The 288358-nt window shown below is 39.4% G+C and overlaps 9 protein-coding genes and 1 long non-coding RNA gene across 16 annotated transcripts; 8 read left to right on the forward strand and 2 right to left on the reverse strand.

The window, feature by feature from the left end:
- Positions 1-859: 859 nt before the first annotated feature.
- LOC118824303 lies at positions 860-34827 on the reverse strand. Its single transcript, XR_005008598.1, has 3 exons — positions 34632-34827; positions 31709-31825; positions 860-2894 (listed from the first exon to the last, which is right to left on the reverse strand). It is a non-coding gene; the product is annotated as an uncharacterized LOC118824303 (long non-coding RNA).
- Positions 34828-79839: 45012 nt separating this feature from the next.
- Positions 79840-91734, forward strand: LOC118824327 (RIIa domain-containing protein 1-like). 3 transcript variants are annotated; one of them, XM_036594404.1, is made up of 7 exons: positions 79840-80360; positions 80585-80629; positions 81387-81555; positions 85036-85159; positions 87103-87179; positions 88845-88891; positions 90713-91734. In XM_036594404.1, the coding sequence occupies exons 4-7, from the start codon at positions 85094-85096 to the stop codon at positions 90784-90786; spliced, it is 264 nt and encodes an 87-aa protein (XP_036450297.1). In that variant the 5' UTR covers positions 79840-80360; positions 80585-80629; positions 81387-81555; positions 85036-85093; the 3' UTR covers positions 90787-91734. The 3 variants fall into 3 exon arrangements, with proteins under 3 accessions (XP_036450297.1, XP_036450288.1, XP_036450306.1); XM_036594395.1 differs by lacking the exon at positions 81387-81555; XM_036594413.1 differs by lacking the exons at positions 79840-80360; positions 80585-80629 and having other exon boundaries at positions 80917-81555.
- A 10834-nt stretch (positions 91735-102568) lies between these two features.
- On the forward strand, positions 102569-138510 carry otoa (otoancorin). Its single transcript, XM_036580336.1, has 25 exons — positions 102569-102653; positions 103840-103908; positions 104032-104222; positions 106172-106371; positions 109286-109876; positions 111332-111453; positions 111593-111738; positions 114605-114713; positions 116243-116464; positions 116804-116965; positions 117355-117495; positions 118865-118920; positions 119044-119164; positions 120679-120797; positions 122220-122355; positions 124434-124627; positions 125469-125559; positions 126697-126943; positions 130384-130568; positions 132164-132316; positions 134023-134165; positions 134283-134419; positions 136067-136164; positions 136258-136435; positions 138081-138510. Exons 1-25 carry the CDS (start codon positions 102621-102623, stop codon positions 138152-138154), a joined length of 3918 nt encoding a protein of 1305 aa, XP_036436229.1. The 5' UTR covers positions 102569-102620; the 3' UTR covers positions 138155-138510.
- A 4308-nt stretch (positions 138511-142818) lies between these two features.
- On the reverse strand, positions 142819-162673 carry znf687a (zinc finger protein 687a). 2 transcript variants are annotated; one of them, XM_036594436.1, is made up of 11 exons: positions 162594-162631; positions 156894-159156; positions 155444-155531; positions 154552-154636; positions 153664-153848; positions 150870-151061; positions 150605-150767; positions 148733-148969; positions 146680-146792; positions 146464-146566; positions 142819-144405 (listed from the first exon to the last, which is right to left on the reverse strand). In XM_036594436.1, the coding sequence occupies exons 2-11, from the start codon at positions 159133-159135 to the stop codon at positions 143857-143859; spliced, it is 3957 nt and encodes a 1318-aa protein (XP_036450329.1). In that variant the 5' UTR covers positions 159136-159156; positions 162594-162631; the 3' UTR covers positions 142819-143856. The 2 variants fall into 2 exon arrangements, with proteins under 2 accessions (XP_036450329.1, XP_036450319.1); XM_036594426.1 differs by having other exon boundaries at positions 143857-144405; positions 156894-159139; positions 162594-162673.
- A 3207-nt stretch (positions 162674-165880) lies between these two features.
- Positions 165881-201137, forward strand: setdb1b (SET domain bifurcated histone lysine methyltransferase 1b). 4 transcript variants are annotated; one of them, XM_036594446.1, is made up of 22 exons: positions 165881-166094; positions 173771-174004; positions 175931-176094; positions 176518-176561; positions 178382-178691; positions 178907-179108; positions 180597-180670; positions 181276-181466; positions 181994-182123; positions 182779-182914; positions 184145-184252; positions 186586-186868; positions 187602-187954; positions 188604-188720; positions 190046-190215; positions 191533-191772; positions 194940-195101; positions 195330-195517; positions 195604-195712; positions 198630-198874; positions 199233-199321; positions 200515-201137. In XM_036594446.1, the coding sequence occupies exons 2-22, from the start codon at positions 173775-173777 to the stop codon at positions 200630-200632; spliced, it is 3663 nt and encodes a 1220-aa protein (XP_036450339.1). In that variant the 5' UTR covers positions 165881-166094; positions 173771-173774; the 3' UTR covers positions 200633-201137. The 4 variants fall into 4 exon arrangements, with proteins under 4 accessions (XP_036450339.1, XP_036450352.1, XP_036450347.1 ...); XM_036594459.1 differs by having other exon boundaries at positions 195604-195691; XM_036594454.1 differs by having other exon boundaries at positions 195330-195508.
- A 5769-nt stretch (positions 201138-206906) lies between these two features.
- On the forward strand, positions 206907-214059 carry LOC118824373 (C-type lectin domain family 4 member E-like). Its single transcript, XM_036594481.1, has 8 exons — positions 206907-207064; positions 207781-207883; positions 208124-208252; positions 209325-209476; positions 210343-210464; positions 211757-212045; positions 213320-213441; positions 213801-214059. The coding sequence occupies exons 2-8, from the start codon at positions 207817-207819 to the stop codon at positions 213961-213963; spliced, it is 1044 nt and encodes a 347-aa protein (XP_036450374.1). The 5' UTR covers positions 206907-207064; positions 207781-207816; the 3' UTR covers positions 213964-214059.
- Positions 214060-220821: 6762 nt separating this feature from the next.
- On the forward strand, positions 220822-227789 carry LOC118814266 (nuclear factor 7, brain-like). Its single transcript, XM_036579801.1, has 6 exons — positions 220822-221256; positions 223154-223249; positions 223740-223973; positions 225653-225708; positions 225794-225933; positions 227085-227789. The coding sequence occupies exons 1-6, from the start codon at positions 220834-220836 to the stop codon at positions 227627-227629; spliced, it is 1494 nt and encodes a 497-aa protein (XP_036435694.1). The 5' UTR covers positions 220822-220833; the 3' UTR covers positions 227630-227789.
- A 4494-nt stretch (positions 227790-232283) lies between these two features.
- Positions 232284-241434, forward strand: LOC118824379 (nuclear factor 7, brain-like). Its single transcript, XM_036594495.1, has 6 exons — positions 232284-232779; positions 234531-234626; positions 234885-235118; positions 236632-236702; positions 236796-236911; positions 238811-241434. The coding sequence occupies exons 1-6, from the start codon at positions 232342-232344 to the stop codon at positions 239329-239331; spliced, it is 1476 nt and encodes a 491-aa protein (XP_036450388.1). The 5' UTR covers positions 232284-232341; the 3' UTR covers positions 239332-241434.
- Positions 241435-246981: 5547 nt separating this feature from the next.
- On the forward strand, positions 246982-258129 carry si:ch73-86n18.1 (uncharacterized protein LOC564061 homolog). The gene is made up of 6 exons (XM_036594507.1): positions 246982-247434; positions 248536-248637; positions 248900-249058; positions 253141-253292; positions 254895-255016; positions 256321-258129. The coding sequence occupies exons 1-6, from the start codon at positions 247335-247337 to the stop codon at positions 256481-256483; spliced, it is 798 nt and encodes a 265-aa protein (XP_036450400.1). The 5' UTR covers positions 246982-247334; the 3' UTR covers positions 256484-258129.
- Positions 258130-260566: 2437 nt separating this feature from the next.
- Positions 260567-286248, forward strand: cops7a (COP9 constitutive photomorphogenic homolog subunit 7A). The gene is made up of 8 exons (XM_036594519.1): positions 260567-260657; positions 264762-264884; positions 269105-269180; positions 269387-269475; positions 272519-272721; positions 274213-274318; positions 279814-279983; positions 285802-286248. The coding sequence occupies exons 2-8, from the start codon at positions 264762-264764 to the stop codon at positions 285839-285841; spliced, it is 807 nt and encodes a 268-aa protein (XP_036450412.1). The 5' UTR covers positions 260567-260657; the 3' UTR covers positions 285842-286248.
- Positions 286249-288358: the final 2110 nt, after the last annotated feature.

The following is a 288358-nucleotide window of genomic DNA, read 5'->3' on the forward strand; positions in this document are numbered from 1 at the left end:
TGAGTTTTTGAATGAGAATGTAGGGCACATGTGTCAGGCTCCAGTCCTCGCAGGCCAAAACACTGCAGACTTCAACACACTGCCTCATTAAACACACCTGGTGCAGCTTGTCAGCTAATTAGTGAGGCCTAAATGGCCTGAATTCAGTGTGTTGGATGAGGGTAGGCGTTAATCTCCAACGGACTTTTGTCTGGAAGGTCCTCAGTTTGACATGCCTGATGTAGAGCAGCTTAGATTCATTAAGCTATTTATGAATTTTGTCCTCCAAAGACATTTTTTGTTTGATGAAGCAGTTTTCCTTTTCGGAGAGCAGAAAGCTTGACAAGGGCTACAAGCTTTTCTCTGAGAATTACACGTTCTCTGAGGATAGACTGTCTTTTTGTGCCCAGACTGCTGACGAAATAACACAGAATTGAAGCACTTCAGTAAAGATGAACATTTAAAAATAGGCCATCATGCTGGAACTACTAAAACCCTCTACTGACCTCAAAAATACACAGCTAACAACACCACATCACAGTGTGAGTGAGAGCTATTTCAGGACAGATTTGTTACAGATTCTTTGATTTCTCTTTGGTATCTGATGTAGCAGTTTCTGCTGGATTAGTGCCGAGTGTTTATCACATAATCATGGAGATTATGTCATAGCTGAATTGTAATATCTTATACATAATCTAGCTAAAGAAAGGAAGAAAAATGGCCTTACATGACCTTTTGAGAAGAGAGAGATTAAAATTCAAGAGGAATCTTTTTCACGTCATACATTCTTCAATTTTTCCATGCTTTGCTTTGTGTCATCGTGGGACTTTTATTTGTGTTACAGAGTCGTTGCATTTAGTGTTCTTTGCAGCAGATTTCTCCCAAAGTTACTTAAGCTTTAGTTAAGATTACAGTTTTATAGTGTGCTGTTTTAATGATTACGTTTTTGATTAGGCAGCATCAGTAAATCAGTCTATTCATTCTTACTTGTGCCCATAAATTCTGTGATAGTCGTTGTGGTTTTGAATTAAAGGAGGAAATTTAGAGCTTATCTTCAGATGGTGTAAAAACAATACGCCAATTTTAGAACCAATAACTATCTAAAAGATTGCTACCGATTACATTTAGAGTCAGTGTACCACACCGTTGGTGCCTAGTCATCTTGTGGTTTAGAGGAGCGTCGCTGTGTGTGAGATCTGCCTCAAAATGGAGGAACACAAAATGGCTCATTACTGCTTTATTGTTGATTCAAGTGACAGAACACATTTACATGTATTTTTGTTTCCTTTGTTTAAAACTAGAGGTGGCTGTACTCAAGTAAAAGGCAGGGCATGAAAATGACTGTTGTGGTAAACCAATATAAAGCTGGCTCGTGTGTCGGCGATGACGGGAAGTACTTTAGGGATTTGGTTATGTGTTGAGTGGTGAGCTCTGAAGACCTTCCACATGCCAGACGTCATCCTAGCAGGGAAAACATTACAATGGGTGAGTTTTTGAATGAGAATGTAGAGCACATGTGTCAGGCTCCAGTCCTCGCAGGCCAAAACACTGCAGACTTCAACACACTGCCTCATTAAACACACCTGGTGCAGCTTGTCAGCTAACTAGTGAGGCCTAAATGGCCTGAATTCAGAGTGTTGGATGAGGGTAGGCGTTAACTTTTGTCTGGAAGGTCCTCAGTTTGACATGCCTGATGTAGAGCAGCTTAGATTCATTAAGGTATTTATGAATTTTGTCCTCCAAAGACATTTTTTGTTTGATGAAGCAGTTTTCCTTTTCGGAGAGCAGCAAGCTTGACAAGGGCTACAAGCTTTTCTCTGAGAATTACACGTTCTCTGAGGATAGACTGTCTTTTTGTGCCCAGACTGCTGACGAAATAACACAGAATTGAAGCACTTCAGTAAAGATGAACATTTAAAAGTAGGCCATCATGCTGGAACTACTAAAACCCTCTACTGACCTCAAAAATACACAGCTAACAACACCACATCACAGTGTGAGTGAGAGCTATTTCAGGACTGATTTGTTACAGATTCTTTGATTTCTCTTTGGTATCTGATGTAGCAGTTTCTGCTGGATTAGTGCCGAGTGTTTATCACATAATCATGGAGATTATGTCATAGCAGAATTGTAATAGCTTATACATAATCTAGCTAAAGAAAGGAAGAAAAATGGCCTTACATGACCTTTTGAGAAGAGAGAGATTAAAATTCAAGAGGAATCTTTTTCACGTCATACATTCTTCAATTTTTCCATGCTTTGCTTTGTGTCATCGTGGGACTTTTATTTGTGTTACAGAGTCGTTGCATTTAGTGTTCTTTGCAGCAGATTTCTCCCAAAGTTACTTAAGCTTTAGTTAAGATTACAGTTTTATAGTGTGCTGTTTTAATGATTACGTTTTTGATTAGGCAGCATCAGTAAATCAGTCTATTCATTCTTACTTGTGCCCATAAAGTGTGTAATAGTTGTTGTGGTTTTGAATTAAAGGAGGAAACTTAGAGCTTATCTTCAGATGGTTTAAAAACAATACGCCAATTTTAGAACCAATAACTATCTAAAAGATTGCTACCGATTACATTTAGAGTCAGTGTACCACACCGTTGGTGCCTAGTCATCTTGTGGTTTAGAGGAGCGTCGCTGTGTGTGAGATCTGCCTCAAAATGGAGGAACACAAAATGGCTCATTACTGCTTTATTGTTGATTCAAGTGACAGAACACATTTACATGTATTTTTGTTTCCTTTGTTTAAAACTAGAGGTGGCTGTACTCAAGTAAAAGGCAGCGCATGAAAATGACTGTTGTGGTAAACCAATATAAAGCTGGCTCGTGTGTCGGCGATGACGGGAAGTACTTTAGGGATTTGGTTATGTGTTGAGTGGTGAGCTCTGAAGACCTTCCACATGCCAGACGTCATCCTAGCAGGGAAAAGATTACAATGGGTGAGTTTTTGAATGAGAATGTAGAGCACATGTGTCAGGATCCAGTCCTTGCAGCCCAAAACACTGCAGACTTCAACACACTGCCTCATTAAACACACCTGATGCAGCTTGTCAGCTAATTAGCAAGGCCTTCATGAACTGAATTCAGGGCGTTAGATGAGGATAAACGCTAATCTCCGCAGCACTTTGGCCTGGAAGGTTCCCAGTTTGACATGCCTGATGTTAAGCAGCTTAGATTTAATGAGCTATTCATGTGGTTTATAGGTAAAACTGAAGTTATGTCTGTGTAATAATTTCTCAAGTAAAAGGTAAAAGTAAAAGTAGCCTCACAGATAAAAAAAAAAACCTTAAGCAACAAAGTTAGAAACTCCTTAGTATATCCAGCGTCTACGAAAATAGGAAGTGAAGGTTCGTAGGCTCTCTTCTTCTTTTTTTTTTGGGATCAATAAAGTGCTAAAGCTCAAAAATATGAGGTGATCAACAGCACAACAGTTGGAACTGAACGGTTCTGATAAGAATTATTATCTGAATGTAAGTGGCTGAGTAAAGTAAAGTGGCTCGAGCAAAAAAGTATCAGGAACTTCTTAGTACATCCAGCATCTATCAGAATAGAAACTGTTTGTTAGGCCCTTTTCGTCTTTTTTTTATCTTTTGGGCCTAAAATAAAGCACTAGGGCTAATAAGAAAGAGGTGTGAGCAACGTTGCATAACAACACAACTGAACCAACAAAACAATAAAATTAAACCTAAAATAATTATTACTGAAATGTAAATGGATAAGTATAAAGTAGTTTTAAATCATTTGGAGAATATTCAGGAACGTGACCTGCAAGTCCTTCCAAATTATAATTTCATGTAGCTAAAAAGAGTGAACTAGTTACTACCACCTATAAAAAAAACACCAGATAAAAGCATTTATTCCTTTGTTTTCCACAAACCATAACAAGACAGTAGTGTAGTATTGACTTGTGCCAAATAACTGACCTTTAAACCTTTCTTGATTGTCATATTAACATCAAATGTTGCCTAACTAGTGTAGATTATAGCGCTCTAAACATGTTTTTAAATGGTTAAATCATCTTGGGTGTTTTAATTATGATTGTGTAGATTGATATTTGTGTCAATGTGTTTCCATTGAAAGTTCACCGGTGGAATTTCCCTTTTAACCCCTTAACCTTCCAGGCTTGTTACATACTAAGACATATTATTCATTAACCACGGGGACTTCAGTGCAAAGTAATGGAGCTTTTCTTTGGTTCTTAGTCGTTCTATGGAAACGTCCATTTTTGTGTCCCTAGCATTTACAGATATATTACACCTGAAAAACATGTTAGGGTTACAATTTATTTATATTTTAAAATAAAACAATAAGTTATTTTAACAGTTACACCTTCTTGAGCCTCAATTTAGCAATATTAGTTTTTAAATCAATTATATAGAATTCCAAGCACCACAGAAGTGCTAGTCATCACAGTCATGTGTAAAGGCTGAGGCCATATTTTGAGGTAAAAAACATGTTTTTCTGCCATTTTAACTGCAATAATCTACACATGACTATGAAATAAATTAATTTAATGACATAAAGAAAACAAATAGCAAATAAATATTATAATATATATAATGAAAGTTGTTGTCCCCAGGAGTCGTGTCACTGCGTAACAAAAAATCTCTCATTTTGAAATAAAAATCACACTGATGACATCATTTGATTTTCTTTTACCTGTTTTCTGAGGATCTATAAAGAAAAGCACATGGTGAGTCCACTGTGTCTTTCAGTTATCAGAGATTTTCTCATTCAGCTCATGATTTCATATGAAGCTTTTAGCTGAAGTCACTGGTGTGACCGACTTTATTCTGAGGTAATTGTGAAAAAATAGAAAACAAATAGATTAAATTCCATATTTTAGTGGATATTCCATGACTGACAACATGTGCCTTGATGCTCTGCAGCAGCCATTTTGTAAAATGCGTTTTTTCATTAAAATGTCTCTGGTGTTACCTTTCTAATGTGTAACACCAATGACGATCAGTAACACCAGTGACTCCTATGGACGGATAAACAAGTGGACATTTCTGTAGAATGACCCATATACAAGTGTGTAATAAAACCTTGGACCCACCGGCAGGCTTGGTGAGGGGTTAATGTCCACACAGTGGGGTTTAGACTAGAAAAGTTGGAGAAGTGGTGCTTTAAAGTATTCACAGACTCGACTCAGTAAAACCTCCAGAAACAAATGCCATCCTGTATCTGCAGTGCAGCTTCAGGAAGGCTGGGCGCTTAAAGGCCAACTTCCTGTTAGTCATGTGAGTGAGGGAGAGTGAAAAAGACATCCTGTGATATCTCTCTGATCTGTGACTGGCTGCCTGAATCAGGTGATGTGAAATGCAATACTGATATGATGCAATAATGATGCAGTACACTTTTAGCCTGCCAAAAAAACCCACCGTTAGTCAGTTTACCAAGGCTGCTAGTTGCAGAAACAGTGCACAAACTGCTAGCTAGCTGCTTACAGCAACTGTCAGAACATGAAAGTTCAGTGATGAAGAGATAGCAGTGTTAATAAAACAAGTTCTTTCCCAATAAAAATCATCCTACCGGGTGCAATTCTAGCCCAGCTCATAAAACCATTTGAGACATGTGTGATAGGGGTCATTAAGTTATGAAAGCTTCTTCTATTGGTAAATGCCTCCGTCTGTCTGGCCACTGTCTGCTGCCATTGTTAAAGGTAGTCTCTTAATAACATGCCTTTCAGGCACTAGTACTAATTTATGCAAGAGACAAGCTAGCTAGCTCAGACATTAGTAAATCAAATGGAATTTGTATCTTCCATTATCTCCACACGTCCTCTATCAAATGCTTATGTAGAAAACACTGTTTTTTTTTCAGTCTGCATGAAGCAGAAACTACATGTTTAGGCTTGTATGCCAGTTTTGTACATATTGTGCGTCTTATTAGACAGAATTTGTGCCTGGAAGCTGCTGCACGAAGCTCAGTACATCCCAGTGCCTTCACACTAGAGCTGTTTTCACTGGGGGTCAGATGGAGGAGGCCACAGGGTAGCCCACCTATAACAATAGACAAAGAATTGTATACTCCGGTATGACTATAACAGTCTCTACTGCCTTTCCTTTTACGGCCTGAGTGCTGATGGGTACAAATAAAGACATAACAGTGTTTTAATACAGCAATAACATGTTTCGTCCTTAGATCACTGACACTTGATTCCCAGTGGAGACACTTCCCTTTAAATTTAGCCAGCATGAGTGACTCAGTAAGCTATTTATTAAATGGGTTAAGTAAGTGGTTACTGTTACAGGAAACCCATAGCAGGATTCCCTCGTGACACATAACTGACCTTTTTGCCTTTTGGAGGGTTACACTACATTAATATCACTTTTATCTTACTGTAACTGGTGTCTATAATTGTTTTAAGCTAATGATGCACAATGACAACAGCTGATATTTGCTTATCAGACAGATGTTTAGATGTGGGCCGATATTTTAACTGATATTTGTATTTACTGTACTCTGGAAAAGCAGAATGTTTAGGTGATGCTGGGTTACTACGCTTATAATATAAAACATAAAATATCTGCATTTTATTCATTTGACCTATTTGTACCCCTAAATAAATGTTAAATTTCTCTCTGATGCTGATCCAGATTGATCTAGTCACAGTTTCTGCCTTTTATAAAATGATATGTATTGGTTAGGAGTTCAGTGACTCACATAAATCATAATTGGTTTTGAAGTGATACAGTGCTTGAACAGTGGCTAGTTTTCAATACAGCAAAAGAAAGCAGTTTCTTTCTAGAAATGTTAATGTTTGCATTTTCAGGTTTTATTAGAGCATTCGGCATTAAAAAAGTATAACGTTTTACAATATTGCGTTAGCCACAAGCTAATAAGCACTATGTGCATTAATATATGTGCACAACAAGTGCTTTTCTACCGTGCTTTACGTTTTGAGGCAAAGAGGAAGTGATATTTTCAGAGGAGGGAGGGCAGTGAGGAGCCTTCAGGGCCTTCTAGGCCTAATGATTTCTGGGAAATAAAAAAAAGTATTATTTTTAGCATTTTTGTTTAATAGTAATGCTTGTTGCATTTAGTATTGCATTATTTCTCTTTTTTCATCGTTAAGTTTTGGTTTAGAAACAAGGGTTGAAGTCCTGAAACGTGAAATGAAAAATTATCCAATCAGATTTTTCCCCCAATGATGTCTTTGTTAGGACTTCAGGAGCGGACGTGAAGGACTTACGTGGCAGATGAACCACCAGCATAATTAGGAACCGACGGTAGAATGAACCACTGATTTTGTCGGGGGGAAATAAGGTCACTCCATGTCTTCTGGGAGTTCTAGATACATCACTATCAATATGAGCTGATTTCAGTTAGTTGTTAGGGATGGAAAATAGCAGCAGCCCTATGGCAGGGCACTTTAATTAAAGAATCACTGTAAAACGGATATATATACATATATACATATATACATGTGTTAATTGTTGTCAAGAGCTTCAAATAAAACATGGAATGTCTTTCACAAGCTTCAACTTCCAAAAAATGAATGTATATTTCTCTTAGTTTAGCGCTAACATACTACTAGAATCTCATAGAGGTGCTAGCAAAGATTAGCATTATCATACATACATCATCTAAACCGCTTATCCTTCTGGATCACGGTGGGGTGCTGGAACCTATCCCAGCAGTCATTGGGCGGAAGGCAGGATACACCCTGTCCAGTCCATTGCAGGGCAGACAGACAGACACATTCACACCTAGGGGCAATTTAGCACATCCAGTTGGCCTGACTGCATGTTTTTGGACTTTGGGAGAAAACCGGAGTACCCGGAGGAAACCCACGCAGACAGGGGGAGAACATGCAAGCTCCTCACAGAAATGACCCTGGTCGCCCGGCCGGGAATTGAACCCAGGCCATTTTTGCTGTGAGGCGACAGCGCTACCCACTGCGCCACCGTGCCGCCCTAGCATTATCAGAGAAGTGTTTTTTCCCTTTTGTCCTAAACTGATGGCCTAGCTGTGATAGTCACAGTTTACCACTGAGGTCTCTGCCTTCACTGTGGACTCGCTTGTTTAATTTTATTATGCTTAATGCAGTATGATCAATATTAAAGTGAGTACCTTATTTGCTTAATGCTGTTGGATGTATTGTTCAATACTTGTGTGTATTGAATTGAGAGGCTCATATTGAACGATACAGTACAGTAGACTGTACTATTGCACCCCTAATATCAGCATTGACAGATATGTACATGAAAAATATCAGATATCAGCATATTCTCATATTGGTGCATCCCTGTTTTAGGAGTTATGCTATATTAGTAGCACATTTAGCTCACTGTAACTACTGTAGATCTGTAGAAACCCATTATAGTGGCACACAACAAAGAGAAAGTTAACCAGTTGTGTGCTATAAAAAGTTGTGGGGTATGAAAGACCAGATCAGATAACACAGGATTTCCGCTGAATGCATGGTTCTTTTGGACGCCGCACACTCATACATTCTCCCCAGGCCTCAATCTGTGGATGGCCCAGGGGAGATTTACCTCTCGGACTGGCAGCAGTCGCTCTAAACTGGGGAGTTCCACAGCCTGAGGCATGTGTACACGCACACGAGAGAGAGAGAGAGTGAGGGGGATAGAAGGAAATAGAGAGAAAGGCAGAGAGACAGAGAGGGGTGGGAAAAAAGGAGAGAGAAGGAGAGGGAAAGAGAGAGAGAAAAGGAGAGAGAAAGGAAAGGAGAGGGAGAAGATAGAGAGAGAACAGGAAAGAAGAGAAAAGGAGAGGGAAAGGGAGGGAGAAGGAATGCGAATGAGAGTAGAAAGAAAAGGAAAGGGAAAGAGAAAAGATAGGAGAAGGACAGGGAAAGAGAACAAAAGGAGGAATAGAGAGAAGGAGAGAGAAAGGGAGGGAGACGGAGAGGGAAAGGAAAGGAGAAAGAGACTAGGTCAGAATAGAAGGGAGACGAAAAGGAGAGGGAAAGGGAGAGAGAAGAATAGGAAAAAGAGAGAACGTCAGGGAGAAGAAGAGGGAGGGAGGGAGAGGGTTAGGGCAAGAAAGGGGAAGGCGTGTGTGTGTGTCTGTGTCTGTGTGTGAGAGAATGGGAGAAAGAAAAGTAGAGAACGAGAGAGAAGGACAGAGAGAGAGTAGGCTAAATGGATATGAGTATAAAGTGGGCTTGATTTCTCATAAAGACACTTTAGTATCAGTTAAATTCTTATCATTTGGAGATTTTAAGGAAAGATACTAACAAAAGCATCAAAATTAGACCCAAGTACATTTAACTGGGAACATGTAGGAGTCACCACTACCAAAGGACTCATATCTAATCTAATTACCTCACTGTTTATTGGAGCTGCCCAGCAAAAATTTGTGAATGTGTTGAAGGACACATGAATCATCACAACCATTCACAATTCCCAATCACAACATGATTATAGTGAAAAAGCAAAGCTATAAATGAAACAACAATATTTATTTTATAAATATAATTTATAGAATTGTCTCCAGCCATGTATTGTGATTGCCCATTTCTGTTGGTAAATGATCATTATTATTATAAAGTGAACCCACTCTGTGCTTTATATTGTTGTGGAACTTCTACTTCGGACATTATAGCGCAGTGTTTCAAGTCGCAGGGACTGGTCAGCTACATTGGCCTAGTAGCTACAGTGCAAATCTAAAGAAGCAAATATCAGATCATATAACAGAGATACAATATAGGACTGGTTTTGAGACTTTCACGGAAGTGTGGAAAAAACAGTCCAACATGAGAAAATATTTCTGCTCCTCAGAAATTCCTAACCTCTTACAATAAGGAGCAAAGTCATTGCACAGCCATCTGGGATCAAGCGGTTGCTAAGGTGTTGCTAGGCCTTTGTTATGTTATCCCAAGTGGTTGCTAAGGTCTTGCTAGGTCATTGCTATGGTGTCCCAGATGGCTGCTTTTGGTCAGCTACAGTGGCCTGGTAGCTACAGTGCAAATCTAAAGAAGCAAATATCAGATCACATAGCAGAGATACAATATAGGACTGGTTTTGAGACTTTCACGGAAGTGTGGAAAAACCAGTCCAACATGAGAAAATATTTCTGCTCCTCGGAAATTCCTAACCTCTTACAACAAGGAGCAAAGTGTCCCCCCTCTGCCCAGCCACACCCTTGACCTGCTCCACAGTTGCATTAGAGGCCTCAGAAGAAGCGACACAGTACAGGACAGCTGTAGAAGCTTCTCAAAACAAGCCAGATCAACATCTTAATCAACGTTATTCCTGCACTCCATGATGCTTTGGGTGACTTCTGGACAGAACAGACAAGATGTTAAATGCTTATAACATCCTAACATGAAAAATAAATCAAATGCTTGAATGCTTGAATGCTTAAGCCCTATGATAATGCTAATTTATGCTAGTAATCCTGGTACTTTCGCGATGGGATTTTGACACCAATCAGGGTTCAGCCCACTTTTTTTCTTTAGGAAATTAAAGGCAGAATGTTGAGAAGATTCAAACCTAGCTGCCATAAATAACATCACAAAGGACATTATTACATACTTACTCACATATATACTAGCAACGTAGCAGTGGCCTAGCAACGCCTTAGCAACCACCTGGGATACCATAGCAAAGGCCTAGTAACACCTTAGCAGCCACCTGGGATACCACAGCAATGGCCTAGCAACACATTAGCAACCACCTGGAATAACATAACAAAGGCCTACCAACACCATAGCAGCCACCTGGGATACCACAGCAATGGCCTAGCGACACATTAGCAACCACCTGGAATAACGTAACAGAGGCCTAGCAACACCATAGCAACGATCTGGGACACCATAGCAATGACCTAGCAACACCTTAGCAACTGCTTGGGATAACATAACGAAGGCCTAGCAACACCGTAGCAACCACCTGGAATAACATAACAAAGGCCTAGCAACACCATAGCAGCCACCTGGGACACCATAGCAATGACCTGGCAACACCTTAGCAACCGCTTGGGATAACATAACAAAGGCCTAGCAACACCATAGCAACCCCCTGGAATAACATAACAAAGGCCTAGCAACACCAAAGCAGCCACCTGGGACACCATAGCAATGGCCTAGCAACACATGAGCAACTGGTTGGGATAACATAACAAAGGCCTACCAACACCATAGCAGCCATCTGGGATACCATAGCAATGACCTAGCAACACCTTAGCAACTGCTTGGGGTAACATAACAAAGGCCTAGCAACACCGTAGCAACCACCTGGAATAACATAACAAAGGCCTAGCAACACCATAGCAGCCATCTGGGACACCATAGCAATGACCTGGCAACACCTTAGCAACCGCTTGGGATAACATAACAAAGGCCTAGCAACACCATAGCAACCCCCTGGAATAACATAACAAAGGCCTAGCAACACCAAAGCAGCCACCTGGGATACCACAGCAATGGCCTAGCAACACATTAGCAACTGGTTGGGATAACATAACAAAGGCCTACCAACACCATAGCAGCCATCTGGGATACCATAGCAATGACCTAGCAACACCTTAGCAACTGCTTGGGATAACATAACAAAGGCCTAGCAACACTGTAGCAGCCACCTGGAATAACATAACAAAGGCCTAGCAACACCATAGCAGCCATCTGGGACACCATAGCAATGACCTGGCAACACCTTAGCAACCGCTTGGGATAACATAACAAAGGCCTAGCAACACCATAGCAGCCACCTGGGATACCACAGCAATGGCCTAGCAACACCATAGCAACCACCTGGAATAACATAACAAAGGCCTAGCAACACCATAGCAGCCATCTGGGACACCATAGCAATGACCTAGCAACACCTTAGCAACCGCTTGGGATAACATAACAAAGGCCTAGCAACACCATAGCAACCCCCTGGAATAACATAACAAAGGCCTAGCAACACCAAAGCAGCCATCTGGGGCACCATAGCAATGACCTAGCAACACCTTAGCAACCGCTTGGGATAACATAACAAAGGCCCAGCAACACCTTAGCAACCGCTTGGGATAACTTAACAAAGGCCTAGCAACACCGTAGCAATCATCTGAGATTTCATCGTAACGGCTTTGTCAAGCCAACTTAAACTTTGTTTGCATTTTTTTTTTGCATAGTTTGCCTTTTTTATTCTAAATTTACAGATTTTATGTAAATTTTGCCAGTTTGGTTATTATAAGTCTTTTTTGTTTGATATGTTAAAGATAAAATAACTGGATGAAAACCCAGCTAGTGTCAACAACAAAACTCACACTGAATCTGACATTTTCATATCTGAAATCTGATGCTTATTTATGGAATTGTCGGTGTAACAACACACAAATGGTGTGATATAATACATATTGTGGTTTTTGCATACGGGAAAAAAAAAAGTGACAACATGGATTTTGCAAATTTAGTTGCCAGAACTGCCAAAATATTATTCTTAGAAGACATGTAAATGCAAAAAATGTAAAATGATGTTAAGATAGGAAGCTGTCTTCTTGCTTTGTGGTTGTCTCTTCTGAGAATATTTAAATAGTGTTTTTTATAGAACAGTGGTAAACCTCCCATGTCATATGCAAAATACCCTCAGTAGCAATGCAACTCTGTCTAAACATGAGTCCATTCTACACTGATGAGAATTTGATTGTGAACAGCTGTGCGTGTCTGTGCTGCCTTTACTTTGCTTAGGTAATTCTGGATGCTTGGGGCCTGTCTCAGAAAGTCGGATTTCTTGCTTAGCCAGCTAATGGTGGACTAGTTTTTACTGGGCTACAACACCATGACAACTTATGCTGCATACGTAACCTGCTCCAGGGCAGGTTAACTTCGAGAGTTTAGAGCACATGTGTCAGGCTCCAGTCCTTGTGGGCCATGACACTGCAGACTTCAGCACTGCCTCATTAAACACACCTGGTTCAGCTCATCAGCTAATTAGCAAAGCCTTCATGAACTGAATTCAGAGCGTTTGATGAGGGTAACCGCTAATCTCCTCAGCACTTTGGCCCAGAAGGTCCCCAGTTTGCCATGCCTGGTTTAGAACATAAACTGCCCTTGGACCAATTAGGAACAGCCTACTGGTGGAAGTGAACCCATTCAGTCTTTTTTAGCCCCCTCGTTTTTTCTTTGTGACATTTATAGTGTCAATCACTGCCATAGCTGAGACACCTGGGGTGCATATCATGAGGTAAAAATGTCTTTTTTTGTCTGTAATTTTGTCTCCACAATGTCATACAGAGTCATAAAGCACATACGCAAGTCTGTTTGAGATTACTTAACAACTCAGGCAAGTGTGGAGGATGTGTACAAGCAGCTAGCATGATGCTAACCAGGCTGCTAAAAGCTTCCATTACATGTTAGCTACATTAGCCTTGTAGCTTTAGAGGATAACTAACGAAGCAAACTTCAGACTAACACAACATTTTTTATTCACACCACAAGAATATATTATGTAATTTCTGACTTTCTCTGTATCTTTTAGTCATTTTTAACTAGTTTTGGAGAGATATTACAAAAGGTCCTAAAAATATAAAAAAACAGTAACAGCCACCTTGAAGCCTGAATTTTCTCTGTACTTTTGATCATGTTTACAGATAACGATGTCATACAGTGTCAGAAACCCCATAAGCAAAGCTAATAGAGATTACAACCAGACGAAGTCTGAGGCAAGTGTGTGATGATTTAGGCCTACAGTTAGCACCATGCTAACCTGGCTGCTATAAACTTCCATTACTTGTTAGAGTGTAAGCCTTGTAGGTCCGGTACGGAACTAAAGTAAACTTCAGACACCAAATAAGTCTCGACTGATCGTCTACATTTGGTGTAAGGGGATTAAACTATGACTTGTTTGACTTGTGGTCCAACCAGAGCTTTGTGCTGCCTAGTATAGAAGCCCCTAAAAGAGCCAGGTGTCTCTTACTTTCTCTGCAAACCTTCTGCAGGAAGGAAGCTGTTTTGTCTCGATTGAGTGTACTCTGTTTCTGTGTTGCGGTCATTTTTCTTATTCAGGATAGCTTTTTTGACAGGTTTAACCACTATTTGGTTTGTTACATCAGTTTAGCAGTAAGCTGCGGGGAAACCAATGTAAATCTTTGCTGTTGGGTTTTTCCTTTGATTGCAGTTGCTGTAACAATCTCTGCCTTATACAAAGATAAATTTCACTGATTTTGCTGTGATGGCTTAAATGACCCATATTCTACATTTTGCATTTTCTTTTTTTAATTTTTAGGCCTACACACTTAAGAATGATGGCTCTTCCAGGGTTCTTTAGTAAAGAAAATGGTTCTATATAGATCCATGAACACTCAAAGAACCCTTTGCGTGATTGAAGAGTTATTTGCATTGTGAAATGGTTCTTCAGATTGACGGAGAATGTGCTGTAGGTGCTCCTTTATAGAACCTTTGTGAGCCATGTATAGCACCAGAAAGGCTTCTTCTATTGTTTTGATGTCATGCGTGTTACAATAAAAGAACCCTTTTCAAAAGGTTTCTGTAAAGAGCCATCATTCTCCATCAATCTGAAGGACGTTTCACGAATGAAAGAACCTTTTAATCATGCAAAGGGTTCTTTAAGTGTTCATGGTTCCAATAGAACCATTTTCTTTACTAAAGAACCCTTGAAGAACCATCATTTTTCTATGTGTATATCACCATTTCAAACCTCTCTTTATCCCTTAGAACTTGTTATTTTTTGTTGCTGTGCCTTTAATCTAACTGGCTGATCACACAAATGAAATGCGGCACGTTTAGAGAGTAACAGGCTCACCAGTGCATTCTAATGTACTACAAAGCATATCACAATCTTAATATGTAGTAATATAACAAATTTACCATGCAAAATCACTAATACATGTATTCTTGTTGCTGCGCAGCAGCAAATTAGCAGTGTTAGCAGTTCCACACTTTCCACATAGTAGTAATACTATGTTTAGAGTAGTACACTTTCTATTACTACTGCGAGGAATGCAAGTGCTTCTTCGATCCTCAAGCGTAAATGCAGGTCTTTAAAAGGGGTAGAATTACTGTAGCTGTAAACCAATAAAACACTGCTTTCTGTATCAGTGATAACAGGAGATACATTAGGGATTTGTTTATGGGTTTAGACCTGAGCTCTCTAGACTTTTCACACTTTTAGATTCAACCTGCCAGAAGCCGTCTCAGTAGGGAAAACATTACAGTAGTGGACTTTTCTATGTAGTCATCAAGGTATTTATCTACTTCTTTCATAAAACATGTCATTCATTTGGTGGAGCAGGTTTTGGGTCAAGTACCACAGCTATTATCTGACCATCCAATTTGCTGGCTACTTTGACTGTTCTTTTATTCGTAGAGATTTGGGGAAAATATCTAATTGTGCTTTTTCTGACCAATATTGTGATTGAAATTTAAATGCAGTAATTTTATATAAATTCATTTTTTGGCTTGTTTTTTTTTTTGGCCAAAAAGAGCAGAATATCCACTTCTTCTGGCATGAATCTTGAACGCTGAATGTGTCAGACTACCAGTTAGTTGTGATGGAATACACCGAACATGGGTGTTTTGTTGTTTCTGATTGGCCTAACTCATCCGCAGGCAGTTCACCAGCTCTGCGTTATTATATTTACTTTCTTTTCCACTTGAAACTTTTTAAGACAACATTGTTGATAATGTACTATATAAGAAAAATTGCAGTGTTTGCGATTTGAAAATTGCACTCAAAATTTCAAATTGCGATTTAGATAAAAAAAAGATTATTCTTTCAGTTGTAGATGTCAAAATGCCACCGATACCAATACTAAAACCTCGAGTATCAGCCAATATGGATCGGAAGAACTCCTAAGCCTCAAAATGTAAAAGTGACTTATTTTAAGATGAATATCTAAAAGTAGCCCATCACGCTGAAACTATTCACCCTATTAACCCCACAGGAAGAACTATACAGCTAAATACATCACACTGTGTGATTGAGTGGTGTTTCAGTATTGAATCCCATTCATTCTTTTATTTCCATCTGATATCCCATCCGGAATTTTCTGCTGATATTGCCCAGATACCTGCACAGAATCTGTGTTTATCACATAATCATAGAGATGCGTAATTGTAATAATTAGCTATACAGTCTAGCTGAAGAAAAGATGAAATATGACCTTACATGACCTTTTGGAAAGTTTGTTCAGCTTAAAATTCAATAAGAATTATTTAGAGCTTTCTACTTCAGTATCTGTCTGCCTTAAAATGGCAGTGAATCTTTTTAGGCCTTCTTCTTCTTCTCTTTTTTGGGATCCTTTTGGCCAGAAATAAAGTGCTAAAGCTCAAAAGTGAGAGGTGATCAACAGTATAGCAGTTGGAACTGAACCAACACAACAGAACTGAAATGAATTAGTACCTAAATGTAAGTACAAAATAGGCTTCTCTCCTCACAGGGATACAAGGATCACTTGGAAATATCCAGAACCTAAAATCCTTCAAAATAGTATTACACAGCTAAAGAGAACTAGTTACTACCACTTACAGAATTAGGCCTGTGTCTTGTGCCAGTTAACTGAGTAACAGTTTTCTGTGACTGTAAATGCAGAGAAAAAAGCCAAACCATAACCAGACAGTAGTATAGTATTCACTGGGCCCTTTTCACAGGATCCGTGATTACTTCCAGTTTAAGCATTAGCAGGGTAAAACTCACTTCCTCTCCGTATAACTACTGCAGAAGCGATGACAAAATGTTTTAGTAGTGAACTATAATGCTCAAATACTGAGCTACAACAGCTATATTGTAGTTTTCCTGCACTGTTGTGACAAACAGCGAGAATAAGAAGTGGACGGAAGCACTGATTTAACTTTAAACACAGCTAAAATGCTGTATGTGTGGGTTAGCCTTGTTTTTACTGCAGTCTGCTGCAGCTGCTCACATCAAGCAGCCTCTCTGTCTTTTCTGTTATTCTGTTTTTAAAAGAAAGAAGAACTTTTATAACCAATGTAGTATGAATTTTACAGACTCTGTTTATATTAAGCTAGCTAGCTATGTTGGCTAGAAGCTATTGCTAACCAAACTAGATTGCCTGGCTAACATAAAGCAGCTTTCTGCTTTTTCAGATGTCACAGCATTAACCGCGATGCTAACATGCAAGTTAGCTAGGAGTCGCGTTTTTGATAGCGCAGTGAAAGGTGGATGTTATCCGAAGAACGGCTTCAAAATTTGCTATGAAACTAACAATAATGCTGTTTGGCAGATCGCTAACATAGCTAGCCAGCTAGATTGCTACTCATATGAAGCTGGGGCTCCTCAAACTGCTAATGGCAGGCTAGCTAATTAGCGCCTGTAGCCTGCTAGTACACCATAAGCTAAAAGAGAGTTCAAACGAGGTCTGTCAAATAGACTTTACATATAAAAGTTTTGGTATGCGCTTATGTCACAGAAGCCGCTGGCATCCTGTAGCTAAATGTGTCACAGAACCTGCTCCACGTTAGCCGGCTGGTGCCAGCAGCTAATGAAAACTAGCTTCCTTGTTTGGGAATATAGTTACAGTTAGCAATGGCTTCTAGCGTAGCTGTCTAGCTACAGCTAAACAACGTCTACCAAATTCACACTACATAGAAGAACTTTTATTTCTTTTGAAAACAGAAATATTACAGAAATCGCTGGCATGTTGTACAACGACAGAGAGACTGCTTGGTGTGAGCAGCTGCTGTAAGCAGGGCTTCACCACACACAGCATTTTGGCTGTGTTTAAGGTTAAATGATTTCCACTTACTATTCTCACTTTTTGTCATGATAGTGCACAAAAACTAACATATGTCTGTTGTAGCTCAGTGTTTGAGCATTAGAGTTCACTACTACAACAATTTGTAATCACTTCTGCAGTAGTGGTATGGAGAGGAAGTTAGTTTACCCTGCTAATGCTTAAACTGGTAGTAATCGCAACTCTTTGTGAAAAGGGCCCACTGACCTTTTAACCTTTCTGAGTGTTGTGTTAACACCATGTGCCGCCTATTGCAACCTTTTAGCAAGCCATGCTTAAGTACAGTCTATAACATGAGAAAAGCCCCATTATTTTGCATTGAAGTCCCTGTAGTTACTGAATAATAAGCCTTTGTGAAATAAACCTGGATTGTTAAGAGGTTAACTAGGGTACATTATTGTGTTAAAGACGTCCTGCGCTCAAAAATATATTTTTTAAACGGTTAACTCCTCTTGGATGGCTTATTGTGATTTTTATGGATTGGTATTTCTGTCAAATGTGTTACTGTAGCGTGGGGTTCACATTTGTTCTTTGAAAACACAGGCTTTCTGAGTACATCCGAAAAAAGGGATTCGTGGGGCGCAATGTGGTAGTTTAGCTTTGTACAATGCATTTGAGCTCGAACCTTTCACGGTACAATATAGTAAGATAGTAAGACAGCAACAGAGGGCAGGTGCTAAGTTAGCTAAGTTAACGTTTGAGATGTAGTTAACAAATAGCTAATTATGACAGTGTCAAATACGGTGTAGAACTATCTTAGTAGCAGATAGCAGTAGCTTAGCATGCTACGTCTTTATAAACCACTGTCCTGGTTAGCACCAGAGGCTAATGTTAGCTAAGCGAGTAGGCCAAAAAAGCTTCACAACATTTTCAACTGATGCAACTTATAGAGAATTAAGACTCAATTCTGAGGCACTGAATCGTTTTTTATGTTGCGCCGTTAGCTACGCTAATTTTGTTCCATACAGTTGTAGCAGCAGAGGTTAGCGTTAGCTTAGTGAGCACAGTAAAACAGCTTTATTCATGACAACACAGGTTCGAAATCTCAAAGTTTAGAGGATAAAGACTCAAATTAGAGTGAGTGAAGTTGAGTGGTGTGTCAAGCTAAGCTATTAGCGTCCTAAGTTAGTGCTAGTATAATTAGCTCGTCTTTTGCTTTTCTTAGCACCCTGCTAGAAAAACCAGCATAGACCAGCATGGCAAATGTTGAACAGTCCCTGCTGAGAAAAACTGCACAGATCAGCTACCATTTAATGCTGGTCTAAGCCGGTTTAAGCTGGTTCATGCTAGTTTAGTGCCAGTCTGGTGCTGGTTTAGCTGGTCACCCCACCATGGTAATGCTGGTTGACCAGCATACCAGCATCAAAACACTACATATCGCTGCTGTCAGAACAAAACCTCGTATCTCCATTTTTGTTGTTTTTCAGTTTTTGTCATAATTTGAAAATACCTGTTGACCTTTACATTGTGTGTAAATATAATGATGAATGGACTAAAAGAAATGGCCCAAAATGACTTGGGAAGTATGCTGGTTCCATTGACTTACATTAAAAATAAAGTACATTTTTTCCTTCTCCTGTAAAGTTACCATTTTGGAGATATGAGGTTTTGTTCAGACAGCATCGATATGCTACATACGCCAATCAAATTCTGGTTTAATGTTGAATGGGTGATGATTTGAAGATTTCACTGGTTCATTTTCTGATTAATAATGTTTTTCTGTTCTGCTCCGTCTCATCTTTGCAATCTGTTCAAGCGTAGAAGACTGTACTTCCCTTTTGCATAGATAAAAGTCCTTAGTGGTGAAGTGGGGGAGGGGTTTGGGATCTGGAAGGCAAAGGTATACAATGCATATGCAATTTGTATCATCGTACATATCATACATATTTAAAATTCTTCACATTCTTTTTTCTTAATGTGTGCTAAGGTTTAAAAATGCTTCTATGCCATTTTTAGTAGTTTCCTGGTCATAACAGTAATACATAAAAATATTTAACAACTTATTATTCAACATTAGATTTCTTATGGTTTAAATTATGACTTTGGAGGTACTTTAAATATGTCTTAAACACAGGAATTCCCAAAGTCTATAGCACGCAGTAAAATATGTGCTTGTACCCATCCCCACCCCCAACAAACACACCCACATACCTGCTACACCATCTTCCAGCTCAGATGAGTCAGAGGCCTCGGAAAGAGAGTATGGGACTGTTTCAGAAAAACTTTGAAAAGCCAGTACGGTAACAACAGCATGAAGACACTCAAGTTATTGGCTTGAGGTGCTGCATTCCAACACCACAAAAAACAAAGCTGTTTTCTATGACACAATAACCACTCAACAATAACAGAATCATCATTACGGGCAGATTATTTGCTTTAAAAATCTGCTTTAGGCAGACTTTTGGATTTGGCTGATATTTTAAACTGATATTTGATGTTGTATTTATTGTACTCCAGCAGAAGAGATTAGGTGATGTTGGCCTACTAAGCTAAAATGTCTGGGTTTTTTATTTTCTGCATTTATAACCCTTTACAAATACATTATTATTTTTTTTTCTGTAATGCTTATCCAGATAAATTTAAATCTAGATCCACATTTTTGCCATACCGGCCACCTCTTATCCCACCTCTAGTGTGAAACTGCAAGAGATTGAATGTGTTTGCAGTGAACGCTTGAAAGAGCAGTTGTTTAAGGTGAAGGGAGCACCATCTAGTGATCAAAGTGAAAAGATGCATTTGTTGGAAATGCCATTTCAGTTTTCTTCCTGCTCTACATGGCAACTGTGCACGGTTTTTGTTTTTATTTATTTATTTATTTATTTACCCTTTATTTAAGCAGGGTATTAACTTTCCAGACATTCACTGCAAACCCATCTGATCACCTCCAGTTTCACACTGTAAGCCTGAGTGCTCAATTCCGATTTGTTGTTTCTTTGTTCACATTATCTGATATAATTAATGAGCTTAAAATGTTCTTCTGTAGGATGTTCTAGACCAGGCATCGGCAACGTGTGGCTCCGGAACTGCATGCGGCCGTTTTACTGTCCTGTTGCGACTCCACAGCAAAATTAGATTTTTAGGTAAACATAAAATAATCCTCCTTTGCAGTAAAATAATAATAATCTGCTGGTCGTTCAATACAGTTTTAATAATAAATGGTCTTAAACGCTGGAGTTAATGTATAATGCAGTTACATTCTGGCGCCTCAGGCACCATTTAAGGTGGAACCGGAAAATTCGAACCAGAAGCTGGCGAATGAGAAGCAACTTCAGCCTCGTAAAATCAAACACTGGGAGACATTTTACAAGAAACTATTCCACTTTTGTGGAAAAGGTTCCTGTCGGAGATGTGAGAAGAGCTGAGCTAAAGCTTAAAACAGCAAAGTCTAGCTTTTTATTTATATTACATTTGTTAGCCTATACTAAGACATTAGCATATACTGAGACATGTTTACAGCCAAGATGGTAAAATGGACATTAAATGTTGTGGCTCCCAAAGTGGTTTCATTTTTGCTGAAAGGACAAAATGGCTCTTCTTAACATTTGGGTTGCTGACCCCTGTTCTAGGCTGATGGGGCACTGTAACTAAAGGATGCCTGGCTAAATTCAGATTATTGAAAATTAATATTACACGCTGGTGCTGTCACAATCATGACATTTTATCTGGCAATGAACTCTCATGTAAATAGTTATGATTAACGATTTAAGTGTCTTTTCTTGTTCGTTAAGTGCATCTGTTGAAGTACAAGTCAAAAGTTGCCAAATTGTTATGATAGCCATCTTGCTTCCTAGCCATGCTTACTAGATTACAGGTGCAGATTAGTTTGTACTAAAGCCAGTCAAATCTGCACTTTTTTACACACCTTTGATGAAAAAGTGATATTGGCTATAGAGTATTGTAAAGATTAGTGTTACTGATTGTGGTAAACCTAAATAAACCGGTGTGGCTGCCCTGTGTGTTAGTGATGAAAGTGTAGGGAGTACTCTAGGGGGTAATTTGTGGATTTAGTGGTGAGCTCCATGTGTTTTTGTACAACTGCTCAGAGGCTGACTAAGAGGCCTTTTTCTGCTTCTTTTAATCCAAGTAATCCAAACACATTCAGTGATGAGCTTGAGTTCTGGACTCTTCTGAGAGCACCAGCAACTTCTTTGTTTGATTTGCCAATTTTATTCTTTTTTGGCTGATGACCTTGTGTCCTGTGCAGTAATCTGTCCCTATTTGCATGGGCTAGCTGTCTTCCTTAGTGATTTACATTATCTTAACTGCAGGGTGGCTGCACCACAGCTTTGGTTCTTGTTTCCTGGAGCTACAGTGCCAAAGCAGTCAGAGAAAGCGAGTCATTTTTCATCTTCTGAGGAAGTAGTCCTATTCATAGAAACAGATAAGAATCATACAGATGTGTCCCGGTCGTGGTTGATCTGGCTTATCAATGACCTTGTTAGAAGTCCTATGGAAGCCTCCCCTCATTTCATACTACATTCTTCTGTAGTTATAAATCGTTTTGACTCGTTTTGTGTTTGTTATGTCTTCTCTTGAGTCTTTGCGAGTTGTATTATTAACCTGAAAGTCTCAGAAGGTTAGTTAAACTTGTGATCATCACACATGTTACATTTTCTGGTTGGCACATAGTCATTGTGGTTAGACACAACAAGAGGTGCCGTGAGCAGGACCTGCAGGGCTGCCGGAAGCCTCAAAATGGAGGCCCACGTAAAATGGAGGATAGGCTCTATCACTGTTGATTTCTCATGCACTTCAGTTATTTTATCTACTTTTTCTTGTTTAACATGCCTGATTTGAGCACCTGTCAGTCTTTGTGAACTGAGTCAGATTCACATTTGTGTGGTTGGAGTTAGCAAAGAAAATCTGAACAGTGAGAACGATGAAGATCTGATTTGTAAATGTTCTTTCGAGTTTCCCTGTAAACGGCCTCAGGCAGCCGAAGATGGAAATGGGTGTGAACAGAGAAGGCAGAGGCAGATTAGCTTGACTTTGGGGTGGAGATTTATTCCAGTATCTTCAACAATGATTCAACAGTGGTTTAACACAGAGTTATTAAACAAGATAAATATTTTATTAAAAACTAAAGAAGGCTTGTGGAACCATAACCCAAACTAAGGGCCTCGGTGGTGTACACCACTTTCCCTCTGGTTCATTTCTCACAGGCTTCCACTAATATTTACAGTCCCACCCTGGGCTGACCGATTCATTGAATTTTATTTTCAATTATGATTTTGACTTCCAACGATTATGAAAAAAAGATAATCAACAGAAAGTGATATTTGTGCCACATTCCGTTTGTCTTGTGTTACAAATCCAGCGCACCCCTTTCCCCTACAGCGGTGCACTTTCGGCCCTCCCTAAAAGCCCAAACTCGTCTAATTTATTTTTATTATTATTATTTTTTTATATATGTTTAGTAGTTTTCTGTAGGTTGTGAAAGTGTCCTACAACATAGTTGGTCTTATTTATTTTGATCCTACTTATTTCTATTTATTATTATTATTTTATATTATTTATTTAAATGTGTGAAAAATATATTATTTATTTGCTTTACATTTTTTTATTTGTTTTTAGTTGAATCATATTTAAAGTTAAGGGAAGTATACAGTTAAATAGACAGGTTTTTTTTAAGTACAATAAATGCTTGATGTTTCCAAAGTCAGTGAGTAATTGTGTTAAATTATCGTGATCTCAATATTGCCCAGAATTATCGTGATCATGGTTTTTGCCATAATTGAGCAGCCCTGGTTCCACATTTATGAGGATGAAGCATCAGGAAAAGGAGGGGTGCTCACATTACTAACAGAAAATCTAAGTAAATTACATGTACAATAACGAATCACACACGGAATATGGAAGCAGATCAGCAGCAAAAAGAAAATATAATACGCAAAATGGAAATATATGTGCATTAAATTTCCCACTTGTACCATGTTTCAAAATGAAAATTCAAATTCAGTACTGCCGTTTTAATTTGGTTGACATTTAATTGACACAAAAATTTAGACGCTTTATGAGTAGCTTTATTTTAATTACATTTTTCAGAATTGTGTAGTTTTGCTTACTGTTATGCAATAATGATGTCAAAACGATAAGTTAGCTTTTTCTACTGAGCGTGCTGTTGGCCTTATGGCTGTCCAGCAGCCAATCACATTTCGGTCATTTATTATAGTAACCAATAATATTTGTATCATCTGGTTTATCTCAAGCCTTTGTTTATAACTTTTTCTGTTTTTTTTTATTCTTTGTGAAAAATAATAAACTCTTTTTATTCATTGGTGTTGAGACCGTTTGATTGAATTCCTGCACCTCAACTTTTTAAAAAGTTACTCATAAAGCATCTAAATCTCTGTGGGAATGTAACGTGGATACTAATGTACCAAATTAAAATGCTACAACTGAATTAGAATTGTAATTTTGGGCCCAAGATCGCATATAAGATATTCATTGCATGTAATATTTTCATTTTGCTACTGATATTCTTCCATAAACTCAAGATATCTAGCTAAAGAAATTAATTGCAAAAGAAACCAAAGTAAGAAAACCAAAGAATAAACGTCCGCTTGCAACTTTACCTCGCTGTATCCCATTCATTTCAGCGGAGAGCTGTGCTTCATTGTGCGGTGCATGATGGGTTGTGATGCAGCAACATTTGCACACAACTAATTTTGTAACTCTAATAAGAATAAACAAATGTTACCCGAAGTGGTGGCGTAACATTCAATAGCTCCGCCACATTCCCCTCATAATTAGCATGAGGGCCCGAGATGTTCTTGTTACCTGACCACATACTTCTATGGCTGTCGCGATTAATCGATTCAACTCGATTACTCGATTTTTAAAAATGCATCAGCTGGGATCAGTTGCTCATTTGCATGATGATGATGCACAATTTAAGTTTTCCTACTGCTGTCTTACAGTAGAGGCCTCTGCTCACCAAGCGCAATTTATTTTTGCTTTTTATTCAGACATCAATAAATTAATTTAAACACATACAGTTGTATGCAAAAGTATGGTTGTATGCAAAAGTTTTGACGGTCAAATGACGTCTTATTGATTTTTTTTAAGTGAAAATAAGTGAAAACATTCTCTACAGTCTCATCTAGTGGTTAAACTAAGTATCAGCACCTATATTGTTGTACAGATGCTTACTTCATGTTAATTCACTAATGTTTATTATTGTTTATGTTTTTCTCTTGCCTTATAGGAAACCACACACATTTTATTATTTCATTGTACGTCAGAGTTCAGAAGTTCCCCTGTTCAAGTTGTGTGGTAGTGGCAAACCCTTCAATAAAGGGATCAAGTTTATACTTGTGATTCTGACCAATCACCTGTGTTGGGCTGACACTCCCCAATCCGGCACCTTAGTTATAATTGGAGTCGCCAGAGTCCTTCAGTTCAACAGAGAACACTCTTCTGCACATTTTGCTGCGCAATTACTGTTTACTTAGTGAACATGAAATCTGAATGTGAATGTCTGTTTGTTGTTGTTTTGTTTGCAAAAAAAAGGAAAAGAAAAAAAACGATCACCTTTAAGCTTTAAGAAACAGAGCCTGATAGGCTTAATTTTTTCTGACCTTTTTAAGGCTGTCGTCTGGAATGTTTGAAAGGCTGTGTGCAGTTAGTTATTGTTAAAGCCCCATTTTTACCATTTGGCCCTGATCGCCAAAATAACCAATAGATTAATCGATTGCTAATGTAGTCAGTAGTGACAGTCTTTTAAAATACTACAAAATTTTCAAATTGATTTTACAGTTGAGCTACATGTGGGTCCATGACTGCAGCCATAATGTAGCAAATAGCAGAAGCTTAGAGCCACTCAACAGCTTTGTGAGTGAGAGTGAGTGAGTTATAAGCCAGGTTCATGAGGTGCTTCACATCCAAAATGGTCATAAATCGCCCAGTGGGGAGGCAGGACTGCACTGTAATAGGAAATGACACGGATGACCACCCGGCTCACTAGGGCTAAAAAATGAACCGTTTTTATATCGAAATCGCAGTTTAAAATGGTGCAATTTTCAAATCACAAGAGCTGCAATATTAAAGCCTACACTCTTAAAAAAAGAGTTCTTCAAGACTCTTAAAAAAGATGGTTCTTTAGTAATGACAGGGGTTCTGCATAGAACCATGAACACTCAAAGAACCATTTGCATCTGCATGGTGAAATGGTTCTTCAGATTGATAGAGAATGTGTTGTTTATTGTTCCTATATAGCACCAAAAAGGGTTCTGCTATTGTTACGATCTCAAGCTTGTTAAATAGAAGAACATTTTGGTGCTGTTTAGAACCCTTTCCAAAAAGGTGCTTTATAGAACCATACACAACACATTCTCCATCAATATAAAGAACCATTTCACCGTGCATGAAATGGGTCGTTGAGTATTTATGGTTCTATATAAAGCCATTGCCTTTACTAAAGAACCCTCTAAGAACCATCTTTTTAAAGTGCGTTTGTGAAATGGCTGTAGGTGAGTTAGACCAATCACAGGCGACCAAACCTCCATGTGTTCTGACGTCACAACCACAACTAACTGGCAGTTTGGCACACTACATTCAGGGGTCAAGCCTCAAGACGAAAAGGTGGTCTTTCGAGCAAAGGAATCAGGTCTAAATCTCAATTTAGGTAAAATCGCAATTTAAATTGCATTCTCAATATTAGACGGAAAAATTAATAAATAAATATTTTCCCCAAATCGTTCAGCCCTACTGCTCGCTGGTAGAATTCAGTACTGCAATGTTTAGAAGCTGTTATTGCAAAAGTCAAGATTGTCTATCGTGAGTAATAACTTTGTTTACATCTCACACCTCTGACACATTCTAGCTATTGATCTAGTTTGGTGACGGGTTTATATTGCAGTGTGGAAACAGAGATTCTCAGCTCTTTCATAATGAAACTGGGTCCAATATTTTAAAGGGGAATTCCACCAATATTTCAAAATGTCTGCATAATTAAAGGGTTAAAAATAAAACATGGTTTGGTGTGAAATGCTTTGTTCTAGATAAACTCACCAAGCCAGAATTGTGCACAGTGGTGCTGATAGGAACCAGACAACTAAAGAGTTTAATGCCTCTAAAAACTCGCTCAAAAAGAAAGTTATTGCATGAAGTGGTTATGAGTTCACTGCCTGATGACTGAGACATTGTTTATCAATATTTTAGGCCAAGGCTTTGGCCTACAATGTATCATCTAAATTCATGGAGGAGGGGTAAATTTTTTTTTTTACAGATTTATCATTATTTTATCATCATTCCATATAAAAACTAAGAAGACATATTTTAGGTTAACAGGTGGTTCTGCATAGTAAATAAATGGCCCCAGTTCCATTCACTACCACTGTAAAGAAATCAGAGCCAGTAATTTTTTTCCGCAGTGAGCCATTTCACATCAAACCACTCTGGATGATTTACATCTCACCCACTGAATTATGTAGAAAGTAAAAAAAAGTGGAATTCCCCTTTAATGTGATTGATTGTCCGCTTGTTTTGTTGTTTCAGACATATTAACATGAAAAATAATGCTTGTTACACATTCACCTGCATGACAGGGCTGTCGTGATGAATCATTAAAACTCAGTACGCAAACTGAAAAAATGTTTGTTTTTTTTTTCAAATTTTATTATTCATTATCATTTTATCTTTTTTGATTACTTAGCTGATCATCAAAATGATTGTAGATTACTAATTTACTAATAAAATCAATACTGACAGTCCTGCTAACTAATATAAGCATATAAGCATAAGTATTTTATGTGACTGAAAGCAATTAGGGAAAAAAAGTATGGCAAAAAATCTCTCTCTCTCTATATATATATATATATATATATATATATATATATATATATATATATATATATATATATATATATTTGTGTGTATATTTTGGCTGATACTGACCTTATTGAACGGTGACCGTTCCACATTCGATACTGTTGCTTAGTCATGGTTAGAGCTAAAGAACTTGGGGAAAATTTCTAATTGTGATTTTTCTGACTAATATTGTGATTTAAATTGTGATTATTTTTTTAATTTGGGTTCAGACCAGTTTTTTTTTTAATCAAGAAGACCAGAATGTCCACTGTTTCTGGCTTGAGGCTTGACCCTTAATGTAGTGTGCCAGAAAGGCAGTAAGTTGTGGTTGTGATGACACAACACATGGAGGTTTGGTTGCCTGTGATGGATCTAACTGTAAAGGGAGTATACAGCTGTGTTATTAGGTTAAATTTCCCCTCTTAAAACTTAAGACATAAATAGGCTGTAACTTTAAAAAAAAATGCAGCTCTTGTGATTTGAAAATTGCACTCTCTTAAATTGTGATTTTGAATTATTATTAATTAATAAAAATTATTAATTTCAGCCCTAGTTATGATTGTTATAAAATTATATATTTTTTTATTTATCCATTAGCTACTACTGTAAATTTTACTTTGCTACTACAAAAAAGCGCCTTAACAGAACTCTGTTAGCACTGCTGTGTCTGATCCACTCAGACCAGCGCAACACACACTAACACACCACCACCACATCAGTGTTACTGCAGTGCTGAGAATGATCCACCACCAAAAACCTGCTCTGTGAGGGTCCATGGGGGTCCTGACCACTGAAGAACAGGGTAAAAGGGGGCTAACAAAGTATACAGAGAAACAGATGGACTACAGTCTGTAATTGTAGAACTACAAAGTGCACCTATATAGTAAGTGGAGCTGATAAAATGGACAATGAGCATAGAAACAAGGAGGTGCTCATAATGTTATGCCTGATCAGTGTTTATAGATGTTTATCAGAATTGGTATCAGGAGACAAAAAGGGGGAATTGTGCATCCATAGTTAATAACAATACAATAACAACAGTGACAGTAGCTTTGCTGGTCCTGTGAATAAACTGTTCATGCTAGATTTTTGAGCTATCAATTCTTCTTTCTTTATATTTGAGTACTGGAAAATTTCCACAGCAGTTTTAACACGTTCCAGGATCACAGTCACTGTTGGGCTTTGTGTGGTAACAGTGTTGGGGGGTCACAAAATAATTTGCCTGATTTACAGACTGACTGACTACATTAAATGTGCTATTGTATGTGTTCTTTCTCAGGTGTGGCCGTGCTGCTGTGCCTCACCACAAGGACTCTGGCAGCCCCTGCTCCTGACCCTCAATGTGTCGGAACACCACTCAACAACGGCCAAGTTCTCTTCAGACTTCCACGCTCAATCACAGAGAAAATGACTGATCACCCGTGCATTGCCTACTGGAGCATTGATGTAAATGCTAAATTCTTCCTCCTCTCTCTTAACCTTTCTTTAAAAAGCAAGTGAAATGAAGTTCAGCCAAACATCAGGTCTAAACGCTTTTCCCCCTTTACCCCAAATGTAGTCAAAACAGCCAACACAAAGAGGTTTAATGTCCAAAGTTAGCAGCTTTGAGGCTAACAAGCTAACAGTTAGTGGAAGCCGTCCCGCAACACCACTGATGCAGAACTAAACCCAACAGCGCAAGTGACTAGAACTGAGTGAAGTGGTACTGTAGACCCCCACTATATTAATGCACACACATTATCTGAGCCGATTATCCTCCTGGGTTGCGGGGGGTGCTGGAGCCTATCAGAATGTGGCGGTTTGAATGAACAAATGGATAAATGGATGGACAGACGGACGGACAAACAACAGGCAGACAGTTATGTCGCTGGGTTAACTTTTACTTGGTGGTTAGTTTTAAAGACAGAGAGGCCATGAGGGAACACAGTTTTGTTAAAGCTGGCACATCAGCCTTGTGACTGGTCAGGGTAACGATTAAGATTAAAAGCGCCCACTGAAAAGGGAGAATTTTGCAAAATACAGTGGCCTTTTAGTGGACACTGATACTTTGGCCCAATCTCATTTCACCCCTCGCCCCACCACTTAGCCCTTAGCTCTCTGTTTTGCATGTTCACGCCTCAGGGGTAGGGTAAGATGGCGAGCGACCAGTGAAACCCACAAATGTGAGAATTTTCTCTGTTAAAAAATATGATCATTATATTAGTTTAATGTCTTTTCAGTGTATTATGGTCCTTTTCTTCATAACATGCATAAAAAATCGCTAATAGTGTGCTCGTGTCTCGGTAGCTAGCTAGCTGAATTTCCCGTTCCACCTTAAATAGTCCAGCAGTACCGACGCCTGAAGCGCCAGAATGTAACTGCTGCTCCATTTAAGGTGGAACGGGAAAATTCGAACGAGAAGCTGGTGAATATCTGACTTCAGCTTCATATCACTGAAGAATTAGGGGTGGGCGATAATAAACAATTGCCCCCCTCTTTGAAGGCGTATGATTCCCTAAACGTAACTAAAGCCCAGCAGTGAGGAGCTGAACTTTACCCTCCTCTGCTGTCACTGCAGACTGGCAGGGTCGCCTACAGAGCAGCGCTAGTAGCTGTTAATGAAGTGATGCTCTTTTTATTTGAGGGTCCCATTTCATAGGTAAGATTTCAGCCACTACCCCTTGTAACTCAGTTTCAAGGAGACACTCGAAAACAAGGGGTAGGGGTAAAAATAAGAAGTGGATTTGGGCCTTTGTGTGCCCATAAGATCAAGGTTAACCTACTTAATTTGTATATAAAATACACATTTAGGTTCCCTAAGGCTTTAAGTAAATCTCAGGTAGACTTGCTTATGCAATTCTAGCCCTGTATGACACACTGTTATATAGTTTAGGACAAGTGTGATAATTTAGGCACAGTTACACAATATTAAGTTGGGTAACACTTGTTAGCCAGTGTTCTGTTTATCTATGTTGCCTCGGCAGAGCATAATCACGTACTGTTTAATACTATTTTTCTTGCCCTTTGTCAGGAAAGGGTCGTGGCCTCAGCTGATGGTTACGTTGCTCCAGTCATCTCTGCCACCTCAGACACTGTTACAATGGACACCTGCCTTCATTCACTGACCTTTCGCCTCAGCTGCGCCAGCATTGATGTATGTTTATCACATTGTAAATCTTCATTATTACAGTTATTTGTCATCAGACATCAAATAAACTTCAGTTACTTAATGTGTTGCATACATACAAATAGTTGGCTTTTTAAATGTGTTCTCTAACTATGACTGTTTTTTTCTTACAGTTTGATAAGAAGTTGCAGTGCTCATGTAAGTCATCTTTTTGTATCTACTACTTCTACAAAGGGTGTAACAATACACATTTCTTGATATGCATCGTAGTTAATGCACCACAATACATGGCATACCTGCGCCTCACCACCAGAGGTCCTCCTCCCCAAAGTTCTAACTTTGTCACTGTGGTGACTTATGATTGAACTCACCTTGGTTTCTCATTCTTGGCTCCAAGCTCCCTTTTTAGGCACTATCAGTCTTCTCAGTCATTGTAAAGTCTTACCTATGTTTGCACCACTTGCACGTGCTGTGATTCAAACAGTTTGAGCAGAATGAATCACTTGCTTCGATCTGATTTGAAGTTTTGAAACGCAACCTGGGTGGTTCCCAAACTTTCTACAGTCCATGCTGTAGCCCTTCGGACATTAAACCATGTCAACATGGTTTCAGGGGAGGCTGAGTTGCTTCTGTTAACGTTACGTTGTAAACGATAATGGTGTTGTTTAGCTTAGCCTACATTATAGATGCAGCTTCCCTGGTGTTTATGTGGGGGTATTTATACCCGCTTTGTTTGGGAAGGTGTGTTAATAGAAGGGGTGGGGGGAGTTCATTGTGCTTCATGTGTTTAATTTTTCATTTTGTTCTGTACCTTCAGATTTTCTGGGCACACTATAAAGGTTTCACCGTGTTCATGGCAGTGTGTGTGTATATATATATATATATATATATATATATATATATATATATATATTTTCTTCTTTTTCTTTTAAAACAAACTGACTCATAATGCAAGATCAGAAGTAGTCCTACACAAACAGTATGGTAAACGCTAACATCCCATTAGAATGACAATATCAGTAATCAAATTGAAAATCAGATATCTGGCCTCTGAACAGATTTCATTTCATTTATTTCATTGATTTAATCACTTATAGACATTCAAGAGCCACTCCTTCATTTAATAGCGGCACCACAAACCTCATCTGAGGCCCCAGTACTGGCCCCAGTGGCCTGGTCAGTAATCCATCCCTGGGTGGAGCATTTCCTCGGTGTGATGTAGCAAATCCTGACAGCCTGTAAAATCACGTGCGTCCTCTACAAGGAAAATACGGCAAAAGCGGCAGATATTTCATACTTTCTCAGGTAGTAGATACTGTAACAAGTGATGTCCATGTAAAATGGCAAGAAAGTGCATTATGCCTTCCCATTTTACAGAAGACTTTGCAATGACTAAGAAGTTGGTGCTTACACTGAAATAAAAAATATGGTCAGAGGTGGGAAGTTCATTCACAGACAGGAAATCAACATGTCGTCATGCTTCTATGACTGACCCCCAAAACAGCCCCCCCCCAACACACATACAGGAAAAAGTAGTTCTATAAGCTTAACATGGTCTGGATCAGGGCCTTGCCGTGGCGGAAAGGCTTGTGTGGTCTAGGGATCTTAGAGCTAAGTCGTCTGGAGCAATATGCTCCTGGTAGGGTCTCCCAAGGCGAACAGGTCTGGAGTGAAGACCCAGACTAAGGGACAAAAGAAATCGTGTACCCTGCCCGGGAGAGGGTTACCGGGACCTGGCCCTGGAGCCAGGCCTGGGGGTACGGTTCCTGGTTGAGCGCCTGGTGGCAGGGCAGCCCATGTAACCCGGCCAGACTCAGCCCGAAAAGGCAACATCCGGGGACCATGCTGCCCCACTACATGCAAGGTCCAGCATGGGGGACCCGTGCAGTGCTGTATAGGCGGTGGGAGAATACCATGACCCTGTCTGGACTGATGATAGGGTCTGAATGATGATAATGATGGTGATGATTATTTTATTTTGTCTTAAAATCAGCTATAAATACTTGGATTAAATATGCAACCATTGTTTTGTTAAGAACAAGTTAGACTTCATAAAATCCTATATGACATGCAATCAGTGGAAAGAAGTTACTGTATAGCATTAAAAATGCCTACAGTCGTCACCTTTTGACCACTCTGGCAGGAGATGCAGTGCAGCAATGACCTCAGAGAGGTCCTTTTACAAGCAGTGGAACGAGCTGCGTGGTACACATTGGCTAATGTTTAACATTTAAGACTAATGTATAGTTAGAAAATGACTGAAATGGTGACTGAAATCTATGTGTGCATGTTCTTTGCAGGTAAAAGCAGTGCCCCGCTTTCATCAACTGAAGGTAAGGAGGCACAATTTGTGTAGTAGCACTGCCATCTAGTGACGGTATTTATTCCATAGCAATCCTCTAATTATGCTAAATATCTGTCTGCAAGTCTGTTTCTGAACATGGGGGTTCTAAGCAACATCTACTATCACACCCTACCCAACGAATCTCATTCATGCTAGAATGAAAAACAGTATTTCACTTACTGCAATTGGTGAAAAAAGTAATAAATGCTAAGTTAAATACTATTAATTACTAGTTAGTTAAATACTATGAATGCGCGAGAGCAGAAGAGCAGAACGTTTACTGAGCACCCTACAGAGATAAATGTTATATATAATACATTTAAAGTATCAGATATTGACCTTGGCCTACAGCTCCCATATCAGTGCATCTCTTATACACACATTGAAATATGACTGTTTATGTCTGCATTTTATTCATTTTTGTCCAACTCTATACAAGTAGGTGTTAAATTTTTTTGTAATGCTAATTCAGATGGATCCAGTCATATTTTGTGCATTTTATAAACGTTCATGCATCAACATTGACAGATATATGAATGACAAATACCGGCTATCGGCACTGAATTCCTGTAATACCTAGAAAGCACAATAAAACAATAAACAACATAATGTAATGCCCCAAAAAATAGTCGTATGCTATTAGTCAGCATCAATTTTGGAAAAATATAGATAAATAGAATGAAACCATCCACTAAAATACAGATTCCCGGTCCTGGAGTTCCCCTCTGTCCTGCACACTGTTTTCCCTGCTCTAACAAACCCCCTTTACCACAGGAGGGGCTCGTTGTTTAGCTGATGGGTTGGGTCAGATGTAATAGAACTGAGAAAATGCTAAAATGTGCAGGGCAGAGGGTACTCCAGGGCTGCGTCCAGGTAGTTGAAAGAAACATCCTTTGCAGTCTGATTTCTTTGATTTTGAATGATCTCTAGTCCATGGCCTCACTAAATAACCTGCTGACTTAACATGTTGATCCCCATGGTGAGACTAGATCAGGCGAAGTCAATGAAAACAGACAGGAAAGGAAGTTTTACCACCAAATGGGAGGGGTACCGCTCCAAATGGGTTGACCAAAGCTCTAAACTGGAGGCGTGTAAGTCCAAATGGGTGGACCATAGCTCCAAATGGGAGGGGTGTAAATCCAAATAGGTGGACCATAGCTCCAAATGGGAGGGGTGTGAGCCCCTGCAAAAAAGTTAACTTATGAAAGACTCAGCCTCTCTGGGATGCCCTTTTTCTACCCAGTGATGCCACTGAGCTATTGCCAATCAACCACCAGGTGTTTTTTTTTAGCATTTGATATTTTGTATTAGTACTATTTTCAAATAAATATAGGGTTTAAATGATTTGCACATCATTGCATTTTGTTTTTATTTACATTTTGCACAACTTTTTTGGAAATGGGTTGTAGATTTGGTCCAGCCTGCAGGAATACATAGTTGGCTGTGTCTGACTGTGTACAGCACTATGAAAAAGTGAGTGCACTGTTAAAATGAAAGTGTTTGGCGTGCATGCACATTTTCAGAAGTCTATTTTTAAATCAAATCCTGCAAGTTTGCACTATTTAGATCTACATTAATGCAATTTCTTGCAAAAAAGAGTATTTTTTGAGCACAAGATGGTGAGGTGGCCTGCAAAACACAATCTAACAGCACATAGCAGGACTACTGAGTCTGATCTGCACAAACGCTGAGAAGCAATAAAAACTGCACTCTGCCTACCTTATTATTATGCATCAAAGGCAATGCCTGCTAGTTCCAATAATCCACAATCGATGGGCAAAATCCCCCAAAAAAACTGAGTAATCCACACAAAAAGAGCCATAAAAGACCAAAAATCTGCAGTATGTTGTCCTTCGGAAGGCATGTTTTGAAACATGACGGTGCCTGTTTTTGCAAAAGAGGCTTTCAAAACAAGTCTTACGCAACACAGAGGTTTCATAATACTTCCTGGGTGGCTTTTTTCCAAAGGAATCCCAGTCCACTCAGCTTGTAAACAGGAAGCCAAGTACAAGAGACAAAGAAGAGCCGGTTTTTCCTGCCTTTGTTTCTGACAACTGTGTTCAACAATAGTAATTTAGTATCTCGAAATAACGACAACAATGACGTAATATCTCAACATAGTCACTAGCGTTCTCAAAGTACTGACTTATTATCTCTTAATAATGACATTTAAAAAATAATTTTAATCCCATATGGAAAAAGAAATGCATGTAAAATGTACTTCAAATCATTCAAATCAAATGCATTTTATAAAATGAGCAAAAATATTCTTTGCTGCACTTTAATGGAAAAATACATTTTTATTTTTGTAATAAAGGTACTATTCATTATAATGTAGTACTGATATTTCTTATATGTGTAAAGCTGGCACATAACTGACAAAATATGCAGAAAATTTGATTATTCAAGTTTGTTTACTGGAGGAAATCATTTATTTTCACTTGTGTTGTTTGATCAGAGATGTCCAAAGTTTTGCAATAACTTCCAGAAAAACAATGGACTTGCTGACTTGAGAGCATGGAATGTGGATCATGCAGATGTATTCTAAAATATGAGCAAAATAGCTGAGAAGGATAAAAGCAGTAATGTTTTCTTCCTCCAATCACACACCGTTATCATACTGTTGTTTCCTTTGTTCTTTAGGGACGTCGTCAGACGCTCACCAACACACGGTGGCCTATGGTGAGTATACTAAATTACAAACCCAGTTCCAAAAAATTGGGACAGCAGGTAAATTGCAAATAAACACAAAAAACAGTGATTTGTAAATCTACGATTATGGCTCTCTGTTTTTGTTAGTATTGGAATTGGGTTATATGAACGTACTTGCTTCTTCTTCCTCTTCTTACTTCTCTCTTCCCATGCGGAAGAGTTTTGAGAGTTTTTTGTTATGAGTTCCGTTTTTTGGAAAGGGAAATAAAATCCTGCTGAATATGGAAAAATGACCACACATTAAAAAACAGTGTTTAGATACAGTATGTGCTGACAGAGTATGAAGGCCTTGACTAAAGGGCCTCTTTACATTCTGCTATAATGTGCAGATGCTGAGATGAAACAGTAAAGGTGCACAGCTGTTTTATTAAAGCTACATTTTCCCTTTTCCAGAGTGGCTGGGTACTGTCATTACCATGCGGCTGATCACTCTTTGAGGTATGCAACATGAGTACAGTTAGTATGCAAAAGTTTAGGCACTCCTTTTCAAACGGTATGTTTTTGTAGATTTTCTAAGTGAAAATAAGCACAGAGAGCAAATTTCTGCACATTTTAATACACAATTACTGTTTATTTGCTGAAATTAGCACATGAAATGTGATCTGTGCAAACGTTGACACTTTTTAGATTTTACTTATTTCCAGTATGTTAAACTCACAGAAACTGTGCAGTACAATTAGCAGAAAAATGCCATATTTAAGAATGTTTTCCTGTAGAGAATGAACATTCTCACAGAGAAAAAATAAAAAAAAACATGTGCTTTGAGGGCGATCAAATACTCAGTAAAACTCCCCAATTTTATTGATTATTAAAATACTTTTATTTAATTGTTTAGTTTTGGTTGGAAACAAAAGATTTAAATTCTTGAAAAGCCAGACGGAAAATCATCCAATCAGGATTTTTTTCTCCAGCCAGGCTAGCTCTCTCATTGGTTAGGACTTCAGAAGCTGAAATGAAAGCCTAATTTGTCAGATTTACCACTAACACAATTAAGAACAGTGGAATCAGCCTTTCACATTGATTTCCAATGACTGGAACCAACTTTGTGACAAAAAATGTAATTTTAGGCCTTCTGGAAGTTCTAAATACGTCACTGACTGTGAATATGTGTGGTAGCCTGACCAAGTTTATTGGATTATATGAGTGCCTTCAGTCCACCTCTTTGTTTCTACACTCTTTGTCCATTTTATCAGCTAAACTTACCAAATAGGACCACTTTATGGTTACAGACTGTAGTACATCTGTTTCTGTGGACCAGCAAGGTGGGAGTGTCTAATAGAGTGGACAGTGAGTGGACACAGTGTTTAAAAACTCCAGCAGCACTGCTGTGTCTGATCCACTCATACAGCACAACACACACTAACACACCACCACCACGTCAGTGTTACTGCAGTACTGAGAATGACCCACCACCCAAATAAAACCTGCTCTGTGGGGGTCCATGGGGGTCCTGACCACTGAAGAACACGGTAGTGAAGTATGTAATTGTAGAACTACAGAGTGCTCCTGTATGGTCAGTGGAGCTGATAAAATGGACAGTGAGTGTAGATACAAGGAGGTGCAGTTAATGAAGTGGCCGGTCAGTGTATATGCAATAGACTCTTTGTTGTTATATAGTATCATATTGAACATCTCTGTAACATTTCAGAGCTATTTTACTCTATAGTGCCTCTTAAAGACCAGGTCATTTGAATATATGAACAAGCAGGTGAATGTGTGAGGCTTGTTTGTGCTGTTCTTCAAATTGTTAATATTTTTAATTTGCCTTTGTTACTCTATAATTAAAATGTTTAGTCAAAACTGGCCAAAAGCTGCCTTTGGTTGTTCTGCAAAACAGCTAAAAGGAGGTTTCATTTATTGCTCATAATAAATGTTCAGACATGGTCAAAGTGATGTTGGAGGGAACACACTAATGTGCTAACATAGGATTGTGGTGAAATTTAGAAAATTCTGTGTCCCTTGCTGTTCTTGTTATAGCTGAAGTAAATGAATGTATGTGTCCAGATTAATCCTGAACGCTTTCTCAGCTCGCCAGACTTCTTGGCTTTGTGTTTCGCGGCGGCAGGAATGTAACCAAGAAGAGGACAGAGATGGACATCTCCATCAATCAGAGGAACCCAGAAATCCATATGCCATATCTATTATATCTATTATCTATTAAATCCATATCTATTATATGCCTTTTCTATTATATACTATATTGCCAAAAGTATTCACTCACCCATCCAAATCATTGAATTCAGGTGTTCCAATCACTTCCTTGGCCACAGGTGTATAAAACCAAGCACCTAGGCCTGCAGACTGCTTCTACAGACATTAGTGAAAGAACGGGTCGCTCTCAGGAGCTCAGTGAATTCCAGCGTGGTACCGTGATCGGATGGCACCTGTGCAACAAGTCCAGTCGTGAAATTTCCTCGCTACTAAATATTCCACAGCCAACTGTCAGTGGTATTATAACAACGTGGAAGCTATTGGGAACGACAGCAACTCAGCCACGAAGTGGTCGGCCACGTAAAATGACAGAGCGGGGTCAGCGGATGCTAAGGCTAATAGTGCACAGAGGTCGCCAACTTTCTGCAAAGTCAATCGCTACAGACCTCCAAACTTCATGTGGCCTTCAGATCAGCTCAAGAACAGCGTAGAGAGCTTCATGGAATGGGTTTCCATGGCTGAGCAGCTGAATCCAAGCCTTACATCACCAAGCGCAATGCAAAGCGTCGAATGCAGTGGTGTAAAGAGCCGCCACTGGACTCTAGAGCAGTGGAGACATGTTCTCTGAAGTGACCAATCACGCTTCTCTGTCTGGCAATCCGATGGACGAGTCTGGGTTTGGCGGTTGCCAGGAGAACGGTACTTGTCTGACTGCATTGTGCCAAGTGTAAAGTTTGGTGTGGGGTTGTTTTTCAGGAGTTGGGCTCGGCCCCTTAGTTCCAGTGAAAGGAACTCTTAATGCTTCAGCAGACCAAGGGATTTTCATCAATTTCATGCTCCCAACTCTGTGGGAACAGTTTGAGGACGGCCCCTTCCTGTTCCAACATGACTGTGCACCAGTGCACAAAGCAAGGTCTATAAAGACATGGATGATTTGGTGTGGAAGAACTGGACTGGCCTGCACAGAGTCCCGACCTCAACCCAGTAGAACAGCTTTGGGATGAATTAGAGCGGAGACTGCGAGCCAGGCCTTCTCGTCCAACATCAGTGTCTGACCTCACAAATGCACTTCTGGAAGAATGGTCAAAAATTAACACACTCCTAAACCTTGTAGAAAGCTTCCCAGAAGAGTTGAAGCTGTTATAGCTGCAAAGGGTGGGCCGACATCATATTAAACCCTATGGATTAAGAATGGGATATCACACAAGTTCATATGCGTGTGAAGGCAGACGAGCGAATACTTTTGGCAATGTAGTGTGTATATATATATATATATATATATATATATATATATATATATATATATATATATATATATATATATATATATAATATAAAATATAGATGAATATATATATCTCGCTCTTGTCGGAAGAAAACCTTGTATCTCCAAAATGATGACTTTACAGAACAAGGAAAAAACTTATTTTACTTTTAATGTAAGTCAATGGAACCAAAATCTTTCCAAGTAATTTTGGGTTGTTTCTTTTAGTCCATTCATCATCAAATTTACACACAATATAAAGGACGAAAGGCATTTTCATATTATGTCAAAAACTGAAAAATGACAAATATAGTATAACATGATAAGGCATTATTATTATTATTATTGTTATTGTTATTACTATTATAAAATTATGTATATGTACACAGTATGACTGTATATTTTGGACAATATATATGACTGTGTATGTATATTAAGGATGCCGACTTTGCTGTCCATAGGTGGACTATGGACTTCTACTATGGACTTTTATTTCTCTCATGTATTTTTATCTGCTTCTGCATTTGCCCACATGTAAAATCCCATGAATAGAAAGATGGAGTGAGAGTGATCATGGGAAGCTCATGTGGAATGAGATTCTTCTGTGATTTTTAAAACCCTCTTAAATCAGTAAACTGCTTTCTGCTGCTTCATCCTGTCTTGGAGTCCCTTCTTCAGTAAAATCCCACATCAGCCATCAAAGCTGATTCCAGTAGCGCCACTTCGTGTGAGAGGTGTCATCAGTGCGGCAGACTTTGTAATTCATATATGGATACGCTAAAAAGATGTATTTCTGTGTTTCACTGTGAAAGAGTTGTTTCGAACATTTCGCTCTATAGTGACCTTGTATCTCCAAAATGGTAACTTTACAGGAGAAGGAAAAACATACTTTACTTTCAATGTAAGTCAATGGAACCAGACTTTTTTCCAAGTCATTTTGGGCCATTTATGTTGGTCCATTCATCATGAAATCTACACACAATGCAAAGAGCAACAGGCATTTTCAAATTATGTCATAAACTGAAAAACAACAGCAATTTAGTATGAAACACAACTGCATATGAGAGGTGACGGTAAGGGAATCATATCTGATTCATTCTTGGCTATTAACTTTCACATCATAACAGACCTTTGCATTTGAGGGAAGACATGCATGGAACACAGATTTACACATCCAGTAATGAAAGAAGGAAAGAAAAAAGAACAGGAGGGACATTTAAATGAACTCATTAGCAAATAAGATGGTAGTTTAAATTCTAGTTTTTTGTGTTTACTTTTGTAAGAGACTCATACGTACATACTCAAAAATCTCTAATCTGGGGTTTTCATCACTCGACACTTAAGACTTTTGACACCCTCTCACATCTAAACACAATATCAGAGTTTTTAGTCACTGACTTCGATTTTGTGAAAACTGGGGATCTTGCAGTGTCACTATTTGCAAGACTGCAACTGGATTTTTGAGATTATTTCCCATCATGCACCTGGTAGAAGAAGAGAAACACTTTTCCTCCTCCACTCTGTAGTGGGACAGATGGGAAGATAGGTTGGCTGGGCTCAGCCCAGTTCACTGTATATTGTATATGGAACTGTATATTCTGGCGCATCATCATCACCCAGCATGTTTTAATTAACCTGTAAAACGTTCAGCTACTTTTTCATTTAACAAAAAGATTTACACATCAACTAAACGTGCAGCACTTCAGCATTGTTAATGTCGCCTCCGGTCTTCACCCAGCCTCTGTCGAATCCACACACTACAACTCCCATGAGTCTCTGAACTCACGTGCCAAGAACTCCACCAATCAGGAGCCACTTCCCAGATCCAAGTCACCTGACTACTGAACTTTTGTCACCCTTATCTCATTTACTCCTGTGTATGAATACCAGTCTGTTTGTAACATTTCTTTGTGAAGCGTTGCCAATTCCACTTCTTGAGTACTGAGCGCCCTGTCGGTCTGTTATTCCAGTGTTTATGACCCGTTTCTCGATTTGTGCCTCTGGATTCTCCTTTTTGGTTTTGTTTGCCTTGATCTGATTGATGTTTTGGCTTTGACCCATGCATGTGTTTGACCATCTCTCATCGTTTAGTGCCCATGTTTCTATTTTTGTTCATCGCTGTCCTGAACCGGTTAGACTTTGGCAACCCTTTTGTTACCCCTCTCGTTGTTAATAAGAGATAGACAGACAGACAGACAGACAGACAGACAGACAGAACTTCATTGATCCCGAAGGGAAATTGCAGTGTTTCAGTGGCAAGAATTGCACATAAACTTACATACACTAGGCAGAAAATAAAAAATAGAAATAAAACTAGACATAAGTTAAAGTATAAGAGAAATAAAATAGAATATATATATAATATATAATAAATAACATAATATAATAATAAGTATATCTATTTGCATATTAACATGGCATATGAGACAGATTTGTTGTATTTACGTGACAGCAGGCACCGAGTGGTATGAGGTGGACTAAAGGCACAATAAGTATAGACATAATCTTTTTTGACTTTTTACCTCTGAATTAACCATAAAAAACAAACAAACAAAATAAGAAGCCACTGTAACAAAAAAAAGAAAAAAAATGATGCTTTTTTTTAATACTGCCATTCTTAAAGTCCTCTGCACATTTCCTTACATTACTATCACACTCAGTGAAGTTAAAGTATTAAAACAGACAGTTTATATTTTTAGGTTAATATGATTTCTGTTTTAAAGTGGAGCAGATTTGCCTTTTTTACAGAGATTTCAGGCTCTCATATGCATATTCTCTCTCTCTCTCTCTCTCTCTCTCTCTCTCTCTCTCTCTCTCACACACACGCACACACGCAAACTCTCATGATTTTATTCCAACATTGGAAATTTGCACCAGTAAAATCGCTTGAAAAGTCGTTTTATGTGAGGCCGAAATAAGAGCGATGATCATTTTACAGTATCATCCATATGTTTATAATCTGTGTGACAAAAGCTGAAATAATAAGTTTAATCTCTCCAAAAACATGAAACAAAATCATGAAGAATAACTGTTCCAAAGACTCAAAAAAGTGGATCTAAGCAGAAAGAGCAGTTAATGGAAAGATTACATGGATAAACCTATGTTAAAACTTTCAAGTATACTTCTTTGACCTTATTATAAACAATTAATCTATTAGAATATGTCCAAATCCTTTTAATGGGAATTCACACACTATTAACCATCCTGTTATGTTGGGGTCTGTGGGACCCGTTTTCAATGTTTACCAAAAGAAACCATGATGCGATTTCTTATTATTTCAGCCTCAGATTTCTTGGCCTTTGCTCGGTTTCTGTGAAGAACATATAAAATAGCGCATTATAAAAATGAACCCCCTACACATTTATATTACACATGTGGTGTTGGGTGAACCCACGGGGAATGAAATGGAGGTGCTGTGTCCTTCTGTCAGGTGTAATACCCGCCATCGCCTCCAGAGGTCAGCCTCATCTGAATACTGACGTACTTCCTAGTTTCACCCTGACCCCTCTCACCTGCAGCTCATTTACCTACCTATTTAAGGACCTTCAGTAACACTGGCTCACTGCGAAGTATTGCCAGTTTATCAGCATACCAAGCCTTCTTCCTGCTAGACTGTTGATGATTTTTGGATTACCCTGACCCTTTTCTGAACTCTTGGACTCTTTTGATCTCCCCTTTTGGTCCTTTTGCTATTTTGTGAACTTTTCTGGTTTTTGACTTTTGGACTGTTTTGGCTCTGATTCTGGTTTTGTGTGTTTGAGTAAACGGGTATCATGGATTCCAGTCTGCCTGGAGAGTCTTCCTTACACCTTCACTCTGTTCTCCTCCTACATGGTCTGCTGTTAATGTGTGTATGTGTTTGTGTGTGTGTGTGTGTGTGTGTGTGAGGGTGGACAACATGGCCAGGCTGCTGACTGGCTACAGCTGCTAAAGGAGAACCCTATGCTGGACACCTGTGATATTTTAAACATCTGGTGTTTTTTACATGAATTGTTGTGGCTGTATTGATTTAAAAAAACAATAGTGTGGTGGGTCACCAGACCACTGAGTAACAAACATCAACACCACGCTGGATAAAAATACAGGAAAAATATTTTTTATAGTTTTTGGAGCCTGAGGCCTTTTCTACTGAGCTCAATTGGTGTAATAAACATGTAAATGGAAAATGACTGACATGTTTGCAACCCCTCCTGCATGTTTATATTACACACATAATGTCCTATATAGTCCTATAGTCCTACCAACATTATGCATCTGTCCTCTCTCAGTGGCTGAAAAGATGAGCAGGATAAGCAGAAAAATGTCAGCCCAGGAGGCTCTGAAACTCATCCTCCATTAGGTGAAGTAGAGGAAAGTGAAGATTATCTTGGGATCAATTCTGATCATGATGATAAACTGTCAGATGTTGAGGGTTTTGTCCCACAGCCATCAACTCCAAGAGAGACGTTCATATAAATAATGGCATCAAAACATGCATCGAGTCATTCAGACGCAGGAACTTAAGGACCCTTTCAGTAACTGAAGATGATTATTTGGCAGGTAATTAATAACCATATAATTTTTTACGTTTCAGGAGAATTTTCGTTTTAGCCATCAAATCTTGAAACTAGAGAAGCTCATTCTCAGCACATAAAAAAAAATCCAGCACCTATTTTTTTCCACTATTAAGTGAAATGCAATGTCATTATTTTGTGATACAAAGGCCCGATCCCATTTCTTATTTTCACCCCTACCCCTTGTTTTCGAGTGTCTCCTTGCCCCTTGAAACTGAGTTACAAGAGGTAGTGGTTGAAATCTTCCCTATGACATGGGACCCTCAAATAAAAAGAGCATTACTTCATTAACAGCTACTAGCGCTGCTCTGTAGGGGACCCTGCCAGTCTGCAGTGACAGCAGAGGAGGGTAAAGTTCAGCTCCTCACTGCTGGGCTTTGGTTACATTTAGGGCATCATACGCCTTCAAAGAGGGGGGCAGTTATTTATTATCACCCACCCCTAATTCTTCAGTGATATGAAGCTTCTTGTTTGAATTTTCCCGTTCCACCTTAAATGATCCACCAATTAGCTAGCTACCGAGACATCAGCTACTACTAGAGATTTTTTATGCTTGTTATGAAGAAAAGGACCAAAATACACTGAAACGGCATTAAACTAAGAAAATACAATTGGTCATTTGCGCAGCCATCTTGTTTGTTTTTGTTTTTTTCTCAGATCACTCTGTTTGGAGTGTTTCTGAAAAACCTCAGTCTGGAGGGCCATGTAGCCCTAACACTTCACCCTCCCCCTCTATCTCAGCAAAAATCAGGACCCCCTACATCTAGACATGAACGTGCAAAACAGAGGGCTAAGGGCTCAGTGGTAGGGGCGAGGGGTGAAATGGGATTGGGCCTAAGTCATTATTTTGTGATACTAAGTCATTATTTTGTGATACTTTCTCATTATTTTAAGATACTAAGTCATTATTTTGTGATGCTATCTCCTTATTTTGAGATACTAAGTCATTATTTTGTGATATTAAGTCATTATTTTGAGATATTAAGTCATTATATTGAGATACTAAATCACTGCTTTGTAATAGTTTCTCATTATTTTGAGATACTATTTCATTATTTTGTGATAGTCTCATTATTTTAAGATACTATCTCATTTTGTGATAAGTCTTTATTTTGAGATACTGTCTCATTTTTTAAATTTATATTCTCATTATTATTATATATGTTCTCACTATTTTGAGATACTAACTCATTATTTTGTGATACTATATCATTATTTTAAGATACTATGTCATTTTGTGATACCTCATTATTTTGATTTATATTCTAATTATTTTGTGATACTAAGCCATTATTTATAACTTATAAATGTATATGTGATTAACTTGTTTTGTGCATTGCTGAATATAGTTGACTCAGATTATGATATTAGGCTATTACCAGTATGAAATTACTGGTTATTATCTAAATTAAAATAAATTAAATAAAGACAAAATAAGTAAATTGAATCATAGGAGGAAATGTAAAATAAAAAGGTGGCCTTTTGTGTAAAATTGTAGAAAATTAGTGCAATACCACCAAAGGCAGCAACGCAAAAAAACTGTGTTGATCAGACCTACAGCTTTAAAATGGCGCTAAAACATGTAGCCTAAAATCTGGCGCTATTACAAGTCCGCATATTTTCTCCTGAACATGATTAATATTCACATGTACTGGGCGTCATGTCCATTCAAAGTGAGGGGGCTCGTCCCCCACCAGATTTTTGATATCAGTATTTTTTGTGTTACTAATACTATTTTTTGTAATATGTAGTTATGGTTATTTAATATTACGACAGGCAAACTTATTCTTCTAATTATATAATAGATCATACCTCAAAAAGTCCCACACCCACTTTTCCTATGATCCCGGTTTCTTCCAAAAGTTCCAGGATGAAATCGGTTTGCTGCAGCAGGTTCATTTGCAGGCAAGTGGTTAGTAGAGCCAGAGCCAGTTTAAGGGGAGTCTGGCTTCTATTTCCCCTGCGAGCGAGTCTTCAATGAATGGGGGTGAATGGAGCAAAATGGCTAAAAACGAAGAGTAAAATAGTTTCTAATCACTTGTGCACAACTTTCCTTTAATTTCAGAAAGTAGTTGTTTGATTTTCATTGAAAAACAAAGAAAACTCACCTGTATGTTTCCTTTTTTTCTACAGCAAACGGGTTTTGGGCAGCAGGACGCTAACATTACTGCTACTGAGTGCTGATTGGTTGGCGAGCAGAGCAGCTCATTGGCTGTTCACGCTCAAAATATTTTATGCTGTTTTGTGTTCAGGAAATGATTGTATTCTTTAACATTAAAGATGTTTAAGCATTTATAAACTATGATTTTGCTCAAATGCTCCATATCAACCCCTTCATTTTGGACTTGCTTGGGAGACACTCTAGCATTTGAGACACCCTGAGACATTACAGAGTGATAATTCTCTTCTCTACAAGACCTCTAGTAGAGACAGAGAACTTGAAGGTGGTCCTCAGGTCAGCCCGCAGTCTTCCACTGCTTGTTAGCTACGTTAGCCTCATGCTAAGCATGTCCTGGCTGATCGACTATGTTTGGGGTAAGAGGGGAAAAAAGGGAAAATTTGATTTTTCAGTGAAACATTTGTATAACAAAAAGACACCAGCAGATGGCAGCACAATGTCAATTGATGAACCATTGATGCTATTGTAGACACCTCTGAAATGCAGGACATCTTCCAAAACCATATATGCACATTGCAAGAGCTGAAATATAGCATTTCTTAGATATGTAAATGAAACAATTACATCAACCAGATGTTCAGTATGAACTTCTGTAGTAAAGCCGTTTTTCAGTCCACTCATGTTGACATAGTTACATGCAGGTGGTTCACAAAGCAAATTTTTCAGTTAAGGTGTGGTCAGGAATGGCCAGTGCCACACCGGAATGCAGTATGGCCTCCCATCAGGCCACCCCAGTTAGAGAAAGTGAGACAGTTAGCCATCATTATTAAGCATGAATTATGAAAATATGAAAATCTGCCATCAGGGTAAATACCAATCAGTCTTCCTGTGATGGGCTAATTTACTCAGTAAACAGGAGAGTGAATGTGCACTTCAGAGTCCCTTCAGCAGTGCTGCTCTGTGAGCTACATCATGAAGTATACTATTCGATGGTAAAATGAGTAAACAATCAAAAATTAATCAGCTATAATAATTTATCATGCTAACTAATTTATTTCACAGTTGAATACATGCATAGTATTCTTATACAGTGCTGTCTGGTCATTACCTATGGGACAGTGCCATAAAATAAAAAGATACCAGTTGTCTAGTTCAAGCAAATGGGCAGTTTTAAAAAACTTACTGTACATTGAGACCAGCAAAACGGGGGCAAAAATGCAACGTTTACTGCCAAAGTCTGTATATGCCACATATAACTTTAATGTAGTGATTTTTGTTTTAATTGTCTTTGTAAAATCGGCTGAGAGACCATTTTGTCCATCTGGATTTAGTTTCAGTGCACAGTGTGGTACAAGTAAGCACAGCTGCTGTCGCTCAGTTTCTCAGTGTGTTTGCTCAGTACTCGGGTGCACAGCTTGTTGTTTTGAACAGGTTACATTTCATGTAGCTTGTCAATCAGGCCGAGCATTTTCATTCAGTATGAGCACATAGTACACTAGTCTGTGCACAACTATCCATTCAAACTCAGTGTGAGTCACCAAAAAACAAGATTTCAAAAATCGTACAGTGCATGCCTGGAAGCTTAGGAGCAAAACGTGAGCTCCACGGATGCATTAGCCTTGGATGTGATTCCTGCTGGCACTGTGTAAGAGACTGTTGTTGAAACAGACATATGAGGATCAAAACTATGAAACATATTTATTTACAGCTGTACAGAGGTGGTTTTCTGATGTGGAACAAAACCAGGTCTTCTCCACTGCAGTGCTACTTGATCCAAGGTAACTAATGTGTCATAGCTAGCTAATGTATTTAATTTAAAATCAGCTAGATTTAATGATTTAACTGTTAAGGTGCATTGCACTCATTTAGACTAACAACTACTTAATTCTAAGTTGGTTACTCAGTGTGGCATCGGAATCGGCATCAGCAAGTACTAAAAACTTACACTCCACTTGTGAGTGCAGTAATGCACGCTATGTAGTCTTAGTGGTCGAGTGAGTCAGAGGTCCCAGAAGCATCACCATGACAATGTTTAAGTCACCAAAAACTCTCAATGTATTAAAGCTCCACACTCAAATATTTACATTTGACAGGAAAAAAGTCGAAGAATAACCTCATTGACACAAGATCAACTTATGACTGCTATTCTATGCTCTTGGAACAAATCTATCCAAGGCAATCTGAACCTGAGGATCTGGGCCATCTCATGCTTATACTCTGGGTGATATGAGTGTAGAATAATAGACATAATTGCACTGATATGATATCATAGTCATATCCATCATCATCATCATTATATACGGGTACATACAGAGTACCGCTCAACATGGTACCATTCATTTCTCTGTATAATTAGCATGCTCTAATCTTTCAACAACGTGTCTCTCTCCACAGGTTCTCCCCTCCTCTGGATCACCATGGACACTTCTGGCCCCAGAAAGGAACAGGATCACCTGGTCTCCCACTCCTGTAGAGGCATGACAACAGGTAAGTAAACATTCAGTCTTTATAATGTCCATTCTTCATGTGCATGTTCACATTTACATAATATTATTAATACTACTACTCATGGAGATACAGAAAGCATATTTAAATAGTTATGCATCTTGAAAATAAAGCAAATAATAAATTGATAAATATGCTTATTGTCTTAGTTTAAGTCATTTTAAGTCAGAACCATCAGCTAACTGTGTTTGCACACTGTGGAATGAGACCTCCGCATTTAACCCATCCGTGCAGTGAAACACCCACATACATGCACACTAGTGAACACACACACAAGGGGGCAGTGAGCACACTTGCCCGGAGCGGTGGGCAGCCCTATCCACAGCGCCCGGGGAGCAATTGGGGGTTAGGTGCCTTGCTCAAGGGCACTTCAGTCATGGGCTGTCAGCCGAGGACCGGCAACCTTCCGGTCACAGGGCTGGTTCCCTAACCTCCAGCCCACGACTGCCCCACATTATAGAAGTGGGCAATAAACAAATAAAATTTGTCACGTTAACTAGAAAAAAAATCCATGAAAAACAACAAAATACCATTTTAGTAGATGTGTTATTTTATCGTTTACATGTTGTGTAATTACATTTACACTACTGAAAGTATTCTGATGACGTCACAATCGCGCTGCCACCATTTTGTTAGGCAACCTCAAGTTTATTCAGCAATGCTGTGGCTGTTTGTAATGACATAATAAAGTCATAACCGATCCAGCAAAGGCAGTAAAACACTTTAAACCTTTTTATATGTTTAACGCAGATTAACCGATGTATTTGAGTGCACTGACTTGATGTCATTTGAATTGTGGTCGTATAGATGACATTAGTGTAGCAGGTGAAGTACAGAAGTGTGTGGTTTGGGACGCAACGTTTGATCAGCCAGTGAGACAAGTTCAGCAGCTCCAGTGGCTGATTAGTTTAGCTGTGCTGCTAGTTAGCTGCTCAGTAAACATCTCCAAGCAAAAGTTTGAGGTATTTGTTGATTAAGGACCATTTATTGAGGTAAACTGATACGTTTGTTGAGGCAACGTTAATTTAAGCCGATGTTAGCTTCGCAAACTTTCAAAATTCGTTCTACGTTTAAGGCACCTCAGTGTAACAGCACCATTTAAGGTGGAACGTAAAATTAAAATGAGAAGCTGCTGAATAAGAAGCTGACTTGAGCTTAATTTTTATGTATGAGTTTATTATTTAAGAGCTTTGGCAGCTTCGGAAGCCACTTTTATGAGTTTTTATAAAATATCACACACACGTTATAGCCAATTTAATAAATCTTCTTTTTCTAAGGTTTTCTAGTGATTGCATCTACATGTCGTTAAATCTTTTTAGTGGTCATTCTGGTCTATTTTGTTGTTTTTTTTATCCACCTGCAGGGCTGTAAATGCAGTAACTGTGTTAAGTCGAGCTCTATCAGAGCACAGTCAGAGTCACAGCTTGCCTACCAAAATGGCGACGCGGTCTATTTAATGACGTAATCGAATACTATAAATAGCAAATTTCCATAGTAACTCGATTTCTAAGGGCTAAACATCAAGCAAATAACATTTCCTCTGTCATTATCAACACCAAAAGCAAACAATACAATCATACATTGTGTTCTGGTGTTTCTGCCTCAGGACCTTGATCACAATCCCAAGCCCGATCATGAGCACAGCCCCAGGAATCAGGATGAGCAGCCAAAGGTTAGCTATCAAACCATGCAAGAAAAAAAAACAATAAGCAACACAGCGGTGAAAACATCTCTAAGCAATCTTAAGAAAAAGGTGAAAAACAGGTGCAAACAGAAAGTGATTTAAATGGTAGAACTTAAAATGGAACATATAGTTTAGTCCAAGCTAGAGCTAGGCAATAGGACAACATTAATCATTATTGTGATACTTTACAGCACAATGTTACTATGTGGTTTTCTCAGTATATTGTGGATATCATCAGTACTTAAAGAACACTGACCAACTGCATGTTTCATTACAAAGCAGGGAGGCGGGAAGGTGTTTCAAACTGGGGGTGCAGGAATTTTAAGCAGCGTGTATGCAGCATGACCGATGGCGTCATGCAAATGATTTAGCAAAAAAAGGGCAGTCATACAGAACATGTCATATTAAAGCAATAATCCAAGAAAGGCTGTGTGTTACTGTGATTTTATCTCGGGAAGGGTGTTCTTAGGTACGACGCGAAGCCTTATTGCTTTTATGAAAGGACAGCCAACATAAAATATGATAAAATACACAACTTGTCAGAAAATAATTTAAGTTTTTATTAATAATAATCAACATAAACTAGTATTCCGCCAAGAAATATAGCTCCTTTAGAGTACGGTATCGTTGCCAAGCAACCATGGATGCTGAATGAGGAGAATGTTCTGTTGCCCATCACTGTATGTTGCAGTCATTTCATGATTTTTTAAACTTTTTGTCAGTGAACATATGAACATATGAAAGCACAGCACTGTTTAATGCAGAAACCTTCGCTTTATAAGTACTTTCTGGTCACCAAATCACCACCGTGAGTCTTATTTAGCACCAATCCAGCTGCGCCCCTCTTCTCACGCGGGGGCTGAATCTCAAACGGCTCCCTGCTCCCTACATAGTGCACTACATAGGAATTTAAGTACTGGATCCTGCAGTCTAACGGTGCAAAATACAGCTAAGAAATAGTCATTTGGGACTCAGCCACATCCATACTTGATAAAGGATGCACTATTTGGCTGCAGAGTATAGAATTTCTAAACCTTCATAGCTAGAACACTACTTAGGGAGTATAGAGCCGTTTGGGATTCAGTCTGGGTTTGACGCGACTTCTGACTGAAACACGGACATTTAAATCGTGTGAGAAATTCAGGTGACATTCTTTAGACTTTTTTACTGCCGTTTTACAGTTAATGATACCATAAGTACTTTAATTCAAGCCTGTGATATTAATGATGGAGTTGTTTAGCCTGTTTGTTATCTTTTAGCATGTTAGCTAGCTGACCAGCCTAGTTCTAGTTAAGAAAACAAGTTTCCAGCCCTTACTTCATCAGTACACTCGGAGGTCCATGTGAGCAACATCACAAAGATTATCTTATTAACAGCACAAGGAGTTTTTTGTGCCGTGGCATAGTAATACACAAAATCAGACTTTAGCACCAGAGCTATCCATTTTAAAAAGCGCAGTAATGATGCTGTGGTGTTCACTCAAACACTGCAGGGCTACTTTATATAGTTATAAAAAGTTTATAAGTTATAAAATTAAAACAAGCACACATGGGTCTTTATTACTCTCTAATTTTTATAAAGTTCAAACCATTTTACTGCTATCATTTTTAACAGTTGCAATGCTGAAATCAGTTCCCATGTCCATGTTGCAAAGACATAATTAATTAATAATAACATAATTAATCCTGTTTAACTGGATTAATACGCTTAATAAAACTAGTTTGTGTTCATAGCTTTTGATAGCTTTTTTTTTCTAAAACAATTTTTTTCAAATGTAGCACTGTCTTTTTTAGCTGTTTTGTCAACCAAACATTAACATCTTGATATATTGTGAAAAAGTCTTAAAATACCATGATATTACATTTTTGCCATACCACTAGTCCTAGCTTCCAATTTGCTTCAGGAAAAGTAGCTGCTAAATTACATAATGAATCACGGAGAAAAGCTGTGATTGTGCAGTATTAACTCACCTGCTTGGTCTTTTTGGTTTGAACCCTGGTTGTCAGAATTGGTGTCATCAACTACAGAAAAACAAAAGAGGTACATTAAAACATATAAAGCTGCATTTTCTAAGATCTGAAACACTAAACCACTAAACTGTGCATGAAAAACATCAGAAATGTTCAAATGGAATAGATGTGCGGCACTCACCTCTGAAACAGGCCTCGATGTTCTTCTGAAAAAAAAAAACAGAAGATATTAAGCTCCAGCACTGTCTACTGGGACGGGATTAGTTTTACATGTGGAGGTGGGGTAAAGTAATTATTATAGGGATGGGCGATATGGCAAAAATATCATATCACCACACTTGCAGACATTTTCACAATACATAAAACATATCACAATATTTTGTTACACAGACACAGAGAACTAGTAGTGCCAAATTTACAAACTGCCATAAAAACTCTGGACACAGTGGTTCTTATTCAGTATTTCACATTCGGTGCTGCAGTAAAACCTGTTAAATAGTTAATAGTTTTAGTAATAATTATGCTCATTTTAATGAAACATGCAGTTGTTAAATGTTCTTTAATTAGCGCCTCATTTAGTAAACCTGCCCTTAAACGTTTTACTGTATTCTAGTTTCTTTAAGCTGTTTCGGAGTAATAAAACGTTTTGAAATGTTTTCCTCTGCGTGATGCTAAATTTCTTTGCAACACCAATGTTGTCACATTAAAAGGGAAGCCACTGCTTAACGTTCAGCCGATTCCAGACAAATTTTTGCATAGATTGTCTCTTTTTCTGTGGTTAATCGGTGTGGTGTGTGCACACCCCTCGCAATGTTCTTCTCCCTGCCGTCCTCACCGGGCTTCGTCTCCGCTCGGTGCTTGGGCCCCGCCTTCCTGCCGGCTCTCACGGCCGCCATCGGGGCCCGGGGGACGGGTGCATACCACAATCTGATATCTCTTTATGAACTCCTACAAATACCTGAATATCAAAATGAGTCAGAATGCACATCCCTGGTGGCAAAACATGTTTTGTTGTGATCTGGCGGACAAAATAAGAGCGGCTCTGGTTTGCCAGTCGTGCTGCGTGGCTCCTGGTTTAAAACTGGCTCCATAAGCGCTACTGGAGAAGTTACTGCAGGAACTCTGATTATATGGATGAAGAATATGGATCAGACACTGAGTTAGTTTTCTCTCACATGTGAGCAGTGAGTGAGCTGGTTTGAGAGCCACAGGTCTACATACTGATGATAATGAGCTGAGGTTTGAATTAAAGTTTCAATAGTGTAACAGTGAATAAGCACTTGTGCCTGAAAAACTGAAACTGATAATCTCACTCCAGTCTCTCAAATAAAGTCACTTCCGAACTTTGGCAGCCCTGTTAAGCTGTCATAACTTTTAATACAGTCTAGAGCGCTATTTGGACGGCATAAGTTTTCAATGGGGAGGCAAAGCCAGCTTACCACAGGTCATCTGTAATGTTTATGACCAGTTCACATGGGATAAGAAATCTCTGTATATTCTCTGTATCTGCGTTTACTGCAGAAAAGAGTTGAAAACATGTTAAAACATTTATATTAGCTGTTATTTCATTTACCCTAACCATTTACCTTGTTGTCTTAAGTGAATGCGCTTTGTCATTAGCATGGTCATTAGCTTGTGAATCCACAGCCGACAGTCAACATCACCCTTAAAATATCCTTTTTTTCTGTATTTTTTTACGTTTTGAGTTTTACATGTGAGGTAGGGCAGTAATGTTAAATATCAGCTTGATTGTAGCCACAAAGAACACAAGTAAGCAGTTCTTTAAGTGCTTCAATACTTAAGAAACTTAATTTCCACTGTAAATGATAGTGTTTTTATCGTAATCTATATTCTCACAGGATTAATATACATTGAGGTTATTTCTACAGCTTGTTTTGTAGTAGCTAAAAGGTAGAGTCTTTACAGACATGGAAGTGTGCATTCTGTAAAAATGACTTGCATATGTTAAAATATATGGCAGCATATTCTGGACTTTTTCCCCAATTTAAATGCTGATAAAATGCTAATTAAATTGTGTATTTACAATTGCATTTCCCATATGAGTGTGCACCATTTAAGACCCAAACAGGGCTGCAAATACATTTTAATCTTGGCAGAGCTTGAGTGTGACGATTAGGAAATGCAATTGAAATGAAGTGTCAACAGGACTTTGCTGTTCCGTATTAACTTTTGTCAGCCATTATACACAGACGTGCAAAAGCAAATACACATTTTGCATCTGAATTTAACAATTCAACAATAACAACAATAACAATTTCAAATTTGCATTTGAAAAAAGTCCAGAATATGCTGCCATAAAAACCACTGAGGAATGGCAGTAATAATTACCTTACCCCACCTTATTAAGTAAAATTAATCCTGTCCAAGAGGGCTAAGGGCCACAAAATGGCTTAATGACACACACACATTTTACCTCTTTGTCACTACATTGCATCTTCAGGCGAAATTCAGGAGGACACATGTTGATGGTCAAGTTCTGATGGTTCAACAGACTTGACTTGTCCACAGCTTGAAGGAAATGATTATCCTACAATTCAAGACCAGCATAAGGAGAAAAGTATAAATAAGATGGGGCCCTAATACACCATACATTACTTCCCTAAAATCCAACAAAAAGCTGCTACAAATTTTCACCACCTATTCTACTAAACAAATATACTGCAGAATAATAAACGTATACCTTATCATAAATTCCAGGCTCGCAGTCTCTGTGTTCCTCTGTAATGTGCTGTTCCAATCCAAATGTGACGGTGCCGTTCTTATAGAAAACACTGGTGTAATCTAAAAATCAAACAGTTCCACACTGAGTAAATCACTGGGTAGGTTACAGTAGTGTTTCCCCAATCCAGTCCAGACAGTCCTTATTGTTTACTTCACTTCAGCACAACTGTGGCCCACCAAGTAGATCTGGTTGTGCTGGAGACTGTTACAGTAAAAAGGTGGGCTGGGTGGGTTCCTGCAATCTAGCACAGCAGTTTAACCATATGAAAGCCTTGCTAAATAGAAGATGAGTTGAATTAGGTTCATCAGAAGCAGGAATAAAAACTCAAATATGCAGTGCAGGGGTGCAAAGGCAAATTATATACATTAGATACATTGGTTTGATGAGCCAGCTATGTGACATGGGACATGTCAACGTGTTTGTTTTGCCATTTCCAAACTGCTCCTTGTTTCAGGCAAGTATTACTTGTGGTTATCATCCAATATCTGTTTCGGCTCATCATTTCTCTGACCGAGAGGACGGTATCCCCTTCCATCCCTCCTCAAACTGAGCCGTGCTCTATGACCCAACATTCTAATCTTGTACAAAAACAAGGATGTGTAGGTAATAAGTTCAAAATGGATCAAATGTACTTACTTACTCCACCACCTGGGTCTGTAACTTCAGTGCTGCTTTCGCTACCAACTACAAGAAGACAGAAGAGGAGAGTTACAACATGTAAAACTCAACTCAACTGCAAAATAAACAGGCTGTAAACTGCATATATACAGTGCTGTACATAATTCTTAGGCAATATGAGTTTATTATATGTAAATTTATTCATCTGGGCGGTAAGTGTTTATTTGTTTATTTAAAAACACACACAAACTTTAGAATAAATACAAACACTCAAATAAACAATACATTATTATTTTACGTGTGAGTGTAGCTTAACCATCCTAAAATCTCAAAATAATAGCTCCTGCACCCAAGCAGTCATTAGCCACATGCACACACTTCTGTACTGGTCACACAGAACACTATTTGGGTGGAGAAGCCCTAGTTCATCTCATCAACCCTTCTTTAAATTAAATCAGGTGCTGCTGAGTTGAAATCCATGTAAAGGCTGAGAGCAGCGAGAAGTGAGGAATCAAAACTCCATCAAGAAAATCAAGAAAAAGAATCTACCTTTACTTACTAGTTACTGATTCTTTTACATTTATCGCAGTAATTATTTCACATTATAATAGGTACAAATACTGCTGCTACGCGTCATTACACCCACCCTTAAAACGTCCCTTAAAAGTTTCTCCTTTTTGCTATTTGCATTAATGCTAGCTAATGTTTATTTGCATCTCTCTCTTCATCTCCCTGTCTTTCTTTCTTTCTTTCTCTCTCCTCTCCTTGTGCTGATGCTGAAATGTCCTACCATAGCACATATTTATAAGTAGATCCCAACATAAAACTATAAGTAGAATATTTTTTATAGCTTAAATTAACTTAAAAAAAACCTTATCAGAAAATATTACCAGTGTTAAAAGTACAGGTAGGAGGTATTGACAGCTTCAATCACCTTAGTAGAAAATACTACCAATGTTAAAGTTACAGATATGATGTTTCTATTATGTTTATGGCCTAAACTTCCTTATTAGAAAATACTACCAATGTTAAAGTTACAGATAGGATATTTTTTATTACACTTATGGCCTAAACTTCCTTAGTAGAAAATACTACCAATGTTAAAGTTACAGATATGATATTTTTATTATGTTTATGGCCTAAACTACCTTAGTAGAAAATACCACCAATGTTAAAGTTACAGATATGATATTTTTTATTACATTTATGGCCTAAACTACCTTAGTAGAAAATACCGCCAATGTTAAAGTTACAGATATGATATTTTTTATCATTTTTATGGCCTAAACTACCTTATTAGAAAATACTACCAATGTTAAAATTACAGATATGATATTTTTTATTACATTTATGGCCTAAACTACCTTATTAGAAAATACCACCAATGTTAAAGTTACAGATATGATATTTTTTATCATTTTTATGGCCTAAACTACCTTATTAGAAAATACTACCAATGTTAAAGTTACAGATATGATGTTTCTATTATATTTATGGCCTAAACTACCTTATTAGAAAATACTACCAATGTTAAAATTACAGATATGATATTTCTATTATGTTTATGGCCTAAACTACCTTATTAGAAAATACCACCAATGTTAAAGTTACAGATAGGATATTTTATGGCTAAATTATCTTTATAGATAAGACATTTTTATTATTTACATGGCCTAAATAACCTTATTAGAAAATACTACCAATGATAAAATTATAGACAGAACATTTTTATTATTTTCATGGCCTAAATCACCTTATTAGAAGATACTACAGATGAAACTAGCCTTTTAGGTAGCGAGAGGAACAACCAGACACGCCCACTGCTCCCCCATTGGCTGCGCCGAGACTTGGCCGACGCACGTGGTGCAAAACAATTTAACTTTATAGGACCCCGCGCCGCCGCCGCGCGGACTCTGAGCGGAGCGTCAAAGCGCCGCGCATCCTATAGAAACAAATGGGCAGTACCGGAGACCGGGGCTTCCTGTCACACTTTTATATACTGTGAGATCAGATTATGAGGTTACATGTTGCCATATGGAAGAACGAAGTGTCAGGCATGTGTTTTGTATTCATTACATTTTTTACAACTTACTTTAATACAGACTTATAAGCATTTAAACAGTGAGTGTGCACTCGTGACAAGTTGCCCCACCAGCGGGGAAGTTGTTACACAACGTGGGGTAAGACGTCACACTGGAATTTGTGTTCATTCGTTCATTCACTGATGTATTTATTAATTTATTTCAAATGACTTTGTATCAGAAAAACTCTGGATTAATCATCGATTTTGATTAATCGTTCATGGCTGGCTCGGTCCTGGAGCGCGGTAGGGCTCGCAGAAACCTTCTACAACTGAAAAAAAATCACTTCAAACAATCTTTCATATAGAACATTTTTAACAATTCAAACAGAAATGATCATTTTTTAAATGTAATAATTTAAAATTATATATTTTTTTAACGGAATACATTTTAAAGTACCCCCCCCACGGCCCTGCAAATCAACCTGTTCGATGAGAAAAGCATTAATTTCACACGAACACTAATTTCCATATATTGGCCGTTGAGTTAAATGTGAGATCTGCGATCGTTTCTGCGAGGCATTAAATTTAAGGCAGCTCTGATCTATTATTGTTTTATGAAACAGTGCAGTTTTCGTGTTTGCCTTGTGTTACATTCTCTCTGAAAAAGTGTTGAAATTATTTTAATAATTTATTAATAATTTAATAATTAACTTATAATTGGGTTTACTTTACCAATATGGTAAATTTACTAATACAGATTCAGTAACACTGTTTCTTGAATAATCCTTGAGATCATTTTATTTGGATAAGTCGCTCTGCCAGCTCAGTGGACACCAGTTAGAGTGACCGGGCAGTTTGAGTTGACCTTACTCACTGCGGAAGTGTGAACATTAGACAGTAACTATGACACAGATATGCAGTTATTTAAGATCGAACCTGTTCAGTAACTTCAGTTTTTCAAGGCGATGAGTTTGCATGATTTTTTTGAGTCAGCTCATCTAAGTTTGCGAAAAATCCGCAAGTTTACACTGTAAACTTAGATGAGTAACGGAAGTTACACAAAATTTCCGTTACACATATTTTTCGGAAATATGTGTAACGGAAGTTACGGTGTAATTAACGGAAAGTAATCAGATTACATTACTTTAATATACTAATCTTTTGGATTAGGTTACGATTACATTTTTAACAGGTAACCAGGGTACGGATTCACGAAAACTTTCTTAAGAAAAAAAATGCGAAGGTTCATAAGACAAACACCACGAAGTTCATAAGAATGTTCTTAAATGCAATTCTCAAAAAAAAAAAGCTATTAAAATAATCTTCTTACGATTTTCTTAAGAAGATCTTTTGTTTTGTTTTGTTAGTTTTTTATGTAAGCTATGCTGTATTTTTCCATGTACCGCAAAGGGCGCGAGGTACATTCTGAATTTGTAGTAACTGTTATCTCCATTATTTAGTTTAATCCGCTCAGAGGCGCAAAACAGAGAAGAAATCATCAAATTAAGGGTTTAAAAATTAGCACACAAGTTCTAGAGGTGATGGTGGAGGAAAAAATCCTCACTGTAAAACATGAGAACTGTGGGGTGATGGACAAGGACGGCCGGGAGGAGCTGAGGTAGTGTCCGTTACGAATTTAGACGCTGACCTGGTCAACTCTTACAGCCTAAGATGAGCGTGAGTCTGTCGTAAGGTTGAGAAAACATAATATTTTCAAGTATAGAACTTGTTCTTAGAATTATTCTTAAGAAAATAGTATTAAGATCATTATTAAGAAGTTATTTGAAGAATAACAATTTCTCAAGATTGAAGTTTCTAAAGACGCTTTCGTGAATTTGGCCCCAGCGACGTAGCCAGAACTTTCACAATGGTCTGGCCAGTGACCCAGGGAATTTATTGGGGTGGCAAAAGAAAGAAGAAAAGAGCGGTTTATAACGTTCTTCTTCTTATTATTATGATTATATTAAGGCTACGTTATTAAAAGAACATAATTGTGTTTTTTATTATTATTATTATTATTATTATTATTATTATTATTATTATTATTATTGTACAGAATACTCCTACCTTCATCTTTTCCGTCTGGTTCTCAATAATCATAGACATATGTGAGTTGATGGTCGTTGACCAATGTCAGCCAAAAGCTATGAAAACTCCACTTCTTTGTCTGATCAGTGTGTAAGTGTTTTTAGGCTGCACGGTGAATGTAACCATGGCAACGTCAACAACCCACGGCAGCAGGCTCATTCTGTTTTAATATTTTTTTTATTTAATTTCCTGGCACAAGTCGGACTTCGATATGAAATATCGGATAACGGAGGAAATTCCGTTCGGCCGCGGGATACGGTGACAGCTGGAGTTCGCTCATGAGTTTTTCGTTCCACCTTAAATCGTTCATCAGTCAGCGGGCTTTTCTATGAATATTTTAAAATGATGTTTAAGTTAAATGAAATAAAAAGGTCAGTAAGTAGAAACCAATAGGCATGTCTTATTTACTTGAACTCAAGATAGTAAGTGGAGTTATTGGGCAACGCAATTGGCATAACAAAAAAAAAAGAACGTTAAACCAACCTGCCTTTTAGGAGGAATACTTTCACACATTACTGCCTTTTAGGAGGAATACTTTCACACATTACTGCCTTTTAGGAGGAATACTTTCACACATTACTTAAATTTTTATTTTTTTAAAGTAAATTCAATTTATCCGGGCTTACAGTGCATTTAAGGTGGAAAAAGTCAAATAAGAAACTGCCGAATAGCAAGCCAGCTTCAGCCTCGTTGAACCGCGGTGGTCAGTGAGTTTGTGACTGACGCGAGTGGGAATTCGTGTAGCTGGTCAGGCGAAACTATAACTCTACCTTAAAATGCCACGAAGCTTCGTTGGAGTTCGATAAGCTTGGATTCTCGAAGCATGTCGTCTTAATAACACCATCGAACTAGAGCGACGTGCAGAGCTAATCGGCCCTATACGCTCTCTACGCACGTTGCGTAGGGCCCCACAAATTACGCAAGGGCCCCGCCTCCCCCTCGTGTCCAAGCTGTTGAGGACGAGAGGATGAAGCCCTATATAAAATAATGCGTGGCCACGCCGTATTAACGCGTGGGAACGGGATTCTAATGAGTGGACACGACTTAGCAAGGCGTGGGAATGAGACTATTAAGTCTTGCCTACCACTTAGTAAGGCTTGGGAAGGAGACCATGTCTTTATGAAGCTTATCAAGGCTTAATTATCTACTTACTAAGTCGTGGCTATTAATTAGGATCTCATTCCTAAGCCCTACTAAGTCGTGGCCATTACTTAATTATTTCGTTGCCACGCTTTACTAAGTCATAGCCACGCATTATCTTTATTATTATTGACATTATTGTTTATCGAAATGGCGCAAATGTGCAAAATGTGACTTGAAAATGAGATTTTTGAAAATGTGCATAGATATAAATGTGTTCGTATCTGTGCATATTCATAGCGGACTTACTTTTCCACAGTCACACACGGCCTTTTCCCGAGGTGTTTTACGCGTGGGAACCGGATGCCCTGTATATGAGACGTGAGCAAGCCAGCTTCAGCCTCGTGAGCAAGCCAGCTTCAGCCTCGATGGCGTCATGCAAATGATTTGCCCTTTTTTTGCTAATTTATAACATACAGAACGTGTATATATATATATATATATATATATATATATATATATATATATATATATATATATATATATATAACCACTGAAGGTAAACCCTCCCAACTCTGCACTGAAAATAAAGCGTTTGAAAGCGCAGCGGCGAAATTTCCGCGCTATGTGTGAAAGTAGCTTGACTCAACCTGAGCGCACTTCTCTGTTTCTTCTCTGTTTATGAATAAATCTGTGGTAATATTCACACCGAAAACAGACTGACTGACAGGAAAACGATGATAACTCGCTGATAACAGCTCCATGACCTGGTCAGACAGCGTAGCACCTTCAGCAACAGACTCAGCTCCGCTGTAGCAAAGAACGGTACTGCTGTATACCGAGCTACTGACAGGACAGGCTCACTGAGGCAACAGGACATTATATGCCTCTACTCTTTACTATGCACCGCCATTTTGTGCATACATCTATACCCACTGTATATTGCACTGCCACTTTGTTTATGCACCCATGCATATACAACTATTAACATATGTTATTCTTTACAGTATTGAGTCACTCGGTTCATTCACTGAGCCACTGCATTGTCACCTGCATAATAATGATGTGAGTTTACTTTCTCTCTGGGACGAATAAAGTGATCTATCTAAATGTGGCTCTCGGTCATTTGTGTGTGGTCGAGTAAAAGGAGTAACAGTGATTTCGGCACATCGATAAAGTCATTAAACTTTCACCCTCAGGCTGTAAGACTTGGGTCACATAGTCAGGCTAGATCGTTATGACTCAGCTCCTGAGGTCAATGATTACGTACCTCAACAAGCAGAGTGCAAGAGAAAAAATGTTTAAAAAAAGGATGTATTCCTACAGGCTAGACTAACCCCAAATAGCAGGGTCTTAACCCTTTGAGAACCATATCTTTTTTGAGAGTGTAGCCCACCTCTCACTGCTCTCCTGAACCATGAACACAGACAACAATGTCGAGGCTAACTGATTCATTCAAAGAAATAATATGAAAAACGGTTGTTTGTTTCTGATAAATGCATGAGAATATTCGCAAAAAATCTGACACTCACTGGTCCAGCCAACGTCCTTCATTTTTTGCCTGATCTGATTATGGATCGATTCTGATTTTGAATATGGATCGATATGGATCGATTCAGCTTTAGAATCGATCCATATAAAAGAGCAAATGCGCTGGCAGAATAAGGCATTTCAATATTCACACTTTTAGACAGTTAACATGGGATCCTAGGAGAAAGAATTACATTACAGGATGTGGATCAAACTCGGTTATAGTCCATTTAACTGCTCTACACGGACATCGCGATCTGTCCATGTATTTAAAGCACAGAAGATACAAAAATCAGCAACATACCGTAATTCTGTTTCACAACCAGCCGGCAAGAACACCGAATCAGCCTCTCAGAGATCACCACGAACTTACACACAACCGACAGCGGAGAACTCTCTCTCGGTTATTCCCATCCCACTTGGCCAAATATGTTCTCTTACAGTTATAACCAAGCACCAAAACCTGGATTACAGTAGCCCCCGCTCCCAAACGCAGAGCCTGAACTGCCCCGAAGTTCACATAATGGGTAAACATCAACGACACCTACTTGGAAATGCAACCGACGCCCTTTACTCACTGTTTTAAGAACCTCTAAGAACTTAATACAGCCCGGCTATGTATGAGCAAAGCATCGTGGGATCCAACGCGTGCTCCGGGGTCACAAAATCATTTTAAACCAAGAAAACGAGCGGAAAGTCCCACCTTTTACATCAGCGGCAGTGCAGCAGGACACCATCAAAATCATGACTTTCAGCATCGCCTGAACTGTTGCTGCTTTTTCTGCTGCCTCCTCTGCTGCTGCTCTCGCTCTCGTCGCCCCGAGCCGCTCCGCACGTAGCTTGCTTAAGTCACGGGCGGAGTCTGTACAAGAAGGCGCGCTAAAATACGGCCAAAAGCCTTTTTCAGTCTCCTCCTCCTGTTGTCGGACAAAATCAGATCACAAGCTCCAGGTTTTTTTTTCACAGCTTTCTTATTACAGGAAGAAGAAGTTTTTCACATAGTATTCGACATCTTTGACATAGTGAGAAAAAAGGGATGTAGTATTTTGCCCCTTACGTTTATGAATATAATACTTTGCCAGCAATATAAGGATATGACTTAAAGAATATTAATATTTCAGATCATTTTGGTCATTTGTAAACCCAAATAAAACATTTTCAAAGTAAAGTTCAAATTCACTATAAATAAACTCCACAATAAAGCTACAAATGTTTTGCCATAGTCTTCGAGTTTGATCACAAAGCCAAAACAGATGAAAAAGAGTTTCTGGGTACGGGCCGCAAAAGAAAATTTTAGTTTAGATGTAAACAAAGTCTTTCATGGTTCATGTGAAATCCTTTTAGAAAAACGTACCAAGTAAGAATTGTTCACAGTGGTGGTCATAGGAACCAGACGTCTGAAGCCATGAACACTGCCTAACTGAATTGAATTCAGAACCATTAGCTAACTGTGTTTGCACACAGAAGAGTTAGACCTCCGCATTTAACCCATCCATGCAGTGAAACACCCACATACATGCACACTAGTAAACGCACACTAGGGGGTAGTGAGCAGCAGTTGGGGGTTGAGTGCCTTGCTCAAGGGCACTTCTGTCAGCCAATGGGATTAAACCAGCGACCTTCTGGTCGCAAGGCTGGGCCCCTAACCACCAGCCCACGACTGACCCACAAGAGCAGCAGGACGAGCAACATGCAGGGAGTGGCCGCTGGCAGACAAGGACATGTTTCAGCCCGGGATCGAACCGGGGGCCTTTCACGTGTAATTCACGCGAACGTGATAACCGCTACACCACAGAAACGTGCAACATGCCTGAGACACTGTTTTATGAAGATTCATGGCCCCAAACTTTTTTTGGTTTTTATTTTTAAAATGTATTCATGGGAGACATGTACATGCACTGTGTTGTGAGGCAAAAGAAAACTTATACTTTTCAGATTTGCCACTATTTTACCATCATCAACATTACATATAAGAACTTAGAAGACACGTGGAGGTCCACCGGTGGTTTTGGACAGTAAATAAAATGGATATATTTGCATTTCAGACATCATAATCCCTGGTTCCTATCACCACCACTGTAAAGAAATACAATTGTTGTAATTCCCCTGTAAATACATAAAAGAATTAGTAACTAAAATGAAGGTTCTTGCCTCTGTAAACCTTAAAAGGCCAGTGTACCCTGACCCAACATTCTGCGACCAAAAGCCAACAATTTTGACAGTTAAACAAAGTTAAGAGGCCTTTCCACTTAGATCCATTCAGCATATCTCCCTGCCGATTGTTGTCCCATAACCTTTCGATGTAAAGTAGTCGCTTCAGTGCTTGTCCTTTCTCCAAAGTCTGTTTGATTTTTCAGTTGTTTTGAATTAACTTGACAATTTGTATTTTTTTCCCCATTAATTTTGGTTTGTACAGTGTCCAACGTTGTAAATGGTCAGGTTGTATGGACTGGCGACCTGTCCAGGGTGTGTCCTGCCTTCCGCGCAATGACAGCTGGGATAGGCTCCAGCACCCCACCGCGACCCAGAGGGATAAGCGGTTCAGATGATGGATGGATGGATGCAATTGTTGGTCCTTGAATTTCATGTTTCTTACATTGCCTTCAGTCACTCTGATGGTTAGACACTTCTTAAGTACTTGCATTTACACCACACGGTGGGCCAGATGCTTGTAGGTGAGAAGGCGCAGGTCTGTCAGGATCAATCAGTTAAACCCAGTTAAACTCAATCTGAATTACTCAGTCGTGATTAGTTGCCACTTTGTGTGATGATAATGCATAATGTAAATTCTCCTACTGCTCTTTCTCATAGTATGAGAGCCTGATGGACCCATATGTATGCATTTTTTTGTTGTATGTATATTTTTGATGAAGTCATTCATTTTTGCGCAATCCTCTATCAAATTCGTATGAGGGAGAGAAACACTGTGTTTTTGTTCATGTACATGGTGTATGTGTTTTGGCTTGTTTACCAGTTTTGTACCTATCATGTATACCTTTTCAGGCAGAATTTCTGACTTAAAGCTGCTGTAAAAGGCTTAGTACATCCCAGCATCTCCACAACAGAGCTGGGTCCAGACAGCGGAGCACAGGGTAGCCCACCTGAAACACTAAAGAACTGTGAACTCCAATATTACTATAACTGTCATTGCTGCCTTTTCACCTTCTAATTTACTGCCTAATAGTTAAGCGTATACAAATAAAGACACTACTCTTAATATTATAGGAACCTATAGCAGGACAGAATAGTAGGATTCCCTCGTGACACATAACTGACCTTTTCACTTTTTGGAGTGTTATACTACATTAATATCACTTTTAGCCTACTGTATTTAGTTTAATTAGTGTAGAGAATTGTTTTAAACTATACACAATAATTATCAGCAGATAATTGCTTTAAAAATATCATCATCAACTGATATCCAACTGATATTTGTACTTATTGTACTCTGGTAGAACAGAATCCTTGTGATGCTGAGTTACTACAATGTAATATCTGCATTTTATTCTTTTTACTGTATTTGTAACCATAAAAAAAGAAATGTTACTCTTTCTCTAAATCCTCTGTAATGCTAATCCAGATAGCAGTAGTCCCAGTTTCCACAGTTTATACAGTTTTGAGCATTGGGTAGGGGTGTAACGATTCACAAACTTATGTTTGATACAATACAGTGGTGTCTCAGTTCGATTCATTTTTCCATGTGGCAAAAGTGAGCGGTGCCTGAAATGTTAATATTTCCTTTTCCAGTTTATAAGAGTGTTCGACATTAAGCAGTAAAATATTTTATAAAAGTGAGTTAGTCACAAGCTAGTTTGTGTATTAATATATAGAACAATGAATGCGCTTTTCCTTCATGCCATTTTAAGGCAAAGAGGATGGGATAGTTTTAGAGGCAGAAGCACAGTAGGGAACCCTCGGGGCATTCTAGGCTTCAGATAAGGCCTGATGATTTGATTTATAATAAGATTCATTCTGTAATTTATTGTTTATTTTTATTTAATAGATTGTAAAAAAGTATTGTAGTATTTTTTTCCATTATGTTGTGAAGTGTCTTAGGAAACAGAAGGCTTTAAATGTTAATGTCCAATAGAAAATTATGAGATTTTTTTTCACTTATGTATCATAAGTAGACACATGTATCTCTCCCATTGCTTAGGACTTCAGGAGCTGGGGCCATCTTACAAAAAAAATTTTTAGTCTGAGATCATATCTGCTTTGTTGTCATGGCAACTTCAGTTAAGACAAAATATCGTATTCCTGAACATCATAAATATTTTCTTAACTATAAGACAACCCCAGAGCGTCTTCTGCTTTAATCGTCTGTTTCTATTGTTTTATGTAGTGACAGACAGCACAACAACGTTTGGGAAATGAAACTGAGACTGTGGGACGGCGACGCTCTGATAAACAGCACGAAACGAAACGACATTCTTACCTTCACGTTTATCGCGCTTTAGTTTTGTTTGACCTCTTTTCTACATCAGTAACGGTGGCTAACGTTAGCTGTCTGGCTAACTAACTTGATCACTTTGATTACGTGTTTACGTAAGTATGGTCCATTGCTAGATAACAGACATGACAGTTGATTGTCGACTTCGATGAGGAAGGTCTGACTACAAATTGATATACATAACTAGATGCCGCGTTGGGTCCAGTTAGGCACGTTAACGGCGCCGCCATTTTATGGCGGTCAACATCACCGCTGGGCTGCATTCAGTACCATTACAGAGCGGCAGTTTAGGTAATATACTGTCCAGAATTATACTATTTCAAGAATATTGCTCTCAGAAAGTGGAATATTATATAACGGAGGGAACGCAGCGATACACGCTCATGTTTGTGTGATGTGTATGTGTAGATATGGTTGTGAGGTTAGTGTTGCACAGAGAACCTGCTGATGTGATCGTTTTTCCTCTGGTTTATATTAAGCTTGTTTCATTTAATAGTCTATTCTGTGGATCTAACTTTATGTAGTAGTTATTTATATACAATCATGGTTATTGCATTGTAGGTAAATTATAGCATTCCTTAATCCTAGATATTCATGATATATTAATGTTAGCACCTTCTTACACAAACCTGAAGTCAGCTTCTTATTTGCCAGCTTCTTGTTCGAATTTTCACGTTCCACCTTAAATGGTGCATCAGCCAGCTTCTTGTTCAAATTTTCCCGTTCCACCTTAAATGGTGCATCAGCCAGCTTCTTGTTCGAATTTTCCCGTTCCACCTTAAATGGTGCATCAGCCAGCTTCTTGTTCGAATTTTCCCGCCTAAACTGGTGCAGCTTCAGGCAACAGAAAGTTACGGTGAAACGAGAAAACTCGAAGAAGCTGGCGAATAGGAAGCCATTCAGCTTCGTCCTTCTTACTGTGTTTTGAGGTTTATTTTATTTTTATGTGTATTAAGATTAGAAGTGATTCACACAGTGATGGATTTGCTGATGTTTCTACCGGAGCTCGCGCTAATCTCGGTTTTAATGTCAGGTGCAGACTGAATACTTTCCTGCTGGTCTGGACGGCTAATTAGCATGATCAGTTATTAAAGAATTATTAAACAATATTCTTATTAAACAATATTCTTAACTCTCAGTTTATCGCGCTTTAGTTTTGTTTGACCTCTTTTCTACATCAGTAACGGTGGCTAACGTTAGCTGTCTGGCTAACTAACTTGATCACTTTGATTACGTGTTTACGTAAGTATGGTCCATTGCTACGTAACAGACATGACAGTTGATTGTCGACTTTGATAAGGAAGGTCTGACTACACATTGATATACATACCTAGATGCCGCGTTGGGTCCAGTTAGGCACGTTAATGGCGCCGCCATTTTAGGGCGGTCAACATCGCCGCTGGGCTGCATTCAGTACCATTACAGAGTGGCAGTTTAAGCAAGACACTATCAAAAATGATACTGTTTCTAGAATACTGCACTCAGAAAGCAGAATAGGATTATATAACAGACGGAACGCAGCGATGCACGCTCATGATTATCTGATGCGTATTGTTTGTGTGATGTTTATGTGTAGATGGCCGTGTGGTTGGTGAAGCACAGAGAACCTGCTGATGTGATTGTTTTTCCTCTGGTTTTGTATTAAACTTATTTCACTTAATAGTCTATTCAGAGGATCTAACTTTATGTAATGGTTATTTATTTACAGTCATGGTTATTGCTTTGTAGGTAAATTATAGCATTCCTTAATCTGTGTAGATATTCATAATAGATTAGCACCTTCTTACACAAACCTGAAGTCAGCTTCTTATTTGCCAGCTTCTTGTTCGAATTTTCCCACCTAAACTGGTGCAGCTTCAGGCACCAGAAAGTTACGGTGAAACGAGAAAACTCGAAGAAGCTGGCGAATAGGAAGCCATTCAGCTTCGTCCTTCTTCCTGTGTTTTGGGGTTTATTTTATTTTTATGTGTATTAAGATTAGAAGTGGTTCACACATTGATGGATTTGCTGATGTTTCTCCCGGAGCTCGCGCTAATCTCGTTTTTTAACGTCAGGTGCAGACTGAATAATTTCCTGCTGGTCCGGACGGCTAATTAGCACGATCAGTTATTAAAGAAATAAAAGCTACCGAGAGCAGATCCGTGCAGCCTGGATTAATCTATGTCTGAGGATTATAATAAAACAGATTTGGCAAAAATGGGTTGAGTAATAAGGAAGTTGTGGCCGATTTAATCCTGAAGAATTCTTAACTTGAGATAAGATAAGATGCTGTAAGATAAGATAAGATTCCTAAATTAAGATAAGATTTGCTTCTGTAATACAAATTTGATATTGAGATATTAAGTTAAGACAAAAAGATAGGAAGTTTCTGTAATATGGCCCCTGAACTGAAGGCTTTATGTGTCAGATTAACCACTAACGTAATTAGGAAAGGGCAAAGGAATCAACCAATGTTTTGGGGCCAATTCTTTAAGAAAAAATTTTATTCTGCGCCTTCTGTTAGTTCTAGACACATCATTAACTGTGAATACAAGCCGTCTAACCAGGTTCCAGTTTGTTGTTAGGAATGGAAAACAGCAGCAGCAACTCTATGCCAGGACTGTTTACTGGAACAGTCACTGTAAAACTGACACATATTGTATTAATCTTTGATACAGGCTTCACATAATACATGGAATGTCTTATATGAGTTTCAGATGTCTGTGTTTAATCTAGAACAGCCAAAAATTGAATGTATATTGCTGTTAGCTTAGCACTACCATACTACTAGAATCTCATTGGTTGCTAGCAAAAATTACCTTTATCTTAGAGGTGTTTTTCCCCTTGTTTTTACATTTTTGTCCCAAACTGAAAGCCTTGCTCTGATAGTCACAGGACAGGTTTGCCCTCATTGTGCTTGCTTGTTTAATTTGTATTATACACATAAAAAGTAATAGGAGTTAACCTGAGTGCTTTACGTGCTCCAGTTTTTCGAATGTATTGGTCAGTTTTTCTAATGCGTATTCAGAGGCTCATATTGAACAGGACAGTACAGTAGATTGTACTGTTACCCTCCTAGTATCGGCATCGGCAGATATGTACACAAAAAACATCTGAATATCAGTATTTTCCCATTCCCTATTTGAACCATGTTAGCTGCTATGCTACATTATGACATTTAGCTCTCTATAACTACTGTAGATCTATAGGAATGCAGTTGGTGTTCTTCATATCTGGCTTCAATCACACTCCACTGGGGAGTTCCAGCAGCCTGAGCTGCATGAGAGACAGAGACAGAGGGAGGTAGAGGGAGAGAAGAACAGAGAAAGAATGAAAGTGTAAAAGAGATAGATAGAAAGAGATGAAGAGACAGTGAGAAAAGCAGGGAGAAAGGCAGAGACAGAGGTTGAGGAAAAGAAGGAGAGAGAAGGAAAGAGAAAAGGGAGAGAGAGAAGAAGATGGAGAGAGGAGCTGTGTGGGGACTCAGCGAGGGACAGAAAGAGAGAGAGTCAAAGGAAGGAAGTGAGAAGGGGGCAGAGAGAGGAAGCCAGCAGGGCAGTTGGGGTGGGCGTGTGTGTGTGTGCATGTGGTAGAGTTGGGGAGAGAAGGAGATAAGATGTACAGAACAGAAGAAGAGGGCAGCACAGGAACTAGAACAATAGAAATTAAGGGAATCATTAACTAAACCAAAAGGTTAAAATGGAGTATAAAGTGGGCTTGTTTTCTCAGGAGGGTACTTCAGCATCAGTTAAATTCTCATCATTTGGAGATCATTTTCAGGAAAGATACTACACACATTATCTAAGCCAATTATCCTTCTGGGTCACAGAGGGTGCTGGAGTCTATCCCAGCAGTAGGAGTATGGGCAGAAGGCAGGAGTCCCCCTGGACAGGTTGCCAGTCCATCACAGGGCAGACACACAGACGTATACAATCACACACACACATCTTGTTAGCTTAGTCAACATTATCCCTGCACTCCATGATGCTTTGAGTGACTTATGGACAGAACAGACAATATGTTAAATGATAATAAAAGCCCTCAGCCCAATCAGGGCCTGGTTTCTGACCTGTCAGGGAGAGCCGTCTGACAGAAGTGAACCCAACTTTTTTTGGATCTCTTTTATTCTTCATAATAATGTTTGTGGGGTCAATGACGTGAAAAAAGCTCAACGGTACATCAGCATTTTACTTTTAAAAATGATCGCAATTTTTTTACTTTTAAGAATTATCGCAAGAGCAATAACACTAGCATGGCTGAGACATTTGGCGAGGATATCCTGAGGAAAAAGTGTCTTTTTCTCTGTATTTTTGTCCATTTATATGCATAACAGTACATCATACGATGTTAAAGAACACATAAGCACGTCTATTTAAGATTACTGAACACCTCAACACAGTTTGAGGCTCATAAATGATGATTTTGTGGGAAGCAAACTTCAGACTAACATAACATTTTCATTCACAGCACAATCTATGTTACAACTTCTAGCTAAGTTTATCGATGGACATAAATTGCATTGTCAGTACAGAAGATTCATAGCAATATCACAATGAAACTCTAGTTTGAATATATTATATAATGTATGGCTTTCTCTGTGTCTTTTTTTAGCTCTAGTTTTGAAGAGACTCCTATTTTGAAAAAGGACAGCAGTATGTCTCAAGGTTAAAAAGACTGGCAGCAGCCATCTTGAAGCCTGAATTTCCTCAGTATTTATCATCTTGTTTATAGATAATAGTATGTGATACAATGTCAGAAACCACATAAGCAGGACTATTAGAGATTACTGAACAACTCGACACAGTTTGAGGCAAAATTGTTAACTCGATGTAAGCTTCCATTACTTGTTAGCTTGTTACTTGTTAGCATTAGCCTCATAGCTCCAGTACAAAACTGAAACATGATTGATTACCTTTGGCCTGAGGGGGGAAACTATGTACATATGATGTTTGGCTGAGCCATAGCTTCTTGCTGTCCAGTAAAGTAGCCCCTAACAGAACCGTGTGTCTGGCTTGAAGTTAAACTTCACAGGGAAGAAATTGTTCAGTCACCACTGAGCCAGGTAGGTTCCTGCATTGTACTCGTGCTTTTCGTTCTTCATAGCTTTTGGGCACATGCTGCTTTGTTTAATATAACATCAATGTTGCAATAAGCTTGCGTACAGTCAAATCTGACCATAAAAAGTATGCATGCAACCTTCACTGAGAGTTTTGTTATTCATCATTTTCCAGTGGTGGATAAAGGAGAGATACCCAAGGTAAAATATTACTCCAGTAAAAGTAGAAGTTCCTCCTTTTAGACCTCCACTTGAGTAAAAGTACAAAAGTATTTGCCTTCAAATGTACTTAAGTATTGAAAGGAAAAGTACTAAAAGATTAATTATGACTCTGATGTCCTATTATGATTTTTGTCACAAGACTCTGCTTCATTAACTCATTTTAGGTGAAAATACTCCAGTGTCTCTCTTGGTAAAGTGATCTTTTTAATAGAATGTCATTAATTAGTGATGCTGATGTCTATTAAAATCATCATAAGCACAAAACACTGAAGGCAAACAGTTTCCATTAGGTAGAACTGAGTGGCTCTGAAATAACTTTTTACAAACAAGCAAAGTTTCAGTTTAAGATTTATTTGCAACTTAGTTACAAGTTTAAGTTTAATAAAAACTTGCTTTAAACTATGTGAGAAAACTAAATGAGTTTTTCTTTACTAAACTGCATCTGTAGGTCTCTGTTCATAAACATAAACTAGCCAAAACGAATTTACTATAAAATGAAATAGTGTTTATATAAATTCAGAAAAAAGACACGTCAGTCACAACTGCATATGTGTCCATATTTCTATATTGTGCATAAGTTAGATTAGTTCCATCATTTATGTTGAATAGATTCTCCCAAAATTTTATGCTGCTGCACTGATGTTGAACCGTATGCTTGCACTGGGTCGGTATGACCAACAAGTCAAAACAAGACAAAGTGCATGCTGTGCCCTGATTGGTGTGCTTGCTTCACGCTCCTTTCATTTTGACTTCGAAAAATGTTACATTTTTATGCTCACATAAACCAAAAGGAACAACAGATTTCTCATAATGTAGTGGAGTAAAAAGTGAGATATCTGACTTTGAAATATAGTGGAGTGAAAGTAAAAAGTCGCTCAAAGTGGAAATACTTCAGTAAAGTACAGATACACGAAAAAAACTACTTAAGTACAGTAACGAATTACATTTAGTTAGTTACTGTCCACCACTGTCAGTTTCTTTCAGTCTTTGGTGTATCTGTACAATCAACTTCACGTCTGGTAGGAGTGTGTAAATATGAGCATGTGCATAAAAGTTTAACCTAAAGAAAATGCATAATTTGCAGTTAACTAACCCAAACTATTATCAGTATCATCTATAATGGCCATAATAAAAAAAGGAATAGAAAATAACCAGATTGCTAATTATTTGTGTGTGGGGGGGATCCAGTGCAAAAGTGAATGTGCTTTTTTTACATGCACATTGATGTAAACAAATGCTGCAACTAGTAGTTTGTACGTCATTAAATGCAGTCAAATCAGCACTTATTTTCACCCATTTTGTTTTATGTGAGATACTGTCTATAGTACTGAATATTAAGTCATTTCTTATAGTAAGTGTAGCTTAAATGTAGAGCATTATAAGATTACCATTACTGATGTGGTAAAGCTATATAAACCAGTGCAGCTGCTGTGTGTGTCAGTGATGAAAGCGTAGGGAGTACTGTAGGGGTTTATTTGTGGTGACGACAAAATCCCACAAATCAATAATAATATAAAACTGCAACAACTAAATATAGTATAGTTGGTTTCAGTATTAAGTTTGTCCACTTTTTGCACTTCCATTCTCTTCAGGAGACTTGCTTTCAGTTTTGCAGGGATGTTTTTCCACACCTCCAAAGTTCAGTTTTAGAAGTTGGTTTTGCATTTTCTGCTTCTCACGATCCAAGTAATCCAGCACACTGTTGTTCATGTTGAGGTCTGGACTCTGGTGTGGCCAGTTTGTTGTTCTGAGAACGCCAGCAGCTTCTTTCTTTTTTGTCTAGTGGTCCTGGGCAGTACTTTAACCCTGTTTTTTTGTTTGTATGGGCTACCGGCCTTTCTTAGCGATTTACGTTATCTTCCACCTAACTACACGGTGGCTGCAACAGCAACAGATTTGCTTCTGGTTTACTGGAGCTACAGTGCGAAGGCAATCAGAGAAAGCGAGCAGTCATTATTCATCGTCTGAGGAAGCAGTGCTGTTTATATAAACAAAAAGAATCATAGAGATGTGTCTTTCTTATGGCTGACCTGGCTTAAGGTAAATGCAGCATCGACCTTAAAAGGTCAGTAGTACTTATAGCGTAACTGTTATGTCCTCTAGAGTCTTTGTGAGCTGTACTGTTAGCCTGAGATGTGTCAGAAAGTAAGTTAAGCTTGTGTGTGCTCCACATCTATTACATTTTCTGGTTGGCACATGATCATCGTAGTTAGACACAGGACAGGACCTCCCTCTTGCCTCATACAAAATGGTGGATAATCTTTATCACTAATGTATGGCTTTCTCTGTGTCTTCTTTGAACTCTAGTTCTGAAGAGACTGAAGGACAGCAGTATGTCTCAAGGTTAAAAAGACTGGCAGCAGCCATCTTGAAGCCTGAATTTTTTCAGTAGCCAGCATGATCATATGGGCAGGACCTGCCTCATACAAAATGGTGGATGATCTTTATCACTGTTGATTTCTAAAAAAAATGGCTTTTCAAAGGTTCTTTAAGAAAGAAAATGGTTCTGTATTGAACAATGAACATTCAGAGAGCCTTTTGCTTCATTAAATGTTCTTTGCATGGTGAAAGTGCTCTTTAGATTGATGGAGAATGTGCTGTAGATGGTTCTATATAGAACCTTTTTGAAAAGGGCTCTGTTTAGAACCAAAAAGGGTTCTTCTATTGTTACAATACAATAAAAGAACACTTTTTGCTGCTATATAGAACCCTTTGCCACATTCTACTGTACAATTACTGTTTATTTGCTGAACTCGATTAATCATCAAAATAACCGGTAGATTACTTGATTACTCATATAATCAATAGTGATAATAGTGAAATACTAATTGAAATTTTCTAATTGATTTTACAGTTGAGTGGGTTACATTTGGGTCCATGACTGCAGCAATAATGTACCAAATAACAGAAGCGTAGAGCCACTTAACAGCATTGCGAGTGAGAGTGAGAGAGTTGAAAGCCAGGTGCAAAAAGGTCATAAATCGCCCAATGGGGAGGCAGGACTGCGCTGTAATAGGAAACGACACACCCTGCTCGCTGGTAGAGTTCATTACTGTGATGTTTAGAATCTGTCGTCCAGATCGTCTATCATGCGTAACAACTTTGTTTACACCTCGCACCCCTGACACATTCTAGCTATTGATCAAGCTCAGCGACGGGTTTACACTGCAGTGTCAAAACAGAGATTCTCAGCGCTTTCATAATGAAACCAATGAGTCCAATGTTTTAAAGAGGAATTCCACTAATATTTCAAAATGTCTGCATAGTGGTGGTGATAGGAACCAGACGTCTGAAGAGTTTAATGCCTTTAAAAACTCAAACTCGACCACTAAAAGGACCATATTTAAAAAAAAATCTCACCAAATCCGTGGGCCAGCAGTGTTTTTATTTCATTTTTACTTAACATTTTGCCACGACCGGAACGGGCCACTGTTTGTTCAAAACATCCCAAAACTGCAACAGCAAAATAGGCACTGAATACTTATTCAAAAATCATTCTAAATGTTTTTCTTAGGTATTCTTTTCTTTTTGTGTAGCCACTGGCCCCTAGATTTTTGTTAGCGGAGGGGGTCAGAATGCACACTATGTTACAGTGCATGCTGGGGAATGTAGTGCATCCTAGGGTGAAACGGGCTAATATTAATAGAAAATTTAAATAAGTTTAGGTCTTGTGTTTGACACATGGGCTCTAAAAGCTCCCTCGCAGAAAGTTATTGCATTAAAAAGGTTATGAATATGCTGCCTAATGTTTGAGACGTTGTTTTACAACTATTTTATGCCAGTGTATTTTTTCAATCATTTAAATTCATGGTGCAGAGATACATGCGAGACATTATGTGGCAAAATAACTAATTTTTTACAGATTTATCACAATTTTACCATCATCAGCATCACATATAAAACTCAGAACACACGTGTAGGTTCGCTGGTGGTTTTGGATAGTAAATAAAATGGCTAAATTTGTGTTGTAGTCATTGCCATCCCTGGTTCCATTCACCACCACTGTAAAGACACTGCAGTACGTTTCTCTACAATGCACTATTTGACACCAAAGTACTCTGAAAGACTTTGTTTACATCACAACCATTAAATTGTACAGACATTAAAAAGGTGGAATTCCCCTTTGAGGTCCGCTTGTGATTGTGCAGTTTCAGACTCTGTCTGAATCATATTAACATGACAATATTTGTATATACAGTATGTGTGGTCTTTTATGAGTACTCAGTTGATCATCAGAATAATTGACAGATTACTAATTTATTTATATGACCAATAGTGACAGTCTTATAAACTAATATAATCATAAATATATTTTATGTTGACTGAAAGCAACTAGGGGAATAAAGTATGACAAAAAGAGCAAATTGAGAGAATCATTTGTGCAAGATTGCATAAAATGTATATTTTAAATTTGTATTATATTTATATTCCAATATTTAGGCTGTTATTGGCTGGCACTGACCTTTTTAAACGTATGTTTGCAAGATATGGTCATTCTTAGGCTTGTTAGGCTTATAATTTTTGTGAGAGTTTTGTGATATTTTTATGAAATTAAGAAATTTTAGAAACCTTCTACAACAATATAAAAAAATTACAAAAAACAAAAAGTTGGTGTATAATCATCCATTAGATTCTACTGTATACTTTACTACAAAACCAAGTGACCTAGCAGAGCACTGTTGTCAGAACAGTACTTTTGGCTTCCTACAATCGTATGCAACCATGGAAGCACCAGTGGCACCAGGTATATTGCAAACAGTAGCTAACGCGTTACGGTGAGCTAATGGTTGATGAACAGTGCTGAAGTAGAGCATCAATCTCTTTTTCAAATGTGTATTAAAAAAATTATGATATTAGAGTTGAGTGTTACACTAAACGTCCAACAAATACTGAATAAATAAAACTAGATAGGAATATAATAAAGCACGGTTTAAAATACTGATCAGACATTTCTGAGAACTACACTATATGGACAAAACTATTGGGACACCTACACATTACACCCACAGGAGCTTTTATGAATCCCATTCTAAACCCATAGGCATTAATATGGAGTTGGTCCCCCTTTGCAGCTATAACAGCTTCCACTCTTCTGGGAAGGTTTCTACAAGATTTTGGAGAGTGTCTGTGGGAAAATTTGTGAAGAGAAATGACAGAAACGGTGTTGTATTGTACAGAAAACAATATACAAGATAACAATCTGGAAAATTATAACTACTTCATGGCTTCTCCGGACTTCCATACATAGTATTGTATTCATACAACTCATATTGTGCTGTATTCAAACAGGACTGTCACTGTATTCATGACTCACTAAAATCAACATCATCCAGCTTTTATACACTGATGTCTTAAAGAAGGTTCTTCACTTTCTTGTTGGATGTGCATTCGGGGAACGCTGCCATGTCTGGTCGAACGAACAAACGGACAAATGGACGGACATACAGATGGACAAACAGCAGACAAACAATTATGCTTTCCTGGGTTATCTTTCGCTTGGTGGTTAGCTTTCACTCTACAATGTGCTCTAATTCGAAGACAGAGATTCTGTGAGTTTTGGTAAAGTTGTGGGGACGGCACTAGACCCAGGCATCTTCACATTATGCAGAAATATTGAAAAATTAGTGGAATTCCCCTTTAAACATCATAAAGCCTGTATGACATGCAATCAATGCAAAAACGTTATCGTATAACATTAAATATCCACAATTGCCACCTTTTGACCACTCTGGCAGGAGATGCAGTGCAGCAATGACTTCAGAAAGGTCAGTGAAGCAGTGAAATGTACACACTGGCTAATGACTAAGGTTAATGTTTAAAACTAATGTATAGTTGGAAAATGACTGAAATAGTGACTGAAATCTAGGTTTGCATGTTCTTTGCAGGTAAAAGCAGTGCCTCGCTTCCATCAAATGAAGGTAAGGAGGCACAATTTGTGTAGTGACACTGCCATCTAGTGACCGAGGAATGCAATTTATTACATAGCAGTGCTCTAAATGTGCTGAATGCCCCCCCACCAACCAACCCCATTCATATTTTATATGCATGAATGAAAGCAATACTAAAAGGGAAAAAAATGAATCAGCATTAGACTTCAGTATTCCACCCTTGATATTTAATGACATCTTTACTGTACTCTAGAACAGTGTACCATTTAGGCAATGCAGGGTTACTGCACTAAAATATCTGCATTTTATTCATTTTACTTCATTTGTAGACCTATGGAAATAAATGTTGTATTTCTCTGTAATGCTACTACCATCTACTAATAAATTCTACATTTTAATAAATGTTTATGTATCAGCATTAGCAGATATGTAGCTGAAAAATATATGATAATCCAAATACCTATAATGGTACATCCTTTGTAAGCACATTATAAAGTAATAGATGACATTACAAAATAAAACAAATAGTTATACTGTATTAGTCAACATCAATTTGGGGAAAAAATGAACCCAGACAAATACAGATAAATAGAATAAAATGACCCTGGTCCTGTAATAGTCCTTAGGCCTGCACATTTTATGCTACCCCTGGTCTAGCAAACCCACTTCAGCCCAGGGGGGGTTCGTTATTTAGCCGATAAGTTTGGTCAGATGCGTGAGAGCAGAGAAAACACTAAAATGTGGCAGTCAGGGGGCGCTCCAGGGTTGCATCGAAAAAAATTGAATGAAAGTTTCTTTACATTCTGCTTGAGTTTGCCTGATCTGTGGTACATGGCCTCATTAAATAAACTGGCAAAGCAGAATAACATGTTGATCCCCATGGTTACCGGATCATATGAAATCCAGGTAAGCAGATAGGGACACAGTCCCGGGAACCTATGGGAGGCGAATCCAGCCAAAAAAGAAATAAAAATTAAAACAATAAAATGTAAATGCAAACCTCTTTTTGCCATTTCTTTTTCCAAACATCTGCGCAAATATCCTGCCAAAACTGAAAATGAAATGAAATGCCTACATTTGCAATTTCATTTTTCACATGAGCACGAGTAATCTGTGACAAAAATAAAAATAAATGTAAAATTGCTTTTTTATCATTTCATTTGAGTCGTTATTCTGGTTTTTCATGGCCAAATCAAAACTAAAAAAAGTTAATAGCGAAAAGAAAAACCAAGCTTCACTTTGTCTTTTCTTCATAAAATGCAGAATACGTGTCAAAACTAAAACCAAAGTGCAATGTTTACGTTCTTATTTCTTTTTCAAAGCAATCGGCTGCATATCTGACAAAATGAAAAGTAAAGCAAAGTGACGGTTTGTGATTCAGTTTTCGGCGTCGATGCGCTTTAAGTGTCAGAGTGACAAGGCAAACGCAAACAAACATCAGCACCACCTGCTGGAGATCATATCATTTCACACTTTGCTTTTTCGTTTTCAAACTGACCAACATGCAAATATACGTTAATTAGCACTAGGTGGGGCTCCGGGGTACAGTCAGAGTGGCTTCATTCCTCAAGCTAAATGACTTCGAGTCTTGAGAAAAACCACCGTCATGACTCAGATCTGGTGAAACTGAACATCAGACCAAACGCTGTCAGACCAAACGGCCTCAGAGAAAAGGTATCGGACCAAACGGCCTCAGAGAAAAACTGAAAAAGTTATACTGGCATTTATATCGAGATACACAATAGTTTTCTAAGTCATACGAACCAGTTTATGCTCGACCAGGCTTGAGTTTGGTCTGATACCTTTTCTCTGAGGCCGTTTGGTCTGACGGCATATGTTCAGTTAAGGTAATTAAGTCACGGCCACAACTTAGTAAGGCTTGGAAACAAAATAAGTTGCAGCCACAGCTTAGTAAGGCGAGGGAATGAGATAATTAAGCCTTGACCACAGCTTAATAAGGCATGATCTTGTTCCTATGCCTCCCATGTCTTGGGAATGAGATAATTAAGTCGTGGCCATGCATTAGGATCTTGTTCCCAAGCGCTAAGACGGTTCGGCCACTCATCATTTTTATTTATACAGGATGTCACCAGCAGGGCTCCATAATAATGCAATATCTTTTGCGGAAAAGAGGAAAAAGAAGATTTTTTTGTTTTGCAAAACACAAAACACAACTGCACACAGCAGCACTAAGACAGAGTGCAGTAGTGCGACATGCATATCAGTAGATCTGCACAAACGCTTGTCAGTGCAGTGAAGAGCAAACAAAACACTCTGCCTACCTTGTTATTATTATGATGTATCTCCGGTGCCTGCCTGCCGGTCTAAGTAATCCACAATCGCCCCAAGAACTGAGTAATCGTTCTTGAGAGCCATGAAAAACAAAAAAATGTGGCATGTTTTCTTTTTTTTCTGAACATTTGAATGGAAGCCAGTCTAAGCCGAGCCAGACTAGTTCCTTTTTCTCCTATAATATAAACAAGACTGAGGGACGCCTGCAGGCGAGTTCTCATTGAATGAGAGAGAATGCTCTTTTAGCTCAGTGGCTAAAAACGAAAACTTGCTTCTAGCTGTTTGTGCAGGAACTTCTTTTAATTTTGAAAAGTGTGAGAGAGCTTTATGTAAACAGTGCTGTGAAAAAGTATTTGCCCCTCCCCAATTTCTTCTATTTTTGCATATTTGTCACACTTGCAAGTTTCAGACCATCAAATTACTCTTAATATTAGACAAAGATACCCAAGTACCCTTTTATTTTTAAGCCTGCTGTTCTTCAGGGATGTCCTCAGATGCTCACAAGCACACAGTGGCCTGTGGTGAGTGAGTCATTAGGTTGCCTCTTACTTCTCTTTTCACTTCTCTTTTTATACTTCTCTTTTTATACACCTCTTTTCTCTTTTTGCTTTGATGGGAAAGTAACAATGCTTTAAAAACAGTAAGTATTGTAGGCCTCTACTGAAGAGCCTCATTATGTTCTGCTATAGTGTGCAAATATTGAGATGAAACAAGTTTTATTAAAATTAAATGTCCTTCTTTACAGAGTGGTTGGGTAAAGTCATTACCATGCGGCCGCTCACTCTTTAAGGTAAGCTTATAAGGATATTCTATCATGTGCAAAAGTTTGGGCGCCCCTGGTCAAGTGACGTTTAGTTGATTTCCTAAGTGACAGTAAGTGAACACATCCTCTACAGAGAACACACTTCTGCATGTTTCACTGCACAATTGCTGTTTATTTGCTGAGTTTAACATATTGGACGAAAGTGGCTTGTGCAAAAGTTATGGCACATTATATTTTGTTTTTTGTTTTCAAAATGTTAAACTCAGCAAATAAACAGAAACTGTCCAATAAAATTTGCAGAAGAATGCCACATTTAGAGAGTGTCAGAATGTGTTAACTAAGCTTCACTTAGAAAATCAATCGTATTACTGTTACAACCCAGTCTAGGGTCAGGCCGTAACAGAGAATGAGTGGGCTCTCTCCCCAGGCCTGCTGCCAGACCAAACACCGGACACCACCGAAACCAGAAAATGGCAGGTTTATTTACTTCAAAAGGTCAAACACAAGTTGGGTCAGTGGCTTCAGGGACAGGCATATGCCAAAATAAACAAAACAAACAGTGATTACAGACCTAAATATCTAAACCTAAAAACAGAACAAAAATACAAAAGGCTACCTGATCTCCCTGCTTTAAAACCAGGAGAAAAACAAAATAGCCCTCGCCCCCTACTTTCCAAATCTTCACAAAGAGTTTTACAGAATCTAACAAAGCTTTCATGAACTTTACAAATGAAGCGAAGCGAAGCAAACAGTGGTGTAAACAGTGCTGGGCTGGTCTGGACAGGTGTTCCTCCAGGCCAGGTCAAACGGAGAGAGCCCTGAACGTCTCGCAAGATGGTGGCTTGGTGACCTCTTATACATCAGTGCCCCCCATGTGGCCAATCATGTACCTGCACATAAAGGGACACACAACAGGGAAAACACACAGAATGACAGCACAATGCACACAAAAGGTATGTTACAACCAGGCATTGTAACATCATATATACTGTGATCTGTAAGAAATGGTTCCCTTTGTCCCTGTCTGATCCCACTTAGACCTCTCTCTATCTTTTCCTTTGTCCCTGTCTGATCCCACCTTGACCTCTCTCTGTCTTTTCCTTTGTCCCTGTCTGATCCCACTTAGACCTCTCTCTATCTTTTCCTTTGTCCCTGTCTGATCCCACCTTGACCTCTCTGTCTTTTCCTTTGTCCCTGTCTGATCCCACCTTGAGCTCTCTCTATCTTTTCCTTTGTCCCTGTCTGATCCCACCTTGACCTGTCTCTATCTTTTCCTTTGCCCCTGTCTGATCCCACCTTGAGCTCTCTCTATCTTTTCCTTTGTCCCTGTCTGATCCCACCTTGACCTCTCTCTATCTTTTCCTTTGTCCCTGTCTGATCCCACTTAGACCTCTCTATCTTTTCCATTGTCCCTGTCTGGTCCCACATTGACCTCTCTGTCTTTTCCTTTGTCCCTGTCTGGTCCCACCTTGACCTCTCTCTATCTTTTCCTTTGCCCCTGTCTGGTCCCACCTTGAGCTCTCTCTATCTTTTCCTTTGTCCCTGTCTGATCCTGCTATGACCTCTCTCTATCTTTTCCTTTGTCCCTGTCTGATCCCACCTTGACCTCTCTCTATCTTTTCCTTTGTCCCTGTCTGATCCCACCTTGACCTCTCTCTATCTTTTCCTTTGTCCCTGTCTGATCCCACCTTGACCTCTCTCTGTCTTTTCCTTTGTCCCTGTCTGATCCCACTTAGACCTCTCTCTATCTTTTCCTTTGTCCCTGTCTGATCCCACCTTGACCTCTCTCTGTCTTTTCCTTTGTCCCTGTCTGATCCCACCTTGACCTCTCTCTATCTTTTCCTTTGTCCCTGTCTGATCCCACCTTGAGCTCTCTCTATCTTTTCCTTTGTCCCTGTCTGATCCCACCTTGACCTCTCTCTGTCTTTTCCTTTGTCCCTGTCTGATCCCACCTTGACCTCTCTCTATCTTTTCCTTTGTCCCTGTCTGATCCCACCTTGAGCTCTCTCTATCTTTTCCTTTGTCCCTGTCTGATCCCACCTTGACCTCTCTCTATCTTTTCCTTTGTCCCTGTCTGATCCCACCTTGACCTCTCTCTATCTTTTCCTTTGTCCCTGTCTGGTCCCACCTTGACCTCTCTCTATCTTTTCCTTTGTCCCTGTCTGATCCCACCTTGGCCTCTCTCTATCTTTTCCTTTGTCCCTGTCTGGTCCCACCTTGACCTCTCTCTATCTTTTCCTTTGTCCCTGTCTGATCCCACCTTGACCTCTCTCTATCTTTTCCTTTGCCCCTGTCTGGTCCCACCTTGACCTCTCTCTATCTGGTTGTTCTCCATCTGAGCTCTGGGAGTGCGCAAAAAGCAAAGACACACACACGCGTGCATCAAAGTTCCGAGACACACTCATTTATTTTGGAACAGAAGGGCCTTTTTATACACTTAGAAGCAGACATGGCCGGCAGTTGATCAGTACAGAGATAAACAAGATTTTTAAGAACAATATGCAGATGAGGTGTGAAAGTAACAGGAAACCATGGCTGAACAAGACGTGGCTGCCCAGAAATGTACATTCTGTCTTGACACACAGACATATGATGATTAACTTAATGAGCTTGGTGTGCTTGTAGAACAGCTTTGTCCAAAAAGATTCTCCTTTTAGGAAAATCCACTGAATTTCCTTTCATGAGTCATGTCATTAGCTGAACTGATCTTGAGTCAAAGGTGTCTGTCATATACTCTTTACTGTTATATAGCTAGAGTACCATACTGAACATCTCTGTAACAGTTACACTACAGTGACTTGTAGAAACCAGCTCATTTGAATAGACGAACCAGCAAGTCATGTTTCTGCCCTTCACAAAATTGTTAATATTTTTATTTACCTTTGTTTACTTAATTATAAATGAACGTTTACACAAAACTAGCCAAAAGCTATATTTAGTAGTTATGCAACGCAGCTAAAAGGAAGTTTCACTAATTGCTCATAACGAATGTTCTGAGATGTTCAAAATGATATGGGAGGGAATGCACATGCTAATGTGCTAACATGCTAGCGTGCCAAAATTTAGAAAGCACAGTTCAGGAGTGACTTTAGCCTCACTTATCAAGCCCACTTGTAATAGGACTGTGGTGGAATTTTTTAAGTTCTGTGAAGAGTTTATAACTCTACTTGTCCTAAGCTTGCGACACTGCTTAGATTGTTTCATAGCAGCAGGAATGTAACCACAAAGATGATGGAGAGACAACCAGTAATGTACATCGATCAGAGAAGCAATAAATCCATAATGCTTTTTATATTGTATTGTGAGAATCATAATTATTGTTGACTGTTATACTGTTATACAATAATAATAATAATAATAATAATAATTATTATTATTATTATTATTATTATTATTATTATTATTATATAAAACAGAACTACAGGTTTTATTTTGTGTTTCAACAAATATAATCTCAGAAAAAACATTATTTTATAATTATATTAATTATATTGCCTAAAGTGAAATAAATCAAAGGGAAATCTAGTTTACTACTGATATTTTGTCATATCCATTCCAGTGGAGAAAGGAATTGAACTGAAACTACAGAGTGCTCCAATGCTCCCTTAGGAGGTTTGTTCAACATTATGACAAAAACTGCATAGGTCAACATGGAATGCCCTCTAATGTGGGGGCATTTTTTTTACCAGTTTGCACTGAACCAAAAGCATTAACATTAATCTTATCTCATAACACAGCTTTGCAGAGGTAGTTGCCCATTTCTCCTTTTAAAAAAATCCCTTTAAAGGAATAGCTTTAATAACCAAATATGCCAACCTGGCAGTGAATAATAGCCACCAGTCAACATGATGCAAAATAACTGGTGTTTATCTGCTTTCAGTTATTGTAAGTAACATTACAAACAAAAACATTTCAACTAAACTAATCTTTAAAAACTTGTGTTCACAGTGAAAATGCAGGCCTCAAAACACTTTAAATAATAATTTTACCTTAAGGACATTAATAAGTGATAAAATAAGGGATCAGTTAAAAGCTAGAACTTTGGTGAAAGTCATTTTGTAATCATTAAAGCTCAGCAGCTACGGATACAAATAATAGCATAATATTTTGTTCAGCCAAATAACGGTAAAGAGCAAAATACTATTGAACTACAAGTCCCATGGATACTGACGCCGACTTTTCGTGGAATGTGTGATAGAGACGTCATCAGCGCGGCAGGCTTTGTAGTCCATTTTTGGAAACGCTTAAAACAGAGTATGTCTGTCTTTGACTGTGCATGAATCGTTTGTAACATGTACAAAGTGTTAAATAAAACGGAATATTAAAGTTTGGTGGCCGGTGAATCACATTTAATTCATTATTGACACCTTATATTTGCCTATTAACAGCCGGGGGCAGTCTAACCTCTTCTCCCTTCATATTACGTTTACCAGAGCAACGCGCGTCGCCAGGCAACCGCTCTGCTTGCACTTGCCATCTGCAGGCAGCGCCATGGAGGAAAAGCCGGACATCGGAGCTTTGAGTCCTGAACAAGAAGAAAAACTGCGCCAGTTCAAGGTACTCGAGCTGTTTTAGTCTGTGGTGAATATATTCTACACACGACTCGAGCTGAAAACTCCGAAAATCGTTTTTTTTACCTGAGAATCTCTGAGGAAACCAGGAGAAAAGCGAGTGTTTACCGTTATAATTGTAAATCATCTCTGTCTCATACTGTAAACTATAATTCTGTTGTTTGGCTGTCAGAATCAGAGCTCCACAAGTAACTCTGCTGTAACTACTGCTGTGTTTGCCAGCTAACGTGTAGTGAAAGGAAGTATAAGTTTAATCCACAAAGCTGAAGTTGGCTTCTTATTCGAATTTTCCGTTCCACCTTAAATAGTGCCGCAGCTAGATACATTCTGAATGAAATGAACGTTACTGCTGCACTATTTAAGGTGGAACGGAAAGTTCGAATAAGAAGCCAACTTCTGTCTTGTGTTGAAGCAGAATATTAAGCTCACTGTCTGCAGAGTAACCCTTCTGTGTACCAGTTCATAATGATGCTAGATTTAAGGCCAGAGATCCCAACGAATCAGTCTTTTGAACGACTCCTTGAAGTGAATCAGAGTCAAACCCATGACTTTTGTCTTGCTAAAGGGGAAGTCCACCAATGTTTCAAAATTTCTGCATAATCAAATGGTTAAGATGTAAACAAAGTCGTTCAGAATGGTTTGGTGTGAAATGCTCCATTCTAGGGAAAGTTGTCAAGTCCGAATTGTTCACGATAGTAGTGTTAGGAACCAGACGTCTGAAGAGTTTATTGCCTCTAAAAGCTCCTTCACAGGAAGTTATTACATGAAATGGTTAAAAGTACACTGCCTGATGTCTGAGACGGTGATGTAAAAGTTCTGACAAAAACTATTTTTCAAAATCCATCCATAGCAGAGTGATACACGCAAGCAAAATAGGCAAAATAAGGCAAAATAAGGCAAAATAACCCCCCACCTACACCCAGAAAAAAAAACCAAAATTTATTTTGTCTGATTGGCCATTATTTCACCATCAACATCATATAAAACATATAAAAGATATGTGTGGGCTCACTGGTGGTTTTGTATAGTAAATAAGATGGATATATTTGCTACACAGACATTGTGACCCCTGGTTCCCATCACCACCACTGTAAAGAAATCTGAGTCTGTAAGCTTCTCTACAGTGAACCATTTCACATCAAACCACTCTCAATGACTTTGTTTACATCCCAGCAACTGAATTATGCAGAAATTTAGAAAAATTGGTGGAATTCCACTTTAAAGCAATGGTTCCGAAAAATCACATTTTCACACATAACCTAAATTTAGCAGATCAGCCCAGACATTTTTGGTATCTTAAGTTTTAAGCCTCTTTAGTTTTGCAGTGAAGCTATGAGGCTAATGTAGCTAACAAGTAATGTAAGTCTATGTAACCCAAAATATTTTTCAACAGACTTATGTTATAGTAGCCTCAGAGCTCCAGTGCAAAACTAAAGAATGCCAGATGTGTCTTGGCTGATTGACTATATTTGAGGTAAGAGGAAAATTATTTCATGGTGCACTATTTACTTAAAATAATTATTTAATTAACTATTTAATTAAAAAATAATGAAAATATAGTAATTTTATCACCGAAAACAAACTGCATTCAAAATAACAAGACTAAGCAGAATGGAAAAGTATTTTATTTATCGTTTTGCTGACTTGCAGAGCTAAATGTTGCAGTTTTTACTGCATATAAACGTGTTATATTTAGTAGTTAAACTAGTGGTCTTGAATAGAGTGCTATTTACTATTGTCACACAAATGCAACTTCCTTCTTAGGCACAAAAATAAATATAGACAAAGGGAGTGTATGAAAATGTGAGTGTGGGTAGGGTCATATTGAACCTGTATTTTACTAATCTAACCACATGATCCATCACTAAAATTGCAGTGAGCCAAATGTTTTGAATTGCGAATGACTTTCCTTTGACGCTTCCCCCATAGATCAAGACAAGAATGGCGAACGAAATGTATCTGAGAGCTCATCCAGAGGTGGAAATGCTGATGAGCGATTTTCTAAGGTGATTATTGACATGGCTTTGGAGAAAATATTATTAGATATAATGACAAAAGTGCACCGAGTAAAGCTTTTCATCAAAACTATATGGGCTGACAAAGCTAAAACGAACATTAAAGCTGCACTAGGTAAGATTTTTGTTATTAAAATTGAAAAAGTAGCATTACTAAGTCAGGGGCAGACCTGAAAGACTAATAATTTTTCAAATCTACATTCCAATTTAAAATAGGGCAGTTTCAAAATTGCATCTACAATTTTATTGTAGTCGAGATTATCAAGTGTTGTCTCAACAAGTTTTAGGCCTAAGTGGGGAAATTTAATCCGATAACACTGAGCTTATGAACTGCCTGTAGATGAGTGACACCATTCAGAAGCAAGACAATTTATCAAAAACAATCCCAATTCAAATCACAGTCAATACTGGTCAGATAAATCGCAATAAGAATTGATTCTTCCTCTTGGAGAAGGGGTCAGAGCACAACCCACGTTACGAAATGTTCTTCTGCATGTTGCATGCAATTGCACACTTCCACCAGAGAGGTCTCCAAATCCCCAAATCTTACTTAGTGTAGCGTTAATAATTACTGTGCAGAACTCTGTCAACAAAGCACCAATAGTCCAGCTGTAGCTTTTTTTTGTGGTCATTCATGACTGAATTTGATATTGTTATTGTCTTAATAACCTTGGTTAAATGATTATTCACTTTGTTGATGTAGTTGCTGTTCTATCAAAACCTTCTTATGACTTTTTTGTTTTTTTATATGTTTAATGTTGAAAACGCCAGCTGCTCTTTACATTATGTGAACATTTCATGATGAATAGACCAGTAGAAATGGTTTGAAATCATGTAAAATCTCGCTACATTAACAGACATTAAAGTTAAGAGTATTTTTTTCCTTAGCCACTATATAGGCTCATTGATCCAGACAGACCTTATTGATCACTTCATTGATCGGTGAATAACCTCATGGTTGCAGTATGTAACAGTTAGGCTTTCTTTGAGAAAGTTGCAGAAGCAGAAATTGCTCAGCTGTTGTGCAGCCAGTGGAATGTGAACATCCACTCTAAATTAGAGTGCAAATTTTCCATCAGCTGCGTAAAGTTGATGTGCTTCAGTGAATGCAGGGTGATTTAAAAAGATTCATCCGATTTCAAAATGATTTATTTCTCTTGTAAATCATCACAGAACAATGCAGTAAACTGTAAATGGTTTAAATGAGCATAAAGTTTATTATGTAATTTTACAAGGTCTCAGTATGAACCTCCTCCAGCTGTGGGACAACATCAACGCCATAGTCAAATTCATCCCATATTCGATTGAGCGTGTTGGTGTCACAGCACTCACGGCTCTTTCAGTGTGATTTCGGAGATCATCCAGTGTTGTGGAACCAAGGACGAACGTTCTGAGCTGTTGAAGCTTCACTGCTGACGAAAATATCGGGGTCTCCATCTTCTCGCAGACTGAAGGGAGACAGTCAGAAACTCTATGACCCCCTCTTTCAATTGGTATGTGATTGGTTCCTAGACGCCTCACGGTTGTAAAAATATGGCGCTTTGAAATCGGATTAATCTTTTTGATTTTTAGATCAGAAAAATAGTTTTGTTCTCTCTGACGGATACGTGAGGTCTAAGAATCAGTCTATTTTTAATCTCTCTTTCTCTCCCTCAGAGATGTGTTTCTTAAAAGACCTACAGATATCCGTGAATTTGCTGCAGGTGAGTGATTTGCTTTTAATGCCTCAAAGAAACTGCTGAAGTCCAGTGATGTTTACATAGCAGCCACTTGAAATTGATCGGACTCTTTGTTGAATGTTTGAGTGAATTTGTGCACCGATCAGATGAAGAATATTACTTCAGTCAGAAAGTAAACGTACCTCATACTGGAGCAGGAAAGACCACCCGTAGTCTCTGATTACACAGCCATGCTGTAGCAATACATACACAATGTTGCTTGGTGTCATGCAGGCCAGGGTCATGAACTTATAGGCCCCTGCACACAAATTGATCATGGGGGCCCCCTAGTGGTTAGGGCCCTTGGGCAGACGCAGGCCCCCAGCTTTTGTCTTCGCAAACGTGCCCCCGGGAATTGAGATGCTTGGGCACGAAAGGACCATTTGAGAGAAGCTCTGCTTTCATTTCCATTCAGTTTGGGCTGATTTCAGTCGAAAGATGAAGGCACAGCTGAGTCGTTTTAGGCCACCTCATGGTCCTGTCCTCTTCTACAGAGACTGGACAGTCTGTCGTTGGGTTCACAGGGTCAACCATCAATATGTGATAAGGCTGGGTCTCAAAGGACTGCGCGCTAATGTTTGAAGTCGAAGCTCCTCAGTAATACAAAGCACAGAGTTCGGTGCAAAATAATAATAGTAATAATATTAATAATAGTAATAATAAGTATTATTATTCATTTTTTATTTGTTTGTTTATATTATAATGATTAGTATTATAATACATTTTTAGTTGAGGCTGGTTATGCTGTGTTGTCTTTCTCTTCTCTAACAGTATATTTAACACAAACAACTAATGATGGAGGAAGTAGTAATTATAAATCACTGTGTGGTGAAAACTGTAGTGCTGAATGGTCGTGATAATTTTATGGTCCCTTTTAACTTGTTCACAAAAATTTGCTGAGCAGCAAACAGTTATTTGCACCACACGCTTTAGATTTGCCATTAAGGTGCCTGCACAGTCTCTGTGTTCCTGCTATCCACTGCACAAGAAGCCAATTAGGAAGCGACACAGTTGACCTCACCTGTTCCCAACTGAAAACAGCAGGATGACTGGGTGCAGTTTATATATACTGTCAATAGGCAAACATGCATACAACCTATTGGATGCTCAAGGCTCGGAAATAAGCATTGACGTCCCTGAAAAAGACGTTGTCTAGAAGGCAGCATATCGCTGCTGTTGGAACAAAACCTTGTATCTCCATTTTTGTCACTTTTCAGTTTTTGACATAATTTGAAATACCTGTTGACCTTTACATTGTGCGATTTCATGATGAATGGACCAAAAGAAACGGAACCAAAATTATTTGGAAAAATGTCTTGTTCTATTGACTTACATTAAATGTAAACTATGTTTTTCCTTTCTCCTGTAAAGTTAAGGTTTTGGAGATTTGAGGTTTTGTTCCGTCAGCAGCGATATGTTGAACATTGCTAGGTTTTTGTGTTATGTTATATGTTGTGTTATGTTATATGCTGATGAGGACTTGTTGTCTTCATCAGTGTATGATGTACTGACAGAAAAATATATATTTCCACTCTTTCTGGATCTAGTTAGCATCAGCTAGAGTAGTGATTTCAGTATTTAAATACAGGCACCTAGATTGGTTATCTGAGTACTTGAGTAGCTGTGCTCATCCCTGATACTAACACTTTGCAAATTTTAATCACAAAAGCTATTTTCTTGATCTTTTTCTTACACAACCTGTTTTTAGATTAGGCCATAATCACTGATAGTCCTGTTTCAGTAACAGTAATATGGTCATTAACCTCATGGGTGAAATTCAATATGTTTTTGTGTTCTTTCTTTCAGATTACTTCAGTGACCCAGACCTGCCAGCAAAAATTGGGGTCCAAGTGGAGGAGAACGCTGGGGTGAAAATCTGAGGACTTCTTTAAGACTCTTTAAACAGCAGATTATGTGCTCTGTTGCCATTTGTCTGTAACTAGCTGAACAGCATTCGTCTAATTAGCAATACCAACATTATGTAATTGGCTTCATTAAGAGTGGAGTCAGCAGGGGACACGACGCCGCTTAACTTGTTTGTTCATTGATTCTATGGGGATGAAGGATGAACTGCACTGAACGGAACAAAATGTCTCATTAAGAGTACAGTGTTATTATTAGTCATGTCTGGTTGCTTGACCTCTTCATGCAGGCGAGTTCATCCAATTTTTCCACATTTCTGCATAATTAAATGGTTAATTTGTAAACAAATTTAGGTGGTTTCATGCAAAATGCTCCATTCTAGAGAAACTTAATGAGGTACAGAATTGTTCGTAGTGTTGGTGATGGGAACCAGACGTCTGCAGAGTTTAATGCCTCTAAAAGCTCCCTCACAGAAAGTTAGTACATGAAATGATTATGAATGATGTCTGAGACACTGTTTTACAACAGTCTTTAGAAGGTTTTTGACCCCTGGTTTCCTTCACCACCACTGTAAAGAAATCTGAGTCGGTAAGTTTCTCTACAATTAACCATTTCACACCAAACCACTCTGAATGACTTTGTTTGCATCTCAACCACTAAATTATGTAGAAATTTTGAAAGAATTTGAGCAGAACAGAGCAAAGGGCATATATGTTGTAAACATATTGTTTAAAAATGTTGCTATTAGATTCATAAAGGCAGAAATGCATTGACGTTTTGTACAAATACGTCAGTGAAAAGATAAATTGTACCTGTTGATTTCTCCCATCGGCTGTAATGTATTTTTGCTCTGATTAAATATTAAATTTTGATTGACAACAATGTTCATTTGTCATCTCTCAAACAAATTTACATGGCATAAAGTTGTAATAAACTTTATGTGATTATTAAGAGGTCCGGCAGATTGTAAACAATCATTAAAGGGGAACTCCCCCGATAAAAGTTTCACATAATTAAATGGTTAAGAAGTAAACAAAGCCATTCAGAGTGGTTTGGTGTGAAAAGCTCCATTCTAGAGAAACAAACTTACTTGAACTGTTCACAGTGGTGGTGATAGGAACCAGACGTCTGAAGAGTTTAATGCCTCTAAAAGCTCCTTCATAGAAAAAGTTATTACACAGAATATTGCGCAGATATACGCTGATTATAAGGCAAAAGAGGATTTTTTCAAATTTTCCACTATTTTATAATCATCAACATTGCATATAAAACCTCAGACAACGCATTTAGGTCCACATCTCGTTTTGGATGGTAAATAAAATGGCTGTATTTGTGTTGTAGACATTGTGATCCCTGGTTCCATTCACCACCACTATAAAGAAATCTGAGTCTGACAGTTTCTCTACAATATCAAACCTCCCTGAATGACATTGTTTACATGGCAACGATGGAATTTGATGCAATGATGCAAAAATTTAGAAAAATCTGCGGAATTTTCCTTCAATGAGTCTTTACTCTTATGAAATTCTAGACAATGGAGGCACCAACATGAAATCACCAGCATGTATCTTAGATAAAATACTATAAAACATTAACATTATAAAACTGTAGTTATTCACATTTCTTTGCCAGCATCTACACCATTATGTGGTTTGCATGAAGCAGCTATGGGATAAATTTTGAATATGTTTTTCTTTCAAGGGTAATTTTAACAGCTCTGGCATGGAACACAGATGTTACTCTAAATATTCTATTAGATTTACATCGGTAACTGTTGAGAATACAATACTTGTCTGCTTAAACTGGATATAAGCCTTGCCTAATCTTAATAAGCTCATTTATTCAATAAAAAATACATATACAAATTATATACATCCTGGTTGCTTGTAATCAGACAGGCCTTATTTCTGTATTCCTTTTCATCTACATTTTCAGACTCCTTGGCATAAAATCAGACAGGCTATAAAACAGTAGTATCATATTTGTGTTATTGAAGGTCCTTTGTTAACACAGTCTCACTGTAGGTTCTAGTTTTTGGATGTAAATATACAGGCCTAACAGTATGATGCCACCTCAAAAACAAAAGAATCACACTGACGTCTCAAAAATGTCTGTTAAATCGTTCAAAGCCATTCAGAGTCGTTTGATGTGAAATGCTGTGTTCTAGATAGTTTAATATGTGTACAAGCTAACCCACACAAAGTTTTCACATGAAATGGTTATGAACAATGCCTTGTTTGGGGGCTAAAATGGATGTATTGTTTTTAAATCCATTCATGTAGAGGGGTACATGCAGGGGGGTTGTGAGGCAAAATAGCCCCAAAAGCAAACTTACTTTTTTAGATTTATTACTATTTCATAAGGATGCACCAATGAATTAAATGGCTGATTCCAGTTTCTTCCAATGGCCAAATTTTTGGTCAGATTTTTTTAGCATGTTTTTTTTTTTTTGTTTCATATGTAAAGGAACATATTAAACACACTAGCTCATTTCTGGCACTTTCTATTAGCCAAAATTGCTATACAAACAACACTATTCTTTAATGAGCCCTCTATAAAAAAAAGCCATTTAAATCAGTTGCCTTTTTAAATAACATCAAAAATAAAGTGCCTCCTAAACAAACATTTTTTATATATATATATATATATATATATATATATATATATATATATATATATATATATATACACCTTTATCTCTTAAAACAAATAAAAACAATAAATTGGCTACATTTGTGGTTTAGACTTGTGACCCCTGTTTCCCATCACCACCACTGTAAACAAATCTGAGTCTGTATGTTTCTCTACACTCTTTAAAAAGGTGGTTCTTCAAGGGTTCTTTAGCAAAGAAAATTATTCTATATAGAACCATCAACACTCAAAGGTTAAATGGTTAAAGCGTTCTTTAAAGTGTTCTTTAAAGTGTTCTAAATAGCACCCAAAAGTTTTCATTGGTTGTTACAAGCTTGATGTCGTAACTATAGAAAAACCCTTTTTGGTGCTGTATAGAACCATTTTCGAAAACTTCTATATAGAACCATCTACAGCACGTTCTCCATCAATCTGAAGAACTCCTTCTCAATGCAAAGAACCCTTTAACCATGCAAAATGTTTTTTGGAGTGTTCCTGGTTCCATATAGAGCCATTTTCTTTCCTAAAGAAATGGAACCATCTTTTTAGGAATGTACAATGAGCTGCTTCACAAGTGTTCCAAATCACATTGTTTGCAATGACATTGCAACTGGCTCATTAGGTCAGTTGGACGGTTAATTTACTCTTCTCGGCTCACTGAAGGGTGAATTATTACAGGTTATGTTTTAAATCGGACATAACAAGTCACAGAGGGACTCGGGTCATTCACTCGAACAGAGGCAATGCTAAATGTCATTGTGAAGTGTAGCAAAAGAGCTCAAATTGATACTTAGAATGCCTAATTTTATTGATTTCTTTATTTATTTTGAGTGCAGTGCATTAAGTTATTGACCACATCACCACAATGCTTACAGTAATGGTTATTTCAGTCACAATTCTGTGGTTCCTTGTAAGTTCTTTGTTGAAAATAATGAAAATATCACCCATAGAAGTTACACATATATGTAGAGGCCCGCTCACATGCCTAATGCACCTGAGCAGGTATCCTCCCACTCAATACTGGGAGGGGAAGAGAGGAGACGAGAGGACACATACTTATTCCTCTCAGTCTATACTGGAAACGTGTGTCTACAACATCATACCCTCTGACTCCTCTGAGGAAAACCAACATATTCAGTAAGTAATATTTTTATTATTTAATATGTTGTGTTATAAAATGCATTGAATTTACTTGCAAATGTGTATCATTCTTTATAAAAATATATTAACACTTACAAAATGATGTCAAAAGGAATTCAAGCGAAAGACAACACTGTTTTGATGTAATACTATATTAATGTGTTCAGTATTCAATATTCATCATTATTATTATGTAAAAATGATGTGCACATTAGACTACATCACTTTTTGTAGTGCACTATTTGTTTTCCGTACTCTCAGCAAAAATAGGGGCTACATAGTACCAAAGAAGGGTTCTTTGTCTTGGAAAGATAACGGAACCCTTTTTGATGCTAGATAGACCCTTTTTTTATTTGAATAAACATTTCTCAAGACAAATCTTCTTATAGTGGAGTAATATTTTTTCCTTTTTAATATTCTGAAATTCTATTTAATATTCTGATTTCTTGCACTATTTTAAGTACATTAAGTAGATAATCTGCCAGTTTCCAATACAGTCAGTCTAGCATGAAAACTGATTCAATTTCAGAATAAATGATGGTTAAATAAATGAAAATAGTATCAATCTAATGGGAAGATTGTGTTTCATATTTTATACAGCATAACTGTTTTATATGAGTGCTGGATATAACTATTTCTTATATTTTACATGAATATCTCCATTCATTTAGCAACTCTTGTAACATGTGTACTGGGAGTATTAGCAAATATGCTAATTTCAGACAATCAGAAATGTGTTAGCATGTTGTGTCTGGAGTGAAATTAGGTGATTCATTTCATATTCGTGTGGAAACGTTCCTTTGACAGTAAAAGCTTATTAACTAACGTAGTGAGTGAACAGTTCGATCAGGCCTCTGAAAGGTTTTGGTTAGCAAGTGTAGGCTAATTAAAAGTATGGCAATATACAGAAATAATGTGCTCAAGGGCAAATTTAAACTTTCCCTGTCAAACTAAACAGTGAAAAGTGAAACTCAGTAGGCAGTTAAGTGCTCCAGTTTTGTTTGAATTTCCCAATTTCTGTGTAAAGGCTGTTTTGTTTTGTAGCGCAGGTTATGCTAACTAGCTGGCTTGTCAGAATGTGTTGATTTGTACTGCTGTGGTAAAATCTAGTTCGTTGCTATCATGACAGCATTTTTTGTGCTAAAGCTCATCTGTAAAGACAATATTACTGCTCAGCACAAGGCTTTTGGCTTATTATTTTTAGCCTTTTAACTTTAAGGGATCGGATTTCAAGGCTGTGTTATTCTCCACATGAATTCCAGTGGGATTCTGTTCACAGCTTGGTTTCCACAGCAGCCCCCCCAAATTCTCAGAGGTGGTAGGCTGGTTGGAGCAGGATTAATAGGTTGCGTCTGAGACTTGGTGGACATGACTACAGAAACCAGAGCAACAATGGAACATAAACTTTAAGTTCACATATTGTGAAGGGAGGCCTCAGGACAGGGGGAGGTGGTCAAATATTGAAATGTTTTGCTCTGGACTAAAGTTTAATGATATACTGCAATACACAACCCAAATGATAATCATACCATTTTATGTATTCCAATAACTGTACAATTACCATCTGGTTATAAAGCCACAATGGAAATTAACAGCTCAACTGCTACAGTCAAAGCACCTGGACAACACAGGCCAGACCACCAGTGCTGGGCATAATTTCATATTTATTTAAATTTTAGTTTTTGGTGTTATATATTTTGGTGTTTATTTAGAGTTCTGTGCAAAAGTCAGAGACCACTCTTCCATTACTTACCTTTTGTCCATTCCAAATAGCCATTAAATACAAGCTCATTTTTCAGGGCCAGGAAAAGAAGCCAAGTTTTAAGGGAAATTCCAACGACTTTTAAAAAATTCTGCCTAAGTTAGTCTTTATGACATAAACAAAGTCATTCAGAGTGATTTGATGTGAAGTTTTCCATTCTATAGTCAGAACTGTTCACAGTGGAAGTGATGGGAACCAGACGTCCAAAGTGTTCATGCCTCTTAAAGCTCCCTCATAGAAAGTTTTTTTTTTACATAAAGCTGTCACAAATTTGCTGTCCTAATGCCTGAGACATTGTTTTTCTGGATGTTTTGAGGCAACATTATGGCCTAAAATGTAGTTTTCCAAAATCTATTAACGGCAGAGAATGACATTGCAGGGCACTGTGAGGCAAAATAGTTCCCAAAGGAAACATAATTTGTCAGATTTACCACTGTTTTACCAACATCAACAGTACATATAAAACCCATGTGTCAAACACAAGGCCCGCAGGCCAAGTCAGGCCCGTGACACAGTCCTATTCGGAATTATTTGAATTCTCTATCATTATTAGCCCATATCACCCTGAGAGGCACTACAGTCCCCAGCATGCACTGCAACATAGAGTGCGTTCTGACCCCGGAACAACAATCTCTGGACCAGCGGTTACACAAAAAGAAAAGATGCCTGGTGTCTGGTTCAAGCAAATAGGCAGTTTTAAATAAACTACTTTAAACAATTTATTTTTATTTAGAATTATTTTGAATAAGTATTTAATGCCAATTTTGCTGTTGTAGTTTTGGCATATTTTGAATAAACAATGGCCAGTTGGGGTCATACCAAAATGTTAATTAAAAATGAAATAAAAACATGGCCGGCCCACACATTTGCTGAGATTTTTTAATATTTCCTTTTAAGTGGTTGAGTGTATAAATATATATATATATATATATATATATATATATATATATATATACTGACTAGCCACTTCATTAAACCACCTCCTTGTTTCTACGCTCATTGTCCATTCTATCAGCTCCACTTACTATATAGGTGCACTTTGTAGTTCTACAGTTACAGACTGTAGTCCATCTGTTTCTCTGCATACTTTGTAAGCCCCTATTTACCCTGTTCTTCAGGACCCCCACAGGCCAGTAATGCAGCTTATAATGCTCTTAAATTGTTCAGTCAGTCCATCTTTATATCATTGTTCTATTACAATAAAATCTCTAACCTCATATTGCTCCTTTATTGATTCTGCCCTTAGCCAAAGAGGGAAGTCAAGGCCAATCCACGATGTCTCTGAAAGGAGCTTTGATTGTCTCCCTTTTGGTTCAGACAGTTACAGGTAAGAATATTAAAGGAATATTCTGGCACTTATATATCGGCTGCCTCAGTGATATACTATCGATTACCATAATCAGTTATGTCTATTCATTTCCCTGTCCTAAAAAGAACAAAAAACATATTTACACTAAACATATTTATAATAGAGGCGAAAGGGCAGTTGCTGAATCTCCTTGAATAAACATGAAATACATTACTATGTAACAAAACTAGAACGTTATGATAATGTCGTTCTTAAACAAACGGAGAGGATGGCTTACCAAAGCTGTTCTCATGAAGTTTTATTGAGCAACACAGTAAAAAAGTGGTTAAAGTTACTTTTGCTTTCCTTAAAGTTTAGTTATAAATCTATAAATACTCCACCAAACAGTAGCCCTATCTCTGAGATAATGAATTATACTGGTTTATAGCTTAATTTACAAGTACTTTTGACTGACGAATTCATGAAAATGTTCCACAGCGGGGGTATTTAATTAAAACTCAGTTTCAAGGTCCAGTTAGAGAAAATTTCCTCAAGCAAAGGTCCAGAACATCATAATGTCTAACTTGCATCATGATTGAGACCAGACCACATATTCAGGCCTATTAGTGCCCTCTGGTCTACAGAAATGCATAAAAGTTTACTAACTGAATTTGGCAATTCCCTTTGACTTCTTTAAGTGTATTTTGAGTTGGCAGGTTTTCTCTACAGGGAAACACATTCAAATTAATGTTAAAATTATTGTTCACGGTGACTGACAATACCCTACAGAGGCAGCAAGATGTTGAAAGACATGAACAGAATAAATTTTAGCAATATATTACATGTCATTGCCGTTAGAACAAAACCTTGTTCTCCAAAAAAGGCAACTTTACAGGAAAAGGAAGCTTCTACTGGAAATTAATGTAACAAGATTTTTTACGAAGTAATTTTAGACCATTTCTGTTGGTCTGATTATCATGAAATTTTAACACAACTCAAATTAGAAATTTAACAGAACGTTTAACAAAATTTGACATAAAACTGGCTTTTTCAAATTATGTTACAAAGTAAAAACGACAATTATGGAAATACAAGGTTTTTGCACGACAGCGATGATATGTAGTTATGTATATTAGAAAGCAATTTGAAGTCCAATACTGTAAAACTTTCACTTCTGTTGCACAAAAATAGTTTTTCTTTCTTTCCAGCAATGTCACAAGACATGAGTTCACCTTCATTGCCGGACTACAACATGACCTTTCCACCTATGCCCCAGAACTTTAACGAAATGGCCGAGAAACTGGTAATTGCAGTTATATACAAGTGTACTTTTTACAATCCGAATTCCAAAAAAGTTGGGACAGTGTGTGAAATGTTAATTAAAACAGAAAGCAGTGATTAGTGCGTTCTGTTTGACCTGTATTAAATTGAAAACAGCACATAAACACAATATTTCATGTTCTACTTTCTGAACATTGTTTTTCGTAAACATACACTCGTTCCAAATTTGATCCTTGCAACATTTTCAAAAAAGTTGCTACAGGAGCATATTTACCACTGTGTTACATCACCTTTCCTTTTAACAACACTTAATAATTGTTTGGGGACTGAAGACACAAACTGATCCATTAATGGATCAGCTTACATTACTTCCATAAATAATCTGAAATGTGGACATGGCAGACCACAACATACGTTTCCACTGTGCATCAGTCTATTTCAGATGAGTTTGAGCCCAGAGAAGTCGGCGGTGTTTCTGAACATTGTTGGCATATAACTTCCGCTGTGCATAGTACAGTCTAAACTTGCATTTTGTGGATGCAGCGATAAAGCGTTTATTGTCAACGGTGTGTCAAGGTATTTTAGAGCCTATGCAGTGATATCCATCACAGAAGCATGTTGGTTTTTAATGCAGTGCTGTCTGATGGTTCAAAGGTCACTGGCATTCATTTGTGGTTTTCGGCCTTTTCTTTTACACACAGAGATTTCTCTAGATTCCTTGTGTCTTTTGATGGTATTATGTACTATAGAGGGTGTAAATACCTAAAATCCCTTCCTCAGTCACCTTATTGCTGATGCATTTTTGGCAACGTGACATGCCTCGACTCATCCTTGCTCATAGAAGACTGTCCTGGATACTTCTTTTACACCTAAGAATAACTGCACCACCTGTTTAAGATGTTTTTTGTCCTAGTCTTAAATTGCCTCTGTCCCAACTATTTCAGGAATCAATATCAGAATGAGCATATATTTACAAAAAACAATAAAGTCGACCAGATAAAACCTCACATATCTTGTCTTTTTACTGTTGTTTTTTTTTAAACACAGGTCAGAGTAGATTTATAAATCACTGCTTTCTGTTTTTAATTTTCATTTTACATACTGTCTCAACTTTTTGGAACTGGGTTGTGCATGAGTAATAACTCCTGTTCACAAAACTTAATTGAGTAATTATATGAAGTATTAGTAAATGGACCTTTTGCTTTTCTACAATCAAAAAACCTTTGTAATTAATTGTGACGGCACTCAAAATTGCCCATTGAAGGTCCAAATAAAAATTCCGCTTCTCAGAACTGCAGTACAAGTATTTTGAAGCGTTGGATAGTCAAATTTGCATGTGTCAAATGTACAAGTACAATAAAGACATGACACAGAGAGGGCAAAAATGGTATGGCACGCTATGTACTTAATTCGGTCACCTTTTTCCCCACAGATGACCAGGTGCTCCAAGAACGGTGAGTACTGATTGCTATGATGTACATTGCTATTTCCAAGTTTGTCTAAATTCGGCATGAAATCATTTCATATGAGAGGTCATGAACAGGCATACACCTCCAAAGTACTTTCTGGGTTTATGGGCAGGCCTTCTCATGCAAGTGGTAAGCAAACAAGGCCTCATTTGCCTACTGCAAGCATGACCATGATTTTACGCTCAGCTGAGATATGCTTTATTGTCTAGGCAAACATGATTTCCCATTGCTTGCTCATAATTCAAATACGCAGTCAATTCTCTATGCTGCTCATAGTTCAGGTTCTTCTAGATGGACTAAAAAAGTGTCCACTTCAAAAATACACAAAAACAACAAAATCAGAGCGGGGGTGTCTTGTGTCTTGACAGTATGATCTGATTGCACTGTTACAGGTTACTCTCCGCCCAACATGACAGACTACTTTTTGAACAGGTAATGTGTTACTGAGCAGCTAATGAACAGCTACAAGTGCAATAATGCTTGCTGTCCAGCTATTTTTTGAACAGTTATTGAACAGCTAATGAAGAGTTACAGCACCTATAATACTTACTGAACAGGTAGAGTTATTGAACAGCTAATGAAGAGTTACAGCACCTATAATACTTACTGAACAGGTAGAGTTATTGAACAGCTAATGAAGAGTTACAGCACCTATAATACTTACTGAACAGGTAGAGTTATTGAACAGCTAATGAACAACTACAACAGTGCTTATAAGCAGGCAGAAATATTAAACAGCTAATGAAGAGCTACAACAGTGCTTATTAAACAGACAGAGTTATTGAACAGCTAATGAACAGCTGCAGCTACAACAGTACTTACAGAACAAACAGTTATTAAATGGCTAAATAACAGCTGCAGCTACAGCAATACTTCTAAACAGGTAGAGTTATTGAACAGCTAAAGAAAAGATACAACAATACTTACTGAACGGGTAGAGTTATTGAACAGCTAATGAACAGCTGCAGCTACAACAGTACTTATTGAACAATTAGTTATTGAATAGCTAATGAACAGTTACAACAATATTTACTGGACAGGAAGAGTTATTGAACAGCTAAAGAACAGTTGCAGCTGCAACAGTACTTATAAACAGGTAGAGTTATTGAAGAGCTAATGAACAGTTACAGCATCTAATACAAATTGAAGAAGCAGAGTTAGCGAAGAGCTTAGGAACAGCTACTGCTATAGTCATATTTACTGAACAAGTAGAGTTACTGTATAGTTAATGATAATACAGCTATAATAATACTCACCCACACACTAAACAGGTACAGTTACTGAACAGCTAAAGAACAGCTACAACAATACTTACTGGACAGGTAAAGTTATTGAACAGCTAATGAAAATCTGCTAATTCAGCAGAGTTATTGAAGAGCTGAAGAACAGCTGTAGCTACAGCGGAACTCGTTGAACAAGCTGTTATTGAACAGCTAATGAACAGCTACGGCAATACATACTGAACAGGTAGAGTAATTGATCAGCTAATGAACAGCTGCAGCTGCAACAGTACTTATTGAACACATATAGTTACTGAACAGCTAAGGAACAGCTGCAGCTACAACAATACTTATAAACAGGTAGAGTTATTGAACAGCTAATGAACAGCTACGACAGTACTTATCAAACAGATAGGTACTGAACAGCTAAGGAACAGCTGCGGCTACAACGATACTTATAAACAGGTACAGTTACCGAACGGCTTATGAACAGCTACAACACTTATCGAACACACAGCGTTATTGAACACCTAAAGAACAGCTACAACTACAACAATTCTGAGAAACGGGTAGAGTTGCAGAACAGTTCACGACCAGCTACAACAATACTTACTGAAGAGACAGAGCTACCGAACAGCTAAAGAACAGCTACAACAATACTTATTGAACAGACAGAGTTATTGAACAGCTAATGAACAGCTGTAGCTACAACAGTACTTATTGAACAGGTGGTTATTGAAGAGCTATTGAAAAGCTACAACGACAGTAATACTTACTGGGGTTATATTTACTGAATACTTACTGACGTAGGGTTATTGGACAGCTAACAATCAGTCACACCTGCTATAATATTTATTGAACATTTTCCAATGAGAGATGACTGAGAGGCCAATAACATGTCAGTAACGTAATCAAATGAAGTGCCTCTGTGTTTTATCTCCTTATCTCCCCTAGCTCTGCAATGCCTGAGCAGAGAATAGGAAACCCCATCTTTCTTTTTCCTCTACTCCTTTCCTCCCTACCTCCCCTGTCTGTAAATCGTGCCGCGCTGCAGCCCAACATGTCCAAACCTCCTGAGCAGGACCCAGCAATGGTATTACTCATATACTCACATACACAAAACACATTTACCCTCAAATACGTATCTTCACTTCCATGCCTTACTAAGCCGTGGCCACGCATTAGGATCTCGTTCCCGTGCCTTACTAAGTCATGGCCACGACTTAATTATCTTATTCCCATGCCTTACTACATCATGGTCACTCATTAGAATTTCATTCCCATGCCTTACTAAGTCATGGCCATGACTAAATAATCTCTTTCCTATGCCTTATTGAGTAATAGCCACGCATTAGGAGTCTTGGCCACGCATTAGGATCTCGTCCCCATGCCTTACTAAGTCATGGGAACTAAATATTTCAGTCGTGGCCACACATTAGGATCTCGTTCCCATGACTTACTAAGCGGGCAAAGATAATTAAGTCACAACATGCAGCTCTTTAACTGCCCAGTTGTGGCTCCACAGCAGCATCAGATTTGTAGGTAAAAATAAAATAATCCTCCTTTGCAGTAAAATAAAGCTCTGCTGATCGTTCAACACAGTGATCTTAATCACCGGAGTTAATGTAGAACTGAAAATTTACTGACCTTTAACCCCGAAGGTTGGTGCACAGACTGCTGGTCACCATAGCAACACAGATAACAGTCTCGCCTAGCTAGTAGCTAATGAAAAGACGAATGGACTTGATTACATTTGCAAGCAATCCAGCTGGTTTTCTGATACGTTTAATCTGCAACGAGAAACTGAAAAACGCTAAAAAATCACGAAGATGAAGTTTCTCATTCGCCAGCTTCTCATTCGAATTTTCCCGTTCCACCTTAAAAGGAGCAGCATATACAATCTGGCACCTCAGGCACCATTTAAGGTGGAATGGGAAAATTCAAACAAGAAGCTGGTGAATGAGAACCGACTTCAGCCTCGTAAAAAGTAAAACAGTGAGAGACATTTTACAAGAAACTGTTCTACTTTTGCAGAAAAATCTCCTGCCGGAGATGTGAGAAACACAGTTAAAGTTGCGCTATAGCTTAAAGCAGAGCAAAGGAAGTTTGTGTTTGGACTAGATTTTTAGCCTATACTAGCACATCAGCACATTCTGAAACATATTTACAACCAAGATGGTAAAACGGACATTAAATGTTGTGGTGAACTAATCAAAAGACTCTTCTTCCGTATTTCGTTTTGTTCTTCTCTTCGGTGACGTCTAATGCTCTGCTTGAAGAACATCACACAGAACATGTGGAACTGCACGCATCTGCCACAGATGATCGAGTTCATGAGGAACACGACGGTTAGTGCTGTCTCAGTCAGCGTCAGTCATTTACATTATCTTTTCATTTGCGCTTATCTTTTCTCTTTTATATAATCACGGTTGAGTCCATCCGTATTCCTGACTGAATTCTCTCTCTGTCAGGAGAAAGATCATTGCTTCATGCGAGCGTTTCTTGCTCCACTCTGCTGGGCCACTGTCCTTCAGAACAGCTCCCACTTCAGCCCGGATCAGCTGGGGAACTTGCTGTGGGCAGCCAAACCTTTCCTGGAGGCCGCACCCCCTACCCCACTGAGCCTGCCGTCTAGACTGCAGAGAGCTCACCTAGTGGAAATGTGAGTCTGTCACAAACAAACAGACTTTTTTCTTATTTTTCTTTGTAAAATGTTTTGGTTTTTGGTCATTATTTTTCTACTTTTCTCTTTATTTTTTTTTTATCATTTGAGCAATTGTTTTCTTTTTTCCTTTCCCTTTTACCTTTTCTTCCATTGCTTCCTCCTTTCTTTCTTTGTTTTTTTTTAACACTATTTATTTTGAAGACACGCTACAAAATACACCATTAAATGGAAATACGAGTAGAAATACAGCTCGCTGCCCCCTAGTGATCATCGCCACATACAGAAACAGCTTGGTTATGAACAAATACACCATCTTCCTTTGCACTGGACATAGATTCTGGAAAAAAATGTCGTTTTTTTTTCACTAAAAACTAATTTTATACACAACAAATGTATATTTATTTGTTGTATAAGTGTACATTTTGTCTATACATCCATTAAGACATCACGTACAGGACACGCCTCTCCCCACCGGCTCCTCCAACATCAGGACCCCTCCAAAAAAGCCAAATCCTTGCTTATTCATGTGTACATCCAGTCATCACGCTCTGACTGGTGGAGGCTTCTCATCCTTCTCATCCCATCTTCTGTGTAAAGTTTGCCTACCATAATACTAGTTTGGACCCAGCTTCTAATGTGTTTGTCTCCCCCTAATAAAATTGATCCATCGCCCAAAACAAATAATCTAAGTCTGAACGAAATTTGAACTTCTGAAATGAATCCTGGTCCAGAATTCTCGACCGTTTTCACAGGAACATAAAGCATGTAACTGATGACTTTCCTCTAGTTTGCCTTTCCAGCAGGTCAGCGCAGCGCATAGGCTCACAGCTAGAAGGGTCTGGGTTCGATTCCCCAGCCGGGCAGTCCTTTCTGTGTGGAGTGTGCATGTTCTCTCCATGTCTGCGTGGGTTTCCTCCCACAGTCCAATTGAATATGCTAAATTGCCCCTAGGTGTGAATATGTGCGTGACTATATATCGTCGCTGTCCAAAGAAAACCATGTATCTCCATTTTTGCCGATTTTAATTTTTCTACATCATTTCAACACACCAGCTGTCCTTTATGTTGTGTGAAAATTTCATGATGAATGGACCAACAGAAATGCTCTAAAATCATTTAGAATAAAATCTGTTTACATTGACTTACATTAAAAGGTAAGTGTGATTTTGCCTTTTCCTGTAAAGTTACTGTTTTGGAGATACTTGTTTTTCTTTGGACAGCAACGATATGTCTGTGTGTCTGCCCTGCGATCTTGAGAAGCAGTCTGATAGAGACTATGTATTGATCTGTCAGGGTCAAACACAAATAATAATATGTCTTCCATGTAGAGCATAAGTTAGTGTACTACTCCACCAACCAGGACCCTCAGGAAATCTACTCATGGCAAAGCAAAACAGCAGAGGAGAGAGGCTGGGCCTCACCTACTTCCCCAAAGTACCTAGAAATGAGTCAGCTCCCTCTGGGTGTCTATAATACCCGTATCCAAATCCAAACAGGCTCAGAATTTTGAATAAATTGCCCCAATCGACCACATTGAATGCCTTTATGGCATCTGAGGAAACGCCAGCTACCAGGGACTGAACTTCAGCCATCAACCGCTTAATATTAATGAACCGTCTTATTTTATCCACACAGCTTAGACCTTGAATAAACCCCTTCTTGATCATTATGAATTAAAGATGCGATTACCTTGTTTAGCTGATTTGCCAAGACTTTAGAAACTATTTTAATGTCGGTCTGGATTATAGAAATTGGATGGTAGCTTTACAGTTGCAAGGGTCCTTATCCTTTCTATAAGTTCCTCAATGGTTATCTTTCTTTCTTTTCTTCGGCGAGACGATGAGCTCTCTTTCTGAAAAACAATGGGGAATCATATCTGTCACTTACTTTCCCATTCTTTTATCATATACACCTCTTTCTCTTGTCCCTCTTTCTTTATTTCTGAAGGATGAAGCTGTTCAGTGAGGTGTTTAGCTCCCTCTCCGAGGAAAACCGGGATGAGATCAAGCGGTGGATGAAAGAAAGGGTGACCGAAAATGAACCCCTCTGTCATCCAGTTCAGAACATCTCCAGCACCCTCCCTCCGACCCCCCCGAAACCTTCTGCAATGACCAAACTTGAACCAGCAACAGACAACCAAGGCCTCCGTAAGTCTCTGTAAAAGTTTTCTATGTTAAAGCAGTCAGTGACCATTTTACCGGACCTTAACTTGTACTTACCCTGCCTGCAAACAGGATGGTAGTTTTTTCCAGGGAGGAACTTGTTCATGCAGAATGCGCATTCAGGTGGTTTATGTGAGAGATGAGCAGAACACTGAGGTTATGAAGTGAGTGTTGTAGTTTATCAGCTATCGATCTGTTGGTCTATTTTAATGGTGTTTTGATATCATACAAAGCAGACATAAAATATAAGGAGATGTATGTTTTACATTATTTTTTCCTTACTAGTTATTAAAGGTTTGCAGTTTATCTCACTGCTTTCAGTTTGACTGTTCTCTTCTATCCTCTGGTATGATGACAATAGAAGTGATGTCACGACTCGGCCTGGAGTACCCAACTTCACCAGGCGACTTCAAATAGTGCTTATATGGTCCCTCCTGGTAGAAAACTGGCTTACTGATGAAACTCAGACCCGTTAAAAGCATCACACTCTGTGGCCACTTGAGCTCCTCTCACCTCAGAGGTCCACTATATGGGTGTACAATTACAGCCCTTCTGTTGCTGCAGAGTTTATCATTCCCCCTCCACCCCATTCATCACTGGTCAGTTTCTGACCACAAGAATGTTGTTGTATGTTGTGTGCTGATGATATGAAATTTCAGCACTGAAGCTTGTAAAGTGACCATTTAATGGAACAGCAAATTTTTCTTGCTTTTTTAAAATAATGTAAACACTGTTAAAGCACAGGGTACTATTCACTCCCCAGTCCATGCAGCCCATATATATATATATAAAATCACTAAACAGTGCATTTTTTTCCATCTTCATTCACGAAAACCAACACATTTACATAAAGTCATCTATTCATCCTACAGCAGTTTAGCCCCACCCATTTGCAATTAAGTTATAAGTAATGTTTCAACTGCTTTTTAAATGAGGCACAATAAGTGTCAGACTAACCCCTGGGAACAGAGTTACAAGGGGTAGTGGTTGAAATCTTCCCCTATGAAATGAAATCCTCAAATGGAAAAAAAAAAACTGCTTCATTAACAGCTGCTAGCGCTGCTCTGTAGGCGACCCTGCCCGTCTGCAGTGACAGCAGAGGAGGGTAAAGTTCAGCTCCTCACTGCTGGGCTTTAGTTACATTTAGGACATCATATGCCTTCAAAGAGGGGGGCAATTATTTATTATCACCCACCGCTAATTTACTGGTGATATTCACCAGGTTCTTGTTCGAATTTTCCCATTCCACCTTAAATGGTGCAGCAGTTACATTCTGGTGCTTCAGGCGTCAGAACTGCTGAATTATTTAAGGTGGAATGGGAAAATTAGCTAGCTAGCTACCGAGACATTAGCCTACTTTTAGCCATTTTTGTATGCTTGTTACAAAAAAAGGACCATAATACATTGAAACGACATTAAACTAAGATAATACAGAGAAATAATACGGAGAAAATTCTCACATTTGTGGGTTTCTTTGGTCTCTTGTTCAGCCATCTTGCCGGTTTTTCTTTTTTTTAATCATAACTCTCTGTTTGGAGTCTCTGAAAAACCTCTGTTTGGAGGGCCATGTAGCCCAAACACTTCACCCTATCCCTCCATCTCAACAAAAATTGGGACACCCTACCCCGAGACGTGAATGCGCAAAACGGAGTGTTAAGGGCTAAGTGGTAGGGGCAAGGGGTGAAATGGGATTGGGTCCAAATCAGAGCCGAGCTTATTTACGTATATCAGCCTTACATAAAAATGAATTATGACTTATGACCCCTTAACGTGCCATTGGCCCGACAGCACGCCCAAAGTTTTATTACACACTTCTATAACCTAAGAATAGCTCCATTAGTTTACATTGACATCCCTGTAGGACTGAATAATAAGCCTTAGTATGAAATAAACCTGGAGTGTTAAGGGGTTAATACCACATAAATGTCATATGTGGACAGGGTATAATAAAATACAGTGGGTCAAGTAGGTATGCTTTTTTACTGAATGGCAGCATATTGGGCCATCTTTAGTGCAGAAACATTTTTTAATTGTGTCCCTGTATTGACAGCTGCACTGTGTTCTTATTGTGGCCATTTCATTTATTACAACAGGCAGCTGGTGTGTGTGAAAAGGTGGCTCGTTTTTGTTTGAGCAGTGTCTTGTGCATCCAAAATGGCATCAGTAAACACAAACTCACCAACACCACTGTAAGAAAAACAATGTAAGACTTTTCCACTCTTGTGCTTTACAGTATCTTTAGTGCAGTCTGGTTGGAATTCTTCTCCAGGCTTTGTTCACACAGAGTCTCCTGTTAGTTTGAAGTGAACCGTTTTTCCTCTGAAACAAATATCAAATATCAGATATCAAATATCAGATATCAAATATCAAATATCAAATCTCAAATATCAAATATCAATATCATATTATCAAGGTACAAACTACGTAAATATGCCCTCAAAGGTACAACAGTGGGTTTAAGATCCAATCATGTACCTTAAATATGTTTTTCTCAGTGGAAAAGTACATATTTGTACTTTTCATAACCTGAAGTTTTAAAGCAGAACAATAAATTATAGTAGATGAGATGGGGTGTGTGGATTATGGTATGATTGTGTTCCCTGACTAAAGGTACTGAGATGTACCCTCGAGGGTACCACCCCAGTGACAAGAGGGGTACTGCCCCAGTGACAGATTCGTACCTTTTTTTCTGAGAGTTTACCAGTGGTTGAGGGATTAAGATGATACTTGTCCACATTTAGCACTTTGTCCACCACTCAGGTTCATCTTTCTTGTGGCAATCTCAGAAAATAGTGAGTAATGAGGACTGTCTGAATGCATCATGTTACTGTTGTGTTAATAATGAACTTCTGCATTTTTATTCTAACCAACCCATCATCACTTCTCTTGATTGATCCAGAGACTGGCCCGACGAATTGGGTGACGAGTGGTGATAAAGCTCTGAAGAGAGCACGCCGAGGTTTAGCAGCTAGACAGGGATTAGGGCAGGGGAATTTGAAAGTAACACAGCCGTCAAAGATAGTGGAGAATCCAGTAAAAGCAGAAATCCCAGCAAACCCGCAGAATCCTGATAAACTGTCAGAGGTACCAGTAAACCAGCAGAATCCCAATAAACCAGCAGAAACCCCAGGAAGCCAGCAGAATCCCAGTACACTGGCAGAACTCCCAGTGAACCAGATGAAAAACCCAGGTGCTAGCAATGATACTTTACCACAGACTCCTGGGAATAGTGATAAGACAGAAAAGGAGCTGAGCAAGGTAGAAGAAGTTACAGAGCAAGGGGACAAGAAAGAAACGGTCGGTCAAAACCCAGGGAAACAAGATGACAGTGGAAAACAGATAGATGTTGGGAACGGGAATGGGAAAAATGAAAGCAAAGAGCATATGGTGCCCGAAGAGCCGAGCACAGCAAAGGAGGAAAAAGAGACAGGAAAAGATGGGCAGAAGCAGCAGAGCGAAGGCAGTGCGGATGATGGAGGAAAAAACAAGTGTAAGTTTCGTCCACCATTATGTAGTCCAGGCAGAGGAGGATGAATAGAGGCCATCTATTCATTGGAACAATTGTGTTTGTGCTCGTGTGTGTGTAAATGGTGTAGATGGAGACTCCTCTGGTCATTTGTTGTTTGATTCGTGTTCATGTTCTGCAGATTTAGGTATATATTTGGAAATATATTGTCCACTTTGGAGCATATGGCATTTAACATTCACAATCCAAGTAGGGAAACACATTTCCAGATGCCTGTCCATTCAGCCTACAGCACTTCAGCTCCACCCACTCTCTTTCTGAAGTGATGTGAAATGCGGTTCCTGCAGAGATTAAGAAGGTTGACATAACAGCATACAATGATGACCAAACTCATTATGACCATCTGCCTAATATGATGTTGGCCCTCTATGTGCCACCAAGACAGCTCCAGCCAGACCTCTGAAGGTGCCCTGCGGTATCTGGCCACAAGAAGTTTGAAGCAGATCCTTTAAGTCCTGTGAGTTGTGAAGTGAAGCTGGCGTGAACCGGACTTCCCATCCCACAGATGCTTGATCGGATTGAGAATTTGGAGGCCAGGAGAAAACCCAGAACTCTTCATCATGGTCCTAAAACCGTTCCTGAACAATGTCCACGCATGGCAGGGCACATTATCCTGCAGAAAGAGGCCACTTCCATCAGGGCATACTATTGCCATAAAGAGCTGCACCTGGTCCACTACAACGTTAGGTAGGTAGCAGTTGTCAATTCGACGGCTGCATTAAGAGTTTCCCAGTAGATGTGAATAAAACAGGACTCATCCGACTATTTTCCATTGCTCCAAGGTCCAGTTCTGACGCTTGTGTTCCCCCTGTAAGCACAGAATCATCACTCTTACCATTCTGCGGCTAGTAAAAATTTCTGTGACCCATGCCACAGTAGCCCTTCTGTTGGTTCGGACCAGACAGGAAAGCCTTTGTTGCCCTTGTGCATTGATGAGCTTTGGGCACCCAACAACCTATTGCCGGTTTGTGGATTGTCCCTCCCCAGACCACTGCGGGTTAGGACCTCTGCTGACCAGGAGCACCCCACAGACCCAGACCTTGACATAATAATCAGCATTAGTATTGAATCACTGAACTGTCATAATGTTTTGGCTTATCTGTGCATTTTGACTGTTGCAAATAGACTTAAGGGAATACAGAGAGAAATACTGGCTCGTTGTCCTGGCTGACCCTGAAAAAGACATGGCTAAAGACAAGCTGTCGACAAATAGGAAGGGAGAAAGAAGAGACTGACGAAGACTAGGAGAAAACAACAGCTAATGAGAGAGAGATACCAAGTTTAGGAGAAGAAGAGGGGGAAGAAAGCAGGATTAGGGAGAAAAGAGAAAGACTTTAAAATTAGATTTGTCAGGAAGTGGCAGGAGAACCCGAATTAATAGAGAATAATTCTGATTCTGATCTCTCCTAATCTCTTTAGCCAACTCATCTCCTGCTGGATGTCCCAGAATGCCTTGGTTGAAGGCTGAGGCCCTCAGGATGATGGGGCGATTCTTTTCCCGGCTGCCTGAAGTGGAAGTGAAGGCTATCCCTACGGAAGAGGTCAGTCTACAGGATGTTTCTACTCTGTACTCTAAAAAAAACCCTGAACATAAACAAGAAATATACACGTGTTAATAAAAACAACATAAGTATATTTGTCTGCATTTAACCCTGTTTGAACCCTCCCTCTTTTTCTCAGCTTTGTAAGTTCTTTGTGACTCCTGAATTCCCATCTTCGTTCGCCAAAGTGGATGGGATGCAGCCGGCGATTAGTCGGATGCTCTTTCAACGACTCAAGCAAGAATGTTCCAACAGCAGCCAGAACTTCCTGACCCATGTTGACAGGTGAATGCCCTGTATGATTTTATACAACCCTATTTCCAAAAAAGCTGGAATTAAATAAAATAAAAATAAAAACAGAATGCAATGATGTGCAAATCATTAAAACCCAATATTGATTTGAAGTAGTACAAAGAAAACATATCAAAACGGAGAGTTTACATTTACATTACATTACGTTACAAATTTAAATTTAGAAAATCAATATTTGACATTTGTGAATCGATTCAGAATCGTTTACGTCCGCATTGCGATGCATCTAAGAATCGATTTTTTCCCGCACCCCTAATATTACACATTACACACTATTCGATTTGATTATTATTCAGAGGCTGCGATGCGATTATAAAACGATTATCGATGCATCTCGATGCATCTTTTTAATATATACAAGATTTCTATTTTCTTACTGTCTGACGACTCGGTAGTTTTAAAGCAAAGTATTTGTAATGATCCATAATCAATTCACTTCCAATATCTTTATTAATAAAACAAATGGAAGTGATGTGGCAAGTGAACTAGAAGGCTCACATTCAGAGAAGCTGCTGCCACTCATCTGCGATAAAATGCGCTGTTACGGTGAAATAAGATCCAGTGGAGATGGATGTCCACGCAGCGTGTTACAGCCGTCCTACCCGTTTAATTCAGTGACTTTATGACTTCGGTTTTGGTCTCGTTGTACAGAGTGGGGGGGTCGCTGTGTCAGTAAAGTATCTTTGAAACGGGGCGTGAGCAACATAGCGCGAAAGCCCTGTTTCACAACGACTGAGAATGGGCGTGCAGACCGCAGGTCACATAGCAGTGAGGTTTCGCCGAGCGAGTAGCAAACAAAAAAGGAAAAGAGAAAGACAGATGAACATTTGGAGACAAATGGACTTATTCGTATTCATAAGCAGCGCAGTTGGTTTCCTGGTACGTTAAATCTGCAACAAGAAACTGTCAAACACTAATAAGTCGCACAGCTGAGGTCAGCTTCTCTTTCGAATTTTCCCGTTCCACCTTAAATGCCGCGTTTACGTTCAGGCAGAATTTAAGGTGGAACAGGAAAATTCGAACAAGAAGCTGGAGAATAAGAAGCGACTTCAGCCTCGTAAAACAGTCGAGCTTTGAGAGACATTTTACAAGAAATTCTTGTAAAATTCAAGTTTTCTGGCGGAGAGGAAAGCGGCTGTAGGCAAAGCTTAAAGCAGAGCAAAGTAAATCTGCGCTCTCGTTTATATTGTTTAGCCTAAACTAGGACATTAACAGAAACTGAGACATACTGGACATTAAATGTTTGATTTTTGCTGAAAGGACAAAACTGCTCTTCTTATCATTTGTGTTGTGACTCCTGATCTAACCTGGCTTTAATGCAGAGGGAGCCGCTGCACTTGCCCACTTCCAGTTCCGCCTTTTTGCGTTCCGTCAACATTACGTTACAAATTTAAATTTAGAAAATCGATATTTGACATTTGTGAATCAATTCAGAATCATTTACGTCCGCATCGCGATGCATCTAAGAATCGATTTTTTCCTGCACTCCTAATATTACACACACACATATATATATATATATATATATATATATATATATATATATATATATAATATGTTATATATTTGTGTGTGTGTGCCCCTTTTGAATTTGAAGCCAGCAACGTTTTGAAAAAGTTGTTACAGGAGCTTGTTTACCACTGTGTTGCATCACCTTTCAGTTGCTGACAGTTTGGAGTCAGACATGTCTGGACTGCGGGCAGGCCAGTTTAGCACCTAGACTCTTTTACCACGGAGCCATGCTGTTGTAATAAGTGCAGAATGTGGTTTGCCATTGTCTTGCTGAAAAAAGCAAGGCCTTCCCTGAAAAAGACGTCTGGATGGCAGCATATGTTGCTCCTAAACTTGCATACATCGTTCCGCATTAAATGAGCTCAGGCCCAGAGAAGTCGGTGGCGTTTCTGGATCCTGTTATGGTTCTTTCTTTGCATGGTAGAGTTTCAACTTGCACTTGTGGATGCAGAGATGAACTGTGTTCACAGTGGTTTCCGGAATTGCTCCTGGGTCCATGCAGTGATTTCCACAACAGAATCGTGATTGATTTTTAACGTAGTGCAGCTTTAGACCTGAAGATCACAGCCAGTCAGTAATAGTTTTCAGCCTTGTCCCTTGCATACAGAGATTTCTCTGGATTCTCTGAATCTTTTAATGATATTATGTAGGGATGCATTGACACAGTTACTGGCATCGGGCCGATACATTGGGCTCGTTCACATGTACTTTTAGTCATAAAAATTCTGATACTCATGTTAGCCGACACACACAATCACAACTTCTTTCCCAATAGGTCATGTTACTGACCTGTTGCCAATTAACCAAATCAGTATTAGTATTAGCATTACACAGCTTTACCTTTACTTTTGTTGCTTTGTCCCAAATTTTTTGAAACGTGTTGCTGGCCTCACATTCAAAATGAGCATATATGTTTCAAAAAACAAAATTTCTTAGTTGTACTATTTTCAATTAAATATAGGGTTTAAATCATTGCATTGTGTTTTTATTTATATTTTGCACAGCATCCCAACTTTTTTTGGAAACTGTTGTAGTAGGAAGAATCATCAGCAAAAGTTCATGCCTTTGGCCTCTTTCTACCGAGGCTTTGCACAGAACAGAACAAATTTGGTGTTGGTTTTTTTGACTTGATTATCTTGTAGCCAATTTTGCTGTAAGATGTATACTTTGCAAGTTATTCTGTGGTCAGAAATAATGTGCTTTAAATATTAGAGGTGGGCAATATGTTTTCATTATCAAGAGAAATTATCATATCAGTATTGTGTTGTTGTATTTTTTACATCACTGACCCTCACTTCAACATCTCTTCCTGGCTTTTTCTGGCCAGGCTCGGCTCTCTCGTCTGTTTCTTTGATGATGCTCGATCTCTCAATGCCACACTGAGTAAGAAGCTGCTGTCCCAGATGGCAGACTGCGAGAATGCTGGGATTGACCAGGTTTGAAAAACTTTTAATTTATCTTTCTTGAATTTGTTTGCACACAACAACAGTAATGCTGCTTATTTAGCCAGTGATACTCTCAAGGCCCTTTTTATTTGATTTACCTTACATATCCAGGCCTCTATACAGGCATATATTAGTGTTTTCCCTAGTCTATACGACTGATGCAACTAATCAGCTAATTAACAAGCCCTTCTGGTAGCTCTCTTTTGGAAGCAAGTTGGTTCCTTCCAACTGATAATATATAATCCGTCATGATATTTAGGCCAATTCCATTTCACCTCTTGCCAATATCACTTAGCCTTTACCCCTCCATTCACTCCTAGGGGTAGGGTGTCCCGATTTTTGTTGAGATAGAGGGGTAGGGCGAAGGGTTTTTCAGAGACAGTCCAAACAGAGTGTTATTAGAAAAAAAAGAAAAACGGCAAGATGGCTGCGCAAGCGACCAAAGAAACCCACAAATGTGAGAATTTTCTACTCTAAAAAAATATGAGAACCACTGTTTTATCTTAGTTTAATGTCATTTCAGTGTATTATGGTCCTTTTCTTCATAACAAGCAGAAAAATCGCTAGTAGTATGCTGATGTCTTGGCAGCTAGCTAGCTAAAGTTCCCATTCCACCTTAAATTTAAGGTGGAATGGGAAAATTTGAACAAGAAGCTGGCGAATAGCTGAATTCAGCTTCATATCACTGAAGAATTAGGGGTGGGTGATAATAAATAATCGCCCCCTCTTTGAAGGCGTATGATTCCCTAAATGTAACTAAAGCCCAGCAGTGAGGAGCTGAACTTTACCCTCCTCTGCTGTCACTGCAGACTGGCAGGGTCGCCTACAGAGCAGCGCTAGTAGCTGCTAATGAAGTGATGTTCTTTTTTATTTGAGGGTCCCATTTCATAGGGGAGATTTCAACCACTCGAGGAGACACTCGAAAACAAGGAGTAGGGGTAAAGATAAGAAGTAGGATTGGGCCTTCGCTTCTCTGAAGTTTGCTAACAAGTTGGCTATTTGTTACATTGCATCACTGAAAGTCATCCACGAAAGAGACCAGCCTTTATAGAAGATGAGGAGTCAGGATTATCTGCCTTTGCACTGCTTAGCTTTAGTGTTAGCATTAACTTAACTGCTAAACTTTAATTTGTGCTACCAATGCGCCACTGTTTAAGCATTATGAGGTGTTAATATAAGCACAATTCTGTTTTTTCCTTCTCTGTGCTTAACTGAATACCTGTTTATTAACTCATGAATATTCGACTGTCAAAACTAGCTAGAATACATGCGCCAGTACACCAGTTTTTATTGTATTCAGCACAATAAGTGAAATCAAAAAGGATAACAGCGAATAATGCTATTATGGGTAATACCTGCCATAATACCATGCTCAAAAAGCATATGACTAATTTATTGAGAGAATAATAGCTCACCACTGTATGATACCCCTGTTTATGCCTTTAACTCCACACACTAACCTTGCCGCTGCTTCTTCTCCTCCTCCATGTCCCTCTTTCTTTGAATTCGCTCTCTCTCAGATAAGACGAGACTTAATGAGGAAGGTGATGTCGAACGGTGACGTTCCCCCCACCCTTGAGCTCTTGCGGACTCTGGGTTCCAGTGTGTCCATCCTGCCTCCCTCCAAACTGTCCGACTTCAGCGCTGATACTCTGAAGGATGGCCTGGCCAGTCTGAGCCAGGTCAAATGGAAGCCAGTTCAGGCCAGAATTTTGGCCCAAAAACTCCTGGAGAAGGTGAAGGTTAGATAGGGTTGCTTTGTCTGTAGTAGGGCTGAGTAATACTGAGAAAACTTACCACAATATATATTTGTCCATATTATTCAATACTGACACTGATAATTATCACGTTTGGATATTATCTGTCAAACTCACATGCTTTCTCCTTCTCTATAATCTTAGCACAGAAAATAGCTCACTAGCTATCTCTGTTAATTATTCTGCTAGAGTGTGCTGTTGCCAGTGAATGGCTCCACTTCTAAATATCCAGCGCATAAAAAATGCATTTGTCCCCATCGTGCTGTTGCTGCCAGGCCCACATGGCTCTCCTCCATCCCCAACCAACCCTCTGTCCTTCTTTAGAACGTCACTGGTGAAAGTCTCTTATCTCTGGGCTCCATGGTGAGAGGAGTGGACAGCGAAATACTGAGGAAGGTTAAACTGCAGGGACTGCTGGGAAATGAAGCCTTGAAGAACATGACTGAGAAGATGTCGTCTTTGCAGAAAAAGGCTCTGCTAGAGGGGGTGAGTATTATATGTGTATGTACATCACCAACATTACCATCCAAAAGCTTGGAATTACTGCTCTCAATAATATGAAGCCATATGTGCAAAGTGATTCTAGTACGATGCTGGTACTCAACTTCAAATTAGTAATAAATAAAGAAATTTCATAATTCACAGATTGATGACTGGAACTGCTTGTAGTTGAAAATTGACTGAAGTTGAATCATAAAAATGATGTAATGAATGTCCAGAAATGATGAGTAAAAAAAAAAATATATATATATATATATATATATATATATATATATATATATATATATATATATATGGATAGATAGATATAAAATACAGTTTATGTGTTGCAGTTTGAGTTTACAGTGGGAGCTTTTTATGCATTTCTTTCTCAGTTGCGCTCCAGTTTGAATGAATCTGATTTGGTGAAGAAGGTGCCAGATCCTCTCCTCCCCTCACTTTCTCTCTTCTTTCTGGAGAAAGCAGGAATTAGCTCTGTGGACCAGCTGGAGGGTCGCAGCTGGTCCCGTACACAGGTATGCTATCACACACACACACACACACACACACACACACACACAAAAGTTTAATACGAAAAAGTATAATGCAAACACATTCACCCTCTAACATACTCACCAGTGTGCACACACATTCAAACTGATCTACAGGATTAGTTTTACTTGGGGAGGAACTGTCATTTAAGTGATTACTGATGAAATCTGTATGAATGTCCAGAGTGTGTAATTTTAGTCAGACAGTAAAAACTGCTGAGTGATTTTAATCCAGTATGAATCTGCAGTGTGTGTAGTTTTACAGTCTGACGGTAATAATTGTGGAGCGATTTTAATCCAGTATGAATCTGCAGTGTGTGTAGTTTTACAGTCTGACAGTAATAATTGTGGAGCGATTTTAATCCAGTATGAATCTGCAGTGTGTGTAGTTTTACAGTCTGACAGTAATAATTGTGGAGCGTTTTAATCCAGTACGAATCTGCAGTGTGTGTAGTTTTACAGTCTGACAGTAATAATTGTGGAGCGTTTTAATCCAGTATGAATCTGCAGTGTGTGTAGTTTTTACAGTCTGACAGTAATAATTGTGGAGTGATTTTAATCCAGTATGAATCTGCAGTGTGTGTAGTTTTACAGTCTGACAGTAATAATTGTGGAGCGTTTTAATCCAGTATGAATCTGCAGTGTGTGTAGTTTTACAGTCTGACAGTAATAATTATGGAGTGATTTTAATCCAGTATGAATCTGCAGTGTGTGTAGTTTTTAGTCTGACAGTTATAACTGTAGGGAGATTTTAATCCAGCTGGAATCTGCAGTGAATCCAGTATGGCTTTTGGGCGTTTCTAGGCACATCTTATGAGTACAACTGCAGCCTCGAATGAAATCTTTCCCACGGAAAACACAGATATGCAGCTTCACTGGGATAATGGTGGAATGAAATGGCTGCTAAGCAGTGATTGGAGGGCCAAGAAAATAAGGCAGGGCTTCAGATTTGTCTATCAAAGAACACAGTGTGGTTAAACAGGCTGAAATCATTAGTGATGAGTTCACAGATTTGGATTAAAGCTATTTGCATTTGAAACCACTTCACTTTAGAAAGAGTCAAAATAAGTAAATAAATTAATTAAAACTATTTAGCCCTATAGACAATGAAGGGGGTACTCAGGCCCCACCACCCCCCTTCCTCTCCAAGTATGTGTCATTTTTACAGTCTCACAAAACCTGGAATAACAAAACAGGGCCGTGTAGCCTGTTGTTATTGTTAGTGAGCGTCCTGTGGGGTAATTTAATGATATCGATCCCGTACCAAATGACCAATTAAATACAACATTATATAGCCTTCTGTGGTAATCCAGCTCCAATAGTTTTTCACTGTTTTCATGTTTGATTTCTCTAGTCTGTTTACCTTGTAAAGAAGATTTTGGGTCAGGGGATCAAACCTGAGCAAATAAGGTGAGCCAGTTGACAGTACATACAGACAGAGCTACTAACCGATAGTGACCGCCTACGAATGAAAAATAGACCTTGATCCGCTATCATGCTATCAAGAAAAACAAGTCCATCATTTCTTAACAGGAGGCTGGGCCAGGCTGTCCAGGGTGTAACCTGCAGCATGATTGACAGCGTCAATCAAAGTGATACCTTGACAACAGTGCAAACACTGGCCAATTCTTCTAACTGGCTGTCTAGGACGCAGGTAAGGACTAAGATATGGTATCATGACATCACTGACTAACATAATTCTGTTTTCTGTATCATTGCTGTTAAAATGTTCACACTTACAAATGATGGTTCTTCAATGGTTCAGAAAAGAAAACGGTTCTATATAGAACCATGAACATTTAAAGAACCCTTTCCATGATTAAATGGTTCTTTACATGGTAAAAACGTTATTCAGATTGATGGGGAATGTGTTGTAGACGTTTCTCTATAGAACCTAGGTTCTATGTGGCATCAAAAAGGGTGCTACATAGACCACATAGAGGAACACATTTTGGTGCTATATAGAACCATTTTTAAAAAGGTTCTATATGGAACCATATACAGCATATTCCCTGTCAATCTGAAGAAACTTTTTACTCATGGAAAGGGTTCTTTAAATGTTCTTGGTTCTAAATAAAACCATCTACAGCACATTCCCCATCAATCTCAAGAACACTTTAATCATGGAATGGGTTCTTTGAATGTCCATAGTTCTAAGCGGAACCTAGGGTCTAGGTAGCACCATTTTCAAAAAGGTTCTTTATAGAACCATCTACAGCACATTCCCCATCAATCCGAAGAACGCTTTCATCATGGAAAGGGTTCTTTGAATGTTCATGGTTCTATATAGGACCTAGGGTCTACGCAGCACCAAAAAGGGTTCTTCTATTGTAACAAGCCTGACATCATAACAATAGAGGAACCCTTTTTGGTGCTATATAGAACCACTTTAAAAAAGGTTCTGTATAGAACCATCTACAGCACATTCCCCATCTATCTGAAGAACGCTTTCACAATGCAAAGAACCCTTTAATCATGGAAAGGGTTCTTTGAATGTTTATGGTTCTATATAGAACCATTTTCTTTGCTAAAGTGTGGAGCCCTGCTGGTGACATCTTGTAAAAATAAAAATAATGCGTGGCCATGAGTTAGTAAGGCATGGGAACGTGATAATTGAGTTGTGGCCACAACTTAGTAAGGCATGGAGATGAGATCCTAAAGCGTGGCTTTGACTTATTGAGATGATTAAGCCTTGACCACAGCTGAAAAATGCATGATCTTGTTCCCATGCCTTAATAAATCGTGGCCACAACGTAATTATCTTGTTCCCACGCCTTACTAACTCATGTTAATATGGCATGGCCACGCATTATTTTTATTTATTCACCAACAGGGCTCCGTACCAACGAACGCTTGAAGGACCATTTTTAAGTGTGAACTGAAAATATTTATAAAGCACTAATACAAACTGAAATCACATTGAAATTATTATTACTAATAGTATTATACTGATCTTGCAGGGGGACAGTAGCAGTGAACTGTTCACTTCCATGTTGTAATTACACATCTTTATCAGAAGCATCACAGTTATTTACATTGGGTATTTATTACTCAGTGGAATATTAATATCTTCTTAGTATGTCAATATTTTCTGCATGAAAAGTTCTGTACATTCTGATCAGTCAGTCTGATTTATTACAGTCTGAGTCCTGTAATGCTTCCTTCCAGGTTCGCTGCATTGCTCAAAAACTCTTCCTCAGTCTAGAGAAGCTGAGGCCCGGCTATTTCGTGAACATCACCGGCTCAGAGCTCCAGGCCATCCCTGCTCTGCTGCTGATCCATCTACCGTGAGTCACTTTCACAGAGCAGCCTTAAAGCGAAATAGCTGGCGAAGACACGTTTGGTGTCTGAAGTTTGCTTCTTTAGTTTTGTAGTGGCACTTCAAGGCTAATGTCGCTAATAGGTAATGGAAGCTTATAGCCTCCAGGTAAGCATTCTTCAAGCTTGACTGCCCCTAAATCATCACACATGTACCTCAAATTGTGTTGAGTTTAGCAGTGGGCGACATGGCCAAAAATTTCTATCACAGATTTGGGCATATATTAGGCTATGTATTTATTTATTTATCTTATATAAAGCTATTTTGTATGAATAAAAACCATTTTAACAACCAAAGAGAACTTATCCCTCTGTAATGCCTTCCAGGTTTCTCAAACGCTAGAGGGCGCTCCCGAGCGAGTCCGAAATGAATGGGCTAAGATGGAGCATTTGAGCAAAATCATAGTTTATAAATACTTAAACATTTTTAATGTAAAACAGTACAGTCAGTTTCTGAACACAGAGCAGCATAAAACATTTTAACACTGCTGATTCATTTTTAAGAGCTGTTAAACTTGGGTTAAGGGGTTTAAAACAGCGCCTCATGTACCTTCATGATGTCTGTGAGCGCGAACAGCCAATGAGCTGCTCTGCTTGCCAACCAATCAGCACTCAGTAGCAGTAATGTTTGCGTTCTGCTGCCCAAAACCCGTTTGCTGTAGAAAAAAGGAAACATGCATTTGCGTTTTCTTTGTTTTTTGAGTGAAATACATCCTTCTACTTTCTAAAATTAAAGAAACGTTCTGGGCGAGTGATTAGAAACTATTTGAACTTTACGTTTTTAGCCATTGAGCTCCATTCACTCCCATTCACTGAGGACTTGCTCGTGGGCGCCAGTCATGTTTTTTGATATAACAGGGGAAACAGGAAGCGGCCAGGCTCCTCATAAACTGGCTCTGACATAACTACACTAATGTTCAGGAGATAGAGACCCCTGTAGGGGAGGAGGAGACACTTCAGCAGTGGACATGACACATACAGCATTTTGTGTTGTTTTTGACAACTTCTTGCCTTATTGCGTGAGTGTGTGATAATTTAGCCATGCTAACCTGGTGCCCATGGTTTCCATTACTTGTTAGCAACAATAATCTCATAGCTTTCAAAGCATAAAGCTAAAGAAAAGCAAACATGTCTTATCTGCTCAACTACATTTGAGTTAAGGAGCAAATTGCGTAATTTTGATTTTTGGCCAACTTTCACTTCCATAATCCAGGAAAACATTTAGTAATGGTTACAATATGCTTGTTTTTTTGTTTTCTCCCTTATCCAATCACACTCATATACACATTTTTACCCGTCACTCACACATATAACCCATTAAAAACACACACACACACACACACACACACACACACACACACACACACACACACACAAAACCATGTACACAGAATAAAGGCGATTCAAGGTCTCCCGGCCACAGTGTGTCCTCGTTTCCTAGAGAAGATGAGTCAAGCCAACCTGACGTCCCTACCGAACAGTGCACCGTCACGCTGGGAGCTCAGAGACAGAGCTCTCCGCTGCCTGGTAACCTGTTTTCATACAATTTAAGAGTGTGAAGTAAATGTCCCGTGTATGTTATTTATGTAAGTACATATATGTAAAAATACATACTGTGTTTTATACACAGTGCTGTTCAAAAATCAGAGACCACATTTCATTTCCAGTCAAACCTGCCATTCAGCATTAGTTGCCCATTTTTCAGCGACAGGAAAAAAGCAGAAAACGTCTAAATATTACATCATTTTTTTCCAGTTTTGTGTTCTCACCCTTTTTTTTACTATTAAGTCCAGCTTTATTACAGCCTCCACTCTTTTCAGGAGACTTGATTTCAGTTTTCCAATAAATCTGCAGGGATATGTTTCCACACCCTCAAAATTTAGTCTTAGAGGTTGGTTGCATTTTCTGCTTATGGCCTAGGTAACAATTTTAGACTCATCAGTCTGGATACCATATTTCACATTTCAGATGTGCAAATCTTCTTTTAAGTCTATTTCCTTTTCTCAGTGAGGTTCTTCTTGACAGCTATACATCCTTTCAGACCCATAGCGCTGAGCTGTCTTCCCACAGTGGAAGGATGGACAGAAACATCTGAAGCATTTTTCTGATCTGAAGCAAAAGTGGAGCTTGAATTTCTCTCTCTGTTTGGCTGATAGTGACAGTTTTGGTGGTCTACCAGCTCTTACATGGTTGTACAACCAGATTTTAAATCTGATCTCCTCAGAAATATCTACTTTAGCCGTTTTAGATGCTTATGAGAAAGAAATGTGCAAGACAGCTAAAGTGGGTTCACTCTACAGTGCCACTTTTATTGTTTTCCATGGCTTAGAATAATAATGAAGATGCTAATTTTGCATTTTGAATGTTTCAGTAACCCAAAAAGTGTTTTAGATTCTTCTAGGTAGACTCCCACCCTTTGTCTTGAGGCACTTTTACACACTTTTGGCATTCTCTCAAGCAGCTTCTTGAGGAGCCACTTGGTGTGCTTATTTTCCAGCAAGCTTCAAGAAAAGTCAATTGCCTTGAAAAAACAGCCTTTAAATATATATAGATATATTTTTTACATTTGAAATCCACGCATTTGAGCGTAATGCCTTTAGATGGCTTTAAGATTACGGTAGTACCCAGTAAAAGAAACATTGGCCTCTTTTTCACTGTGGAGCCAAACGGTTCTCAGGGCCGTAACGGGCCGTTCCGGTTACGCAAAGCAGGGTACAGCTCAAAGTACCACAGAACTGTTCTAATTTTATCTTTCTGTCACTTCAACACCAGACATTCGAATTTGTGATGTCAGATGCGAGTCTTTATCCTCTAAACGGGTGTTTTTATTCATCGGTTTGCTAGAACCGAGCCTGTGCAGCTGTGGTAGGCACCATACACTCATGTTACCTTAGCCTAGCAGGCTACAGCTTTAAGCACTACAGAACAGGTTTGATTTCGGCTTTCTGTCACTCCAACACTGATTGGTCGGCTTTACTCTCGCTGTTTTACATTTTGACTGTCTATATTTGTTACAGGAGGGCAGTTAATCGAATCAAACCTGCACTGGGGTGTTTGGACCTCTTTAGCTAAGCTAGCTAGGAGAGAAGAGCAACCTAGCATTAGCTTAGGCACCAGAGAACAGGTTTAATTTTGACTTTCTGTTTTTCTAACATCAGCTGCTCGACTTCGCTTCCTCAGATTATCATTATCATCTAAATTTGTCCTAGTAAAGCTTTTGTTAGTCAGAATTGAACCTGTTCTGTGGTGAGCTAAGGTGGCAGCATACTAGCTAAGCTAACGCTAACCAGCTACTCCCTCCTGGTTAGCAGCACATTATAAAATATAGAAATTGGTTTTAGATCGGCCAATGGCTACAGCATTATGTCATCCCATGAACGGTTCTGTGGCCCCAAGTGCAGTTCGTGCTGAAAAAACATGGACTGAGCCCGATCCGTGTCGAACCATGTCCATGTGGAAAAGCCACAGGACCAGTTACACTCCATGCTCAGAACAATTCAGCCCTGCAGTGGAAAAGGGGCCATTCGGTCAGTTGTTTCCAGACATTTGACTGGTCCTGCACGTTTACAGAGCGCTGACCTAACCTCTGTTCTCCGCGTCCTCAGGGGAAGAACGCGTCTGATTTGTCCAGCGCTGAAGTCTTGTCTCTGGGTCCTCTGGTGTGTGAGCTGGATCCTGCATGGATGTCGTCTCTGAACCCTGCAGCTCTGAATGCCACTCTGCAGGCCCTGGCCTCCTGTGAACACATTCCCCGCCTCTACAGAGCTCCTCTGTTCACGCTCATCACACGTGTTTATGGGTAATGTAGTCCCTTTACAGACAACACTGTCACCCGTTCTGCATTCACACCATCCAGTGCTGAAGAGCCTTGAGCTCACACCCACACATTGAGACTAGGCAGCGTTTCGGAGTTTTAGACCACAGTGTTATTCAAAATATCTGCAGAACAGTTAACACTATTGAACTGAGCATCTCGCCTGATCTGTTCTGAGAATTTGGTGACGACCCCTAAAACTCTTTTAAATCTGCCACCAGAGGAGTTACAGCTAATGCACATCCATTTCCTGCCACAGTGAAACAGATTGATGTGTAAAAATAATGGAGGAGGGAAATATCCACGATTTTGCATCAGCATTAAAAGCTCAGTATTTGCTGAACTGTTAAATTAGCTCTGATAAGAAGTTGCTAGCCTACGTTTGAGCTTAAGTACGGCTGGTGCAACAGGCCCCAGGGAATTACATCTGTTTGTAGTAACAAAAACATGGCTTAATAGGTTATCAGTGCAGCTAACTGCTGTTTGTTTGGCTGTTGTTCATATGAATCACACTTCCCTAGGCACCGATATTACAGCAGAGGGGGCGCTCAAGAGCAATGAAACTCACCGAACGTAAACCGACCCATTTTCTATTCGCCAAAATTTTGAAGAAAAGTCATTTAATACACAATTATTATACACACTAAGGGCAAATCTGTGCAAAACCTTTGAAAGTTCATTTTAGCCTTACGGCAGCTGATGAACGGTATAGCACACGTGGCTTATAATGTAATCCCTGTCATAAGTACAGGATATTATGACCTGAGGTTGACTTTATGAAGCTTTTTTTATATTCATTTTGTTATCGCTGTGTCTTTTGAAACAGGGCCCCATCCATTTGGACAGAAGATGTCATGAAATTAATGGGACCCCTCCTCTTACTAAATGATACTTCGCTTGAGGTGATGCCTTTCAAGGTGAGTAAGAGATCTTTATTCTCCCTGCCTTATTCAGTCGATTGAGAGTCCAATCCCGTGTAAACAAGGAAAAGTACCCTTATAGAAAATGAGGCAATATGCCTTTATAGGAATTGGCAACAAAATAGCTGTTCATTTAATAATATCATTTTCTTCTATACTTGCAACCCTGTCGTTTTCATTCTCTCTTCTTTATTATTGACCTACATTGCTATTGAAAAATTTAGACTCACTTGTCATGTTAATCATTTTTATTTTAGATACAGTAATAACGTACAGTGTTAACCCTCTGGGGTCTGAGGGCGTTTTTTCAATTTGTGTATATCTTCTTAAATTCACCTTTAAAGGCTCTTGCAAATAACAATGATGCCCATATGTTTCATATCAAAATGTTCCGTTATCTTCATCACTACTTTCCAAAGCTGCTGTAGCAACTTCAGCAGCTGTAAACTCTGCATGACGTTTCACATCTGTCTCCGATAAAGAATAAAGGGCGTCCGGTGTGATGGCCGGTCCTGATTGATTTCCTGAGTGTCCACTGGTCAGTTAATGCAAAATGTAGACGGACACACAAATCCACCAATTACCCACGGTGAGAGGCGGATGACATGTATCTACACAGCCTCATAACTCCAGATGTGAGTCATGTATGATCTCGTGAAAAGATGGAATGGAAAGGGCTGTATTATAACAAAGATAGAGAAACAGATATAGAAACCTCCAATGTGATGCAAGGGCGGGTTTGTGGACCCCAGAGGGTTAAATATTATAAAATGGACACCAATTTGACCACCACTTTTGAAATATAAGCCACAGGTATAATATAATATAATGCAATACTGTAATTCATCCATGCATTCATGATATACAGCTATATCAGTTCATTTTTCTTCATACATCCATCGAGTCACACAGGGACAAATTTCTTAATTTTTTTATGGTTTTGTACTAATTATTTTAAACCAGTGAAGTTCCACAGCACTAGCATATTAGAATCACTGATACATTTATCTGCAACAGAGTGGTTTATAATATAATTGGTTGTGTATTACCAAAAAAATCATTGCACACTCTTAAATGGTGATTCCAAACTTCTGAATGATAATAAACGTCCACTCCTTCCACTCTCGTCCACAGAGCTGGCTGAAGTCGTCTCTGTCCGATCTGCTGGGCAGCTTGCAGCCTCAAACCGCCGCCCCGCATCCAGAGGAGTTCCGCTCATGGCCTGATCTGCTGGCTCTGCGCCGCAAACTTTTCCAGCTCAAAACAAACCCCATCCTGCAGCGCCGCAGGAGAGAGAGTGAGTTTACAGAACCACAGATACGACAAGAAAAAATCAATTTATTTAAATACAAAACTGCTCTTGAAAAGCATCAGAACAGTGGTCAACACATAAGCCTGGATTACAAATGAATATGAGGCAAACGTTAAGAATTCCCACGATTATTCTTGAGTATTTCAGAGGTGGAGCAGTCAAAAGTTTGGATACCTGTCTGTTTTTTTTTTAATTTTTGGTCATTTTTTCCACATTTTAGAATAACAGGAAACATATCTCTGGAATTTCTCCAATCGGAAATATTGGTCTTTTGTTAGGTAGTGCTATTTAGATTCATTTAGATTACACTTCTTCATTTTAATTTACATTTACATTAGGTCAGGGGTCAGCAACCCAGGGGTCAGTCGCAACTTTTTAGTGTTTGACAGTGCCTCATTGCAGATTAAATGTATCAGGAAACCAGCTGGAGTGATTATAAATGCAAGTCCATTCGTCTTCAAATTATCTGTGGTCATCTTAAATCTTTCTCTTTGCCTTTTTGTTGGCTAGGGGAGACTTGTCTGCGTTGCTATGGTGACCAGTCGTCTGCTCGCCAATTCTCACGGTCGGTGAAATAGCAGTTATAGGCTACTTTAACTCCAGCGTTTAAGACCGTTTATTGGCAAAACTGTGTTTGAGCGATCAGCAGAGCTTTATTGTACTGTAGTATTTATTTTTTTTATTTTATAGTTTATAAAAGAAAATATACCTGCTGACAACCCCTGCATTAGGCTAACGTATTAGAATCATTCCATACTTTGAACAGTGATTCTTTTGAACATTGGTGTACATAATGTATTCAAGCTCAATATAATCAAATCATTTTGAAAAATTTGTTATAAATTGAAAATTCTTATTTTTTCCATAGTAATATTAAATGTATGAATGTCCAGGTCAGCAGCGGTGAAGAGCATTTATAAAGTGGTCTAAATGTCTACAGTCTGGAGCTGATTTAAGGTGGAAAAAACTTGTAATATCTTCAGTGTTTCTACTTTGTTTGAACCGGTCGTCATTTTCATTTAAACACCAGCACGTAAAATGTGAGCGCACGCCATTTCATGTGTCTCCAACATTGACTGAATGAAGAATAAAGGGTGTCCAGCGTGATGGGTCAGTCTTTAATTATTTCCTGAGTGTCCACTGGTCAGTTTCACACAAAATGAAGAATCTACTATTTACACATGGTTACTATACGGCTATTCCAGCCTGTTTTTCTGCTGTTTGGCACAAGTGACATGCTGCCAAAACCATGTGCAAAATACACTCCTGCCATGTTTTTCACCTGCAACTGGACGAAAATGAAACTATCAAACTGCTAACTATTCTATTTTACCATCCGTGCAGCTTCTAATTTTAAACCGGTGTGTTCGAGGCTCACATTAGATCAGTATACTATAAGACATTCATTTTGAAACTGATGAAATTGGTATTTTTGCATCAATAGTCCTCAAAAAATAATGGATGTAATATTTCATGCACATATAAAAGATTTTACTGCAGAATAATAACAGCATCATAAATAAGTATTAAACATGCTTTAAAACTCTCAGTTAGGAAAAGTGAGCCAAATAGCAAATCATAGTCCAGAATGTCACATTATGCACATACTAAACCCCTAATAAAGTCTAAGATGGTTCCTAAAAACAGGGGCCAGATTCACGAAAGCTTTCTTAAGAAAAAACCTGCGAAGATTCTTAAAACAAACACTAAGAAGGTCATAAGAATGTTCTTGAATGCAATACTCAAAAAAAAAATCTTAATAAGTTCTTAAATATTCTCTTAAATTTAATTATTTTCTTAAGATTTTCTGAAGTAAATCTTCGTTATTTTCTTATTTAGGCTACATTGCATTTTTCCACGTACCATAAACGAAGCAAGATACATTTTGAATTTGTATTCTGTTATTTTCATTATTTAGTTTAATCCGCCAAGAGGAGAAAAACATCAAACCAAGTGTGTAAAAAATAACAAAACAAAAATTAGAGGAGATGGAAAAAACTGAACTGAAAAAAAATTCTCTTTGGAAAATATGATAATTGTGTTGTAATGGACGAGGATGAACAGGAGCAGCAGAGGCAGCATCTGTGATAAATTCAGAAGCAGACCTGGTCAACTCTTACAGCCGAAGACGAGTGTGAGTCTGTCATAAGGTTAAGAAAACATTTAAGAACATAATATTACCACTTGTTCTTAGAATTATTCTTATGAAAATAGCTACAAAAAGAAAACAAGATCATTCTTACCAAGTTATTTGAAGAGAAGTTAAGAAAAAACACACATTTAAGAAGATTTTCCTTCGTAAGATGCTTTTGTGAATCTGGTCCCAGATTATTTTGTATAGTAAGCTAGATTAAAACAGTCTACCAACCAAAACTATCCAATGGACAGTGGTCCTGTGATCAGACACTGACCACTAAAGACTCAGAAGACCTTGTAAGGATCAATCAATCTCAAAGCGTGTATCCTTTCTTTTTCAGCCGATTATCATGAATAAAATAGAAATGAATACAAGCCATACTTGAGTTTGTGCATGCGGTCCCACTTCATGTTAAGTGTCTCTAATAACTGTGTAGTTACATGTCAACAACATATGCAACAACATTGTAACTACTAATAAATTAGTCACTGTTATAGATGGATTACAGAAGTAAAGCTTATGTAATTACACATGTGTATCAACTTCAGTTTTGCCTCATGTGATTACACAAGTGTATGTTAATAGTTGTAACAGCCCTTTTCTCTCTCATGTAATCACAGAAGGGTTATAACAAATGTAATTACCTTTGTAATCAGACTGGAACAGCAGTTTTTTTTCAGAAGTCTTTTCCAGCAGTAAAAGGAAGTATGTTATAACTTACATTAAGACATTACTTACACCGTATCTGTCAGCTTCTCTAACATTCAGCTAGCATTTTTTGTTAAAACTGTTGATACACGTGTAATTACATGGGCTGTAGTTCTATAATCCATCTGTAACATTGACTGAATCATTAGTAGTTACACTGTTGTTGCATATATTATTCATGTGTAACTATACAGTAATTAGAGACAATATAAAGTGGGACCGTGCATGCTGTTATTCTTTGGAAATTGTATTATTTTTGCCATATTGAATTTGATTGTAGAAACTGTGCAGCAACCTTGCACAAGTACACTGCCTTTAACCCACACAAGAGCAGACTATTAGTAGTGTTACAGTATAGAGCCTTATATGTGCAAATTTGGCCAATTCAAATCACAATTCACTAACAATAACACTGTTTACTACATTTTAACTTTGTTTTGTTCCACTCTGGGTGAGTAAAGTGATTCTATTCCTAATTTTGTGTAAAAATATTAGGGTTTTGTTTCCTGTTTTCCGATCCCTGACCTGCAGTAATTAGAGGTATAGTGTAAAAGTTAGAATATGCTTTGCATTAAATAAGTCTATAGTCATCTGAAATCAACACAACAGATATAATAACACAAATGTCTGCCTCTCTTTTCTTCCTTTTTTTTGTTTTGTGTAGTTTCTCCATCAGTGGTGCCTTCTGTGTCAGTCATGGAGGATCTGGGAGAGGGCAACGTTTACTGGAGTCCAGCCCAGCTGGCTAATATGTCTGCCCAGACGTTCAGAGAGGCCGTGCCTGTGCTGGGAGAGATACGCAACTTTACTGCAGAGCACCTGGCAGTGCTCCGCGAGAAGGCTATAGAGGTATGAACAGCTTCTTAGTGAGAGAGAACTGACTGGTCAGTTAGAATAGTGCCAGTAAATCTAAAGTTTTTGTTATTTTATTCTGTAATAACTATGATAGCATATATTTAAATGTTGGAAATTAGACCCTTAAAAGTATTTCTATTCTAAAGTTAGTAAATGAGTGCGTTTACATGCACTTAAAAATCCGATAACTGCAGAAAATCAGATTTTGTCAGTAATCCGACCAACGCGTTTACATGCACTTGAGTAATCAGATAATGGGGAAACTCCAGGTCTACATGAGTCAGACAATAATCGGATTTCTGCTTTGCAACCAGCCAATAAACTCACAGAAGAAGACGTGATGTAAACGTAACGTAAAACTCAAACTTCTTGCTGCCTCTTTTTTATTAAAAAAAAACAACGCCACATGAAAATACGAACATCATCTAGAAGATGAAGAATATTTAAGTTCTTCATTTCATCAAGCGTGTAGTCGGTTTCAGTGTCTCTCCAAAAGCGTTTTGCTGCATCTCTTTGCTTTCTTTCGGATTTCTCAGTCTGTGCATGTGCGAAAACAGCTGCTCTCTTATTTCTGGTGCCGCGGTCTGTTTTCGCACATGCACAGACTGAGAAATACGAAAGAAATCAGAGTAAGAGTTCACATGCACTGAGAAATCTGATTACAGAGCTAAAATCCAGCTCTCTTTATCAGATTTCTTAATCAGACTTCTAGACCTCACTCCGATCCTAGCAACCGTAGTGTGCCGTTCACATGACCATTTGAATATTCATATAATTGGATTGAATAATCGGATTATTGAGTGCATGTTAACGCACTCAATGATTAATAATGTAGCATAATTAGCTATTTATAATAATTTTGTGTTGTTATATGCCTTGAAATGTAATCATCCCAATACATTGTTTCTCTGATTGTTAATGAATTCTGCATAATTCAACCAAAACAAAGTCATTCAGAGTGGTTTGTTGTGAAATGTTACATACAGACTCAGATGTCTTTACAGTGTTGCTGATAGGAACCAGGGGTCACAATGTCTACAATGCAAATATAGACATTTTATTTACTGTCCAAAACCACCAGTGACCCTACACGAGTCTTCTGAGTTTCATATGCAATGTTGATGATGGTAAAATAGTGATAAAACTGAAACAAATAGTTTTTTGTTGGGGTCTGTTTTGCCTCAGTGCCCTACATGCACATGCATTTTAAAAAATATTAAATATTAAAGTTAGAACTTTATCTTTAAACTTTCGTCCAACTATTCTTTAGAATGGTGCATTTCACATCAAACCACACTGAATAAAACCCCTTTAATTTTATCATAACTTGACACATCTAAATTTTGTTTATCAGCTTGCTACAATTTATTTAAAACACATTACTAGCATTTTATTACATCTTGTAATTAAATTGGTTTTATAATAATAAAAACAGTGATTCCAAACTTTTGAACAGTATTGTAAGTTCATGTATTAGATGTGTTTAAAATGTGTAACAGGTATTTCAAAGTACAGTTCATGTATACATGTCTATATTACATCAAACTCAGTGTTTCCTCATGGTGGGACGTCTCTGTGTTGTGTCATAGGCATTGGGTGATGCATCAATGCTGAATCAGACTCAGATTGTGGAGCTGGGCTGTATCTGTCAGGGTTTTAACACTAAAGATCTCCAAAAGCTCAATATCACCTCACTGGACACATTGGAGCTTCTGTCCATCTGCAACTGGAACTATACACAGGTAACACAGTCTTGAGTTGTAAACTTGTGGCTGGTACTGAACATAGCATTGTGCTCCTGGGAGTAGACTTAAGCACCAAGTGGATTCACAACTACATGCATACACATGTCTGTCCAGTATTTCTTCTGAAATCATTTATAGGGAGTACCCCCTCCACCCCAAAAGGTCATCCCAAAAATGTTCATCATTCCACCTCATCCCAAAGGTGTTCAGTAGATTAAGGGTGCTTTCACACCTTGTTTGGTCCAGACCTTTGGACTTCTCAGTTTGGTCCAAACCAATATAACAGGTGTGAAAGGTGCCTCGGACCGTGGTCCGGACCAAATGATTGAAATTTGGTTTGCCCAAAAGAGGTGGTCTCGGTCCGGACCATGGTTCTCAAAAACATAAACCTTGGTTCGGATTTTGGTTCGAAACTTTAAAGTGTGAAAACGCCCCGACACTCCAGCTTATCCCAAATGTGTTCAATAGCATTACGTCAGTTCTACTCATCCCAAAGGTGTTCAGTGTTTTTTCACTGAACTTTGTTTCACCAAGGAAGAGTGTCATTACTGTAACTCATCCCTGATGTGTTCAGAGGAGCTTCATCACTCCAACTCATCCCAAAAAAGGCCTTTAGAGGAGCTTCATCACTGCAACTAATCCCAAAGGTGTTTAGAGGAGCTTTATCACTCCAACTCATCCCAGTGGTGTTTGGAAGAACTTCATCACTCCATTTCATCAAATAGGTGTTTAGAGGAGCCTCATCACTCCAACTCATCCCAAAGGTGTTTGGAGGAGCGTCGTCTTTTTCACTTATCCCAAAGGTGTTTAGAGAAGCTTCATCACTCCAACTCATTCCAAAGGTGTTTGGAGGAGTGTCATCTTTTGTCACTCCTCCCAAAGGTGTTTAGAGAAGCTTCATCACTCCAACTAATCCCAAAGGTGTTTAGAAGAGCTTAATCACTCCAACTCATCCCAGTGTTCAGTGGAGCTTCATCACTCCAACTCATCCCAAAGGTGTATAGAGGAGCTTCATCACTCCAACTCATCCCAAAGGTGTATAGAGGAGCGTAATCGTTTTCACTCATCCCAAAGGTGTTTAGAGAAGCTTCATCACTCCAACTTATCCCAATGGTTTTTAGAGGAGCTTCATCACTCCAACTCATCCCAAAGGTCTTTAGAGGAGCTTCATCACTGCAACTGATCCCAAAGATGTTTAGAGGAGCGTAATCTTTTTCACTCATTCCAAAGGTGTTTAGAGAAGCTTCGTCACTCCAGCTTATCCCGATGGTTTTTAGAGGAGCTTCATCACTCCAACTCATCCCAAAGGTGTTTAGTGGTGCTTCATCACTCCAACTCATCCCAAAGATGTTTAGAGGGGCTTCATCACTGCAACTGATCCCAAAGGTGTTTAGAGGAGCTTCATCACTCCAACTCATCCTAGTGTTCAGTGGAGCTTTATCACTCCAACTCATCCCAAATCTACTGCCAGTGCTTTTCTATGGAGATTACACAGATGTAAAAACACATTTTAGCACGACTATCAGTAATGAATGTGCTTTAAAGTCGCCGATTCCACTAATGAGATGGTGCATCTTGACCCTTTTCTTATATTTATGTGTTTATATAGTGAACATACATTTACATGCATGTGCATATGTGTATTTCAAGACTGTAACTAACAGTAATAGCTAATATGAATGTTGATTGTGTTTTTCATGCAGAAAGTTGCCATCTGGCAGGGTTTTATTGAGAGAACTGGAATAAAAATGGCTAAACTTGGAGCACTGGAGATGACGGGTCTGGGCAACTTTATCTGTGGACTGCAGCCTGACCAGATCGATCAGCTCAGTACTGCAGAATTCAAGTAAGTCATGCTTCCCGACACACACGCATACAAACACACCAGTACTTTCTTTGGTTGTGACTCAAGAGTCCTGTACACTAATATGTAGGCATGTTTTGCTGTGTTTGGGTGAATCAGGGAGGCGGTGGAGGACATAGGCCACGCCAAATGTCCTGTGACGGTTCTGGAATGCCTGAAGAGAAAAGCCATCTCTGCATTTGGTGATCCAAAAAACTGGGGTGAAGCTGAAGCCAGCATGATGGGCAACATAATTGGTACATAACTGTATAGAAAACTGAGTCTGATGCTTTAATGTTGTCCATACTTTTGTCTAAAACTAGAAGATATTGTGACTACACTCCGGCCCTGATTCACTAAGAGTGAAAAGGGAGTGATATAAACAAGCTACGTATTTTTTCTTGCATTCTGAACCTTTAGGTTACTTTGTAAAATGTGTTTCTTACTTCTTAACAGTTTCCTCCACTGAACTCTGGGATGTTGAGTATGATTGGAGTAAGGCATTACAGTATAATACTTTATATTTACTACATACTACAGGATGTAATGTTTAGATTTTTGGTAACACTTTACTGTAGGGTGCTGGTCATAAGGCTTCATGACACCTACATAAGCTTGTCATGACAACTGACATAACCATACATAAATGGTATATTAATGCTTATTCTAATAGGCGTTATTCGCTATGAAGGCTACATTTGGTAGTTTTGATCAAAATCTGCTAAAGTAGTCTTTATGACAGATGACGCCTATTGAAATAAGCATTTATAGGCATTTATGTAGGGTTATGTCAGTTGTCATGACTGGCTTATGTAGGTGTCATGTAGCCTTATAAACAGCATCCTACAGTAAAGTGTTACCAGATTTTTTTCAAAATGATCATTCTAAACCAAAAACATAAACCATATTAGATATATATATATATATATATACATATTATAGACATTAAAAATACAGTGACAGCAGCCATGATGTGAAACGCTCTGAAGATTAATATCTGCCCCTAAGTTAGCGTTGCCACCTTAGCCCTGTAAAACTCCTGGACACTCGAACAGTGGCTTGATTTTTCATTAAATTCAGTGGATGGGTAGCTATGCTCACAATGCAGTCTGAGGCAGACAGACGTCCGTTCAGCTAAAGAGCCTAATCTTCTCAGTTGTCACATTTAAGTGCTTCCTAGTGCCTAAACTTCACCAACAGTGCACCTTTTCCAATAATTGTTCCTACATTGAGGGTAACCTGAATGAATCAAACCCCATATTTGTATACAAACGGTTTGACTGGACAAAAAGAAGTAAGAAATAACATTTCGTCGCTGTCCAAAGAAAAACATGTATATCCATTTTTGTCTGTTTTTATTTTTCTACATCATTTGAGCTGCCCTTTGCATTGTGTGATCATTTCATGATTAATAGACCAATAGAAATGCTCCAAAATCACTTTAAGTAAAACCTCTTTTCATTAACTTACAATGAGATTAAAGAACGTTTTTGTCCTTTCCTGTCAAAATACAACTTTGGAGTTTTTTGTTTTGCTTTGAACCACGACGATATGAAATTCTTGGATTCCTGGACATTTTGTGGAATTATTTGGTGCCTGGACAGACAACCATACACCTGGACAACCCTACCCTCAGAAGTATTAATTTACACACAAATGCCACCTTTAAAAATGAAAGTTAAGACTTGGAAAATCACAAAGCATGTGCTACATTCATCTATTTGCATTGACCCGTGTTTTGCACCCACTTGCATATTCATTAAGGCAAACATGCAAAACGATTACCGTCACTTTAATTGAATAGGAGGAGACTTAGTTCTCTACTTGTACAGCAATTGAAACAGTAAATGCACCAAATTAAATTCATTACTTTTGAGTGATCACATGTGTTTTTCTGTCTGTAGCTGGTCTGAATGGCACCGAGCTGGCAAGTCTGAACTCCTCCGTCCTGCCATTCATCCGCCAGTCTGCCATCCCTCTCATTCTTCCTGAACGTCTGGCTGTGAGTCGCTCTTTCTCTGACCTCTCTCTTTGTTTGCCACTGTGATGTTTCCGTCAATGAAACCGTCTCCTACAATCTCTGTTTTTTAATCAGACAATGTCAGTGAACCAGCTGAAATCTTTGGGCCCTGACAACGCCGCCATGGTAACAGAGACCCAGCGGTCAGGGCTGGGAGTGGAGCAGAGGGCGGCTGTGAACGAATCTTTGGGACTGCCTACATCTCGCAGTGAAACCAGCACAAGTGCCCCTGTAGCAGTGCCACAAAAAGGAGGTGTGTATTCTCCAGCTAAAGGAAGACAGACCACACTCACTTCTTCATAAGCCCAAAAACAGTTTACAAATCAAAATGGATGTGGGGTTGAGGATGTAAATATGTACATAAAAACACAGTATATGTACAAACCTCAATTCACAGTTTGTGGAATACAAACAAGAACAGAAAGCAGTGATTTGTAAATGTGTTTTCACCTGTACTGTACTTATGTAAATATACACTAAACATTTTGTCACACTGAATGTTTCAAATCATCAAACTCCTTTTAATAGTAGGCAAAGATAACCCAAGTAAACACACAATGTTTTTTTAAATAACAATTTCATTTATTGATGGAAAATGCTGTTCAGCCTACCTGGCCGTATGTGAAAGTTAGTGCCCCCTTAGCTAATAAATCAACCAGTTAACCAAATTTAATTGACTACTGGGTTCAATTTCACTGGCCACACCCAGGCTTATTACTGCCAGACCTGCTGAATCTAAACATCACTTAAATAGACCCTGTCTGGCAATGTGAAGCAGCTAGAAGGTCTCAAAAAGCAGCAATGATGTCACGTTCTAAAGAAATTCAAATACAGATGCAAAACAATGTCATTAAAATCTACCGTCTGGAAAGGGTTATAAAGCCATTGCTGAGGCTCTGGGACTCCAGCGAATCACAGTGAGAGCCGTAATCCACAAACAGATAAAACTTGTAACAGTGGTGAACCTTCCCAGGAGTGGCCGGCCTACTAAAATTTTACCAAGAGTTCCTTGACGACTCATCCAGGAAGTCACAAAAGAACCCAGAAGAACATCTAAAGAACTGCAGGCCTCAGTTAGGGTCAATGTACATGATTCCACAATAAGAAAAACACTGGGCAATAATGGCTTCCATGGAGGAATCGCAAGGCACAAACTACTGCTGACCAAAAAGAACACAAAGGCTTGTCTTGCATTTGCCAAAACAACATCTACATGACTTTTAAGACTTTTTGGATAATACTCTGTGGACTGATGAGTCAAAGGTGGAACCCTTTGGAACACATGGGTCCAGTTACATCTGACGTAAAGCTCATTCCATCATAAGAACATCATACCAACAGTGAAACGTGGTGGTAGTATGAAGGTCTGGGGCTGCTTTGCTTCTGCAGGACCTGGACGACTTGTCATAATTGATGGAACCATGAATTCTGCTCTCTATCTCCTGAAGGAGAATGTCCGCTTGTCAGTTTGTGACCTAAAGCCCAAGCGCAGTTGGGTCCAACTCCAGCAGCACTGCTGTGTCTGATCCACTCGTACCAGCGCAACAAACGCTAACACACCATAACCATGTCAGTGTTACTGCAGCGCTGAGAATGGTCCACCACCCAAATAGTACCTGCTCTGTGAGGGTCCATGGGGGTCCTGACCACTGAAGAACAGGGTAAAAGGGGGCTAACAAAGTATGCAGAGAAACAGATGGACTACAGTCTGATTTAGGGACAGAAGGAAAAGTTCGTTTGTGAGGAGGTTACTTTCTGTAAGGGACATAAAAATGTCACATTGACAGCCTGATTCTCACAATTTTACCGTGACAGTTTTTGTGCATGTTTATGAAGATGTTTTCCACTCAGTCACACTGTCTAACCTGCCACGTCTCTCTCGTTCCTGTCTTGTTTAGGTGCACCACAACAGAGCGTGTTGGGAATTGCAGTGCTTCCTGTTGTGCTGCTGTTGCTGGGATTTCTTCTCTGAGGAGAACAAGGCTGAAAAGCTCCCTGGGAATATTTATATCGGAATTAGCCACTGCCATAGACCTCACTGCTAATGTAATACTAAATAATAAATGTGACAGATTATTTGCAAATAATTTAAAATGTAAAAGCACATGAGTAAATATATTTATATTTTTAAGAGCAGCAGAGAAAACACTATTATTCCTAATTGTGTGTGTGTTTGAGGTGCAGTTAGAGCACCTTCAGTGAAGTGCCTATGAAAAGCAAATTTAATACTGCTTGTGAAAATAGATGATAATTTCTAAGACCTGCGATGGAAGCATGAGAGAGATTTGAATCTATTCAAACAAGAAGAAATAAAGAAATGCTTGACTGAACAAACTGGGCTGGTTAAAGTCAATTCTCCAGTTGAAGTCAGCGTTACGCACAGGAAATCTGTCTGATGCATTCAGGCGGTGCTCGTAAACTCATGAATTTCTAAATTCGCCACAAGGTAGCTGCACTCAAGTTTCATGTTACCCGAGTTTGATGCATCAACAGTCAGATCAGTTTCTGATGCTACATGAACACAACAGACCAGGCCGAAACGTCAACCATCAGTACACTTTACTGATCTTTAAAACCTCTTATTCTCCGGGGTATATTTTGTTTTTTCCATCTGAATTTACATGACCAAATCGTAAGGCAAATTATTCAGTAACTGCATGAAATAAATGTAAATTTTTATTCATTTATTTTTTGTAAAAGCTCCCCTCAAATTAACAGAACATGTGTTTTATGATCTACACATATTGCTATATGCTTACAATTTACTGCTGAAAGCCAAAAATCTTAGACGCTCTTTATATTATTTTATAAAAGTAATTTTTACAGAGCAGATCACTGAAGAGACGCCGTCTGTTTATAGTTTATAGCCCAGATTTGTGGAAAAATGGGTCGACTTTCAGTAGAAAAAAAATGTTCAGAGTTCAGCTTCTTTTATTATAAGGGTTTAAAATTACATCACCCATCTATCTGACTGGAAAGAAGACAGTTACAGCTCTCATACGACCCCCACCTTTAGAATGTAGCTTATGAAATATGAAAGTAATGAAAAACATGAAGTCCATTTTGGAACCACCGGTGGTCTCAAGGAGTTAAAAGGTTAAGATTTTTAGATTGTTTCAGAAAATGTGTAGTAAAAAGCCGTTTTAGAGTCACCATCAAACTCTTTCTGTGGAGAAAACCTGGAGAAGAATTCCAACCAGATGCCACTAAGGATACTGTAAAGCGCTGAGGTGGAAACACAAATAAACTGTCAAGAAACAAAGCTGTTTTAAGGATGTATTTATGGTGACTATTCACCTAAAGTTTGTTAGCTACATTAGCCTCTTAGCTCCGGTGCTAAACTATTTGGACACTAAACTTCTTAGTTGATCACCTACATATGGGAAGAAAATTGTGTAAATTTGATTTTTACACCATTCATTTAATTTAATAGTCATGTTAAGACAGTAAAGCGAAACAACAATAAAGGTACCGAGATAAAGTTTTTATATTTCCAAAATTCACCTATTTGAATGTAGAACATGAAAATCTTTGGGAACAGACCAGCCTGTATTTTTCCTACTTTTCTCCTCCTTATCCGCTTCATTTCAATCCAGATGGCACCAGAGAAACTGTATATTCAATGGCTGTTAAGTACAACAAATGCACATCGGTGAAGTCCATTTGGATTAGAACTGACACAAAGACAAAGGCAACCAGCTGAACAGTTCATAGAATTTGCCAAGACCATTACATATTTATTTTCTACTATAAAAGCCTCTAGATTGATTGATAAACACACAGAAATCATGATGTCCCAAGGCAGTTAGGGCAAAATCAGTACTAAATCAGCTTTTCCCTGTGCAGTCCTCAGATAACCAGGTAGTAGGACTGCACGATATATCGGTTTACAGTCATCACAATTTTGACCACGGTGATCACATTGCAAAGGGTTACGATATGCAAATGAGCCACCTGACAAATTACGGGTTTATCTGACTGTGCACTGAGTGTTTGTGGGTCTCCTGAGTGAATAAACGTAAACGAATTTGGTTAAAATAATGGTGTAGTGCACTAGGCAACAGAATAATTCTTATACAGTATTTGGTCCATATCGTGCAGTCCTACAAGGTATTCAGCGGAACAGAGTAAAAGAACAGACAGTCCAGCAGGACAGAGTGGGCATCACTGACCTGAACCAGTTTAACTTGACTGAACATTGAAATCAGAATCAATTTAAAATTCAGTAGGTTTTGATTATAGAACATTAAACAGACAGAGTTCTTCTAATAGTACAAAAGGCATCTGTGAGTTAACAGCTAAGGCTCAGTAAGTGCACTGGGGTAAGAGCTAAAGCATGTCTAACTGGTCATTCTCAAATGTCCAATACGCAGGGCCAGCGAGAATCATGAGGGTCAACCATGAGAAATTCTGGGCTCGATGTGGGTGGGAACAAACTGAGTGTGAAGTTTCAAAACCAATCAAATGCCTCGTAAATGTGGAGCTCAAAAGAGGGGGTGATGCTGTACTCCTCAACATTGGGTGTGTTTACATGCACTTAATAATCTGATCTTAATCAGATTTCGGCAGTTATCCGATTGTTCAAATGGTCATGTAAACAGCACACTCTGATTTCTTAGATCAGAGTAAGGTCTAGAAATCTGATTAAGAAATCCGATAAAGAGCTGGATTTTAGCTCTGTAATCAGATTTCTCAGTGCATGTGAACTCTTACTCTGATTTCTTTCGCATTTCTCAGTCTGCACATGTGCGAAAACAGGCGGCGGTACAGAGAAAAGCGAGCAGCGTTGCCGTGAGACGGCAGTTAAACACTTTTAGAGCGACGCTGAAACCAACTACATGCTTGACGAAATAAAGGAATTAAATATTCATCTTCTAGATGATGCATGTTCATATTTTCAGGTGAGGTGGCCTGACGTTGCGTCTTATTCTGTGAGATTACTGGCCGTTTGCAAAGCTGAAATCCAATTACTGTCTGACTCATACAGACCTGCAGAAGTGCATGTGAACGCCTTGATCAGATTACTGACGAAATGTGATTTATTGCAGTTAAAGGATTATTAAGTGCATGTAAACACACTCACTCTCAGATGGACAACAAGCTGACATTAGCTCATGGATGTCAGGTTAGCATGGCTGAAAATACCCCCCATAAACTCCCATAAGCACATGGAGGTAAGCCGTATGCGGAGAACACATGACATGTGGTACAAATAAACCACCTCTTTCAGAGGAAAAACAGTTCCGTTTGCTTATAACAGCGTTTGGATGGCTAGCTTGCTCTTTATCGACTGTACTCCAGATGTTTAAATAGCGCGGACTAAAGGAATTTGGGGTGGGTTTTAGAGTGGGTGTACCTTTGTTAGCAGCCACAATCCAGCACCAAAAGTTCAAGTTGTCCCCACATGTGTTTTCTCGCTACGAGATCATGTCTGGCCCTGCGAGACTAACCCATGATCCGCCTCCCACACCCTCCTACTGCCACCTTAAAAGCAGAAAAACACATCAGACGAAACAAGCATTGGTTAGAACTCTTGCTGCAAAGCCTTCAGACCTGGATAAGCTGAGCTACTATTGTTAGTCTGGACATGGAGTGTTTAAGGCACGTAAGAACACATATACAGTACAAAGCTGGCGCTGGCAAACAGACTTAAATTACACAATGTTCCTCTCACTTGATCAGCTGTGTCTGAAATTTCTTTCATTAGTTCTGCAAGAAGTAAATAGCTAATATAGCAAGAGAAGCTTGTATCCCCCCATTCAGCACTGTGTAAACTGCACAGCTACATCACTCGTCTCAAACAACAGTGTTATATAAAAACATGGGAAAAAGATGCTGCTTACTTAAAATTACCCTCTTAAAAAAGATGGTTCTTCAAGGGTTCTTTAGTAAAGAAAATGGTTCTGACTAGGACCATAAACACTCAAGAGCTCTTTGTATAATGAAAGGGTCCTGTGCATGATGAAAGGGTTCTTCAGACTGATGGAGAAGGTGCTTTAGATGGTTCTATATATAGGGTTCTATATAGCAGCCAAAAGGGTTCTTCTATTGCTACGACGTCAAGCTTGTAAGAATAGAAGAAGCCTTTTGGGTGCTATATAAAACCATTTTCAAAAAGGTTCTCTATAGAACCGTCTGCAGCACATTCGTGCACATTTTCCGACAAAGGACCCTTTAATCATGCAACGGGTTCTTTGAGTGTTCATGGTTCTATACGGAACCATTTTCTTTATTAAAGAACCATACATTCTTAAAAAAGATGGTGCTTTAAGGGTTCTTTAGTAAAGAAAATGGTTCTATATAAAACCATGAACACTCAACAAACCCTTTGCATAAAAAAAGGGCTCTTTGCATCATGAAAGTGTTCTTTGGATTGATGGAAAATGCGAATGAATATGCTATAGATGGTTCTATATAGAACCTTTTTGAAAAGGGTTCTATATAACACCCAAAAGGGTTCTTCTATTGTCACAAGCTTAATATCATAACAATAGAAGAACCCTTTTGGGTGCTATATAGAACCCCTTTCAAAAAGGTTATATATAGAACCATCTAAAGTACCTTCTCCATCAGTCTGAAGAGCAATTTCATGATGCAAAGAGCCCTTTAATCATGCAAAGGTTTCTTCGAGTGTTCATGGTTCTATGTAGAACCATTTTCTTTACTAAAGAACCATAGAAGAACCATCGGTTTTTAAGAGTGTAGCAGAACGTTGTCTTTACTATTGTCAGTTTTATAGTTCAGACAGTGTTATAAACCACATAATCAAGTCTGAATTTACTTCACAACTCAATGTGGACTGAGGCAGGCATGTGATAATTGAGGCATGCGCTTTACACTATGCTATCTGGTGGCCTATAAGCTTCTACTACTTGTTAGCTACATTAGCCTCGTAGCGACAGTGTACAGCTGAATGTCTTTGCGACTGCAGGCCTGCGCTGGTAACAGAACCCTCTTATTTGGGTAACCGAGTGGAAAATAACTGCAGTAAACAGTTTTTCCTTGTTCAGGGTTGGGTGACATTTCCTTATCTTTGCTGTACCTTTTGATTTTTTTTTATTTACACAGTGTTCACACCATTTCTGGTAACTTTGTGATGGTTCCTAGCACTGCCGCAGATAGGGAACACAGCAACGGCTTGAAAGTTGAGGTTTAATCGAGTAAAAGTTGTGGATGTAGTATGTGGTCATCTTTACTGTGGCCACAAAACTGTAATCTAGTAATGAAGAATGGTATCACGAACTTTACCGTTTTAAGACATCCATCTGTGGCTGCTCAACCTGATGCCTTTTTGTCTGATGTCCAGTTGTAAGACAGCAGACACCCCCCAACCCTCCTTGAATGGCTTTTTGCGGGGATGATATCTGCCTGCTAGTTTCTAGAACAAGGTTATCAACACTAAGTTCATGTGAACATTAGTGTCCTACTCTGATTTGCAAGATATCAATTAATAAATCAATATATTTTTTTTTTTTTAAACTAGTCGTAAATGTTAGTGTCACCATGGTAGGTCGGTTAACTGTCACCGAGCGCAGGCCTAAATGATTCTGCGTGAGAGAAAAATTGTGCAGCTTTAATTTTTTACCCCCAAACTATCGCTTTAAACACGAGCTCAGTAGGACTTCACATTTAAAACTACAGTATCAACGGCTTCTGTAATCCCTCCGATCCGTCTCAAGCCGGCTTGTCCGTTTTGTAGGCGGTGATGAAGGCCATGCCATGAGTTCTGAAGTGTGTGCTGAGGTCGGCGGCCTTGCTGAAATGACGTCCGCACACTTTGCAGATCAGCTTGCCTTCTCCTTCCTCCGCCTGAGACGGTGACCCTGGACAAGGGTCAGTGGGGGCAGGGCTCACATTACCGTGGTGATTGTCTCCGTGGCCCCTGGGCGTGCGAGCGTGCTTAGTTTCACGCATGCGGTGGCTGATGAAGTGATGGCGACTAAGTGAGGGGCTTGAGGCAAAACAAGCCCCGCATAGCTGACACTGAAAGGCTCCGCCTTCACCGCCACGGTGACTCTGGATGTGCTGTAGGAACTCCTCCTTATCCTCGCACACCAAGCCGCATGGCGTGCAGCGGAAACCATCCCCCTCCCGGCCCGGAACGGAACCTGCCCTGCCATTCCGGCGACCCTCGTCCTCTTCTGCAGAGCCTACGGTCACAGCGCTGAGGGCACTGTCCTGCTCGGATGAGCTGTCAGCAGGATCAGTCAAACGAGAACGCACCTGAGGAGAGGAAAAGAGTTTTTTTTAAAACACCTCAGTGTTGCTGCTGAACTGAGAACCAAAATCCAGCCAACAGCGTCCTGTGGGCAGCGTCTGGGACCACTGATGAAGGACTAGAGGATGACCAACACAAACTGTGCAGTAACAGATGAGCTACTGTCTCTGACCTTACATCTACGAGGTGGATTAACATGGTAGGAGTGTCTAAAAGAGTGGACAGTGAGTGGACAGAGCGTTTAAAAACTCCAGCAGCACTGATGTGTCTGATCACTCGTACCAGCGCAACACACACTAACACACCACCACCACGTCAGTGCCACTGCAGTGCTGAGAATGATCAACCACACAAATAATACCTGCACTGTGGTGGTCCTGTGGGACTATAAAGCGTAGCTGACTACAAACTAACATAACTGATAACTGATAAACTATGTAACTGTCAGCAATCTGTGAGTACAGACATCTTAAACCTGAGTAAGTTCATGTTTCGGGCCTTGGAAAAATAAAAATAAAAAAAAGAAAGAAAATAATGTGTCTGAGAGTGTGCCGGTGACCTGTGGTGTCCCCTAGGGTTCAATTCTTGGGCCACTCTTTTTTAATTTAGACATGCTTCCTCTTCGCCAGGTCCTACAAGACTATAGCATATCTTCCTAAAGCTATGCAGATGATGCTCAGATATACTTGGCCCTCTCCCCAAACAACTATGGTACCCTTGACTCACTTTGTAAGTGCTTTGAGCTCATCACTAACTGGATTGAAAAGAATTTTCTGCAGTCAAATAAAGATAAAACTGAGATTATTTTATTTGCGAATAGCAATGAGAGGCATAGACTAGCTGCCTCCCTGGATTTGAGAGCCCTAAAATCTAAATAACTAGTATGTAACCTTGGTGTACTAATGGACTCTGATCTTCGTTTTAGTCATGTCAGAACAGTTACTAAACCAGTTTTTATCACCTTAAAAACATCAACAAGATCAGAGATTCTCTGACTAAAGCAGACCTGGAGAAGCTCGTCCACGCCTTTATCTCTAGCGGGATTAATCACTGTAATGGTCTCCTAACTGGACTCCCAAAAAAGACAAACAGCTTCAGATGATTCAAAATGCAGCTGCCAGAGTCTCACTAGGAGTAAAAGAAGGGAACACATCACTCTCCTTCTTAAATCCTTACACTGGCTATCAGTAATTTTACTTGTCTTACCTATTACCTTTCTGTTTTACTTGTCTATAGATAGCTTAACGGTCCAGAACCAACGCATTTATCCGATATGCTGCAGCGATATGAGCCTAGCAGAACTCTTAGATCATTAGGAACAAGTCAACAGAAAGCATTAGAAGAGCCCCAACACTGGACACTTTTACATACGGGCTGAAAACTTTCCTATTTGAGAAGCTTTCAGCTCAGTTTAAAACACTTTTAGCTCTACTACAATTCTCTCCTAATGGCACTTTATTTTCATTAACTAAATTTTTAATTAGATTTTTAATTTAATGTTTAATTTCTTCTCTTTTAAATCTATTCTTTTAATTGTGTTTTTAATTTGCATTCCTTTAAATTTTTTTAAAATGTAAACTGAATTACCGTTGTATTCTCTTTGTAAAGCACTTTGAATGGCCGTAGTGTATGAAAGGTGCTATAGAAATAAACTTGCCTTGCCTTTGCCTTCATACACATGAAATTTGTGAATGCAAATGTGGGCAAGATGTGGGCAGGCTGCACCACAGTGTCTGACTGCATGTGAATACTACAGCAGGTGAAACGCAGAGATCCCAAAAATAATCTGATTATGAAAGTATATGAACCTATTCAGAATCTTTCAAGAGAGAATCGTGATTCCTGTAAAGAATCGATTATCTTCCTCCATCCACATTGGACAGTTAAACTTCAAAAAACTGGCATTATGCTTTGCTAAGTATATTTACAGTGTAATTTCCACCTTATACAGAAGTGTGCGGGGGGGGAAAAAAAAAATCTGTGACTGTGCACAGCAAAAGGTTAAAGTCAATTACGACCTCACAGGTCTAGCGATACATTTCCCTGTGTGTATGAGCTCTGACCTGTCTCTGAGCGGTTGCTCCTCTTTGTCCTTTGTGATGAATTTGCATATGTTTCTCTAGGATCAGCTTACTGCTGAACGTCTTTCTGCCTTGGGGACACAGCCTAAAAGCACACAGGAAGAAAAACAACATCATAAGGCACAAAGTGATCACACTGACTTTGAATTCCATCCCTGATACACTGTAAAGAGCAGCTTTGGACTAAATTGCACTCACTGGCACTGGAAAGATCGTTTGATGCCTTTGTGTTTGATCCTCATGTGCCGTCTCAGACTCGAGGAGGAAGAGAACGAGCCTTCGCAGAGAGTGCAGGGAAACCTCTTCAGCTCCTTTTCATGTAACAACATTCAGCAAAAAATAGGTTTTTTAGTTCATTCATTTAATGTCAGTGTAGAGAGCAGCACTTTCATACTTTCTCTATTAAAGGAAAACTCCAGCATTTCTCAGTTTAATCTCTGTTTACTGTATATGTACCTGTTACCACAACCAGTAACTCTGATTTGTTTCCCTGTGCTTAGAAAAGAACAGAAATCTACTGACTGAAAACACATTTACAATAGAAGCCATTGGGACGTTGCCGAATTCTGCCAGTAAACATTTAAGAGAAACTATTTTTTAAAGCATCTTTATGAATTGTTCAGTTGGGTAAATTAAGCTGTGAATCTATAGAATTCGTTCTTCAAGGGTAGAAATTAGTATTGTTAGAGTAACAGCTGAATTTTAAGGAATTCAGTAACTACAACAGTTTCTATCGTGTGAGTTTGGTCAGTGAGTTTACTGTTCTTTTTTTAAGTAAGGAGTCATAATTTTCAAATTTTCAGTCATGAAACTGTAAAAATGGAACAGGATGCCCCATCCCTTAGTGACGACAAAGACACTGGTCTGTTTATGCTGGAAAGGAAAGCTATTATAATCAAGTGGGTGTTAAAATACACAACCACTAATAACCATGTGACATCTTTCAAATAATGTAATCTTATTCCTTTCCTTATTTCTGATGTTATTCTTTTGTCTATCATTATGAAAATAACAGGAGAGGGGTATCTTTACTAACCAAAACCAGTTAAAAAGCGTTTAACAGAAAAATATGGAACAGTAAATTAGAATATCTGATAAGCAATTTAGCTTTAGCCTAACACTATACATTCTCATTCTCAGACATGTCTTCAGATAGTTTTCTTAGAATTTTTGCTTATAGTGTAAAGATTTTTTGCTCTTTAATTTATAAAACTTACATTGTTAATACTGTGAAGAATATGGTTTATATTTTTTATTTGTAGTATTTTATATATATTGTTTATACGGTAATAAGTAACAAACCATTACTTGTTAAGTAATTAATAAGAGTAACACCTTGCTGATTAATTCTTGTCCTAATACTACTTTTTCTTGAGTGCCTTGTCCCTTTGCTGCTGTAGCACAGTGAATTTCCCCAGCTGTGGGACTAATAAAGGGATATCTTATAGTTAAGAAGCATGAGATGTCTGAACTCTCTTTTCCACCAGGGGGCAGTATAGAGCCAGTGTCTTCCATTTTGGTTAGTTTCTAACCTGTTTAGTTCAATGAATGAAGCATAGAAAGACTACTGCAGCTGGCTAAAGGGCTAAAGCATACTGCACACCAGACGATAATCTCGTTGCACAGTAGATAGTACAAAACTTAGCTATAGCACATGAGAAGTGTCGCAAAAAAGCTAACTCTTAAGAAATTCACTGTTTTCCAGGGAAAAAAGGTACACGGTCAAATAGGTTTCAAATGAATAGGCTAACCACACTAGCTAAGAGATGGTTAGCATTCACCTGATTATCCTAAAGACTTTAGATTGATTGCCTTTCTTGGTGTAAATTTTATGCCGCAGTATCTACTGCGGATTTGTAATTTGGGTTTCACAGAGTACAAAAGGGTTCTCCAAGGGTTCTTCAGTAAAGAAAAGGGTTCCACATAGCATCAAAAAGGGTTGTTCTATTGTTATTGCTTGACATAGTATTATAGTTCTATATAGAACCATCTACAGTACATTCTCCATCAATCTGAAGAACAATTTATCAATGCAAAGAAGGCTTTGATCATGCAAAAGGTTCTTTGAGTGTTTTACGGTTCCATATAGAACCTTTACTAAAGAACCCTTGAAGAACCATAATTTTTAGTAGAGTGTACAGTAATATTTTATGTTGAAATAGTTTATGTTGAAAATTGCTGGAGCTGCAGCTGAAACTCCATTATCTGACTGCGACCTCTTCCTACTAAACATGGCTGCAGTTCTGCTGACCTTTCCATGCTGTTTGGCCATATGGGCGATATAGCTGTCTTTATCGGTGTAGCGTATCTGACATTCTGAGCAGCTCCACGTTTGGACGCTGGGCATAGTAAAGTGCTCATTCTCTCCTGGATCTCCATCTCTCTCCCCAGCTTCCTCCTCTTCTCTCCTCCACTCCTCCCCATCGGAGCTCTCCATCTTCACCATGCTTTTCTGAGCTGATACATCGCTCAGGTTTCTGTGAGAAGCCTGAAGACAGAGCAGAGGGACAACAATAGAAATTAACAGAAGAATGAAAAACACTTTAATATATCGCCAGTATAAAACATACATAAACCAAAGCTTCTCCTTGGTGTAACTTTAATACGAAAACAGTATAAAACAGTCAATTCGAAACAAACTATCACAGGTTACTAGGACATTACTTCAGCATGAAGTAGCAGAGGCAGAAGTTAATAAACCTTATTAGTAGGAACTTTGGGAAAGTATTGTGACATTGATTGTTGATTCCAGTGTTTTTCTTAGACCAAGATGTTTACTTCAGTGTTCCTAGCACTGCTGTTCCTCAAATGCACTACAAATTTCAGTTTTTCTCTCCTCCCAGCACACCCAACTAAGGCTACAGTTACACAGCAGGTAAAAGTGGCCCAAATCTGATTTTCTCATCAAATCAGATTTTTTTTTGTTTGGCTGCTCACAATGTCTTTTAAATGTGACCTGTATGCGACATCAGTCTGTAGAGATCAGCTCCTAAACCGACCCGCATGTGCAAAAGAACAATGTTTCACGTTGCTTCACGTGGCTCATCCGGAGGTAAACAATCAGGACGATGAACGAACACCAGTCGCTCCCGGAGGTTCAGCTTCATCTTCGCCAGCATCACAGGAGCCATCATGAAGCTTCGTTGACTGACAGCTGGGCTCCTTACCCAGAACGTGTTCGAGCTTGCCGTAAAAAGGGCGCGGTCACTTCTTCAATTCGTGTCCTTGGATTCTTTAAACTTTGCTTTCAGACTTTTCTTTGACGCTGCAGCCTCGGTCTCCTCCGGCCGCGTTAGGCCATTTTTTTCTAAATCTCTTCGAACACAGAGCGGTTGCAGTAAGTCTCTTCAAATTTTTTGGTACAAAAACATCAGCCTAAACGTTTATTAGGTCTCAGCAGCGCGAAATTATAATGAGTTGGACTGCCGTAAAAGTTGTATGAATTCCGATCTGGCAATTCAGACTCATGATGAGTCGCATTGCCACATATTGGATACGCACATCCGATTGGATTTCAGCACAACATATGAAAGCGTCTCAAACCGGAACTGAAAATATCAGATTGTCAGAATGTATTTTTTGCTGTTCACACTTACACAGATGACACATCTGTGTCACATATGAGGAAAAAGATCGGATTTGGGCCACTTTTACCTGCTGTGTGAACAAAGCCTAACCTCTTCAGCTAATGAATAAGCTTCTCAGGATATAAAAATGGGTATACTAGAGCGACAGATATGATGTTTGCATTTAAAAAGTAAAAGTAAAATATTTTCAAATATATAAAGGGAACAGAAGGTCAAAAACAATTTAATAAAACAATTTAGTTAATAAAATAAACAAAAAAGCAGGTTAAAGAACTGACATCCATTCAGCTACTGCAGCTACTGTATGTTTACAGGCTCTCTATAACAGATCTAAATCTAAACCTGTATCACATTCATATATACATACAGTTCAATGTTTTAGAAGTACTGATAATCCCTATAATATTCTCAGAAAAGACTATGTAGACATAATTTAGCATGATAACATCATTTTGCCACCTCCTAGTGTAGAACACCCAAGATAACGCAGTTCTTCCTGAACACAATCAAACCTGTGAAGAAAATAAAAGCCTTACCTTCACATGTGCCAGGAGTGAACCTCTCTGAGTGAACAGCTTGTTGCAGTCAGGACATTTAAACACATGAACCTTCTGCTTTGCCAAATGAGTGTCAAAATGGACGTTGAGCAGAGCCTTCTGGGTAAAAACCGTCTGACACAAGACGCATTTGTAGATCTCCCTGTATAAAAAGGGTGAGAAAAACATTACATTACACATTAGACTCCTAATACAAAACACCTACAACATAAACTAGACCGGTATATTTGCATTTGACACCCACTTGGACTGTTTGGCCGCGCCTGTGAGAGAGGGGTGCTGGGCCGTAGAGTGGACTTCAGCGCTGGGGGCAGATTTGAAGGCCATGGGGCAGGCAGGGCATTTATGGAAGACTTCACAATGAGCTGTCTGCATGTGATTTTTCACTGCATTCAAACTGTTCACACCTCCAAACACCAGCTGACAACAGGCACACCTGCAGAGACAAAGAAATGAAGGAACCCTGGCGCTGAAGAGGGCCAGCTAACAAACAGATACTGCTTTCACATGTACACTCACTGAGCACTTCACTAGGAACACCTGACACCTACTGATTCATGCAATTATCTAATCATGTGGCAGCAGTACAGTGAATAAAGTCATGCAGATACAGGCCAGCAGCTTCAGGTAAGGTTCACAACAACCATCAGAATGAGGAAAAAAACATGATCTCAGGTTTTGACCGTGGCATAATTGTTGGTGTCAGACGGGCTGGTTTGAGTATTTCTAAAACTGCTAATCACTTGGAATTTTCAAGCACAACAGTCTCTAGAGTTACTCAAAAGGGTGCAATAAAGAAAAAACACCCAGTGAATGGCAGTTTGGCAAACAGAAACCCCTTGCTGATGAGGGGCGTCAACGAAGAATGTCCAGACTGGTTTGAGCTGACAGAAAGGCTACAGCAACTCAGATAACCACCTTGTATAACTGTGAGCATAAAAGCATCTCAGAATGCACAACAGGTTAAACTTTGAGGTGGATGGGCTACAACAGCAGAAGACCATGTCGGGTTCCACTTCTGGCAGCCAAAAACAGAAAGCTGAGGCTGCAGTGGGCACAGGCTCAGCAAAACTGTACAGCTGAAGACTGGAAATAGCCTGGTCTGATGAATCTGGATTTCTGCTGAGCCACACAGATGGTAGGATCAGAATTTGGCACCAACAGCATGAATCCAAGAACCCAGCTTGCCTTGTGTCAGCAGTCCAGGCTGGTGGAGGTGGTACAATGGTGTGGGGAATGTTTTCTTGAACACTTTGCTGACCATGTGCATCTCTTCATGGCCTTGTGCATCTTATAATGGATACTTCCAGCATGATAATACGCCATGACACAAAGCAAAAGTCATCTCAAACTGGTTTCATGAACAAGACAATGAGTTCTGCGTTCTTCGGTGGCCTTCCTAGTCACCGGATCTGAATCCAAAAGAACACCTTGGTGATGTGGTAGAACGGGAGATTCACAGCACGCATGAAAGTTCATCTGAAAAATCTGTCTTCCAGTGAAAAAAGGTAAAAAAAAAGGTGAAAAGGTGAAAAAGGTGTTCTTCAATAGTCAAGACCCCCACAGGACCACCACAGAGCAGGTATTCTTTGGGTGCATCATTCTCAGCACTGCAGTAACACTGACATGGTGGTGGTGTGTTAGTGTGTGTTGCACTGCTACAAGTGGATCAGGCACAGCAGTGCTTGTATGATTGTTTGTGCCAACTCCAGATGTTATTTAGGTTGAGCTGATTATTGTAAATCCATGTATGGGATTCACACTTATAGAAGTGAGAGTTACACTCTGCTCTGTTTGTATTGCTCCTGTTCTGTCTCCATTATCATGTCATTCCATGATCCAGTCCAGGTCTTCTGCTCTCACCACTCGTTCCTGTCCATACTGCAATCCATCTTCAAGCTGCTTATTACATCATTAACGGAGGGAAAGAACAAAAGAGGCCTCCTCGGATCCACTGCCAGCTTTTCGCCCACTTGCTTTGGCTTGGTCGTTTTTTTTTGCTCAATTGACTGTTTGGCCTTTTGACTCTGCTTTGTTTTGACTTTTATTCAGTCCAGCCCACTCAAACCTGTTTGCCTGTTTATTTTCATACACAGTCCCTTCTTTGTGTAATTTTATAAATCGGGTTAGGTGTAGGACCTGGCTGCCATTTTATTTGGGTTTTGTGTTCTGTGTTCGTCAGGAAGCTGTTTGCTTTTTGTTTATTATTTTGTTTGGCTGAGGTTAGTTAGTGTCTCTTGGAGTTAGTGAGGCTTTTGTTTGTTGTTTTGGCTTTGGCCAAACCTGAGGGTCTAACTCAAGGATCGGCAACCGAAATGTTAAGAAGAGTCATGTTGCCCTTTCAACAAAAATCAAACGACTTTGGAAGTCACAACATTTTATGTCCACTTTATTGACGTTTACCATCTTGGCTGAAAATATGTCTCAGTATGTGCTGATGTATAGGCTAAAAAACATAAACAAAAACGCAGACTTTAATCTTTAGCTCAGCTTCTCGCATCTCCGGCAGGAAACCTTTCCGCAAAAGTAGAATAATTTCTTGTAAAATGCATCTCATTGTTTGATTTTTTACAAGACTGAAGTCAACTTCTTATTTGAAATTTCCCGTTTACCCTAAATGGCGCCTGAGGCACCAGAATGTAACTGCTACACCATTTAAGGTGGAACGGGTGAACCAGCAGCCTGCGCGCCAACCTTCAGGGTTAAAGAGTGAATTAGCAGTTATACATTAACTCAAGATCGTTAAGATCATTTATTGTTAAAACTGTGTTGAACGATCAGCAGAGCTTTATTTTACTGAACGGGAGGATTGTTTTATTTTTTCCCTAAAAATCTAATTCTGCTGTGGAGTCACATGTTGCCGACCCCTGGTGTAACTGCTGTTTACGTAATACACTTTGGATTTGCTGTTAAGAACCTTTTACCATTTGTTGATTTTGTCTCATTATTAGACATTAAACAAACATTAATAAGCATACATTTCGCACCACACCATTCCTTTCTGACTTGACCCCAGACCGGGTCGTAACAACGTGTACCTGTATCCGAGCTGCCGCGTGTAGTGCAGGCAGGTGTGCCTCACGTGAGAGCTTAAGTTTTTGGACAGGAAGACAAGGCCACACTCGGGACAGACGAGAGGGGGCAGCTTCTGGTGAATCCGCTGGTGAGCAGCAGCACTGCAGGAGTTCCACAGAGGCATCGGAGGAGAACACTGCATACAGCTCTGCAACACAGATATTCAAAGGTTACCGGGACAGAAGAGGTGGACAATATGGCAAAAACATATTACTTCAGACATATTACGAACCACCCTGATCACAAGTTGGAACTGACAAAAAAGTAACACTAGTGCCACATTAAAAAAAAAATATTATCAAAACTATTTTATTCAACATTTCATGCTCCACCCTAAACTTCATGTTTTACTCTATTACCTTGTTGTTTCATAATTATATCAGTAAATAAACTTAACAGTAATATATACTGATAAACTTTAAAAATGTTTTTCTATTTAATCACTAAAGTGAAACACATAGCTTTCCTTATTCTTTTCCTACAGTATTCATAATAATGTTTAATGGAATATGTGAAAATTGTAAATATTTGATAGTTGCAGCTGCACGTATATATTGGAACCAACTGCCTGTTGAGCTCTCATACAAACAACTGATAAACTTCAGTGATAAATCTACCTTAATCTAACCTCTATTCAAAAAGGAACTGTTGTTTATCAGAAATTTTATTATGTAAAATTGATCAGAGATTAAATAAAATGTTTTTATGGGTAGCACTGGATGAACTATTGTTTCCGTGGGTTATTTAATATGTTAATGTTTAATAGGTTAATAATTTAGGGATCTTTTGTTGGAAAAACAATATAATCAATCATAAAATAACACGATTGTGCGTACACTGTACATGCTTACTGTGTCTGAGCCACTGGGATCAACTTCCTGGAAGTGTGTAGCTAGCTCTTCTATAGAGCTGAATGGACTTTTGCACTCCGGGCACCTGCAGCACAACCAGCACATCAAAATAGCACAAACAGCATGACAGCAGTTTGGTAGTCTTTCACAAAATCCTGACACTTCATTAAGAAGTAGTGCTGAACTGGGCACAACCTGACACATTTTTGCTAAGTGAAAATTTTAGCTAATGTTGAGCAGAACTGAAAAACAATCGTCAGAACATGACTAGCAAACAGCTTTGAACAGTTGTACACACAGGAAATCATGATATTTTTCAAGTTTACTTAACTGCAGAAAATATGTGTTTGACAATTAATGTTTCACACTGATTTGCAGATTTTGGGACACGAAACAATGAGATCTAATTGCTCACTATGTGGCCATGAGGGACATGGATGCAGTCCCACTTCCTGCTCTAAAATGCAGGGGTGTGGCTAAAAAAAAGGTTCTATCTATGGACTAAAACTGTTTTGGTAGTGACAGGAAATTGTGGAAGAGTATTTTTTTTATTTAATAATAATAATAATAACAATAATATGTAAATATTCCAACTTCACTTGGAAAAATAAAAAATATTTTCACAAGTGTAAATTTAGGGGTTAGAGTTTGGGACAGACACCTCCCAAATCAAAGTGTCTTATAAATAATGATTTTGTATATATTTAGCTTATTACTATCCATGTAAATGCCCTAGGTTTAAATAAATCTTAAAGATTCTTGTAAATATTTATGGTCTGAATAATTCATTGTGGGTCACTGAGGGACTGCAGTTTGTATATGGACCATTCACCATTCACCATTCAGAACGGTCCATGTACAAAAACTGCAGGTCAGAGTGGTCCGTTATTACCTTTTATCAAAGATTCCAGGCTGGCCAGAGGTTTCCTCTTTAGCTGCAGGTAAAGACGAGCAAGCCAGTAGAGATGGGGAGAGCACACCTGTCAAAGAGAGCAGATAAAGAGCACAGCAATTAATTTAGATAAGCAATTACTGCAGGTGTAAAAAATATCACTTTGCACAGAAACAACCACTTATTGTTAACCAGTAGGAGGGAAAAAAGGCCGTTTTTTTTTTTAATGTCTGCTCGTGTAAAACTCTTGCGTAAAAAAGTTACACCATGACAAGCAAATTTCTATTGCGTTGTATTTTCTACAAACCCAGATATTCACTTTTGACGGAGGTGCCATTATAATCTCTAATTCAATCGGCCTGCAGGACCTCATGTTTCCATTTTCTTTCTTCTCCTGCTAATGCTCTGCGCGTATAGAGGATAAGTAAATGGGAGGCTGATCTAATGCAGCCACTGTACTTCGATTCAGGTAGCATTTAATATGGATACATGTGCTTGAAGACTAAATACGGCGAGTAGCAGTGGGGAAAAACACAGAGATGTGTATCTGGACAGGACTAATATTATCAGACCACTGCCAAGTCCAGTTAAAATGGTAGGTAATGAGGCTTGTAATATTCTCAGAGGAGTAGACAGAAAAACACTGACATGCTTGATCCGGATGGAAATAAAACTGCCCAGTGGCAACTGTAAAAAGAAGATGCCATGTAAATGTAATCCCGTCCGAAGTGTGCGCTTGATGGTTGAAGACCAGTCTGGACAACTTGTGAAGCACCTTGAGCTTAGAAAATATCTTATTGCGATTTTTCTGACTACGAAAATACTGCCACTGCAATTTAAATTGTGATTATTTTCTATAAACTGGGGTTTAGACCTGTTTTTTTAAAACCAAGAACACCTGAAAAGCCACTTTTTCTGGCTTGAGGCTTGACCCCTTAATGTAGTGTGCCAGAAAGCCTGTAAATTGTGGTTGTGATGTCACATGGAGGTCAGTCTAACTCTATAGGCAGTACACAACTCTGTTATTAGGTTTTCTCCTTTCAAAACTGAAGTGGTTTTTGATAATGCAGGCTACAACTTAAAAAAATTGTTGCTCTGGTGATTTAAATATTGCACTCTTAAATTGCAACGTCACTATAGAAACAATTAATCGTTCAGTACTACCTTGAGCTGCATTTCTATGCATGAAAAATGCTAAACAAATATTACTATCATTATTCAAAAGTAGTACCTGTATATTATTATAATTGCCAGTAGTCAATGCCTTGATTCGTCAAAACACCCAGAGAAACCCATATGGAACATTTGGTCAAGATACCTCCAGCACACAACCAAATCTGATTGGTTAGATTTCCATATTGCATCCTGCTGTGATATCAGCATTGCAGGGGCCAATACTGTAAAAGACACAGAACAAATGAATAGTTTGTTCTGCATCTCTACAACTCACCTATAGGCACGGTGTCCTGCTGGCCAATCATCTGCTCCATGCTGACAGGTCTCATGACCAGATGAGAGCACTGCATGACCAACCCTTTCTCCTTGTGCTCCCGTGCATGCAGCAGCAGGCTGCACTTGTTAAAGAAGGCCAAGCGCTTTGAGCAGTGATTACAGGTGACCTCGATTCGCAGTGATCGCCGGTCGTAGTGTCTAGCCAGGCTGCGCTCCAAGGCAAAAGCATCGCCACACTCCAGGCAGCGGTAACCTGTGGGAGGAACTCCTAGACCCCATTCCGCAGGTGGTGGAACGGAGAGGTCCGGCTGATAGCTGGGCAGTGGGTTCTTGCTGTTGAGGATCTTGTTGAAAGCCTCCACCAGGCTGGACTGGCTGCGGGAGATCACAGCTCCTGAACTGTTCACAATGGACGCCGCTTTGGCGGAAGGCGCCGAGCTGTAAACTGTTTTCAAACCCAAGGACCGGACATTGATGCCCGAGGCAGAGGAAGACATGGATGGGGATGAACCAGAAGGCAGGGTTGATGCTTTTGTGACACTAGAGAATGATAAGGTAGCAGCCACTTTCTGTACCTTGCTAGCTGCGAACAACATGGCTGTGCTTGCGTCTTCCAACGTTGACACAGGCAGCACTGCAGGATGTCCCGATGTAGCGGGAGCAGATCTCTTAGACCTGTTGACAATCTTACGGCCCCCTAGCTGAATCTTAGAGCTGTCAGAGCCCTTAGACGCACTGGCCGCAGCTCCTTTAGCTGCCGCTCTGGAAACTGTGCGTGAGATGTTGCCTGTAGGTGTCTTAACGGCCTTGATTCGAACTTTGAGTGGCCTAGAAGGTGCTGTGGAGGCGCCCAAGCTATTCCCGGCAGCAACAGCCAGAGCTTTTGGCTCTGAGGTTTCTTGTTGTTCCATGTCTGTTTTCGCTCCTTCCTCCGATTTTTCAGCACTGCTTTGAGTATGAGGGTCGCAATTATTTCCGCATTCTTGTACACCTTCCTCACTCTCCACAGTTTCATCCTTGCCAGGAAACTCCGCTTCTGTCTGCTTTGTTGGCTCTTTCTCATCTGGCTGGGCAGTGGGCAGAGATCTGGAGGCATTGGCAGCGTTGGTGCTGCCTTGGGCAGGAGCTGGTGGGCAAGCAGGCATTTCTGGCTCAGGGCTTTCAGGGGAATCCCTCTCTTCGATAATGTGCTCCGGGTATCGCTCCATATTAGGCGGGTCAGTTTTTTCCATCACAGAAGTGGGGATGCTGCCACTCTGTGGGGGTGTCTGAAGGGTGACAGAGGGAGTTAGGCCTACAGCAGCAGCCTCTCCTTCTTGGGTGTTGCTCACAGGCAAAGTTGGAGACGACGGAGATGGGGGCTGCAAGTCGCTAGATCTCCTATGTCTGCGTGGAAACTTGGGAGACAACGATCTCTGGAGGTCAGGACTCTCCTGGATCAAGAGTGGAGGGCTTCCAAGGTCAGGTTCAGATTCATCGTCTTCAGACAAAGGATGAGGAACTCCGGTCCTTGAGGTGCTGTTTAAAGATTGAGCTAAGGGGGCAACATGAGAAGCAGAAGCAGAATGTTCTACTTCATTTTTATCCAGCTTGGGAGGAAGAAGGTCAACCAAATTTGTGGAAGGAGCTGAAATGGGTAAAGGCACAGAAGGCGGAAAGATCACAGAGTGACTAGAGGGACTGCCATCGTGGTTGCTCTCATCACCTTCACTGGCCGTTTTAGGGGAGCATGGGGACCACAGCTGGCCATTGGGCTGCATCAGAGGTTGACTGGAGTGCAGGGACGGTTCCGCAAGACTATCTGAGGCAGCGCTGAATCCATTATGGATAAGAGAGTCAGATGGTGACAGGCTGTGTTCTCTGGGTCCAAGCTGGTGAGACAGCACAGCCCCACCTCCACTTCTGTTTGCCCCGTCCAGGACATCACTTACCTGCCCTGCCATGTCCTGTTCCCGCTCCTGCTCCTCTTCCTCGCTCACATATGCATCGGAAGGCACACTGTTCTTCACTATAACACTGACCGCAGATGGATCGTGAGAAGCTAGAGGAGCACTTTCACAGACCTCTGAAGTTGCGGTGGGTCTCTGAGCTCCACTTCTCTCCTTTCCACCACCACCGGATTCGCTGTGATTGCCATCAGGTTCCCTCGTGTGAGACTGAATTGCCTCTTTAGCATCAATGTCTGGAATATCAAATGCTGCCAGGAGGTCATCAAAATCTGGTGTCTTCATGTCACCCATAACTCTGTGAACAACAGATGCCTACAGGTAAAATAAACAGTGGAAAAATATTTTTGTTAGCTAACATACAACATATGATATGTATCAGGATATTTCCGCCCAGTCGTGGGCTGGAGGTTAGGGAACCAGCCCAGTGACCGGAAGGTCGCCGGGTTCGATCCCCTGAGCCGTCAGTACATGACTGAAGTGCCCTTGAGCAAGGCACCTAACCCCCCAATGGCTCCCTGAGCGCTGCAGATAGGGCTGCCCATCGCTGCCCCCTAGTGTGTGTGCATTCACTAATGTGTATGAGGTGTTTCACTGCACGGATGGCCCATTGTGGGACTAATAAGGGTCACTTAATCTTAATACGTTTAATAAGTTACAGACAAAATAGTAAATAGCCCCACACAACTTCTATGAGTATAATGGCTTTAGTTCAAAGTATATGTGAGTATAAGTATGTTTAGTTCACACACTACTATACACAATCCACTAATTATGCTCTCTTTATAATAAACATGCAGTGGTTCAGTGTTCTTTAAAAATGTCCCACATCCTATATTTTTCTTGTGTTACCTCTTACATGTAAAGTTTGTGCAAATTTATGTATCAAAAACAGTCATAATTTCATTTTTACATGACCACATTCCTCTCTTTTATTTCTTTCACTTAAACAGGCCATTTTTGTTATTGTGCTGTTATGACTGACATACGTAAATGACCTCTGTCATAATTGGCTGCCCTTTACTGCGCCTTGTTCAAAAAGCAGCATAAGCGGAAACACTCCTTATAACTTCAGTGTGACTGGGCAGGGCCAAAAGGTGGATGTATGACATCACAAAAACAATGAATTTCATCTTTTCCATCTTTGTTTCCATATATGAAACACTACATTTAGAAAGCTTTAGCAATGTTTACATACTACATTAGAGACTCTTTCATTTTAATAAAGTGAGTGAAAAACAGTTTTTCCATGGTATAAGCCCTTTAAGTATGAAGATACACATGACATACTCAGAAACGATTACGACAACAATAAACACTGTCATATTGCCCACCTCTACACCCTTAAAAAAGAGGCTCTGTGGCCAATGGTTACATATACACTAGCAAAAAGGGTTAAATATAGTACCAAATAAAGGTTGAATGACTTATAACAGCCATATGGAACCAAGGTTATTTAAAGAACTATGTACAATAGATAGTCTATCATGAAAAAGAACCACTTAACCACATAAAGAAATGTACCATTCACTCTTCAGTCTGTACGGCCCACCTACGGAAAATAAGCTGTAAAAGAAGCCCATTTTGGATTCACTTTGATGTCACGAAACCAAGAAAGTTTCAGGGTGGGCTGCTTCTTGAATGAGGCAAAGTACATGGCAGCCAACTAATTTACATTTAACAGAACTCATTTACATATATAATTCTTAAAGGAACAGTAGCAGAAACCACTTGTTTAATTTAAGGGATAAATGAGAGGCTGGAAATGGTCATGTAGAAATGAATCATGACTGTTTTTGCTACATAAACCAACATGAATGTCTGGAAATAAAACTAAAATACAAGAAAAATGTAAGATATGGGCTCTTTAAAGAACCATGATTCTATATAGCACCAAACCAGGTTCTGCTATTGTGACAAGCTTGACGTCAGAACAATAAAAGAACCCTTTTTGGTGCTATTTTCAAAAAGGTTTCATATAGAACCATATACAACACATTCTCCATCAATCTGAAAAACCATTGCACGATGCGAATGGTTCTTTGAGTGTTCATGGTGCTATACAGAACCATTATTTTTACTTGAAGAACCATCTTTTTAAGTGTGTAGTTTTTTTTTTTTTTTGGGATCGCTGTTTTGCTCAGAGTGTACTTCATAACATATCTTGTCCTGTTACGGAAATAGCCCACTTGACCAGCTTAATGGCTTGGTGGAGTTTAACCATTAACTAAGCAGCACAGCTCAAAAGGCTGTGCTCTCAGGAAGTGTAGTTAAATCGAGAGGCTGCCAAGTTAACCTGCTAAACTAACTAACGTTACCTTAAAGGAGAATTCCACTCATTTTTCAAAAATTTCACATAACTAAACGATTGAGATGTAAACAAAGTCATTCAGAGTGGTTTGGTGTGAAATGCTCTGTTCAAGAGAAACTTACCAAGTCAGACTGTTCACAGTGGTGGTGATAGGAACCAGACGTCCACCTCTAAACGCTCCCTCACAGAAAGTTACTACATAAAACGGTTACACATATGCTGCCTTATGTCTGACCCACTGTTATGTACTGATGGTTACACATATGCTGCCTTATGTCTGACCCACTGTTTTACTGATGTGCTTTTGGCGTAAAATTTCATTTGAATCCATTTATTTTAAATCATTCAGGGCAAAGGGGTACACACAAGGCAAAACAGTTCCCAAAGGAAATGTATTATTTTCAGATTTATGACTATTTTACCATCATCAACATTACATATAAAAACTCAGAAGTCACATGTAGGTACAGGACCACTGGTGATTTTGGACAGTAAATAAACTGGCCATATTTGTTTGGTAGACATCGACCACCACGAGTTCCTCTACAATGAATAATTTCACGTCAAACCACTCTGAATGACTCTGTTCACATCTGAGAGACTGAATCATTCAGAAATTTTGAAAAAACTGGTGGAATTCCCCTTTAACATTAATCTTTACAACAGAACGTTTGTCGGTCTTGCTGCTTTTCCTCCAACTATAACCACATGCATGTCATCTCAACTGTCAAGTTAGCTGCCTAGCTCGCCTGCTAGCTGGATGACTGACTGACTCACTAACTACAAGCTAAAAACAGTCTGATATAACGTTAGTTACATTTTTAAAACTTAGACAGTTAACCTAAATTCGTTAAAACTTACTAACCTAGCAACTTAGCTAGAAACCTGACACGAATGACTATTCACCAGCTTCTTCTTCGAATTTTCCGTTCCACCTTAAACGGTGCAGCAGTAACAGTCTAGTGCTCGAGGCGCCAGAATGTAACTGCTGCACCATTTAAGGTGGAACGGAAAAATTCGAAAAAAAAACTGGCGAATAAGAAGCTGGCTTCCCTTGCCCAGTTCTGACACATTTTTTCGAGCACTTAGCTTAACCAAACCATGCCGGCCGTGTGCGGACAGTCCGACAATCTGTCTGTTGCTAATTTACTCGTTAAAACTGCAGGCAAATCGTGCAGCTCAGCAGGGACGCTAACTTTACGCAGCTAACACCGCAGCCTCGACGACCACTGACGCGGCTAACTTAGCTACTGTTAGCTTAGTAAGCATAAGCCGCTGCGCTGAAGTTCAGGCGAACCTGAAGCCAAACCGGTGAAGGCCGTCACAGCACGGGGTTTGCAAAATAGCCGTTGGCTGTATGTCTTTAAAAAGTAAGCAGAAGCACGTTTTTACTGCCAGCTGCAGAGCTAAAACAGGACATTTGAGTTTTGTTTAACGTTACCTGCTGGTTGCTGACTGTTCCTGGCCTCTGCCAGGGCGGCGCACAACAGCCGCGTCATCTCGAGGAAGTTGGAGCAGGTTTTCAACCTGAATATCGACAAAAATAACAGTATTCTCAGTGTTACAAGTACGGAGCCCCTAAACTACATGGGGATTATTTTTTAATAAAGAGCGTTCAGGAATTAATACACTACCGCCACGAGTTACTATATTGAGGCCACGAATTAAGTTTCTCATAACTCTCGGCCTCAAAATATTAATTTGCGGCCTCAAGATGTTCGTGGGCTCAGTGTAGTCAATTGTGGCCTCAATATAGAAAATCATGGCCAAGTGTGGCTTCAATATAGTAAACTGAGGCCTCGGTGTAGTAATTTGTGGCTTTGATATAGTAAATTGTGGCCTCAGTGTAGTAAACTGTGGCCTCATAGTAATTCTCGGGGTGTTGTGGGCGAGGTATAGTAATTTGTGGCCTCAAAATATAAAAACGTGTGGTCTCGGTGTAGTCATTTGTGGGCTCAGTAGAATGAACTGAGGCCTCAGTATAGTAACTTGTAGCCTTAAAATACAGATATTTGTGGCCTCACTATAGTCCTTTGTCGTCTCAATATGTTTGTGGGCTCAGTGTAGTAAATCTTGGCCTCAATATAGTAAACTGAGGCCTCGGTGTAGTAGTTTGTGGCCTCAATATATTCATGGCCTCAGTGTAGTAAATTATGGCCTCACTATAGCAATTCATAACCAACTGTGGCCTCAATATAGTATATTTTGGCTTAGTATAGTCATTTGTGGCCTCAATATAGTAATCTAAGGTCACGCCTTATTAAAAATTAATCACCATATCATTATAGGGGCTTCACATAAAAAAGAACGAAACATACAGTTCTTTTGAGGTTATTATCATTTTTTGCACGCACTTTAGAAATGTTATGTTACAGATAATCTATGTGTGACTGTGCTTTCACTCCCAGTTGTCCACCTGTTGTGTTCATGTTAAAGGGCCCATATGATAGAAAACTGCCCTTTCTTCACTTTTTTGGAAATGAGAGTTTGTGGCATGTAAGCACTGTTAAAGGGGAATTTTTAAACTTTCTTCATAATTAATCAATAATTAACAAAGATGTAAACAAAGTCATTCAGAGTGGTTTGGTGTGAAATGCTTCATTCTATAGAGAAACGTACCGAGTCAGAATCCTTCACAGTGGTGGTGTTAGGAACCAGATGTCCGAAGTGGTTTAATGCCTCTAAAAAAATCCCTCAAAAAAAAATTATTATGTAAAATTCCCTTTAAGGTTTCAAAATGTACTGTTCCCTCCGGAGTATGTATACGGAAACTATGCTGCAAAAAACAGCCTGTTTTGGATTTAAGGTTTTTGTGATGTCACAAAAACCAGCACATTGACATATATCCAGCAGTGTTTAGTCCTGCCCATTCACTGTCAAGTTATGAAGAATGTTTCAACCCAGATTGCTTTTTGAATGAGTCACAATAAAGGGCGGCCAATCATAACAGAGATCATTTACATATATCAGTTATAAAGACACAGTAACAAAAACACCCTGTTCAGTCCTAAGGAATAAAGGAAGGTTGGGAAATAGTCATGTAAAAATGAGTTACGACAGCTTTTTGGCACGTAAACCCACAGAAATCATAAATGGACCTGTGAGAAAAATAAAATACAAGCAAATTGATAAATAATGGGATTTTAAAGGGATGTTAAGACACATAGGCCCCAATATAGTGTACATGTCCAATACCGACCAATCAAAATATTTTCTTATTAAAAAGTAGCCTGCCATTTTTGTTGCTGCACCAACAAAAATGCTGAGTGAGGAACAGTGAGCTGAATATCTCATTTAACTCTAAAATATCATTCAGCTTTTCCAACTTTAGCTAGAGTGTGACATTACTGCAGAGAAAAACTTGGTGGCCTACTAGTAGAGGAATTTTGTCCATATGTCTTGTTGTTTTATGATAAACAAAACATTCCTATTTGGTTTAAACGTCTTTAAATAGATGTACACTGATTTAAGGCATAGAGGTCTTAACAGTCAAGGTTCTCTTTAAAGGTTTTACATAAATAAAGTAATACAATGATAAACTGCCAGCGTTCTCTTAAGTACAACCAGAGCCAGTTTATGTGGAACCCGGCCTCTTCCTATTTCCCCCATTATATCAAAAACAGGACTGCGAAATGCCAGACGGCACCCGCAAGCAAGTCCTCAGTGGACGGGGAGTAAATGGAGCTAAATGGCTAAAAATGAAAGGTTTAAATATTTTCTAATCACTCGCCCAGAACTTTCTTTTAATTTTAGAAAGTAGAAGGATGTATTTCACTAAAAAAGCAAAGAAAACTCACCTGTATATTTCCTTTTTTCTACAGCAAAATTAAAAATGTGAAAAATAATTAAAATGTGTTATGCTGTTCTGTGTTTAGGAAATGAATGAGTTCCTTTATATTAAAAATGTTTAAGCATTTATAAAGTATGATTTTGCTCAATATTAACCCATTTATTTTGAACTCGCTCGGGAGCGCCCTCTAGCGTTTGCTCTGCTCCAAGCTTTCCGAGCTCAGACGCGCGCTCTCACGTGAACTGCAGACGGTGGGCGGGACATATCATCTGCCAATCACTACATGCCTGCGCTCTGATTGGTCAAAAATAACATACTTCGCCAGCTTATGGAGCTAAACAGTGACAGCCCACTTTCGTTCCGGAAGTAAAAATCCCACTCATTTTCTTCATAAACATTTATGAAGATATGTTTATAAACCCTTTATATAAAGGGTTTTAAGCACCCAATGGAACCAACAAGCAAGAGATATGTAAAGACATTATAAACATGTAATTGGGGCAGCAAAAAGGACAAAACGTCTTAAAAAACTTGGTTCAAAAAAGCAAAGGTACAAGACTGTAGGGGAATTCTACCAGTTTTTCAAAAATTCTTATTAAACATAAACACAAATTCATAATTAAGTGGGTGAGATGTCAACAAATATTACATATAAAACATGTAAATACAATGGCTGTGTGTGTGTGGTAGACATCATGACCCCTGGTTCCCATCATCACCACTGTAAAGAAATATGACAGTGTAAATTTCTCTACAATGAACCATTTCACATCAAACCACTTTGAATAATTTCGTTTACATGTCAATGATTCAATTCTGAAGAAATTTTGAAAAAAGGGTGAAATTCCCCTTTAACGTTTTTCATTGTAGAAATGAACTACGAATCCCACAAAGCACTGCGAGCGACGTCAACCAATCACTTTCCCTCCACTCCAAGCAGTTTTCAGCCAACTGTTTCCCACCGAGACGGCGCTGAGTGAGCGGGTTAACGAGACGAAACCCGGCCTGCCGTCTCAGTGTTTTTGTCTCAGATGGCTCTCCTACATAGCCAACTTTATTTTTTATAATCCTAATAAATAGATACGTTGATGTGATTTAAGCGCTTAGAACCAGAGCAATTCACCGAGCTGCTGTGGAGGTCGGGCTTTGTTGGTAAGCTAACTGCTAAGCTAAGCTGCCTGGCAACAACCTTAGCCTGTTTCTGCTAGAAGCTAAAGAATTGGTTAAAAATGCCATTTTTCCATCACGGTGTGCCGGATTTCAGTCAGTATTTGGTGGTTTAGAGTTGTTCTGTGCAGACCGGTTAATGTAAGAGCAGGAGTTCAGGGATAGTCTGTGCGAATGACTTGTGTGGGGAAGCGAGGCTGCACATTTGTGTGCACGTTAGCTGTAGCGGTTAGCCGTGGTAGCTGCTCTGTGTAGTGTTTGTTGCTGCAGGTTTAAGGGCGGTGCGTTACTGTGATCTGTTAGTTAGAACTTTCTAATGAACGGCGGAATCATTTGCGATCAGACCTGATTGGTGCTGGTTTTGTGGTCGTTAGCGTGTTGTGACGGGTGCATGGCGCGTCTGAATGGGATCCAATGAGTGCCTTGTAACGTGTTCAAACAATATCTATCTGTCTATCTACCTGTCTTCTATGTGTCTACCTGTTTATCTGTGTATCCATCATCTGTCTGTCTGTCTGTGTACCATCCATTTATCTGTTTATCTATCTATTCAACCATCCATCCATCTATCTGTCTGTCTATCCATCCATCTATTTGTCTGTCTATACATCCATTTATCCGTCTGTCTGTCTATCCATCCATCTATCTGTCTGTCTATCCATCCATTTATCCGTCTGTCTGTCTATCCATCCATCCATTGGTCTGTCCGTCTATCCATCCATCCATTGGTCTGTCCGTCTATCCATCCATCCATTGGTCTGTCTGTCTATCCATCCATCCATTGGTCTGTCCGTCTATCCATCCATCTATCTGTCTGTCTATCCATCCATCTATCTGTCTGTCTATCCATCCATCTATCTGTCTGTCTATCCATCCATTTATCCGTCTGTCTGTCTATCCATCCATCCATTGGTCTGTCCGTCTATCCATCCATCTATCTGTCTGTCTATCCATCCATCCATCTGTCTGTCTGTCTATCCATCCATCCATCTGTCTGTCTATCCATCCATCCATCTGTCTGTCTATCCATCCATCCATCTGTCTGTCTATCCATCTATCCGTCTGTCCGTCTATACATCCATTTATCCGTCTGTCCGTCTATCCATCCATTTATCCGTCTGTCCGTCTATCCATCCATCCATTGGTCTGTCCGTCTATCCATCCATCCATTGGTCTGTCCGTCTATCCATCCATCTATCTGTCTGTCTATCCATCCATCTATTTGTCTGTCTATACATCCATTTATCCGTCTGTCTGTCTATCCATCCATTTATCCGTCTGTCCGTCTATCCATCCATCCATTGGTCTGTCTGTCTATCCATCCATCCATTGGTCTGTCCGTCTATCCATCCATCCATTGGTCTGTCCGTCTATCCATCCATCCATCTATCTGTCTGTCTATCCATCCATCTATCTGTCTGTCTATCCATCCATCTATCTGTCTGTCTATCCATCCATCTATCTGTCTGTCTATCCATCCATCTATCTGTCTGTCTATCCGTCCATTTATCCGTCTGTCTGTCTATCCGTCCATCCATTGGTCTGTCCGTCTATCCATCCATCCATCCATTGGTCTGTCTGTCTATCCATCCATCCATTGGTCTGTCCGTCTATCCATCCATCTATCTGTCTGTCTATCCATCCATCTATCTGTCTGTCTATCCATCCATCTATCTGTCTGTCTATCCATCCATTTATCCGTCTGTCTGTCTATCCATCCATTTATCCGTCTGTCTGTCTATCCATCCATCCATTCGTCTGTCCGTCTATCCATCCATCTATCTGTCTGTCTATCCATCCATCCATCTGTCTGTCTATCCATCCATCCATCTGTCTGTCTATCCATCCATCCATCTGTCTGTCTATCCATCCATCTATCTATCTGTCTATCCATCCATCTATCCGTCTGTCCGTCTATCCATCCATTTATCCGTCTGTCTGTCTATCCATCCATCCATTGGTCTGTCCGTCTATCCATCCATCCATTGGTCTGTCCGTCTATCCATCCATCCATTGGTCTGTCCGTCTATCCATCCATCCATTGGTCTGTCCGTCTATCCATCCATCTATCTGTCTGTCTATCCATCCATCTATTTGTCTGTCTATACATCCATTTATCCGTCTGTCCGTCTATCCATCCATTTATCCGTCTGTCCGTCTATCCATCCATCCATTGGTCTGTCCGTCTATCCATCCATCCATTGGTCTGTCCGTCTATCCATCCATCCATTGGTCTGTCCGTCTATCCATCCATCCATTGGTCTGTCTGTCTATCCATCCATCCATTGGTCTGTCTGTCTATCCATCCATCCATTGGTCTGTCTGTCTATCCATCCATCCATCTATCTGTCTATCTATCCATCCATCTATCTGTCTGTCTATCCATCCATTTATCCGTCTGTCCGTCTATCCATCCATCCATTGGTCTGTCCGTCTATCCATCCATCCATTGGTCTGTCCGTCTATCCATCCATCTATCTGTCTGTCTGTCTATCCATCCATCTATCTGTCTGTCTGTCTATCCATCCATCTATCTATCTGTCTGTCTATCCATCCATCTATCTATCTGTCTGTCTATCCATCCATCTATCTATCTGTCTGTCTATCCATCCATCTATCTATCTGTCTGTCTATCCATCCATCCATCTATCTGTCTGTCTATCCGTCCATTTATCCGTCTGTCTGTCTATCCGTCCATCCATTGGTCTGTCCGTCTATCCATCCATCCATCCATTGGTCTGTCTGTCTATCCATCCATCCATTGGTCTGTCCGTCTATCCATCCATCTATCTGTCTGTCTATCCATCCATCTATCTGTCTGTCTATCCATCCATCTATCTGTCTGTCTATCCATCCATCTATCTGTCTGTCTATCCATCCATTTATCCGTCTGTCTGTCTATCCATCCATCCATTCGTCTGTCCGTCTATCCATCCATCTATCTGTCTGTCTATCCATCCATCTATCTGTCTGTCTATCCATCCATCCATCTGTCTGTCTATCCATCCATCCATCTGTCTGTCTATCCATCCATCTATCTATCTGTCTATCCATCCATCTATCCGTCTGTCCGTCTATCCATCCATTTATCCGTCTGTCTGTCTATCCATCCATCCATTGGTCTGTCCGTCTATCCATCCATCCATTGGTCTGTCCGTCTATCCATCCATCCATTGGTCTGTCCATCTATCCATCCATCTATCTGTCTGTCTATCCATCCATCTATTTGTCTGTCTATACATCCATTTATCCGTCTGTCTGTCTATCCATCCATTTATCCGTCTGTCCGTCTATCCGTCTATCCATCCATCCATTGGTCTGTCCGTCTATCCATCCATCCATTGGTCTGTCCGTCTATCCATCCATCCATTGGTCTGTCTGTCTATCCATCCATCCATTGGTCTGTCTGTCTATCCATCCATCCATCTATCTGTCTATCTATCCATCCATCTATCTGTCTGTCTATCCATCCATTTATCCGTCTGTCCGTCTATCCATCCATCCATTGGTCTGTCCGTCTATCCATCCATCCATTGGTCTGTCCGTCTATCCATCCATCTATCTGTCTGTCTGTCTATCCATCCATCTATCTGTCTGTCTGTCTATCCATCCATCTATCTGTCTGTCTGTCTATCCATCTATCTATCTGTCTGTCTATCCATCCATCTATCTATCTGTCTGTCTATCCATCCATCTATCTATCTGTCTGTCTATCCATCCATCCATCTATCTGTCTGTCTATCCGTCCATTTATCCGTCTGTCTGTCTATCCATCCATCCATTGGTCTGTCCGTCTATCCATCCATCCATTGGTCTGTCCGTCTATCCATCCATCTATCTGTCTGTCCGTCTATCCATCCATCTATCTGTCTGTCTATCCATCCATCCATCTGTCTGTCTATCCATCCATCCATCTGTCTGTCTATCCATCCATCCATCTGTCTGTCTATCCATCCATCTATCTATCTGTCTATCCATCCATCTATCCGTCTGTCCGTCTATCCATCCATTTATCCGTCTGTCTGTCTATCCATCCATCCATTGGTCTGTCCGTCTATCCATCCATCCATTGGTCTGTCCGTCTATCCATCCATCCATTGGTCTGTCCGTCTATCCATCCATCTATCTGTCTGTCTATCCATCCATCTATTTGTCTGTCTATACATCCATTTATCCGTCTGTCCGTCTATCCATCCATTTATCCGTCTGTCCGTCTATCCATCCATCCATTGGTCTGTCCGTCTATCCATCCATCCATTGGTCTGTCCGTCTATCCATCCATCCATTGGTCTGTCCGTCTATCCATCCATCCATTGGTCTGTCTGTCTATCCATCCATCCATTGGTCTGTCTGTCTATCCATCCATCCATTGGTCTGTCTGTCTATCCATCCATCCATCTATCTGTCTATCTATCCATCCATCTATCTGTCTGTCTATCCATCCATTTATCCGTCTGTCCGTCTATCCATCCATCCATTGGTCTGTCCGTCTATCCATCCATCCATTGGTCTGTCCGTCTATCCATCCATCTATCTGTCTGTCTGTCTATCCATCCATCTATCTGTCTGTCTGTCTATCCATCCATCTATCTATCTGTCTGTCTATCCATCCATCTATCTATCTGTCTGTCTATCCATCCATCTATCTATCTGTCTGTCTATCCATCCATCCATCTATCTGTCTGTCTATCCGTCCATTTATCCGTCTGTCTGTCTATCCGTCCATCCATTGGTCTGTCCGTCTATCCATCCATCCATCCATTGGTCTGTCTGTCTATCCATCCATCCATTGGTCTGTCCGTCTATCCATCCATCTATCTGTCTGTCTATCCATCCATCTATCTGTCTGTCTATCCATCCATCTATCTGTCTGTCTATCCATCCATTTATCCGTCTGTCTGTCTATCCATCCATCCATTCGTCTGTCCGTCTATCCATCCATCTATCTGTCTGTCTATCCATCCATCTATCTGTCTGTCTATCCATCCATCCATCTGTCTGTCTATCCATCCATCCATCTGTCTGTCTATCCATCCATCTATCTATCTGTCTATCCATCCATCTATCCGTCTGTCCGTCTATCCATCCATTTATCCGTCTGTCTGTCTATCCATCCATCCATTGGTCTGTCCGTCTATCCATCCATCTATCCGTCTGTCCGTCTATCCATCCATTTATCCGTCTGTCTGTCTATCCATCCATCCATTGGTCTGTCCGTCTATCCATCCATCCATTGGTCTGTCCGTCTATCCATCCATCCATTGGTCTGTCCGTCTATCCATCCATCTATCTGTCTGTCTATCCATCCATCTATTTGTCTGTCTATACATCCATTTATCCGTCTGTCTGTCTATCCATCCATTTATCCGTCTGTCCGTCTATCCATCCATCCATTGGTCTGTCCGTCTATCCATCCATCCATTGGTCTGTCCGTCTATCCATCCATCCATTGGTCTGTCTGTCTATCCATCCATCCATTGGTCTGTCTGTCTATCCATCCATCCATCTATCTGTCTATCTATCCATCCATCTATCTGTCTGTCTATCCATCCATTTATCCGTCTGTCCGTCTATCCATCCATCCATTGGTCTGTCCGTCTATCCATCCATCCATTGGTCTGTCCGTCTATCCATCCATCTATCTGTCTGTCTGTCTATCCATCCATCTATCTGTCTGTCTGTCTATCCATCCATCTATCTATCTGTCTGTCTATCCATCTATCTATCTGTCTGTCTATCCATCCATCTATCTATCTGTCTGTCTATCCATCCATCTATCTATCTGTCTGTCTATCCATCCATCCATCTATCTGTCTGTCTATCCGTCCATTTATCCGTCTGTCTGTCTATCCATCCATCCATTGGTCTGTCCGTCTATCCATCCATCCATTGGTCTGTCCGTCTATCCATCCATCTATCTGTCTGTCCGTCTATCCATCCATCTATCTGTCTGTCCGTCTATCCATCCATCTATCTGTCTGTCTATCCATCCATCTATCTGTCTGTCTATCCATCCATCTATCCGTCTGTCTGTCTATCCATCCATCTATCCGTCTGTCTGTCTATCCATCCATCTATCCGTCTGTCTGTCTATACATCCATCTATCCGTCTGTCTGTCTATACATCCATCTATCCGTCTGTCTGTCTATCCATCCATTGGTCTGTCTGTCTATCCATCCATTGGTCTGTCTGTCTATCCATCCATTGGTCTGTCCGTCTATCCATCCATCCATTGGTCTGTTCGTCTATCCATCCATCCATTGGTCTGTCCGTCTATCCATCCATCCATTGGTCTGTCTATACATCCATTTATCCGTCTTTCTGTCTATCCATCTATCCATACATCCGTCTGTCTATCTGTCCATTTATCCATCCATCCATTGGTCTGTCTGTCTGTCTGTCTGTCTACCCATCCATCCATTGGTCTATCTGTCTATCCATCCATCCATCCATTGGTCTATCCGTCTATCCATCCATCTTTTGGTTTATCCATCCATCTATCTGTCTGTCTATCCATCCATCTATCTATCTGTCTGTCTGTCTATCCATCCATCTATCTGTCTGTCCGTCTATCCGTCCATCCATTGGTCTGTCCGTCTGTCCGTCCATCCATTGGTCTGTTTGTCTGTCCGTCCATCCATTGGTCTATCCGTCTATCCATCCATCCATTGGTTTATCCATCCATCTATCTATCTGTCTATCTATCCATCCATCCATTGGTCTGTCTGTCTGTCTGTCTATCCATCCATCCATTGGTCTGTTTGTCTGTCCATCCATCCATTGGTCTATCCCTCTATCCATCCATCCATTGGTTTATCCATCCATCCATCTATCTGTCCGTCTGTCTGTCCATCTATCTGTCTTTCTGTCTGTCTATCCATCCATCTGTGCATCCGTCTATCTGTCCATCTATCTATGCATCTGTCTGTCTATCCATCCATCTATTTATCTATCTAGCTATTCATCCATCATCGTCTATCCATTGATCTGTCTGTCTGTCTGTCCTCTATCTATGCATCCATCATCCATCTATCTATTTATCGCTCTGTCTGTCTGTCTGTCTGTCCGTCCATCTATGTATCTATCTATCTGTCTGTCCATCTATCTGTCTGTCTGTCTGTCTGTCCATCCATCTCTCTATCTGTTTACCTGTCCGTCTGTTAAGTGCATCTCTGACTGCGCACGCATTTTTGTGCACTGAAAGGCTGAGAAACAGTCATCATTACCTCAACAGCTTTTTCTATAAAGGCGACAAAAACAAATACATACATATTTATAATATGGACATAAGGACAAATAAATACTTTTGTTTATTTATTCATGTTTGGTTACTAAATATGTTTTTTGTGATAGTAGTCATTACTGCCTCACACACTTAAAACACATACTGGCCCCGTCTGTTTGTCTGTTGTATTGTTTAAGTGCTATTTAATGATGTATAGCTTTGTAGCATATGCTTATAGCTGGTTGGAATTTCTCCACACAATGGAGTTTGATACTAGACTCTAAAACTAAACATCTTAAACATTTTCTGAAATAACATAATGAACTTCATTAAAAGTTTACCAATGGTTAAAGTGTCCAGAGACTTCTTAAGGCCACCTTATCTGTATCTTTGCCACATATAATCAAACTTTTTGTCCCTTCTGCTTTGTGTCAGAGTTATGGAGGTGGACGCAGGCTTGGGCTCAGGCCTGGAGATGGAGTTGGGTCCGGAGCTGGAGGAAGAGTTGGGGATTTCTCTGGACGAACTGCGGAAATGGATCGAGGAGCAGGTGGACAGTAGCGAGGCCGTCCAGCAGAGGAAAGCTCAGCTAGCCGAACTGCAGGAGTGGGTCGAACAGAGGGAAAAAGACATGGCCACTGTGGATACACTCTGCTGCACTGCTTCAGAGTAAGTAGTGTTGAGAGAAGAGAGCAAGATCTATAACAATTAGATCTGCAATAAAATCTAAGTAGGACTGTAGACTGTACATTAAACAATAAATCAAGGGAGTACAGAACTGAACCAGAACATATTTCAGTGGCTAGTACTGAACGTGTGGTGCTCCCCGTCAGTATAGCATGAAGCTCTGATGGAAACCGTAGACAGATGTGGTTTGGTTGTTAATTGAACCTCAGCCTGGGTTTTTCACAATACCAAATTTTGACGTTGATGCCGATATCAAGTGTAGTGTAACTTCCCAATACCAAGATACTCTGGCAGAAAAACCTGAATTCATATTGTTAATTGGACGCAACACAAAAAAATTCAAATTGTTACAATGTAAAAAGACAGCTTTTGAAAAGTGGATGATGTCCCCACCACTACATCGGTTGCAAACATGGCTACTAGCATCGTATAGTGGTGCTGCATTTGTCTCTAGAGTGAGATTTTCCAGTTTAAAGACCAGGATTACCACCTTCTGATGATGTATCTTGAAGGTGGGAGGATACTTTTCTGGGGACAGACTGCAGAGGGAAAGCAGATTGCTAACCAGGAAGCCCAAGATCTTCATGCTGCCTTATTATTGTAGAAACTGTCTACAAGTCTTCCTTACAAGGGAGAAAATAGCTCAACGACAAATGACAGAAATGGCTCGTCAGCCGAGGAGCACAACAACAAGCTAAAAGCTAAAGTTAGTAAAGTAGCTACCTGGCCTTCTAGATGCATTACCTCAGTTTGGCTCCTTTTCTTTGGCTGGAAGTGAAAAAAACGTGTCTCTACATCCACTGTGTGCTGAATAAAGACAGAATAGAATGATTATATTTACAATTAGGCGACCAAGGCAAGAGTTAATGCTAGCTTGGTTATATTTATTAGCCTGTAGATCCATGGCTAGAGTAGCAGTTGGTTGGTTGGTTGACACCACAGGGATTCCCAATATATTGCTGCCCTCAAATCACAAGTGAAAATACGAATATAAGCATGTTATGTTATGCTTTTAACTAGATTAATTATAAGCATCTGCTGCTTGTCATTTTGTTGCAGTAACGCAGAATAAACAGACTCTAATGACAAGTAAACAAAAAAGCCTTTTTCAGTGCTCGTCCATCTTGGTTCCGATTAAAACCACCTGAACCCAAATCATGTGCATAGTACCAGGAGCCATGTTTGGGGAAAATCAAAGACAGCATTTAATCAGAAGAACCTCATACCAGCTGAAAAGCATGGTGGTGGAAGTGTTACGGTTTGGGGCTGCTTTGCTGCCTCAGGGCCTGGCCAACTTGAAATGATAGAATTGACTATGAATTTTCTACCATAGAGGGCTTGAGGAGAATCTAAGACCATCTGTAAAACAAATTGAAGCTGAAGAAGTGGACCTTCCAACAGGATAATGATTGGGCAAAAAATTTCTCCCAGTAGATGTCAGAAACTGGTAGACAGTTATAGGAAATGCCTACATAAATTTGTTTCTTCCAAATGGGACAATACCAGTTACTGAAGCCAAGGGTGTACTTACATTTTCAGCAGATGAAAATGATTTTTTTTAATATTTAGTTAATTTTTTTTTAAATAATCAACTTTTTAAAATTTGCTCTATTACGTAATGTTTATCTATACATACAGTTTAACTGAAGATCCACATAAGTCAAAAAAAGAGAAACGTTTCATGGATTTCTTCGCATGACTGTGTTTTACTGAATAAAACTCTTCACTGGTATTCATTGGATATGCTAATGAGGGCATCTCTGTCCATATGAGTCAAATTAGCATGCACAACTCACAAAGAGCCTCTTCAAACAATGAACTGAAAGTATTGAAAGCTTGAGTATTGAAAAAGCACTCATCCTTCGGTTTATCAGTCTCTGAGGAACGTATATTGTGTGCGATTTACAGGTCAGTGGTCCAGTGCGAGACGCTGGTGAAAGAGCTGTACGGTAAAATGGGTCTGGTGTATCGAGAGAGCAGCTCTGAAGACGAGACCGGAGGCGAGGGCAGCGCTTCTGAGGTCATTGAAATTGACGACGATGATGACGATGATGTCATTGCTGTGGGCTGTGGTAGGTGGAATCAGGTTTCTTGGTTAAGGCTGGACGTGATTTGCACATGGTTGCCTTCCTCCAGTTCCTTTTCTTCATCTCATTGACCTGCTCTTCACCCAGCTGAGCTTTGTGGCTGTATTATATGTATAGAACATTGGTGCTGACTAGCTGAAGGAATTGTGGAGAGTAGTAAGATTACAAACAGTTGGCTAAATAGCAAACTAGTCCGGGTAAGGTCATCTAACATTAATGTTAGCTAGCATTTACTTACTGAAGTCATTTACACTCAGCATGTACATACAGCACGAAAATGATCACGTTACTGGTTAATGTTAACTAAAAGTATATGTTTGTGGTTGACTGGCTCATCAAAGGGGTGTTTTATTTCCTTTGAGCTCAATGTGACGTTACGAAACACTAATTGCACTAATTTCTCCACAGTGGTTCCACCAAAGAAAGTTGTAACACCAGTCAAAGAATCAACGGTAAGCAAACAACTAGTTGAAATAGATACAGCATGTTAAGGATGGGGATGATAGTTTGAATTTTGAGATATTAACTTGGCCATGGCCCAAAGTTTTATTACACACTTCTATAATCTAAGAATAGCACTTTGCATTAAGGTCCTTGTAGCTACTGTGTAATAAATCCTGTATTATGTTAAAAGCTACTTGTAGGTTTTACATGAGCTTTTGACAGAGCTGAGTCGAACTGCAGCTGCAATTGCAGCTCACATCAAAGGGAGATCAAATTTGGCCAGTTTTCCACTTACAACAGGTGCAGTCAATCAGAAAACACGTTTGGAGTCCATGCTTCTTTAGTTTAGACCTAAAGGTATGAGGATAATGTTGTGAGCAAACACTAGAACTCAGTAGTCACCCAAATAGCCAAAATCGTTTTTGTTAAAATAAATACCCAAAAGTTTTCTCAATCTGCTCAAACTGCATTTAGGTATTCTTCACCAAGCTGATCTTTTTTAAAAAAAAATGACTTATCTGAGCAGGGCTGTATATCAAAATATTTCAAACAAAAATTGTTTGTTGTTTGAGCTATTGTACTGTAAGTTAACTGGTAGCGTGTTCAGTCGCACACCTAAAACACAAAAACAACACTAAATCAACCACACAGTTGGTTTAGGATCAAACGTATAGGACCATGAACACTCAAACAACCATTTTCATGCTTAAGCTCTTCAGATTGATGGGGAATATGTTGTATATGGTTCTTTTTTTTCTTTTTTCTTTTGAAAAGGGTTCTGGATAACAGCAAAAAGGGTCCGGCTATTGTAATGATTTCAAACTTGTAACAGTCGAAGGAACCCTTTTTGGTGCTGTATAGAAAGGTTCTTTTTAAGAACCATATACAACACATTCTCTATCAATCAGAAGATTTCACGATGCGAAGAACCCTTTAAGCATGCAGATGGCTCTTTGAGTGTTCATGGTTCTATATAGGACCACTGTCTTTACTACAAAACCCTAGAAGAACCATTTAAGAGTATAGGCCTGTGTTGATAACAGAATCCTCTTATTTGTGTGACTGTGTGAAAAATATCCACAGTAAATGGTTAAACCGGGATTTTGAGACAGTTAAGTTTGAGATAGTTCCTAACTCTGACACCAATGTGGTAGCAAACTCAGTCATAGCAGCGAATTAAAGCTTAGTCCTTGTCAAATAAAGAGTGTAATAGCACAGTTTAGTAATTTTTTGGTTGTAGTATATAGTCATCTATAATTTGGCCCCAAAACTGTCACTAATCTAGTACAAAAGAACATAATTGGGTGAGGATGTTCTAAAATGTGCATCGTAAAATTGGTGGCTTTTTGTACCAGCATGATATCTGCCAGTGGCAAACGGTGCCCCGTCCCCAAGCACGGTTTACCAGTGCAGGATATCACATCTCCAAACATTTTTAAAAGTTTACTTATATACATGTGGGAATTTTAGTGTATTATTATGGTTTACATGAAATAGTTATTGCTTTTTGCCATCACTGAGGGTAACTGTTAACTGGACACAGGCCTGGCTACAAAGCTGCAAACCTTTTCTGTTTGCTTTTATTTTCCTAACAATATAAAACATTTTAATTAATATTGATCTCTTTAAATACTGTTCATTTGACAGTGTATTCAGATCACAAAAATGGCCACATGCCCATCCCTAATGCATGCACTTTCTAATAGAAACATATAAAGAATTATCCCGTTTTTACTCATGGCAGGTTGGTTTGTCGTGTGTGTAAGTTGTGTTTTGACTGAAGCTTTTCTTCTGTGTCCATGCGCGTTCCTGCCTAACGTGCATTTAGTTTAAGGAAGCATCTGCGGTTCTTCAGAGAACTTCACAACAAGTGCAGAACTTAATGCAGACGGTCACCAAGTCGGCCCCGTCCGGGTCCAATGCAATCGTCCCGCCTAAAGTGGTGGCCCCTCCCTCTCAGACCCGGGGCCCCATGATGAATATTCCAGCTGTGTTTGTGTCCTCGGCTCCAGGAAACTCGGCCACCCAGCCAAACCCGGCCCTCAAGCAGGACGCCATGAAGGTCAACATGAGCATTCTGGGTAAAAAACGCACCAAGACGTGGCACCGTGGAATCCTAGTTGCCATCAACTCAGTGGGTAAGACATGGACAAACATTGACCCTGGTTTTTTTCCCTGCTAGACTGTATGGAATTTTAATTAGTGAGCATTCTGGCCTATAACTAGCGTTTAGTATACTGTTTGACATGTAGGGAGGGCTGAATTCTGGAGGGCTGAATTAGGTCCTTTAGCCTCATCCTTTTTTTCTACCATTTGAAAACCAACAACTGATGTTCCTGTTGTCTCTGCACAGGCAGCAGCTTTAAGTACAAGGTGAAGTTCGAGAATAAGGGGAAAAGTCTGCTGTCTGGAAATCATGTGGCCTTCGACTATCACCCCACCCTGGAGAGGCTGTATGTGGGAGCCCGCGTCGTTGCCAAGTACAAGGATGGTAACCAGGTGTGGCTCTACGCTGGTATCGTGGCGGAGATGCCAAACAGCAAGAACCGCATGAGGTGAGGGCACCTGCCTCCTGTCAAATGTGGGCAAACAATGTGGTGAGGCAAGTGACATGGTCACCTTTTCCCCTGCCACCTTGTTTTTCATATTAGTAAGTAAATTTTGAATAGAAAACAGTTTTAAATGATTTTAAATCATTAAGAACATATAAAGCGTCAAAGGGAAAAATACAAATATGGCATACGCCCGTGGCTGTTCTATGTGCATGCCTATAATATTTTTATATTGGGCTGTCTTGTGTTGTGCTGCTGCTTTGATCAACAGCCCAGAATTTACATTTTGTGACATGTTCACCAATCAGGAGTGTCAATCAAAAAAGTCACTGTGATATCTCCACCCACTCTCTTCACCAAACGCCAGACTAGCTTACAGCGAAGGCTGAAGTGTCATTGTGGCAATGCAAATATTGAGATTCAGATTCAAATATTGAGATTCATTGTTTGGCCAAAAGTATGTGAACATCTGATCATCACACCTATATTTGTGCACAGGGGCTCAGTCATGCTGGAACAGGAAAGGGTTTTCCCCAAGCTCTTGCCACAAAGTTGGAAGCATATAATTGTCTAAAATGTCTTTGTGTGTTGTGGCATTAACATTACCATTCACTGGAACTAAGGGGCTCAAACCCTGAAAAACAGCCCCAGCCTATTATCCCTCCTCCACCAAACTTTACTGTTGGCACTGTCCATTATAGTAGGTAACGTTTTCCTGTATCCACCAAAGTGGCTCTGTGCTTTACACCACTCTAGTTGACGCTTGGCATTGCATATAGAGATCTTCTGCTTGGGTGCAGCTGCTCGACCACGGAAACCCATTTCGTGAAGCTCCCAATTCACAGTTCTTGTGCTGATGTTTCTTCCAGAGGCAGTTTGGAACTCTGTAGTGAGTTATGCAAGAGAGCACAGGCATTTGTTGTGCACTACATTCCTCGGTACTCAGCTACCCCACTTTTGCGTGGTCTCCTGCTTTGTGGCTGAGCCGACGTTGCTCAATGTTTTCATTTCACAATAATAGCACTAACAGTTGACTGTGGTGGGTCTAGCAGGGCAGAAATTTCACAACCTAACTTGTGGCAGAGAAGGCATCCTGTGACGGTGCCCCATTTAAAGTCACTGTGCTCTTTGGTACGAATCATTCTGCTACCAGTATTTGTCTATGGAGATTGTATGGCTATGTGCTTTATTTCACACACCTGTTAGCTGTGGGTGTGAATGAAACACCAGAGCTCAGTAATTTGGAGAGGCGTCCACATACGTTTGGACTTGTAGTGTATGTTAGATGTGGTCGTTGTCCAGGAATTCTTAGGTGAGAGTGGAGAACAGAGTGAGTGGTGGGCTCTGGAGAGAGCTGGTTAGAGAAGAAGAGAGGGCAGAGAAGAGAGCGGCATAAAAGGTGAAGATGAAAGAGGGTTTTGGGGCATTTTGTTGTGTAAAGGAGCGTAATAAAGGTGCGTTGATGGAACTAACAGACTTATGTTCTTTCAGGTTCCTCATCTTTTTTGATGACGGCTATGCTTCCTACGTGGGCCTTCCTGAACTCTACCCTGTTTGCAGACCCCGTAAGGCACAATCTTTTTACTTTTTTCTTTTTGTTATTTGTCTTACTTGGCAAATACATTTTTTTATGTACTTTAAAGCTGAAGTGCACAGAAAAGAGAATTCCACTGAAATGCCCGTTAGCTAGAAGAAGCATTTCCTTAAGCAGTTTTGTTTCCTGTTAGCTGAACAACCATAACATTAGCTGGGCTAACACTAAAGGTAGCCCAGTTATAGGGCTGTCAACATCAATTGTATTAGTAATCAATGAATTTTGACGATTAAACTAGTAATCAACAATAAAAATGTGCTTAAAGGATTATTAACATTTTATAAGACCTTCTTAAGACTCCAAAATACTTTACTGAAAAACATATAAAGGAATACTTTTAAAATACTTTGTATAAGGAGAAAGATGTAGACGTTGGCTAGCAGTTCTTTTGTAAAACACGGCAATGTGCATAGCGTTAAGAGAGTTAAGAGACATGGCTAGTAGACTAGACGTTGACTTGAATTCACCTGAGAATTGGTTCAAATCATGTTTAACTTCTGAAAATGTCTTCTGTTATATGCAGTTTCTATATATATATATGTGTGTGTGTGTGTGTGTGTGTGTGTGCTCAAACAGTGCAGAACACATGGGAGGACATAGAGGACGAGTCGTGTCGGGATTTCATTAGGGAGTACATCACAGCGTACCCTAATAGGCCCATGGTCCTGCTGAAGCCTGGCCAGATCATCAAGACAGAGTGGGAGGGGACCTGGTGGAGGAGCCGTGTGGAGGAAGTGGACGGCAGCCTTGTCAAAATGCTCTTTTTGGTCAGTCATGCATCACTTCCTGTGTATTTTTTTATTTTTTTTTTACCCTCCATTCTACTTTTGTGTATTGAGTGTATTGTAAAAACATAACAAATTAATAGTATACATTGAATTGTTTCCGCCTATTCAGGCTACAGAGGTTTAGCCCTGCCCTGACCATTTGTTTTGCCTGGGTATGTTTGACTTGTCCACGTATGCTCAGAAACCATGACTCAGCGGAGACTCTGAGTCCGCTTGAGAAGCTAAAGTGTGAAAACGCCCTTATTCTCACTTAGAAATTCAACAAAACACATGACTTCTCATTTCAAGGAGTCAAACTTTTCAAACTTTTCATATGACTGTGTGTGTTGGAATTACTTTTGAATTTCCATGGTTGTTTGTAGAGAAGCTGAGTGCTTACTGAGCTTTATACTCCACTGTGGCGTATAGAGGTTGTGTCCCTATTGACTGCACAGTGAGATGACTTTGAAATCTGAATGTTGTATCCTGCGTACATTGTGTGAGTGTTATTTGAATGCTGTGTGCAGGACGATAAGCGCAGTGAGTGGATCTATCGTGGCTCCACCCGCCTGGAGCCCATGTTTAACCTGAAAATAAGCGCAGCCAACAACCAGGATAAGAAGCTGGGTGCTCCGCAGCGGCCGCGACCCAACATGGGTAACTCGCAGCTCTCTGTGTACACGTATCTGTACATGCATGTGTGCTTGAAATGGGAACATGGGTGCCACTTTCCCCTTTACAAAAAGTGTAGTCAGTTAGTGTTTAGTGTCTGAAGTTTGAAGCAGCTACAAGGCAAATGTAGCTAATGGGGAAGTCAGTCAGTACCCCACCAGTTAAATCCTCAGAAAGTCAGTCAGAAATAATGTGAACAGAACTGTGAAAGGAGAAGACTGAGAATTATGTATGACATTGGGAATTAAGTTACAACAAAATGTTATAACAAAAGTTATAGTTAAGTTATAACAATTTATCGTATTTTAAAAGCATTACTCTTGAGGCAGATAATGTAAATAGAGAATTACAGAATATTATCATGTCATAACTTCTTGAAATTAAATAAAATCAGATTTTGGGAAGCAGTTTGTAATATTTTAATTAATATTGTGTGAGTTATCATTGTATATAAAATAAAGTGAATATGGCAAGTGATTCCATAATTTTGGATGGTAGTGTAAATTAGTTTTTTTAAAACTCTTTTTAATAAATATATATATATGTGTGTGTGTGTGTGTGTGTGTGTGTGTGTGCATATATATATATATTCCTTCTTTTCTCTCTCATTCCTCTCCTCTTCCTGTGTTTGTATGTGCAGGAGCACTGAGGGCTAAAGGACCTGTGGTGCAGTACGGTACTAATGAGAACAATGCACTACTCAATCGACCTCCAGGCCCCCATCCTATGCCACCTCGACTGCAGCCCCCTATGCTCGCACAGCCCCTCCGCATCGAGTGAGTACTCAGCTGCACTGAGACTACATTACTCTTTTCCACTGCAGGGCCAGACGACTCTGAGCACAGAAGGTACCCATTCCAGTGGCGTTTCCAATTGACACAAAATGTTTACAAACCAGGTTTTCTTGACATGGTTAGCTACCTGTGTTCAGGGCCACATAACCGATGGTGGAACCACAGCTCTTCACAGATTGGTTCTACGTTCATGTCGGGTTTAAATCACTTTTAGCGTTTCTAGCCCTTCTCCTCTGTAACGGCACTTTATTATCCTAATTTAATTTTTCATCATCATCATCATCATCGTCGTCGTTAACCACTTAGTCCAGCTAGGGTCGCGGTTTAATTTTTCATTTAATTTTTTTATTATCCTTATTTAATTTTTAATTTGATTTTTAATTTAACAATTTTCTCTTTTGAATCTATTGGTTTAATCATGTTTTTAATATCTGTTCTTTACTTTTTAAATGACTATATAAAATCTTGCCTTGTCTTATGTGGGTATTGTGCCACCACTTGGGTTATTTCAAGTCGAAAAACAATCGAATAAGTTCAGTTCGCTCACGTGGATGCCAAATAAATGAAAGCAGTGCACGATTTTAAGTCGAGCAATCAATATTCAAGATATGCTTCAGTAAAAGCTTTAATCTAACTGTGGTTTCTAAATGATAAACAGTGCTGCTAACCAGGAGGGAGGAGCTGGTTAGCATAGGCTAGACGTGCTGCCAACTCAGCTCACCACAGAACAGTAACAAAAGCTACATGGGCACAAGTAAAAGTAGAAGTTCATTGAGCCCATGTAGTGATATCCATCACAGAAGCGTGCCAGTTTTTATTGCTGTGCATCGAAAGTCCTGGGCATCAAGTTGTTTTTGTTCTTACTTTTTATGCACTTTCCAGATTCCCTGAATCTTTTGGTGATCATAGGAGGGTGAAATACCTAAAATACTTGGAATTTTGTTCTTCAACATTATGACTATTTGCTGATGCACCCCATCCTTGCTTATCAAGGTCCAGGTCTCTCCTGGATGCTCCTTTTAAATTCAAACATGATTACATCACCTCTTTTAAAATGTGTCCTGAACATTTTAACAACATGCATATTCTTTTTTTTAAAAAAGTGTTGTTGGAACAATTTCAGAATGAATGAATGTATGTTTACAAAAAACAATGGAGCTTTAAAAAATTAAATATCTTCGCTGTGTTTCTTCTGTTTCTGTCTCTTTGTAGGAGTCCAATGATTAAGAAGACCACATTTATTGCACCACCTCGGCAGGGCATGACCACTGACCTCCAGCTCAAAACCTACAGCGTGATTCCCCAAACTCACGGCCCCAGGTTGGCAGACATGTTCCATGTTTTCTGGAGTAGTTTGGCAAAAAAATCAAACTTTTTTTTTTTTTTTTTGGCTATTGCACCATAAGTGGATGAACCGGCAAGACTTGTTTTTGTGTCTTTAGTTTTCTTCTTTTGTTCTACACTGGTGCTGTGAGGCTAATGTAGCTAACATAGTAAATAACAGGATGTTACTGTGTCAGAAACCACATGAGGAAGTCTATTAGAGATTACTTAAAGACTCAACACAGTTTGAGACAAGTGTGATTTATGCAGTTTGTACTAAAGGCCTGATTAATATTAATACCCTCACCTGCCTGATTCACCCGCTAATTACGTCCGGCTGTGCTGCACCCCTGCCCGCAAAACCTAGCACTGTTTTTGCCAGCACCCACCTGCTTCAACCACACGCCATGCCCACCCGCACCCGCCTTTTTTGGGCTGTGCATGTGGTCCTCATCTCTTCGTGCTTGTGCTTGTTGTAATCCCGTCACACCTCCACACACCCAACAGCACAAATAAACGTTTTAGTGTTGCAAAATAAAAGTAAATACTTTTGTGTATTTTTAGGCTAATCAAAGCCACGTGAACTTGCACATGGCACCACACAATGAGCGTCACGTCACATGACAAGCGGGCAGCATCACAGCCCAAGGGGAAAAAGGAACAAAACAAACAAAACAGTGTAGCAGCTTGGCTTCACTACTAACATTATTTTATCTGTGTCAGCATCACATTTATTAGTTAATCACTCTAGAAGATACAAGTCAGCTGAAATTAATTTAAACAGAGACTGAGTCTGCGACACAGATTAAAAAGCTGAATGAATTGTCATAGAAAAATGTTTGATTTTATGCACAAGTTATTTACTGGACACTTTATAGCTTCATGTTTTTGCTCCTTGTGATTACTACCATGTTTTTCTCGATGCCTGTTTGCTTCTACAAACAGCCAGTAATTGTCAAACCTGTCCCACTCAGCCATCCACAATACCCGTAGAAGTTTTAGAGAATGCAATAAGATGTGGTTATCATCATTGGGAATCATTGCAGACCCCGCAATGCGATATCACAATACTTGAGTATCTGTATGATTTTGTTCGTGTTTAATTTGTAATTAAGTAAGATTTGTTACGTAATTCCTCCCAGAAACTTTTGTTTTAACCAGTTAATTGCACATTTTGTTCGTCTCATTTCAGTGTTTTTTTAATTGAAGCAAAACAGAACAAAAAGTAAACAATTCAACATGGAAAAAAAAGCTTTGTCTTTGCATTTACAACTTAAGCAGATTCTCTTGTAAGTTAGAAACAGTACTTAAGATAAGCTTTATTCTCACATATTTAGCAAATGTTTTCATCCAGAGCAGTATAAAATTATATATCTTGTTGATTTATCCAGTAAAGTGTTTAAAAAAAAAATTTATAAAAAATTCTGCAAATGTACATCCACAGATCTGTTGTCTTTGAATTACTTGGCTGTAGAAAATAAGAAATAACAATTGTGGAATGTGCAGAAATGTGGACGCCCTTATAGTTCTTAACTCATTAGGCCGTAATTGACTCATTAAGACTTGTTAGGCAGGTCAAAAATTGTCACTAGGAATTCTCAGCTGACATCAATTCCAGAGCTTAATAAATTCTCTGACTCTTCAAACTTTGTGTGAAACTCAACAGCCATGGCCTCCTTTAAGCAGCTAAGGATCTGAAAATGAAGCTAGTTGGTGCCTACAAAGCAGAAGGCTGTTAAACGATATCAAAGCGCTTTCAGCCTGCGATTCCCACTGTCTGAAATTTTGTTAAGCAATGGTAGTTAAAGGCAACTGTGGAAAGGTATGTTCTGGAAGGCCAATGAAGTTCAGATACAGCGTCTCATGTGCTGGCCAGCAAGGCAAAGCAAAACCCCCACATGACAGCAAAAAATTTGCAGAAAGGTTTCACTGACGCAGGAGTGGTGGTGGGCTGTTCTGTGAAGTGTTGCTTGCACAAACGTGATCTGAATGGAAGAGCCAATCATGCGACTTCATCACAAAAGTTAACATTTGAAATGCAAAGAAAAAACCTAGGTAAGCAGAATTTCAGCACTTGGCAAATGTTTAGAATGTTCACTTGGCACCGGTTAATTCAGGAGTCACAGTTCACCGAAGTTGAACTTGGTGTGACGTTGTGCACTCAAACTCTATTCTGCCTGGAAGTCTCGCAGAGTTTTGCTATTGCAAACGCGAGTGTGACTGGGCCTTATTCCAATAAACTGTCGCTACACACTCTCACTATTTCTCTCTCTCTCTCTCTCTCTCTCTCTCTCTCTCTCTCTCTCTCTCTCTCTCTCTCTCTCTCTCAGGCTCCTGCAGCCCAGTCCGGTGCAGACCCTGATGCCGTTGGTCCCGTCCCAGCAGCCCCTGCAGCCTGCGGTGTCGGTCTATGGCGGTGAGCGGATCCCTCAGGAGCCGTCCTATCAGGCCCCGAACGACCGCCTCTTCTACCTCACTCACACCTGCACTCCGGACTGCCTCAAACGCATCCGGCCCACCAGAACCAACCTGCACCGCGGCCGCAACCCCCTCCTCACCCCCCTGCTGTACGAGTTCCGCCGCATGACCGCCCGCAGACGCCTCAACCGCAAGGTCAGTCCAGTCAGTCACGAAACACATCCTGGCAATTTCGCTGGTGACTTGGAACCAATGACTGAACAGCAAGTCGAGCGACCTTTCTCTCTTTCTTTCTCTCTTTCTTTCTTACATTCTTTCTTTCTATCTCTTTCTTTCTTTCTTTCTTTCTTTTCTTTCTCTTTTTTTTCTTTTCCGTTCTTTTTCCATTTCTGTGTTCTTTCTTTCTCTCTCCATCTCTTTCATTCTTTTGTTCTTTCATTCTTTCTCCATTTTTCTTTTTACTTTCTTCTATTTTTTTCTCTTTTTCTCCATTTTTTCCCTTTTCTTTATCTTCTTTCTTCCTGTTTCTTTGTATTTTTCTTTCTTTTTTCTGTTTCTTTTATTCTTCCGTTGTTTCTCCATTTCTTTCTTTTTTTAATTTGTCTCTCCATCTCTTTCTTTCCTGTATTCTTTAATCCTTTCATCTTTCTTTTTCTTTTTCTGTATTTCTTTCTCCACCTATGACGTCTTTTTTCCTTCTCTCTTACACTTTTTCTCTCGCTATCTCTTTTATCCCTTTATTTTTTTCCTCTTTCTTTAATATTTCTTTCTCCACTTCTTTTTGTATTTTTCTTGCTTTTTTCCTCGGTTTTTCCTCTCTTTCTGCCTCTCTTTCTTTTCATTGTTTCATAACTTTCTTTGTCTCTTCCTTTCTTTCTTTATTCATTTCTTTGTTTTCTATTCCATTTCTCATCTTTCCTTCCTCCAGATGTCATTCCATGTCATCTATAAGTCTCCGTGTGGTCTGAGCCTGAGGAACATGGCGGAGATCCAGCGCTACCTCTTCCAGACGCACTGTGACTTCATCTTCCTGGAGATGTTCTGCCTGGACCCCTATGTGCTGGTGGATCGACGCTTCCAGCCTCAGAGGCCCTTCTACTTCATCCGGGACATCACAGTGGGCCGTGAGGACATCCCCCTGTCCTGCGTGAACGAGATCGATAACACGCCCCCTCCCAACGTCGCCTACAGCAAGGAGCGGATCCCTGCGGACGGCGTGTACATCAACACCAGCCCTGATTTCCTGGTGGGATGCGACTGCACTGACGGCTGCCAGGACAAGTTAGTGTCTCCGAAAAGTGAAGGGGACACGCTGACTGTGTTTACAAATCAGTACAGTCAGATGCTCTCTCAGTTGCAGAAGCTGGTGCTACGCTGCGTGATGTGATAAATCTTAGATAAATCACAATATAGATTTTGCATATTTGAATTAGTATTGATAATTATTCATAATTGTTTAATGGAGATCTTGTTGTCTCTAATTAACAGACTTTATAGAAGGGTTGACGTTATTAACCTTAGTCTATTTTAATGTAATAGGAAGTAATTTTGGACATAATTTTTATAGGATCATTCGTAATCAAATGCTCGCAGAATAGAAAGGGGAGCTGGTGAATTAACATGGTGTAAAAAAATTTAATATTTGGAATTTTAACACTGAAAAGAGCTCAGTAGCCCACTCTGCAAACTGTCCTGCTGGTTTATTCTATTACTAGTGAATGGCTAGATGACTTCTCACCGCCCCAGGTAGCAAGTAAAGTGCACACATTGCCACCTACTATCCTAAAATGGCCTCTTTTCAAATATTTTGCTTCTAATACTAAATTGAGGAAGAGTGGCATAGTTATTTTATAAAGTATACTTCAAATATACTATATTTTCAATATTATTTTATTTAATCTTATATTAATTGTTTTGTGCATGTGCGCAGGTCAAAGTGTTCCTGCCACCAGCTGACCCTGCAGGCTACAGGGTGTACTCCTGGGGGCCAGATAAACCCCAATGCTGGATACAATTACAAGAGACTGGACGAGTGTTTACCCACAGGGTTAGTATCTCACACATACAACAACAAAAAATGAGAACTGTCTGTTGAATATTTTTGTTACCATAACAAAACAACAGATTTAAGTCTCAAGTTTGGAAATATCGATTAAATGTTCAATAAAAACACTTTATTTATGAAATTAAGCAGGTTGGGGAACAGAAAACACGCAACACCTCCCACTATAGGGCTGCACAGTATGGACATATGGTTCTTTTCTGTTGAGAGATTTTTAAAATGACTTTTTCTGCTGTTTTCTGTTGAGTTTGAGTTTGGTGGGACTCAATTTGGCACAGGTTTTGTCCCATCTGCCAAATTAACAATCAGAGTTAGCCATATGTATTCGTCAGCTGCTCACGTTCCTGTGACTGCTCTCTTGCTGCTTTGAGTCTCAACCAAAACTCCCAGCAAGTAGGTTATTTAAGCTTTTTTAAGCTTGTTTGTTGAGAAGGTTTATTAAACCGGGGTTTGTAGCTGCTTCCTGCTTGCGTTAGCATCAGGATCCCGCTATAAACGATTAACTTCATTCACGAGAACTCGGCAGCCAGCAGTCCGGCTTAAGTGTAGGAATAAAAGTATACGCTAGATACCCCACCAACATCAAGGCTAACAGTGTTTACCCGCAATTATACTTTACATGCAAAGATTTTTGCAAATCCAATTGACTACATTCCAATTACTAGAGAACCGCTTAGTGTAGACTGTTACCATGACAACGAGCATCACGTAAGTCCAGTCAGAGCGAGACGAGCAGCGGTGAGCAGCGCTTGTGTTTTTAATCACTTTAAAATGATGTCAGACTCAGGAAAACGTCCTTCACATGTCCTTATTAAAGAAGGCCGAGAGGAAGACGTCGTGTTCTGAGACACATAAGCTGGACGTCCGTCCCACCGCCGTCTTTTAAAGATCAGAGCATAAACTTCGTCTCCTCTGCAGACCAGTTTCTGCTCCGCCATGTTGAACGGTATAAACTTTCACTATGATGTGACGAACATGATCAGAACGTACTTAAACTTTCCGATAGGGAATGTAATCAGATACAGGTGTTTACACGGTTATTATTCTCCTATTTAACAGATTATTTACAGGATTACCCACCTCTTTCAATTGGATAGAAATTCTGTTCTGAATGGCCTCAATTGCATTAGACCCTCAAAAAACAAATAAAAATCTGTTTACTTCCTTATGATGATGCATATTTGTTGTGATGGCAGCTCTTATTGCTTAACACCTGAGGACACCTAGGACCCATCAATTTACCTTTTTTCAATTTACCTCTCTCTCTCTCTCTCTCTCTCTCTCTCTCTCTCTCTCTCTCTCTCTCTCAGGATATATGAGTGTAATAAGCGGTGCCGCTGTAATCCTCAGATGTGCATTAACCGCTTGGTGCAGCATGGGCTGCAGGTGCGTCTGCAGCTGTTCAAAACCCAGAACAAAGGCTGGGGCATCCGCTGCCTCGATGATGTGGCCAAAGGCTCCTTCGTCTGTATTTATGCAGGTACTGAGATGCTGAGCTGCTCTTCATCTCTGCTTTCTTTTTTCATCAAGGCCAAACCTTTTATAAGCCATACTTGCATCATGAAAAGCCCTTTCACTTTTATTTTAAACGAGTTTGCTGTATGATGTAAACATTTTAACGGTTTTCATACAGCCCGTGTGTGGAAACCAAACTGCCCAAACAGCCTGTTTTGAGTTGGTTGTGATGTCATATGACCACTACTGAGTCTACACTAGTTTAGCCCCACCCATTCACATTGAAGTTACGTGGCGTGTTGTTACTGCAGACAGCCTGTAGAGTTATTTGACTGGAATCTGTGTGGTAAATCATTAAACGTTGCACTGTTCCTGACTGTCAGGAGGTAAACTGATCATTTCAGTCTAGCAATGCGTTCACACATCCAGCTGAAGGGAGCAGCTGAAGTCCCAGATGTTCTGCCTGCCTTTTGATGTGTAGATTAACTAGATCTGTTAAAATAACATTTGACATTCGAATAATTGTCTAATTTAGATGGAAAAAATGCACAACCAAATGCAGAAAACATTCGTTTGAATTTTTAAAGCCTCTGCTGTGGCGCCTTGCATATTCCAGGCCAGTTATCACAAAGCATGACTTCCAAACGGAGGGACGAACATGCCGTTGCTGACCATAAACAAAAAAAAACAACTGTTCAACTTGGCTTTAATTAGAATTGTATGGGGTTTTACATACTGTAAGGATATTTGCAAACATCTGGCAGGTGTTTAGTGTTAAAATCATGCTGAAGGAGGCAATACGTTTACTTTATAAACTGAATAACACTAGTGGGCAAAAATACGTTCTCATGTGAGGTGACCAAATGACCTACATCGAGTGGCAGACCTTTCTGGCAATGCTCTGAATGTGAAGTAAGATAATAATCGCTTCATATTTAAGCTGCTGCTTCAGAACAGGCCTGTGTTCCTCTTTAGATGGCCATCTGAGGAGTGCTTTTGTGGTCACTTGATTTCTACTCTGGTGGATGTAGGAGACATAACATTGACGTGGAAATCAGTAAAAAAAAATTACTGAAGTAATTTATCATAATTCTTTTTCATTCTTTTCTTGGCAACATAATGTATGATTTTTAAATAATTAATGAACTTAAAATTCCAATATATTCAAATGTTTGATGAGCAAAATAAGGGAAAATTTGAATGTCAGTTTGATCCCATCTGACATCCCTAACATCAACAGGCTTGATGTCTAGTTGGTCCTGGTATTTGGGATTATACCTTCTCTTTTTTATAATCTCTCTCTCTCTCTCTCTCTCTCTCTCTCTCTCTCTCTCTCTCTCAGGGAAAATCCTCACGGATGATTTTGCGGATAAGGAGGGCTTGGAGATGGGAGATGAATACTTTGCCAATCTGGACCACATCGAGAGTGTGGAAAATTTCAAGGAGGGCTATGAGAGCGAAGCGCACTGTTCGGACAGCGAAGGCAGCGGGGTGGACATGAGCCGGGTCAAGATGCGAAATCCAGCCCAGGGCAAAAATGCATTTAAGTCCGATGACCGCAATAGCAGCACCACTGGCAAAGGTGAGATACTGGTATACATGAAATCTGTTCTGTATCGATGTGTAGGACACAGTTTTGAAAACCCATCCAAGGGGTTCCCGAGTGGCGCCCCCGTCTAAGCGTTGGCCCGCTCATCAGGAGATCGCGAGTTCGATCCCTGGTGATGCTACAGCCGTCTGTAGCCGGGAGTCCGAGAGAGCACAATTAGCCTTGCTCTCTCTGGGTGGGTAGGATGCCCCCCCTTCTGCCCCCCATCACTCAACGCGATGCTAGTCAGCGCAGGCGTCTGTTAGCTGACGTATCAGATCTGGCAGTTGGCGCTTTCCTCCGAGCGCGTTCAGTTGTCCAATGACGTTGCGTGAGCGGCAGTTCGAAAAGATGCGGTGGCGCTTCACAGGTCTCGGAGGAAGCCTGTGTTAGCCTTCACCCTCCTAGCATTGATGGTGTTATGTGATTGGGGGAGTCCTAACTAGCGGGTGGAATTGGAGGCGACTACACTGGGGAGAAAATTGGGTAAAAATCCACATCCAGAAACGTACAGATGTATCCATTTTGGTCCTTATATGAGGGTGAAAAAGGAGGGAGACTTGCAAAGTGACCAACAACAGGCTGTTGTTTTTGTGTGGAGTGTCGGGGAGGCAACTTTTAAAATGGGGCCACAACAAAACACGCACAAGGAACAAGGTGGTTTATTGTCTGATAGGTCTGGGCGAAAGGGCAGTGTCATTGGATATTGTTGATGATGGACAAGTAACCAAGTAACCTGATGGCAATGTGTAAAAGATGAGAGAGAATTAGGGAGGGATTACGTTCCTTTAAGAAGTGTGCAGGTACGCGGACCAATAGTCCATTTTATTCTGTTACTGAGTGTGAGGGTGTGTGTTTGTGTAGAAACTGCATGTTAGTTCTCTCTGCTACACACTGTAATTCTCTCTTTACCCTCCCCATGGCTCTTCCTCTTTGACTTATATGACCTTAGCTTGAGAAAATAAATGTGGTGCTTTGGAACTGCAGCATGCTTCAGTGTGGCATTTAGCTCTAGACCTGAATCTGTTAGAAGTAGAGAAGGTTCCTCTGATCCACGTCTAAGGCCGGTGAACAGGTTCAGAAAAAGGTAACAGATATTAATAATAATAATAATAATAATGACAATAATCAAAAAAAAAAAAAATAAATAAATATATATATAATTTTGTTCACTTTTAGTGTTAAAACCTTAGGTTTTCATGGGGCCTTTAAAAGCCTCTAGACAATGCTAGAGCATCTAGCTGATGTAAAGACATCTGTTGAATCTGCCGTCACTGCAGAAAACACCTCATTTTTAATAGAAAAAGTGCACAGTCATGACTTTGGAATTGGCTTGCAGTCTGAAGTTTCTCCAGCAGGGGGTGCTGTTAGCACGCATGTCGCCACAGATCCAGACAAACTGCATGAACACATGATTGCAGTAATGTTTATCATAACAGGTGAAGAAGTTTTTAAAAGATGTTCGGTTACTCAGTTTTATGTTATTTAATGTGCGAGTTGTATTAAAGATTTTCATGAAGGCAGTCAACTGTTTTAACCATGAACTAAGAACATTAAGAACTAAGAAACATGCAAGAATACTTCATTTACTAGCTTTTAACTTCTTTAAAAAAACAGTTAACTTTTAATGATGTGATGCTAAATTTTTTTCAATCTAGTGACTATATTTCCTCCAACAGACTGAGCGGTTAGCTGCTGTTTCCCATCAGATTTGACCTGCTGAGTGGAAGTATGTTAACATGGATGTGTGGATAGCCATTCAAAATACAGCTGAGGCTGGGAGTAAGTGGCTCTAGTTTTGCGGGACCAGGCGTGATCTTGTAATGAGAACGACTGGAGACAACCATGAGAAATTCTGAGTTGAATGTGGGAGGGAATGTAGACGTATTAGGGTGGGAGCAAAGTGAGCACCTCATGAACACAAAGTAGGGGGCGAAGGTGCGCCCGTCAACATTGACAGACAACCTGTCATTAGCATGTGGAAAACATAAGTTAGCGTGACTAAAAAAAATCCCAAATTAAGCATGTTTGTTTGTGTTGCATTCAGAGAAAATAAACATCAGCTCTTTGAATTGAAAAACAGTTGTGTTAGATAACAATAGCATTTAGCTTGCTAGCTTGTTTGGCTTGTTATTGAGTGCACTCTGGACGTTAAAAGGGCCGGACTGGAGGAATTCAGGGGTGGGTTTCAGAGGGGCGTGCCCTTGTTTGTGGCAGATTTTGCTGCAATCTAGCACCAAAAGTTGAACAAATTGTCCCCGGATGTGTATTTTGTTACGAGATCTAATGTCACCCCACAAGACTAAAGAGGCTCTTGCTGATAAAGCACTAATGATAGTTTATCAATTTTATGTTGTTGATGCATGATTGATTAAGGTCGAAGGGAAAACTTTGTTAATTTTAATATACATGGAAAGATTTATTTTCCAAGTAATTTGAACCTATTAAATCATTTGCCATGAGGTGTTCATACAATATGAAGGACACCTGGCATTTTCAAATGGTGTTGAAAAAATAATAACATACAAGGTATAAAACATAAGCTTTTTGTGCGTATTTCATGATTAATTTCGTCTATTATGCTAGAATAAGCCTCAAAATAGGCACGGGCCATATGACGATATTTCCCGTTATCATCATAAACAGCACGATACGTTCTTCTAAGCATGTTGTGGATATCAACAGTGCTGACCGACTACATGTTTCATTACAAAGAGCATAACTAGACCTGGTTAGTTGCAATTAATGTAGTATACTGGGCAAAATGTTAAATGACTAATTGTGTATTTCATCTGAAAACCTGTCATGATGAATATGATAATTCGTACAAATGTCTTAAAGCATCATGATATGTTTTGTTTTTTATTTCCCACAATTTGGTTAAAATACTACTCAGACTTAAAAATAAGCATTAAGGAAAAAAGGGAAAGAGAGCAAAGCATAGTAAATTGTGTAGTGTTTGTGGTGCATATTTTCATATGTGACATTCAAATTTAAATACTTCAAAGAAGTGTAATATCTGTTATGCAAATGCAGCAAGAGTTGCTGGCTCGCGTGCGGTGCTGCCGGTAAAGCTATGCAGCTTGATGGCTCCCAAGGCAAGACGCAGTTCATCTAGTGCATCTCAAACAAGCCTGTTTTCTCTCCTCGCTCGCTGGCAGGCCAAGACTCCACTGATGAGGGCGACAGTGATGATGACAAGGAGTCAAACCCCGACGAGAGCGACTCCTCAGACGACACGTTCGTAAAAGACACGCACTACACCTCCAGCTCAGTGTGGAGGAGCTACACCACCCGCCGACAGTCCAAGGGACTGAAAGAGGGTAAGGAAGCACAAGTGCAACAGCAAAGGAGGATAAAAGGAGCAGGGATTATTCCTGTAATCAGTTCATTTATTGATTCTTAATCAGTTGTTCAACTAATCAAACCATTCTGTCATCATCCATTTGCTCTCACTTCCTCTTATGTGCGTCATGATTATATATCTACAGCTCTGAGCAGCTTTTCTCTATAGAAAAAGTGAAAGTCTTTTTCTCTTTGTCCCTCTCCAGATAGTCAGGACAGTAAGGATGGGCTGAGTGTGTCAGGCGGAGGGACAGAGGACAGGAAGCCGCCGCCAGTTCCGGAGGAGAGCGGGAAGAGTAAAGTGGCCTCATGGCTGACCAGCCAGTCTGAATCTGCTGGGGCTGAAAACGTCAAAATAGAGGGAGGGACGAAGACGGAGAAGAAGGTAAAAAAGGTGATACAAGCCAATCTGAAGAATTGCTTTCTTCACTCTCTCACACTCTCTCACACACTCTCTCTCTCTCGCTCACTCTCCTGCAGGAAGTGATGACCCTCTCAGACAGTGATGACGTGCAGACGATCAGCTCTGGCTCGGATGACAACAAAGAGCGTGAAAAGAAGACTCAAGGTACGACAGAGACCAAAAGAGGTAGAAGTTGTGTTTTAACTTTTGTTCACTTCTGATTGTCTGTTACCACTTAACAGTTTGGACACGTCTGATTAAATGTATGTTTTCTAAGATACACCGACCAGGCATTACATCACAGACCCTCACAGAGCAGGTACTACTTGGGCGGTGGATCATTCTCAGCACGGCAGTAACACTGACGTGGTGGTGGTGTGTTAGTGTGTGTTGGGCTGGTACGAGTGGATCAGACACAGCAGTGCTGCTGGAGTTTTTAAACACTGTGTCCACTCACTGTCCACTCTATTAGACACTCCAACCTTGTCAGTCCACCTTGTAGATGTAAAGCCAGAGACGATAGCTCATCTGCTGCTGCACAGTTTGTGTTGGTCATCCTCTAGTCCTTCATCAATGGTCACAGGATGCTGCCCACAGGATGCAGTTGGCTGGATATTTTTGGTTGGTGGACTATTCTCAGTCCAGCAGTGACACTGAGGTATTTAAAAACTCCAGCAGCACTGCTGTGTCTGATCAACTCAGACCAGCGCAACACACACTAACACACCACCACCACAACAGTGTTACTGCAGTGCTGAGAATGATCCACACCCCAAAAAGTACCTGCTCTGTGAGGGTCCATGGGGGTCCCGACCACTGAAGAACAGGGTAAAAGGGGGCTAACAAAGTATGCAGAGAAACAGATGGACTACAGTCTGTAACTGTAGAACTGCAAAGTGCACCTATATAGTAAGTGGAGCTGATAAAATGGTCAATGAGTGTAGAAACAAGGAGGTGGTCATAATGTTATGCCTGATCGGTGTAAAAATTATTAGTAAAGTCTGTATATGTAATTATTTCCTAAACAGACTTATAAAGGTGGGGAAAATAGTAATTTTGCAAAATTACTCTATCATTCAAAGGTTTAGATGTAAAGAAAATCACTCAGAGTGGTTTGGTGTGAAATGCACCTTTCTAGATAAATTACAGAGTCAAAGTTGTTCACCATTGTAGTACTAGGAATCAGACATTGCTATGTCTGCACTACAAATATCACCATTTTATTTGCTTTCCAAAACGACAGGTAAACTTACATGTGTCATAAATTTTTATATGTTCGGCTGATGATGGTAAATTAGTGCTAAACCTGAAAAATATGTTTTATTTGGGTCCTTTATTTTCCTTCCAACACCCTGCATGTATCTCTCCGCCCTGCACGTTTTGTGTTTGTGTAGGTGGTGTTGTGTTGCACAGTGTCAGAAAAACTCATAGCTGATGTGATATTCATTAGAGGAGCTGCGATAGATCACAGTTGCACCTTGCTGGTTAGTTGTTCAGAGTGGTTGTGTTTCTGCTGTTACAGGTACCAGAAATCCTGAAGTTGTGGCTAATTGTTTTGAAGTTACACACAAATGTGCAAGTTGGAACAACCACTTTATAACAAAACTTTATAACAAAACTGTCACAAAACAATGTCTCAGATATCAAGCAATGCACTAGTAACCATCTTGTGTAAAAACCTAAGGTAATGTAGCTTTTAGAGCCTTTCAGTGCTTCAGACGTCTGGTTCCTAGTGCTATAATGGTGAACAATTCTGACTAAGTTTCTCAGCCAGTGCAGGCCTTTAATATTGAGGCAAAGGAGTTACTTTGAAGAACCTAAAACAGAAGTTTAATTTATTTAACACTTTTTAACTGCATGATTCCATATGCGCTATTGCACAATGTAGATACGATAGAATATTGTTCTAAAGTATCAAATATAGTAAAAATAAGGAAAAGCCTTCTGCGATTAGCTTTGTCCTGACTTCACTGGTGCTGTAGCATAATATAGCTACTAAACGAAGCTTAATCCATTCATCTCCAGGCAGCCATGGTTGGTTCCATATTTCATAGTAGTTAGTAGTTGGGTTTCCAAGTTCAATTCAAGCATTTCGAAAAGCTGGTCAAAGAAAATGCGAATTAATCTGTGTTTGCATCAACTACTGTTTTGTGCAGCTTCCTGAGAATGACTCGACACGCGACGAGACGAGTCTCGCTCACTATGCATGACGTATACAGTAGAAGGATTTCAGGCTTTATTAGCTCTCGTTAGGGCAGTTTTTACAGCCTCTGTCAGCTGTACATGGCTGTAGCCCTAACAGTTCAGAGATGCCAGGCAGAGCAGTGGCCTATTTAATGAGCGCTGAAGTCGCTGTATTACTTAGCCCTCACCAGCAGAACCCCTGAGAACGACATTGGGGAAAACTGCTCTGAGGGGACTTAGTGCCAAATACGTGACTTTCAATCCTGCTGCAGTAACACTTGTTCAAAAAATCTGTTTCCATCACCATTTTTCACATTTCTTTTAGCGATTAAGCAGCTTTTCCACCTGGAAAATGTTTTTTTGGCATTTTTAGGCCTTTATTTCTGTCCAGGATTTTTATGCACATTTTCAAAATCCGGAAAAAAAAGGTTGATGGAAAAACCATAACTGAGTTATAATCCATACAATGAATAAGCAAATAAGATCTGCAATTAAAAATTACCGTTAGCAGCTAAGAAGCATTTGACATACATTAATACCAGAGAAGAATCATTAAAATTGAGAACATCTGTGTGGTTCCTCATGAAAGTATTGGTCGTAGATTACTTTAGGGTATCAAACTGTAAAAAGCAACTTTAGCTCGCTTTTAGATTTTTTTTTGGCCAAAAATCCTTAAGAGCAGACAAACTGCATTTTAATCTTAATCTAGATTCCTTTGATTCCCAAAACATACCAATTCTACTGTTTGATTGAACACACTGCATAACTAAATCATCACACTCTTGCCTCAAACTGCGTGGCGTTAATCAATCGGACACTGTATGATACGGTCATCTATAGAAATGGACACAACTGTGTCGCATAGCTCAAAACAGTAATAGCGGCTGTCTTAAAGTGTGTCTCTCTCTCTCTCTCACAGCGGTGGTGAAGAGGCAGGTGGCGGTGAAATCAACACGAGGCATCGCCTTAAAGTCCTCTCATGGTATGATGATGAAAACAGGAGGGGGAGGTACCGGAGGAGGCGGGGCTGGCGGCCATGGGGGCAATCAGGGCCAAGGGGGCGGAGAAGGTGGCCCCAAAAACACCCGACAGTTCTTTGACGGGGAGGAGTCTTGTTACATCATCGATGCCAAACTGGAGGGTAACCTGGGACGCTACCTCAATGTGAGTACTGGCCCTGTGGCTCAGGAAAGAGAAAAAGGACATGATTTTTACTTTTACAGTGTCTTAAGCCCTGCTTGAGCTGGATTAGTGTTACCAGGGCAGTTTCTGTAACGTAATCTGTAAGATATTTGACTGGCTGATTCATGTAAGCGTTACGCCACAATTATTACCATCAGGCTTTAAAAACTACAGACTGTAGATTCATACTGGATTAAACGTCACAGATCTCTTGAGTTGGATCTCATTGTGGGAAATGTTATAATAGATGAGTTTTCAGTTTATTACTGACTGTTGTGGATATGTGCAATTATCCTTCCTCATTTCTCATTAGATCTATCTTCCTCTTTCTCCATTACAGCATAGCTGCAGTCCTAACCTGTTTGTCCAGAATGTTTTTGTGGACACACACGACCTGCGATTCCCCTGGGTCGCATTCTTCGCCAGCAAGTATGTCAAATCTTTTATCTCTTTTATTTAGGGATGTAAAACGTTTTAGTGCATTGATCTGAAGGTGGCATTTCAGCTGCATCAGTTTCAGAACGTTAGAATTGGTTATTTTCAAACATGGCTTCCCACTGCCCCCAAAAAACCTTGGTGTGTTATTTTTGTCATCTGTATTACAATACTGTGAATATAGGAATCCGTTTGAATCTAGTACTGTTAAAACCATGATTTGTGAGCTGAAGCCAAGCAATTATCGCAGCTGCTGTTATTCACAATAAAACAACCTCAAGTGTTCCAAACAAAAAAAAGGTAATGAATAAAAGGTCCTCTCCTTTGGGCAAATAGCAAAAAAAGCAAAAGCACTATTCACTATTGAAAAAAATAATAAATAAAATGAATGAAATACTAATAACTACTTACATCAGAACTGCAAGCATTTTGTACACTCTGACGCTGAACAAGGACACGGTCACTGATGCGAAGCACTGCATCAAAAGCTGTTTGACTGCTAATGGCGCCCTCTTGTGGACGATTTGTAGCTTGCGAAACGTGAGTTCATTTCAGTCTAAAATCAGTCAGGATTCCCTGAACAGTTCATACTTGCAGTCAGGCTACCAACATAAATAAATAGTGTAGTTTTCAATATAGACCTAAATAAATAAATATCTATTTAAATTCCTTACGTTCCTTTTGATGATGCAGTTTTGTTGTAACAGTAGCTTGTACTGCTTCATACATTTTACCAGGCAGTCTATTCAATATATCCCCAACATTGCGAGTGTGAATAGTCACCATGTTTTAAGCGTTTTTACAATAGTTCACGACAGAACAGCGTTTAAACTATGCAGCAGGCGTTTTGTAGCTGGCTGTTTAGCCAAATGGTTAAGTCACTCAACTTGCAGGGAAGCATTTTCAGGGCTTCTCATGTTATGTTCCTGCTAGTCTGACATTTGTGGTAATTTGATAGTCTCATTGCAGCCCTTAATGATGTGTTTATCCAACACATACAAGGTAAATCGAAAGGAAATAAATAACCCTAAAGTCTGCATCAAACCATCACCTTCTTCCAGCCCATGGTTTAACCGTTCACTACCTATTTCTTCCACACCTTTACATGAATAAGAGGATTCTGTTACCGGTACAGATCTATGTTTGTATGCTAATGTCTTCAACTTTGCGTGTTCTTGTGTCTCCAGGCGAATCCGTGCAGGAACGGAACTGACCTGGGACTATAACTACGAGGTGGGCAGTGTGGAGGGCAAAGAGCTGCTGTGCTGCTGTGGGTCCACCGAGTGCCGAGGAAGACTGCTGTAACTTACACACACACTTCTCAACCTGTCGTGAAGGCCCTTTAGGAAGCCTCTACAGTACAGACAGTGCTGTGGACGTGTCTGTCTTTTGGGCTGTGTTGTTCTGAAGCCTGCAGAAACCTGCAAGAGAATGAAATAAGACAGGAAATGGAATGAAACAGTTCTGGTGCTCACTGTAGCCGTAAAATTCCGTTTTTTTTCCGTCTCCTACGTTAAGCTCTGCCTTACACTCAAGAAAAGGGCCATATTAGGTTGTGTTAGCATATGTAACATCACTATTTCGTACGTTTCTTCCCATTAACTAATTAATGAACGAACTTCCCATCCTCTCTGAATCTCTTTTACTTTGAGTCAGTTTTGCAAGACTTTCTTCTTGTTTTCTTTTCCTCGTTTTTTTATAATCAGCCATGTTTTATTTTGTCTGTGTATCATGTTTTTTGTCAGTATGTTTGTAAGGACAGACCAAATTGTACTCTGGAACAGAATAAACGTTGTCCCTGACAGAAGCAGTCCACTGTTGTATTATGAATGAAATGGGTTTTGTAATAGCTGGACAGACTGAAAATTAGAACTGAAAATGTTCTGTCAAAAGTGTCAAATGATACCTGAATTAGTAACTAAAGCCAGTGTAACAACAAAAAGCTCATCTTTTATCCTGAGGGAGGTTTAGGGGAATGAATCCGGGTCTGCAGTGGCCTTATTTCTCCTGACACAAAAAAAAAGTTGATCCTATGACATTCCCTTTGGGGTGCCATATACACCCACTGATCACTTCAAGTTTCTAGACTCATTGTGCATTTTATCTGCTCTACGTACTGCATAGGAGCACTTTGTAGTTCTTCAATTACAGACTGTAGTCCATCTGTTTCTCTGCATACTTTGTTAAGCCTGTTCTTCAGTGGTCAGGACCCCCACAGGACCACAACAGAGCAGGTACTATTTGGGTGGTTGATCATTCTCAGCACTGCAGTGACACTGATGTGGTGGTGGTGGTGGTGTGTTAGCGTGTGTTGTGCTGGTCTGAGTGGATCAGACAGCAGTGTTGCCGGAGTTTTTAAACACCTCAGTGTCGCTGCTGGACTGAGAATAGTCCACCAACCAAAAATATCCAGCCAACAGCGTCCTGTGACCACTGATGAAGGACTAGAGGATGACCAGCACAAACTGTGCAGCAGCAGATGGGCTATCGTCTCTGACTTTACGTCTACAAAGTGGACCGACAAGGTAGGAGTGTCTAATATAGTGGACACAGTGTTTAAAAACTCCAGCAGCACTGCTGTGTCTGATCCACTCACACCAGCACAACACACACTAACACACCACCAGTGTTACTGCTGGACTGAGAACCAAAAATATCCAGCCAGCAGAGCTGAGACAAGGTTGAGTAGACTAGAGGATTTTGTAGGTCAGCGGTATCAAATCACAAATGTACAAAGAGACTTTTAATCTATCGGCCTTCAGATGGTGTTCAAACAGCTGGTCATGTGATCTTTGTTGGAATAAAGGTCTGTAGACACATCGGCCCTTTGTGGTTGAAACTGGACACACCTGCTGTAGGTTTTTACAGTCAATGGTAAAACATGGCAGTAGCTCAACAGGTAAACCTTCCAATTTAAAGCCAACGTTCTGCATTCACACTTTAAGTGCACTCAGCTGTGATATCAGTCAAAAGTTTGGATACATTGGCCTTCTGCCAAATGGAGCTCTTTACACTCATCCTACCAACACCTGATTAGCACTCACACACACACAAGGACAATGCATTCCACTCATTAACCTTCAATAAAGTACACATAATATGTAATAAGGATGATATAACAGTTATGCAAATGAAAGCAGCTTATTTAAATGTATACGTTGTTGCCATTCTCATCATTTTTACTTCTTTGCATAAATCTAAATGTAAGTGTTAGTTTCATGATTAACAGAGTAGCAGAATTTTTACTGCATATATTTGCCTTAAAAACAAATTTCAAGTATTTAAACAGACATTTAGATCAAAACATTACGAATATGAAAAACACACGTTCAGATGTATCTCACGTCTTTAGGTAGTTTATATTAACCTGAGCTGTAATACTGCTTATGTTACCTGAAATGCGAGTGTCTTAATGGTTTTCTGCTGATACAAAATGCAAAATTCAGATCATTTTTTCTTTAAATCTGTTTTGAAGGCCTATAATCTGCATATATTATGTATTCTCTCTGTGTGATAGAGACATGGAGAGTGCGAGGGGCGAGATAGTGAAGTACCCAGTCTGTAAGGTGTGCGTTATTAAAACGAGTGGCTTATTGCTTTTATAAAATGGCGGCTCAGCCAATCAGATTTTAGGACCGGAACTATCCATTTTATAAGAAGTGTTAAGTCATTCATATGCTGTGAATGAGGTGGGGGTTGTGGGGTTTCTTTTCACCCTTGATGTCCTTAGCAGTCAGTCTGACAGTAGCTGGAAGAAAGCTGTTGTGGAAGCGTGCCTTGTGAGTAGTGACCCTGTCTGGCCTGTGGGGTCTCAGGTTGTACCCTTAGTTCTTCTACCTGAAGAGAGAGTGAGCTGGGTGCAGTCACTCACAAAGCATGCTCAGTGCTTTTCTTCTGCAGCATTGCATGTAAAGCAGGGGCATCACCTGGCCTGGGCCTGGGCTTCTGGGGCTATGGCCCGAATATGTTTTTTAACCAGGCCCAAACCTTAATTTTTCAAAATATTGACTTATTTCAAAATAATAACTTAGTTTCTTAGAATTTTGACTTACTATGCTTAAATTGCTTATTTTGTCAAAATGACTTACTATGTCAAAATGGTTTACTATCGCAAAACAATGACCTCGTAATAAATACTTTCACAAAATAATTTCTTTCTTGACATTTGTAAGATAAAAACATGAAGTCTCAGCCAGTGGACTTCCCGCATTAGAACGTGCAGTCATGTTTGGCCAGATCAGCTTGATCTAGATACGTTTCACAAGTTGTTCTCTGGCTGCAGAGTCAGGGTTAGAACTTGACTCACCGTTTCTACTCAATGCTGTGTCACCAACAGTTTTCTGCTCACACTCTCACTCTCTCTCTGATGGAGTTCAGGAGTTCATGGTCCACTTCACTGCATGAAACCAATGTCCATGTTTACCTTGTGTGTGGTCAGACTCATCTCACTGTTTTATTTAGCTCACCCTATTGACCTATAAGCACAGTCACCCAAACTGAACACAAGTTAACCTGCTCTTGTGGCATCTAACAAATAGATGTGGTTCACAGTGGCCTAAAGAATGAAAACCTTCTGAGAGTGCAGAGATGTTGACCCACTACAGGCCGAAGGTTCAGAAGCCTTTGTAAATGTAAATGTGATTTAATTTGGTGCAAAGCACCTCATGGATCTGGCTTGAGGAGGACTGAAGATTCTCCACAAGAGGGCGCCATTAGCACTGCAGTAGCTGTTGGTGCTTCATAAGAGTGGTGCTTTAGATCAGTGACACTGTGATGTCTTTCAGGAGAAAATGGACAGTCAGTCCTGTTTGGCCAAATGTCCAGCGAGTTGAGCTCTTTTTGACTCTTCTGCAGAATTTTGGTGCAGCACTGATCAGATTCACACTCTTGCCAAAAAGCGTTCTTTTACGTGATGGGGTAGAGGAACCACTTTTGGTTTCCTAAAGAATCTTTCAATGGATGGCTCTTTAGACAACTATTTTTATAAATGTGTGTCAGTTGAGTGTGAAGCACATCTTTAAAGGTTAACATTCTTGAAAGAATCAAATTGTTATAAAAACTTTTTTTAAACCTTCACAAGTTTTTTACCCTCTTAGCTATGGCTGCAATCATACAACAGCAACTTAGCTAAGTTACAGCTATATTGCTGTTGTAGCCATAGCTAAGTCGCTGCTATATGATAATTAAGTGACATAGTTAAGTGACTGTTACATTAATCATATAGCAGTGACTTACCTATACTGCATTAATCATATAGCAGTGACTTACCTATGCTGCATTAATCATATAGCAGTGACTTACCTATACTGCATTAATCATATAGCAGTGACTTACCTATGCTGCATTAATCATATAGCAGTGACTTACCTATACTGCATTAATCATATAGCAGTGACTTACCTATACTGCATTAATCATATAGCAGTGACTTACCTATGCTGCATTAATCATATAGCAGTGACTTACCTATGCTGCATTAATCATATAGCAGTGACTTACCTATACTGCATTAATCATATAGCAGTGACTTACCTATGCTGCATTAATAATATAGAAGTGACTTAGCTATGCTGCATTAATCATATAGCAGTGACTTAGCTATGGCTAGCTAAGCGTAGCTAAGTCCCTGATACATTGCTATAGTAGCCATAGCAAGTCACTGCCATGTGATTAATGCAGCTAAATTATTGCTATATGACTAATGTAACAGTCACTTAACTATGGCATTAATCATATATATTAACCATATGGCAATAACAGCATCATAGCAAGTCACCACTACATGATTACTGCAGCCATAGCTAAGTTATCTTATTTTCAGAGAAGGTTCTTTATGAAAAGAGAAGTGGTTATTAAATGATATCACTCAAAGAAACCTGTTGTGGCTCCACAGCAGAATTAGATTTGTAGGTAAAAATAAAATAATTCTCCTTTACAGTAAAATAAAACTCTGCTGGTCGTTCAATACAGTTTTAACATTAATGGTTTTAAACGCTGGAATTAATATATATCTACTAATTCACCGACCTTTAACCCTGAGGATTGGTGCGCAGACTGCTGGTCACCATAGCAACGCAGGCAGTCTCGCCTAGCTAGTCGCTAATGAAACGGCTAAGAGAGAGATTTAAGATGAACGTCGATAATTTGGAGACGAATGGACTGATTTGCTTTTATAAGCACTCCAGCTGGTTTCCTACGACGGCGTTTTAGGGCCAATAGTAGACTTCGAGAATAAAGTTGTAATATTTCGAGAAAAAAAGTTATAATATTTCGAGAAAATAGTCGTAATATTTCGAGAAAAAACCCATAATATTTCGAGAAAAAAAGTCGTAATATTTCGAGAAAAAAGTCATATTTCGAGAAAAAAAAGTTGTAATATTTCGAGAAAAAAAGTAATATTTCGAGAGAAAAAAGCCATAATATTTCGAGAAAAAAAGTCGTAATATTTCGAGAAAAAAGTCATATTTCGAGAAAAAAGTCGGAAAATTTGGAGGATAAAGTGGGCTGCTGTACTGTAGGGGGGCTGCCATAACGCGTTGGGGTCTCGGTTGCTGTACTGGCGCCGGAGCTCCATTCACTCCTGTCTCTCTGTGGATCATTTTGATCATCATTCTCACTGTCTGTGAAACTTCATGCCCTCTTTGAATGGGGGGAGATGTAGCCCCCGATAGCCGTGTAGACGACCCTGCCTGCAGTTCTCCTTCAACAACACAGACGGACAGTTTCCTCCGAGTCCGTCTGGCTCTTTATTCCAGATAAACAAGGTTTAGAGACAGGGAGACTGAGTGTTTCTTTATGGGTGAATCGATATGAAAGTAGAACTCCACCAACTCAACACCCCTCATTTAACACCAGGTGCTGCCTTCACTGTGCGAAGCCTTTGGCCACGATATTGCGACTTTTTTCTCGAAATAGTACGACTTTATTCTCGAAGTCTACTATTTTTATTTTTATTAACAGAGGCCCTAAAAGCCCGTCGTAGGTTTCCTGATACGTTTAAACTGCAACGAGAAACGGTCAGTAAAAATTTGCGAGGCTTCTCGTTCGCCAACTTCTCTTTCGAATTCTCCCGTTCCACCTTAAATGGTGCAGCAGTTAGCTAGCTACATTATGGCACCTCGGGTACCATTTAAGGTGGAACGGGAAAATTCGAACAAGAAACTGGGGATGCGACAAAAGCAGCTATAGCTGAGCTAAAGCTTAAAGCAGAGCAAAGTAAGTCTGTGTTTTCGTTTATATTTTTTAGGTTGTGCTAGAAAATCAGCACTGTGTAGCATATCAAAAATAATTACTCATTTTCTCAAGATGTTGACTTAGAATCTAAAATAATGACTTATTTTCTCAAAATAATGATTGCATTTCTCAAAATGTTGACTTATAATCTCAAAATAACGACTTAATTTCATTATTGTCATAGAAGTAATGACTCACTGACTGATTGTGGACTGCTTGTTCTGAGATGTTTGTGTTGTTTTTTCAGGGTTTTGAAATGTCCACATTATGTAATAAGTGTTCTGTTATTGCTCAATTAGAACTTTCCCTGCTCCTGATTTTCCCGCCAACTCTAGCCTCTTCCAGATTCCCTCTGCTTTTGGCATTGGCCTCTCTCTCTCTCTCTCTCTCTCTCTCGTGGTTCACATGTCACGCATAAAAGAGAGGGATAAAATTGGAAAGAGGAGCAGAGAAAGCTCACAGGAGTTCACAAGCCCATCCTCTACCCACCACAGTGCAGACAAGGTAACGGGGAACCATGTGAGATCTATCTGTCTGTCTGTTTACCTGTCTGTCTATCTATCTAACTATATATCTGTCTATCAATCTATATATTCACCTGTCTATCAGTCTATCTACCAAAATACCTGTCTATCTGTCTGTCTATCTACATACCTGTCTATCTATGTACCTGTCTGTCTATCTACCTATATATCTATCTGTCTGTCTGTCTATCTATCTGTCTATCTATCTATCTGTCCACCTATCTGTCTATCTGTATATTCACATGTCTATCAGTCTGTCTACTTAAATACCTGTCTGTCTTTCTGTACCTGTCTGTCTATCTATCTATCTATCTATCTATCTATCTAGCTAGCTAGCTAGCTATCTATCTGCCCACATATCAATCTATCTACCTAAATACCTGTCTGTCTGTCTGTCTATCTGTCTGTCTGTACCTGTCTGTCTATCTATCTATCTGTCTATCTATCTGTCTATCTGACTATCTATCTATCTATCTATCTATCTATATATCTATCTATCTATCTATCTATCTATCTATCTATTTCCATCGGTCTGTCTGTCTGTCTGTCTGTCTGTCAATCTATCTATCTGTCTATCTATCTACATATCTACCTATCTACCTGTCTGTCTATCGGTCTGTTTACCTACCTGTCTATCTATCTATGTATCTATTTATCTAACTGTCTATGTATCTGTGTAATCTTGTGCTCCGGCAGGTGTTATTAAAGAGTGTGTAGAGCGTTTGAGGTCAGATGGCTGCTGTTCTGTTCTTCGCTCTGCTGGCATCTCTCTGTGTGAACACTGGGCTCGGTGTTCCCTGTGAGTTAACATACCTCCACACGTACACACGTACACACACACATTCCCCATAAGGCAGCATCCTCTTCTGTAAGTGTGTGTATGTGAGAGTGTATCTATCCGTCTGTCTGTCTGTGTGTCTGTCTGTCTGGAGGAGCTCCAGCAGGGAAAGATTCCACAGTAATGTCATTTTGATCCGTTTCAGACAGTGTAGTTAAAGAATAACTTCAGTAAACTCTTTCTCTCCCACGCGGCCTGCAGTGACGAACAGCGAATCCAGTGGTTCGGAGGCGGAGGCGGCTGCTCAGCCTCTGGATCTGACCGCCCTTCAGGAGCGCTTCTACTGCTTCTGCTCCAACACCACTCTGGAACAAAACTGTTCAGTAACAGGTGAGACACTTAAAAAGACACTCTGGCCAAAATGAAATTACCATAATCTTAGCAGCATCTGTTGTGAACACCTACAGTGGTGTCGCAGGGAGATTTTCTGGTTTAGACTACAATAAAAACCCCTTAATGATGTTCCTTAAAGGTGGAAGGAATTTTTGAAAACTTTAATTCCTTTAGGGTGGACTTTTGGAAGCGTGCTGATTTGTAATGTTTGGGGTTTTTGAATGCAGAAGGAAGGCAAGTTATTATATGTTTTGTTGATTTTGTAAGTGAAAATAAGTTATCACATCCTCCACAGAGAACACTTTTCTGCACATTTAAACGCACAATTACTGTTTATTTGCTGAATTTAACATATAGGAAAAAAACTGAATCATAAAATGTGGCCTGTGCAAAAGTTATGAGACATGTTATATTTAATGTTTTATTGTTTTCCAGTATGTTAAAATCTGCAGAAATAGAAATCGTGCACAAAATTTGTCATATTTAACTTTGTTCCCTGTAGATTCCCTGTGTTAACTTATTTCCACTTCAAGAATCAACAAAACATACGTGACATAATTTGACCAGAGTGTATGAACTTCTGCATAGGACTGCAGGTTCACAGGGACATGGTATTATATTGTAGTTACACAGTGCTGGATGCTGGTCAGTCAGTGGCCCAGTTGTCAGTCAGTCAAATTTTAATTTTTCAATTTAGTTTTTTCAATCATTTTCTTATTAAGTTTTGTTTACATATGGAAATAACTGACCAGTAACAGTTAATAATCTTTGTGGGGGCTACTGGGAGTTGGGAGTAGTGTTGCACATTCTACCATTATCAGTCCCATGGAGAGCTACAGCCTCTTTAAAATGACACTCACTCTTCCTTGGTTTTGTTACTGTAGCTGATACTGTAGGGAGATATAGGAAGCCCAATTGTTTGGAAGCAGCATCCATAGCCAAAAGGTCCTACTGTGGAAATTGGCCTGTATAAACAAAGAATTGCATCATCGCTGCATTGTTACATTTTTTTAACCCCTGTACTTTGTCTGTCTCTCTGTGAACCCCACCCCTCCACCCCCAACCCCAGCGAAGACGTGCAGACCGTGTCCGGAGGACTGGACATATCTAGAGGGGAAGTGCTACTACTTCAGCAAAGACAAACTGGACTGGAAGAACAGTAGCGACAGCTGTGTGTCTGTGGGCAGTCATTTAACAATCCTCCACACCCAGCAGCAGCATGTACGTGTGTGGATTTAAACCACTGTTCTGAAGCTTAGAATCATTTATCATATTAATATTTGTGTTATTTTATATTCAGTATGAACTAATGCAGTGTAGATTTAAGTATTCTGAACTAGACAGCTGTACCGATTAACTCCCCAAAATGAAAGCTGGAATCAAGTGCAGATTTATTACATTATTAGAAGAGTTGTTAACAAAAACAAGCAGGGTCAAAACCATCAGGACATCATATAGAATCAGCAGACTGTCCAAAAACACACTGGGAAACATTAAGGCACGGGGTCATAACTAGAAGAAACACAAGAAACACAACAGTGGAGCTTTATTTTCTCACCGCTCTTAAAGATGAAAGCTTTCAGAGCTGTTTAGCTGAGGGGACATGTTGGTGGTCTTCCAGGTGGTTGTTAGGAGTCCCCTTTTCTCTGTAGCTTTTAATCTTTTGTTGTTTCTTCTCAAAACTCTAGCATTGTTCACTCATTTACCTTTGACTTTCTCCTTCCTTACGCAAGTGGATTACCTTATGTGTAATCGTCTCAGAAATATCTCCTTAAAAATGAATAACTTGTATTTAATATTCATTTTGACGGTAATTAAATGAGGTAAAGGTAATTACAAAAGTAATAATGTTTGCATTTCATGTACAGGAGACATGAAACATTCTTTCTAATTGTTTGTTTTTTGAAGTTTTTGGAAGCTTATAGCCATCAGATTAGCATTGTGCTAACTGCAGTCATAAATTATCACACGTGCTCAGACCATGATAAGTTGTTTAGTGATCTCTTGGCTGGCTGGGTTGGGAAATTATGTAAATTTAGATTTTTCACTAAACAGTTGCTTTAACATGTTTTATAATTTTGTTATAGGATCATCTGGATAAAATCGCTCATGATATCGGTGAGTTAGATTATCATTTCTGGATCGGCCTGACTGACTCTGAAGAAGAAGGAGTGTGGAAATGGGTGGACAACACACTGGTCGACAAAACGTAAGACCATGCAAACATGTAGGCAAATGCTGCATGGACAGACATGCATATTCAAATGTGTGAACCTGAAAATCGCTTTATCCTCAGCTCAGTCACAGTTCTATATGGAAGTAAACATGGATGTGGTGTAGGGTAAATGCATGTAAATGCCATTTACGCACCTTCTATAATTTGTAATTACCTTCTTTAATTATTTACTGGCCTCTTTTTAGAGTTAATAAGCTTATTTTTAGAGTTCACTTTGTTTTACATAAAACAGTAGCGTATGCCAAACTAAACCACAGTGCGTCTGACAAATACAAACTCAATTCCAAAAAAGTGAATAAAAGGGGCATCCAGGAAAGGCAGAGTCGTTTATGAGCAAAGACAGGTCAAAAATGCATCGGCAAAAAATAAGCAGTTAAAGACTGAAATTCCTCTGCCAAAGGTTGGAAGGATTTTAGTTATTTCACCCTCTACAGTGCATAATATCACCAAAAGTTCAATGAATCCAGAGAAATCTCTGTGCGTAAAGGAAAAGGCTGAAAACCACAACCTGTGGCCTGCGACTCAAACGGCACTGCATTAAAAACTGGCATGCTTCTGTGAATGATATCACCACATGGGCTCGGGAATACTTTAAAAAACCACAAACGCAGGTTAAGACTACTTATGCACGGTAGAGGCCATATGTCAACAATGTCCAGAAACGCTGCCGACTTCTCTGGGCTTGAGCTCATCTAAAATCGACTGATGCACAGTGGAAACGTGTGTTGTGGTCTGACGAGTCAACCTTTTAGATTCTTTATGGAAATAATGGACGTTGTGTTCCCCAGGCCAAAGAAGAAAAGAACCTCTAATTGGGTGGAATAAGCGCCCCCCAACACCCACAGCAATGGGCCTGTTAAATAAAATTCTGCAAGAAATATAAATGAAATATAATTTTTTTTGTGTTTCCTACAAAGTCCAGAGAGGCCATGAGGTAGTTACGATTTTCTGGATTGTTATCTTGTGATAAGTTAACTATCTTGTGATCTTAAGACAACAAAGTTGTTATCTTGAGATAACAAGTTAACTGTCTTGTGATCTCAAGATAACGAAGTTGTTGTCTTGAGATAATGAGTTAAATATCTTGTGATTTCAAGAAAAAAAATTGTTATCGTGAGATAAAGAGCTAACTATCTTGTGATCTCAAGATAACAATCCAGAAAATTATAGCAACATCTCATGGCCTCTCCGGACTTCTGTAGTTTCCTTTTCATTCCCTGGTTCATTATTCTTTGCTCCCCTGGTCTCGCTGTCGCCTCCTGTAGGTACTGGAGTGAAACTCCCAAAGAGCCCAATAATCACGAGTCTGGAGGACCGCAAGGTGAAGACTGTGTCGTGCTGCAGTCCCAGTCTAAAACCTGGTTCGACGTTCCCTGCGACTTCAACTACAAACGAATCTGTGAGATGGACGCCAGGCTGTGTCCTCAGGGCTGGATATATCTAGAGGGGAAGTGCTACTACTTCAGTAAAGACAAACTGGACTGGAAGAACAGTAGCGACAGCTGTGTGTCTATGGGCAGCCATTTAACAATCCTCCACACCCAGCAGCAGCATGTACGTATGAATGTACACTACTGTCCTTTGTTATTCTATATTCATTATGAACTAATGCAGTGTAGATTAAAGTATTCAACACTACACGGCAAATTGTATTTTTAGATGTTTTATTCAGTATTTCAAGCATTTTAGGAACAATAAGTTATCAAATAATAAATAATAGCCTCTCATTATTTATTTATAGCCAATTATTTATTGTAACTGCGAGTAGCTATACAGTACTGTGCAACACTCACTGTGCAAAATGGCCTGTAAGTACAAGTTGTTGATTTTTCAGCACGAGAAAAAAGTTTTTCAAAGAAATCTGTAGTTCAGTCTTAGAAGTTGGTTGCATGTTCTGCTTTGTGCAATCCACAAACACATTCAGTGATGTTGAGGTCTGGACTCTGGGGTGGTCAGTCCATTGTTCAGCTTCTTTGCTTCTTTGTCCGTCTCCTTTTCTCAGTGAGGTTCTTCTTGACAGATACACATCCTTTCAGACCCATAGCGCTGAGTCATCTTCTCACAGTGGAAGGATGGACAGAAACACCTGTGGATGTTTTCAGATCTGAAGCAGCTTGATTTTCTCCTCTCTCTCAGAGATGAAAGCTTTAAGTGCTGTTTATCTGATGGGGGCAGTTTTGGTGTCGACCAGGTCTTCCAGGTTGTTGTTAGGAGGCCCAATTTCTTTTCAAAACCCATTTTTTGAACTAAAGTTTTAAAAACCCCTCTTTTTTCACTTATTTACTGTTGACTTTCTCCTTCCTAATGTAAGTGGACTATCTCAGAAATATCTTTTGAAAAATGAATGTACTGAAATGGTACTTAATGGTCATTTTGACAGGAATTAAACAAATGAAGGGTCTCTGACTTTTGCACAGTACAGTTCAAAGGTAATAATGTTTGCATTTCATGTGCAGGAGATTTATTGTACGATTCTAACTGTTTGTTTTTTTCCCTTCTTACCCCAAATGTAGTCGATCATTCAAGGCATGTTTGGTGTCTGAAGTTTATTTGTACTCTGGAGCTACGAGGCTAATGTAGCTAAGAAGTAATGGAAGCGTATAGCCACCAGATTAGCATTGTGCTAACTGCAGACATAAATCGTCACATATGCTCAGACCATGATGAGTTGTTTAGTGATCTCCAATAGACTTGCTTATGTGGGTTCGGACACTTCGGTCAAAGCAAACTTCACACTGTAAACATTTCTTGGCTCACTGAATATTTGGGTTGGGGGAATTATGTAAATTAAGATTTTTCACTGAACATTTTTTATAATTTTGTTATAGGATCGTCTGGAGAAAGTTGCTCACGATATCGGTGGGTTAGACTATCATTTCTGGATCGGCCTGTCCGACTCTGAAGAAGAAGGAGTGTGGAAATGGGTGGACAACACACTGGTCGACAAAACGTAAGACCACACGAACAAATGTTTATTACAAGGATTAGAAATGGGAATTAATATGAAAACATAAAATGAACAGTGTCTCATGCACATAATGAAAACATCAGCTGTTTAAAAATGTGGTTCATCAGTGAAAGATATGTAGTTCCTGTTCATTCTCACAGAATTAGGGTTTAGACGCTGAATTATAATTTTGGTTCATAAACAGTATTTTTCATATCTGAAATCCAGGGTTCCAAATTAAATTCTTATTAAATCCGTTTTACCACAAATCAGAGCTTTTTTTTTGTCTAAAACAAAAATCATATCCAACTACCAACTAGTTTTTGGACTGGTCTCACTGGTCTCACTGTCGCCCCCTGTAGGTACTGGAGTGAAACTCCCAAAGAGCCTAACAATGATGAGTCTGGAGGACCTCAGGGTGAAGACTGTGTCGTGCTGCAGTCCCAGTCTAAAACCTGGTTCGACGTGCCCTGCGACTTCCTTTACAAACGCATCTGTGAGATGGACGCCATTAAAATAGCCTGAATTACTGCACTGTAATGTAGATAGAAACTCAGGGCATTGCATTGTTTTTCCATAAATAAAGAAAATGGAAGATCTGCCAAGCTGGGCTGAGTTTAATTTGGCTCTTGTGTGGATTTCTATTGATAAGGGTTGTAGCTTTGCACTGAGAAGACTTTGGACTGAAAGCTTTTCTGCTCTGAAGCCAGAAGCTCCAGCTGGCCGTTTGAGTTTGGTCACAGCCAAAATAGTGAGATCCTTTTGGAGTCCTGGTGAATTCCTGCAGCTTATGACTTAAAAGCTTCAAGAAATGATTACAGGGGAATTCCACAATTTTTTTCTAAATTTGTGAATAAGTAAATCGTTAAGATTAGGTGACCCTTATTAGTCCCCTGTTGTGGACAGTGAACAGTGTCTCATGCACATTTCACCTCCGCATTTAACCCATCCGTGCAGTGAAACACACCATACACACTATGCACACACACTAGGGTGCAGTGAGCATGCTTGCCCGGGAGCGGTGGGCATCCCTATCCGCAGCACCCAGGGAGCAGTTGGGGTTAGGTGCCTTGCTCAAGGGCACTTCAGTCACGTCTTGTTGGCTCAGGGGATCGAGCCAGCAACCTTCCGGTCACAGGGCTGGTTCTCTAACCTCCAGCCCATGACTGCCCCTAAAGGCAAAGACGCTGGTAAACAGAGTCATTCAGAGTGGGTTTGTGTGAAATGCTCTGTTCTAGAGAAACAGTCAGAATTGTTTGCAGTGTTGGTGATACGTGTTCTGGAAAGGGGATCAAACACAGATCTTGGGGGAATTATCTAGAATAATGTCCATGTGTGTTCTAGAATATGACCAAGTGTGTTTGTCTTTGATTACACATTAACTTAAACCCCAGTTGTTGATAATAGAAATCTCACACAGACATCCATACAGATAAAGCTGGGTATAAGATAGGAATACTGAATAATATAAAATTTGAAAGATATACAATAAGAGCCCACCAACTAGTGATCCACAAATCCTGACTGGGGCCTCTGAACCCAAGCGCAGAGCCTTAAAAGATAAATACAGCATTAAGCTTCATATAAGAAATCACTTCTGTCTAAGAATTCAGGCTTAGACTTGAGATCAATCATGTAAAGTGCAAACTCAAGACTGAACAGCTGAGATAAGTCTGTTACAGGGGAATGGCGGTGGTGTCGGTGACTAGGCTCTAATCAGTTGTCACCCTCTAGTGGCCACGTGGTGTCACAGCTGAACTTCTTACAGTTCTGGACCTCAGAATGGCATTTGAGCTGCTGTTTTGGAAAGTTAAACAAGCCAGGATTTTTTTTAAAGTTCGTATGTGTCTGTTCTTATAGGGCATATTCAAATCCCCCTTGTTTGGTTAGAACCCCAGATGTGGGGTCCTGGTCCGCTTTAAAGTGATCCTGGATTTGGCTGCTGGGAAAAATAAATGTAAGAACTTCAAGCTGCCCATCTCACAAGAACGCCTAAGCTGGTGATGGGTTCAAGACCCAGGCTTCTTTATTCTTAGTTTGCTACTTAGAGATACATCATTTAATTGAATCAAATTTAAACTGTGATAAACTACTTCTGCTGGTCAGGAGATGGATTCTGAAGCACTGGATACATGATAGACCACCCACTGTCACACAATAGCACAGAGAAATCTACCAAATACTCCCGTAGTAAGAATTATGGCTAATGTAAGTTGGAGAAAAATGCAGATTTTGCGAAGATATGGTCACCTGCTGGGGAAATTCACTTTAACATTGATTAGATTAGATGCATCTGTATGCTTACTTGTCATTGTATGGGAATATGTGGAGATGAATATGGATGATTATGTATGCACATGGTATATATATATATATATATATATATATATATATATATATGGTACTGATATAATTATGACAATGCTAGGAGGATAGATAGACCTGTATTTATTGGAACTGATCGAGATGCACTGCTTGTGTTCTTTTGTTATTTACAACTCAAAAAATCTGCATTATGTAAGATATTTTTGTTAAAATTGAAAGAGGCAGCATTATTGAGTCAGGAGGAAAAAAAATACTCACATTCTCAGAAGACATGCTGAGTTTTGGCTGAGTTCTCTTTGAATTCTCTTTCAATCTGCTCGCAAACATCAGATTCATCCGCTCGGGGAAGGGGTCCGAAACACAAACCACATTAAAAAATGTTCTTCAACACATTGAATGCAATTGCACATTTCCACCAGAGAGGTCTCCAAATCTCCAAAACTGACATGGTGTAGCTTTAACACTTAGGCTGTGTGTACAATGGACTGTTGGAACTGGAACATGTTCTGTTCTCGTTGGACTTTGCTGAACAGCAGCAGATTGCTAACAGGCTAACAGGCTCCTCCAGTAATTCTTTACAGGCTTTTAGTTTTGGTCTTTACTGAAGCTGAATGCTGGTTGTGAGTTGCCCATGTTTAAGCTAGAGCTAATTTAGGAATAAATGGCATAAAACATGAATGTCCACCATTGCTAACCTAGTGCTAACACAGTGAATCCCATTTTTGCTCTCTGGTCCCAACTCAACTAGGTAGTCATTGAACTTAACGGCTTGGATCAGGGGTTTTGGGAGCTGGGATAGAGGAAAGATTTGGGCCACTTGAGGGTCCGGAGGACTAGTTTGAGAACCACTGCTCTAGATGATCCTCAAATGAGAAGCTCCAGTTATTCTCATGAGATGGGCCTTATGACTGTCAGCTCATATCTTTGGATTAAAAGTTTCAATGCCAAATAACACAGAATGATGAGTAACAGTTAAACGATGGCAGCAGCACTTTTTTTTTACTATAAAAAAGACTTCCTTTCTCTATTATCCCCCCTTCCCTTCCCTTCTCCTTCTTCTCCGTTCTTCACGACAGCAAGTAAAATCTGCTTCTCCTGCTTTTAGTAACTGAAACTTCCACTATAAAGTTTCCATTTCCCTTCTGAGGAGGAACTAAGAGGAGGAGTGACTGCTGTGGGTCAGAACCAGAGCCTTTTCTCCATTCAGAAATTATAATCAGTGTATTTTCTTAATGTTGTTTCGGTGTATTTTGGTCCTTTTCTTCATATCAAGCATACTAAATTGCTAGTAGTGTGCTGATGTCTCGGTAGCTAGCTAGCTAAATTCCAAGGGGCAAGGTGACATTCAAAAACAAGGGGTAGGGGTAAAAATAAGAAATGGGATCAGGCCTTTGTCTTCTCCATCAGTCAGCATTGAACCTGTCACATATTTTTCAAGTTACTATCATTTAACCTCCAACAGCATGTCTTATTAGTCAAAAATGATAATTTGGCCTACATTAACATATGAAATTAATACAGTCACCTTCTAAGGTCTACAACAGGTAAGCAATACTGCATCAGCTAGATCTGATTAACAGTGTAGATCAATCTGGGATCACTATTTGGCAAGTAACAAGTCACTGTTGCCCTTTTTATTTTTGTGTTATAACTGCTTATTAATGATTTTTAAAATATTCATGACCTAATTAGTAATGAATTAATAAACTAATAGACCCCTTTATAAAGGTAGTGATTTTGTAAAGTGGTGCAGCTGTAATAATATAATGCACACAATGCAAAAACACATTATAAATTTTATGGGTCATTCAACCAAACTAGTTCAAACTCAGAGTTAAAAACACATCAGACTTTTTAACATTTTAACTTAGACTTCAGATTAAAATCCTTTTGCTTTGATTGACTGAGTGACTAGTGACTCAATCATGCTTGTTTTATTAAAGCAAATGATTGAATGTTCTATTTTGTCACTTACAAAACAATCATAACTTTCCCCACATGTTTCATTGGTGACTGTTTCAGTAGTGACAATTTTAGCGCTTGCCAGTACATGACAAACAAACACAGCTTTGAACAGCTTTACACACAAATAATCGTAATATTTTTCATTACAACTTTTCTTGCAGAAAATATGTGTTTCGGTAGTGACAATTTTTAATGTTACACGCTGATTTTGAAACTTTGGGACCGTCACTGTTGCCCCAGGGGATTCCCCTCCTCACCACCAGAGGTCTCTCTCACCACAGTTTTGACATTAATGGGTGTCATTAGTAGCCTTTTTAAAGGCCTCTGCTCAGCAGCTCTCTGCTTGTTTGTGTTGTTGCCTTCAAGCCTAACTGGTCTATATTTGATTGTTCTTTTGATCTGTGTATTTTCCCTCTGGATTTTGTTTGATGTTTATGGTTTGGTTATCAAAGCTTCACAGTTGGTTTAACCCCTGCTCATTTTAAGCATAGTCATCAGTTTCACTTCCTGCTCTAAAATGCAGGGGTTTGGCTAAAATAAGGCTCCGTCTATGGACTCTGAGTTTCGGGAGGGACATGAAAATGTGGGACGGCATTTTATGAATATTTTATTATTTATTTAATACGGAGCTCTGCTGGTGACATCACATATAAATAACAATAATTACAATAACAATAATTATTAATAACAACTTAATAAGGCATAGGAATGAGATGATTAAATCGTGGACACGACTTAGTAAGACGTAGGAATGAGATCCTAATGAGTGCCCAAGTCTTAGTACGGCGAATGAGATCCTAATGCATGGCCATGACTTACTAAGGTGTGGGAATGAGATAATTAAGTTGTGGCCATGACTAAGGAAGGCATGGGAATGAGATCCTAATATGTGGCCACAACTTAGTAAAGTGTGAGAACGAGATCCTAATGAGTGGCCACGTTTTAGTGAGAACGAGATCCTAATGTGTGGCCAGGACTTAGTAAGGCGGGGGAACAAGATCGTAATGCATGGCCATGACGTAGTAAGGCATGGAAATGAGATACTTAAGTCACGGCCACAACTGAGTAAGGCGTAGGAACGAGATAATTAAGTCAGGGCCATGACTTAGTAAGGCATGGGAACGAGATCCTAATGCATAGCCATGACTTAGTAAGATGTTGGAATGAGATAATTAAGTTGTGGCCACGACTTACAAGATCATGTCTCTGAGATGCAGAACTAAAAAAGTGAGTTTTTGACAAAAAAAACTCGAAATAGCAGTGAAATCTGCTGCTTCATCATTTTAAGTTGACTTTAAATTTTTACAGTGAATAGCTGCATCTGAAGAGGAGCTGAATAAATACTTAAATAAATGCTTGAAAATGAAACAGCGTTCACTGAAAATCATAACTTGACCTCATTTGAAGAAACACTGATGAATGGAACTGAAGGCCGAATGATTCCTGTCCCAGCTGTTGCCTGATTCATGTCTGCAGGTGTGGCTTCATCTTTTTCCTGCATCACAGCTTCTCATTTGACCTTCATGAACTTTCAGTTCCGCATTTTTCCCATTTTCTAATGTTAGATGCGTGTTTGGGGTGTCGTTAAGGTGACGAGGGTTCCACATGCCTCGGTAACAATCGAAGGATGGAGCAGGATGCAAGTGTGTCTGTTTGTTTGGGTAGATTAGAGAATCGTGGTCGGTGTCCATGGCAGGGGTCAAAAAAAACAGGCAGGAACTATAAGCACAGAAACTACTTATACACAAACAAGGGAAAGCTACAGACAAAACAAAAGGCACTAAGAGACACACTAGGAATCAAACCAGACATAATAATCAACTGAACAAAGGCAAAGCTAGACTAGACTAGAGACTATGGGGCTAGTATGCAGCACGACACCAAGAACAGACACAAAGAAATATACGCTATATATATATATATATACACCGATCAGGCATAACATTATGACTACCTCCTTGTTTCTACGCTCGCTGTCCATTTTATCAGCTCCACTTACTATATAGGTGCACTTTGTAGTTCTACAGTTACAGACTGTAGTCCATCTGTTTCTCTGCATACTTTGTTAGCCCCCTTTTACCCTGTTCTTCAGTGGTCAGGACCCCCTTGGACCCTCACAGAGCAGGTACTATTTGGGTGGTGGATCATTCTCAGCACTGCAGTAACACTGACGTGTTGGTGGTGTGTTAGTGTGTGTTGTGCTGGTCTGAGTAGATCAGACACAGCAGTGCTGCTGGAGTTTTTAAACACTGTGTCCACTCACTGTCCACTCTATTAGACACTCCTACCTTGTCAGTCCACCTTGCAGATGTAAAATCAGAGACGATAGCTCATCTGCTGCTGCACAGTTTGTGATGGTCATCCTCTAGTCCTTCATCAGTGGTCACAGGACGCTGCCCACAGGACGCTGTTGGCTGGATATTTTTGGTTGGTGGACTATTCTCAGTCCAGCAGTGACACTGAGGTGTTTAAAAACTCCAGCAGCACTGCTGTGTCTGATCTACTCAGACCAGCACAACACACGCTAACACACCACCACCACGTCAGTGTTACTGCAGTGCTGAGAATGATCCATCTACCCAAATAGTACCTGCTCTGTGAGGGTCCATGGGGGTCCTGACCACTGAAGAACACGGTAAAAGGGGGCTAACAAAGTACACAGAGAAACAGATGGACTACAGTCTGTAACTGTAGAACTACAAAGTGCACCTATATAGTAAGTGGAGCTGATAAAATGGACAATGAGCGTAGAAACAAGGAGGTGGTCATAATGTTATGTTATGAAAACAAATGAATTATTATAAGTAAACCTTAAAATCTGTTTGGTAACACTAAATATTGATTAAATTAACATGAATTGAGGTAAAGATAACGTTTATGGAAAAAATGTATTTTTTACCTACTCTTGGATGGCTAAACATGCATCGGGTCATATTGTCCTGGTAAAATTATTGCTGTTCCTTACAGTTGATCATAACAGGATGTTTAATGTACCAGTCAAGCTGCTTTTTGCGCCAGTTCTGTTTTTGTGCCACACCCGCTCTTTCTAAATAAAGACGCTTCTCTGTGATACAGACCTCACTTTCAGAACTCTAGAAAGCTAAAATGGCGTCCGCTTTGTATGAGCAGATCCAGTGTGCCATCTGTTTGTGTGACTTCACTGACCCAGTCAGTCTACCATGCGAGCATTCCTTCTGCAGGCTGTGTATCTTGGGTCACCTGCAGGCGTGCAGCGGTCAAAGCTCATGTCCTGAGTGCAGACAGCAGTTCACCAAGGACGATCTGCGGCCCAGCCGGCTGCTGAGGAACGTGATTGAAGCCATCCAAGATCATCTGAAGGAAAAACAAAGTACAGCGGTCCAGAACACGGACCTCAACACTTCTGGTCTTGTCTGCGCTGAGCATGATGAGAAGCTGAGGCTGTTTTGTGAGACTGACCAGACACTAATGTGCGTGATCTGTAGAGATGGAACCAAACATCAGGGGCACCAGTACAAACCTGTTAAAGAGGTGGTCAGCACTAAGAAGGTAAGGAGTAGACTTACTCTCTATGCTATCTTTAGCTTGTATGTTTCTAGTATTGACTGATTTAATGAAAAGCACATATGAAATAGTATAATATTGAGTAACTCGACATCTTTTGGTGAAACATGTTTCAGCGCTTGTTTAACAGACGACAAACATGCCACAAAGTATTATATTGTAAGTTCACAACTCATATGAACACCTAAGCTGTATGGAATACGCTTCAGATTTCCCTCAGATGATATATCACATGGTGGGAAACCCCCAGGAAAGAGTGGCTTGTCAATGCACTGTAATAGTCTATTGTTTTAACAGTAAAAGGGAATAAAATATTACATTTATATAAGTATAAAGTTCAGTGCTAAATATTATGTCCAGTGCAGAGGTCAGATTAGGTAGAAACCATTAGTTTAAGTTTCCTTTAGGTTTGGCAGCAACAGCTACTCCAATAAACTGTCCCAAGTAAGTGTGGCAGGTCAGTATAAAGGCAGCATGAGGTTTTGTTCTACATCAGAAATCAGACACTAGTGCACCAAAATGTCTTATTTTGGGAGAAAAGAAAAAGAAAAAAAAAGAAAAGATGGATGAAAGAGTGAAATGTATATGTTGTAATTAAGAGCCCATCAATTCAAAGGCATACTATTTAATGAACTTTAAGGCTTAATTTTTATACATTTTAAGACAATAAGATTTCATAAAGAACCGCAAGAAGACAGGCAGAGTTTCAGAAACACGTTTTCATGTTTCATAAAGTTTTATAAACTTGTCCCACAGGCACTGAGCAGTGCAGCGACATGACAAAGAAGCAGAACATGATTGTGTGTTTTCGGAGTGCTGACTGGCTCGCAGACAGAACCTTATAGAACAATGAGTTTGACTTTGGAGATAGAACCTTTTTTGCATTCCCTAGAAATGCAGACAACATAAAAAAAATCTCACATAATGCTAAGAATTTGTCACAGAACAAGAATATGTGAATAATTAACTTTTGACAAAAATGCCTGATAGAACCTTCTAATTCCAAGGCGACGATATTCTACTCATCATCCACTATATAAGAAACAACTGCTTTGTAGTTCCACTTAGTGGCCACTTTATGAGCACCTACTTTATAGGCTCACTATGTAGGCGGACAACTACAGACTGTTCCTTCTCTTTGAATTGTGCACACAAAAGCAACTTGCATGCTAGTAGCCCCCACTGCTGGCGAACCCTCAGACTGCTAAACATGAGTGAGTGAGAATGCTTCAAAGCCAGGTCCACATGCTTTACAGTTACAGACTGTGGCCTATTTCTTGCTGCACAGTTTATCAGCTCCCTCTCTACTCCATTCATCATTGGTTTACTTTCTGACCATAAGACATCACTTGTCCAGATATTATTTGGGAGGTGGTCCATTCTCAGCAGTCAGTGACACTGACATGGTAGTGTGTGTTGTGGTATGAGTGTATTACATGCAGCAGTGTTGCTGAGAGTCAACCACCCGAAAAAATGAGCCAAGAGCCGCTCTTTGGTCAGAAACTGACCATTGATGAAGGGAACAGGGGCGCACAACTCCAGGTGGAGGGCTGGTGTCCAGCACAGTTTGGAGGTTCCTCTACTCAAACACACCCACTTAACCGAGCAATTAACAGATAAGTGTAATCAGGTGCAGGTAAATCACCAAACTGTGCTGGACACTGGCCCTCCAGGACTGGAGTTGTGAACCCCAGGACTAGAGGATGGCTAACACTAGCAGTGCATCAACAGATGAGCTACAGTCTCTAATTAAGGACCAAGGTGTAGCAACAAGGTAGGTGTTTCTGATAAAGTGGCTGGTCTGGTGAAGTAGAGCAGTCAAATGAGATTTTGAGCATGATTGTTTATTTTGGTCTTAGAGCTCTTAAATCTTCTCACTCAGGACGATGTAAAGAGAGCGCTGGAAATCCTGTCCACAGAATACAGAGAACTGAATGACTTAGTCAAAGAGCAAACGGCAGAGATAGAAAAATCCAAGGTAAAGTCAAGTTCTATTTGGTGAACAACATGAAATTCATTGTTATTTTTTTTCAGAAGCTTATGAACTCTACACTGCAAAAAAATGGTCTCTTGTCAAGTGAAATGATCGCAAATCTAGTCGATATGTCTAATATTTCCCATTTTGAGATGGCTGTGCTCTTATTATAAGATCAACCAGCTTATTTCTAGACACTATTTGCTCGTTTTAGGTTATTTTATCAAGGACAATTATCTCACTATACTGGCAGATAATTTTGCTGGCTTCTGAAAACAAGCAAAATTGTCTATGGTGAGATCATTTTATTTAATAAAATTGCTTAAAACAAGTAATAATGTCTAGAAATAAAGTATATAATCTTGAATTAAGCTTACAACAATCTCAACAGGAGAAATATTTGATTTATTGAGTATTTTTAATGTAATTTTACTTGACAAGATACCATTTTTGCAGTGTATGCCCTAATAATATAATCATTTTAAAACTACAGGTGAAATCGAACCTCCTGTCAGGCCAGATATCTTCTCAGTTCGAGGAGCTGCATCACTTCCTGAGAAAGAAGGAAGAAGAGATAAAGAAGCAGCTGGAAATGGAGGAGAAAAGATGTTTGGAACCAATGGAAGAAAAGAAGACTATGATAGAAACGTTACTAAAGGAAGGGAAAAGAGACCAAGACATTCTAAAATCAGCCCTTAACATTAATCAGCCTGAAATATTTCTGAAGGTTGGCTACACTAATTTTGCATTTCCTCAAATATGCTGTATAAACATGTGTTATCACCAATAGCAGCTTCACAGAGATTAGCATAGAAGGCCTAATTATTTAATAATTTCATTAATTATTATGTTTTTTATTTAAACTCTGCAAGTATTGTAGTAATACTGTTATTTAATTATCAGGTTTTGCAGTTAAACACCTCATGCGCCCTGCAGAAAATGATTTAATCTGGATAGTGGAATCTAAGAAGATACAGCCAAGGTAGCTCTCCCATTGGTTAGGCCTTCAGGAGCTTGACTGAAGGCCTAACATGTCAGATTGACCATTAACACATATTCAAACAATCACTTTTGTGAATATAAGTGTTAGCCTGATCAATGCACTGGAAAAGGGCAGCAGCAGCTCTATGCTAGCACTCTTTACTGAAAGAGTCACTGTAAAACTGCTACAAGGTAAAACCTGTTAATATGTATGTTACAAGATTAATATAAAGCATGGAATATCTTTTAGAAACTTCAACTGTGTGCATTTAATATAGAACGGCCTAAAAATCCTTTAAACCACTGCTAGTTTAGCACAAACAGTCTACTAATATCCCCTAGAGGGGCTAGCAAAAATTAGCATTATCGTAGACTTGTTTTTCCTCGTTTTGGCCTGAAATGAAGGTCTAGCTCAGTTTGCCTCTAAAAATGTAAAAAATGAAGTAATGCTTTTCTGAATCGTGTTGTATTGGCCCTTTGATTGCCAAGTTTGATCCCTGGTGATGCCACAGCCATCCGTAAATGGGAGTCCAAAGGATTATAATTGCCCCACTCTGTATGGATGGGTGATGGCCTTCCCTGTCCCCCAGGGAAACTGTGCTAGCCTTCACCCTCCCAGCATGTGAGAATCATGTGACAAAGTGAGAGCTAGACAGAATATTTAATGACTAAATTGGAGTTAAAATGTTTTTGTAAAAAATATTTATGTAATTTCTTTACAGTGGTGCTGATAGGAATCAGGGGTCACAATGTCTACAACACACATGTAGATATTTTATTTACTATCCAAAACCAACAGCCTAAGAGAATAAAGTCGTAATATTTCGAGAAAAAAGACATAATATTTGGAGGATAAAGTGGGCTGCTGTACTGTAGGGGGGCTGCCATAACGTGTTGGGGTCTCGGTTGCTGTACTGGCACCGGAGTTCCACTCACTCCTGTCTCTCTGTGGATCATTTTGATCATCATTCTCACTGTCTGTGAAACTTCATGCCCTGTTTGAATGGGGGGAGATGTAGCCCCCGATAGCCGTGTAGACGACCCTGCCTGTGATTCTCCTTCAACAACACAGACAGACAGTTTCCTCCGAGTCCGTCTGGCTCTTTATTCTAGATAAACACAGTTTCCTGCTCAGCCGTTTCAGTCGGTTCTTATACTAATAACAGGCTGGTGCTGATGAGCAGGAGAGACAGGGAGACTGAGTGTTTCTTTATGGGTGAATCGATATGAAAGTAGAACTCCACCAACTCAACACCCCTCTTTTAACATGAGGAGGGACTTTATCCTTTTTATTTTTATTAACAGTGGCCCTAAAACGCTGTCGTACACTCGAACAAGGGGTAGTGTTAAAAATAAGAAATGGGATCAAGTCTTGGCCTCAGATGGAAACCTGCCTATTGACTAAATGACTGTTTTATTTTACAGTGGTGGAATGAAAAAGGTCTTTCCATTACAGAAAACATTCAGAAGAAAGAGACTCTGTGAGTAGCCACCCTAACAATATCTTCTGTATGTGTTGAACGTCTAGCTTCAGCTTTCACTAGAGATGCCTGCTGTTTTGTTCAGGTTCTTGGGAGAGGAGGATGACACACTCCTGTTAAAGGACACGAATTTCATGGTAATACCCGACTCGCTCTCTCTCGGCCCCTATGAGAGCCACTTGCAGTTCTTTGTGTGGAAAGAGATGCTGAAGTCTATCAAGCCAGGTATATCTGGGAGATACAGATTTCACACGTGTACAGAAAGCCAATAGGTAACATCCAAACATTGCATTCTAACCTCACTGTATACAATTTCTAAGCGTTTCTCATAAAGCTTCACTCTGTCTTGTGTCTAATGAGGAATAAAGTAGAATTCTAGCGATTTTCTAAAATTTCTGCATAATTCAGTGGTTAATATGTAAACAAAGTCATTGATAGCAGTTCGATATTAAGTGGCTCATTGTGAAGAAACTTGCAGACTCAAATTTCTTTACAGTGGTGGTGAATGGAACCAGGGGTTGAAATGTTTACAACACAAATATAACCATCTCATTTATTTTTTCACCATTTAACCTACATGTGTCATCTAAGTTTTTGGATATAAAGTTGATAATGCTAAAAGAGTGGAAAATACGAAAAAAAAAGTTTTGTTTGGGGACTACATTACCTTATAACACCCTGCAGGTACCTCTCCACCATGTACGCATTTAAAAAAATACATTTTGGACCACAATCCTCTCAAAACTATTGTAAAATTAATGTCTCTGGCATCACAGTGTAATCATAACTGTTTAATGTAATAATTTTCTGTGAGGGAGCTTTGAGAGGTGGACGTCTGGTTTCTATCACCACCACTGTGAGCAATTCTGACTTGGCAAGTTTCTCTATTTCTCATTTCACACCAAACCACTCTGAATGCCTCTGTTTGCACCTTAACCATTTAATTATGCAGGAATTTTGAAATATCTGTGGAAGTCCCCTTTGAGAAACTTTAGGAGGTCAATATTCATAATAATCTAAAGAATTCTAAAAAATGTGGTTTAAAAAATTGGTTCAAGGTGTAAGGAGCTGGACGGAGGCTATGGTACTGATGGTTTAGCATGTCTGAAAACATACACTGCATGCCCAAAGTTATCCAGACACCCCTTTTAGTTAGTGAATTGGGCTACTTTAAAAGTCTAAAACTAACTCTAAAACTAACATACAATATGTTATTTGATGTGCCATGTAATATTCTGTAGCACAGCATTATGTCCTGGTTAAACATCAAATTAGTCAGAATTTTTTTAAATTGGTGGAATTCCCCTTGAATATATTTACAGTATGGTGTGCTGAGCTATTGAGCCAGTGTCAGAGAAACTATTCTTGCCTTCCAGTTGCTGAATGCTTTACCATAAGCCCACGCACACCTCTGATTGTTTCTCCTGATGGACTCAGTGTCCGGCAGAGGGACATTGACCTTCATGACCATGAAGACATTTACAGCAATGAGACGGTCAGTGCTGAGGAAACATTCACAACAGGCCAGCACTACTGGGAGCTAGAGGTGGGGCAAAAGCCTGACTGGACTGTGGGTGTAGAGAAGAGGATGGAGGGAGCAAATTTACTGGCCAGACTTACGGGATGGAAACATTGTATCTCAAAGGTCCACCTACGGCTCAAGCATGACCAGGGCTACGTCCTCAACTGCAATGATATCGAGACACCCATATTAACAGATATCAACACAAGACCCAGGAAGATAGGGTTATATCTGGACTGTGAAAGAAATGAGGTCCACTTCTATAATGCTGATAACATGAGCCTCATACACAAGTTTACATGTAGCTTTCAGTGGCCGTGGTCAGTCAGTCTGTGGCCAGGGCCTTATCTGAGAGGGACAAACAGCAGCCCACTATCAGTGTGCTGCTACACAGTATAATATGCTAGCTAAACTGAATAACTGGTCATCTGTGGTCTGTATTCGTCAACTGATTCCTCGTTTCTACAATCACTATCCGTTTTATCAGCTCCACTGACCATATAGGAGCACTTTGTAGTTGTTTGTTAGCCCCCTTTTCACCTTGTTTTTCAAAGGTCAGGACCACCACAGAGCAGGTATCATTTGGGTGGTGGATCATTCTCAGCACTGCAATCTGTAGGACTGCTAGCCTAGCCACTGAGCTATAGGCTAATGAATAAAACCAAGCTAGAATTAGTGTAAATTTTACCTCAGTTGTCGAACGAAATCATAAAGAAAACAACAATTTTATCTTTATTCTGCATAAAATGGACACCAGAGACACATTTTTCACTCTTTAACTCGAGAAAAGAAGCCAAACTGAGGTAAAATATCTGCACAGCCATGGAGCTACCTTGCTAACTGTAGCTAGCTTAGCTTGTCCCCCTCATCTGAATCATTTCTGCTGTTTGAGTAATTCTTTCTCTCCACTGTAATGACAATTTAAGTTGCTACAGTTCTATGGTTGCAGTAAAATGGCTTCCTTGCAGTAACATTAGCCGTCTACCCTTCCTTTGCTTTCACCAGCTAACGAAAAAAAAATAGTCCAACTGCAAAAATTCACTCCAGTTTTCCAAAAGTTCCTCCTTCCTTGAAGCTACATCATCAGAGGGGGTATTTCGGGGGTATTTAGTGCTTACTTTAGCTTTAGCTAGCTAAAGTAAGCGCTAATATTAGGAATGTAGGCTCATAAAAGTGGTGATTTTGTCTCAAAATGCTTGGAAGACATTCAAAATATGATGTTAGATCAAACTAATGTGATTTTCATTCTTTCAAAGACAATATTATTATCGATAAAAACCCTTTGCCGAGGATGAGATTGTGGCCAGTATGTTTTTCGGTCCACTGTTCCAGATTATAACTTATTTACTGTATTTAAATAATAATAGGGTGAGTTAAGGGTGACATAAGGTCAAATGGGACATTATAGCTATACAGGGTTTATTTTCTTGCCTGATGAGTGAAAATAAAAACTGTTTTTGCCCATCCCTGGCTGTGAAACCACATAATCAAAATTGCATGTGATGGAAACATGAATACAATGTACTACTACGACAAAATCAGCCACAAATTTGTTAAGATCTTGTTTGTGCTTTTGGAATTAGGTTGTTTTATTTTGTCCTATTCACCCAAGCATGGTTTGAGTGCATGGGTGCATGGTTTTGGGTTATTGGGACAGTGCTAAAAGGCTTTGCTAATGAAGAAAAGGATCATCCTGGCCATGGAGAACCACTGTGTGTGCTACATAAGTGGTTCCCAACCTTTTCATTTGTGTGAACCACTAATTAACCACAAAAATGTTCATGGACTAGCGGATGTTGCTACTTGTTTTTCCTAGCCAGCTGGTTAACCCTAATACACTAACCATGCCAAACCTAACACTACATTTAGCCTTGACCTCTAAAACCATTCCTGACAACTCCTGATTGACCCCTTTAAATCCCAGGCTTATTACATACTAAATCTAATTATTCAGTACCTACAGGGACTTCAGTGTAAACGGCCTGAGCTAGTGTGTCATAAAACTTTAGGCCCGCTGGAAGGCCCTGTGTTTTAAGGGGTTAATCTATCACAGAGAAGCATGTTTTTTTTGCTTCAATTCAATTTGCGGGATGAGGATTAAGGGAGGAAGTCAGAGGGGAGGGGATTCTTGTGACAGCAACAGGAAAGGCAGCTTTATACTGCATGAATTGTGGACAGATTTTTAAACATTTAGTAATAAAATGTAACAGAAATTAATATGGAGTCTTAATTTAATTACTTCATTAATGATGAAATTGAAAAGGAAAATGTGCACGTGAAATTATATCAAAGTATGAATTAAATTGTGAAATAAATATGCTTACACTAGCCTAGATCAATGATGAGATGTGCTGTCCCAATCACCCAAATGTTACAAAAAAACAAAGGTGTTGGGTTAGTTTACACAAAAGGCTATTCCATGCCTCCTTGGAACACGATATAACCTCCTTTTCATCACAGATGGATATATAACATCTTCAGAATTACTGAAATGTATCATGCATTGGGATAATTTTTTTTAAATTCATGGCTAGAAAGCTTAAACAAGGTGGAAATTCAAAAACTGTCCTAATCACTCTTAATTTACATATCACTGCTGTCGGAAAAAATACTCGTATCTCCATTTTTGTCGTTTTTCAGTTTTTGACATAATTAGAAAATGCCTGTCGTTCTTTACATGGTTTGTAAATTTCATGCTGAAAGGACCAAAAGAATCTGGACGAGATTACTTGGAAAAAAGTCTGGTTCCATTGACTTACATTAAAAGTAAAGTAGGTTTTTTCCTTCTCCTGTAAGTTGTCATTTTGGAGATACAAGGTTTTCTTCTGACAACAGCTATATATATATATATATATATATATATATATATATATATATATATATATATATATATATACATACCTGAGCCAGGCAAAAAGAAGAATGTAGATCTAGTGAGAGCTTAAAATTAAAGTGGGATTGAGGACTAGGTTGAGAAATCCTGAACTAGAATGTAATTTATGAATGCTATGTTGGGTTTGGCTTATTGTTCACATTTGCACAACAATGTCGCCCTTTTTTCCACATTTTGACGGACCAGTTTGGTTAGTTTTTTTTTGGTTTGTTTTTGTTACGTTACAGTGTTCTGTGCTTCAAAGACTTTGGAATGAGGATACATCTTGGTAGCTTTGATCATCAAACTATTTTAGGCCGCTGAATCATTTTTTCCAATAATACACTTGGACGGTATAGGACCTATTTGCCATATAGGCCACAGTTATGTATAGTTTTACCAATAGAACGAAGGAAGAAGAGGAGGAAGAGGAGCTCTTCTTGTAGCTTAAACAGGAATAAACAGAAAACAGAAACAAAACATCCACTTTGTGGCTTGTACATCATTTAATTCCTTTACTTTAGTTTAACATGTTTAATATATCATTTATTACACTTCCCTCGTAGAATACATTATGTGTATTGACTGCATTTAAGTGATTGTACCCTTGAATGTACAGTCAACACTGTTTTCTGTTATATGAGGGCTAAAGTTCTTGTTTTTGCAGGGCGGGGAGGAGCATAAGTATAAATAACTCACATCGGCTAGTGGCACCCTTATGTAACTAAGATTCCAAGAATTGTTTGACAACTGTCAATATAGTCAAGATCCAATGAAAAGCCCAGTATTTTTGAGCATATTCACTTTATAGGCACTTGAGATGATAAACGGGCAATATTGACCCTCTACACCTCCACAATCATACAAATCAGATATTAAAACTTTATACAAAACTTTAAACAATACACTTTTATCTGCACTATATATTTGTCACATAGTGTTAAAGGTGTCTGATTTTTGAGCCAATATAAGCACACTACACCTTTTTTCCAACAACAAATGGTTTAAAATTTTATGTGAGGTCATAACTTTTGAGAAATTTTCAATGACTTTTATTTAAATTAACATATGTTAAATTACCAAAATAAATGATGCAGTGATACACATTTGCTTTGTTATTGCTAGCTGAAATCTGGATTTATTTTGGTTGGAGAAGGGGTGGTATTAGGGCAACTTTAGCCCTCTATGTCTGTCTGTACAACATTGAAACACATCAGATTTCAAACTTTGGTATTTATTACTTGTATTACAACATACTTCTGGCAACTAGGTATTTGTCATATAGTATTAAAGGTGTCAGATTTACGAGCTATTAAAAAATGAAGAAAATGTCACACCTTCCCAAAGGTCAAAGGTTCAAACTTTGATAAGTCATAACTTTTCAACTGTTGATACTAGATGTATGAACTTCTTGGGGATTTTTCTTTGAATTAAGATGTATTAGCCTACAAAAAAGAAAAGATTCAGTGATACATATTTGCTATGTTATGGCCAGCTGAACATATTTTAATTTGAATTTTTCCAGGGTTTAGGTCAACTCTGCCCCTCGATATCTCCATACTGAAACACATTAGTTATTTCAAACTTTGGTATTTGTTACTCATATTACAATACACTTTGGGCAACTGGGTACTTGTCATATTGTATAAAAGGTGTCTGATTTATGAGGCATTAAAAAAGTTTTTCCCTTTTTCCCAATAACCTTTTAAGGCAAAGCCCACTTTGTAAAGTCTATATCTCAAAGACTAATAAAGATACAAGCCTAAAATTACATACTATTGCACATGCTGATATATTTCATGATATTATTACACAAGCTTGAATTGGTGATTTCACATAGACTGACTCACATATATAACAATTTTTAAATAAAAAAAATCAATTAAAAAATGATAATTTGACATGTTTCATGGGCCAAGAGATCAGATGCTTCAGAAACTCAAAAAACTGCTTTTGCTTTAAATATCAAATCACATCGTTAGGAATTAAATGATTGATTGAACAGTATAGCAGCTCTGCTGTTTGCTAACCTGAGCAGTGACATTCAAAGTTGAATTTGCCAGTTTCACTTGTGTGTTGTTTCAGTAGGCTGCAGATCCTGTTTGACCTGAGCCAGGTTGGGAGGTACAGTACTATACATAACACACATCAAAAGTGTCATTGTTGTGTTTGTTTCAGAATCAAGAAGGAAGGAGCAGTGTGAGGTGAACTTTATCGAACAGCAGCGTCTTCACTTACAATGGCCTCCCGGCTGTCTTGGCAGATCAAGTGCTCATTGTGTTTAGGTGATTTCACTGATCCGGTCAGTCTGTCTTGCGAACACTCTTTTTGCCGCCAGTGCATTACAGGTCACCTGCGGGCCAGCCTGGGCCAAAGCTTCTGCCCGGATTGCCAAAAGCCTTACATAGCTGGAGACCTGCGGCCCAGCCGGCTGCTCAGGAATGTGACGGAAGCTGTACGGGAGCATCTCACAGTCCAGAAAGCCAAAGGGATCATGACTTCACCTACCGATTCTCCAGCAGGCCTGATGGACACGCTGGTATGTGCTGAACACGATGAGAAGCTCAAACTCTTCTGTGAAACGGACCAGAAGCTGGTATGCGTGGTGTGTCGAGATGGGCAGAAGCACAAGGACCACCAGTTCAAACCTGTGAAAGAGGCGGCTCAGATAGTGAAGGTAAAAATCCGCTCAAACACAGTGGTATGAACACCCCGAGTCAAATGAGAACACATCCTCTACAGAAAGCGTTTTTCTGCAGTTTTAGAGCACAATTTCTGTTCATTTTCTATAAAGTTATACTGGAAATTATATTGGAAAAAAAAACATAAAATATAAAATGTGCCATAACTTCAGCACAGGCCACATTTTATTTTCTATTTCTTTCCAATATGTATAAATTAAGCAAATAAACAGTAGTTGTGCAGACATCAAGACATGTAATTTGACCAGGGGTGCCCTCACTTTTGTATACAACTGTACGCGAGGCTTGTTCACACATGCTTTAAACTGTGAATTCCACAGATTTTTCAAAATTTCTGCATGATTCACTGGTTTAGATGTAAACAACGTCATTCAGATTCAATGTGAAATTGTTCATTGTAAAAAAGCTCTGATTTCTTTACATGGTGGTGATAGGAACCAGGTGTCGTGATGTCTACAGCACAAATATAGCCATTTTATTTATCCAAAATGACCAGTGAACCTACACTAGTCTCCTGAGTTTTTATGTGTAATGGTGGTAATGGCAAAATAGTGATAAAACCCAAAACAATAATTTTCTTTGGGGACTATTTTGTCTAATTTCTCTCAGCGCCCCATGTTCTTTTCCTATGTTGCGCTAGCATCAAGCTAACAGGTTTAATACTACATAGCTCTGGCCAGCACACCGCTGAAGCTTGTAACAGACATTCAACACACAATTGAAGCTTGTAACAACAATTTTTTCTTAATATTTTGGTTTTACAGCGAATTCTGCAGGAAATATTTCACAATTAAAGCCTCTGAATATTACTGAATGTTAGCAATCTGCCAAGCTGGTTGTTATACAAAGCTGTGTTATGTCTACTATGGTATCAGGCCTTTTACTTCACCTACACACAATATTTTTATTTCCACAATAGCATTATATGTTTCCATAAATTTCCATAAAATACTGCTTGTTTTTGAGCTCCCACAGTTGAATTATGCATTTTTCTTCAATAACATTGATTTAATACAGTAGATTTCTGTGAAAATATGTATGATTTAGAAAATGGGGCACAAACTGGGTTTTCAACTTTGTAGTTCAGCAAATATTTCTAAAATTGTTTTATAGTGTTTAAATGTTATTTTTTGTACTCAATTTTTTATGTCAAGAAAGCTGCAGTTGTGCTGTCCATTTCATCTCAACATGGCCGTCTTTGTAGGGAGGTGTGAACTGTTTTCACAGCTGGGGGTTCTCATCCCTCCCCTTTCAGCCATCGTTGCTCACTAGCAGCTCAACACAACAGTGTTGAGTCACAACATTTCACACAGAGTGCCAACAGTGTCTTAATTAGTCTGATCACAGAGTTATGGGCGAATATTTAATTTGATTTCATTAATTACAAAAATCTGAGTTGATTTCCATTCTACCAGTGAAATGGTCAGGGCCCATATCTGATCCAGTTTTGCTCTGTAGAAGTGTCCAATTAGCTAGCCGTAACATAATTTAACTTCTCGTCGGTGTGCTTTCTATTCTTGTGTTATTGCAATTTTAATCTTGGCAGGAAGGTTCTGCCCAGGAACACAAGTCTGTTCTTCACATTTTAGTAGTAATAAATGTCTGTTTCAGTTTGAACTTTTGATTAAAAACATCCTAGACTATTACTGATTTTTAAAGGACTGTAATCTTTCACTTTTACTGACTCTACTGTATCACTTTTTACCACTCCCTTTTGGTTCTGTAGGGAATAGTGAAGGGTGCGCTAGGCTTCCTGGCCAAAGAGAATAGAGAGCTGGAAGACATGACCCAAAAACAGGCAGCTGAGATCACTAAAACTGAGGTAAGACAGTTTCATGGATTTAAGAAGTGAATTCATGATATAATTCAAAACATAAATGCCAGATAATATGATTAGCACACTGCAACTAGCACATTGCCTGCAACATATTTCTTGTGAAACATACGTACCACTAGTCATTATTCTTTAAAACCGTGTGTCTCACTCAGAGTTGTAACAGATTTCCAAAGAGGGACTCACTAACTACTAGGAACCAAACTCAACCTGAAACCAAAATATTTTATACCCTTTTTATCAAAGTTGAGATCCACACGCCTGTCAGCCCAGACATCTGCCCATTTGGCGGAGTTGCACCAGTTCCTGAGGAAGAAAGAAGAAGAGGCAAAGAAGCAACTGGAGGACAAGGAGAAGGATGCTGTCAAATCTATGTGGAGGAACTCATCCAAAATCAGTGAAGAACTGATGGAAGGAAAAGAGACAGAGTGCATTCTTCAGTCTGCGCTGGATATTAGTCAACCTGACCGCTTTCTACAGGTAAATTCAGCAACATTGTTAAGTCGGCTTCTTCTTATTATTTTACAGTCAACCATGGTACAAGTATGCTGACACCTTAGCAACCACCTGAGATAGCATAGCAACGGCCTAGCAATACCTTAGTACCAACTCTTTTGAAATAGCCTAGCAATACCTTAGCAACCAAATGAAATATCATAGCAATGGCCTAGCAACACCCTAGCAACCACCTGGAATACCACATCAACAGCCTAGCAACACTTTAGCAATCATATAACAACTAACAAGCAACACTCTAACAATAAGCTGTAATACCAGAGCAACCTCGTAGAAAAAGCATAGCAACAGCATAGTAAAACCTTAGCAACCACCTGTGATAGCATAGCAGTGGCTTAGCAACACCTTAGCACCAACCCTTTTGGCTTCCATAGCAACAGTCTAGCAACACCTTAGCAACCAACTGGAATACCATAGCAATGGCCTAGCAAACAGGAATACAATAGCAATGGCCTAGCAACAACCTAGAAACACCCTAGCAACCACCTAGCAACAGCCTAACAACATCTTAACAACCACCTGGAATACCTTAGCAACAGCCTAGCAACACTTTAGCAAGCACATAACCAACATGCAACACCCTAACAACAAGCTGGAATACCATAACAACCCTATAGCAAAAGCATAGCAACAACATGGTATACCATAGCAACAGCATAGTAAAACCTTAGCAACCACCTGTGATAGCATAGCAATGGCTTAGCAACACGTTAGCACCAACCCTTTTGGCTTCCATAGCAACACCCTTGCAACACCTTAGCAACCAACTGGAATACCATAGCAATGGCCTAGCAAACAGGAATACAATAGCAATGGCCTAGCAACAACCTAGCAACACCCTAGCAACCACCTAGCAACAGCCTAACAACATCTTAACAACCACCTGGAATACCATAGCAACAGCCTAGCAACACTTTAGCAAGCACATAACAAACAACATGCAACACCCTTACAACAAGCTGGAATACCATAGCAACCCTGTAGCAAAAGCATAGCAACAACATGGTATACCATGGCAACAGCATAGTAAAACCTTAGCAACCACCTGGGATAGCATAGCAGCCACCTAGCAACACCTTAGCACCAACCCTTTTGGCTTCCATAGCAACAGCCTAGCAACACCTTAGCAACCAGCTGGAATACCATAGCAATGGCCTAGCAAACTGGAATACCATAGCAACAGCATAACAACATCTTAATGCCCACCTGGAATACTATAGCAACAGCCAAGCAACACTTTAGCAATCACATAAAAACCACCAAGCAGTGCTCTAACAACAAGCTGGAACACCATAGCAACCTTGTAGCAACACCATAGCAACTACCTGGTATTTCTATAGAAACAAAATTAAGTTAATTAATTTAGTTTTTTTGTCGGCTCTATTTTCTCGCACTGGGCACCAGTTATGTAAGTACTATAAACAAAGACGAGTATAAACCACATCACTCCTTTCTCATTGTTTATCTGCTTTTCCAGTGGTGGAATGAAAAGGGATTTGCTGTTTTAGAGGGGATGAAGCAGAAAGACAACACGGAAACTGAAATCAAGTATTTCAATAGAACTTTCAATAATTTTACATAAATTCAGTCATAATGGTTATTTTTTTTCAGCTTTAATTATTATTAATTCTATTATTGCAGGTACAGATCAAAGGTGAAAGGGCTTCATGTGATTCCTGACTCTCTCTTCCTCGGCCCGTACGAGACTCACCTGCAGTTCTTTGTATGGAAGGAGATGCTGGGAGCTGTTAAACCAGGTGAATCGAATGCTCACATGCATAGATATCATACAGTAATTCAGATCAGTGAATCTTAGCCAGAAGAAAATGAACAATAACAAAACTAACAGTAAAATGAACTTGTAAAACTGTCACTTCTATAGTTAATGAAAGCAAATCCTTGCGAAATTCCCAAAGGCCTTCGAATTGACCATCTCAGATTGGGTTAATATTATAAAGATATAATGTAGCACAGTAAATAATGTGTATAATTTTAGACTTTTATCTTCATAGTTGTGATATGAGCAAAACGCATTTGAAATGTATGTATGATGTGATTGTTTTGGGTACTTTTAGCAGTGTTTCCATTCAAAAGTTTGCAAAATCTGAAACAAATTTCCAAAAATTTGGTAAAAAAGAATACAAAATTACATTAAAGGAGCAATAAGTGATTTTCTACTTTGTCTTATGAAACAAGGTAAATGTTTGTGGCATTGTACACCAACACCTATCGCCGTGGGTGATGTGTAGAATCTATACTGCCCCCTGGTGGTGTGAAGTGGCAGTCGCCATCTCATAATTTGATAGCACGACAACAGTCTATGGCAGTGCTAGTGCATGTGAAAACCTGCTTGGAAAGGGAGGGGTGAGGGAGGGGCATTCAGTTGGTTGCAGTCTGCAACCTCACCACTATCCATCCATCATCTAAACCGCTTATCCTTCTGGGTCGCGGTGGGGTGCTGGAGCCTATCCCAGCTGTCATTGGGCGGAAGGCAGGATACACCCTGGACAGGTCACCAGTCCATCGCAGGGCAGACAGACAGACCCACACATTCACGCCTAGGGGCAATTTAGCACATCCAATTGGCCTGACTGCATGTTTTTGGACTGTGGGAGGAAACCGGAGTACCCGGAGGAAACCCACCCAGACACGGGGAGAACATGCTAACTCCACACAGAAATGACCCTGGTCACCCGGCCGGGAATCGAACCCAGGCCCTTCTTGCTGTGAGGCGACAGCGCTACCCACTGTGCCAAACCTCACCACTAGATGCCACTAAATCTTACACACTGCACCTTTAACTACTGTTATGCATTCCTGAGGATAATGTCACACGTTCACCCCGTATGACTCAAGAGTTTCAAGCCCCTGGGAAAATCAGTCTAGATGTAGCATGAATTTCATCTGCCAGTATGTTTATAATCAGATCCCTCATTTTTGGCATTTCTTCTTTAACCAACTTTTCCACTGCGTAGTTAAATTGTTGAGATGTAAACAAAGTCACTCAGAGTGGTTCAACAACAATAAAATGTTTGGTTTAACAATTTTTCTTTTGACAGTGCAATTTTCTAGTTCGATAATGTGCTCTGCCACACATTAACTGAGATCTTACACATCTCTTTTGTCTTTAGACATAACAATTCGCTCTTTTCACCAAACTCTAGGGAAACTGGACAAGTTGTCAGATCTACAAATATAATACGGCATATTGCAAAGTTTTTCAGAGGTATAGTTACAGTTTCTAGGGTATGAAGTACCATCTGGGTAAACCAGCTTGCTACAGCGCCACCCTGAGGCAGAGCAGTGCAGCAGCTCTAGTTAAGAATACCAAAGAATCACCAGAATTTTGATTTTGAGACATTTAAGGGGTCCCGGACCCCCAGGATCCCCTGTATTTCGCACCTTGTGCGAGAGTGGGTAGCGTTCTTCAAAGTTTTCCGCTGTTTTCACCTGATGTCACGTGTCACATGTCAGATCACAAAATGAACTACAACGGAATTGAACAGTTTGGTTGGGGCTGTTTAGAGGGGTTCATTTGGCTTGTTCACATAAGCACAGAAAACCCTGACTCAACCATGAGTCCACTTCAAACACCCCTAGTCTCAAGCTAGTCCATTAGTGGCTTCAGTTAATCACTGTTCTTCTCTTTGCTTCAGTTCCTGAGAGTTTGAGCATAAAGGACCCTGCAGACTCCTACCTGAAGGTGGCCCCAGGAGGTGCACACGTATGGCAGGCCGAGAGGAAGTCCAGCTATTTTAAGGGCTACAATCCTGGCGTCGTTTCCACGGAGACCTTCCAAACCGGACAGCACTACTGGGAGATTGAAGTGGGAAAGAAGTTAGACTGGAGCGTCGGAGTTAAGATGGAGAAGGAACCACAAAAAGCATCATCAAAATCAAACGGGATCCATCTCCACCTCAGGCAGGGCAAAGGATATATCTTCAGTTCTGATGGAAAAGAGTTTCCTGCTGCGATCAAAGGAAAGCCCAGCAAAATTGGGCTCTACCTTGACTGTGAGAGAAAGCAGATCTCTTTCTATGATGCTGACGTCATGGCTCTGATTCTTGTAACAGGCTACAGTTCAGACCTGCCCTGCTCCATTAGTCTTTTTCCAGGGCTTTATCTTGATGGAACAAACAACGACCCTGTCACAATATGCTCATATAAGTGTAAGTAAGATAGGTTTTCACATTCTGTTGGCAACGCAACCCACACTGCCAAACATCTACCTAACCGACAACGTGGACTCATGCTGCCAGCCAACAAAAACACCTCTTTGATGTTATAAAGGTGTCAAAGGCTGATGTCGTTAAGTGGAAAATATTTAGTATGATTGAATAACTTAAAAAATCCCAACCCTGGGACTTTCTTTACAAGATCTTCTTTCTTGTTATTTATCTTTAAGTAGTTTGGTCCTCAACCAACAACTATACAAAACTGACCAATACAACACTATTGTTATCCAATATTCTTCTTCTTTTTCTTCTTAATTTCTGTCGGATATTTGTCTGCTAACTTGTCCTGCAGTTTTTGAGGCATTGACACTGAGCCAACTCCAGAATGTTTGGTCTGATTGTGAGATGTGGACCTTTTCTGTCCAGCTTTCTTTATTTGATGTAAGGTTTCCACATAGCAACCATTTGTTCCCATAGGAATTAGTGTGACCAAAAGTTTGACCTTCTTGGGTCACAATGATGCAAGAACACATGCAATGCACTGGCAACCACCTGGGATACCATACAGATGACCTAATAACACCCTGGCAACCTCCTGGAGTGTCATAACAACTATCTAGCAACACAATAGCAAGCACAAGAGACACCATAGCAGCTGCTAAAAAAAACCCTAGCAACCATGTGGCATACTATAGCAACCAAACAGCATCACCATTACAGCCGCCTGGAACACTATAGCAACTGCCTTGCTACTACTAGGGATACAATAGAAAACATCTAGTAACACCCTAGCAACCTCCTGGAACACCATAGCAACTGCCTTCTGTACCAGGGATACAATAGAACATCTGGTAGCACCCTAGCAACTACATGGAACACTATTAACTGCCTGCCAACTACCAGGGATACAATAGTAAACATCTAGTAACATCCTAGCAACCACCTGGAACACCACAGCAACTGCCTGGCAACCACTAAGAATACAATAGCAAACATCTAGTAACACCCTAGCAACCAACAGGAGCCCCATAGGAACAGCCTTCTGTACCAGGGATACAATGGCAAACATCTAGTAACACCATAGCAGCCACCTGGAACACCACAGCAACTGCCTGGCAACAACCAGGGCCTGATACGTCACTGGATCCTCTGAATTACTGAATTACTCATAGAGAAAACCAGCTCAGACCCAGAGCTCCAAATATGGGCATGAACGTGACCAAACGCGACCAAAAGTTTGTATACCCTGGTGTCACCATGATGCATATACACATGCAACACCCTAGCAACCACCTGGGATACCACACAAACTCTGAAGCCATGAATGACACAAGTTCAGAGGTCTATTTATGGTGTAATGTGGTGTTTTTTAGTTAAGAGGGTGTATAAAGTGTGAAATCAGAATCCTTGTAGGCTTTCACTCTCGACGACCCTTGAAGACCCTTCAAAAGCTCTAAGAACCTTTTATCATGAGAGAAACCGCTGCGTAAGCCTGTGGAAACAAACCAATTGTTTCCAGTCACATCACTGAGTACTGTATGTACCATGTGAACATCTGTGTAGGAATGTTAAGTGGGAAGCCTATCTTTAACCTTTTTAGTGAGGTTAACACACAGAATGTGCTTTCAAACATGATACACTTTGTCTGTCTGGGCTCTGGATCGGTCTTGTGTAATCAAGCCCACGCATTTCCGTTCTCGCTTCTTTTTCTGGACGTTCTCCAACTGACACTAAAATTCTTGACTACTTTTCAAAAGCCCACTTGAGTTCTATAATAAGTCCTTGGTGTAAATATGCAGTTTATTTCAGAACCAGCATCATAGCAAATCATTTGCATTTGTATGATTCATATATACTTTGTGATTTTTACATCTAGTCTGTACACAATGATATAACTGTACAACTATTATAACTGTATGACTGTATTTTCTCATCTGTTTATTTGTTTTTGTTTTTAAATGCCCATACCCTACATTTTTCTTGTATTTTATTTCCTCTCATGGTCCACTTAGACTGTTTGTGTGGTTTTATGTGCCAAAAACATAATTCATATTTACATGATTATCTTCCAACTGTTCCTTATCCTTTATAAATTTAAATTTAAATGTAATACTTTGTATATTTTTCTTGTAATCTTTGTACATATACATATATATCTTTATACTTTTATTGTTTATTCTATTTTATATATTGTTTGTATATTTCCTGCTGCTCTGTCTTCTGTGCTGCTGTAACACCGCATATTTCCCCGTTGTGGGATTAATAAAGGATTATCTAATCTAATCTAATCTAATCTATAATTAAACAGGCTGTTTTTGTTATTGTGCCTTTAAGACAAATATATTTCGCTGTTTTCAGTTTTTGACCTAAGTTGAAAATGCCTGTTCTCCTTTACATTGTGTGTAAATTTCATGATAAATGGACCAAAATAAACGGCCCAAAATGACTTGGAAAGACGTCTGGTTCCATTGACTGACATTAAAAGTAAAGTACGGTTTTTCCTTCTCCTTTAAGTTGTCATTTTGGAGATACGAGGTTTTGTTCTGACAGCAGCGATATGTAAATGAGCTCTGTTCTAAGAGCCCTGTGTGCTGCTTCATTCGAAAGCAGTTGGGCCTGAAACACTCCTTATAACTTCAGTGTGAGTGGGCGGGGCTAAACTGATGTAGGCTGAATAGGTGAATATATGTGTTTTTCTTACATCACAAAAAGAGTGAATTCAAAATATAGCTTCATTTACATATATACACTGTCTGGACTGGGGAGTTCTGAATCATGTTTACATTTTATCTCTTGCTCTTATTTTTAAAAAGTGAGGTAAATTCAGTTTTTTGTGGTATGGGCCATTTATATAAATCACTACTGTCTTTTGCGCTGTAAACATTTTTGGGTTATCAAAACACTGTTTCCAAATATAGTGTATTTTTATCATAATGTACAGATACAGTTTGTCACTTCATTGGATGTGATGTGTGATAAGGGTATTTGGTCACTGGTATAAAAACCATCAGTAGTAGTCAGTGTTTCCATTACGTATGTCTCCAATCCAGATGTTTATGTATTGTAAACTTAGCAATCTGCTGAAAATAACCATTAACATGCACATAGATGTAATCCAGGCAAAATTTATGCACCTGTATATAATCACTTGTTACCATAACAACAAGATGTTTATGCGCTGTGATGCAAATGCACATTCCTGGAGCGTATGCAGATCCTGATTGTGAAAGTGAACAGATTTATGTTTATTATTCTTCTTTAATGAACCAGCCTTGAAATAATGACTCAAAATATTGAATTAGTATCTCAAAATAATGACTTACGTTCTCAAATGATTGTCTTATTATCTCAAAATAATAATGTACTTTCTCAAAATATCGACTTAGTATTTTGAAATAATTACTTATTCTCTCAAAATATTGACTTAGTATATCGGAATAATGACTTACCTTCTCAAAATATTGACTTAGTATCTTGAAATAATGACTAGCTTTGTCAAGATATTGACTTACTGGTTCAGAATAATGACTTATCTCAAGATTTTGACTTAGTATCTTGTAATAATGACTTACTTTCTCACATTTTTCGACTTATCTCAAAATAATACCTTGCTTTCTCAAATTGTTGATTTATTATCTTAAAATAATGACTTGTGCTCTCAAAGTCTGAAACATCTGAAATAATGACCCACGTTCTCAAAATATTGACTTAGTATGTTGAAATGACTTACAGTGTCAAAGTAATGACTATTTCAAAATGCTTTACTTTCTCAGAATAATGACTCACTTTCTGAAAATTCATACTATGTTGAAATGATTTACTATGTGTACTTAATTAAATAATGACTTGTTATTGTGAAATAACTACTTACTTTCTTGAAATGTCATAACTTTCCTTTCATTCTTTCCACATAATATCTCAAAATCATAAGAAAAGAAGTCTGTATTTTGGGATGAGTCCATATTTTAAGCAAATCAGATCATTATGTTGCAATACTAAGTCAATTTTTCGAGAAAATAAGTCATTTCTTTGACATACTGCTGCCTGAAACTCTCCTCTACATGGTGGGAATGGGCCTCCATCCTCTTCTGCTTTAAGTGTTTATATAATGGTTTTTCATTTGGCCAGATTATTACAGGATTCATTGGGCTGCAGGTAAACATAGCGTCTGAGGTCCTGACGTAGTGGACAGCTTGTTTGTTTTGGGCTCTTTTAAACACAGCTCTGATTTAGACAGCTGTGTGTTCTGCTTGGAACATGATGTTTGCATTTTAGTGGAGGCCAAAAAGAAAGAAAAAGGAAGGAAACAGAAAAGCGTGAAGTCTCAGCCAGGGGCGTCCCACATTAGAACGTGCGCTCTCATGCTTGACCAGACCAGCTTGATCTAGATACGTTTCACAAGTTGTTCTCCTGCTGCAGAGTCAAGGTTAGAACTTGACTCACTGTTTCTACTCAATGCTGTGTCACCAACAGTTTTCTGCTCTCTCTCTCTCAATCTCTCTCTCTCTCTCTGATTGAGTTCAGGAGTCCATGGTCCACTTCACCGCCTAAAACCAATGTCCATGTTTACCCTGCAAGCGGTCAGACTCATCTCACTGTTTTATTTAGCTCCACTATTGACGGCAGTGACCTATAAGCACAGTCACCCAAACTGAACACAAGGTAACCTGTTCTTGTGGCGTCTAACAAATAGATGTGGTTCGCAGTGGCCTAAAGAACGAAAAACCTTCTGAGATTTCAGAGATGTTGACCCACTACAGGCCGAAAGTTCAGAAGCCTTTGTAAATGTAAATGTGATTTAATTTGGTGCAAAGCGCCTCATGGACCTGGCTTGAGGTGGGCTGAAGATTCTCCACAAGAGGGCGCCCTTAGCACTGCAGTAGCCGTTGGTGCTTCATAAGAGTGGTGCTTTAGATCAGTGACACTGTGATGTCTTTCAGGAGAAAATGCCAAATCCCATTTTTTATCTTTACCCCTACCCCTTGTTTTCGAGTGTCTCTTTGCCCCTTGGAACTGAGTTACAAGGGGTAGTGGTTGAAATCTTCCCTACAAAGTGGGACCCTCAAATAAAGAAGAACTTTACTTCATTAACAGCTACTAGTGCTGCTCTGTAGGCGACCCTGCCAGTCTGCAGTGATAGCAGAGGAGGGTAAAGTTCAGCTCCTCACTGCTGGGCTTTAGTTACGTTTAGGGAATCATATACCTTGAAAGGGGGGGGCAATTATTTATTATCGCCCACCTCTAATTCTTCAGTGATATGAAGCTAAAGTCAGCTATTCGCCAGCTTCTCGTTGAAATTTTCCCGTTCCACCTTAAATGGTGCAGCAGTTACATTCTGGCAACCCCTGCATCAGAACTGCTGCACTATTTAAGGTGGAACGGGAAAATTTAGCCAGCTACCGCGACATCAGCAAACTAGTAGTGTTTTTTTTCTGCTTGTTATGAAGAAAAGGACCATAATACACTGAAACAACATTAAACTAAGACAATACAGTCGTTATCATAATTTTTAACAGAGAAAATTCTCACATTTGTGGGTTTCTTTGGTCTCCTGTTCAGCCATCTTGCCGTTTTTTCTTTTTTTTTTCTCATAACACTCTGTTTGGAGTGTCTCTGAAAAACCTCTGTTTGGAAGGCCATGTGGCCCAAACACTTCGCCCTGCCCCTCTATCTCAACAACAATCAGGACACCCTACCCCTAAACATGAACACGCAAAACGGAGGGGTAAGGGCTAAGTGGTAGGGGCGAGGGGTTAAACAGGATTGGGCCCTCCTTTCAGTTTTTCGAGAGCAAGTCTTAGAAGTTGGTTGTACTTTCTGCTTCTCACGATCCAAGTAATCAAACACGCTCAGTGATGTTTAGTGACTCTTGAAGATAAAATCTTTAAGGACTGTTGAAGAGACAGTTACAGTGGGAAGTCACGCTGGTCTAATCTGATCTAGGATTGTTTATGTTTGTCAGAAGTAAACTAAATGAAGGATGGTCTCTGACTTTTCACAGAACTGTGGGAGAAATGAACTTTAGTTTGGCTACATTGTGAAAACATAATAGTTTCGCTTAACAGTCGAACTAATACAAATTACTAATACAAATCTAGTATCTACCTTAGTGACGGATGTCAATCTAGTTAAGATCAGTTAAGTTGGATAAATCTTACAGTGTGTTTTGCCCAAAAGGCTTCCCAGCATTCTTCCCAGCGGGTTTCTTGGTTTCTGTTGACCCCTTAAATGGCCGGGGACTCTCGACGGTCCCAAAGTTTTATTACACACCTCTATAACATAAGAATAGTTCAACTAGATTGCACTGAAGTCCCTGTAGTTACTGAACAATAAGCCTTAGTATGTAATAAGCCTGGGATTTTAAGGGGTTAATATATTAATATATATTTGTGAATATATTCTCTTTGCTAACGGTTATTTTTTTATTTCAGAACATACTTTAATGTTAGATGAAGTGTGCATTGGACATGTTATTCTCAACATGATGGAGTTCTGTGTTCAGGTTTTAGGCAGGAATGTTAACAGAACAGCAAACATACATTAACATGAGTCATCAGAAATGGCTGATTCTAGTCTAATCTATTCCAATTACTCATACGAAACAGTCCATTAACCCAAGAAAGGGTGCTTAACAGAAGGTAATGTAATTCATGATTAAGCAGGTGTGAAAGCAGAGCTCTGCCAGCTCAGTGGACACCAGTTATAATGACCGGGCTGTTTGAGTTGATCTTGAGCTGACAGTGTGGATCTCTGCACATTAGACAGTAACTGTGACTCAGATGTACAGTTACTTAAGAGTGAACCTGTTCAGTAACCTCGTTTTTTCGCAGCAGTGAGTTTGCGTGATTTTGTAAAGTCAGCTAAATGAAGGGTACAGTAGGTACCCCCTGTGTATCATAAAAGTAATGACTCGCTGAATCAATGTGGACATCATGTTCTGAGATGTTCATGTTTTTGAGAGTGTTGAAATTTTCACATTTCGTAATAAGTTTTATTATTGCTCAACTGGAACTTTCCCTGCTCCTGCTCTTCCCGCCAGCTCCAGCCTCCTCCAGATTCCTGCTGCGTTTGGCATTGGCCTCTTTCTCTCTCTCACTCTTTCTCTCAGCCCTCCACTCTTTCTGCCTCTCTCTCTCTCTCTCTCTCTCAGCCCTCCAGTCTCTCTGCCTCTCTCTCTCTCTCTCTCTCTCTCTCCCTCTGTCTCTCTCTTTCACTCCCTCTCTCTCTCCTTCTCTCTTGCCCCTCCACTCTCTCCCTCTCTCTCTCCCCCTGTTTTTGGCAGTGGCCTCCCTCTCTCTCTCTCTCTTCTTCTCTCTCGCTCTCTCTCTCCCCCCCTGTTTTTGGCAGTGGCCTCTCTCTCTCTCTCTCTTGCCCCTTTGCTCTCTCTGCCCCCCCCTCTCTCTCTCTCTCTCTCTCTTTTCATTTATACTCTCTCTCTCTTATTTTCTTATATTCTCTCTCCCACTGCTTCTTCCGCTGTTTTTTTGGCATTGGCCTCTCTCTCTCTCTCTTTCTCTCATTTTCTTATCCTCTCTCTCTCTCTCGCTCTCTTTCTCTCATTCTTTATCCTCTCTCTCTCTTTCGCTCTCTCTCCCTCTCTCACCCAACCCTAGCCCCCTCTCTCTACACTCTCTCTTTTTATTTTTTTATATTCTCTCTCACCCCCTCCCCACTCTCGTGGTTCACGCCCCTTCGCATGTCTGTATGTGCGCGTGCACGGTTTGGACGTGCGTAAGCGCGAGGAGCGCGTGAGGAAAGTTGTTGTGTTGAACATATAGCTGCGCGTTTGGTCCCAACAGCAAACAAAGGCAGGAAAGAGTGACATAAAGAGGGGATCAATCGGAAGGAAAGGCGGAGAAAGTTATCTTCAGCTTTCAGTTAAAAGCGTCTGTCTTCACTCCGCACTGTCAGTGGAGGTCAGGAGCGCACGCGGTCACCGCGAGGACAGCTACAGCACCGCCACCCGGAGCTTCTGGATCCAGTTTGATCTGAAAGACTTTCCAACATGCAGGACATCGAGAACTACACCAGCTTACAGGAGTTCACAGAAGACGCCTCCGCCAGAGGGAACAAGCCCATCCTCTACCCACCGCAGGGCAGACAAGGTAACGGCGGAACCGTGTGAAACCGTCCTATCGCGATACCGGTGTCCGATATCGCGGTTTTCGGTACTAACTTTTGGGTGGAATTCCACCAGTTTTTCACAACATCTGCAGAACTCGGTGGTTAAGATATAAGCAAAGCACTTCAGGGTGGTTTGGTGTGAAATGCTCGATTTTGGAGAAACGTATTGGGTCAGAATTGTTCACCGTGGTGGTGATCGGAACCAGACGTCTGAATTTAATTCCCGTAACAAAGCAGCTTTACAGAAAGTTGCTGATTCGATCAGTGGACTCCAACCCTGGTCCTGGAGAGCTGCAGAGTTTAGTTCCAACCACAGTTTGCCACTCCTGCTCCAGCTAATCAACCTCTTCCCAAGTCCCTGATTGGCTGGATCAGATGTATTAGAGTTAAGTAAGGGGCGGGGCAACTAATTGGACACAGGTTGTAGCTAAACTCTGGAGGAAGGTAGATCTCCAGGAGTTGGAGATCGCTGGATTAAATAGTTCAGGATATGATGCCTCATGCCTGCAACATTGTTTTATGATAGTTTTGAGACTTTGAGAAAGTTTTCAACTAAAACGTAGGAAATTTTAAAAATATTTAGTTTTTGTGGTTTAATATGGACGTATAAAGCAGAGTAAAGGTCAGATCAAATTTGCATTCCTGCATCTATCTATCTGTCTGTCTGTCTGTCTATCTATCTATCTGTCTGTCTGTCTTCCTATCTATCTATATGTCTATCTGTCTGTCTATCTATCTACCTGTCTAACTATCTATTTATCTATCTGTCTGTCTGTCTATCTATCTATCTATCTGTCTATCTATCTACCTGTATGTCTAACTATTTATCTGTCTATCTGTCTGTCTGTCTGTCTTTCTATCTATCTATCTGTCTGTCTATCTATCTACCTGTCTGTCTGTCTAACTATTTATCTGTCTATCTATCTGTCTGTCTGTCTGTCTTTCTATCAGTCTATCTATCTATCTATCTATCTATCTATCTGTCTATCTGTCTGTCTATCTATCTACATATATATTTATTGTCTGTCTGTCAATCTATATATCTGTCTGTATCTATTTAATCATCTGTTTGTCTGTCTAAGGTGTGGTTAAAGGAGCGGAGTGTTTGAGGGGTCAGGTGGCTGTTGTCCTGTTGGTGGCTCTGTTGGCGTCTCTCTGTGCGAACATCGTGCTCGGTGTTCTCTGTGAGTAAACACACTTCCACACGTACACACACACACACACACACACACACACACACACACACACACACACACACACATTCCCCATAGGGCAGCATCCTCTTCTGTGAGTGTTTGTATGCGCATGTGTGTTTGTCCGTGTGTCTGTCTGTCTGGAGGAGCTCCAGCAGGGAAAGATTCCACAGTAATGTCATTTTGATCCGTTTCAGACAGTGTAGTTAAAGAACAACTTCAGTAAACTCTTTCTCTCCCACACGGCCTGCAGTGACGAACAGCAGATCCAACGGTTCCACCATCGTGGAGAACGCAGCTGGCTCAGAGTCAGAGTCGGCCTCTCTCTCTCTGAAACTGACCGCCCTTCAGGAGCGCTTCTCTCGCCTCTGCTCCGACTACACCACTCTGGGACAAAAGTTTTCAGCATCAGGTGAGGGCCTGCAGTTTGGTTGTGCTTTAAAGTGCATAAAAACAGGGCGTTTGTGGGTCTTAGAAGAGTCTTAATATGTCTGAAATTATGTTTTACAAGCTAAAAGACTTGAAGGGACACTTGGGCTTTTATGAAAAACTGCAACCATAGCAACATCTGTTGACTTATTTTTCACTTAGAAAACCAACAAAACATGTCATTTGACCAGGACGCTCAAACTAAAAATTTAGGTGTGTTAGAAAAACTGAAGACAATGAAGAAAGCAGGGCCGCCAGAAGCACAGGGGTGAGCAGGCTTTTCACCGACCACCTTTTAAAGAACTGGGGTGATGCCCCACCATTTTTTGAGTACATGTAAAGACGACTATATGAAAAATCTCCACTTTTCTAAAACTTTGTGGACCATTCACCTATAAGCATGAACAGACAGAGAGTCGACCTCATTGGCAGAACCAAAATCTCAGCAGTGGGCCAGACATTTTCTCAAATATTGAACTTTCTGTGATGAAGACTCACTAATCCAACAAAAACGTAGTTTTGTTACCACCAGCATTTGGCCAGAAGCTTTCAAATGACAGCAAATGACAGCGCTCGGCCAACACATTGCAAACGCTCGATCCTTCTGTCCAAACTCACTGTGCGTTCTTACATTGCTGTGGTAAAAACATGCAGTACTGAAGGGGGCGATAGAGGACAAATCAGAGAGGGATCTACTGTTATTCCAACAGCCTCAACAATGAACCATGAATGAGTAGAGGAGAGTGAGCTGCTTTACATCTACAGTTGGAATGGAAAGGCGACAATGATTCATAGTCTTTATGTTATCGTAAGCCTTCTTTGCTTGAGACTCAACTGTCTGCTATGGTAGTTGAGAAAGCACACTGGCGGTACAGAACCGCTTGGACAGGCTTGGCTGTCGTTATAGCACCCCTTGTTGTTGCACACCTTAGATAGACAGACAGACAGACCAATAGATAAATATACATGTAGATAGACGATAGACACAGACAGATAGACAGATAGATAGATAAACAGGTATATAGATAGACAGACAAATAGATAAATATATATGTAGATAGACGATAGACACAGACAGATAGACAGACAGATAGACAGACACATGACAGATAAACAGGTACATAGATAGACAGACAAATAGATAAATATATATGTAGATAAATAGATAGACAGGTAGAGAGATAGACAGATACAGTGTGTCCCAATTCAGGGGTTGGATCCTTCAAAGGACGCGGTCTACGAAGGTATTAGAGCTGGAGATGCTTCACCGCCGGCTACTGAAGAGATTTTTTTTTTTTTTGTTTACATTTGTATCCCTAGCCAGTCGCCTCAGTTTAAACACAATGCTTATATTTATATATATTTAACTTCTATTTAAGAGTGTACTCTTCAGCCACCGCTCGCTCCTCTGGCGATGCCACCATGTTCTCGAATCCTCACTGGCACGCAATGAACCTCGGGATATGTCAGCTGGGGAAGGATGGAAAAGAGGGACACATTTCTCGGCTGTATATGAAGGAGCCTTTGAAATGGGACAGCCTAGTCGCACCACTGTGACGCAATCGGCCTTCAAATGCAGCTTCCGAAGGACACAGCCCCTGAATTGAGACACATGGAGATAGACAGACAGATAAATATATATGCAGATATATAGATACATAGATAAATAGATAGATAGATAAATTGAAAGTGTGCACCAAAATCGGCAGACGAATTCCATAGTTAGTTCCCTGCAGAGGATTTGTTAACTTATTTTCACTTAGAAACTCAACAAAACATAATTTGATCCAGAAGGGTTTGAACTTTTGCGTACAACTGTTGGCAGTGCTTGAAGTGGGGAGAATAAAAGTGGAGTAAATGAAAGATGCTAGGAGATATCACTAATTTTCCCAAGATACATTTGTATACTTACAGGGACATACATGCAAAACTGTTAATTTTATCACATAGAATCATAATATAGCCTATAATAATTTAATAATGTATTTTTTGTCTGTTTTTTGTCTATGTTGTTTACTTTTTTTCCTTCATCTCTGTTACAAAATGGTCAATCATATCAGCACACGTCTTGTTTGGGTTTAATCTTAGCTCAGTTCGCTCTGTTTAACTCTTGCACATTCGCTTTGCCCTGTGCATGTCTTGAATTTTTGAAAGTCAACATGTGATGATCTTTTTAATCTGTGCTTCTTTTAATTGGGATCTGGAATCTCTGCATTCCTTGACCTTTTATGCAGTAATTGTTGTCTAGCCTTGTCAGTACCAGCTCCAGTCTGTTGACAGCCTCAGTTGGTGCTATTTCTTTTTTACACCCTTTGCACCCGAGCTTCACCTTTGACAATGAGCCAGTTGTTCTGGGAGCAATAAAAAAATCATTTAATCCTTTGACCAATAGTCAGGCCATTCATCTCTACTGACATTATTGTTACCGTCGTAGTTGGCTGCGCTAGCAGTAGCTGCAGGTGTTTTTGCTGATGCTACATCAACGGGCCCCTCGCTGCTAGGAGTGGTGCTAACGTTAGCTTGCTGCTTCCAGCCTCCATTTAGTACTGGTTCTAGTTGAAGCTCTGTCGTGTCATTGTCTGACTCACACGTGGCATGCGTAAAGTACCACTTAGTGTAGACGTTACCATGACAACGAGCATCGCGTGAGTCCAGTCAGAGTGAGATCAGCAGTGAGCAGTGCTTGTGTTTTTAATTGCTTTAAAATGATGTCAGACTCAGGAAAACGTTCTTCACATGTCCTTATTAAAGAAGGCCGAAAGATGTCGTGTTCTCAGACACATAAGCTGGACGTCCGTCCCACCGCCGTCTTTTAAAGATCAGAGCATAAACTTCGTCTCCTCTGCAGACCAGTTTCTGCTCCGCCATGTTGAACGGTATAAACTTTCACTATGAGGCGACGAACATGATCAGAACGGACTTAAACTTTCCGATAGGGAATGTAATCAGATACAGGCGTTTACACGGATATTATTCTTCTGTTTAACGGATTATTTACAGGATTACCCACCTCGTTCAATTGGAATTGGAATTGTATTCTGATTGGCCTCAATCTAACTAGTTTATTCTGATTGAGCTGTATATATTGACGTCTTCTATTCCAGTTGAGCTAATAGTCGGATTATTAACGGATTATTAGCCTGTAAAACGTGGCTAGCGAGTACCCCGGCCTACTTCAAGAATTGACTGTAAGGTTATACACAGTGCTGGTAGCTAATTTGATCAACGTCAATCTTTTGTTAGTCAGAGAAATTTGCCATTTTTCAGAGAACTGATTTATTTTTACCCTTGAAAGAAAGTAACAAACTGAATAAATGTAAAAAATTAAATGGTTGGGGATTTTTTGTGATCAGTTTTTATTGAGTTTTGCTTACATGTGGAAATAATTGATCGGTAAGAGTTAACAATCTGGGAGTTGGAGGTGGCCTCAAAAAACCCCTGAAAACCTTGACACAAAGATGTAGATACATGCGTACCGAAGCCCTTCTTTAGTACAATGAGAATGTCTATACAGAATTTCCAGTAGTAGGTGCCATTTCAGTCCAAGCTTGTATTGTTTATTGTGTTTGGGCCTTGTTTAATCTAACAGTCAGACCTTCCAATTCTATTAATTGCGAAAAAATATTACAATTCTGAGTAACTTTTTAGTGTTGAGGGTTTTTTTTTAACTGATTTTGGAGTCACTGTCTTCGCCTGTGTGCACCTTGGCGCGTCCCAGTCCAGCGGGAGCACATTGCTGCAGCAGAGTGGACGCTTGCATCACATCGCATTTGGAATTGTGTGGTGTTGCAGATACTACTGTTATCAGTCCCATGGAGAGCTACAGCCTCTTTTAAATGACACTCATTCTTCCTTGGTTTTGTTACTGTAGCTGATACTGTATGGAAATGTGAGGAAGCCCAATTATTCGGAAGCAGTATCCGTAGCCAAAAGGTCCTGCTGTGGAAATTGGCCTGTATAAAGAAAGAATTGCATCATCTCTGCATTGTTAACTTTTTTTTAACCCCTGCTTTTTCTGTCTCTCTGTGATCCCCCTGCACCCCCTCCACCCCTGACCCACCCCAGTGAGGACGTGCATGCCGTGTCCGGAGGGCTGGACACATCTAGACGGGAAATGCTACTTCTTCAGTGCAGACAAACTGGACTGGAAGAACAGTAAAGAGAGCTGTGTGTCTATGGGCAGCCATTTAACAATCCTCCACACCCACCAGCAGCATGTACGTGTGTAGATGTGCACTACTGTTCACAAGTTTAGAATCACTTTCATCACATTTTACTCATTTTGCTATATTAATTATGAACTAATGCAGTGTAGTTTTTTCTGAACTAGACAGCAAATGTTGCTTTTAAATGTCTTACTCAGTATTTCGAGCATTTTAGGAACAATAAGTTATTAACCTCCTAAAATCTCAGGCTTATTACATACTAAAGCTTATTATTCAGTAACTACAGGGACTTCAATGCAAACTAATGGAACTTCTCTTAGGTTATAGAAGTGTGTAATGGCTTGGTAAGGGGTTAAATCATAAATAATGACCTGTAATTATGGATCTGTAGTTATTTCTTGTCATTTTGCACTGTGCAAATTTAATTTCCAATCAAAATGGCTATTAAGTACAAATTATTCATTGTTTTTAGCTTTAAGCAAAAAAAGCATATAAGTAAACATGTAAGTAAAAGAAAGGTTCACAGGAGTCTCAACAACTCAACATAGCACATTTTTCAGTATCTATTCTGTCCACTCTGTACGTTTATTACAGCTTCCATTCTTTTCAGGAGACTCGCTTTCAGTTTCTAAATCAGTAAATCTGCAGACACGCCTCCAAAGTTCAGTCTTAGAAGCTGGTTGATCACTTTCTGAAGTAATCAAACACATTCAGTGGTGTTGAGGTCTGGACTCTGGGGTGGTCAGTCCATTGTTCAGCTTCTTTGTTTGGTGTGTCCGTCTCCTTTTCTCAGTGAGGTTCTTCTTGATCAGCTACACATCCTTTCAGACCCACAGCGCTGAGTCGTCTTCTCACAGTGGAAGGATGGACAGAAACACCTGTGGATGTTTTCAGATCTGAAGCAGCTTGATTTTCTCCTCTCTCTCAGAGATGAAAGCTTTAAGTGCTGTTTATCTGATGGGGGCAGTTTGACAGTCTACCAGGTCTTCCAGGTGGTTGTTAGGAGGCCCATTTTCTCTGTAGCTTTTAATCATTTTTTGTATTCGAGTTTTGGGAACTCCTGTATGCAGGTGGATTATCTAGTCTTATACATTGGTCTAGTCTTATATCTAGTCTTGTCAGAAATATCTCTTTAAAAAAAATGAATAACTTGTACTTAATGGCTGTTTTGACTGGAAATTTAAGTAAATGTTTTTTTGCACAGTACAGTACAAATGTACTAATGTTTCTGTTTCATTTACATGACATTCATTATGTTTTAATGGTTTTTTCCTCCTTACCCCAAATTTAGTCGATCAGTCGAGACGTGTTTGGTGTATGAAGTCTGCTTCTTTAGTTTTGCACTGGAGCTATGAGGCTAATGTAGCTAACAAGCCTAATTTATCACATATTAACCTCAAACCATGTTGAGTTGTTATGTAATCTCTAATAGACTTGCGTATGTGGTTTCTGACACTGTATGACACACTGTTATGTATAAACATGGACAAAAAACACATCACATAGCTAAAAACATTAGTAGCAGTAGCATCTTACTACTGTGTTCAAAGCAGACTTCACACTGTAAACATGTCTTGGCTGAGCGAGTTGAGAGAAAACTGTAAGTTGAGATTTTTCACAGTTGCTTTAGCATGTTTTATAATTTTGTTATAGGATCAACTGCAGAAAATAGCCCGCAGCATCGGTGGGTTTGACTACCATTTCTGGATCGGCCTGACAGACTCTGAAGAAGAAGGAGTGTGGAAATGGGTGGACGACACACTGGTCAACAAAACGTAAGACCATGCTAACATATAGGCACACGTTGCATGGATAGACATGCGTATTCAAATGTGTGGACCTGAAAGATCTCTTTATCTTCAACTCAGTCACAGTTCTGTTATGAAGCAAACTGGGATGTAGTGTAGGGCAAACGCATGTAAATGCCATTTAATTTATACTATTATTATTAATTATTATTAAGTGACCCTTATTAGTCCCACAACAGGGAAATTTCACCTCCGCAATCTGACCCATCCGTGCAGTGAGACCCCACGTACACACTAATGAACACACACACTAGAGGCAGTGAGCACACTTGCCCAGAGCAGTGGGCAGCCCTATCCGCAGTGCCCGGGGAGCAGTTGGGGGTTAGGCGCCTTGCTCAAGGGCACTTCAGTCACATACTGTTGGCTCAGGGGATCCAACCGGTGACCTTCCAGTCACAAGGCTGGTTCCCTAACCTCCAGCCCATGACTGCCCCCAGAAACTAGGTTCTACCGAGATCTGAACTCGGATCGCTGGATTCCAAGTCCAGAGTACTAACCATTACACCATAACATACACGACTGCTGATACACCTTCATCACTTTCCTCTGCTAGCTGGCTCATTAGCATGCTAAAGGCTACACGGTTAACAAGAACAAAAGGAAATGCACTACAATACGACCCGACTCCAAGTTTATAGCAGTCACTCACACACGTTATGTACGTTATGCTCAAACTTTTTAAAAACATTTTGCACTGCAAAGTTTGTATGGCTAGCCTCACTAACCTGCCGCCCCTCACTGTCCACTCCTCCCCTTCTGCCACGATTGGACGCTTGTGTAACATAAGTGTGATGCACATCCAGGTGTTGAGTCGAAGTGTGTCAGTGTATGTGCCAGCCAGTTTTTGGACTGGCCAAGCAATCTTACTGGGTGCACTCTCAGAAATAAAGGTACTAAACTGTCACTGGGGCAGTTCTCCTCTTGTCACTGGGGTGGTCCACTCAAGGGTACATCTGAGTACCTGTAGTCAGGGAACATAATTGTACTATAATCCGTTGAAATGATATTTTCTAAGCTGTACTGACTCCACACACCCCGTCTCGTCTCCAGGCTTTTATTTTACTGTTCTGTTTTAAAACATTCGGTTATGAAAAGATACAAATATGAACTTTTCATCTGGAAAATCTTATTTAATCTTATGTAATGCCCTCCCACAGAGACAGGCCTGTTCGTTTACATTCTGTAAAAACATAAATGATCAGTTTTTGTGTTTCTTTTTCATTCCTTGGTTCATTATTTGTTTTGTACCCACTCACTTTCGCCCCCTGTAGGTACTGGAATGAATTGAACGGAGAGCCCAATAATCACGAGTCTGGAGGACTTCATGGTGAAGACTGTGCCGTGCTGGAGTACCACACTAAAAGCTGGCACGACGTGCCCTGCGACTTCCATTACAAACGCATCTGTGAGATGGACGCCATTACTGTAGACTGAAGCACCGCACTGTAATGTAGATAGAAACTCAGGATGTAAACAGCTACATGTTTAATCGGTTAATTGAAAAACTGTCACAAAAAATGGACAATTTTTTTTTCAAAAACTGAATGAATTCAGTTAACGATACAAGTTGACTTTGCTAATGGACAGCTGGCTATTCCGAATGTGGAGAGTAATCTAAATAGGCTTATAGCTCATAGTTTGTCATACTGAGCTCTAAACCATGTCGACAAGTCTGCACCACCTCAGTGAAGACCTGGATGCGGTTTGAGAGGAGATTTTTTATGTATTTTTACAGAAACGGTTTGTGCTGTTTAGGTGACTATTGATTTCTAGTATTAGCAATGTTAGCCTCGCTGCAGTTCTAAATTAAAGGAGCACAATTTGGATCCCAAAGGTGTCTTGGCCGATCGAGTTAATATGATTCATGATGTAGATTTGACTTGAACTATTCCTTTAAATCTGAACCTTGAATCCAGTTTCCGGTCCTGGTTTTTGTAATTACTAGAAGGTATGACCAGAGAACTTGTAGAGAGGAGAATTACCACTCTGTAATGTCTTCTGGGTTTCTCAAACGCTAGAGGGCGCTCCTGAGAGAGCCCAAATTGAATGGGTTAAGATGAAGCATCTGAGCGAAATCATCGTTTATAAATTCTTAAACATCTTTAATGTAAAAGAATACAATCATTTCCTGAACACAGAGCAGCATAAAACATTTTAACACTGCTGTTATGTTTTTAAGAGCTTTTAAACTCGAGTTATAGGAATTTAAAATGGCACCTCATGCAAGTTCATAAAGTCTGTGCTAACGCTAGCATCCTGCTGCCCAAAAACCATTTGCTGTCGAAAAAAGGAAACACACATCTAAGTTTTCTTTTTTTTTTTAGTAAAATACATATTTCTACTTTCTAAAATTAAAGAAAAGTTCTGGGTAAGTGATTAGAACCTATCTTAACTTTTCGTTTTTAGCCATTTAGCTCTATTCACCCCATTCATTGAGGACTCACCCCCGGGTTCCCCTCTGGCATATTACAGTCATGTTTTTGATATAACGGGGGAAATAGGAAGCGGCCAGGCTCCTCATAATCCGGCTCTGGTATGACATTAGGTGGCCAATCAGTTATGTCAAAAATTCACTTCATTACGAGAGATTACAAAACCCGCTTCACAGTCTACATGTGAAGACATCTGGTAGGTTATCTGCAGCAAAGAGCTGTTCATGTTCATCATACAAAAATAGCAAAGGAAAGCCAAAAGAGTTTTATTGAGAAATAAAACATGAAATGCAAATTCTGGAACATGTTAAATTGTCTTCTCACTAATTTCCACTATTGATTGAGGCTATTTTTATTGAGCTAATACATTCCTTAGCAGTCATCAGCTGTAATGTTATCTTAGTTTTTTAATGGAGGATTTCTTTCACATCTTTCACAAATTTCGATTGTTAAAAATTGGGAGAACAAACGTAGAAAAAATTGCTGATTTTTCACATCCTTAATAGAATCCACTGTAAAACAAATTTTGAAAGTAATGTTCTGATGACTTTTGTAACTTTTAAATGTTTTGAATGTTTTGTACCTTTTTTGCACTCTTTTTCCACAAATAAAGAAAATGGAAGATCTACCAAACTGGGCTGAGTTTAATTTGGCTCTTGTGTGGATTTCTGTCGATAAGGATTGCAACACTGGACTGAGAAGACTTTGGACTGAGAGCTTTTCTGCTCTGAAGCCAGAAGCTCCAGCTGGCCATTTGAGTTTGGTCACAGCCAAAACAGAGAGTGCTGGTGAATTCCTACAGTTTTTGAATAAAAACTTTGTTTAATAGCTGTTTAAAGGGGAACTCCACTTTTTTTTTAATTTCTGCATAATTAAATGGTTAAGATGTAAACAACATCATTCAGAGTGGTTTGGTGTGAAATGCTTTGTTGTAGAGAAACTTGATAGGAACCAGACATCTGAAGAGTTTAATGCCCCTAAAAGCTCCCTCACAGAATGTTACTACATGAAATAGTAACGAATACGTTGACTGATGACATTGTTTTACAATAGTTTTGAAAAGGTTTTGGTCTAAAACATACTTTTTATATCCTGCATGGTGGAGAGGTACATGTAGATTGTTTTAAGGCAAAATTGTCCCCAAAGAAAACTTATTTTTTCCTGATTTACTATTTTACATGATAAACCTTAAAGTTACAAGACATTTGAAGGTTCACTTGTTGTTTTAGATGGTAAATAAAATGGCTACATTTGTGTTCTAGACATGGAGACCCCAGGTTCCTATCACCATCACTGTAAAGAAATCACAACCATGAGGACATTTACTTGCTGCTTTTTGAATAAAGCCCAATACAGAGCATCCAATCAGGACTGAGGCTGTTTACATATATGGATTATCCTGGATAATAGTCGTATAAAATGAACCATGACATTCGTCATGAAAAGTAAACAGCAGCTGGCATTTTAAAATTATGCATAAAAAATTTTAATCCCATATGTACTGATTTCGTTTGTTTAACTATTTCCAACCCTCCCCTTGAAGAAGCCCAGCATTATTTGTAATCATCATCCATCTGGTTTGGCTGAGCAGTACTTCATTATGTTAAATCAAGTGTGCTGCTGATGGACTTTAACAAATCTGTGTGATGGCTGGAGACGTCCAGGAGAATCTGGAACCAAACTTTGTTCTTCAAACTAGAGAGCTCACGAGAGCTCTACTTTTCTTCAAAATAAGAAATTCCTCTTATTTTTTTACTGTATTTACATTTACTTGCATTTATTTTAATGATATATGGTGTTACTGGCAAAAAACACACATATTGCCAAGATAAGTGCGTTTAATATGCTTAGGTGTCTAAGATATGTAGTACTGTCCTAAATGCAGTCATGAAATATGTTTATCGCATTTAGTGTTTTTCCTGTAAAAACACAATATAACATTACAATAAGAACAAACAAACAGGCTTGGGATGTACAAGTATTGGGAATATGTATTTAGAATACATAAATTAAGTATTTGTATTCAGTCCATGTTACATTTTGTAAAAGCAGTATTCAGAATACAGTTAACTTTTGCATATTTAGGAGAATACCTTTAGAATACTTACCCACTAAGTAAAAAATACATCTTTAATAACACATCAAAGCTTGTTTATTACCTGTTTTAAAATCAGTGCACGGCACATAGCCGCTTAGACGCACTCTTAAAAGGGAACTGGATAAACAGCTTCTTTGTAAATGTTGACGTTCCTGCTAAAGCCTGAGTGGACTGATAAATCAATGTGATGATCAGTTATTAATCTCAGTGTTACTGAGCTCTGCTAAAGCCTGAGTAGACTGATAAATCAATGTGATGATCAATTATTAATCTCAGTGTTACTGAGCTCTGCTAAAGCCTGAGTAGACTGATAAATCAATGTGATGATCAGTTATTAATCTCAGTGTTGCTGAGCTCTGCTAAAGCCTGAGTAGACTGATAAATCAATGTGATGATCAGTTATTAATCTGTGTTGCTGAGCTCTGCTAAAGCCTGAGTAGACTGATAAATCAATGTGATGATCAGTTATTAATCTCAGTGTTACTGAGCTCTGCTAAAGCCTGAGTAGACTGATAAATCAATGTGATGAGCCAGTATTTATTCTCTGCATTATTAAACTCTTTTGGGGGCTGATTAAAGTGCTCAGTCTCTTCTGTAGGGGACATGGACTCCTGCTAGGGGGACTGTGGAAACAGGAATGGAGCAGGCAAAAACTAAACACATGTAGGACAGTGTTTTCAATATTCAGCCATCATTAGGTCTATTTTTTCAAAGTATTCTGCCCAACCCTCCCAACAAACAAATACAGTATAATGTAGCAATAATGTCTTGCTTTTAAAACAGTTATTGATATCATGTTTAGAGGAATATAGTTAGAAAAACTGATCAATAAACTCAGAAATAGTACAGACCCACCCTGATAAAGCTGTTATCCACACTGCAGACAGATGGCGCACCGACGTCATGCGCCGACGCCGTTTCGAGGCACCCGATTGGTCGAGCCGTCGCTTGTCACCGCCTACTCGTTCCTGTTTGTCCAATCAGAGACGCCGATGTTGTGTTGTGGCCCGTCAGCTTATCGAGGAGTCAGTAGGACTACGGGGAGGAGAAGCGATCTTACCTAGTTTATGACATAAAGGTAAATGTTTTTTACATTAGTTTTTGTGGTAAAGTGAGTAGCGAGTAGCGGCGGACATTCTCGGGAGACTCTTGTTGAAACATATGCAGTGAAGTCTGCGCTGCAGACAGTTAAACCCGGTTAAGAGGAGCTCAGGCCTAGCAGTGTTTCTCAGCTAAGCTAACGCTACAGTAGCAGCGCCGATAGCAGAGACTAACGTCTCAAACGGATTTGACTCCTTTGACCTGGTTTTCTGAGAGGTGGACCAATGTATTTTACACATTTAGGCACTTAAAAGCGATTTAAAGTGCTTGGTTTCGTATTTTTGTGCCTCGGCAGTGCTGAAACATTGACGAGGCTGAACTTGGGTTTCCTATTCGCCAGCTTCTTATTCGAATTTCCCCGTTCCACCTTAAATGGTGCAGCAGTTACTGTAACTGCTGCGCCACCTAAGGCGCCAGAATGTACCTGCTGCTCCATTTAAGGTGGAACGGGAAAATTCGAATAAGAAGCTGACTTCAGCTACATAAAACATTGATATTTTTGTGTTTTTATGGACACGCCACTCCGGAATTGGAGTCTTTTAAACGTATTTAAATGTGCGTTGACGAGTTTTTTTATCAGCCACTGACACTTTAGCCTTTGCTTCTCTCTTTCTGGATGAACACGTTTTGACAAAGTCCATGTCAAGCTGCTGTGGACAGGCTGAACACAATGAGGAAATCATTTCAGTGAAATAGGTAGATTAAAACGGATGTAATTTATAAAAATCAAGACTTGTGAATTACTGTCAAAGTGCCCATAGTAGATGCCATGCCATTAGATGAATACCTAGCGAGATTAGTATTACTTAAAGGGGAATTCCACCCATTTTTCAAAATGCCTGACACATTGTTTTAGATTTGCTAAATTTGAAATGAAGCTTTGGTCTAAAACGTATTTTAATGAATTAATTTTAATCTATTTATGGAGGAGGGGTACAGGTGTTCTAAGGCAAAATAGTCCCCGAATGAAAATGTAACTTTTTCAAAATCATTATTTTACCTTCAACGACATTACATAAAACACTGGTCACCGGTAAAAATAATAAAAAGCAACAAACGGACAAACGGTCTTCTAATTTTGTTTGTACAGAAACATCACCTCAAATGTTTATGAGGGCTGCACGAAATTGTGATGAATGTCGAGGTTGGATTGACAAAGTTGCATGAATTCCTATCTGTCTGTTCAGACCGAGTCGCATTGTAGCATATCGGGTACACGTCGGATTTCAGTACCACAAATGAAAGTGTCCCAAATCGGAATTGTCGGATTCATTGTGTTTTTGTTGTTCTCACTGCCAAAACAGGTAACACTTCTGTCACATATGAAGAAAAAAGATAAGATTTGGGTTAACGATAACGAAGCAGTTTCTGACACACACATGTACTACTGAGTGATGTGTGCGTGTGAAAATGGTCATGGCAAAATCTGTAACGCCATTTGTTTGTGAGAAGGCAGTAGTAGGGTTGATATACCAGTTGGAATGGAATTATTTCAAAGCTGTTAGTTTCACCAGTTTGTCATAAATACAGCAGATAACGTACAAACAATTAAAACACTCTAACGGGACCCCCTTTACCTGAATGGCCTAGTCAGGCTTCTCTCAGTAATCCCTCATCTGCTGTTTGGTCTGTTACAGTCTGATTTAATGTTAGTCCAGGTTGTTTCTAAGGAAGTGAACACTGGAAAGACATATGGAAGGAACTGCCAGTCTCTTGGGGTAAAGATGGCCTTCAGTCTTTGTTTAGCCTTTAGCATAGCAGCCCGCTAGCCGGATCTGTGTGTCCACTAGCCCAGCCTGCAGTGCACCTCTTGTCGGTCAGCAGTGTTGTGTCATCGCTTGTTGATTTAATCAATCAGATAAATCTGCTAAAGACTGAATGACTGTGATATTTACTGAACTCCAGCAGAATCTGATGCTCGGAGATGTAATCGGGAGTGTGAGCTGCTTTATCTGTGTACAGTTCAGTTCTGTTTTTAACTTTTTGGCACAATAAAATATGTAGCATTTATTACAGTTGTTAGATTTGGCTCTAAATACTAAGTATACAATAATACATATTAATTATATATAGTAAACAAACAAAAATAGGTTTTCTTAAGCAAAGGGGAGTCCAAAAGACTGAGATCACATAGAAAATATGGGATTTCTTTCTTTGACAGTTGGAAATAAACAACAGGACGTTTTAGGATTTGGACAGTTTAAAACAAAGAAAAGTTACGACAAATACTCATTAACATTTTTCTAGGTCACTGCTCAAATTTAAACAAATGTGTGAAATTGACCATGTTAAAGCCCGTGTTTAGGTGAATCTCAGGTGGATCTGATGTACTCATCAGAAATTTTAGTACAAACTTGTGGAGTCCATCTCAGCTCAAGCACATGCTGTCATTAGAGCAAAAGGACATAACAAATACTAATAAACTCTGAAATTCATGTCAAAATTTTAAAGATTCTACTTTTCATTAAATTGTTATGCTAATGATGGGATTTGTAATGAAAATCATTCTAATAAATTAGAAAGGAATGCAAAATAGAAGCATTTTCTCTGGTGATCTCAGACTTTTGGACCCCACTATATATATTTTTACAGCTTGGAATTATATAAATGTCAGGACAGGGTAGTTGGGTTAGATAGAGTTAGTATTGAAATCAGGACTTGTTATCGGCAGATATTTAAGGATCAGATATCGGCATCAGAGGGGAAAAAGTGGTATCCCTAATAATTAAGTTATAATGTTATGTTTCATCTCCCACTCCTACCAGTCATTGAAAGAAAACGCTCAGCTAATTCAGAGACCCTCCCTGAATCAGTCACATTAATCTCTCTTACTCTGCCTGCAGCTGTGTTAGCAGAAGTAAGCTATGATTTCCTTGGTCAGAGAGATAGACCCAATCCCATTTCTTGTTTTTACCCCTACCCCTTGTTTTTCGAGTGTCTCCTTACCCATTGGAACAACCCTCAAATAAAAAGAGCATTACTTCATTAACAGCTATTAGCGCTGCTCTGTAGGCGACCCTGCCAGTCTGCAGTGACAGCAGAGGAGGGTAAAGTTCAGCTCCTCACTGCTGGGCTTTAGTCACATTTAGGGCAGCATATGCCTTCAAAGAGGGGGGCAATTATTTATTATCGCCCACCCCTAATTCTTCAGTGATATGAAGCTGAAGTCAGATATTCACCAGCTTCTTGTTTGAATTTTTCCGTTCTACCTTTTATGGAGCAGCGGTTGTGAAGCCTGAGGAGCCAGGATGTAACTGCTTCACCATTTAAGGTGGAACATGAAATTTAGCTAGCTAGCTACCGAGACCTCAGCATACTAGTAGTGATTTTTTTAAGCTTGTTATGGAGAAAAGGGCCATAATACACTGAAGTGACATTAAACTAAGATAATACAATAGTTATGATTATTTTTAACATAGAAAATTCTCACATTTGTGGGTTTCTTTGGTCTCTTGTTCAGCCATCTTAAAGGTTTTTTTTTTCTCATAACACTCTGTTTGGAGTGTTTCTGAAAAACCTCCGTTTTGAGGGCCTTGTAGCCCAAACACTTCACCCTACCCCTCTGTCTCAACAAAAATCGGCACAGCCCAGCCCCTGTACATGAATCCGCAAAACGGAGGGGTAAGGGCTAAGTGGTAGGGGCGAGGGGTGAAATGGGATCAGGCCTTAGTCTGACAGATCTCTTTTCTGTACTTTGCAGATTTCCACAGTCTGATTTAAAAAATCCTTTTCATGGCTGTTCTTTTGGTGCCGCCATCTGTCAATTAAACATCTGAATTATGGAAACGTCGCTGAAAGCACAGTGTGCCGGATTTAACATCATCGTAATGAGATTTATTCCAAACGTTTTTGACAGCCAGGTACATTTATTATAAGGTATTGCAGCCTCCTAGCGTAAATTTGATTAGAACATCTATCATATTGAGGTGTCTGTGTAGAGGTGAGATTAAACCCCTTCCTGTTGTAACACTTGGTCTAATCACACGTTCATTTTCCTTAAACATCTCTCTCTCCTTCTCTCTCTCTCTCTCTCTCTCTCTCTCTCTCTCTCTCTCTCTCTCTCTCTCTCTCTCTCTATCAGATGGAGGTGGATCAGCTGCTGTCTTTATCAGGTTCAGCCTTGGCTCAAGCGATCAGTTCTCTGCTGGAGACTCCAGGGCTTTATGTTTTCTCAGACATACTGGAGCTGCCCAACGTCCGAGAGGTAGAACACGCACACGCCGGCATGTTTTCACTCTGTGCTCACATGTTGCTGTGCAGAAGAAAAAACAGAAAGGTTTAATATTCTTCAAAACTGAAAAGAAACCAAAACAGTTTCCTCCTTCAATAAATAAAGTCTGTCGAATCTCTTCTTCAAGCATCATCCATTTTTAGTAGACTTTAAAACTCTATCGCCATGGCAACAATGTTGCCATCGGCGGCTTACCTTTGCTGCGTACGTTGTTTTTGACGCAAATGTAAGTGTGGCATGAACAGTGAGGGATTGATGATGACAATCAAAGGAGAACTTTGTCATCCTCTATTATATGTATTAGCTTTTTAAAAAGACATGAGTCTTTTAATTTTTGCTGTAAAATGACCAAGAGCACCTGGACTTGAACTACAAGCTCTGGTGTATATCAGAATTTGGATAAATTAAACTCTAGGGATGGGTAGCGCCACTGATTTTCCTTTCTTCTACCTCTGATTCTAAGTAATACCAGAGAATGTGTAGTAAGGAGAATAGCCACTCAGTAATGTCTTCTGGGTTTGTTAAAAAGCTAGAGGACGCTCCCAGGCGAGTCCACAATGAAAGGACTACTGTGGAGCATTTGTACAAAATTGTAGTCTATAAATGCTTAATCATGTTTTATATAGATAAATGCAGTAATATAGCATAAATATTTCAACACTGCTGTTATATTTTTGAGCACTTTTGAACTCCAGCATTAGGGCTTTCTAAACGTGGCAATCAGCACTCAGTAGCAGCAGTGCCAACCAATCATTACTCAGTAGCAGCAATGCTAACAAATCATCACTCAGTAGCAGTATTGCTAACAAATCAACAATTAGTAGCAGTAATGCTAACCAATCAGTACTTAAAACCAGTAATGCCAACCAGTCAGCACTCAGTAGCAGTAATGCCAACCAATCAGCACTCAGTAGCGGTAATGCCAACCAGTCAGCACTCAGTAGCGGTAATGCCAACCAGTCAGCACTCAGTAGCGGTAATGCCAACCAGTCAGCACTCAGTAGCAGTAATGCTAACGAATCAACACTTAGTAGCAGTAATGCCAACCAATCAGCACTCAGTACTGGTAATGCCAACCAGTCATCACTCAGTAGCAGTGATGCCAACCAATCAGCACTCTGTAGCGGTAATGCCAACCAATCAGCTCTCAGTAGCAGTAGTGCTAACGAATCATCACTCAGTAGCTGTAGTGCTAACCAATCAATACTTAATACCAGTAATGCCAACCGGTCAGCACTCATTAGCAGTAATGCCAACCAATCAGCACTTAGTAGTGGTAATGCTAACCAATCAACGCTCAGTAGCAGTGAGGTTAGCGTCCTACTGCCCAAAGACTGTTTGTTGTAGAAAAATGTAAATATCCTGTTAAGTTTTCTTTGTTCATCTTTGATGATTTTAATGGAGAACATCCTTCTGCTTTCCCAAATTTGAAGGAAGTTTCTACACAAATCATTAGAAACATGTTTAGTTTTTCATTTTTATCTTTTATTCAGCCCCATTCACTGAGGACTCGCTCCCCTTAAACCGTCTCTTACCAAGGCTGATAACTGTTCCAGTACTTTTACCAAGTACCAAGGAAATAATTGTGATTTCTACAGTCAAAATAGGTAATACACGGATCAACGTTTTTACTATTACAAATTTCGGGACTTTTCAGGAAATTAGGTTTCAAAAGCTGTTTATCTGGCTGGTAAGCGTATTTGCTCAGATGAACACGAATATTGCAATAAGTAAAGATTTTATGGATGTGAGTGTGTTTGCTGAACCATTTACTGAACTGTGCTGAGCTGCTCCTCGTGGCAGCCCAGAATTAGGCCTATTTGTAGTTATCATCCAACACCCGGTTTGGCTGATCAGTACTTCATTAAATAAAATCAGATATGCTTGAATTTAAGCAATTTATGTGATGTTTTTGGGGCATTGAAGAGAAATCTGGACCCAAACCTTTGTTCTTCAAAGTAGCTCACAAGACATTAGCTACTTTTTATTTATGTTTATTTGCATTTATTCTGTTGACATGCTTATTGAACAAGCAAGCATGCTTATTGCCTAGATAAGTGGCTTTAAATATTGTGCTTAGCTGACTTTTGTACAGGACTGTTTCTAAAGAAAAGGTACTTCTTGCATCAGAAAACACATCTCATAACAGAAGCTTTCATAGAGAATACTTCTTAAAAGGTAATGTCAGGATTGGAAACAGTGATACCTCTGTATTGATCTGCCCGTCCCTTTTGTTGCCGCTGGCTCTGCTGCGTCTGTTACTTTTCCATTGAAAAACATAGAAAAGTTTGCCATCATCCGTCTACCATGACAGTGTGAACACAGCAGTAGTGGCAGCCTAGCACTGTTTGAAACACAGTGTACAGTTCTGGATGTTCTTGTAGCTTTCAGAACAGACTGAAAGTGCATTAGATGGTGTACAATTTTGCAATTACTGTATTGTTTGTTACATCTGTAACTGGCGTGCATAGTTTCTTTGGTATCTTTATGATTTTTGTTGTCTCTTTTAATGCATAGAACTAGTTCCATACATCAGACAGTAGATATGGCATATAAATAACAATGCAACATAGAGGTATTCATTGATGGCTCATGTAGAATTCATCTGCATCTAAAAGCTGCCCTGTTTGCTTTAATGCTGCTGTCTTAATAAACCTTTTCATTTTCATAGTCAAACTGGGAAAATTAAAAATGAGTGGTGTTAATCGTTTATCATGCTAACTTTGACACCACTAATCTTTTAATAGACACTGCCTGTCAGAAGTTTGGGTTTTTTCAAAGTGTAGCTTTTTAAAGTGTTTTTAATAAATGAGCAGGTTTTCTTTGTGTGGTTGAAGTCATTTAACATATTAGATAGAAATCTGTTTAGATCTTCAGCCATTTTTCTTTGCAGAATCTGCAGAGCTGACAGAGCAACTGATAAAAGCCAGAGCCAATCCAATTTATCCTCTCATGGTGATGTCAGCGCTCAACAGCAACTAAGTTTTTAAAGGGCCCAAGTTTTTCTAAGTAGTTTTATTTTTTTCCTCTGTGTTTATGTACCAAAACCAGTCATAATTAATTTTAAAATGACCATTTTTCCAAAGCTGCAAAGCAGCTAGATGTCATTCATGTTCAATAGCCACGTTTACATGCAGCCTAATAATTCGCTAATAATCCGACTAATAGCTCAATCGGAATAGAATACGTCCATGTATACAGCTCAATCAGAATAGACTAGTCCGATTGAGTCCATTCGGAATACAATTTCTATCTGATTGAACAAGGTGAGTAATCCTGTAAATAATCAGTTAAATAGAAGAATAATAACCGTGTAAACACCTGTATCTGATTACATTACCTATCGGAAAGTTTAAGTCCGTTCTGATCATGTTCGTCACGTCATAGTGAAAGTTTATACCGTTCAACATGGCGGAGCAGAAACTGGTCTGCAGAGGAGACAAAGTTTATGCTCTGATCTTTAAAAGACGGCGGTGGGACGGACGTCCAGCTTATGTGTCTCAGAACACGACGTCTTCCTCTCGGCCTTCTTTAATAAGGACATGTGAAGGACGTTTTCCTGAGTCATTTTTTTGAATCACAAAATTCACACACAATGTAAAGGACAACAGGCACTTTCAAATTATTTAAAAAACTGAAAAACGACAAAAATGGAGATGCAAGGTGTTGTTCCGACAGCAGCAATGTGCTGCCTTTTAGACGGCGTCTTTTTCAGGGACGTTAATGTTTATTTTAACATGACAACACCAAGAAACATTCTGCTTGTTTTGCAACAGTCCAGAACTGTCCGCAGTCCAGAACTGTCTCCCTTTGTAAACAGTTATTAAGTGCTGTGAAAAGGAAAAGTGATGTAACACAGCGGTAAACATGCTCCTGTCCCAACTTTTTTGGAATGTGTTGCAGGCATCATATTTGCAATGAGTGTATATTTATAAGATAAGATGAAGTTCATAAGGTAAAACAAATTCTTTCTATGCTGTTTTCAGTTTAGTGCAAACAGATCGAAACAGCTTTCTGTTTCTATTAGCAGTTCATATACCGTCAACTCTTCTGGAATTGAAATTTCATTTTCTGTGATATGAGCCCTTTAAACAACCTTTCAGCCAAAATAGGTTCAATATTTAAATCCTGCTCTTCATACCAAGGAAGTCACTTTGTTAAACGTGTCTCTCTCTCTTTTGTTCTCTCTCCAGTTGGAGACAGGCCCTCATGCTCCCGTCTATCAGCTCCTCAATCTCTTCGCTTACGGAACCTACTCCGACTACAAAGGTAACCATGACAACACAGGTTGAACAGATATTACACCCCAGGGTGGTAGCTTCATCAGTTTTGCTCAGTCAGGTTCTGTAGAGCATTTTCACACATACAACACTGTCCAGCATTCCTCTCGATGTGCTAGCCGGTCAGTCTGTCTGTTTCTGATGTATTGTTTTTGTTTTGTTTTTTTTTGGTTTTTTTTTGTCTCTGCTCTTCAGAGAGAGCGGCCTCTCTCCCTGAGCTCACGCCGTCCCAGAAGAATAAGCTCCGCCACCTGTCTATCATCAGTCTGGCCTCCAACCTTAAGGTACTTTTTCCCAGTCCTGTTAGCATGTCATGATAATTACACTGCTTGCCAAAAGTTTGGAGACACGTTCCTCTGTTTGGACGTTTTTCAAGCACCCACATTTTAATTAAGGTAGAAAAAAAAATAGCTGGAAAGAATTTCCATCTATTTCGCTCATCCTTTGGGTGTTTTTAAGTTTCAGCACTTCATGTTCATCAAAGTGTCTTCCTCGGTATGAAGAGCGGATTTTGCTGACATCACAACAAGAGGATAAAATGTGTGGGCTTCATTCCCAAGGTAGCACGTTTGTCAGTCGTTCCTGCAGTTCAGCAATTTTCGCCAAAGAAAAATGACAAGATCTAAACAGCTTTCTGTTTAAAATGTTAAGTTAATGAGCAAACAAGCTCATTTGTCAAAAAAAAGAAAGAAAAATGTTTATTTTGCAGGCTTTGGATTTTCCTTGGTGTTTCTGAACGAGTACTCGAATCTTCTTTCTCAAAATCTACCATAAAAACAGTAATATTTATGTTGAGTCATTAACCTTCCTTAAGGTATTTTCATTTGTTTGTTTTGTGTGGTTCATTTGTTAATCAGTCTGTTCCAGTTTTTGATTTGTTTTACATATTTATACCTTTATTTTTATGAATGTCTTTCAGCATTTTTAGTACAATCTGCATCGTTATGTTAGAAAGGAGACAGATGAGTTTCTGCTTACCTGGATAAGATCCATATTAAAGTACAAAGTTCAAAATGTTGATATTTTGAAATCTATGTTTAGTGATATTTGCTGAATTGATAGTTACGTTCTTTTGCTAACTTAGTGCTCCAGGTTCAGATTCCATTGCAAGAAAAACAACAGACAGGCGAACATAGCTCAGTCCTGATCAGGATTTATTGTAACGTTTGATACTGCTTGCCTACAGATTTACAGCCGTTCATGTCTTATAGGAACCAGCTAAATCGATTAGCTAGCCTGCTATCGCTTTATATCAGCTTAACCATCAAAACTGTAGCTAAGGATTTTCTCTTTTTATGAACGTTATTTGCCATTTTCTCAAATATTTTTTTGACAAATGATTTTGTTTTTTCATTAACTTAACATTTTAAACAGAAAGCTGTTTAGATCTTGTCATTTTCTTTTGGCGAAAATTGCTAAACTGCAGGAACGACTGACAATCGTGCTACTGTAACTGCCATTTCCTCCTGTTTTCTTCATGAAATGTTTTGTTTAAAACAGTAATAAATAAGCTCAGTACTTGGAAAATTTCAGGAATCCACAAGTGTGTCCTACAATTCTGGTGGGGTCTAAGGGGTAACAAATTATTATAATTATTCTAAAATAATTATAGTAATTTTTGGAACCTTGAATATTGTTACTACAGAAGCCTTAAAGGGACATGGATTTTGCATGTTTTTACTCTCATTTGTCAGTGATATTCAGAGTTATTTTAATTTGCTTTCTCAAGATCTCGAGTTATTTGTATTATTATCATAACATTACAAATGTTTTCTTGAGATCTTGGGATGTTTATGCCATTGTCACAGCATGTTCTCATTATTAACAAATGTTCTCGATAAAACTGTCATTTTGATGATATAAAGAACTCAATATCTCAAGAAAACAACGTTCGTTTTGCTATGATGATGTGAATAGCACAAGATCTTGAGACAGCAAATGAAAATTATGCATTTATCATGAAAAAACGGGGTAAAAAAAAGACAAAAAATATGAATCCATGGTCATTTAGGGCTTCCTTATCATACCAATCTGGAGCTGATATTTTTTTCTTTGAAAACTAGTAAGTCACTTAAAATGAGCTGTTGAAGCACTTCTGTTAAGATGAGCATCTAAAAGTAGACTGTGGTGCTGAACTACACAGCTAACTACACATCACACTGTTTGAGCGAGTGCTATTTCAGGATGGATTAGTCAGATTCATTTTTTTCCCTGCGATATCTCAGCCAAGATTTTCTGCTGATTTCCTCTCGATATTAGTGGTGACAATTTTAGCTAATTTTGAGCAGAACTCAGAAATGCCAGCCAACGCAGATGACAACCAAACACAGCTTCGAACAGTTTTAGACACAGAAAATCATACATTTTTTCATTATGAAACAAAAAGGTTTGCAGAAAAAATGTGTGACAATTCTTAAAGTAACACACTGATTTCCAGACTTTGGGACACATTTACTTCAAAGCAGTGGGATCTAGCTGCTCACCATGTGGCCATGAGGGTGGGGATGCAAGGAGTGTGGCCAAAATAAGGCTTGGTGTTTCGGTAATGACATGAAAACATAGGACAGCATTTTTTTAGATAAAGTCTTTTTGGATAAACATTTAAAAATTAAACTCATTATGAATCTAAATCTTTCAACTTCACTTTAAAAGAATCAAAAACGTACTAATAAATTCTCAATAGAAAGTACCTTATAAATGATGATTTTTGTATATATTTAGTTTATTACTTATTATTTGTTATCTCTTTTAATGTCTTGTTTTTTGTTTTTGGAAAGCAGTTTGAACTGAGTTGGTAGAGTGGTCCATGTATCATAAGTGTCGAATCTCAAATACCGTTTCTGTGCTCGTAGGCACAGAAAGTGGTCATATCGCCCCCTGCTGTTTTCATTCAAACCATATTTTTAATGTACTGGAGGTGCTATAGATTACAGGTGGTACAGCATAACTTGCCATGTCACCACCGTATTTAGGTATATTTAACACTGTCGATGATCTAAATGATCAAGTGACAGCAAACGACCGAAACACAGTGTTTTCCCAAAAAATGTGACGTCACTAGGGCATTCTCCACACAGCAGCGCTGGCACTGAGTACAGTTGTATTGTACTACAGTTCCGGCAGTTCAAAATGTGTCCAACACAACCACCACATGGTGTAGGTCTGCACCCCACCTTAGTTGGTGCTTTTCTCTGCTTTTTGCTGAGGAAACCAGACACTAGCATGATGAAAGGGAGCTGCAACTTTATTTCTCCTTTTCCGGTTATCTTTAGTCAGTATCAAACAAAGCCAGCTCTTGAAAAGTAGTTTGATCTTCCTCTGCCGCAGTGTCTGCCGTACTCCCTGCTGCTGCAGCAGTTGGAGCTGAAGAATGTGCGGGAGCTGGAGGATTTGCTCATCGAGGCCATTTACTGCGACATCATCCATGGCAAGCTGGACCAGCGGAACCAGCAGGTGGAGGTGGACTTCAGCGTGGGCCGTGACCTGGGCCCCAACGAGCTGCCCAACATAGCCAACACACTGCAGGAGTGGTGAGTGTGTCTGTGTGGATGTGTAAATACACTACTGTCCAAAAATTCCTCATATGAATTTTTTGTTATTTTTTTGAATAGCGGTTTATACAGTATAGATTGAAATGTTATAAGCCAGGGGTCCCCAGTCTGAGTCCTAGAGACCCCACACTATTCTGATTATTGTCTCATCGAGCACACCTGATTAGACTTATTAACTAAAACACAAACGTGCAGAGCGTGAGGTCGCTGGGACTGGGAATCCCTGCTGGAGACTAGGGTTACAGTCTCAACCACAGTTTTAGATATTGAGACACATACATTTTTCTTAACACTGCAAGTCAAAAAAAACTGTAAACACTGGGCAGATTTAGTATGCTGCTCTAATTAGGTTTGATTTTTTTGAACGTGAAGATAAAAAAGTAAAATATATCTTATGAAATGAACATCTTCCTTAAGAATATGATTCTTTTTTTTTTATTTTGAATTGATCCATCTAGTTAAAATTATAACCAAGTAATGATACTTGGTTATAATATTGAAGTAATTCAATATTATAGGGAACAGCCTGAAGTTAATATGGTTAAGAATGACCTGTAATTGTGTGTTTGTAGTCGTTTATTGTCAATTTGTCTGATTTAACCTTCACTTCTGGCATATAAGAAGCTCTGGATGATTGTATTGTAACTTCATTCTGGATATCAATTTTATTTTAACTTTTTTTTATAAATAAATAGTATAATATTTAGTATTATAATTTAGTATTATAAATAAACAGTATAATAAATAGTATTATAATTTCTTTTTAGATATTTAACAATTTCATTCTGGATATAAACTATGAAATTTATTCTGGTTATTGATTTTGTTATACCTTTAATTCTTGATTTTTTTTATTGTACATTCTTTCGGAGAGTATTTAACTTCATTCTGCTATTAATTTTATCAGAACTTCTGAATATGAATTATATTAAATTTATTCTGGATGGTAATTTTATGAACTTTATTCTGCATATATATTATTATTTCATTTTGGATTGTAATTTTAGAACTTCATTCTTATGAGTTGTAGAAACTTGTTTTGGATATTAATTTTATTAGAACTTTATTGTGGATATTGATTTTATTAGATTTTTTTTTATTTTATTACAACTTCAAAATGAATATTAATTGTACTTCATCTTTGTTATACATCTTTGTCCGTCTTTTGACAATCATTTGCAGCTCTGTTTATTATACTTTACACAAATAACAACAGTAAACACCAAAGTTGGGCTTCAGCGTCATTTTAAAAGGCTTTATCTCATGTTTGTTTACATGTATCTGCAACAGATTTGGGTTGTATTATTGAAAACACTGATTTCAGACCTTTGAATGTCTGTGTGTTTCTGTCCATGTAAATAACCTGAAACGATGAAGGCCTGTAAAGATGAAATGAAAGCTGATTGCAGTGATGACTGCAATCTGCCAGTGTGTGTTTTTGATGCAGTTTGTTGTCTCTTCCTCTGTCAGGTGTGCAGGCTGTGAGGCGGTGCTGTGTGGAATTGAGGAGCAGGTGTCCAGAGCTAATCAGTACAGAGAGAGCCAACTGAAGGTCAAAGTTCAGGTGGAGACAGAGGTCAGTGCGTTTGTAGAACAGTGGACAGTATTTGTTATTGTATCATATGGTCGTTTGGGTTTACCTGGCCTGAAAAATAATTGATAAATAGAGGTTTCCTTTCAGATCCCTAAAGCCTTAAAGGGCCCTCATTTTACATTTTTGTTGCTTTTTATTTTTTATTTTATTTTTATAATTATGAAGGTATTGTGGGTTTATATACCAAAAACAGCCATCATGAATTTTTTACATGACCATTTTCCAAACCCACTCTATTCTTTAGAATTAAGCAGGCTGTTTTTGTTAATATACCTTTTAGACAGATATATGTAAATGAGCTCTGTTCTGATCAGGTGTCCTGTATAGTGCCTCATTCAAAAACACTCCTTATAGCTTCACTTTATAATAAGCATGGATGAGTTAAACTGCTCTAGGCTGGTGGATGTATGTAGATGTGTTGGCTTTCGTGACATAATGAAAAAAATACATTCAAAACAGTTTATGTATATGGACCATACTGGACTGGAGAGTAAATGGTATGTTTTTGAAACATTTGCTATTTATATTGTACATCAAAGTCTTATATTTAAAAAGAAATGAAGAAAATTATGTTTTCCACAATATGGGCCCTATAAAATTGATCTAAGCTTATAAAATGTCTTTTTTTCAATATTATACACTCTCAGAAAAAAAGTTATGGAACTGTCACTGGGGCAGTACCTCTCTAGTCACTGGGGGGGGTACCTTCAGGGGTACATCTCAGTACCTTTAGTCAGGGAACATAACTGTACCATAATCCACTCAAATTATATTTTCTAAACTGTACTGACTCCACACACCCCGTCTCGTCTCCAGGCTTTTATTTTGAAAATGTACAAATATGTACTTTTTCAAGAGGAAAAACTTATTTAAGGTACACAATTGAACCATAAAACCACTGTTGCACCTTTGAGGGAACAGTTACATTGTTTGTACCTTGATGAATGAAAAATGTACCTGCATTGTACTTTTATTTTTAACGGTGTAGGTACTAAATTCTAAGATGGTGCCTAACAACCGAGTTGAAAAGTCTATATGTAAATTATATTAACCTACGTCAGAACGATCCGCCAGCTGAAAATAATTATCCAACAGTGGTCCTGTGGTCAGAAACTGACCATTGATGAAGGGTGAGAGGATGGCAGAGTTCAGTTAAGGCAAGGTAATGGCAAAGTTATTTACATAGCACATCTCCCACACAAAGGCAGTTCGAAGTTCTATGAATAAATGAATTAGTAAATAAACAAGGAAATAAAATTAGATTAATAATTAAAAAGAGACGCAAAGTCTAGGCAGAAAGTGTTGAAGCATGTCTTTAGTCTGGTCCTAAAGATGGCTAAAATTTGGATATATCTAAGATCTTCTGGCAGCTGGTTCTAGCTTTGCACAGCATAAAAGCTAATGCCTCGCCATGCTTTGTTCAAAATCTAGGCGCTTCTAGCTGACCAGTACAGAGTGATCTGAGAGGCCTGTTAGGTATTCCTCCAGTAGGTCAGAGATGTGTTTTGGTCCTGAGCCACTGAGTGAATATAGAGAAGTAGCAATCAATTCTGGAGCTGGCAGCCAGCGTAGGGATCTTTATACTGCGGTATTGTTCTCAGTTCTCTTTGTCTTGGTTAGTATTGTCGCGCTGCGTTGTGAATAAACTGTAGTTGTCTCATGGTCTTTTTGGGGAGTCCAGTAAGCAGACCCTTGCAGTAGCCCAACCTGGAGGCATGGATTAAGTACTTATTGGATTAGAAGTACTCTGGGTACTTACTGGGTGATTTCTAGGCACCTAGGATGATTCTCATATCAATTTCTTAAATAATTGCACTTTATTCAATGGCAAAATACATATTACACACATCGCGCACACTCTTCGGCTGATGCTGACAAAAATGTACCTCGGAATGGCTTTGTGAACACACTTTTTCAGAAAAGACATTGCAGGAGGCTAATAAATAATAAAGTGTCTGTTTTTTTGCACCCTTCAATCACACGAATGCATTCATCCGCTGTGCCAGGAGTACTTTCCGAGCGTGTGATCCTGCCTGCGTTGCTGCTCATTAAGATGCTAAGTGTTCAATATTCATACAGACTTTTTGGCTGCCGAAGAGTATGAAGGCCAGATATTTGCATAATGTTACTCAGGAACAAGTCTGCTTTCAAAAACTCCAAAAAAGGGAACACAGTGAGTACAACTTCTGCTTTCAGACGGTTCCCCTGCCACAAAGTGACCACAGCAGACTCTTGCTCATTTTTTTCGTGTTACCGCAGTACTGGCATCAGCACCATAGGCAGGGTGCCGTATTGCATGTAGGCATAATTTGGTTGATTGAGGGTACACCAGCTGGGACAGTTTCTGATTGGTTTCCAGGTAAACTGCGTCAGCGAAACGCCCACAGTTGGCTTGTTTGTTTTTGGTAGCAGTAGCTTGTTAGCTCTTTCAGGAATTAGCAATATGAGGTGCATTGATGTTGGTTGTGGAAATGCTCCATTATAGAAAGAGCGATTTGTACTCTGAATGGAGCATTTCCACATCCAACATCAAAGCACCTCATATTGCTAATTACTTCATGAGCTAACCGGCTACTGTTACCGAAAACAAACAAGCCAGCTGTTGGCGTTTCGCTGACGCAGTTTACTTTGATACCAATCAGAAACCGTCCCGGCTGGTGCACCTTAAAACTACCAAGGAAAGAATGAGCCGAATCATAACAGGAAGACACTGACCTTTGCATGGAAAAGTCTGTCTAATGCTGTCTTTTTAACAGCATGCGTTTCTAAAAAACAGTTTAGAAGAAATTGATGTTGACAAATCAATTAGCACACAAAGGGATAAATCCATCTGATTGTGCTTATTTTGCAAACCAGTCACTTCTGGAGAAAAAAATAAAACAATCCTGAAACTGCATTTCTTAATATATGTAAAACTGCATCTACAAAACATCCAAAACACATCTAACAGGTTCAGAGTGATTCAAAAAGATTCATCTGATTTCAAAACGATTTACAAGTTAAATAAATCATTTTGAAATCGGATGAATCTTTTTGATGACCTCCTCCAGCTGTACGGACAACATCAATGCGATGTCAAATTCATCCCGTACTCGAATGAGCATGTCGGGGGTCACTGCGCTTACAGCTCTTTCAATGCGTTGCCATCTTCCACTGACAATCAGAAACTCTATGACCCCCTCTTACAATTGGTATGTGATTGGTTCCTAGGCGCCTCACGGTTGTAAAAATATGGCACTTTGAAATCAGGGTGAATCTTTTTGAATCACTATGTATTAGGACTGATTTTAAATGAACTCCTCCTTTAATGGGCTACCCAGCTATGACATGTATATACTGTATCTTGAAACATATATGAATATTTCATGTTCAGACTATTTGAATAAAACGACAGACATTAAAACTTGCTGTATTTGAGTTTGTGTGTTGGTTAGAAGTAGAAGTTTTTATTTTTCCTTAGTTGAAGTCTTAAAAAGGCATTAAAAATGTTTAAAATTTGTGCAGCAGCCCTGAGACCATGGAGGCAGAATCTGGGGCTTAGCACGCCAACTTCCACATGACTTTGTGTTTGGCTCAGACTCATCAAAGTCAAAACAGCATAAAGACAGAGCTTTAGGCTACTCTCAGTGTTGTTTATCCAGTTAAGAGGATAGCAGCGCTAGGAGAATCACATTTGTAGTCTTCTCTTTAGCCTTCCATAGAAAATCATTGTGGTTTGTGATATGCAGCATCTGATTTTGTGAGACGCCACTTTCCAGAGCTTCTGGGTGGAAGCTCATTGCTAACGGCGAAAGAGTGTTCATCAGATAAGTTTTTCTTAAAGCAACAGTGAAAATAGTTTTTTACTGTTCAATTTGGCTCTCCCCCTTTCTCTTGACAGACTAATTTAGATTTCATGGACATGTTTTATTTCCCTCAGCTAATTACATGCCATGTAGAGATGTGGCTACATTGTTTAAAAGGCTAGTATTTATAGCATGTAGGTTTGGTTCTCCAAACCCTACAATAACGTTGTCAAAAAGACGCTGCAGCACTGTGAAAACACAAATGGAAGCAGCTGCACTGCTTATTTCCATCTAACAGCTCGGGAAGTTCTTCTCACAACTCCACCCGCTCTGGAACATTTGGGACATTGTGGCGCAGTTTCTTTTGCAAATTAATTTTTTTGCCGCCAAGATCTGGACATCCACTGATAGAGCCAGTGTTAGCTTGGATTGTGTAGTATGTGAATTATTACTTGCTTCCATGAAGACCAGACCAGATTGGTAATGTTTGTTTTTCTGGAGGCAGCTTACTTTAAATTGAACATGACTTATTATTAGAGCTGGGCAGTATATTGTTTGATAATCATTATGATGATATTGGCATTTGCAATACTCCTATGCAAAATGCAGATGAGCCCTCGGTTCATTCGCAGTGTTGTTTACTGTGTGCTGTGATCATCCTGATCAATCACAGTTCTGATTACAGAATTATTTTGGTCAAAATAATGAAGGCCAATTTTAACCACATCAGTGAGTGACCACGTACAAGATATGGCCAAAAGTTTGTGGACACCTCACCATTACACCTATGAGCTTGTTGGATATCCTGTTACAAATCTATGGTCATTAAAATGCACTTGCTCCCCGCACCCCTGGCCAGCCCAAACTACCGAACACTGCAAAACATTTCCCCGATATTTTAGAGTATGTAGGAGTTTGTGCCCATACAGTCAAAAGAGCATTTGTGTGGTCAGGCAGTGATGTTGGACAGGAAGGCCTGACTTGCAGTCAGCGTCCCAGTTCATCCCAAAGGTGTTCATTGGGGTTGAGGTCAAGGTTCTGTGCGGTCCAGTAGATTTCCTCCACACCAAATTCATCAAACCATGTTTTCATGGAGCTCACTTTGTGCACAGGGTCTCAGTGAAAAGGGCCTTCCCTAAGCTATTGGTGGAATATTATATTATTATCTAAAATGTCTTTGTATGCTGTAGCATTAACATCGCCCTTCACTTGAACTAAGAGGCCCAAACCTTGAAAAACAGCCCCAGCCCATTATCCCTCCTCCACCAAACTTTACTGCTGGCATTGTGCATTCCAGTAGTTACTGTTCTGGCATCCACCGTACCCATACTCAGACTGCCAGATAGTAAAGCATGATTCATCATTCCAGAGAACATTCATCACTCCACTGTGCCAGAGTCCAGTGGTGGCGCGCTTTACCCCAATCTAGCCAACGCTTGGCATTGTGCATGTTGATCTTGGGCTTGCGTACAGCTGTCTGGCCATGGAATCCCATTGCATAATTGGGAGGGGTGTCCACATACTTTTGGCCATATAGTGTAGCTGTACCATCACAGTGCTAGTTTTTTGACCACATTGTGCAGCCCTGTTTGTTATTCCTTGTTTTTGTTTTAGTATTGTGTGTTTGTGATTAGTAATTCCAATTATAAAACCTAATATGACTTAAGTTCTCTTGTCTTGTTACTTGACTAGGTGTCAAACCTACAGAAAACCCTGAAAGCAAGCTCCGCGTCACCATCCTCCGGCCCCGCTCCGGGTGGAGCGGCATCCAATCAAGATGTAGATCAACCCGCAGAGCCACGAGACCCTGCATCCTCTCAGGAACCACGGCAACCAGGGAAAAAGAGCTCCAAAGTCAAAGGGTAAGTGCCAAGCCCGAAGGTTTGACATGATGGAAAAACATTACACCTGTTCTTGCATCATTGCACCGGCTGCCTGTTTCCTCTCCCTTTCAAGTAGATTATGCCTTTGTTCTTTTTCAGTGTTCTTTAATTTATGGTTTTTCTGTTTGCACACTTTCATGAAGCACTTTGAGTTGCATTTCTGTGTATGATGTAGGGCTGCATTATATGGACAAAATGGTTGTATTGAGATTGTATTTCTACATAATGCATACACAGTCATTAATGATATGGTTAAAAATTGACCTGCAGAAATAATTGACCTCTGTTTGATTGCATGAGTACCTCTTTTGTTTGATCAAAACACCCAGGAACTGTTGTTTATATTCCTGATAGTATAATATTTGTATTAGCATACAGGTGCAAGAGCTTAAGCCTCTAAGGGAACATTTAAAAACAAAAGCTGACCCAAACGGTGACCAACATGACTTAGGCCTCAAGCTTGAGAGACAGCTGGAGCCATCAAAATAACTGTGATTAAATAATACAATGCACTTTTTTGTGTTCACATAAATGCCTACAATTACACTAAATCATGATTAGAATCAAACTAAGCTTATGTTTTAAGCTTAAGTGTGAAAATTTGAGCAAAAACTCTCGTGCTGTGCAGCCCAGCATAAGTGCTGATAACGTTAGTGCTACCTGTCTAACTAGCTTGTCACCTCAGCGAACTCATTGCATATTCAAAAGCAATCCAAACAACAACATACTATTCCAGCTCATGTTCTGGTGCACGTATTGGTGATGTATTGCTGGTGTAATAGTGCTTGGTGACTTTATCCACACCTGGAAGAGTAATGAATTCGCTAAATTGTTTGAGTACCATTCGTAACAGTCTTGAACGGGTACAAAACCTAAAACTGGAACCTTCAGTACTGGACCACTGGTCCCAGAGGTTCCAGCACTTGGTAAAGTGGAAAAACAACCTAAGATTGCTGCCGATACCAGAATAGTCATGCCATCGGAGCTTTTCAACAGCCGGAGCAGTCCACAGGAGGATGGGTTCTCTTTTTGAGTCTTGGTTCCTCTCAGGGTTCCTCACTTTTTTGGGAAGTTTTCCTTTTGCTCCTTTTGGTTCTTCCTCATGCTCATAGGAATCTCTTTGGAGTCTTGGTTCCTCTCAGTGGTTCTTCATGCTCTTGGGGAGTTTTCCTTTGAGTCTTCACTCTTCTCAGTGTGTCTTACCCATGTTCTTAGAGAGTTACTCCATTTGAGTCTTGGTAGGTCTTCCTAACGCTCTTGGAAGTTTCTTTTGAGTCTTGGTTCTCGTCAGCGTTCTTCATGCTCTTGGGGATGCCTTTGGAGTTGTGATTCCTCTCAGTTTGTCTTCCTCATACTCTTAGGAAGTTTTCTTTTTTGAGTCTTGGTTTCTTTCAGGGCTCCTCATTCCCTTGGGGTGTTTTTCCCTTTTGCGTCTTGGTTCTTCTCAGTGGCTCTTCTTCGTGCTTCTTAGGATCTCTGTGAAATCTTGGTTCTCGTCAGTGTTGTTTCCTCATGCTCTTAAACCCACTGCATTGCATGCAGACTCGTATTCTGAAAGTCTGCTCACGTTCATTTTTAACAGGGAGCAGTGAAAATTGCGCAAGGGATTTATGGGTTAGAGAGCGGCGAGAACTTGACTTGCGGCAGAGCAAAAAAGTTGAGTTGGTTTCAACTTGATGCTAATTATGAATGGCAGGCGTGTAGCGCTGACCACTCGGGCTAAGGCAGCTTTCTGTTTTCCTTACCCAACAAAGGTAGACCTACGTTACTAGATTTTAATATCTGCATTTACAGGCAGGAACAGTTTGATTCATCAAAAAAAGCCTGAGCGGGAATGCGTGTCATGCTGTAGACGGGAAAATAAATAAATTGGGAATAATGTAACTACACATTAGTTTATCACATTTCAGAGAAATATCTGATTAAAGAGGCCTGTTTTCTGAAGCAAATGTGAGAGTAGCCTGCACGAATAAGAGAATTTATTTGAAATATGACTTCATTGTATATAGTGGCTAGGCACTGGCAAAGAGACTGAAGGGGGGGATACTTGTGCCACATGCACTGGACCAATTGAAAAAGCTGCTTTGGGATGATGTTTGTCATAAAAACCCTAATAAAAATAAAACTAAATTGAGTTAAATTGAATCCTAAGCTGACGATAACAAAATTTCATCAAGTCCTAACTGAGCAAATCTCAATAGTGAGATTTAAAGGTGCGCCTGCTCTGATGGCCATGTAAATGAAGCATTTGGGACAGGAATGGGGAGCGAGGGAGCCCGAACGGCGCTGCAGTCTCTGCAGCCATTAGTTTCATTAGTGTTAAGTGTGTGTTTTCTGTTGTTCCATTTTGCCCTAGTTACACGTTCCTGTAGAGGATTACTGACAGACCAACACTTCTAATTAAGCCCCAACAAGCTGCTAATTGTCCCTGTCCTGCTTCTGAAACCTCATGAAACCAAAACAGCTGGAGGTTCTTTGTGGGGAGACGAGTTTGATCAGCAGATCAGTGGAGGTTTTTGTTTTTTCTCCTGTTTTCTCTGCGCTGGGGTGTCATTGAAGTGTCAGTTATAGTGCAGCATCTGTTTTTCATTTGATAAACTTGTTAACATAATTTAATGTAAATTATTAGCTTTATTATCCACCGTTAATGGGGGAAAAAGGCTCAGTTTCTCAATTAAATTTGCCAGAGTTGCCCATTGATATACCCCTAAACTTGTACCTATACATTTTTCAGAAACGCTCACCTAGACCTGTGATAATATTTAATAATAAGGTATCCAGTGATATTTGACACACAATATATTGTTATTAAGTACATTTGAAAATGCATTCTCTGCAAACAAGTTTCAGTTTCACCATATGTATATATGAGTGTGTGTTTATGCTTTATTTGATGATAATATAGCTGTATTAATGTGTTCATAGCTTGCAGTGCTATCCATTCATACTTCCATAGACAATGCTCATTAGAACTGTTTTTAAAGGCCTTCCGGGAAGTTTTTTCAAAGACATAAATCCCCAAAATATATAAGTACTAAAACATTATTGCTATTAAAATACAACAGTTGGTTTCATTAGCACAATCTGATTGGTTGAGAATTCTAGTTATCACAAAAAAAAGCATTTTTTTTTTTTTTAATCTGGTATTTACTGAGCATTATTTGCTAGCAACTGTTTTGCAGCTAACTGCTAGTATATTTCCACTTTAGTAAAAACAAAACCAAAAATTGACCTTTGATGGTTATTTTGCTTTCTCTTCTCGATTTCTACAACCAAATATATTTAAAAATGTCTGTGGTCAAGTTTCGCTGAACTGATGTTTTGGAAATGCAGATCACCAACTGTTAGGACATATTTCTAAGTTTTGTTTCCTGATGCTTTTAGCTAAAAGTAGGGAAATTGCATCAAATCACTCAGTCAGTTTAAAGGAAGTCACTCTAAACTTCGTCATTTGATGTGATTTTGCCTTATTTTAGCTAAAGACATCAGGAATATGATTTGCACTTTTCAGATGGTCTCTTAATGACTAAATCGTCTGTGATATGCCTTTCTGAAACATTATGTTTAAACATTGGTTGTAGTTCATTTTCTGTGTTTAAGGAGTGAGAAAATGTAGGTTTGATCATTTGTGAATGTTTATTTCATGTGAAGTCAAGGATAAAGTCAGATGTCCAGGGAATGTCCAGTACAAAACATGTTTCCATTATGCATTAGTACATTTCACATGATCTCGAGCCCAGAGAAGTCGGCAGTGTTTCGGGATGTTGTTGACACATGGCCTCCACTGTGCATAGTACCTTCTTAACTCGCATTTGTGGAAGCAGCGAAAACAGGTTGTCAAAGTTTTCCAGAGCCCTTGAGGTGATATCCATCGCAGAGACATGCCGGTTTTAATGCAGTTTAAGTTTAAATCTGAGTTTAAAGTAATGGTGCAACAGGATTCAGTTTGATCTAGATTTACTCTAAAAGTAATCCAGGAAATTGACTGCTTAAATGTAACTGTGGTTGTTTTTAAACAAGGTTTGGAGTTCTGTGCAACTGTATGAATAGATAAACCTTGATTTAATCCTAGTTTAGGCTTAATCCTTGTTGATGCCACCCAAATTTTACATTTAAAAAAAAAAATAATAATTTAGACTACATAACAGGGACTGTGCTTTATCAAGCTATGGCGTTTTCATGGGCTATGGGCTACAACTAGCTAGCCTTAAGATTAGCCTTAGTATTAGTTAGCTTCATGGTTAACCTCCCATTAAATACAGTCATATACAAAAGTTTGTGCACCCCTGGTCAGATGATGTGAAAAATGTACACATCCTCTACAGAGAACAAACTTCTTCACATTTTAAAGTACATGTCACTGTTTATTTGCTGAATTTCACATATTAGGGCAGAAGATAAATATATGGAAAAGTGATGGCACATTTTGTGTTATTTACTATTTTTTCAATATGTTAAACTCGGCAAATAAATAGAAATTGTGCACTAAAATGAGTAGAGTATATCTCTGTAGAGTGTGTGTTAACTTAATTTTGCGTAGAAAATCAACTAGAACCCATTTACTGTACTGACTATGTTATTTTCTTAAGGTCTAAACCATTTTCACTGTAGAGAGCAAATGGCAGAAGTAGTGATAACTGTCACACTCTCTCACCTTGCCCCCTCCCTCCTTTGTTTCTATTTAAATGACCCTTCGTCTCACGACCTTAAGGTGATACTATCACCCCCCCCTTATCTCTGCCCCCTACATCTCTATTCATACCCCCCGTCTACAACCCCTCCTTACCCCTCCTAAAAGTCCTTTTGTTCCTTCCCCCTCTTTAGTTTTTCAAAGTATATAAGGTCCTTCCAAAATATTCTTGTTAGACTGGACTGCAGACTGGACTAGACTAGACTGGTGACCAGACCAGACTGGTGACACACTGATAACCAAGCTGTGCCCGGGCCTTATTGTCTGCATGCACGTGAATAAGACTAGACTTCTGATCCTGCTGATTGACTGCTGATCGACCACGCTGTGCCCATACTCTCAACGCCGAAGCTCCAGTCTCCTGACTCTTGGTGCCGAATTTCTAACAACTACAACTTCATGAGGTTAAGGAGGCTGGGCAGGATGCCTCAATCCCCCCTACACTTATAGCGAGGCATCATTTTAATTAAGCTTTAACTTAAAATTCTGCAATCATATTATCATGTTATGTTTTGTTTACATTTATTTTTACTTATTTTATCGTTTTGGTTTTTTTTTAACATTATTATAAAGCTCTTTCAGCTGAAGAATTAGACGAGTCCAATTTTTAAAATGTTGATGAGTTTAAAACAAAACAAATATTAAATAAGAATGTTTTATAAGCAGTTTAGCCTCTATACATTCTCATATTTAAGAACCGTGAGATACTGGATCTGTGTACCCAGAGGGCAGTGTTACATTTTGGTCAGATGTTCTTTTTAGAATATTTTTTGAATAACATTAGCATTAATAGTAACTAACATTAAGATAACATTAACAGTAACGTTAACATTCTTCTCCTTATGATTATTATTACTATTATTATTATCATTATTATGCACAATTTGTCTTATGTGCTAAAAGAGATGAACTATAGTCCACCAGTACACACAGCGAGCCCACAATAATATCAGAACAAAGGTGGCCTAGAGTGGACGAGGTAGAGGGCAGCTGATGAGCTGTGCTGCATACAGATGGGCTACATCTACAGGAGTTCCTAATAGACTGCAGAGCTCGCTGTGCGTTATGTTGTTAAGCTCACTCTCTGTATGTGTTTGTGTGTTCCAGGCTTCGTGGCAGCGGGAAGATCTGGTCAAAGTCTAACTGAGCACGACAGCACTGAGAGATTGCACTGAGGTTGACCTCCTGACAGATTCACTCACTGACCAGGACACTTTATCAGACTGGATCCGCGCAGGCAGAAGGACTAGAGCAGATTTCAGCTTTCAACCAGGCTGCACAGGCTTCATGTAACCGCAGATGCAGAAAAGACTCCGATTAAAGGCTCTGTGTGTGCGCGCACGCGTGTGTGTGTGTGTGTGTGTGTGTGTCTGTGAGAGAGAGAGAGCGAGCGAGCGAGCGAGAGTAAACACTGCGCACAGTTGTATGTGTGTATGCTTGTGTTGTAAATGTTTTAACTCGATCCGTATCCATTCTCCTTCCTAGGGTGTGTTGATTTTTTGTTGATCCATAATCAGGATGTAAATTGATAAAGGAATAAACATTTTCCACCTACCGCTGCACCGCTGATCTTATGTTATCTCGCTCTCTCACTCTCTTTGTGGCTTCTCTTATAATAAAGGGGAATTCCACCAGTTTTTCAAAATTTGTGTGTAATTCAGTGGTGTGGATTTCTTTACAGTGGTGGTGATAGGAATCGGGTCATGATGTCTACAACACAAAATGTAGCCTATTTTATGTCTTATCCAAAACCACCAGTGAACCTACACGTGTCTTCTGATTTTATATATGCAATGTTGATAAAATAGTGATAAATCAGAAAATATACATTTTCTTTAAGCACTACTTTGCCTTGGTCCATAAAATGCTATACACGGGCTTTAAAAATTGTCCTCAAAACTATCATAAACCATGTACCAGGCAGCACATTCATGACCTGTGATGTAGCTTTTAAAAGCGTTATGGAAACCCAGATTTTCCTTTTTTTTTCTGGAATAAAAGTTTGATGTGTTAAATGAACATTGTTTTATAATGACAGTTCACTCCTCAGACCTGTTTTAAATGAGTTGCTTGTGATGTCATGAAAAAATACATTTACATATATTTATGTCTACCTATTCAGCCTACAGCAGTTTGGCTCCGCCCACTCACACAAGTTGTGTGTTTCAGCCTGGACTGCTTTTCAAATGATGCACAATACAGAACAGAACATCTGCATATATCAGTCTTAAAGGCACAGTAACTGAAACAGCCAGTGTCCTAAAATCATCTTAACTGGTGGAGGGAGTGGTCAGAGTGGTGGTCACTCACCATTAAAGTATCATCTTTGTGCTCCAGCCCTGTTTAGTTCTAAAGGATGAAGCAAGGCTGGAAAATGGGCATGTCAGAATTAATTGAAGCATAAAAATGTTTGTCAACTGGACCTCAGGGAATAAAAGAAAAGAAAGATCTAGGATATGGGTCCTTTTAAACTCTCCACACATCAGTTCTAAACAGTTCTGACTCTGTTTCTCTAGAGCAGAGCACTTCACGTCAAACCAGATCTAAAATAATTCTGTAGAATTTTTTAATTTTGGTGGAATTCCCCTTTAAAGGAGTACTTCATTGTTTTTTGACCTAGTCACTGTCTTGTTTCCCTGTATTTAGAAACAGAAAATAAGATTCACTTACAATAGTATATATATAAGCCAATGAGCAGCTGCTGAGTTCTGTAAATAAATGTTCAGAATATTTGATTATATAAAGCAGATTCAAAACTCTCAACAATGTAGGTGTTAAGATGAGACAAGCTGAGAGAAAAAAACATTTTTTTCCAACACTGGAGGAAAATAGTAAAAAGGTTCAGTTACTGTCGCTTTATCTAAATTTTCTGGTATCCATGGTGATTGGGCGGAGCCTACAAAAACCCACCGCACTATGTCAGTCACAAAATCCACAAACTCCTCCCCCTGGAAAACTAGTCCCATCTCTGAAAGAATGAGCTGTGCAAATTTATAGCTTAAAGGGGAATTCCACCCATTTTTCAAAATTTCAAAATGAAACTGAAAAGATGTAAACAGTCATTTAGAATGGTTTGCCTGATGCCCGAGACATTAGCCACATTTACATGCGGCCTAATAATCCGTTAATAATCTGACTAATAGCTTAATCGGAATAGAATACGTCCATGTAAACACCTCAGTCAGAATAAACTAGTCCGATTAAAGCCATCCGGCTCACTTTCTATCTGATTGAACGAGGTGGGTAATCCTGTAAATAATCTGTTAAATAGGAGAATAATAACCGTGTAAACGCCTGTATCTGATTACATTCCCTATCGGAAAGTTTAAGTCCGTTCTGATCATGTTCGTCACATCATAGTGAAAGTTTATACTGTTCAACATGGCGGAGCAGAAACTGGTCTGCAGAGGAGACTAAGTTTATGCTCTGATCTTTAAAAGACGGCGGTGAGACGGACGTCCAGCTTATGTGTCTCAGAACACGACGTCTTCCTCTCAGCCTTCTTTAATAAGGACATGTGAAGGACGTTTTCCTGAGTCTGACATCATTTTAAAGTAAATAAAAACACAAGCACTGCTCACTGCTGCTCATCTCACTCCGGACTCGCGTGATGCGCGTTGTCATGGTAACGTCTACACTAAGCGGTTCTCTATGCATGTGCGTC

The sequence above is a fragment of the Colossoma macropomum genome, unplaced genomic scaffold (genome assembly GCF_904425465.1).
Source record: "Colossoma macropomum unplaced genomic scaffold, Colossoma_macropomum, whole genome shotgun sequence".
In the NCBI taxonomy this organism is placed as follows: Eukaryota; Metazoa; Chordata; class Actinopteri; order Characiformes; family Serrasalmidae; genus Colossoma; species Colossoma macropomum.

Bases quoted from the DNA above. Each gene is read 5' to 3' on its own strand.
- LOC118824379 (XM_036594495.1), top strand. From the start codon at position 232,342: ATGGCCTCCCGGCTGTCTTGGCAGATCAAGTGCTCATTGTGTTTAGGT. The intron at 234,627-234,884 runs GTAAGACAGTTT...TTTTTATCAAAG, and splicing joins CTGAGATCACTAAAACTGAG to TTGAGATCCACACGCCTGTC. The intron at 236,703-236,795 runs GTATTTCAATAG...CTATTATTGCAG, and splicing joins AACACGGAAACTGAAATCAA to GTACAGATCAAAGGTGAAAG.
- si:ch73-86n18.1 (XM_036594507.1), top strand. From the start codon at position 247,335: ATGCAGGACATCGAGAACTACACCAGCTTACAGGAGTTCACAGAAGAC. The intron at 247,435-248,535 runs GTAACGGCGGAA...TGTCTGTCTAAG, and splicing joins CCCACCGCAGGGCAGACAAG to GTGTGGTTAAAGGAGCGGAG. The intron at 255,017-256,320 runs GTAAGACCATGC...CGCCCCCTGTAG, and splicing joins GACACACTGGTCAACAAAAC to GTACTGGAATGAATTGAACG.
- LOC118824327 (XM_036594404.1), top strand. From the start codon at position 85,094: ATGGAGGAAAAGCCGGACATCGGAGCTTTGAGTCCTGAACAAGAAGAA. The intron at 87,180-88,844 runs GTGATTATTGAC...TCTCTCCCTCAG, and splicing joins CTGATGAGCGATTTTCTAAG to AGATGTGTTTCTTAAAAGAC. The intron at 88,892-90,712 runs GTGAGTGATTTG...TCTTTCTTTCAG, and splicing joins TATCCGTGAATTTGCTGCAG to ATTACTTCAGTGACCCAGAC.
- setdb1b (XM_036594446.1), top strand. From the start codon at position 173,775: ATGGAGGTGGACGCAGGCTTGGGCTCAGGCCTGGAGATGGAGTTGGGT. The intron at 184,253-186,585 runs GTTGGCAGACAT...TCTCTCTCTCAG, and splicing joins CCCCAAACTCACGGCCCCAG to GCTCCTGCAGCCCAGTCCGG. The intron at 198,875-199,232 runs GTGAGTACTGGC...TCTCCATTACAG, and splicing joins ACCTGGGACGCTACCTCAAT to CATAGCTGCAGTCCTAACCT.
- LOC118824373 (XM_036594481.1), top strand. From the start codon at position 207,817: ATGGCTGCTGTTCTGTTCTTCGCTCTGCTGGCATCTCTCTGTGTGAAC. The intron at 208,253-209,324 runs GTGAGACACTTA...CCCCAACCCCAG, and splicing joins ACAAAACTGTTCAGTAACAG to CGAAGACGTGCAGACCGTGT. The intron at 210,465-211,756 runs GTAAGACCATGC...CGCCTCCTGTAG, and splicing joins AACACACTGGTCGACAAAAC to GTACTGGAGTGAAACTCCCA.
- LOC118814266 (XM_036579801.1), top strand. From the start codon at position 220,834: ATGGCGTCCGCTTTGTATGAGCAGATCCAGTGTGCCATCTGTTTGTGT. The intron at 223,250-223,739 runs GTAAAGTCAAGT...TTAAAACTACAG, and splicing joins CAGAGATAGAAAAATCCAAG to GTGAAATCGAACCTCCTGTC. The intron at 225,934-227,084 runs GTATATCTGGGA...CTTGCCTTCCAG, and splicing joins GCTGAAGTCTATCAAGCCAG to TTGCTGAATGCTTTACCATA.
- znf687a (XM_036594436.1), bottom strand. From the start codon at position 159,135: ATGGGTGACATGAAGACACCAGATTTTGATGACCTCCTGGCAGCATTT. The intron at 155,532-156,893 runs GTGAGTTGTAGA...TCTCTTTGACAG, and splicing joins GCAGGACACCGTGCCTATAG to GTGTGCTCTCCCCATCTCTA. The intron at 150,768-150,869 runs GTGGGTGTCAAA...CTTTTTATACAG, and splicing joins GGCGCGGCCAAACAGTCCAA to GGAGATCTACAAATGCGTCT.
- otoa (XM_036580336.1), top strand. From the start codon at position 102,621: ATGTCCAAACCTCCTGAGCAGGACCCAGCAATG. The intron at 132,317-134,022 runs GTAACACAGTCT...TTTTTCATGCAG, and splicing joins GCAACTGGAACTATACACAG to AAAGTTGCCATCTGGCAGGG. The intron at 136,436-138,080 runs GTGTGTATTCTC...TGTCTTGTTTAG, and splicing joins AGCAGTGCCACAAAAAGGAG to GTGCACCACAACAGAGCGTG.
- cops7a (XM_036594519.1), top strand. From the start codon at position 264,762: ATGGAGGTGGATCAGCTGCTGTCTTTATCAGGTTCAGCCTTGGCTCAA. The intron at 269,181-269,386 runs GTAACCATGACA...TCTGCTCTTCAG, and splicing joins AACCTACTCCGACTACAAAG to AGAGAGCGGCCTCTCTCCCT. The intron at 269,476-272,518 runs GTACTTTTTCCC...CCTCTGCCGCAG, and splicing joins GTCTGGCCTCCAACCTTAAG to TGTCTGCCGTACTCCCTGCT.